General features: G+C 40.4%; 3 protein-coding genes and 2 non-coding genes across 6 annotated transcripts in view; all 5 read right to left on the bottom strand.

Annotated features, from left to right (window-relative positions):
- Nucleotides 1–498, bottom strand: part of TXN (thioredoxin) — a 10,615-nt gene extending 10,117 nt beyond the window's left edge. The window contains exon 1 of the mRNA XM_066256550.1: nt 326–498. Coding sequence (XP_066112647.1) covers nt 326–349 — 24 coding nt within the window. The 5' untranslated portion in view covers nt 350–498. The remainder of the gene's footprint in view (nt 1–325) is intronic.
- Nucleotides 499–27,499: 27,001 nt separating this feature from the next.
- On the bottom strand, nt 27,500–53,244 carry TXNDC8 (thioredoxin domain containing 8). Of its 2 annotated transcripts, XM_066254673.1 has the most exons (6): nt 53,221–53,244; nt 48,113–48,217; nt 41,872–41,931; nt 39,927–39,992; nt 28,496–28,561; nt 27,500–27,562 (listed from the first exon to the last, which is right to left on the bottom strand). In XM_066254673.1, exons 1-6 carry the CDS (start codon nt 53,242–53,244, stop codon nt 27,500–27,502), a joined length of 384 nt encoding a protein of 127 aa, XP_066110770.1. The 2 variants fall into 2 exon arrangements, with proteins under 2 accessions (XP_066110770.1, XP_066110771.1); XM_066254674.1 differs by lacking the exon at nt 28,496–28,561.
- A 34,723-nt stretch (nt 53,245–87,967) lies between these two features.
- SVEP1 (sushi, von Willebrand factor type A, EGF and pentraxin domain containing 1) lies at nt 87,968–269,377 on the bottom strand. The gene is made up of 48 exons (XM_066256551.1): nt 268,081–269,377; nt 232,089–232,344; nt 228,937–229,113; nt 205,606–205,764; nt 196,696–196,875; nt 191,255–191,434; nt 189,511–189,708; nt 187,776–187,894; nt 185,796–185,925; nt 184,229–184,336; nt 183,194–183,325; nt 182,411–182,605; nt 180,866–180,987; nt 178,616–178,724; nt 174,980–175,144; nt 173,812–174,045; nt 171,675–171,836; nt 169,243–169,404; nt 163,643–163,804; nt 163,150–163,241; nt 161,332–161,428; nt 159,551–159,664; nt 154,906–155,019; nt 153,852–154,053; nt 152,623–152,780; nt 151,588–151,789; nt 149,008–149,183; nt 145,491–145,615; nt 144,368–144,491; nt 143,141–143,311; nt 140,398–140,571; nt 139,453–139,572; nt 137,798–137,974; nt 137,358–137,442; nt 136,530–136,721; nt 135,367–135,534; nt 125,720–126,392; nt 121,185–123,970; nt 118,819–119,044; nt 113,863–114,018; nt 110,448–110,511; nt 106,540–106,713; nt 105,157–105,333; nt 101,308–101,478; nt 98,020–98,115; nt 96,135–96,230; nt 93,499–93,592; nt 87,968–88,359 (listed from the first exon to the last, which is right to left on the bottom strand). Exons 1-48 carry the CDS (start codon nt 268,618–268,620, stop codon nt 88,338–88,340), a joined length of 10,716 nt encoding a protein of 3,571 aa, XP_066112648.1. The 5' UTR covers nt 268,621–269,377; the 3' UTR covers nt 87,968–88,337.
- Nucleotides 93,178–93,284, bottom strand: LOC136327974 (U6 spliceosomal RNA). Its single transcript, XR_010730021.1, has one exon. It is a non-coding gene; the product is annotated as a U6 spliceosomal RNA (small nuclear RNA).
- TRNAA-CGC (transfer RNA alanine (anticodon CGC)) lies at nt 170,590–170,665 on the bottom strand. The gene has a single exon. It is a non-coding gene; the product is annotated as a tRNA-Ala (tRNA).
- Nucleotides 269,378–288,358: the final 18,981 nt, after the last annotated feature.

Here is a 288,358-nt window from a genome sequence, read left to right as displayed (position 1 = left end):
TCCAGGTATATATAGGGGCCCAGGACAGAGCCCCAGCATCCCCTAACCCACGCGCGGTTTCCATCCCCGGACAGGGGTGGTGCATCCCCGCGGCGCACTGGGCACCCCGCTCTCCATGGGCCTCTCGTCCCTCTCCTCCCTTCCTCCAGGGCGTGCTCGGGCGCTTCGGCTGAGCCCAGACCCGGGCTTCTTGCGGAGCCAGGCCGAGCCGACGCACCCCCTTCCTCCAAGGGTGCGGAGCGGCGGCCTGCCCGCGTCCAGCCCTTCGTCTTTCCCAGCTACGGAGGCTGCGCGTCTCGCCCTGGCCTTCCCCGGGAGCGCATACCTTGTTCTCGATCTGTTTCACCATTTTGGCGACTGAGGTCTGACGAACGACAGTAAGAAGCGATGGGAGTGGATGCAAAGTGGCGGACTGAACTTAGCGAGCGAGCAACCCGCCTTCCCTTTATAAAGACAGAAGAGCGGGGTGGGGACAGGCGCGCGCGGCGTGCGTGTGGCGGAGGCGCGCTTGCTCGGGCCTCCCCTGCCCGCCTAGACGCCACGGCCAGGCTCCGCCTCCAGGAGCAACCTAACAGCAAGATGGGGGCGGGGCCGCTGTCAGGGGGCGGGGCTTATGCGGAGCGGGGCGGCCGGAACCCTTTGGTGACCGCCCCCCTCACCGCCCCCAACCTCCACCCCGAACGTTAGCTGAGAGGAGGGGTCTGTCGGGGCCACAGAACCACTTAAAGGCCGCGTACACTGTGAATGGCATGAAGAGGCGGGGAGTAAGACGGCCACTCCCACAGTCCCTGACAGGTTCACCTGGGGAAGGGTCAGCCAGGGCTTAACCGAATGCGACTAAACTGGACTAGGGCCGCCTAGACAGTGCTGGATTCATCAGCGAGCCCGCCACGCCCCCACCCTCCAGCCCCCATCCCCCACAAGTGCTGAGTAACCATGACCAGGAAGTATATCTGCGGTGAGCTCCCACCTTCTTTGCAGAATTTAAAGAGACGGTTTTCTCTTCCCTCGGTCCTTTTCTTTCACTTTCCCTGATGAATCCACTGCCCCAGTGACACAGCAGTTTAGCGCAGTAGACAGGGCGGAGGAACTGGTCCGGCTCTGGAACAGCAGGATTGTGACCCTGAGCAGGCCCTGACTTCCTAGTGCCTCAGTTTCACTTTCTGTAAAATGGGAATCACGATGGAAGCCACGAAAGAACGTCCAGTCTAAGAAAAAGTCTTATAAGAGTGTATTTGTGCCAAACTCACGACAGTTGCTGGAAAGCAAAATCTAAACATTTGAGATATTGCTCTTGAGAATGGCAGTTTTTGCAATTTGTTATACATTAGAATCAAAGGATGAGGCGTAAGTGGGAGGTTACTTGAAATTTATTGGTGGTAGATTGGGAGGTAGGAGAAAGCAAAGGTAGAAATCTCTGAGACTGGATAAAAAGCAAAATGGAGAGACATACTTTTACACTGGTGGGTACAGGACAGTTAACATTTACCCCCCAGAGAGTTGGCAACAGTGTGGTCTGTGCTCTGATGCTGTTGGTTGTGCCCTGATGGGTCTGGAAAAGGAAATTACCCTGACATTTCAAAGGTGTGTTATCTCAGATGCACAAAAACAATAGACAGTTTCACAGTTAAAGATTGAGCTTTATCAAGGAAGCTATAGGCCTAAGACATGACTATCTACCATGACTCGCTTTTAGTTAGGAAGTTTTATGTTCAGACCACCCTGTGTGATTACCATAATGGTCTCTAACTCGTGATGGTGGTGTTTTGAGGGTTTAAGTGCTTGTAAAGTGATTAGCACAGTGGTTGGCACACAGTAAGCACTTAATAAACAGTTATAATTACAGCTGGTGTGAATACTCACTAATTAGGCTTGCTTGGGGTCCTAGGGGTGCCACGATGAGCTTGGCGACCTTATATTTATAATGACACCAGTACACACATTTCTGTGAGTTTTTCTAGCAGTAGTAGATCCTGAAAAGAGAAGTGGGCTGTTTGTGTTGACACAGACATGCATGTTGCAGTCTTGCAGGATGGGATTGTGGAAGGTATGTTGATGGGCATTGTGAAGCCAAGAGGGTCTGTCAGCAGGTGCAAGTGGAGGTGGAAAAGCTATTGAGCCGAGAAGAATGAAAGCCAAGAGGCTGGAAAGGAGGCAGGATGATGTTAGGGTGCAGGGTTGGAGCATGAATTCTCAGAATGGAGCAGCCCTGGGATGAAGCTACACCTTGGTGTGTGATCACCTGGGATGGTGAAACTGCTCCCTGGCTTCTCTCCAGCGGCCCTGGCTTCCTTCTTCTCGCTCTTTCAAATGAGGCAGGAAGAGAACCAGAAGTGTTGAACCTATTGTGCAAAATTTCTAGGAGGTCAGGGGGCACGGGGCTACATGTAAGGATATGGGCAAGGGACACATTCCAGGACAGAGCTAGACAGAGAGAGGATAGACTGGCCTGAATGTAGCAACCTTCTCTGAGAATAAGGACAATTGGTACAGAAAACAGGCCTTATGGGGTACCCTGGTTTTCTGCTGCTGTGTCTTCAGCCCCATTTGCTCCCCAGCTTCTGGACCCATTAGTTGGTATATTTACATGAGAGATGAGAGTAAACAATTAGGCTGCAGGAAGAGGAGACAGAGTCCTCTAATGGACATCCAAACTATCCTCAGCTGCCATTCCTTCCCCTCTTGTGATAAGGTGCCAAGGAACTGTAAAACTCAGCATTAGCAACGCGGTGGAAAAGTCAAGTCTCTTACCCCCTCCTTTCTGTGGAGAAAGGAAAGAGAAGAATGTAGGAGCTTCCTGGCTTACAAGGGCAACTGGGTCATCTAGTCATAGTTACCTAATTCCTAGAATTCTCTGAAGGGGTGCCTGGGGCCACTTGCCACACAAAGCAAAGAAGATAGAACTTATCTGAAAACCTTAGAAAACGATGTTTATGTACCTTAATCAAGAATTCCTATACTCGGACTCACCCTAAAGTCATGGGAGTAAAGTATATACCTCTAGACCAGCGGTTCTCAACCTGTGGGTCGCGAAATACATATGGCTTTAGGTAACCCCTGTGTTTTGGTCATTCGACCCCTGCCGGGGTCGCGACCCACAGGTTGAGAACCGCTGCTCTAGACAAAGGGATCACAAGCCCGTCCTTACGCACTCCAACCAGTACTTGATTTTGTATAAAAGCAGGATCAGAACTGTATTATGCCTGACATGGTTTGGGATTGTGCCCCATGTAGCTAGCTGGCTAATGAACAAACTCCTCAAAAATTCATCTGGACTTGGTATCTTTGTGGAACTCACTGGTTACATTACAACACTCTAAGGAACTTCCAAACGTCCAGTGACTCAACTGGAGGAGGTATTGACTCCCTCCCACCTTCACAGAACCAATATAGAGTGGATTTAGGGGATGCTACAATTATAGGGCACTGGGAAGCTAGTGTGTGTGTTAAGAGCCCAGACTCTGTAATTAGATTTCCTGTCCTCATCCCCTCTACCACTTAGTAGCTGGGTAACACTAGATAGGTCTAAATAGCCTTTCTGTGCCTCAGTTTCTTCATCCATAAAAATGGGGATAATAATATCTCATGCTATTATAAGGGTTGAGTGAGCTAAAATAGACATAAAGTGCTTAGGACCATGCTTGGTACGCAGTAAGTTCTATATAAACTATGATTACAGGCTACTCAGTGGAATGCTGAAATCCCTCTGTAGTGATGGCAGGGGTGGAAGGGGAGACTGTAAAACAAGTTTCAAAGTCCTAAGTGAATTAAGTAATCAGGAAACAAGTGGTGAACAGTGAGCTTGCTAACATGAGTCTCAAAGGAAAAGGACACTTTCCCCCTCAAAGAGTAAAAGAAAAGTGGGTGAGACCTGACCCTACCTGAAGAAGAAGGTCCCTGGCCCCCCGGCCTACAGGACACGGGAAACTTGAATCCTTAGGATTTCAGTTGTGACAAGGAGGTGACATTCTGGGAGGAGGTTAGTGCAGGGAAATTGAGACAGACCAGTGAGGGAGTATCCTTTTTCTGCAGAGAGGTAGGGGTGAGAAGAGGGGAGAGAGGGTATTATAAAGGCCTGTATTTGGGGGGTTTGTTTCTGTGTATTAGTCAGAACTCCCAAGAGAAATTTCAACTCAAACTCACTTCACCCAAAAAGAGAGTAAGTCACATTACCAGGGACTCCAGTGGCCAAAACATGCCTGTCACAGGAGCACTGTCTCAGCTGTTTCATTCTTTACCTATGTCTAAGACCAGGCAGCTCCAGGCTTAGGTTCCTAACCATACAGTGTCCCTGAAGGGAGAGCACTACTTTCCCTGGTTCTAGTAAATGTCCTAAAGGCTTATTGGCATGGACTCCAGTTGGGGAGTTGGGGAGTTGGTGGAGGGGGGAGGGGAGCAGGAGGGCATCAGCCTTGCTTGAAGCCTTTCCACCAAGAGTGAGGAAAATCTAGAGCACTACCAGAGAAATGGGAAATGGCTGCAGGACAGGCAAAAATGCTCTTTCCTCATCATCCAGAAGTGAAGAAACAGGGAGCACCACTGATAGACAAGCTTGCTTCAGGATTCTGGGTCAGCTCAGCCAGAGGCTCCAGACGGGGCTGGAAAAGTAGGTTTGCTGTCTTTGTTCAGGTCTGAATTGAAAGACAGTGCAGCTAAGGGCTTCTGAGGCAAGCCTTTCTCAGATCATAAGTCTCTCTAAGTGCTGCCCTTGACCGCTTCATTCTGCATGGCCTGGGTCCTTGACAATATCGCAGATTCTGGGGCCACACCCAGACAGACATGGGGAATCACAGTCTTTGGAGGTAGATCACGGGAAGCTGCATTTCGAAGAAGCATCCAGGTGATTAGGCACTTTGAGATGAGATGGACTGCCCTGTCTAGCCCATCTAGTTCAGCTTGAAGACTGTCTAGCAAGAGGGTTGAGTTGAGGACACACAAGAAAAACATGGTAACTGATATAAAATTGGGAGCTCAAAATACTATGGTAAAGAAGATGGTCAGAGGAAAAGAGACCAATACACACATGTATAAGAGTTAAGTGTCAGGCCTAGAGCTGGATATCTGACATCATTCTTCTCAACATCTGCTAGGATATAGATATTATTCTTCCTATATTACAGGGGGGAAAATTGAGGTTCAGGAGGCCATCTGATCCCATCAAATGGGCACTCTTATACTCTGTTTATAACGGGGTGGAAGTGCTGGCCTGGTTTTCGAAGCAGCTCATTCGCACATGGTGACCACTTCTCATTTCAGCAGTGAAAAAGGACATTCCTCATGTGAATTTCCAAACTCCATAAGGATGTTTGAATAGCTTGCAGAAACTTCCTCTGGAACATCAGTTCTTACTTGGAGATTTTCAGATGCTAATTTTAATACCCCAGGAGTGGACCCCTGGTTAGGATACTTCAAATGTTAACTGTTAAGATTTTAAAAAACTAATATACATATACATCATACTTTCACTGCTAAGCATTTTCATGTCAATTTCAGCAGTAGAATAACCCCTGGGAGTAAACTCCCTGCACACCATTGTTCTTTCCAGTTTACACCTTCAAGTCTAGTGTAATTATCCCCTCCTCTGCTCTCCCAAACCCTTTTGCTGGCCGCCCTGCTGGAACCAGCTGGATTCAGCAAGCTCTACTCCATTCTTAACGTCTTCTCAGTCCTTTTGCTTGTCTTAACCGAAACTTCAACTCTGCTCAAGTGCTGGCTCCAGGTATGTGAGGCCAGGGGTCAGGGAAATGCTTCCCATTGCTGCTTCTGGACTCTTATTCTTTCTTTAAAGAGCTCATTGATGTCTCTGTAAAAAAGAAAGAAGAAGCAGCAGCAGCAGCAGAAGGAAAGAAGAAGAAGGAGGAGGAGGAAGGGAAGGAAGAGGAGGGAAAGGAGGGGGAGGAGGTGGAGGAAGAGGAGGGAAAGGAGGGGGAGAAGAGGGGGAGGAGGGGAAGGAAGTGGAGGGAAAGGAGGGGGAGGAGGAGGGAGAGGGGGAGGAGGGGGAGGGGGAGGGGGAGGAGGAAGAAGAAGAAGAAAGAAGGAGGAGAAGCAGGAGGAGGAGGAGGAGGAAAAGAAGAAGAGGAAGAAGGAGAAGAAAGAAGCTTGAATCTTACCTTACACCATACAACAAAATCGCTCAAAATTTACTACAATAGAAGAAGATGCTGGAGATAATCTCTGTGAACTTGGGGTAGGCAAATACTTCTTAGGCAGGACACAGAAATCACTAACTATAAAGAAAAAAGCTTTACATTTGACTTCATTAAAATTAAAAACCTCTGCTCTTTGAAAAACATGTTTAAAAAAGTGTACAGGCAAGTCACAGATGGGGACAAAATATGCTCAATATATATGTTTAATAAAAAAGTTATATCCAGAATATATTAAAAACTCTTACAGCTCATTTATAAGACAACCTGTAAAACCATGGCAATACATCCAAACATACCCTTCTCAAAAGAAGATATATATATGAATGACCTATAAACACATGAACAGATAGTCAACATCATTTGTCAACAGGGAAATTCAAGCTAAAACCACAATGAGATACTACTTTGAACCCACTAGCCTGGTAAAATTTAAAAGACTGATTACACCAAATGTTGGTGGTATTGTGGATTAACTAGAAGTAACTTCCTTACATTGTTAGCGTGAGTATAAAATTGTACAGCCATTTTACAAAATAGTTTAGTAGGTTTTAATTTGTTTTTAACGAAGTTAAACACATTTACCATATGACCTAGTAATTCCACTTCCGGATATTTACCAAAAAGAAACTAAAACTCATAATCACACAAAGACTTGCATATAAATGTTCATAGTAACTTTACTCATAATAAACTAAGCCCAAATGTTCATGAATAGGTAAAATGCTACTACTACCAAAAGTGATATATTCATACAATAGAATACTTCTTAGCATGAACAAAAAAGCATGAACTGCTTATATCCACAATAATATAGATAAATACAAAAACATGCTGAGTGGAAGAAGTCAGATACAAAAGACTACACACTGTACAAATTCATTTATACGAAGTTCTAGAACAGGTAAGAATAATTTATAGTGACAGAAAGGAAATCAGTGGTTTCCAATGCAATGTTGGGGTGGAGGGATTTCAGAGAGGCATATGGAAACTTTCTGGTGGTTACATAGATCTATACATTTTTCACAGTTCATGGAACAATGCACTAATAAAACAGGTAAATATTTTATTTATTATGGATATAAACTATATTTTTAATAAAGTTGATTTAAACAGTAAAATGTAGTCTCTGAATAACCCTTTCTAGGCACAAAAGCCATCCTGAATACATTAAAATATCCAAAGGTATGAGTTAATGTGGATAGAATATCTTTGCTCAATGTCATTAACTGCTGGTCTCGAGCCAAGAGTCACCCTGACTCTTGTGGGGAGGACAACTTACTTATATATGACAACCAATCAACCATAAAGTATGTATTTTCTTATTTATTTATTTATTTATTTATTTATTTATTTTTGTATTTTTCTGAAGCTAGAAACGGGGAGAGACAGACAGACTCCCGCATGCGCCCGACCGGGATCCACCCGGCACGCCCGCCAGGGGCCATGCTCTGCCCACCAGGAGGCGATGCTCTGCCCCTCTGGGGCGTCGCTCTGCCACGACCAGAGCCACTCTAGTGCCTGGGGCAGAGGCCACAGAGCCATCCCCAGTGCCCGGGCCATCCTTGCTCTAATGGAGCCTCAGCTGCAGGAGGGGAAGAGAGAGACAGAGAGGAAGGAGGGGGGGGTAGAGAAGCAGATGGGTGCTTCTCCTATGTGCCCTGGCCGGGAATCGAACCCGGGTCCCCGCACGCCAGGCCGACGCTCTACCACTGAGCCAACTGGCCAGGGCCTGTATTTTCTTTTATGTGCTCCTCACCTACATGGATATTGGTGTGTCAAATCATTCAGTGGCAGTCTATTAACAATCCAGCTATGCACACTTATTCTGTGTGTGTGAGAGAAAGGAAGGGGGGGGGAGGGAGAATGAGAGAGAGACAGGAAGGGAGATATGAGAAGCATCAATTCTTTGTTGCAGCACCTCAGTTCACTTTTTAAAAATTTATTCATTTCTGGGGTGGGGGGAGAGAGAGAAGGAAGGGGGGAGGAGCAGGAAGCATCAACTCCCATATGTGCCTTGACCGGGCAAGCTCTGGGTTTCCAACTGGCGACTTCAGTGTTCCAGGTTGATGCTTTATCCACTGCGCCACCACAGGTCAGGAACCTTAGTTGTTCATTGATTGCTTCTCATATGTGACTTGACTGGGGGGCTCCAGCCAAGCCAGTGACCCCTTGCTCAAGCCAGCAACCTTGGATTCAAGCCAATCACCTTGGGCTCAAGCCAGTCACCTTTGTGCTAAAGCCAACGACCTCGAGCTTTTGAACCTGGGACCTCAATGTCCGGGTTGCTGCTCTATCCACTGCACCACCATCAGTTAGGCTTACTATTTCTTTCTTTTTTTTCCTTTTTTTTTTTTTTTTTGTTTATTTTTAGAGAGAGAGGCAGAGACAGAGACAGAGACAGGAACATCAAGCTGCTCCTGTATGTGCTCTGCCTGGAGATCAAACCAGCAACCCCTGTGCTTCAGGACGACGCTCCAACCAGCCAGGTCTTAATGTTTTATTTATTTATTGGTTTTTAGAGAGACAGAGAGAGGGAGGGAGAGAGAGGGGAGGGGGAAAGAAAGCATTCATTTGTTGTTCTACTTAGTTGTGCATTCATTGGTTGCTTCCTGTGTGTGCCCTGACCAGGGATTGAATCCACAAACCTGTCGTTTTGAGATGATGCTCTAATCGACTGAACTAACTGGCCAGGGCCTGCACACTTTTTCTTATGAACAGATAACATTGAAGGAGGAAGACTCATCCCACAAGTTTTACACGGCTGGATCCTTAAGACATAAGAGTTCAAATGAAATACATAGTTGTCTAGGATGTCTAATTCTAGAACTATTTAAAAATTATTGAACTACAAAGAAGTAATTAAATGATCCAACAAGTACATTCAAAACTATTCTCTTTTTTTAATTTTTTTTATTTTTTTTACAGAGACAGAGAGAGAGTCAGAGAGAGGGATAGATAGGGACAGACAGACAGACAGACAGGAACAGAGAGAGATGAGAAGCATCAACCATCAGTTTTTTTGTTGCAACACCTTAGTTGTTCATTGATTGACTTCTCATATGTGCCTTGACTGTGGGCCTTCAGCAGACTGAATAACCCCTTGCTCAAGCCAGCGATCTTGGGTCCAAGCTGGTGAGCTTCACTCAAGTCAGATGAGCCCACGCTCAAGCTGGTGATCTCGGGGTCTCGAACCTGGGTCCTCCACATCCCAGTCCGACACTCTATCCACTGCGCCACTGCCTGGTCAGGCTCAAAACTATTCTTGATATTGGCCTTGAGTGTACAATCAAGATATAATAAGCCCAGATGTAACATATTGATCAATTGGATTTTTATGTTATATTTACCTTTTGTTGATCATTGTAACAAGGCACATATTCTGTCATGATCTTCCTTCCAGGAAAACAGGGTTAGTCCTTGAATTAGTCTTTATCAGCAAAGCAAACTGGAGAGACAACAAAATTTAACAACGTATCATTGTAAGTAACTTTTATGGTTGTGAAGTCATCTTTGGCTCCTAAAGGATGTCTGTACTTAATTAAGCACTTGGAATTTCTTCATTTTTTGCCTTCACTGCTACTAGGCTGGTTCAGACCACTTCATGTCTTATCAGGACTACGGTCATATTCTTGGAATTCATCTCCCTTCCACCATGCTCGCTCCCCATGCTGCATTTTTCACACAACAACATGTATCCTGAGCCTGTCACTCCTTTACTTGCTGCTCCTCAATGATCTTTTCACTGCTTCCCGAGTAAAAATGCAAGTACTGACCATGACCAGGAGACCATGCGTGCTCTCTCTGGTCCTCACCTATTCTACAAGCTCATCTCGTGCTATCTGTCCTCTTTCACCATCTCTCCTGGCACATCATGCTCTCCTCTGCTCCTCTCTCTAAGCACCTGCCCACTTCCGGGGCTTTACTGGAGGTAATTGATCACACCTCAGACCACTTTATGAGTTTCGAATCAACAGGGAAGAAGATACAGGAGTCAGGCCTGATAAAGATTTCAGCATTATTCCTGAAAACAGTGGATTGGAAAATGGACTTAGACGTGCAGTTACAATCAGATCTTCTTGGGAGCCAAAATTTCCTTATAGGAAGACAAGGACCTGGGAATAAGGGTTTGATCTCTATTTATTTCAGGCTCCTTCCTGTTTTATTTCTTGATTATTGCAGAAACCAGTAAATACTTGATCTAATAATACAATGACTGCTTTATGGTAGCAGTTACCCTGTTGACACAATTCTGAAACAATTGTAGACACTGAGCTTTTTCTTTCCTTTGATATATCACTTTTGCAATTTATAAGTTTATTGTAATGTGACTCACACTTAATCATTTTCTCAGGAAACACATTTAGAAAATCCTTGTTTTCTGGAGAAATCTGATAACCGAAACATACAATCAATCTAGCCATATCCAGCCCCTTCCTTGCCAAACCAAACCTGTAGGTTAATTCCATTTAATCCTGAGTTGGGGGCAGGGATCTGTGAAATAACACTTACTGAACACTATAATCAAAATTTTCACAGACAATGATCAAACAGATAGTTATATTTAACTTTTAACCATCCTCACCTGCAAACAGTCATGAACTCTTAGTACAATAGAAGCTGTGGTTTGACCACCAAACACTTAAATACAACACACAGAACGAACTGGAAGGTAGATGAATTAGAACGCAATTTGTCTTGTAAATGCTCCAGTTTGGAACAAATCCAGCTCCCTTCCTGCAAAACAAAAACAAAAAAAGTGTGGTTTCAGAGTTGCTTCTTTTGGTAAAGCTTCTCAGACTGCTTGGAAAGCAAACCAAATACTACTGTGTGGTGACGGAACGATTCTGCAGTGTGTGTTCTCCGTATGGTTCCTTCCATACTGCTGTCCCTACAATGACCAGGCAATTCTCTAGGGCAAGTAGGAGTGTGCCTTTGACAGGGGAAGAGACAGACACACTAAGTGAGGTGATTTGCCTGCAGCTGCTTAGTATACAGCAGTAAGCCTTGGTTAAGACTCTGCCTAATAGTGGTCTAGAGGCCAAAGGCATTGATCCCAGCCTCAGCCATCGCTAGTCTTCATTCTGGACAGTCTCACACTTGTATGTGGGGGGAAAACAAATTTTATCAGTTAGAACTCTGTTGTCCCAAGTGACAGGAATCAAACTGACCTAGACTAGGACATACGGCCATTCCAGGGGTAGGTCTGGATGCAATTATGGCTTGATGAAGGAGGTCAAGTAATGTCACCCAGACCTGGCTTTACGTTTATCTTTTTGTTCAACATCCTCTGAGTTGCACATTCTTGACAGGCCTCTTTGCTGTAGTAGTGGTTTGGCTGCTGCAGTTCTAAACCTAACTTTCAATCATTTCAAATCCAGTGAAAAAGAGCAAAGTATCTGTTTGTTTGTTTGAGGAGTCTCCATCCTGTTATTTTATTGTGTCCTGTTAGCCCTGATCGAGTGGACTAGTCAATATGGCCACATATTGGACCAGACTGAGGCCCCTGTACTCTACTACTATGACCAGGCTGGGATGAGAGGCTTTGGTTTACTCTCTCCTCTTAAACCTCACAGAAATAACTTTTCTGCATGGAAATGAGGGTACGTGAGAAAAGAGGAATAGTTCCTGGGTCAGAAAAAAAAAAGATCCACCACCAACCCCCGGGCCGCGGACCAGTACCGGTCCACAGAGAAAGAATAAATAACTTACATTATTTCCATTTTACTTATATTTAAGTCTGAACGATGTTTTATTTTTAAAAAATGACCAGATTCCCTCTGTTACATTCATCTAAGACTCACTCTTGACGCTTGTCTCGGTCACGTGATACATTTATCCGTCCCACCCTAAAGGCCGGTCTGTGAAAATATTTTCTGACATTAAACCAGTCTGTGGCCCAAAAAAGGTTGGTGACCACTGATTTAGCGGATCGTTCAGGCTCACAACTGTCGATTGTTAAGAGAATCTCTGCCTCAGGTTTGGCTTCCAGAGCCCTGCCGGCTGTTCCGCTGTGAGGGAATGAAGCTGGAAAAGGGCTGGAGAATCTGTGTCCAGCTTATAAGCACCAGGTTCAACCTCAGCAAACAACCTCTAGCATCACTTAATAAGTCAGAAGACCAAGAGAACCACTGATTCCTGGCATATGGGAGAGGTAGCAAAGTTCACGATCTAGAATCAAGATACTTCTTTCATATCTACAGGAGAAAGGGGACACGATTTCTAGTCTTATAATCATTAGCATAATTAGATCACTTCATCAGACATCCCAAAGACAACTGGTTAATTAGCATCCGCTAATTATTTCCCTTTGAATAATAATTTCCTTTGAATGCCAAAGGATGAATCTAAACCACAAAGATGTATTACCCTGGGAGAGTCAGAAGGTGAATCGGAGCACAGTATAACTTAGGAGCCAAACAGTATTAATGATGCTTTTCACACTACAGGTTTTCATTGCATTCATGTTGTCAAACATAATACTAGAGAGATCATTATAGATGAGAAGAGTTTAGTTTTATTAGTTAGGCTAGGCCAAAAGAAAGAAAAATTCCTAGGAATGAAAGGTTTTGTTTAAGCCAGAATTTTACCATCCTTAATGTTTAAGTCATCTAACATTCCCAGAATTGTTTCTACCTTGCACTTAGGTTAGTTGAAGCAGGAGGCATTGCTGTGAAATTCCTTAGGCCATAAACAAAGCAGAAGCTTGCAAAGAACTCTGTTCTCCTAAGACCCAGACTTCAGAAGGCTGTCCTGTGGCAGGAGGTAGACAGGCATGAGTACAGTAGGAATGACAGGCCAGGTGTGGAAGGCCACCAGGGCAGAAAGCCCCCAGTACCTCGCAAAGGGCAAAACTGGGAAAATGAGGACCCGCCCCCAGGGTGATCTTTCTTGCCCTAGTATACTGCTGGTCTGTGGTTTAGAGTCTATGACCTTTTTTATATAGCTGGTCATGCAGTTTGGACCCTCCCCTGACCTCTCCTCCCTGGGCATGTTGCTAGTCACGAGATAGACTCCCTTAGAGAAGGAGCAAGGGGCTGGGGAAAAGCCTCAATACTCCCACACAAGCCCTTGCATTACCACTTCCTTAAATATTAAGCCCTCATGACAATGAGGTTCTAATTCACATCAAATAATCTTAGGAACAAAGCCTCAGGTCAGTTGATAACAGAGACAGAGATGGAGTTTTGGTCAAGCCAGAGATAACATCTAGGCCTCAGTTGTGTTTCAGCTCCAGACCCAGAAAAGCAGCAAGGCCAGGCTGGGCGAAGCCCTGGCTGACATCAGGACCAGCTGCAATAACTAATGACACTGGTGCCAACCAATGAGTAGAGACCAGCCTGAAAGGGCACACCTGAAAAGCTGATGAATATTCCATTGAGATCTTCCCCTAGGACTTCCTTTAAGGTCTCTGCCTTTAGAGGGCAGATAAAATCCCTCAGGAACAAAGGACTTGAGGGCATGTTCTCTCTGGCTCTCTGGAGCACTCCTGTGCCTTTCCCCCTCTCTTTTCCCCTACAGGCATGGTCTCTCTGCCTTTCTTTTTCTGAAGCTCCAGGGGCCCTTCTTTTGCCTTTATAACTTGTTTCCTGAGCCCACAAAACCTAGGTGACTCAATTCTTTCTACCTCTGTGACTTACTTTCTCCTTCTCCTTCTTCTTCTCCTTCTTCTCCCCTTCCCCCTCCCCCTCCCCCTCCCCTTTCCTCCTCCTCCTCCTCCTCTTCCTTCATGAGAGGAGGGGAGATAGAGAGGAAGACTCCCACATGGGATCCACCTGGCAACCCCGTCTAGGGCAGATGCTTGAGTACCAAGCTAGTCTAGGGCAGATGCTTGAGTACCAAGCTATTTTTAGTGCCCAAGGCTGGCATGCTCAGACAAACCAGGTCATCCTCAGCACTCGGGAGCATGCTCAAACCAATAAAGCCACTGGCTGCAGAAGGGGAAGAGGGAGAGAAGGAAGAGGAAAAGGGGAGAGGGAGGGGGAGAGAAGCAGATGGTCACTTCTCTTATGTGCCCTGACCAGGAATTAAACCTGGGGTGTCCATATTCTGAGCTGATGCTCTATCCACTGAGCAACAGGCCAGAGCCTGTGACTTTCTAAATAAACTTTCTCCTTTGGTTTAAGTTCCTTGGCTCTGAATTATTTCTTTGCTGAACTCAAGTACTAAGGTTGCTGAACGGAGGTCTAGTAACATTCTAGTGCTATTTCTCCACTAACAGTACCATGCTACTTCTGCTTTAAAAATGTGCTTTTCCCCCCTTGTGTTTCACGCTAACATCAATGCTAATGGCCAGATCCAAACTTTTGTAGTGGCTGTTGACATTTGTATAATCAGGGTTCATAGTTGTAAGCAACCAAGCTTACATTATATAATTTATTCTCACATTTTGCTGCCACCAGAAACTGATTGCTATTGGGTCAGGATTGTCAGATAAAATACAGGATGTCTACTTAATTTTAAAGTATTAGCAAACAATGAATATATATATTTAGTATAAGTATATCCCATGAAATATTTGGGACATACTTATACTAAAAAATTACTAAAAAAATATTTGTTTTTATACTTGAAATTTGCATTGAACTGGGTCTTTTGTTTTTTCATTTGCTAAATCTGGCAACCCTGCATTGAATGTAGCATTGCCATGCCGTTGTGTCCCTGGAGAACAAGCTACCACCTGCCACCCAATGGACTTTCTGGGAGCTTCCTGGCTTTCCTGCATCATGGGTTCTGAAAAGAACCTGACTGAGACAGTTATGTGTGATTGGTGGGCATGTGACTTATGGCCATACCAGAAGAATTCAGCCCTCTAGGGAAGAGATGCAAGAGGGAAAAATCACTGGTGTCGTTCCTAGAGGGACCTGGTTTTCGTCTTTTCTGAGGCTTGACTCCCCACCCCCACCCGTGGCTTTGACTGAATTTCTCGTGCATGTTGCCAAAACCTTAGCTGATGTTCTCCACCCAACAATCTCCTCAAACACAACCAAGCCTTTATTTAGGAGTTGTATTTTAAATATTTAGTGGGCATGTGTGACTATAAGCCTGATATAAACCTGTGCATAATTTCTATCATGTGCCTAAGTTATTCTATCAATTACTAATCAAAATTTTACAGGGAACTCAAGTATTGAAAATTAAGGTGTTTTTTTTTAAGATTAAAAACTCACTTAATAGAGCACTTATTGTGTCCAAAACATTGTTTATCAGTTTAATAAGCATTATAATATAGTGATGTAAATACTATCATTATCCCCATTTTACAGATTTTGAAGCAGGAACACAGGGAAATTAAGTAATATACTCAAGGTTACACAGCTAATAAACCGTGAACTTGAGATTCAAACCATGACAGTCTTGATTTCAGTTTGTGCTCTTATCCACTATGTAAAATCTGACATCATCAGAATACTGAGACTCAAACTACAAAATCAACTTCTAATGACTAAAATTAGTTATATGCAAAAGCATCTCAGCAATATAACGTTTCCCAGTCCAGAAACAAGCAAAATAAACAGAGCTGGCTGAAGTTTCTGGGTTCCAAATTTCAACTTTGAGCCCAGGGAAAACTGCTGGGTTTTCCAAGGACAGACAGCCCCCTTTAATTAGTTAGCAAACATGAACTAAGTCCAAACACCTGCTACTGTTTTTCTTTCACCGTTGCCAGGTGTTCCATGAGTACTTGGATCAATAAGTAATTACCATGGAAGCTAAATGAAATAATTAATTATATTGACTTTAACTTATTACATTTATGTCTATTAAAATGCCCCCAGAAGACTGGGATGGTTTAAAGGCTGCCACAGAGAAGGAGAGACTGGAGGACCAAAAGCTGTTCTTACAGTTGACTCAGCCAGGAGTCACATCTCCTCCACAGTGAGAATGCTCTCATCTCACCATTATTAACTCTAGTAAATAGCTATGGAGTTATTCACCCATTCAGTCAACAAAATGCATGGAGGACCTGTGAAGAGCCAGGCCCTGTCCTGGGGACTGGGGTTACGGCAGTGAACAAGCAGATGACAATCTTTGCCTTCAAGGTGCTGCTGTTCCACTGGGGCGTGGTGATTCCACAGCCTCCTCACCATGGGAAAAGACTGACATTTTTCTAGCTCCCTATTGTTTTCATGACTCGAATGAATGAAAGAATGGATGAACGTGCTGAGTCTGTGCACTTGTGCCGTGTAAGCTGGCCTGGTCTTGCCAGAGATGCCCAAGGGAAGGACACTTGGGCTGAAGAACGCTTAGCAGTGGCAATAGTATCTGCTGGGAGATGATGATAATTTGTTATTATGCGCCAGGGTTTCACGTGAATAAACCATGCACGTATATTCTAACACAATTCTCACAACTGCCCGAGATCAGAAAGCAGTAGCACTGTACCTCCCTAGCCTGCTGCCTAGAACTTCTTCCCCAAAGGAGCACCCTTCCCCTCACCCCTTGGATGTCAGCTTCTTGCCTGAGGGCTACAAAAGACTAGTTCAAAAATGGAAAACCAAAAGTCAACGGATTCTTCTCAAAATACCCAACAGCCTATTATTTCAGAGGAGTTCATTCCAGGGGGAAAACGGGTCAAGATCGTAAAAACAACTCACATGGATCCTACTGGTAAAATAAAAACTGGATGTGTACATCCAGGGAGTGACAGTCGGCGGATGGGTGTGGGCGTTATCTCGGTGGCAAAGAGCTCTGCCCGGTGAATGCGTCCTCCTGGTGAACTGTGTCTGACCAGCCGTGGGAGGCTCCCTCCCATCTAGACTTCCCTGCAGGTGTCATAGGTGATAACTGATAAGGAAAGCCCAGGAGCAGCTGCTCTTCGGGATGTGAAAGGAGGAACTAGCGGTCAAGGTGATGTTGCTAAACATTCTCCAGCTGTGTGTGTGGGTCCAGGGTTGTCAGACTGGATCCACATACATCGTGACAGTACCTATTAAAGGAGAAGAGCCTGAACATGTCAGACCTAAACGAAAGCCAGGGGATGGAGAATTGGTGAAAGACGTTTCTTTACTCAAGTATTACCTGCTGCGGAGACCTGATGCTCCGGTGGCTGAAGACCATCGGACAGTGGATGCTGGAGTTTATCCGGTGCTCTGGTGCCGAGACATACAAACACAAAGCTATTTTAAATGCCCTTTCTGATATTTTAAGGCCAAAGACCAACGGTCATATGCTTTTGCAAACAAGTCCACTAGACTTCCTTTACTAAGACTCTGTATTCAGCTTAGTTTACTGTAGATTTGAAACGGGCTGTTTCGTAAAATAAAAGCAACACAGCTTGCCATCAGTTGATCAATAAAATTTGCCCACACACTTATTTTGACTCAAGTTCTCTGAAATGGAGGGGTGTCTTCCAAGCCACGGCCTCCCTAACGTGCTGTCAGCAGGGCGACAGTGGTGATGGGGACATTGCCTACAATACCACTTTGGGGCACGGTATTGAACACAATATCATGTTTCAGCATTTCAGCTGAATTACTAGCATGGCTGATACAGCATGCATTGTTATTTGTTCTGTATAACGTCTTCCTGGTTTTTGTGTGAAACCTTCCGTTGGCACCTGCCAGTAGGATCATCTTGCAGAATGGATACCAGTGGCATGGAAGAAAGTGCCCCAGATAGGGCTGGGGGCAGCTGAGGCATGTGTGTGTGCTTCTTTCAGAAATGCTGCTTGGCAAACCCAACTGTTGGAACAGAGGACAGTTTTCAATGACAAAAAGTACCTGTGATAAGAAAACATGGGGTTCTAGCTAATCGTAGCTTTATTTTTTCCTTAATGGTACATGTGTGTCTTAAAATTGAGGGCATCTTGGCCCTGGCCGGTTGGCTCAGTGGTAGAGCGTCGGCCTGGCGTGCAGAAGTCCTGGGTTCGATTCCCGGCCAGGGCACACAGGAGAAGTGCCCATCTCCTTCTCCACCTCTCCCTCTCTCCTTCCTCTCTGTCTCTCTCTTCCCCTCCCGCAGCCAAGGCTCCATTGGAGCAAAGATGGCCCGGGCGCTGGGGCTGGCTCCTTGGCCTCTGCCCCAGGCGCTAAAGTGGCTCTGGTCGCGGCAGAGCGACGCCCCGGAGGGGCAGAGCATTGCCCCCTGGTGGGCAGAGCGTTGCCCCCTGGTGGGCGTGCCGGATGGATCCTGGTCGGGCGCATGCGGGAGTCTGTCTGACTGTCTCTCCCCGTTTCTAGCTTCAGAAAAATACCAAAAAAAAAAAAAATGAGGGCATCTTGGAAGCAATAAAATACAGAATTATCATGCTCATTTCACACACGAGGCAGCAGAGACACAATAATGTAAATTAACTTGCCCCAAACCTCACAGATAGCAAGTGCAGAGCCAGGATTTCATGCTGGCTGATTTAGAGTCTAAATACTAAGTTAACTGTTGTACTATACTCTTCCTCAGCATTCATGCAGCTGGTCAAGGAAGGTTATTGTAGCCTGATTTACTCAATTAGTCAACAAACTGATTCATTGCATGCCTACTACATGCCAGATATTGGCACATATTGGGGATAGGTCCAATGGTGAGCAAACACTTGGAGCTACTTTCCAGGAGCAAATAGCTTACTAAGGGAACAGGTCATAATGGCACAACAGGAATAAATGTGAAGTTGCACCTGTGCAGTAACAGGTCAATGCAGTGCTATTAAAACGTAAAATGAAGGGCCCTTTGAGAATCTGAGAAATCAGAGAAGGCTTCCTGAAAGAAGAGTCCTTTAAGTTAAAGGTAAAGAGGCAAAGAGGGTGGAAGGAGGAGCATTCAAGAAAGAGAAATCGGCATCTAAAAAAGGTGTCATGGTGGGAAAGAGGTTAGTGCTTTCTCTAACTGGAAAGAAGCCAGAGTGGCTGTGGGGGGTGGGGGGCTGGAGTATTATAAAATGAAGGTAGAAAGGAAGTCGGGGTGAGATAACTCACGGCTCTTTATCCAGGTTAAGGATCTAAGTCTTCATCCTGAAAGCACTGAGGCTCCCTAAAAGTTTCTTTGTCTCATTTGTTGTTTCTTAGCTCTATTTCTATTTCAGTAAATCTGAAACTGTCCCAAAGACCGATTCACTCTCTGTGGACAGGAATAATTTTTCTGAAAGCCCTTGACAAGCAGCTATACATGTATGAGGTACGCTGACTTCCCCTGCTATTCAAGACAGTTCTCTTTGCTTACTCTGGCACAGAAATTTGTTTCTTACAGTTCTAGAGGCTGGAAGTCTAAGACCAGGGTGCAGGCATGGCCGGGTGGGGGTCCTCTTCTAGGTTGCAGATTTCTCGTATTCTCACATGGCAGAAGGGGTCAGGGAGCTCTGTGGGGTTTCTTTTTATAAAAGCAGCAATCCCTTTTAAGAGCTCACCCTCAGAACCTACTATCCTTCCAAAGACCCTTGATTCCATTACCTTTGGGGGTTAGGATTTCAACATATGACTTTTAAGGGGTACACAAACATTCATACCATAGCAATGGTTGTCCAGATTTGTAAATTATTATGTATAAAAATACAGTTAAAACAAAGTTTATTTGCCTATATGTAAACATTTGGCATAGAGAGATGTATTGTATGTAAGGTAGTGAAATCATATATATTACACATACCATATATAATTAACTCAAGGATACATTTTTTTTTCACTGAAATTAGGATATATCTTACAACAGAAGGTTTGTCACATACTGTCAGCATCTTTTCTTTCTTTCTTTCTTTCTTTCTTTCTTTCTTTCTTTCTTTTTTTTTTTTTTTTTTTTTGCATTTTTCTGAAGCTGGAAACAGGGAGAGACAGTCAGACAGACTCCCGCATGCGCCCGACCGGGATCCACCCGGCACACCCACCATGGGGCGACGCTCTGCCCACAGGGGGTGATGCTCTGCCCATCCTGGGTGTCGCCATGTTGCGACCAGAGCCACTCTAGCGCCTGGGGCAGAGGCCACAGAGCCATCCCCAGCGCCCGGGCCATCTTTGCTCCAATGGAGCCTTGGCTGCGGGAGGGGAAGAGAGAGACAGAGAGGAAGGCGCGGCGGAGGGGTGGAGAAGCAAATGGGCACTTCTCCTGTGTGCCCTGGCCGGGAATCGAACCCAGGTCCTCCGCATGCTAGGCCGACGCTCTACCGCTGAGCCAACTGGCCAGGGCCTTTTCTTTCTTGGTGATACATAAAATTATAACATTACAGTTGGTAGTGTCTCAGATTCAAGTATTCAAGTCAAGTTCCTAGTAGAGCCTAAAACAGATATTGGGTTTATATAATTTATTGAAGGGTGTTCTTTAAAATTGCTTATAAGAGGAGTGAAACGGGAAAGGGAAAGGGACAGAGCCAGGCAGGGTCTTAGGTCAAGGCTAGCCTCTGGCTGGTCCACAGGAATTAGATCCAAAGCATGAATTCCATCCCAGTTTTACCCCCTTGAGGCAAGGGGCCTTTTGTGACCCCATTAGTCAGTCACTGACTATGGGCTTCCTTTAGTGGGGGTCATAACCTGTCAGCTAAGTACCCTTAGCTGCAGGAGCAGTAGGGGGGTGGTAGCTAGGAGCATGATTAGACAACAGGTCACCATGATTAGGGGTTGGGGGCCTCCTCTTGCTCTAGGGCAGTGATTTTCAACCTTTTCCAGCTTAGAGCACACATAAACTAATTACTAAACTTCTGCGGCACACCAAAACTAGATTTTTTTTCCCACCTGACAAAGAAATAGGTATAATTTTGATTCGTTCACACTGGGCAGCTATTGTTGTATTGGCTGTTGTAATTTTTTTTTTTTTAATTGGAGGGAAGAGAGGTCAGTGCCCCTGATGAAACAGTCAGGTACTGCATGTTTTAAAAATTCCTGCAGCACACTGGTTGAAAATCACTGGTTTAGAGGATCTGGGGGGCATTGTAGTAACCACTACAGAATCCTGATCAGCTTCGCAGTTCATTGTGCCACCAAGTGAAAACCAGCTTCTCCCAAGAAGAATGCGCATTCCCCTATTATGGTGTGATTCACAATGTCCTCAGTAATACCCTTAGAGTAGACTCAGTCACCTACTGTCTTAGAACTGTTTCTTCCAGGTCTCCAGAGGATAGGGCCATCAGATGCTGTGGGAAGCCGCATAGACTACAGGCACAGAGCTATTCTGATTTGCATAAGGCAGATGTGACTCCCGAAGGAATCTGCAGTCTCGTAAAGTGTGTGTGTTTGTGTGTGTGTGAGTGTAGAGGGGTATCCCAGAGGGAACCATAAAATAAGTGAAGTATACCTTCTCTGTCCCCTGCCCCACCTTTCTAGAATCTTCTCTCCACTCCTAGCATCCCTTCTCTCCACCCACATCACCACCACCCTTCCTCCACCTGTTCTCTGACTTTGGACTGTTTTCAGGATGTTTCTTTCTTGCTCTCTCCTCCCTTCCCCAGGAACGTATCTTAAAAAAAAGAGTGTTAGGGACTCTATGTGTTATCATCTGAGCATACTTGCATTTTAAAGACCACTTGGGAGAGGATACTGTTTACCAGAAAGAAATGAGTAACTTAAGGTGTCTGCAATCCAAATCATTCAACATGCACATGCTCCTAATGAAACTATAAACACAGGGTGACTGAATGAGGAAACAGCAGAGGAAAGTTTGGAAGATCTCATTCTGCTCTTTCTTGTTGGCATACTGGTCCTCCCCACGCTGTTAGCCTTCCCTAATTCTTCCTCTCCCTTCCTCCTTCTTGGCTTCCTCTGCATAAAGAGTGGAAGGATAGATGGCATTTCCAGGCCCAACTGAGGGCATAAACAAGGATGGAAGAGTTGTGATATATTATTTTTCCCCATTGCAGTGACAACAGCAGTAACAATGATGGCACAACCAGCAATTACTGAATGCTTTCTAACCTCTTGGTCCCCAAGCCTTGTAAAAGAACTTTCTGGTTAACAAGAGCTAAACTCCAATCTTTGGTTCCCTTTTTAACCTAGATTATCTTGAATACCCATTTGAGTTAACTTAGAAATGAATGCTAAAATAAGGAAAAATATTTGATTAATGTAGTCTTTCATAGACTTAGACTTCGCACTGCAGAGACTGGCTCAATTTAAAGAGATGCAGAGACCAAACAGAGAGATGGGATCCTGTGGATACAGAGCTGAAGAGAGTTTAGAGATCACACGATTCCAACTTTCTCATGGTACAGGGGAGAAAATTACATCCCAGCTAAAGTAAATTGTCCAAAGCCACAGAGTCCTAGAAAAAGATTTAGGCAGGCGAGGGTGACATATTTACAAAGGCAATTTGCCAATGAAGAATTTTCTAGATTTAAGTCACATTTTAATATGAAATCACAAGTTTGTGGGGTTTGTTTTTGTTTTTTGTTTGTTTGGGTTTTTTTGTGGCAGAGACAGAGAGAGTCAGAGAGTGGAACAGATAGGAACAGACAGACAGGAAGGGAGAGAGATGAGAAACATCAATTCTTTGTTATGGCTCCTTAGTTGTTCATTGATTGATTTCTCATATGTGCCTTGACCGGGGGGCTACAGCAAACTGAGTGACCCCTTGCTTAAGCCAGCGACCTTGGGCTTAAGCTGGTGAGCCTTGCTCAAACCAGATGAGCCCGCGCTCAAACTGGAGACCTCGGGGTCTCGAACCTGGGTCCTCTGCGTCTCAGTCTGACTCTCTATCCACTGTGCCACCGACTGGTTGGGCTGAAATCACAAGTTTAATGACAACTACAGTTAAACTAGGAATGAACGATGACAAAGACAGGAGAATGGAGTTGCTATGCTTCGTCTTCATTCTGAACTCTTTTCTTGAGCAGCTGGTGAGAAGGGCCATCACCATGTCACTGAGGTGTGTTCTCAGTGGTGTGTGCCCGTGATTAGGGCACATGTGCAATAGAACACCTGATGGAAAATGTGGGAAGAATAGTATTTTTTTCCATCAAAACCTTTCTTTACTATTTTAAGAAGTGACTATGTCTTTAGTTTTCAAGTGTTTCTCATTGCCCAAATGAAGTCTATCAATGATTTATGAAAGACAGTATGCAGATCACCAGTTGCTTACAAAGGTTAATTTCTGGTCCTACCTTACCCTACTGTGGTTGAATATTGTCAGCTTTATGAAAGGCAATAAAACACTGAATATTCAGTATACTTCCGTCTCTTTGGATGTCTAGAGGATGAATATGCTTAATTGCACATTATACGAGAGGCTGTTGGAGGGCACAAAAGAATGATAAATAAATAAATAGTGAATGAATGATTGAAGCAGTTCATGTATTCGAAGAGACTATAATTTGTCTGGCACACCAGATATGAAAGCATAATCATCCTCATTACCATCGTTGTTCCTAACTTTGAAGACTTGCTGTGGACAGGTACCATACAAAAGACTTCATGGGCATTATTCCATTTAATATTCACATCAACCTTTGGGAAGTAGCCATTATAACATGGCTTACAGATGAGAAGTCTGAGTCCCAGTGAGGCCTCCCTCCTGGCAGCAGCTGAGTCATGACTGTAAACCCAGGTCTCTCTGACTTTTCAGATTGTGATTCTCCATCGTGGCATTTTCCCTTCCTAGGAAAGCGCTAAAGGAAAACATGGTGACTAATAGTCAACCTGATTCATCAGGACAGAACTGGCTCCGACATGGAGTAGATCTGTTCTCAGCCGCTGATGCGGTTAATTCTGCCTGCTTTTGGCTTCGGTATGCTAAGTTCTCACCCTCCTATGTGGTGCGTGTGGAAGCTGACTGTAGACAGTAAAGTTTATAGAAGTCATGCAATGTGTGACTTGTTATTATGTGCGTTAAAGACAAGATAGAGAGTAATGTAGACACCTTTGCTCCTTCCTACAGGTTTACCGCATAGATTATGAATGTACTAAATTTGAGCACATTATCTTTCCCCCTTCCAAACCTGCATTTCTAGGTAGAAATAGGCATCTATTCCTGTTATTAGTTGAAATCCTAGGGTTTCCTGGGTGAGTTATGAATGGCAGTCACTCAATAGTTACCAAGACTCTACTAAGGGTCTGGTAACATCCTCAGTACTGCACAGACAAGGAAAGAAAGCCACAGCTTTTATCCTTAGGAAGCTGACTCCCATTGGAGACAGACACAGGGTAGCCAAACTTTGCAAATAAAAAATAGAGGACACCCACTTAATATTGCATGAGACATACTTACACTAAAACATGATCCTTTATCTGACATTCACATTTAACTGGGTGCCATGTATTTTATCTGGTGACCTTCGACTGACATAAAAATCCACCACATCCTACACAAAGGTGGCGTCTCTGCTGGATGTGCACACACAGCTCCCTAGACACACAAGAGGAGGAATGTTTTCCCTGGGATAGCCAAGGGAGGCTTCCCATGACTAGTTGGTCTGACTTGAAGGAATGATACATTTGCTGAGTGATCTTGAATAAGATTTGACAGGTAGAGATGGAGGTGTATGGAAATTCCAGCGATAGGGAACAGCACAGGTTTGAGATATTGCCTGGTGCGCATGGGCAATGGGAGAAAGGCAAGAATAAACACAGGGGTCAGATAATAAAGGGCTTTTGTGGAAAGGTGAATGAGTCAACAACAGCATTCTTCCACCAATAGAAAAACATCCGATCTATACCCTTCCTTCTTATTTTTTTTATATAATCAAACTCTGGCTAAATTGTGTTTCACACAATGTGGGCCATGGACCAATATTACTGTGAGAGGTAATTTCAGGTAATAATTCTGATGATTGGGAGTAGTAACATGGGGAATGTAGCACTAAATAACTTTGACTCGTGCAGCAGGAAAGTTAACTTTTTTTCTTTCAATTAAAAATGCTATTTTATTTTTTATGTGGACACTTTTAAAAGTTGATAGACTTCTAGAGCAGTTTTAGATTTAGAAGACTTGAGCAGAAAGTTAGAGAGTTCTCATAAACCCCTTTTGGTCCCTTTTCTAGTCTCTTTCAATGCTGGTTACTTAAGAAGAGAGTCTTAGTTTGGTTTATTCTAGCTTTAAAACCTCTGTAGTACTTCATCCTATGGGGGGTGGGTGGAGAGAGACAGAGAGAGAGAAAAAAAATTAGGAGGAGGAGAAGGTGAGAGGGTAAGAGAAGGAAGAGGAGGAAAAAGAAAAGAGGGGAGAAGAGGGGGGGAGGAGGAGGGAGCGAAGGACAGAGGCGAGAGAGCATTCAACCTGTGAGTCTTTGACCAGCCACATTCCAAGTTAGACTAGACAACAAATACCATTTCATTTTTTACTGGTGTCATGCAGACTTTCAGGAACTCTCCTGAAAGAACAAAATATGTCAGCAAAGGTAATTTCTCTGAAATCCATTTCCTGAATCAGAGCACAACAACCTGAGTATAACACCCAAAAAGGTTGATGCAGAAAGTAGATTTTTGTTGTTTTGAGAGAGTTTTTCATATTAGCTCGTCATTCCTCTAGTCTCCTCTAGCACACCTGGGCTCACATTTCGGCTCAGTCATTTCCTAGCTGTGTGACCTTGGGCAAGGCACTTCACCTCTCTGGACTTGCGTGCTTATAAAATGAGAACAGTTTTATCACAGGGTCGCTTAACATATAAATAATACGGTGTGTGGAATTCTTGAGCCTCATTATTTGTCAAGACCTGCATCGGTATGTCACTGTGGATTCAACTCCAATGCAGGGCTCCGTACTGCGTTTAGTTGTCATGTCTCCTTGCTCTTCTCTGGTCTGTGCATTGGGCTGGATACCAGGGAATTAGAAGAACATGCTCGTCTATGGCCATAGCACCCTGAACGCTCCCGATCTTGTCTGATCTCGGTAGAAGAACATGCTCTCATCCTCTGGGAGTGACCCACGAGGACTGGGAGGTAAAGAACATCTACCTAAAACAAGAAATGATGATTCAGACAGAAAGCAGAAGCAGAGGACAGAAATACCCAGAAATATTCTGGTGCCCAGGAGCCTTCTAACTTTTTTTTTCTAACCTTGTGTGATAAGGCTGGCCACATCTCTGTTTTGGATTTTATCAAGCAAATTTTATTTTAAGTGACTATAACAGTGCTTGGGACAGAGTAGGTGCTCAATAAATATTTGTTGAATGATTTGTAGGTGTTGCTTTTTGCTCAAGCTGGCATGTGTTGGTTCTTTACTCTTTATTCCAAGGGGTTCTAACAGAGCACGTGGAGCCTGTGCTTCATCAGAATCAGAGTGATTACTGGCTCTCTAGGACAGGGGTCCCCAAACTTTTTACACAGGGGGCCAGTTCACTGTCCCTCAGACCGTTGGAGTGCCCGACTATAAAGAAAAAACTATGAACAAATCCCTATGCACACTGCACATATCTTATTCTAAAGTAAAAAAACAAAACGGGAACAAATACGATATTTAAAATAAAGAACAAGTAAATTTAAATCAACAAACTGACCAGTATTTCAATGGGAACTATGGGCCTGCTTTTGGCTAATGAGATGGTCAATGTCCGGTTCCATATTTTTCACTGATAGCCATAACAAGTGATATGACGCACTTCTGGAGCCCTGTTGCGTACATCCCATGTCACCAGAAGTAGTACTGTACGTGAGCGATGCCGTGCTTTGCGGCGCTGCCACATACAGTACTCCAGGAGCACAGGATGCGGATACATCCTGTGCTCCTCTCACTGACCACCAAAGAAAGAGGTGTCCCTGCTGGAAGTGGCCTCAGGGGGCCACATGTGCCCCGCAGGCTGTAGTTTGGGGACCCCTGCTCTAGGACTTAAACCCCCTAGTGGTCATGTGGTGGTAGCCCCATGGTGGGCACAGTTAATAAGAGAAGAAACCCTATTCTCTGAACTCTAAATGTCTGAGCTATTTTAGTTTAGTATTTTTTTTAGAAAATATATAGGTAGTAGAATGACTTTCTGGCTTTTGTTTTTGTGGGATTATTTTTAATTTATATACCTGTAGGAAGGCAAGGAGGGAGAGAAAAATGACACAGTTCTAGGGAACACACCGGAAAAACAATTCTGTACTGCACACAAGGGCTTCATGGGGAAGAAGCCTCTATATATTTGGAGTGCACCAGGGCAATGAGACATTTGTTTGTTTCCAGATCACTGCGAAAAACTCCATCTTTGGTGACCTCTGGGAAACCTTCTCGATGACCTGGCATTATCGAATACCCATGCAGCGTCTCTGTTGTGAGGTCATAAAAATACTGCCTCAAGAATGTGCTCAGAGTAAACGGAAAGGGCACTTTAGAGAGCAGGAATGACACAATCGCTGCTAGCACAATACTTTGAAGCGGTTTCGCAGTGAGGTTGCAATGTGAAATTCAACCTGTAAAGCATTAGGAGAGAGACCGGTGGAACATGACAGTATTTGGTGGAAATAAAAACACGAACGCTTTGTTGTGGGCTTTTAGAATGCTGCCAGTGTATTTTTGTTCTGGAGATCAGCTTACATTAGCTCTTGAATCTTTGCTTCTAATTTTTTAGCATCAGCGCCACAAATTTCAAAAATCTGTTCACAAATACACAAAAGGTGAGATATTGATTGGTTCACACATTGCAAAGATGTTGAAGCTTTGAGGAGTTTTGCTTCTCCTCATAAAATTAACCTCTACTCATTTTTATCATCTACAAGATCCTTCATCTATAAATATACATTAAACACATTAAACTCATGATGTCTTGTTTGGCACCTTTTCAAAATGGTTTGTGCTAGTGTTTTGCCAAATTTATGTAATTCTGCATAATATTCCTCTAAACGAAGATCTAGAACATATAATGTTGTTGAAAATGAGGAGACCTAGTCATTGAAGTGTGTGAGCTTTTACCCATTGGTATTAAGGGCTTGTTAACTCATCTATGTGATTTCCTGAGGTCAAATGGCTTATGATTTCCCATTCCCTGACTTTTGCCCAGGTAACAGTATTGCAATCAATTGCTTCTAAGCAGCACATTCCCTCCCCGCCAATTCTCACGTCTCTGAATCAGGAGATAGTCCATAGCGGACGGGGTGTTTTATCTGAAACATGTTTCAGCAGTATATAAAATAATGGTGCATCTGTCAGTGAGCATCTCATATTTGATGAAACAGAAAAGTTAAAGACCTTATTATCCATTATCACTTTAGTACCAATTGCCTGAGGTAGTTGGAGAGAAGGATCAGTGTGGGTGGGTAAACTGAGGCTGGGGTTGGCTGACGATTTCAGTTTCCAGTGAGGGAGATTTCAGCAGCCAAAATAAGGTGTCTGGACTTTGGGGCAGGGGTTGGAGAAGTTTAGAACTGACTTCAAAGCTCCGTGTGCAGCAGAGAGGAAACTATCCCCAGATCTAACGTGCCTGCCTCCCCAGCGTTCAGTCCGGCGCTGCCTGTGGGCATCATGGTTCACCGCGTTCCTTTAAAGGAAACCCCTGTCTTATGACTCTGCCTTGATCCCGTTTCACTTACCGGCTCGCCCACAGATCCACTTCTACAGCAGCAAATTGCTCTTTTGAGTCTTGAGAATAGGGTTACCTGAGTGTGGGTGCAGAATTTCATGGTTTATCTGGGTTGTCTGGTGTGTAGCCATCTCCTCTATAAAATGTTCCCTTGGCCTAGGCCACAGGGGAGGAGGGTGTCAGGAAGGGTCTGCGAGAGTCTCTCTTCCCTAAGAGTCAGGTGGCTGCTGGCTGCTGGCTCTAGGCAGGAAGAGTTCCACAATCCTCTGAGGCCAGAGCAGGTACCCAGACAAGAAGTCCTGGCAAGAACACGTGCAGGGCTTGGCCACCGGAATGACCAAACTTGCCAGGGAGCAGAAAAAGGCACTAAGCTTAGCTCAGTGACCAGAGTGCTAAGTCCACTGGCAGGACGCCAGGGGCGCGGTGAGGCAGCGTGCTCCGGAAGGCTGGAAGCTGAGAGAGAGGGGAAGGCCTTTTCAATTCCTATTCCCTGGGAGGCAGCCGGTTCATCCTCTGCACCACTGCTGCGGCGGAATGCAGGGTCTGACATTTGAGGTCCCACCACAGTCTCATTCTGTCTATGTTTCTCATAGCACTTGGAAGGTAGGTGTCACTGTGTCTGCAGTGGTACTATGTCTATGGTTCTTCTCTAGTGGCTTCTGTCCTAGACCCTTAGCCTCTACTCTTCTGCTTCAGGAGTAGCCTGATTCAAGTGAAGGCACATGCAACAGCTGAGCAGAAGAGAGACACTGGCAAGGAAGGGGTGGAAAGTCCCCAGGTGTGCCTGTTCCCCATGACCACCGCCATGTAATTCTAGACAGTCCCCTGGACCCCCAGTGGTCCCTTAGGAGATAGTTTTGATATCTCTATGGGAATAACTTCAATAAATCTGATTATGCCTGCTTATTTTAGGATCCCCTTCCCCCACCACCACCAACAGGCACTGTAGAGCCAAAGAGCGTTTGGGGCACCTACAGAAAGAAGGGTTTCCCTTTTTGGAGGAGACTGCCCCTCGTGCAGGGATGGCACAGGCTGGGGGGGGGGGGGACTCCGAAACGGGAGAGCACAGCCCTGAAGGAATATTTCCAGAAAGGGATGATTTCCATGACCATGGAGTTACGACAGGCCTATTCTGTGACACCAGGAGGGCCACCAAGGGCAGCCAGAAGCTACAGGTAGTAAGAGCCTTGGCCACTGTGAAATTTGACTTCTCTTTCTTCCATATAGATTGAACCGAGTACGGACAGCATCACCCACCCTGTTACCTAAACCAGGAAACCACGGCCGCAATAAAAAGAATCATACACACTCAGGCAATTGCACAAATTCTAAGCATACGGTTTGGAGAATTATTACAAAAGAGAGAACATCTGCACAGCCATGTCCAGACCAAGATACAGCGCTTTAGCAGCCCGGCACCTCCCTCCAATCATTGCTCTGTGCCCAAAGGCAACCATTAATCTGGGCTTTTCATCATCAATTAGTTCAGTCTGTTCTTGAACTTCTAGAAATAGAATTCTACATTATGTATTCTTCTGTGCCTGGCTTCGCTCACTTAACGTGATGATATTTATCTGTATAAGTGGCAGTACATTCATTTTTCAGTGATTTAAAAAAAAAATTATTTCCTTGCATGACTAGAACAAAATTTATCCCTTTAGGCTAGGAACAGTCATGCTGCCGGGAACATACTTTTCTCCATCTTGGCAGGGATGTCTTTGGGGACAAATGAGCACTCATTTCTGCGGGGGTTCTGTTGTGTCCCTGAAAGTGGGACTCCTGAGTTCAGCTCTTAGCAGGAGATGCCCTACAGGTTTTCAATGTGATTGTAACAGCTCACACTCTGCCAGCAGAAGACAGTGTCCTGGTCGCTCCACGTGCTCAGCAGCGCTGGGTTCGGCCAGTCTCTTTCATGTTAGCCGTTCTGGTGGCTTTAGGTGGGGTTAAATTTGTCACTGAACTCCATGGATTTTTAACTCATCCACTTTCACTTGCACTTTAGCAACAGCTTATAATTGTTTCTCTGTCTCCAGTCTTGTGTCTCTTAACCACCTTCCAACCCCCCTTTAATTAACATAGTTTCTTTTTAAAGGGTGGGGGATTTGTTTTCTTTTGTTTTTAATTTTATTTATTGACTTTAGAGAGAGAGGAAAGAAGAGAGAGAGAGAGAGAGACATCAATCTGTTCCTGTATGTGTCCTGACCAGGGATCGAACCAGCAACCTTTGCTTATCAGGATGATGATCTAACCAACTGAGCTATCTGGCCAGGGCCCTTCTCTCCCTTGAGGCCCAAAAAACAATTCCAGTCATGCTGTCCTTCTCTGCAAAAATTTTCAATGTTTCTCCATCATCATTGAATCTGAGCTTCTTACACAGATTCCTTGATTTTGTCTGGTCTACATTGAATGTTCTCCCTGCTGTGAACTCTGAACTGTAGCAACATGTTCTAGAAGAATTCATTTAACACAGGGGTCCCCAAACTACGGCCCGCGGGCCACATGCGGCCCCCTGAGGCCATTTATCCGGCCCCCACCGCACTTCCGGAAGGGGCACCTCTTTCATTGGTGGTCAGTGAGAGGAGCATAGTTCCCATTGAAATACTGGTCAGTTTGTTGATTTAAATTTACTTGTTCTTTATTTTAAATATTGTATTTGTTCCCTTTTTGTTTTTTTACTTTAAAATAAGATATGTGCAGTGTGCATAGGGATTTGTTCATAGTTGTTTTTTTTTATAGTCTGGCGCTCCAGTGGTCTGAGGGACAGTGAACTGGCCCCCTGTCTAAAAAGTTTGGGGACCCCTGATTTAACATATACTTAGCTGACCTGTGGTGGCGCAGTGGGTAAAGCGTCAACCTGGAAACGCTGAGGTTGCCGGTTCAAAGCCCTGGGCTTGCCTGAACAAGACACATATGGGAGTTGATGCTTCCAGCTCCTCCCCCCTTCTCTCTCTCTGTCTCTTTCTCCTCTCTAAAAATGAATAAATTAAAAAAAAATTTAACATATACTTAGTCAGTAACTACTACAAATCAGACAAAAAATCTCCTTGTGAAGCTTAGAGTCTAGTGATTATTTAGTAATTTTATATTATTGTTATATTATTATCAAACAATTCCTGAATATACCCATACTCTCTTAGAAGTCTCTGTTTCTTCCCATCTTTTTCACTTGTGAATCCTAGCCATCCTTCAAGATTTAAGTCACGAAGTCTGCCCTGAAGTCTCTCTACCTGTGATCTCAAAGTACCCTGTCCACTCTGCTATTAAAGAGATGATTTTGTTATTTTTCTTCCCCATTAGTCCAAGGATGGGAACTGTATCTTATTTTTTCCCTCCATATTTTTAGTATCTAGCCCAGAACTTTACAGCCACGTGCTTGATTCATGGTTTTAGGCTAATAGTGAGTTCAGCAAAGTGGATTTCTAGCATTGAAGTACAGGTCTGAGACTCTGGGTAGCGCTAAGTTTCAGGTACTAAAAGGCACACATTTCTCATGCTGTGAACTCATCTTATTGTTTTTCTGTCCAGTTCGCCAAAGGTAAATGTTGTATTTGTGCCTCCTTGTCTAGCATGGGCTTTCCACACAGGAGCTAAATGAATATAGTTAATGAAGGAGGAGCAGCTTACTGATAGCTTATTTCATAAGTAGCCTTTTCTTGAAGAGATAATATATGTGTAAAGCCAGTTGCCATGGCCACCATCACAGCTGCCTGGCCAATGCAGGTTCAGGTTTGATTTGGACAGGCGGTAATGAAACAATGGAGCCAAGAACTGGTGGGCCATTAGCTTTCATCCTAGCTTGCACCAAGCGGGCAAGAAAATATACACAATGGGAAAACACTTCCCTTACCATTCAGGGCTCCCAAAGCCACTGACTCATCCGAGTATTCCTAGAATCCAAGGTTTCTAGCTCACCAGCCTTATTCACCTCTGTTCCCCATCTCCTTCTCTCTGCACAAACTTTGTACAATCTGGCTTCTCCTTCAGCACTCCACCATCTTGGCTGCCTCTCCTTGCAATGCTAATTTCAGGAACCGAGAGAGAGAGCCCCTTGTCTCCTTTATTTTATAGTGTAGAAATTAAAGCCTTTAAGCCAGTATACAAATAAGAAAGTCTCTGATACAAAGCCATTTAATCTGAGGCATAAATGGGATTCCTCATGCACCACCCCACATCATGCAACAGTCAAGGGTGTAGAGAAAAGCTTAGTGTTGAGATCTTAGTATTAAAAGGATGGGAAAGGCTTAGTCTTAAAACTAAGTTAGGTTATAAGGACCCTGCCTGCTTACAGCCTGTCCCCCACACTCAATGCAAACTATAAGCGAGCAAACATATACATCCTATTTGCAAACTTATTTGACTCACAATATGCAAGGCAACTAACATATTTTTTCTGCTCAAAATGTTCTCTCATTTTAACCTGAATGTTTGGCTGTGTCCCTCAAAGACACACTCTGCTCTGAGGCATTAGGGGGCAATGTTTACTCCTCTCTCCTCCATTTCCATGGACCGCCGGCACCCTAGTAATGACAGCTAATGACATTTACATGCCCTGGTTCACAGAGACCGCTGAGATATGGGGTGGCTGCCTATGCGTAACTGAACACCTATGTCCAACAGGCATTAAAAGAAACTTTCACTTGGACATTTTTGAATATACACAACAACAGATTAATGAAGCAAACTTTCTTGTTTACCCATCATCATTCAGCTGCAACCAGCGAGGCAGTTTTTCTGTGTTGTTTTAATGCCAAAGATATTAAATCCTCAACACAACATCTATTACTGTTACTGGGGAAATGTGAAGAGGCTGGAGTCAGTGATCCCTTCCTAACGAATGCACTTCTGAGAGTCTGCATTAGGGACGCTGGCTAATGATGCACTCACAGAATAATTACAATAAAATGTCTTGGCCAGCTGATACGTAAGGTGGTTGCGTGAATACTGCAGTTACATTCGGACCAGCTGTATGAAAGCTCCAACACTTTTCAGACATCTATACTGAGTTAAAAACAATGACAATGACAACGCCATTCTCAAAGTAACAGCAATGATAACAATACAAACATAAAAGCCCGAACAACCACCCAACATAAGACATCTTTGGTGGGGGTAGGTAGCTGTAGAAATGTTTGTATGTACAATTCTGTAATTTGTAATAGTATAATGGTTTTATTCTTTATGAAGGGTTTATCCACTCAGGTGATAAGTCTTATTAGTAAGGTGGGAAGGATAGGTCTAACGAGAGAACTGTTAAAAGTACCTTACCCTTCTATTGAAAGGTGGCCAGTGTTACTGTTAGTTCCTATCTTGCTCTTTCTCTGACTCCACCCAGGCCCATTCCTTTCCCAGAACCCTCTGCATCACACTGCAGGTGTTAGCACACTTCCCCTTACACTTTCACAACCCCCTGGCACATGTAAACAGCCAGTTAGGGTTTCTGGAGTTGAGCCAAAGCAAACCAAGAAGTCAGGCCTCCTTGAAATAGTCTGTTTCCAATAGCTTGAATTTACATAGATGTGAATTGAAGCACAGAGCATGTTGAAGCAATCTATTATCTAGTTTTCCTCCAATCTATAAAAGTTGGCCTTTTCCTCAACTTATTCCAAGAGTCAGATTTCAGTAAATTACCCACTGATTTTCCTTTTGTTGTAGCAGATTTCAAAACTCTGCCTACATACGTTGCTTTGAGCGCTGGTGGCATAAATAATGACTAACGTACTTAGTCATTGTTTTGACTTAGTTTGTTGACTGACAAACTTTTCTGTAAAGGGGCTGATAATACCTATTTTAGGCTTTGCAGGCCACACAGTCTCTGTCGAAACCACTCAAATCTGTCACTATAGTGAGGAAGTAGCCATAGACAACATTTAAATAATGGATATGGCTGTGTTCCAGTGACACTTTATTTACAAAAACTAGGAGAGGATTAGATTTAGTTTGGGGGCTGTAGTTTGCCAACCCTTATTCTATGCCATTAGCCCAAGCTGTTGAGGATACACAGGAAACTTCCCGAGAGCCAGTCACTCAGTACAATGTGGCTTTCTCTTGAAGGGAAAAGGGGGCATGAGTCTAACATGGGACTTCATGGTAAGCCACACTGGAATAGGAAAAGTACTTTTAGACTCTGGCCAGAGGGGATATCATTCTTCCCATTACTGGAAGTATGGGATGGGCGTATGAATGGTTTTTTTGTTTGTTTGTCCCCCCCCCCCCATATGAATGGTTTCAGAGCCATTTTCTTCAATGGCACACGGTCCTGTTCTCAGGTTTCCCCTAGAAAATCGAAATCCTAGAAAAATAGGCTTGTTTATCGTTTCCCTCCCCCCCCAACATCCCTCCAAGTTCAGAGTCGAGCTTGTTAGTTAAGTCTAGATGAAGCAAGAGTTCATGTCTACCTTCTCCCTTTTGGGGGTGTTCTGCTAAGGGGACAGGTCCTCTCTCCTCCCATGGCTCTTCTGAAAAGCACACCTGAAGCAGGCCTCAGGTCTGTCTTCTAGCGACAGGCCTGGAAGGCTATCGCCCTCTGACCTTACTTTTGGGGATCAATAGTGGTGAGAGGCAGCAATATCTCCTTCACCTGGTAGACAAGTTTCTCTTCCGTTGCCCCAAGTCCTCCCACAGGTGGATCACATCAAGGTCTAGGTTTCAAGGGATAGTAAGATGTCTATTGACGTAGGTCCAAGCCATGGCCTTCAATTAGTGCAATTTGGCAGTACTGTCACATACAACAAAGGTGACGTTTGATTTTCCACATGACTCCGTGGAAGAAAGGAGTTAACACAGCAGATCTGGTAGCTTACACCTTGCAAGAGTGTCGCCAAGAGCCCCACAGTAGAATACTCACCGGCCCCCAGGAAATTTGGTCCTCTGAGTTCTTTGTGTGAGTGATGGATGGTGTTACTATCCACACCTGGAGTGGAGGACCATGACACATTGGCTTGTCACGTTGCTTTGTGTAAACATCAGCATTGATGATGTGCACCTGGTTTCGTTTTTGGAGTCCTGAGTTTCCACTCTCATGGCTAGTTGTGTAGCAATGGTCGCCCAGCATGATATGTCTATGTGACCAGTTCCTACCTAAAGTCCTCAGACCCTGAGACTTTGAAGAGCATTTCTAAGATAAAGACATTCTGCACATGTCCCTAAGTTCATTGCTAGAGGGAGCGCTCCTGTGTGTCCTCGGACAAGAAAGAGCGTCAGAAGTCTGTGCTGGACCCCCTGGACTCCATCAATGCATATCTTTCGCCTGCTCCGTTAACTCTGCACTCTTTGCTGTGATAAACCTTAGGTATGAATACAACCTGCTACCAAACTTGTCTTTCCGGAGAATCACCCAATGAAATACTCCAATTTTGAAATTTAAAATTCAGAGAAGAATGGGGCAGGGACTAGGGTGCAAAATATAAGGGGTGCCAGAAACTCAGGATTCAAGATAAATAATATTTTTAACAAACACTTTTAAAAGTATTAACAATTAACGCAAAAACCCACGATAAACAAAACATCAAAAATTCAAGTAAAGGCAGGATTCCACCCCATACCTGCAATATCCTGCTTCCCTTGCCTCACCCTGACTCCTTCCCTGGAGAAAAGAGGTACACAAGCTGTCACTGCCTTTCCGCTGCTAAAGCCAAGAGCAGCACCTGTGGCACTATTGCCAAAGGATGCTAAAGGGTGAAAAATAGTAGTGGCACTTCTCTGCCTTTCCCTCCATCTCATTCAGTTCTTGCCTCCTCTGGTCAGTTGACCTTTGCCAAGGTATCATATCCCTATGGGGCCGATAGTTACCCTTTTAGGGATCTGCACACTTTGGAACCCTGAAGGCCACGTGAGAATTCTTTTTCCCCCTTCTCATGCAAAACCCTTTCATGTATAAAACAATCCTTAACAGGTTGGCTGTCATTGGGTAGGTAACTCCTCAATGCTAAGATGACTTAGCTTAAATGGATATTGTAGTTATTCAAAGAGCCTTAGAGATTTCTCATAACATTTATTTCTAAATTTCTATTTATTTCTAAGTTTTCAGGAAGAGAAGTGCACAGGTAGATCCTGGGGCTCTATTAGAGGTATACACCAAGTTCAGTGCTAGGGCCCCTTATATACATTTTCATGATAGCTGTTCAAACATAATAGAGTCCCTATTTCACACAGCAGGAAACTGAGCCCCCAGGTCATTAAAGCACATTCCCAAAATCACCCACTAATAAGAGACAGAACAGGGGTTCAACCTACACCTATCTGACTGCTGAGATGACAGAAATTAGCTGCAGACACTCTTTTTAGAGGGTGGGTCAAGCATTATTTGCTATGAACTTGAACCATGAGCATTTGGGAGGGTGATTTTCCAGGGAGTACCATCCTCCTCACTTACTACAATATTATGTCACCTCTTGACCTTGCTCGACTCCTGAAGACACCGAGTTTGTGAGCCCTGCTTCCAACACTGTCCTCTGTTTAGCCCACAGCGTTGCTCCTACTTGGAATTCTTTTTACCTCTGTACCTTTGTCAGTGAGGGTACTGTCAGGAATGACTTCCATGACCTCAGCAAGAGTCCAGTGCTTCACAAGCATAAAGGCAAAAGTTTACTCCTACTTAACATGAAAGCTCAGTTCTTCTTTTGAATTATTCATTTGTGAGTAATTTATTTCTTTGCATCTATGTGCCCTTATCCCATCACTTTGACGAGAAGACTGAACTGCATTATATTCTATCAAGGAATGAAAGGTGGGGGCCAACTGCGGTCAGTGGCTCATATTTGAGCAGTTGGTCAAGACTTGCTAAGCTTTGTTACTCTACTTTCCCCTACTCACCAAAGTTAGTAACCAAGGGGATCTACGGATCAGCTTTGGAGGCTCGTCAAATACCCCAGTATTATATGCACATTTTAGTTCGTGTGCATACGTGCATTTTACTGGAGATAATTTATAGTCTTTCTTGGCTTTTAAGAGAGTCTTATATAAGCCAAATTTATGAAATACTTATAACAGAATATATGTATAAAATTCTGGGTACAAAAACCAGCCAAGGTTTTGGATGCCCTACCTGGAAGACACCACAGGAATGCACTTAAAAAAAAAAAAAAAAAAGAAACCACAATTAATCTTCCTGGAACATGATGTGATGATGTCTCAGATGAAAACACTAAGGAAGACAGCAGGAAAGAACAAATCCACCTTACTTATCACCTGTCAATTGGCTTTGTCTGTCCTGTGCCCTAAAACTGTGAAACAATGGCAGCTGTTGTTTACAGTGCATCCCTGCCAGATGTTTATCCAACCTCTGAATCAGGGGTCCCCAAACTTTTTACACAGGGGGCCAGTTCACTGTCCCTCAGACCGTTGGAGGGCCGGACTATAAAAAAAAACTATGAACAAATCCCTATGCACACTGCACATATCTTATTTTAAAGTAAAAAAACAAAACGGGAACAAATACAATATTTAAAATAAAGAACAAGTAAATTTAAATCAACAAACTGATCAGTATTTCAATGGGAACTATGCTCCTCTCACTGACCACCAATGAAAGAGGTGCCCCTTCCGGAAGTGCTGCGAGGGCCGGATAAATGGCCTCAGGGGGCCACATGTGGCCCGCGGGCCGTAGTTTGGGGACCCCTGCTCTGGATGAAAACATCCGGCACCAAGGAATGCCCATTGTACATGATGGCCCTAGGTCATTGTTATTAGCTTAATTTTTTTTAGTTTTTTAATGTTTCCGATTGTTTAATATCTTGAATATATTTAAAATGAGTGAGAATTGAGACCAAGACCGAATACCAAAATCGCGATAGGATGATGCTTTCTGGGGGTCATAGTTAGGGAACGCCGGAAACCAGCTACAACAGGCTGTAGTATTTGAATAGCGGAGGTAATCCTGAGATTCTTGGCAGCAATGAAAAAAGAGAAACCCAAGGGATCCCTGAAGTCTTCTAATTGGATGCAAAGGAGCTGATCATATTTTCAAGGGATGCAAACATTCTCCAAAGTCTGTATTCAAAGAGGAGTTACCAGAAAGAAGGCTTTTTGTACAACATACATTTAAAAAGAGCTAATGCAGAGTGGCTCTTTGCCAGTGAATGAAGGGCTGGAGCAGAACAGAAAGAATTCAGCCAGGATGCAGAGGATGGAATGGATTTAGAAAGGAGAAAGCATCCTCATTTCTGAGAAAGAAAAGGAGAAGACAGTATAAGGTGACACAAAGAATTTGACATGTAGGTGGGGGAGGTTGAGGGAGTATATATTAAATAACTTCAATTTTCAAGGGAAATCTCAAGAGAGGACATAGTTCAGCTTATTTGGGGGGAAAGATTATTTAAATCTATTGCACCAATGCTATTACAGTAAATACATACAAACAGGAGCTGAATATAAAATTCTACAGCTGGCATGGCATACAAAATGCTTTCATTCTTTATCTTGCAGACAATCTTGACAAAGTTTGAGCATGCTTTTTTTTACTTTACATATATTCTTCATAACACTTTTTAATTGCACACTATTTCATAGAGTAGATATATTATAAATCACTTAACCATTCTACTAAGAAAGGGCATTTCACTCCCTCACATATTTTATTAGAAATAAATGCTATAATTGCTATACATTTAGCTGTTTATTTTTCCTTGAGTTTATTTCTGAAGCAAAAGTTCCCAAGAATGGAATAATTGTGCGAAGGGAATGAAATGTTCTTTTAACAGTGTTGCAAAGTCACCTTTCATAAGGTACGCACAATTGTCAATGCTCTCGGCCATATATGTTTCTATTGAAATTACTGGTTTCGTCACACATCAAGTACTTCAACATTCCACTCCATTAATACTTTCAAAGTAACAACTATCATAACATACCGAGCACTTACTCTGTGTCAGGATGGGTCTAAAAATTTTAGCCATGTGAATTTATTTAATTCTCACAACCACTGCATGAGAGGAAAAATTTATTATGACCTCTGTCTTTACAGACAGGGAACTTAAGATCCAAAGAGGTTGTTAAGTCAATTGGCAGAAAGTGGTCGATCTGGTATTTGAACCATGGAAATCTGAATCCAGAATGGTCGACCACAAGGCTATATGGCCTCGTGATCATTTTTGGTCAACGTTTCCCCAAGTGTTGTTGTTAAACACTTGTATGCATTTATATGAGAATTTCTTCATGTCCCTTTTTTTTTGGTAAGATTCTTTTTAAATGGTTCTGCCCCAGGGGCATATTTCTTATGGATTTGGACCTCAGATGGTCTGAATGCGATTTATTAAAATTCATGCATTTTTTTAACTCCTTGCCAATACGTAAAGTTCAGAAATTAAGAAGTACATTGCTCAGTATTAAAAATAAATGCAGTTGTTTCATCCATCCAGGATATGCTAGTCTTTTTATTTTTATTTTTTTAACTCTAATGGTTCTATAATCTATTTTCAGCCTTGCCAGTTATCATGAAAACATACCTTTTGGGCTTGCTTGAACAGCTGAAATGTGGGTATTATTTTGATCCGACAAACTTCAGCCAACTCCTGGGAAGGAAAATGGCTCAAAGTCACAATGTTGGTGTCCTCTCTCTGCACCACGTGTGGAACTTGATGACTCCTCAGGGGGTGTGTCTGCAAGCTCAGGGACAGCCTGCACTTACAGGTTCTCCTGCCCCGAACTTCTCTGTCAGGGCCTCAGAGTTTTGAGGGTGTTACACTAGAAAATGACTGTACCCAGCCTTCCTGCGGTTCTCACCCCAGGGCTCTAGGAGAGCGGAGAGATGGAGGCCAAACAGAATAGAGTGAATGACTAAATGTGCTCTGTTTAAAAGAGCTTGTGAAAGGGCCCCAATGAGACTGAAGGTGGAGAAAATATTGCCAAAAAAGAAAAAAGAAAGAAAAAAGAAAGAGTAAAGATATTTTTATAACTTGCTCTTGAGACATGGTCTTGCATTTTAAGTAAGGCTTACATTCTCTCTCTCTCTCAAATATAATTTCCATGATAACAACTAATAAAATATTGCTTTCATTAAATAATGTTGTGCATTTTGTTTAACCTTAAAAGACAAAGAGCTAGCCTGACCAGGTGGTGGGGCAGTGAATTGAGTGTTGGCCTGGGACGCTGAGGACCCAGGACCAAAACCTCTAGATTGCCGGCTTGAGTGTGGGTTCATCTGGCTTGAGCACGGGCTCACCAACTTAAGGGCAGGATCATAGACATGACCCCTTGGTTGCTGGCTTGAGCATGAAGGTCGCTGGCTTGAGCCCAAAGGTCTCTGGCTTGAAGCCCAAGGTCACTGGATTAAGTCCAAGGAACCTGGCTTGAGCAAGGGGTCATTCACTCTGCTAAAGTCCCCCTCTCCCCACCCGTCAAGGTACATATAAGAAAGCAATCAATGAACAACTAAGATGCTGCAATGAAGAATTGATGCTTCTCATCTCTCTCCCTTCCAGCCTGTCTGTCCCAGTGTCCCCCTCTCTCTCTTGCTAAAAAAAGAGACAAGCTTAAAAAGTCAAACAGTAATGTGTCAGTGAGGGTGTGGGGAAATCAGAATGCTCATACATTGCTGGTTGGGGTGCAAAATGTTTTAGAAAATAGTCTGTCAGATCCTTAAAATGTTAAATATACAGTAATCATATGACCCAACAATAGATATAGACCCACGAGAAAACATATTAAAGGGCAAAATGGGTGAATAACAGATTTTTTGTTATTCTAAAGTTCAAATTCAATCTCATATATAATATATATGTCACTACTTATTATTTGCCCTCATTATAAATGAAAAAATGTTAGAAAGAATAATTTTGTAAGCATATGATCTCCATTAATAAAGCACATTTTGACTGAGGACCTGAAACTAATTATATTTGGGGGTTGGGGTGAGAAAGAAATGTCTAGGGACATAAAGAAAGAATTTCCTGAAATTTCTTGTGATGTTTAAAATAACCCTTACCCCATCCCCCAAAAAAGATACAGTAAGAGGAAAATAAGATATATTATAAAATGTCTATAATGCATTGAGTTAGAAATTGATTAATACTTTATTACAGGGTAAAAAGCATTTTTCCTCTTGATCCCAACTCCAACCAACTGGTGCCCTCTGCCTCCACCAAGCCTGCTGAGCAGGTTTCTGGGGCAGAAACCCAGAGCAGGTGGTGAAGAATGTTGGAATCGATTGGTAAAGTCTGATACAGTATGAGATGGGGGAGGGGCAGCAAGAGAGCCACACACTTGCTGGGTTTTTTTTTGTTTTTGTTTTTTAACTAATACAGAGCATGCAGAGCATCATGGGTGAATTTTTAGCAGTGTATCAGAAAGAATTGTGAAATTCTACTTGACTTTACAGTCACTGAGATGGTGCTCTCAGTGATGTGACATTCAGGTTTCACATATCTACATGGAAAGATTTAAGGCTCTTACCCGAGAATCGTCGACATCCACAGTAGCAAACATGACATTTTTGTATTTCAGAGACATTGCCTTGAAAAAAGAAAAGAATTCCATTAAGGTTAATTTCAAAATAAAATAATAATAATAATAAAGAAAAAGGAAAGAATTAAAATTCCCTATTAGCTTAGTGTTAATATCAAGTTACACACTAGAAGTGTCTTTTTGCAAAACCAAGAAATGAACAGAAAGGTTGTTCAAGACAGCCAAGCATCACTCTAGCCTTCCACTGCTGCCTAGAACTTGAAGCACCAAAAGTCGAATGACATGATGCCAAGGTCAAACAAAGGTCAGTGGCAGAACCAGAGTTTAAAGACCCAAACTGAAGATTAGAGTTTCAAAGTTGAAAAAGGATACAAAGCAAAGAAACAATGACACACACGTGGTGGACCCAGACTTACCCTGTGGGACAGAGGGAGATAGAAGCTTTTTCCTGGGCAGAGAGTATCTTCAGTGGTCTGAAAAATACAGATCTCTGAGCCAAATACTCAAACTCTGCCTTTATTATCTCTTTTTGCCAGGCTTTTTGGGAGGTGGTGCTGGTGCTGGTGGCAGGAGGCTCTTACGGCTGAGGAGACATAAAAATATTTGTGCTGACCATTCTCCTAATTGCGTTCTGCTTCCACTGCCTTCCTCTGTGCTGTACTGTGTACCGAAGCTGGATTTTCCAGACCCTTTGCCAGCTGTCTTCCCGTTGGGTTCTGCTAATGGGAAGCATTTGCCGGAAAATGGAAGATGGGAGGCAGGAAGAAACAACGCAGTTTTGTTTCTGTTTTGTTCTGGAAGTATTTTGGGCAGTGGTGGTGATCATGGCATTAATGATGGGTCTGGGGGACAGTGGATGCAGCCGCAGCAATAGCCTGCAAATGTCAGCTCCTGGTTTTGTTCTTTTTTCCAGATGGCTGTGTTCATACTTTGAGGACACTTAAAAGCATATAGATATGTTTGTTTTAACATCATATTTCAAGCTTATCCAATGTCCTATTTCCAATGGGACCTCTCTCTGATGGCGGTGTAAGGTACGCTGAGCTTGACCAAGTGGAGACAATAAGGTTAGGGTTAGGGTTAGGGTTAGGGTGATGCAGCTGTCACTGAGGGCTGCTCCCACGGAGAAGGAAGAAGCATGGTGCACACGGGGTGAGTGGGGGACATGTGCACAGTTCTGTTGTAGGGTCCTTGCCAGTTGTTTGTCCATGGATTGTGACTCAAGTGGAAGTTCTTTCTTCAGAGGCTTGTTAAGATGGTGAAGTTGGGAAGAAACTCTGAGATAATAGATATAAAGGCCTTTGGAGTTATAGAGTACTTTTCAGATAAAAAAAAAAAAAAAGATGCTGATTTTGATTGGCAGCATCTCCACACTCGGCAGGAGAATGGTGTCATCCCAGAACTCCTGGCCAGGTGACTTGCACTTCTCAGGTTCAAAGATGCGTGGATGTTCCGCCACAGACGTCATGGGGATGGGTTTGGCCTACACGGACACCTAGTTCCCAGGATCAGTTCTATTTATAAAGTTTTCAGAGCCTCCTAAGTCTGTCAGGAAATGCACAGGAACATGGCAGTTTCCATTTTTGTATCAAGTAGTAGCCTGAAGACATGGTACAGATATGGTTCCTTGCTAGGTTGGAGTTCCCTGTGGGTACTGCCTTCCTTGACATCCTCACTCCATCCACCTAGCCCCACTCCTTACCTCAACTCCTCCTTCTGCTCTGTTCTTCCTTGTATATAGTCTGTAACTTATATAATCTGTTACCTTTTGGTCACCTATCCTGTTGATCTTAACTCTAAATGTCTCCTGAATTTGATCTTTCATTTTTTTTTCCTCCAGAAACCACCAAATCTCCAAAATTAAGATTGTTGTTCACTTTGGGTTACCTGCCTCCAGTCTTTCCAACCCATTCTTTTTTTTTTTTTTTTCAGAGATAGAGAGAGTGGGAGAGAGGGATAGACAGGGACAGACAGACAGGAACAGAGAGATGAGAAACATCAATCATTAGTTTTTCATTGCATGTTGCAACACCTTAGTTGTTCATTGATTGCTTTCTCATATGTGCCTTGACCGCGGGCCTTCAGCAGACCAAGTAACCCTTACTCGAGCCAGCGACCTTGGGCTCAAGCTGGTGAGCTTTTGCTCAAACCAAATGAGCCTGCGCTCAAGCTGGCGACCTCGGGGTCTCGAACCTGGGTCTTCTGCATTCCAGTCTGACGCTCTATCCACTGCACCACCACCTGGTCAGACCTAACCCATTCTTAAAAAACACCGCCAAAAGTATTTTCTAAAACTCACGTTCAATCATGGCAAAACCCTTCTTACAATTATTCTGACTGTATGGCGACTTAAGTTATTATATGATATCCTTCTTGATCTGGCCTCAGCTTCCTTTTTGAGGCTCATGTATTGCTACTTCCACTGTGTACATTGTAACTTAGCCTTGTAGACTACTTGCCTTCCCAGGATCACCCTATGATATTTCTCAACAAATTTGTAATTTGCCTTTTCTAGAAATGATCTTTCTGGGGTTCTATTTCTATGTCTGGTGATCCTGTCAGCCTGGGGTCAGCAAACTAAGCACTGTAAACCAAAGCCAGCTCTTCTCCTGGTCTCATAAAGAAATTTTTATTGCAACACAGATTATCCATTCCTTTGTGTATTGTCATTGGTTGCTTTTGTGCTACAACCAATTAAAGCTGAGTTGTTATGACAGAGACCATATGGCCTGTAAACCTGAAAATATTTTCTAGTGTTTTACAGAAAAAGTTTGTGACTCCCTGCACTTAGTCACCAAATGGGACTTATTTAAGACTTAAAAGTTTTAAATCACTTCTTAAAAACCACATATTATAATTCACCTTGTTCTTGTTGCAATGCATTCTTTAGCAGAGATGCTATGGGTTGTCAACTTGTAGTTTTTGAGTGTCTAAAATGTCTTGAATTCTTTCTCCTCTTTGAGTTATGGTAGTTTAGCTAGGGGTCCCCAAACTTTTTACACAAGGGGCCAGTTCACTGTCCCTCAGACCATTGGAGGGCCGCCACATACAGTGTTCCTCTCACTGACCACCAGTGAAAGAGGTGCCCCTTCCGGAAGTGTGGTGGGGGCCGGATAAATGGCCTCAGGGGGCCGCATGTGGCCCGCGGGCCGTAGTTTGGAAACGCCTGCAAAGCCTAGAAAGGAAAAAAGGTGAAGATTCCTTGACTCTCTTGCAGCTAGAGTTCTGGATGAAAATTGGTTTTACTAGTGAGATGCATGCGGGTGAGACAGAAAGTACTTTTAGTTTAGTTTAGTTTTTTTTTTTTTATATTCCTGCTAGAAAGCAAGACTCTGAGAATCGGAAGGTAGTTGTGCTGGAGGGGCTGTGGCTGCCAGACTCAGGGATCCAGTGTCACACATCAGCTTTCTGGATGTCTAGAGGCAGCTGTGGTACCAGTAGCTTCCTGATTCTGGTTCTGACTCCCTAACTGCTGCTCTGTTGTTGTTGTCTTTGTTTTCATTTCTGTTTTTGTTTTCTTCAAGTGACAACTCCCATCTTTCTCATTTCTGATTATGGCAAAGTTGGGATCTCTGTTGGTGGGTCCGTGGTGTTCTGAAAGACTTGTTTATGGAGTGCCAGTTCAGAGCCCATTCATCCGGTCTTTCAGTGATTTTATAAACATTAAATTCCTTGTATTAAAATCCCTTTATGTTTAATTTGGTTTCTGTTTCCTGCTTTGATCTCCGATTGATAAAGTGACCTAGAGGAAGTAAAGCCTTTTCTCCAACTTCCTTATGTACTATGAGTTTTTAAAAGTTATGCACACAATACCTGAACACATTCTCTTGCAAAAGTTCAAACAATATAAGAAAAACAAAATGAAACATGAATTTCTCCCATTCATAATCTTCGCTTAATTTTTTTACTCCCTTTTACAGGAAAAGAAAAAAACTTGTTTGATATGCATTCTCTGCTCCCTTTTCTCTACATATAATATATCTATATATGTGTATATATATGCACACATGCAAATATAGTTACATATAGGTATGTATCTGTTTTACAAAAATGAAACCACACTACATAAAGTTTCCTATATTATACTCCTTTTCCTTAATACTATACTGTCTTCAAGACATATGAGTCTACCTCAGGGGTCCCCAAACTATGGCCCACGGGCCACATGCGGCCCCCTTAGGCCATTTATCCGGCCCCCGCCGCACTTCTGGAAGGGTACCTCTTTCATTGGTGGTCAGTGAGAGGAGCATAGTTCCCATTGAAATATTGGTCAGTTTGTTGATTTAAATTTACTTGTTCTTTATTTTAAATATTGTATTTGTTCCTGTTTTGTTTTTTTACTTTAAAATAAGATATGTGCAATGTGCATAGGAATTTGTTCATAGTTCTTTTTTATAGTCTGGCCCTCCAATGGTCTGAAGGACAGTGAACTGGTCCCCTGTGTAAAAAGTTTGGGGACCCCTGGTCTACCTGATTCTTTTCCAATAGTATTTCACAGTTCAGATGTACCAAAATTTAGTTAAAAACTACATTTGCATTAGTTGGATTCCAAGAGAAAACAGATGGCACATTCAGATTAGGATAATTTGGAAAGGTTCATCCTCACGGGGCTAACTATAATTAAGAATAAAGTTAAGGCCCTGGCCAGTTGGCTCAGTGGTAGAGCATCGGCCCAGCGTGTGGAAGTCCTGGGTTTGATTCCTGGCCAGGGCACACAGGAGACGTGCCCATCCGCTTCTCCCACCTCCCCCTTCCCCTTCTATCTCTCTATCCCTCTCTCTTCTCCTCCCTTAGGCAAGTCTCCATTGGAGCAAAGTTGGCCCAGGCACTGAGGATGGCTCCGTGGCCTCTGCCTCAGGTGCTAGAATGGCTCCAGTTGCAACAGAGCAATGCCCCGGATAGGCAGAGCATCGCCCCCTAGTGGGCATGCCAGGTGGATCCCAGTTGGGCGCATGCGGGAGCCTCTCTGCCTCCCTTCCTATCACTTCAGAAAAATACCAAAAAAAAAAAAAAAGAATAAAGTTAAGAATGAGTGTAGGAGTGGCTTTGGGAGCCCGGATAGGGCAGCAAAGCTGTTACTTCCCTTCTGGCTCAAAGGTATGAAGAGAGGGGTTACTAAGCCTTAGATTGCATCACACTTTATGAAATTTGATCAGCTTTGACTCTGTAGCATGTGAGTATAGTTATACTCCTGAACCTGAACTCTGGGGCTTTTCTTAAAGTTTTGAGTGTCAGAATAGAGGGGGCTGTCCGATACTTAAAATATTCCATCTGGACACTATAAGAACTTTAGGCATAGAATGGATGTTCATGCAGCCAATTTCTCTATTTGGATCCAAGTTTATTTTAAATTAAATGTCAAAGATTGTGACAGTGGATAGAATTAATTCAGGTGGATTCAAGATTTCAAGTAAAAAAAAAAAGCGGAAATATTAGACACCTTGCTGAAAACAAATGAGTCTTTTTAGTGGTGTAGAGAAATCAAAACTTCTTTATATTTGAAGGACTAGATTTCACAATTTGAACTGTAAATGTAAAACTTCTGCAGTTAAGGAGAAATTTTAAAAAATGCCCTGAAATTTTTTCTGAAGTTCTTTTTGCACGTTATGCCAAAAATAAATAAATAAATAAAATGGTGACAACTTTGAAATGGGGTAGTACAAAAATTAAATAAATAAAACATAGTACAGACATTAAAATTATACCCTGAAGACCTTACAAAAACTTGAACCTATGTGTATGTGACAAAAGAGCTGAATATATAAATACACAACTATACAAAGTAGAGTATTTTATTAAAATACTTTATAAAGTAGGTCAAAGATACAAAAGGAAATATGAGAGATATGATTTATTCTAATAATAAGGTTGAAGGATTGGGGTAGTTTATTTTTTTATATGATAGTAAACAATAAGTATCATCTTTATCTGTAAGCTATTCCAGTATTTAGAAGTTCTGGACTCAGAAATTTTGCTAAATGTCATTATTACAAATTATCTTCTTTTGCAAATCTTGATGTCCTTTGCAGAATTCTCCCTAGACAAGTAGGTCTTACCCTTCTGGTGTGTGTACTAATTAATTTGATCTTGGTATATTACCTTTAATCTAATCAAGATGTTTCAAAAAGCTGTGATTCCATAGTGCTAAATTTTAAAGAATTTCTGGGAAAAATATTTGGGGACTTTAAATTCCCGCTAAAGCTATAAGATAAAGACTGATGATACTTACAAAAAAAACAGGACAAATCCTCTTGCAAGCACCACACCATTTTGCTGAATATTCAACCACTGCAAGTTTGTATCCAGCAGCTTTCAGAAACGTTTGGAATTCATTCTGAGACCAGAACAGAAGAGAGCAAATGTGCAGAATCACTGAAACTTATAAAATTTTGCAAAGAATAAAATGATAGGTGAGTTCTTAAAAACTGTAACTAGGTTCCCCATCTCATTGTTCTCCAGGTGGTCCGATCTTTCCTAAATGTCGCTGAGGTCATATATATTTACCTTTTAAGCACATATGACAATAAATCCCCCATAATGGTTGTTTACCTCTGGGGAGAAACTGAGATAGGTCTGTGTGAGAAGAGGTGTGGATGGGGAGGGTGAATGGTTGTTCAAGGCGGCATCTAAATTTGATATTTTTAAAAACAAGGACCTAAACATGAACTAGTAGTAAAATTTAAAAGAACTAATCTAACACCTTGAATCATTTGTTCTGTGAGAGAGATCATCACTAAAGCTATCGTCACAACCATATATTTAAAGATTTGACATGCTTCCTGCTGAATGTCTTTTTTTTTTTTTTTTTACAGAGACAGGGAGAGAGTCAGAGAGAGGGATAGATAGGGACAGACAGACAGGAACAGAGAGAGATGAGAAGCATCAATCATCAGTTTTTCGTTGCGACACTTTAGTTGTTCATTGATTGCTTTCTCATATGTGCCTTGACTGCAGGCCTTCAGCAGACCGAGTAACCCCTTGCTCAAGCCAGTGACCTTAGGTCCAAGCTGGTGAGTTTTGCTCAAACCAGATGAGCCCGCGCTCAAGCTGGCGACCTCGGGGTCTTGAACCTGGGTCCTCCATATCCCAGTCCGATGCTCTATCCATTGTGCCACTGCCCAGTCAGGCCTGAATATCTTAAGTGAACTTTCCATCAGCTGTCCAATCATCTAAGTAAAGTAAGGTTTCCCATCCTGGGACCTCAGGTCACTGTATCTATATTTGCCTACTTTATGAACAGTGCCTGGTTTATCTCCCCAACAAGCCCCTACAGAACTCAATCCGGATTCATTCCTGCACCTCCATGGACCCTAGCTGGCACATGGTAAGTGGTCATGGGATGATTAGTTAATAAGTGATTTGCTAACATGTGTTCTGGTCAAGATTAATTTTTCTTTTTCTCACTCGAATTGCAACAGTAGTAACATATTCCTTGCCTGGTATTCTCTCCTTTTTATCTTCAAAACCACCCTAATGGAGTGGGCATTGTTAGTATTCTCTCCATTTTACAGATGCCAAAATGGCAAATGATGAATTTCCTGAATTTCCTCATGGTCAGCCAGCTGGTGAGTGGGGTCGTTGGGGTTCCTAAGCTAGGCAGCCTGACTCCAGGGCCCATGTTCCTTAACTGCTACACAAAGTCTCTCCTGAGTTCTTTACGTCAATGAGTCTCAATCTCCTCCTCTCACAGGCTCTAATTAGATCAAGTGTTCATCCATCCCTGGACCCATCATTAAGATTGGTGGATGGGATCACCAACTGGATTAAGTCGAGCAGGCCCTCCCACTGGAATTAGGGAAGTGCCTGCCTATATAAATGGCTCACAGCTCTGTACTAGGGGAGTCTTGACATGTATGTTGCCATTTTGGTTTAGTTTCAGGCAAGTAAAATGAACAATTCAAAAAAGATCCATTCTGTTCCTTTCCTCAAGTTGTTCTAGTGATTTTCAACTGGCGTACTGCAAGAATTTTTTTTTTTTTTTCCTTCGGAAGCTGGAAATGGGGAGAGACAGTCAGACAGACTCCCGCATGCGCCCGACCAGGATCCACCCGGCATGCCCACTAGGAGCGATGCTCTGCCCACCAGGGGGCGACGCTCTGCCCCTCCGGGGCGTCGCCCTGCCACGACCAGAGCCACTCTAGGGCCGGGGCAGAGGCCAAGGAGCCATCCCCAGCGCCAGGGCCATCCCAGCTCCAATGGAGCCTCGGCTGCGGGAGGGGAAGAGAGAAACAGAGAGGAAGGAGGGGGGAGGTGGAGAAGCAAATGGGCGCCTCTCCCATGTGCCCTGGCCAGGAATCGAACCCGGGCCTCCCGCATGCCAGGCCGACGTTCCATCGCTGAGCCAACCGGCCAGGGCCCTGCAAGAATTTTTAAAACATGCCATACCTGACTTATTTAGTCAGGGGCACTGACCTCTTTTCCCTTTGATTGTCAAATAAAAAAAATGACAGCAGCCAACACAACAATAGCTGCCCAGTGTGAATGAATCAAAATTATACCTATCTTTTCTTTTCAGATTGGCAAAAAATATATACTTTTTGGTGCCACAGAATTTAATAATTCGCTTATGTGTGCCATGAGATGAAAAGGTTGAAAATCACTGCTCTACGATATGGGGCAATTACCTTGTTCAAGAGCCGTGCCAAGCCTCTATTTCTCAGTTGCTTCTGAAGTTTTCAGGTGGATGCCATCCTCACAAGCCCCAACACCCTCCACATCTTAGTGGTTGTTAGGGTGTCTGTGATCCGGCCTAGCTGGACTGATGAAGTTGACTTGGCTAAGGTCCCTGAAGGAAATATCCCTGTAGTATATATACTGTCACAACAATTAGGGGATATTTTATCGCTACATATTCATTTTGAAATATCCCCTAATTTTTGTGAGCAGTATATATTGAGTCAATATGCACCCATTGAGGCCTGCTCTATGTCAAGTATGGCACACATGGCTAAGACACAGCTGTGGACAGAAACACAGACAAAACATCCCCAGCCTCCATGGAGCTTATATACTGCTCACAAAAATTAGGGGGTATTTCAAAATGAATATGAAGTGATGAAAAAAAAAAGCATTTGATTTTTTTAAAATTATTAAACAAAAACATCAGAAAAGCAAACAACAAGTCAAAGAAAGTTTGTTTATGCAAATGAATGCAAAACCAACATTTATTTCATTGGTGAAAATGCGCTCTACAAAAGGCTGAAAGTACTGCGGTATCTGCACGTCCCCTGATCCCCTAATTTTTGTGAGCAGTTTTTGGAAGGATAACTGATGGCAAGATCAATAAATAAATAAATCACACAGTGTGTTAGTGATCATTGCTAATAAAGAAAAAAAGGAGAAAAATAAAGAAAGGATGGAAGCTAGGTTACAACGGCAGTCTAGGTGGCCAAGGTCCACTTTAGTGAGAAGAAGATGTTTGAGTAAAGACACAGAGGAGGCCCTGGACGGTTGGCTCAATGGTAGAGCATCGGCCTAGCATGTGGAAGTCCCAGGTTCGATTCCTGGGCAGGGCACACAGGAGAAGTGCCCATCTGCTTCTCCACCCCTCCCTCTCTCCACCCCTCCCTCTCTCCTTCCTCTCTCTCTCTCTCTTCCCCTCTCTCAGTCAAGGTTCCATTGGAGCAAAGTTGGTCCGGGCACTGAGGATGGCTCTGTGGCCTCTGCCTCAGGTGCTAGAATGGCTCTGGTTGCATCAGACCAATGGCCCAGATGTATCTTGGTTGGGCACATGAAGGAGTCTGTCTCTCTGCCTCCCCCCTTCTCACTTCAGAAATATACAAAAGAAAAAAAAAAGAAAGAAAGAAAAGAAAAAAAAGACATGGAGGAGACAACAAGCCTTCAAGAGAAGTCAGAGGGGCAGATGGGAGGGGCTCTCGGGGGATAGCCTATACTGTGAAATTCTGAGAAAAAATTTAAAAGCAGCATTAAAAGCATTTGCAAATGTGTGTTATTTAAAAACATTGGCTTATATCAGCGATTTTCAACCTTTTTTATCCCATGGACACATAAACTAATTACTAAAATTCTATGGTGCACCAAAAAATGTATTTTTTTTTACCAGACAAAAAATAGGAATGATTTTGATTCATTCACACTGATGGCTATTGCTGTGTTGGCTGTGGTCATTTTTTAATGTGATGATCTAGGGGAAAGAGGTCAGTGCCCCTGACTGACTAACCAGGTAACTGCATGTTTTAAAAATCCTGCAGCACGCCGGCGTGCCTGGTGTGGCATATCAGTTGAAACCGCTGGCTTATATCAAAGTTCATGGCAACGCTTCCTCTCAATCCGGTCACTCTCATTTTTGTGACCTTATGTCCAATCGCACTTGGGGAAAATGTCAGAAATCTAAACCTGAGGGAGCTGGTAACCTGGCCCGATGTCCCCTCCCTTCCATCCAGCTTCTGGCCCTGCTGTAAAGAAACCTGGATTCACCTGACCAGGCGGTGGCGCAGCAGATAGAGCATCGGACTGGGATGCAGAGGACTCAAGTTCGAGACCCCGAGGTCGCCAGCTTGAGCATGGGCTCATCTGGTTTGAGCAAAATCCCACCAGCTTGAACCCAAGGTCGCTGGCTCCAGCAAGGGGTTACTTGGTCTGCTGAAGGCCCACGGTCAAGGCACATATGAGAAAGCAATCAATGAATAACTAAGGTGTTGCAATGCACAATGAAAAACTAATGATTGATGCTTCTCATTTCTCTCCATTCCTGTCTGTCTGTCCCTGTCTATCCCTCTCTCTGACTCACTCTCTGTCTCTGTAAAAAAAAAAAAAGAAGCCTGGATTCTAAAGCCCATTGCACCTCTGGATGATGTAGGACCTCAGCTTCTCTGTTAGAGACAATTTTCTCCTTTATAAATAGAGAATGACCCCTGGTCAGTGTCTGTTTTTAGACTTGCTGTGGTGGTAACATTGAGCAATGGATGCAAATGGGAAAGTGGCTTTATAAAACACCATGGAAGGGATTGGTGATACTCCTCACTATCATCGCTCCTGCCCCACTCCATAGGCCTGTTGGGGGCCGTTGTTTCTTTCCCCGAATAAGAGCAATATGAGGGCTCTTTTGCTTCCATAGAGTGTCTCAGGTACAACTATGGGAGAAGCTGTGGGATCAGGTACAAAACAGGCTATGTTAGGGGCTGGCGTGGTCCAACTATAGTCGGGGCAAGAGCACAACCCTTACTTGATCCATTTGTCCCTTGGCGACTCTCTGGATAGTGTCATCTCTCAAGAAACAGCAAATACAGGATGGAGGAAATAATTCTTAAGGTTGATCAAATCTGTTCTCAGGATGGTCTCTTTTGAAACATTCAATGGAGCCAAAGAAATACTTGCCTCATCTTTAATTATCTGCACCATGATTGACACCTGGGAATTGCTGATGAAATTGGTTCAGTTAACTCCCTGTGCAGCTGTTTCTTACTCATTATAGGATCTTAGCTGGAATATAAGGGTAGCTTCTCTATGACATCATGAAACACGACACCTCAGAACCTGGAACTTTGGCAGACTTGGAGCTAATCTTATTTTTATGCCATGACTATTTGTTGATGGGTAGTTAGCCAAGAATCAGCCGACTGCAGGATTAATAATGTCTATTTCTGACTTCCTAGCACCCATTTTCATTGACCCCTCTCCTTTCCCAGCCCTGCAACCGAGAAATAAGCAAGGTATTAGTAAAAAGATGGAGGTTATTTTCATTTAGGATTTTCCAGGGATTATTTTGCAGTTGAGGAAAACACTAATGCCTTAATCCGATAATAGGTTTCCTGCAAATTTGGTTTTTTTTGTTTTGTTTTTTGTTTTTTTTTTTTTTTTTATTAAATTTAATGCAGTGACATTGATAAATCAGGGTACATATGTTGAGAGAAAATATCTCTAGATTATTTTGCCATTTGATTGTGCTGTATACCCCTCCCGCAAAGTTAAATTGTCTTCTGTCACCTTCTATCTGGTTTTCTTTGTGCCCCTCCCCTCCCCTAACCCCTCTCTCCTTCTTCACCCCCTCCCCCCTCCCCAAACCCCCCCGCCCCTGTTGCCATCACATTCTTGTTCATGTCTCTGAGTCTCGTTTTTATGTCCCTTCTATGTATGGATTCATCTCAGTTTTTTTTCTGATTTACTTATTTCACTCCATATAATGTTATCAAGGTCCATCCATGTTATTGTAAATGATCCGATGTCATCATTTCTTATGGCTGAGTAGTATTCCATAGTATATATGTACCAAAGTTTTTTAATCCACTCGTCCTCTGACGGACACTTGGGCTGTTTCCAGATCTTCGCTATTGTGAACAATGCTGCCACAAACATGCGGGTGCATTTCTCCTTTTCGAGCCGTTCTATGGTGTCCTTGGGGTATATTCCTAAAAGTGGGATAGCTGGGTCAAAAGGCGGTTCGATTTTCAGTTTTTTGAGGAATCTCCATACTGTTTTCCACAGTGGCTGCACCAGTCTGCATTCCCACCAGCAGTGCAGGAGGGTCCCCTTTGCTCCACATCCTCGCCAGCACTTATTCTGTGTTGTTTTGTTGATAAGCGCCATTCTGACTGGTGTAAGGTTTTAATTTACACCATTGTGGTTTTAATTTGCATTTCTCTAATGATTAGTGATGTTGAGCATTTTTTCATATGCCTATTGGCCATCTGTATGTCCTCTTTGGAGAAGTGTCTATTCATTTCTTTTGCCCATTTTTGGATTGGGTTGTTTGTCTTCCTGGTGTTGAGTTTTACAAGTTCTTTATAAATTTTGGTTATTAACCCCTTATCAGACGTATTGTCAAATATGTTCTCCCATTGTGTAGTTTGTCTTTTTATTCTGTTCTTGTTGTCTTTAGCTGTGCAAAAGCTTTTTAGTTTGATATAGTCCCATTTGTTTATCCTGTCTTTTATTTCACTTCCCCGTGGAGATAAATCAGCAAATATATTGCTCCGAGAGATGTCGGAGAGCTTACTGCCTATGTTTTCTTCTAAGATGCTTATGGTTTCACGGCCTACATTCAAGTCTTTTATCCATTTTGAGTTTATTTTTGTGAGTGGTGTAAGCTGGTGATCTAGTTTCATTTTTTTGCAGGTAGCTGTCCAATTTTCCCAACACCATTTGTTAAAGAGGCTGTCTTTACTCCATTGTATTTCCTTACCTCCTTTGTCAAATATCAGTTGTCCATAGAACTGTGGGTTTATTTCTGGGTTCTCTGTTCTATTCCATTGATCTATATGCCTGTTCTTATGCCAGTACCAGGCTGTTTTGAGTACAATGGCCTTGTAGTATAACTTGATATCAGGAAGTGTGATACCTCCCACTTTATTCTTCTTTTTTAAGATTGCTGAGGCTATTCGTGTCCTTTTTTGGTTCCATATAAATTTTTGGAATATGTGTTCTATATCTTTGAAGTATGTCATTGGTATTTTAATTGGTATTGCATTGAATTTATAAATTGCTTTGGGTAATATAGACATTTTAATGATGTTTATTCTTCCTAACCATGAGCACGGTATATGCTTCCACTTGTTAGTATCTTCCTTGATTTCTTTTATCAATGTTTTATAATTTTCCGAGTACAAGTCTTTAGTCTCCTTGGTTAAGTTTACTCCTAGGTTCTTTATTTTTTTGGTTGTAATTGTGAAGGGGATTGTTTCCTTAATTTCTCTTTCTGACTGTTCATTGTTGGTGTATAAAAATGCTTCTGATTTCTGAGTATTGATTTTATATCCTGCCACTTTGCTGAATTTATTTATCAGGTCCAGTAGTTTTTTGACTGAGACTTTAGGGTTTTCTATATACAATATCATATCATCTGCAAATAATGATAGTTTTACTTCTTCTTTTCCAACTTGAATGCCTTTTATTTCTTCTTCTTGTCTGATTGCTGTGGCTAGGACTTCCAGGACTATGTTAAATAAGAGTGGTGAAAGGGGGCACCCCTGCCTTGTTCCTGATCTTAAGGGTATTGCTTTTAATTTTTTCCCGTTGAGTATGATGTTGGCTGTCGGTTTCTCATAGATGGCTTTTATCATGTTGAGGTATGTTCCCTGTATTCCCACTTTGCTGAGAGTTTTGATCATGAATGGGTGCTGGATTTTATCAAATGCTTTTTCTGCATCTATTGAAATTATCATATGGTTTTTCTCCTTCTTTTTGTTTATGTGATGAATCACATTGATTGATTTACGAATATTGTACCAGCCTTGCCTCCCCAGAATAAATCCCACTTGATCATGGTGTATGATTTTTTCCATATATTGTTGGATCCGGTTTGCTAATATTTTGTTGAGGATTTTAGCATCTATATTCATCAGAGATATTGGCCTATAATTTTCTTTCTTTGTGTTGTCTTTGCCTGGTTTTGGAATCAGAATTATGCTCGCCTCATAAAAGGAGTTTGGAAGTCTTCCTTCCTCTTGAATTTTTTGAAATAGTTTGAGAAGGATAGGAGTTAGTTCTTCTTTGAATATTTGGTAGAATTCCGTTGTGAAGCCATCGGGCCCCGGACTTTTCTTTGTTGGGAGTTTTTTGATAACTGTTTCGATCTCCTTTGGTGTAATTGGTCTGTTTAAGTTTTCTGATTCTTCCAGATTGATTTTTGGAAGATTGTACGTTTCAAGGAATTTGTCCATTTCATCTAGGTTGTCTAGTTTTTTGGCATACAGTTCTTCATAGTATTTTCTTACAATATTTTGTATTTCTGTTGTGTCAGTTGTTATTTCTCCTCTCTCATTTCTAATTTTATTTATTTGAGTCCTCTCTCTCTTTTTCTTGGTGAGTCTACTTAAAGGTGCATCAATCTTGTTTACCTTTTCAAAGAACCAGCTCCTAGTTTCACTGATCCTCTGTATTGTTTCTTTAGCCTCTATGTCATTTATTTCTGCTCTGATCTTTATTATTTCCTTCCTTCTACTACATTTGGGCTTTACTTGCTGTTCTTTTTCTAATTCTTTTAGATGCAGGGTTAAGTTGTTTATTTGAGCTTTTTCTAGCTTCTGAAAGTGTGCCTGTAGTGCTATGAACTTCCCTCTCAGCACTGCTTTCTCTGTGTCCCATAAATTTTGAGTTGTTGTATGTTCATTGTCATTCGTTTCTAGGAATTTCTTTATTTCTTCTTTGATCTCATTCTTAATCCATTCATTATTTAACACCCTGCTATTTAGTTTCCATGTGTTTGAGAATTTTTGAGCTTTTCTGCTGTGATTCATTTCTAGTTTCATGCCGTTGTGATCGGAGAAAGTGCTTGATATGATTTCAGTCTTCTTAAATTTGTTGAGAGCACTTTTGTGCCCTAACATGTGGTCTATCCTAGAGAATGTACCATGAGCACTTGAAAAGAATGTATATTCTGCTGCTTTAGGGTGAAAGGTTCTGAAAATATCTATTAAATCGAGTTGATCTAGTGTTTCCAATAAGTCTGCTGTTTCTTTGTTAATTTTCTTTCTTGAGGATCTATCTAGTGATGTTAGTGGGGTATTGAAATCCCCTACTATTATAATATTGCTGTTGATCTCGCCCTTTAAATCCATCAAAGTCTGTTTTATATATTTGGGTGCTCCTATATTAGGTGCATAGATATTTATAATAGTTATATCTTCCTGTTGGATTACTCCCTTTATCATTATGTAGTGGCCTTCTTTATCTCTTACTATATCCTTTGTTTTAAAGTCCAATTTGTCTGATATAAGTATTGCTACCCCAGCTTTTTTTTCATTTCCATTTGCCTGAAACATTTTTTTCCATCCTTTTACCTTCAATCTGTGTGTGTCTTTTGTTCTAAGGTGTGTCTCTTGTAGACAACATATGTATGGGTCCTGTTTTCTTATCCACGCAGCTACCCTATGTCTTTTGATTGGATCATTTAATCCATTTACATTTAAGGTTATTATTGATATGTAGTTGTTTATTGCCATTTTCTTCTTTAAAGGTGTATTCCTTTTTCTTTTTTTTTTTCTGTATTCTTTTCCCACTTTATCTGTTTACACCAGGCCCCTTAATATTTCCTGCAGCATTGGTTTGGTTGTAATGAATTCCTTGAGTTGTTTTTTGTCTGGGAAGCTTTTTATTTCTCCTTCAATTTTAAACGATAGCCTTGCTGGATAAAGTAGTCTTGGTTGTAGGTTCTTGTTCTGCATTACTTTGAATATTTCTTGCCATTCCCTTCTGGCCTCAAGTGTTTCTGTTGAGAAGTCAGATGTCGTCCTTATGGGGGCTCCTTTGTAGGTGATAACTTTTTTTTCTCTTGCAGCTTTTAATATTTTCTCTTTATCGCTTAGCTTTGGTATTTTAATTATGATGTGCCTTGGTGTAGGTTTCTTTGGGTTTCTCTTTAATGGAGTCCTCTGTGCTTCTTGGATTTGTGAGAGTTTCTCTTGCATTAATTTAGGGAAGTTTTCAGCTATGATATGATTGAACAAAGTCTCTATCCCTTGTTCTTTTTCTTCTTCTTCAGGAACCCCTATGATGCGGATGTTATTTCTCTTCATGTTGTCACAGAGCTCTCTAAGAGTTTCCTCTGACTTTTTGAGTCTTTTTTCTCTTTTCTTCTCTGCTTTCATGCCTTCATTCCAGTTGTCTTCTAACTCGCTGATTCGATCCTCTGCTCTATCTATCCTGTTTTTAATTCCTTCCATTGTGGTCTTTATTTCTGATATTGTATTTGTCGTCTCCAACTGATTCTTTTTTATACTTGCTATTTCTTTATTTAGGTTTTCAAACTCCCCCTCCATTGTTGTTCTAAGATCCCTAAGCATCCTTACAATCATTATTTTGAACTCCGCATCTGGAAGTTTGATTATTTCCATATCACTCAGTTCATCTCTCGAAAGTGTCTCTTGTGGTTTCATTTGGATTGCACTCCTTTGTTTTCTCATCTTATTCTTTTTTTTTTTTTTATTTGTAGAGTTGATTGAGTCTAGGCTTGGTGTTGTCTGCCTCCAGTTTTCAGTTGTGTTATTTTTAGGTCTTCGTGGGTTGGTATCAGCTATTATTTGTAATCCACTTTCGGATTTGGGCAGCTTTGAAGTCTTGATTTGTTTGTTTTCTTAACAGGTGATAGTCTTGTTAACTGATCTCAGCAGGGGGCTTCCTTGAAACTGTATCCAGGAATGCTGTGGGTGTAACCTGAGATGCTGAAGGTCTCTTCCTCCAACTAATCTCACTGGGGGCAGGGTTTTTTCTCTCAGCTTCAGTAGGGGGAGGTGTATCTCAGATCTCCATGGAGACCTGAGTTACTGCCCCTCCTTCCCACTTCTTGTTTTCAGCTGTGTCTTGTGCTGATTGGAGCTGGATAGATGTCCGGAGATCTCTGATCCGGAAGCACTTCAGCTCTGTTTTGTGAAAGGTTCAGTCCCTCCCCCAGCTATGGCCGCCTCCAGCACGAATGAGTCAGCTTTTTTATTTTGTTTCTTGCATACCTTAGCCCCTCACAGTCTGTCCCTCTCCCTGTCTTTTCCACTTGGGAGATAAGCTGGTCTTTTCAACCCACCTTGCTCCCTGGTCGCCAGGTAAGTGGCTGTGAGCAGTAGTTTCTGCTCTTTTTCCTCTGTGAAATCCTCTCTGGGCTCTCAGCCTCACCCCCCTCCTTCCCTTCCTGTAAGCAGAGGAGATTCAGGCACTCCTTACCAGGATTATTGTGGCTTCCTCTTTGCTCCTTGGTTTTTGAGAGCTGTTCTTGCAGTTCAGTGTTGGTTTTTCATGCTGATTTTTTCTAAATTGATTTGTATTCCAGTTTGGTGTTGAGAGCTGGGTGTCTGTGCATCCGCCTACTCTGCTGCCATCTTCCTCTTCCCTGTCAGGTAGTCTTTAGCACTCATGTAAGTGAGCCCTGTTTGGTACCCTCTCGGTGTAGTGGGCCTGAAGACACACCACAGTGTGGCGGTGCGTGCCGCTTAACGTCCCTTTGGAATAAGCAGCAGAGGACAGGTGGCCTTCCTACTCTCCAGCTCAGCGGTTTTCCGCAAATTTGGTTTTATGAGTAACAGAGTCCCTAAACTTTGTTACTTTGCTCTAATTATTTAAGAGGTAAAGAAACCTCACTTTTGTGCACTGGATCGGGCATTGGCAAACATTTTCTGGAGTGGACCCGATAATAGTTGAGGTTTTACAGACCACAGTGCCATCTTTGTTGCAGTCTTTGTTTTTACAATCTTTTTTTTTTTACTGGTCTTTTTTTTTTAAGATTTTTAAAAAAATTTATTCATTTTAGAAAGGAGAACAAGAGAGAAGGGGGAGGAGCAGGAAGTATCAACTCCCATATGTGCCTTAACTGGGCAAACCCAGGGTTTCGAACCAGGGACCTCAGTGTTCCAGGCTGAGGCTCTATCCACTGCGCCACCACTGGTCAGGCCTATAATCTTTTAAAAACCATCCTTATCTTATGAGAACAGAAGTTCGCCAAACCCTGCACATGATGATCTGTAATTTTTCAAAGTCTAGTGTCAGAAAACCCCCCTAAATATGGCCCTGCCCAAGCTTCTCCAAATCTTCAGAGCAACAGAAACAACAAGAAAGTGAGAAATAGCAGACTTCTGTCTTAAAGCAAAAACAGCAACATCCTTCTTCCTGGATTTTCCATACACCCAGTCAGGTCTCCCAGGGAGAGTTCCCTGCCTTTCCTTCCTGTTTGTATTAGAGCAGCAGTTCTCAATCTTTGTATTTTCATTAGAGAAAATACAAAGCATGCCTATTTCTTGTATAACCATCAGCTAGGTTGGTTTTTGTAGCAAATATCTATCAGTCACCTCCCTGCAACCTATCAGTTTCCCCCCCAAATACACTACCTTTCCTATAGGCAAATTCATCCCCAATCCATTTTGTAGCAACTAGGCAGTTGGTGGGGATGAATGGAAGCCTAAAACCAGAGTTAGACCCCGATCACCGTAACCCAACCAACAATCCGATCTTTAGGCAAGAAAGCAGAAAAGCCAGAGAAAGCCATCCTAGCACTTAGGACATGGTTACTGAAATTTTCTCTCTTCCCGTCTGGGTACAAACAAGGAAACGCAGCTATCAGAGAACATGCGGGAACCCAGTCTGTCTTAAGGCCAGTATTTCAGAAAGCAGTGTGGAGACCGAGATAGAGGAAATCTGGGTCTTTGGTAAGATCTTGAACTACCAGATTAATTTAAGCATTGCCAGAAACTCAGTCTAAATCTGGAATTTTCACTTCCATAAGTCACTAAATTTCTTTCTAGTTTGTTTGTTTGTTTGTTTATTTATTTATTTATTTTGTATTTTTCCGAAGCTGGAAACGGGGAGAGTCAGACAGACTCCCGCATGCGCTCGACCGGGATCCACCCGGCACGCCCACCAGGGGCGACGCTCTGCCCACCAGGGGGCGATGCTCTGCCCCTCTGGGGGGTCGCTCTGTCGTGACCAGAGCCACTCTATTTCTTTCTAGTTTAAATGGGCTTATGTGGGCATTTCTGATGCTTACCTGGAAACAATTCAGATACAATATTCTAGAAATTTCTCCACTTGGGTCTATTTGCAAGAACTATGACTTAACATCCTGATTGATGTCTAAAATTTTCTCACGTAAGGTCCACAATAGTAGTTCAAAATCAAACTTTAGAATCAAAGAAATTAATTGCTGGCTTTCAATATGTCCAGGCTCAAAATATTCACTAATGCTCTGAACTATTCACTTACCGACTGGCATGCCAGTGATCTAACTTTGGTTCCAAGCCTCCCTAACTTCCTAATATTTATCAAGGGAGAACATGGGAGGAAAATGAGAAATGAGCCTCGGACTCACAAATGTTGTCTTTCCACACCATGGTATTTGAGAGGTGCTAAACTTGGATAAAATAATCTGCTTTCAAATCTAAGGGTGGCTCTTGTGTGAGGTCTTGAGCAAATTATTCCTTATCTAAGCTCCAATTTCCTAATCTGTGAAATAGGGATGATGCTCACCTCTGGGGATATGGTGAGAATAAATAGCTATGGAGAGGTCTAGTCAAGTCTGTACAATTTCCAGCCCAAGCCAGAGAAGGCACGTGTGCACTCCGTTCTGACTTTCCAAGTTCGTATTTCTGGAAGGGCACTCTAGGCACTTTAGCTCTTATTTCCAAAGGCAAGCAGCATGTCAATGTGCAGCCTTCTGTGCCGGCAGAATTTTAAAAATGAAAAAAAAAAAAAAACCACCCAAAAACATAGGTTGTAACCTAGCTGTCCACAGGCCTTTGAGGGCACACTATATTGACCATACCATACTGATGGAGAGATGGTCACTGTCCATACTCTGTCCAGTTCACCCCTGTCCTGTCTCCTTATTACTTTTTTTTTTTTAATAATAATTTTATTTTTTTAATGGGGTGACATCAATAAATCAGGTTACATATATTTAAAGATCAACAAGTCCAGGTTATCTTGTCTTTCAATTATGTTGCATACCCATCACCCAAAGTCAGATTGTCCTCTGTCACCTTCTATCTAGTTTTCTTTGTGCCCCTCCCCCTCCCCCTTTCCCTCTCCCTTTCCCCCCTCCCCCCGTAACCACCACACTCTTATCAATGTCTCTTAGTTTCACTTTTATGTCCCACCTATGTATGGAATAATGCAGTTCCTGTTTTTTTCTGATTTACTTATTTCACTTCATATAATGTTATCAAGATCCCACCATTTTGCTGTAAATGATCCGATGTCATCATTTCTTATGGCTGAGTAGTTTTCCATAGTGTATATGTGCCACATCTTCTTTATCCAGTCGTCTATTGACGGGCTTTTTGGTTGTTTCCATGTCCTGGCCACTGTGAACAATGCTGCAATGAACATGGGGCTGCATGTGTCTTTACATATCAATGTTTCTGAGTTTTTGGGGTATATACCCAGTAGAGGGATTGCTGGGTCATAAGGTAGTTCTATTTTCAGTTTTTTGAGGAACCACCATACTTTCTTCCATAATAGTTGTACTACTTTACATTCCCACCAACAGTGTATGAGGGTTCCTTTTTCTCCACAGCCTCTCCAACATTTGCTATTACCTGTCTTGTTAATAATAGCTAATCTAACAGGTGTGAGGTGATATCTCATTGCAGTTTTGATTTGCATTTCTCTAATAGCTAAAGAAGATGAGCATCTTTTCATATATCTGTTGGCCATTTGTACTTCCTCCTGGGAGAAGTGTCTGTTCATGTCTTCTTCCCATTTTTTTATTGGATTGTTTGTTTGTTGTTGAGTTTTATGAGTTCTTTGTATATTTTGTATATTAGGCCCTTATCTGAGCTGTTGTTTGAAAATATCATTTCCCATTTAGTTGGTTTTCTGTTTATTTTGTTATCAGTTTCTCTTGCTGAGCAAAAACTTCTTAGTCTGATGTAGTCCCATTCATTAATTTTTGCCTTCACTTGTCTTGCCATTGGAGTCAAATTCATAAAATGCTCTTTAAAACCCAGGTCCATGAGTTGAGTACCTATGTCTTCTTCTATGTACTTTATTGTTTCAGGTCTTATGTTTAGATCTTTGATCCATTTTGAGTTAATTTTAGTACAGGGGGACAAACTGTAGTCCAGTTTCATTCTTTTGCATGTGGCTTTCCAGTTTTCCCAGCACCATTTATTGAAGAGGCTTTCTTTTCTCCATTGTGTGTTGTTGGCCCCTTTATCAAAAATTATTTGACTATATATATGTGGTTTTATTTCTGGACTTTCTATTCTGTTCCTTTGGTCTGAGTGTCTATTTTTCTGCCAATACCATGCTGTTTTGATTGTCATGGCCCTATAATATAGTTTGAAGTCAGGTATTGTAATGCCCCCAGCTTCATTCTTTTTCTTTAGGATTGCTTTGGCTATTCGGGGTTTTTTATAGTTCCATATAAATCTGATGATTTTTTGCTCTATTTCTTTAAAAAATGTCATTGGAATTTTGATGGGAATTGCATTAAATTTGTATATTGCTTTGGGTAATATAGCCATCTTGATTATATTTATTCTTCCTAACCAAGAACAAGGAATATTCTTCCCTCTCATTATATCTTTCTCAATTTCTCTTAACAATGGTTTATAGTTTTCATTATATAAGTCCTTTACATTCTTTGTTATGTTTATTCCTATCCTTATTACTTTGAGAACTCAAGGTGGAATGGCGAAATGCCATTTTTGTTGCGGGTGTGCAGCTATTGTTCTTGTACTATCATAATAGGTATTTGAAGTATTTCCAATGTGTTTTTCCACTGTCTGCATTATTCTTTTTTTCTTTGCCTTTGTGGTACTGTCCTTAGTGATATGACTCAAATACTAGTGGCATTTGAGTTTGAGACCCTTGATTTTAATGCTTCTATCATTACAGCCAGAAATTTTTTTTTTTTTTTTTTGTATTTTTCTGAAGCTGGAAACGGGGAGAGACAGTCAGACAGACTCCCGCATGCGCTCGACCGGGATCCACCCGGCATGCCCACCAGGGGCGACGCTCTGCCCACCAGGGGGTGATGCTCTGCCCCTCTGGGGCATCGCTCTGTCACGACCAGAGCCACTCTAGCGCCTGGGGCAGAGGCCAAGGAGCCATCCCCAGTGCCCGGGCCATCCTTGCTCCAGTGGAGCCTCAGCTGCGGGAGGGGAAGAGAGAGACAGAGAGGAAGGAGAGGGGGAGGGGTGGAGAAGCAGATGGGCGCCTCTCCTGTGTGCCCTGGCTGGGAATCAAACCCAGGACTTCTACACACCAGGCCGACGCTCTACCACTGAGCCAACCGGCCAGGGCCCAGAAATTTTATTGATGGTGATATATTGAAGATTTATCACCTCCTTCTCCTTTTCTTTTTGTTTCTTCGTCATTCAAGAAGAAAAGATAGATGTTGACACATATTAAACATCTTCTAAGCCCCCAGTAGAAAACCATGGTTATGTGTGGGTAGAGAAGTAGATAAAAAACTGGTGGTACATATACACAGTGGAATAATAGCCATAAAAAAGAAAGAAATATTACCTTTTGTGACAACATGGATGTATCTGGAAAGTATTATGCTAAGTGAAATGAGCCAGTCAGAGAAAAACAAGTCCCACATGATCTCACTTATATGTGGAATTTAATGAACAAAATTAGCTAACAAACAAGTTAGAAACAGACTCATAGAAATAGAAAAAAACAAACAAACAAGACTGACAGCTATCAGAGGCGGTGGGGGATGGTGGACTAGGTGGAAAGGTAAAGAGATTAAGCAAAGAAAAAGACATAGATACAGACAACAGTGTGGGGATTGCAGGAGGGAAGGGGGGATGGGGAGATAAAGGAGGGTAGGGGGGAAGGAGTGATGAAAGGAGACTTGACTTGGAGTGGTGAGCACACAATGCAATATACAGATGATGTATTATAGAAATGTGCACCTGAAATTTTATAATTTTATTAACCAAGGTTACCTCAATACAATCAATGCAAAATTGAAAAAAAAAAAAGGTATGCGCTCTGGCCAGGTGACTCAGTGGTAGAGTGTCAGCCCAGTGTGTGGATGTCCCAGGTTCGATTCCTGGTCAGGGCACATAGGAGAAGTGACCATCTGCTTCTCCACCCCTCCCCCCTCTATTCCCCTCCTGCAGCCATGGTTCAGTTGGTTCAAGTACATTGCCCCTGGGCACTGAGGATGGTTCTGTGAAGCTTCTGGCGCAGGCACTAAAAATAGTTCAGTTGCAAGCATGGCCCCAGATTGTGAGAGCGTTGGCCCCAGATGGGGGTTGCCAAGTAGATCCCAGTTGGGGAACATGCAGGAGTCTGTCTCTCTATGTCCCCTCCTCTCACTTGGAAAAGAAGAAGAAGAACAACAAAAGAAGTATAGGTGTGGTTCTAGGCATCTCTTTCAAGACATTAAAGTACAAGTACCCAGTTAAGGTGATTGTGTCCACTCTACTGATGAGACAATTGGTGCATCAAGTTTGGATAACTTATTCTAGCTAGCATTAATTTAGATATAAGTCTGGGCCACCTGTCACATAGGGAGGAGAAACACTGGGTCAGCCAAAATATGCATGTCTCTTAGTGAAGCCATTAAGCATTGGATGAATAGAGATTTAGAGTGATTTCTTTTTGTCTCTGTACCAAGGAGACATGTACCATTTTTACCCTCCTTTCCTTAAAAAAACAAAAAACAACAACAACAACAAAAAAACTCTTCTAGAACTCCACTGCATTTGGAAAAAAACATAGCAGAGAATTAAGTCTCCTTCACAGCCACTGTCTGCCTGACATGCCATGTCCCTGGGTTCCCGGGAGTGGAGCAGCCTGGATTAGTACTTTGCTTTTCTGGCGCTGGTAGACTTTTCCACAAAACTCACCGCTAAGCAGGCGCCCAGCCCAGTGGCAGGGAGAGCTCATGCTGACAGCTCACAGAAGTCCGCTTACTCCTGAGAAGAATTAAGCACTAGAAAACCCAGAAAATGACCGTGTTCACAAAAATGAACATCTTTTCTATATCTTGCAGAGAGAGTGCTTAGTCAGTAAGCAGGGCACATTTCTAGTCCTGGAATGGAGCCCCTGGTCACACATTTTCTAGAGAAGAGCAGCCGGGCTTCCCCGGCCCTAGACCGCCTGCTTCCCGCTCCGTGTCCCTGACAGGCACGCACGTGTCCCTGGCAGGCACGCACACGCCTCTTCCTGGGCTCATCTCTGACCTCACTGTTGGGCTCTGGAATCTCCAAAACAGCCTGGCCTGGGTGGAGTCTCTTTGGGAAGTCATGGCTGAGTGTTTTGTTATTTTAAAGAAATTAATTCAGGGGTGGAATCCTGAAAGTGGGTTGGGAATTTTAAATCTTGAAAAAAGTCGACAAGAAACAACAGAGAGTGGGAGGAAGGGAAGTAAAGGGAGAAAGGATGAGAAGAAAGCTGGTGAGAGGAAAAGGGAGGAAGAAAGCAGAAAGGAGGGCAAAGTGAAACAATTCCACCAAAATAAAATATAAAAAAAATCAATTATTTACTTACTTGTAAACCATTCCGGAACTTAGAGACACACAGAAATATTAAGTACCCCAGAAGTAGATAGAGGACTACTGAATACAAAACTCAGATTGTTATTAGCCTTATCCTAAGGAAGAAAGTCAGTTTATTCTCTCTTACCAACCCCCCTGGTGGTGTCTTTTTGTGTGTGTGCAGGTTTAGGCTTTAGTTTCCTGGTGAGATGAGTCAGTCAAGGTTAGGAGATATATGAGGGAAAGCAGAGGGCTGCTCTGCTCTGCAGTGCTCTGGGCAGAGGGAGAGAACTGTGTTCACGCTAGATCTTAATACGCAGTACGCTCCTCCTCCGCAGGCTGTCGGCATCACCTGGCAACCTGTGAGGGAGGGACGGAGGGAGGGAGGGAAAAGAAACAGAAAATGGCATGGTGTTTCTCAGAAGGGAAGGGAGATGGAGCACGTTGAAGAGGGTAAAGGGGATCAAATGTATGGCGATGAAAGGAGACTTGACTTTAGGTGGTGAGCACACAATGCAATATACTGATGATTGAAATGTATACATGAAACTTATATGATTTTATTAAAGTGTCACCTAATAAGTTTAATAAAATTTGAATGAAAGAAAGGAAGAAAGAGAGAGGGGAAGGGAGGCAAAGAGGGAGGGAGGCAAAAAGGGAGGGAGGGAGGGAGGGAGGGAGGGAGGGAGGAAGGAAGGAAGGAAGGAAGGAAGGAAAGGGAAAAGAGAAAAGGAAGAAGGAAGGACAGGGGCTACAGGAACAACAGCAACAACAAAATAATAAAGGAAAGGAGGATGAGAAGGGAATTGTATACAAGGAGGATAATGGATTTGTAAATAGGACTTTCATTATGTGGATGAGAAGGGTGAATTCTTTTTAGTGCTATTGAAGGCAACACAGACTTTGGTATTCGCCTGAGAGCTTGGTAGAAGTGCAGACTTTCAGGCTCCACCCCAGATCCACTGAATAAGAATCTGTATTATAAGATTCCCAGCTGATTCTTACGTGCATTAATGTTTCAGAACTACTGCTCTAGACAGATGTTTCCAGCAGGGAGCTGTCTGTGCAACAGGGAACGGGGAGCAAGAGTATCACCATTGCCTGGGAATTGTGAGAAGTGCAAATTCTCAGGCCCCACCCTGGACCCACTGAATCAGAAGCCGAGGGTGGGGCCCAGATGTGTATGTTTTAACAAGCTCTCTAGGTGATTGTGCTGTGTGCTCAAATTTGAGAACCACTGGGCTAGAAGTTGTCTGGAGGAAATAAATACTAAAAGAGAGTGAAGAGGGGAGAGGAGGGGAGGTTTAGATTGAGTTTTCTCCACTGTAAGAGGGAACTTCTATGTGGAGGCGTCATGAAGGTCTGGTCAGGCAGCCTTCCACTTTTATAGAGAGCAAAGGGACCCGACAACTAGACTAAGAGGCATCCCCACCTCCTACCACTAAGTTCATTACATTTTCATTTTATACTCTTTATTTGAGACAAAATTATTATTATTATTATCATTATTATTATTATTATTATTATTTGCATTGTGTATGCTTTTACTGAAGAGAATGTGTAGCCAACATGTTCAATGGCCTAGGGAGGAGAATACATCCTCGAGTCAATGTTGTATCATTTTGCTCTAGATGATAAATGAATCTAGCCAGGGAAGATCCCCAAATGGAGAAGGAATTGAAGGGGTCAAAAATGAGGAATCTAGGCCCTGGCCGGTTGGCTTGGTGGTGGAGCGTCGGCCTGGCGTGCAGAAGTCCCGGGTTCGATTCCCGGCCGGGGCACACAGGAGAAGCACCCGTCTGCTTCTCCACCCCTCCCCCTCTCCTTCCTCTCTGTCTCTCTCTTCCCCTCCTGCAGCCGAGGCTCCATTGGAGCAAAGATGGCCCCGGGCGCTGGGGATGGCTCCTTGGCCTCTGCCCCAGGTGCTAGAGTGGCTCTGGTCACAACAGAGCGATGCCCCGGAGGGGCAGAGCATCGCTCCCTGGTGGGCAGAGCGTTGCCCCTGGTGGGCGTGCCGGGTGGATCCCAGTCGGGCGCATGCGGGAGTCTGTCTGACTGTCTCTCCCCGTTTCCAGCTTCAGAAAAAATACAAAAAAAAAAAAAAAATGAGGAATCTAATGCCTGGTTGAATGAGGATGCCAAGGATATAGCGTGGGGCATGCTTTGATCATTTCCACATACCCTCCACTCTTTGATGTAGATAACTGATTCTTTCTTGAACTTAAATAAAGTCATATACAAATGGACCTTTGAGCTCCATTTTTCAACCACACTGCTGCACCTATAAAGCCACCACTCTCTGGGTTATAATAAATAATCAGTACATTCTTATACCCCCCCCTTTTTTTTTACATTCCTGAAAGATTACAAAGAGGATGATAGCTATTCAGTGTTGCAATTTATTTGCTCTTCTTGAGAATCTAAACTAAGTAATAGGTCCCCAGTTCCTGGAGGAAGAGTTGATGGCAGTGGCCAAATTTCTGTTCTTCACTCTATTCCTAATGGTGTCACTCTAGGTATATCTGTCATTTCTCACCTTCATTTTATTTGTCTTGAGAGACAGGAGATAGAGAAAGAGAGAGAAAGGGAGAGAGAAGGCATCAACTCATACTTGTGTTACTTTAGTTGTTCATTGACTGCTTCTCATGTGTGCCTTGACCAGAGGGCTCAAGCCAAGTCAGTGACCCCTTGCTCAAGCCAGTGACTTTGGGCTCAAGACAGAGACCTTGAACTTCAAGCCAGTGACCTTTGGGCTCAAGCCAGCAACTTTGGGATCATATTGATGATCCTGCTCTCAAGCTGGTGACCCTGTGCTCAAGCTGGCAAGCCCGCATTCAAGCTGGATGAACTCGTGCTCAAGCCAGTGACCTGGGTCCTCAGAGTCCCAGGTCAGCACTCTATCCATTGCAAAGCTGGTCAGGCCCGAGCTTCATTTTTAAAATATGAAAATCAAGAGTTGCTGGTCCCTAAAACCTTTAACTTTCTTAAGGCCTTTTCCCCTTATGGTAATAACCACCTTGTCAAGGGGACTGACTAGTTGCAATTGTTACTGCAGAAACTGATTTGGGGAAAGGCACATTTCCTGGAGAGAGAAATATGATGCTGAAAGTCAGCACACCAGAAAAAAAAAAGAAAAGAAAACTGATCATGCCAACAATCAGGAGACAAAGGGTGTAGTCCAGATATGCCGCCCGAAAGACAGGCCCTGCAGTGCATGTTTATGTGAATCACCGGGAACGTGATGACAAGGCTGATAGTGGGTGGAGCAGGTAGTTTAACTGTGTGAACGGGAATAACTCTGTTAGAAGAGGCATTTTAGGGAGAATAAAAAGCTGGATTTGCCAACTCTTTCCCCCCCATAGTCTCTGCTCACCTGTTGGGAAAACCAAACAGGGTTGGGAAGAGGGTCAGGGTCTAGACAGGCATTGCACAGTGACTCATACACACAAAAACAGTGGTGCTTAGGAGAGAGCCTTTCTCAATTCAAAGTTCGGGGTTTCAATGAACTCCTGTTTTCCCCTTTATCTTGATGTTTCTTTTTTATTATTAGAAATAGCAGGGTTTAGAGAACATTGAGACTCGAGAAGACTTTACACAGATCTAGAAAATACCTCTACAGCCTTGGGCCAGTAATTCACCTAAGCTTCTATTAATACATTTTCATATTCCAAATACTGTATGGATACAATGCCAGGCACTGAAGAATTCATTTGATCATTTCTTATCACATCTGAGATACTATGATGGTAAGCTATAACATTAAACTGCCAATTATATTATGCCATGGCATTGTAAAATGCACTCCCATTTCAGAGATGTTAAAATATAAAATGTCCGAATGAAACATGTTGAATATCCTGACTCTGTGGAATATTATGGTTTATGTTTAAGTCTGACTTTAACTGCTACCCAAACACTATTATATCTCAGGATATGGTGAGGCACCTCTGGCTAAGATTTTATTCATCCTCAAGGCCTTATTCTAACACCCAGGTCAGAATCCTGAACATCAAGCCAGCACAACTAAGTGGAGAGGGTCACTGTGGTTGGGTATAGAAAAATTGGTTGTCTTGGACAATTGAGATAGCATGGCACATAACAAGCCAAGGGTAAGTGTGCTCTTCAACTCCAGTTCCAAGGGCTTAACACAGTGCCGTTATCTCCATCTTGTTTTCTCTTTAGTGAAAGGGATTTCGGACTATGAAGGCATCAAATCCATAAGATCCACAGACTGTCTCATTCACCTGTCTAGAATCAGCAATGAAGCACTGGGGCCAATGTCTGTGCTTTCCTCTGAAGGGCTTGTCTTTCAGTATTGTTCTGAAATTTCCTCCAGTTTAGCCCAGTAGTCTGAACCAAACATGGGGCTAGGAAAAAAACCCAGCCTGAGTTACAGTCCTACGGACAGTTATTGTAGTAATGGGACTCATAAGGAAATGTACTTAATTGAGAAAAATGGACTGACTCATAAATTGTGTGAGTACCTACTTCTTTATGAGAATCCTGAATTTTCAAAAACAATTGGCATAGGTCTTACCATTGCGCCCACTGTGTAGGTGAGGAGAGTGAGTCATTTTTGTCTGACTCATGTGGCTTTTAAAGGTGGGAGCCAGGATCTGAATGTTGGTGGTTAAATTCCAGAGCCTTTGCGTTTACTCACTACACTCATAAATAAGACATACATCTGTCCATTAAGGAGAGTCAGACACATAAACTAGCCGTGACTAAAGAGAAAGTGCTTTAATAGAAATGCGTACGCAGTGCTGCGGAGGCCAGAGGATGAAGCACTGATGTTCATGGAGCTTCCATATTAATAAGAAAACCGAGCAGGAGTGAGTCAGTTAAGTTTTCTTTTTAAGAAGGGACACATCTTATTGTCCTATAAGTTCAGGTCATGGGTTTCCAAAATACCATGCATTTACCTCTTTGAGAGTTGACTAGCAGTGCATTCACTCCAAGGTTCATGGGTCTCCAACACAAGGTCCTTAGATATAAACCAATGTTTTTCTTGTAGGAAGTTTCAAAAACACATAAAAAATAGAGGTGATAGTATAATAACCCCCAAAGTATCCCTCACTCAGTTCCAGTTATTATCTGCATTATGCTGTTCTTGATTTAGCTATACCCACCTCCCCTTTCCTCACTCTTACACTTTTATTTTCTGGAGCATTTGAAATCAAATCTAAGCATTAATATAATTTTACTAGTCAATACTTCAGTATTGACTAGCTAAATATACCAGTTCTTAAAAAAATAATCAATATACATTTATTCCAATGAAATGAGCCATTCCAAATATTCGTCTAATACCCAGTCTGTGTCCAATTTTCCCTGAAAAATAAACATGATTTTAATGGAAGAACTTCTGACTCTTCCGTATAGAACGGAGATGGACAGCTTTCCCGCTCAGTTCTAGTCTGGCATATCTGCAAAGACGCGAACCTTCTGGAGGAGCAATTTAGGTTGTTTAGAAATAAAAAATAATATGGACAGCATGGTTTTTATAGATCACACATAAAGCATAACTTTATTTATAAGGTTAAAGGCACAAAACAGAGTGAAAAGCCAACCCCTGGCAATGAAGGAAGCGAGGCAGCTTGGGTCCTGCGCCACTGAGGCAGCGGGCTGCACAAATCCATGAGCCCTGAGGCCTTGAGACGTATGGTGGTCATTCTGCAAAGGAAGGCTGAGCAGGTAACTCTTTAAAAAAAAATTGTTCATTGATTTCAGTGAAAGAGGGAGAGAGAGAGAGAGAGAGAGACAGGAACATTAAACCAATCTGTTCCTGTATGTGCCTTGACCTGAAATTGAACGGGCAACCTCTGTGCTTTGGGACAGTGCCCTAACCAACCAAACTATTCCGCCAGGGCTGAGCAGGTAGTTCTTGAATGCTATTTCACTCTTTATTTATTTTTTTTGACCAAAGTAATTTTTCACTACCAGATGAGTGCCCAGACCTCACCAGTACAACATGTAGTTATGGGCTACACACTTTTCAGCACCCTCTGAACCAATCTAGCTTTCAAGGCAATAAGCATAAGGCAATAAGCATTCTTTTTATCTTTCAAATTTCTTCTGTAGTTGACTTCGGAAAGGCAAGTTATGAAAACAGAATTGAAACATTAGGTTGTTTTCCTCTGAAAAATTATATGTATACATACATATATATAACATTATGTACATAACATATAATTATATGTGTATATATTATATATACATACATACATAAATGTTATCTAAAATATTATATATTTTATGATACTATACTCATGGGGACTTCCTTAAATGCTCTTTTATTATGGTGTATAAAAGGTTTTATTTCCCACCAATTTTTTTTTATTTCTTTCCTTAATATTTTTGAGCAGCTACTAAATGCCAAGTATCACCAAGACTGTATTGATAAATAAGATATAAACTTGTCTTCATTGCAGGAGGGGAAGGGGGTAGGGGACGTGGAGGAGGGTAGAGAGGGACAGATGGTGATGGAGGTAGACTTGACTTGGGGTGGTGAACTCACAATGTCATATAGAGATTATGTATTGTAGATTTTACACCTGAAACTGGCATAGTTTTATTCACCAATGTACCTCCAATATATTCAACAAAAAATGTATAAAAAGGAAGAAAGAAAGAAAGAAAGAAAGAAAGAAAGAAAAGAAGAAAGAAAGAAAGAAAGAAAGAAAGAAAGAAAGAAAGAAAGAAAGAAAAAAGTATTTGGAAAATAAAAAGTTTGAATAGAACAAATATATAACTTTATCTTCAAGGAGGGTAGAAGGTAGGCAATGATAACTATCTGCTATGGGCCAACCTGAGAACCACAGTGGAGAGGTAACTAGTGGTGAGGGAAAATTGGAAGGGGAGTCTACTGGACAGGATGGGGAAAGGCATGGAGTTTAGCAGTATATATGTATAGCATGAGATGAATTTGTAAATTAAAGTGTGCTCTATGTCAGAAGGTGAAGTTAGGAGAGAAACCAGGTGGAACTGTTCAAGATGGTTATAAATTTTTCACTATAAGGGGACAAGGAATGACAGGAATCTGTAGAGTGAAACGTCCCATTCTTGTTTATGCTGCGTGCACTTCACTCCTGGTTGTCTTGGTACTAGCTCTTCAAAGTTATAAGGACTGTATTAAAACATAAAGCACATTAAATAAACAGTCTAAAGCAGAACTTCTGGTTTGCTTCACCTTTGGGAAGGTTCTTGGGTGTGGTTTCAAAGGTGTTTAACATGGTAGACCAGAAGTTCAACTAGACCAGAGCTCAGCTGAATGGGAAGTTCAACCAGACCTGACCACAGAGACTGGTACTGCTATTAAGACTAGGGAGAAAGATGACTGTGACTTGGAAAGATTTGTTTTTCCTTCAGTACTTGTGTAGTTGTATCTAGTGAAGCAGTTGTAATATAATGACCTACCTAAGATCAAGAATACAAATGAGTGGGTGTGCCTCCCTGTTGCCTCCCTTGTTCCATTGCTGGGGTTATCAAAATGTGATCATCTCGGCAGCCTGTGCAGTGAGGAATCAACCAGAGCTCACTGCCAGGTCTACCTTTTACTCTAGTAGGAGACACATTAGCACCCAAGAGTCTATCCTATTTAAGTATATTTTTATAATAACATGTTTCAGGCTTTTGGGTTCCATTCTGTATGCTTGGGCCTACTTAAGATTCAAATGCAGCAAGCTGAACAGTGGCTTGAGATCAAGGTCATGAACTATTGCAATATGGATAAAAAAAGTGTGTGTGTGTATGTGTGTGTGAATGAGTTTAAGACAGCTTCTGGGTATATCTAATTTGTTGCTTCTCCTTCTAATACATCACACACACAGAGTCTATTCATTCTGTAGCTGAATATCCATATTGGTTTGCCTGTTCTACTCATCAGCATTGCTGACTATAAGGGATCTAAGAATGAGAAGGGCAGAGCTCACTTTCCCTGTGTTTTATATAAGTTGATCTTTGGGTGGAGATGGGAAGGGGGAGATTAGAATAAAGTCAGTGGCATCTGAGAACTCAAGAACACAGGGTAGAAAGAAAAGCGTGGGGATGGTATTTACAACGGTGGAGTTAGGTAAAAACTTAGGGTACAGGAGAATGATGTGGGTTAAGGAAATGGCTTGTAGAAAGCCCTCAAGATGAGAGAGAACACGGCTATTCAGAGAACTGAAAGGCATTCCTCATGAGTTCCTTTCACTGTTGCAATTATGTCTTATGGAACATTTTGGGCTGTCTTTTAAATGTAGCCTGAAGTTATTTGGTGGAACTCTTACAAAAACAAAGCTGCCTTGTAATTAGAAACATTTTCCTATGCAGATATCAGAAACATATGCTGTAACAACAAACTACCACACTTACAAGTCTTACTTGGGGTTGAAATACCAGCCACATTCGTACCAGGGTTTGCTCTCTAGAAAGTGTTTTGTGGCTGATTACTCTGAACCCTAGCCTTGGACTTCAGGTGTTGGGAGATTAATTTCTATATCTTGTAGGTATTGCTTCTTTGTACCTCAGTTTACTTAAATGTAAAGTGGAAACTTTGCAGAATTAGTAGAGACAGGTTGGGGAAGGGCTGAACAGAGGGAGGGACACTAACATTCATTCAGCCGTTCGGTTGGTCGATGTTAGCTATCCACATAATTTTCAATTCTCACAGCTTTATGAGACAATGTAGAAGAAAATACATTTTAAATTACAAAGCAGAATACAAAGTACCAGGAGTGCAAAATAGAGTTTAGAATTAATTCCCCTTTGACTATAGAGTTTGTAGATTTTCAATAAAAGATCCGGAGTCTTTGAAAGAATGTGTATAATTGTGAAATGGGCAGTTTTTGCTACATTCTTTGTGGTCTTCACCTTAATCCATTGTTCAGGTTTTTCTAGTTTGTCAGTTTGCTCTCTTCATTCTGCTTGCTGATCAGACACACTTTCAACTTCTAAAAGCACACATTAGCTTGTGCACTTAGCGGGGAAAGTGCAATGTTCCATGGACAGAATGAAAGGAGGAATCTTCATGATTCAGAAGGGCGAGGACTGGGTGGGTTGTGAGACAGGTCAGGACTTAGGAGGGTGGAGCGGACACACTGGAAATGGTTTCTGTGGGGAGTGGGTGAGATCAGCATTTCTTCTGAAGAGAAAGGGACAGCAGTCTCGTAAAGACACCCAAACAGCATCGATCTGTGTAAGTCTCTTTAAAGTAACTTGGCTTCTTTCACAAAACTTAACAGCCCAGAAATATCCAGCTGAGGACCCTGTATCTTTATTTATTTATTTATTTATTTATTTATTTAAAGACTATTCATTAGAGAAGAGAGAGGGAGAAAGAGAGAGAAGGGGGAGGAGTAAGAAGCATCAACTCCCAATTGTTGATGGGGTTTCGAACCGGTGACCTCAGCATTCCAGGTCAACGCTTTATCCACTGTGCCACCACAGGTCAGGTGACCTTGTATCTTAAAGTGGCTTTGCCTGCTGATGACAGCAGCTAGGACCCTGTAGCAGCAGCACCAGCCGAAGACAGGCAGCTCTGACAATGTTTGTAGCTTTTCATTATTTTCAGAACAGTTTATTTATTCCAGGATCCATCCAAGTCTACAGTTTGTGCTCAGCTTACCTTGAATGGGTGGTTGTTAAGGTAATTAGGAGAAAAATAAAGATCTGAAGTTGTTGCCACCTTAAGGTCAGTTAGAAGGGACTCATGAGTAAGCAGCTCTAATCCCTAAAGAAAACCATAGTATTGTTGCTATGTTGCTTGTTCAAGAAGCATGAGAAAATAATTCTGATGAAAATTGGCAAGCAAGTTTGAGATATTTACTAAGTGTCCATCTTTTATGATCACCTGAAGCATAAAGCACAAGGATATACTGTAAGAATACAGATAGTTTCACTAACTTGTTAAGTTCCTTAATGTGATCATTAGCAAATATTTTCCTCTTGTGTACACAAGTGGCTCAGAATCTCTTGGTCACGGCTTCCATTTGTACGTTGAAATAATGTTCATCTTGATTTGAACTCTTCGCGAAAGATTCCTGAAGGACTCTTTAAGCAAAATTATATAGAGACAAGATGTTTAAATTTATGCCATACATGCCAACGCTTCTGCCAGATTAATTAGGGTTAACAGAAAGATGATACATGCATTAAGTGGGGCTTTTACTTCAATTAATGTTAATGAATTAAATATTTTTATAAATATAAAAGTATATTTATAAATATAAAAAATAATTCATTTTCACTGAAAATGTCAGAAATAAAGGGAAACGTTGGACAAGACATAAAAATCACGCATACTTACATGACTTAGGGAAAATTATTATTAACAAAGTTTGGCAAATTTCTATTCATATTGCATATGCATATTCTAGGCAACTGAGAGCCCACTCTAAACATATTTTACATGCTGTTTCCATTGCTTCTTGGACTTTTAGATAAGAGCAAGTGTGTATATACTGTATTGTTTTCCATGGAACATCATGCTAGAATGATTTTTCATGTTATTAAAATTCTTTATAAATGTAATGTATCATTATATGCCATTATAGCATATACCCAATGCCATGGTATATTTAATTCTATAAATATACCACGAATTCCATAACCAATTCCAGGATTTTTAGTCATGAAAGTTACTGATTTTTAATATAAAATATTCTGTGATAATTTTCTTGCTTGCATAAATATTTTCCTCTAAATCAGGTTTTTGTATGGGATTCTTAGGCAAGAATTATGGAAGTAAAAGATATGCAAACATTTTTTAAGTTTCACATGTTGCTGATTGTTTTGAAGAACGATTGTTATAACTTTAAATTTTCTGCAGAAGTTCAAGATCAAGTGTTCATCTAATAGTCAACTTCATATTATCATTAAAACAAACACACCAAAACCTTTGCGAATTTGGTAGGCCCAAATTTACATAATTTTATTTTACATTTCTTTCATAATTAGTGAGACTGCTCATTTTCTATCTGTATTCTTCTTTGATGAATTGTTTGTTCACTAAACATTTTTTATGGTTATATATTAAATCATAATATTTTAGAAATGTGGGCATGTATGGTTTTACTTGGCTTTAATATTCAATTTTTTGTTCATTCTTGACTTGTTAGAGAAGTTCCCACAATTCTGTAGTCAAATATATTTGTTTCTTTTCTGGATTCTTTAAAATTTTATAATTACTTTCAAAGTGTACTATTTATCGGTTTTTAGTATATCCACAAAGTTGTGCAATTGTCACTACTGCCTAACTGCAGAACATTTCATCAGCCAGAGAAACAATCCTGTAGCCATTAGCAGTTACTCCTCCTTCTCCCTCCTCACTTTTTGTCCCTACAGATTAGCTAATTCTGGTCTTTTTATATAAATGGAACCATATAGTACATGGTCTTTTGCATTTGGCTTTTTTTACTTAGCATAATATTTTGAAGGTTCCCAAGGTTAATGTCAGTATTTGCTTTTTGTGTCCTTCTGACCATGTTTGGTTTTGCTGCATCTTTTGTCTTTTTTGAGAAGCCACAGGAACTTACAATTTGTTTGGCCATAGTACAGCCTATCCCATTCTCTCCAGTTCATTTGCTAGTCGACTACTGTTTCTTTCTTTCTCTTTCTTTCTTTCTTTCTTTCTCTCTCTCTCTCTCTCTCTCTCTCTCTTTCTTTCTTTTTTTTGTATTTTTCTGAAGTCAGAAGCAGGAAGGCAGAGAGACTGACTCCTGCATTAGCCCAACTGGGATCCACCCAGCATGCCCATCAGGGGGTGATGCTCTGCCCATTTGGTGTTGCTCCATTTCAACCAGAGCCATCCTAGCACCTGAGACAGAGGCCATGGTGCCAACCTCAGTGCCTGGGACAACTTTGCTCCAGTGGAGCCTTGACTGCCAGAGGGGAAGAGGGAGATAGAGAGATAGAGGGAGAGGAGGAGAGGTGGAGAAGCAGATGGGCACTTCTCCTGTGTGCCCTGACCAGGAATTGAACCCAGGACTTCCACACACAGAGCCAATGCTCTACCACTGAGCCAACAGGCCAGGGCCTGGCTACTGTTTCTTACATCAGAGCATTGGGCATGATTGGTGTTGGTTTGAAAAGGAAAAGCTTTACTATAGTAGAGACGATCTTTCTAGTCTGAGATTTTAGAGATTTTATTAAGAATAAGTTTTAATTTTTTCTGAAAGCTTTCTGACATCTACTAAAATGAATACATAGCTTTTGACATTCCTACAGTATAGGGTAGAAGGAACTTCACTATGATTGGGCTTTTTATTCTAGTGGTAAAAACCATTTTCCATTTGCCTGTAATCTATTGTTAAATTTGGATGTTTTGTTTTATTGTTGTTAATTATTTTATGTTTGTCACGTGGATATTCCAAAGTTGAGAAGAGTGTTTTATATAGTGAAGAAAAACAATCACTTGGGGCCAGACATATGTGAGTTTTAATTCAAGTTCCAATACTTATAATTCTGTGAACTCAGGCATTTTCCCCCTCATTTTTATTATGCATTATTTTTGTGGAGTTTTAATCATCTGAGTATGGAGAATTTTATATCTTGCTTTTCCCCCCTTACATAACCTTATACCACATGCATCTCCCATATCATTGCATTATCTTTGAAGGCCATATAGTGTGATTCAGAAATGTGCTTAAGGTAGTAGCACCGTTTAGAATTTCTTTATTGTCGGACTTTCATCCATGCTCACATTTTCACCAATAATAATGGTATGATGAACTCTATTATGCTTAAGACTTGCTTTATATTAGCTCAAAGCATATAAAAATACTTTTAGGGATACATATTGTCAAAGGGCTTTCTGAAATTATTATCCTAAGTTACACTCTCAGTATATAAGTCAGTATATAAACTATACTGACAATGTATACAATTTTCTATTTCAATCCACATTTGCCAGCATTGTTTACTAACATTAAAAATAAATCACCGCTTTCCTGGTCAGGTAGCTCAGTTAGTTAGAGCATCATCTCCATGCACAGCTTGCTGGTTCAATCACCAGTAAGGACACATACAGAAACAGATCCATGTTTCTCTCTGTCAAATCAATTAATAAATTAAAATTTTTTTAAATAAAAAAATAAAAATAAGCCACTGATAATCTGATAAACAAAGTGGTTTCTCATGTCTGAATTTGCATATTGTATTGGTGAGGTTGATCATTTTCTCACATATGTATGAATTTACTGCATTCTTTGGTGAAATGTCTATGTTCTTGAGTTCCATACCTGTTTTTCAATTTACATAATAAAGATATTATAATAAAAAATTATTCCTTGGTCTGTCATAAAAATGTGCCTTTACATTTTGATAATGATTTTTTGAGTGAAATCCAGACTTTCTATTTATTTATGCTAGGAAATCTCATCTCATCATTCCTACTATGATTTCTCTTAACTTCTAGGTTTAGAAGGTTCTTTAAGCCTGCACATTCTTGAGAAAAATTCAAACAAACTTTTTATGGTTTTTTTATTTTTTATTTTTTATTTTTCTGAAGCTGGAAATGGGGAGAGACAGTCAGACAGACTCCCGCATGCGCCCGACCAACCGGGATCCACCCGGCACGCCCACCAGGGGGCGACGCTCTGCCCACCAGGGGTCGATGCTCTGCCCCTCCAGGGCGTCGCTCTGCCGCAACCAGAGCCACTCTAGCACCTGGGGCAGAAGCCAAGGAGCCATCCCCAGCGCCCGGGCCATCTTTGCTCCAATGGAGCCCCGGCTGTGGGAGGGGAAGAGAGAGACAGAGAGGAAGGAGGGGGGGGTGGAGAAGCAAATGGGCGCTTCTCCTATGTGCCCTGGCCGGGAATCGAACCCTGGTCCCCCGCACTTCAGGCCGACACTTTACTGCTGAGCCAACCAGCCAGGGCCTGAATTTATTTTTGTTACATGATAAGAATACAAATTAAAAGCTTTGCCTGACCAGGCGGTGGTGCAGTGGATAGGGCATTGGACTGGAATGTAGAGGAACCAAGTTCGAGACCCCGAGGTCACCAGCTTGAGCGTGAGCTCATTTGGTTTGAGCAAAAAGCTCACCAGCTTGAGCCCAAAATCATTGGCTCAAGCAAGGGGTCACTCGGTTTGCTGTAGCCCCCTGGTCAAGGCACATATGAGAAATCAATCAATAAACAACTGAGGAACCACAACAAAGAATTGATGCTTCTCATCTCTCTCCCTTCCTGTCTATCTGTCCCTATCTGTCCCTCTCTCTGGCTCTCTGTCTCTCCCACAAAAAAAAAAAAAAAAAGAAAAAAGCAGCTTTTCAGGCACACTCTGCCTCCTGAGTGCCTTTTCCTTTCTCCTCCCCCCACTTCTTCCCCTTTGTGCATTTCCTAAACCAGGGTTCGGGAATCTATGGCTTGCGAGCCAGATGTGGCTCTATTGATGGCTGCATCTGGCTCACAGACAAATCGTTAATAAAAAAATAATAAAGTTAAAAATATAAAACATTCTCATGTATTACAATCCATTCATTTCCTACCGCTCATGTTCATGGTTGAGGGTAGCTGGAGCCAATCACAGCTGTCCTCCGGGACAACACCAAATTTTTATTGGATAATGCATAATGTACACAGGTCGTTGTGAGGTCAGGAAGTAAACTTCCCTCCTTTTAGTCAAGTAGTCAGCTAGCTAATTGCAGAAACCCTTTTGATGAAGAAGATGGCTAAAAGAAAATAGATGAGGAGTATCGTACTTTTCAGCAGGAATGAACAGAGGAATTCGCCTTTGTGGATAGAGCAGGTTCTGCAGTGTGTCTAATATGCAATGATAAAATTGTATCGATGAAACGGTCAAATATAAAGCGGCACTCTGACACACACCATATTACATTTGCATCGAAATATCCAGCGGGGGACAGCAGGAAGAAAGCATGTCAAGAGCTATTGTGCAGAGTGCAAGCTAGTCAGCAGCAACTCCATGTTTGGACCCAACAAGGTGACTGGAATTCGGCTAGCTTTGCTGGTGGTTTAACAATTGTGAGAAATGAAAAGCCATTCACAGATGGGGAGTATGCCAAAGCATTCATGCTTGATGTTGCCAATAAACTTTTTTACAACTTTTCAGATAAAGACAAGATAATCAAATGAATAAAAGATATGCCTCTGTTGGCAAGAACTGTTCATGATCATACTATCATGATGGCAAATCAAATTGAGGCAACACAGTGAAGGACATAAATGCAGCACCATTCTTTTCTCTTGCTTTGGATGAGTCAAAAGACGTAAGTCATTTATCCCAGTTCAGCGTGATTGCAAGGCATGCTGTTGGTGACACACTATGTGAGGAAAGTCTTGCTGTTTTGCCTATGAAAGAGACACCAAGAGGGGAGGATTTATGAAATCTTTCACTGAGTTTGCTAAAGAAAAAAATCTACCAATGGATAAACTTATTTCGGTGTGTACTGATGGTGCTCCATGCATGGTGGGGAAAAACAGAGGATTCGTAGCACTTCTTCGTGAACATGAAAAGAGACCCATCCTAAGGTTTCACTGCATCCTACATCAGGAGGCGCTTTGTGCTTAGATGTGTGGTGAGCAGCTTGGTGAGGTGATGTCGCTAGTCATTCGGGTGGTCAACTTCATTGTTGCCCAAGCTTTAAATGATCGCCAGTTTAAAACATTGCTGGATGAAGTTGGGAATAATTATCCTGGTCTGCTTCTGCACAGCAATGTGCATTGGTTGTCAAGAGGGAAGGTGCTCAGCCATTTTGCGGCTTGTCTGAGAAAAATCCAGACTTTTCTTGATATGAAAAACGTCGAGCATCCTGAGTTAGCTAACACTGAGTGGCTCCTGAAGTGGACATGACTGAACATCTGAACCAGCTCAATGTGAAAATGCAAGGCATTGGAAATACAGTCTTATCCCTTCAACTAGCAGTGTTTGCATTTGAAAACAAGCTGGAACTCTTCGTCACCAACATTTAAACAGGTTGTTTACAACACTTTGAAAAACTGGGAGAGTTTAAAGATGCATGCACAGCAAGTGACCCTGCTCAACATCTTGATCTCCAGCAGCTAGCAGGCTTCACATCTAATGTCCTGCAGTCATTCAAAGTGCACTTTGGAGAATTTCGTGAGTGCACTTGTCTTTTTAAGTTCATCAACCATCCACACAAGTGTGCAGTGTACAGCACCGACCTGAGTTACATCCCCGGTGTCTCCATCAGAGATTTTGAGCTACAAGCTGCTGACCTGAAGGCCTCAGACATGTGGGGGATTAAGTTCAAGTCACTGAATGAAGATTTGGAAAGACTTGCACGACAGCAAGCAGAATTGGCGAGAAAACACAAGTGGGGAGAAGTGAAAAAACTTCAACCCGTGGACCAGCTGATTGTCAAAACTTGGAACACACTTTCCATCACATACCACACACTGCAGCGTGTGAGTATTGCTGTACTGACAATATTTGGCTCTATGTATGCATGTGAGCAGTCTTTCTCACATCTAAAGAATGTTAAGACCAACCTACGATCATGTTTAATGGATGGAAATCTAAATGCCTGCATGAAGCTTAACCTCACCACGTATCAACCAGACTACAAAGCCATCAGCAAAACCATGCAGCACCAGAAGTCGCATTAATGGTAGGAAGTACTTTATTTATCATTGGTTAACAACAGCATAACAACGTTATTAAAAGGAATTCAGAGACTTATTGTACTTTAAAAGTGTTGGTCTTACATAAAATGTACACATATACTTGTATTTAGTGTTAAACATATTGTATGGCTCTCACGAAATTACATTTTAAAATATGTGGCGTTCATGGCTCTCTCAGCAGAAAAGGTTTCTGACTCCTGTCCTAAACTATAAAAGGTCCTCAAGAGACTTGCAACCAGGGGAGCAGAGGGAAGCAGTGCTCAACCCGGGGCTAACCCCTGAACCTTTCTCCAGGCTCCCTTTCCTCCGGCTTCCCAGTGGCCAAAGCAGCCCCACCGAGGCTCTCCTGGGGCTTCTTCTCTTCTTGGCCCTTTCTTGTTTCACTGTCCTCAGCTTTAATAAACCTACTCTCAAAATAAAAAAATAAATAAAAGCTTTTGGAATTTTTACCAGTGGTCTAATGCCAATCACTCAGTACTTCTCTCTCTCTCCCACTTTCTAATATTTTGTAACAAAAATTTCACTGATTCACTGGGGAACAAATTTTTTTCATTTTCTGTTGCATGAAGTTTTAGAACTGTTTCTATATATTTCTGCATCACTCATTCCAAATCTGAAATCTGTTTTTTGGAGCATGCTCTAGTTTTTATGCAATTTTAATTTCTTTTTGTTACAGTTAATGGCATGCATTGGTTTTTAAATTGGAGTTAAAGGACAACGACTCTTGGATTGAACATAACCACAAGGCAATTAATGTTTTACAAACATCACTTCTACATAGTTGTAGTTGTTTAAAAATGTAAAAAATTATTATCTGATAAAAACACCTTATTTTGTCTTAAGATTGAATTATGGCTTCTTCAAGTAGGCGTAAATGTAAGAATAGTCCTGACACCTTCTGTTATATATGTGGCTGTTACACACTTCAACGTCAAAGGCGTAATATTTCATCATTTGTGACACGTGCATATATTGCCTATTTTCAGTGGTTCCAATTGGTTATTCAACTCATCTGCGAGAAGATTATAATGACATAAAAATTGTCCTCGACTTTCTGAAGTATGAGGAGCATAATTGGATCATTTGTGTGGATCTTAAAATGGCAAATTTCCTGCTAGGACAACAGAGAGGTTTCACGAAGTATTCTCGCTTTCTATGTTTGTGGGACAGCCGAGCTCTGGAGAAACACTGGACACAGAAGCAGTGGCTGAAACGTGAAGCTCTGGAAGTAGGGATGCAAAATATTGTGAATGAACCTGTAGTTAATCAAGACAGGGTCATTTTTCCCTCACTTCACATCAAACTTGGCTTAATGAAGCAGTTTGTTCAGGCTTTGAATAGAGAAAGTGAATGCTTTCAACATATTATTTCTGCTTTTCCTGCCTTGTCTTTTGAGAAGATAAAAGCAGGTGTATTCAATGGACCTCAAATTCGAACCCTCATACGTGATGAAGAATTTGCCAGGAAAATGAATAAGGAGGAGAAAGCAGCATGGCAGTCTTTTGTGGCAATTACAAAGAACTTCCTTGGCAACAAAAAAGCAGAAAACTATGAACTTCTGGTTCAAAGTATGCTGTTAGCTTTCCGCGACATTGGATGTAACACGAGCATTAAGATTCACTTCCTGAACATTCACCTTGATAAGTTTCCCGAAAATCTTGGAGCTGTTAGTGATGAGCAGACTACTGCTGAAGCATCAAACGAGATTGTCCTCAACAAGCACACAAACGCAAGAGCTACAAACGCAAATTTTTGCCTGAATAGAATTTAAATAAGAGTTGCGCAAAATTTATGATTAAAATAAGTGTTTTAATATGTTCTATTTCAAAACTGTAGACAAATTCTGATGCAATCATAGCTTTTAGTGTATTAGTGTATTTACTGCATTATATAAATTATTATATTTTCACAAAGGTGATGCCCAAGATGACATTCTACTTCATTATGTTAAACTAAATGTTGAAAATTTTACAATAAGATGAAAACCTAAAATCTTGAATTGCAAAAAAACTGTAGCTTACAGAGAAAAACTAATGTTAGATTTAAGATCAGCACACTTGAATTAGGTAAGAACAAGTGTTTTTGTTCCCCAGTGTTATTGATGTTTTCTTGATACTTGTGAGTATTTGAATAGAATATTTGAATTTATGATTGCATTGATACTTTTGTGATTCTTGACCCAGCATGTACTATTTTAATTACATTTTTTGATTTTTAGTGAAGATGATTCTATGAATTATTTTCCTTAAAACAGTTTAATTTCCCTTTTGTAGTCTTAACGAACACTAAAATACATAATTTGGTCACGCTACTCCCTGCACCCATCTCTAAATCAATATGGCAAGTGTGATTGGAACTACACTAGGATTATAATTTTATTTGGAAAAATTAAATATCTTTAAGACATTTTGTTCTCTCATCCAAGAAATGGAATGCTCCTCATTATTTCAGCATTTATAAATGTTTATAGATTTCCAGATGTAATTTTATAGTGTTCTTCTTTGTGACCACATACGTATCTTATTTATATAATACATACATATGTTATTGATGTTCTGACTAAGATCTTTTTCATTATATTTCTATTTATAATGACATGCAGAAAAGCTCTTTGTTTTTGTATATTTATTATGCAACCATCCAGTTTGCTGAACTCAGTATTTCTAATGGATTTTCATTTTATAAGATATATCATTGTATCTTCCACCAAAATGAAAATTGTGACTCTTATTTTTCTCATTTTATACCCTTTATTAATTTTATAAATTGATGTGCTATGGCTCTGGCTGGAACTCATAGAATGATATTTAAAATCAGTGCAGACAACCTTTTTGCTTTGTTTCTGATTTAAAGAAAAACATTTAGCGGTTCACTGATTATAGTTGGCTTGAAACTGATATGCTTTAGTATGCATGACAAGCACTCTTACTTCTTTTTTTTTTTAGAAATTTAAGAATGCACTGTGAATATACCTGTACTTAAGATTAAAAACAAACAAACAAAAAAACCAAAATAACGTTCTTCAACAAATTTTGTAACTCACATTTCTAGAGCTGTAGAACTTCATATTATTTTCAACCTCACTTTGATGGTGCTTTATTTCTTGTGCTGTCTGCATAACACAATTAATTTTTTTTTTTTTTTTTTTTTTAGTGAGAGGAACAGAGACAGAGAGAGTGACTGATAGGGACAGACAGGCAGGAAGGGAGAGAGATGAGAAACATCAATTCTTTGTTGCGGCACCTTGGTTGTTCATTGATTGCTTTCTCATATGTGCCTTGACCTGGGGGCTGCAGTTGAGCCAGTGACCCCTTGCTCAAGTCAGTGACCTTGGGCTCAAGCCAGTGACCTTCGGCATCAATACCAGCAACCTTTGGGCTCAAGTTAGCAACCATGGGGTCATGTCTATAATCCCATGCTCAAGCCAATGACCTCAGGATTTTGAACTTGGGTCCTCTGTGTCCCAGGCTGAGGCTCTATCCACTGTGCCACCACCTTGTCAGGCATAACACAACAAATTTGACTTACTGTGAAATATGGATCTTTTAATCAATTCAGAGTAACCCAATACAAATTTTATTTAGTAGGTACACTTTCAGGACTGAGTTCTGTTTTCAACTGCAGTAGCTTTCCTGAGCTAAAATTTTCTGGTACTATCTTCCTATTATGTGACTTTTGAAATTTATTTTATAGTTTTATGATTATAAATGACAAAGAGCAACAAGGTTTGGAAGTTGACAGAATATAAATAAACAAGAGCATATAAGATTGGTCAAGAGAGTGAATGTCAGGAGGAGGAGTTGATAGCTGATGGAAGTTCAGGGCAGTGAAGAGAATGACCCGGTCAATAAGATCTTTTCCATTACTCATTGCTCCACAGTGTTACAGTGCACCTTGTACTCTATGTGGGAGTAGTTCTCCCAGAGGATGGAGACAAGTTGTCTGTGATATTCCTATTTTAAACAAAATCTAGTATTTGGCTTTATTATCCAGAAGTTTGGGGAGGTCTTTATCCTAGTAGCAGTATAGTGATGGAGTTAGGTGGAGCAGGGGGCTTGTGGAAGCTCAGCTCTGCCTAGAGTAGCCTCGATTCTCTTATGCAGGTGGGACCATGAGCAGAGTTCTGGGGAACTTGTCCCATTTGCATTTTTCTGCCCTCCAATTGCTATCGCCTTTCTCCCAAAACAGTGAATTGTGAGATTATGACCCAGAAAAGGTTCTCTACTAATCTTCTAGTTCTTGTATCTTTTTATTCTTGCTGCTAGAAGGAAGAGGAGCACTTTATTTTGTGAGCCATGGTCATTAGTCTCTTCCCGCCTTCCACTAAATTCATGCTGGTGGCTTTCCAAAGGCTGGGAAAAGAATCAGTCAGGCTGCCCTCAGCCCCAGAACAGCATTCTGTGTGGAGGGTAGTAGATTCAATAGTTATTGCCTGATTAAATAAAGAAACACTTCCCTGTTGCACATATTGTAAAGAAGACGGAACTAGAACGAAGGCATCTCCCCTACTGTCATTTCTCGGTACCCTACCTGTGATTCTGTCCCACTCCAGTAGCGTTAAGTCATTAATCCTCTTCAACGTTCCGTGCTCACCTCACAAAATGGCACTATCCAGCCAAATGTTATTTATTAGCAAAATATATTTTAATTGAAACATCATTTTAGGTAAATGTATAAAAATGTGTCCCAGGAACTTTCCCAATAGACAGCAGAGTATGTACATTTTGCGAGTGGAGCAGCATCTATTTAATATATTTTTATATAGAAAATACAGGCATAGTTTAAAAATGGAAACATGTAAGAAAGTTTGTCACCAGGAATAACAAAATATAACACAAAATGAAAAGGTAAACCCCAAATAACAAGTATACTAAACGAAACAAGACCCAGCACCGTGTGGAATGTCTTTGCACGAGTTCCAGGACGCCCTGGACTACACCAGGAAGAGATGCTCCGGTTTTAGGAGAGCTGCTTGGTTGTGCGGTGGTTAAAACCCAGTCCTCCTTTTCCTGGAACAAAAAAACAACGGGATTCAACAGGAAAGACTGAACTGAAGGGGTAATAACCCTCTTGGGGCTGACTGAAACAGGATCGAAAGTCTCAGACACCCGGGCATTGTCCGTGGCGTTGTTTGTACAGACGGGAGTCATTCCTTGAGACAACTAAGAGGTATGAAGAACACGTGCTAACTAATGAAAAGATCTGAGAATCAGCAGACCTGGGTTTTAGTCCTGGCTCTGTCACTAGTTTCCTGTCTGATAGCCCTCTCTCTCATCTGTAAAATGAGGGGATTGGACTTTGTGAACCCAAAGTTCTCTTAAAGCAACAATAGCCTTTAGTTTTTAGTTATGGTATTTGTTTAGGATCCATTTTCTGAAGAAGCAGATAGAAACTAGGGGAAGCATAATCTCTTTCTTAAGCGTTGAACTACCAGGAACAATTCCAGGTCCGTCTCATTCTTCAGTAGAGAAGGTTAGTGTTGGAGGGATTTAATGAACGCTTCAGGACATTTCTTCACTAGCTGTCACAGATGTCCAGAAATTGCTTCATCTGTCAACAAGCATTTACTGCACATTACTTTTTGTGTCTGTGCTAAATACAAGAGACATGATCTTTTAAGCCCTCAGTCTCATGGGAGAGAAAAATTGAAAAGTCACTTGTAAAATCTATTGTTTTGATTTCTGAGGAAAGCTTTCTCTCTCTCCCATTTCGGGGAATTACATCCCATCTTTCTTTTCTCTGAGAATCGCCAGCCTCCTCTCTCCTTTACGCCAAGGTAAGGTGAAAGTCTGGCAAAATGACCTTTCATGTTAGTCCAACCTAACCCAACCTAGGACCACAGCTGACCGATCCAATAGTGGGTCCCCAAATCCACCTGGACTAGTCAGTTCTCCTGGAGTGTTAAACCGGGTTAGCACACTGTTCCTGTAGCTACTGTGGTAGGCCATGTAAACTGTGGAGCTGTAAGCGGTCCCGCGTTTCCATGTGAACCGAACAGTGGAGCAAACCTCTCTGCAGCAAGAGGGAGGATGGAGTGGGCGCTACAGAGGGAAGGTGAGACAGGGGGTGGGGAGGCTTCGGGTGGCGTTCAAGTCCTCAATCTGATCCTCCCGTTGCTCAGCCTCCCCAGGCATTTGGGTTCCATGCAAGGTCCCTCTCTTGTGATAACAAACTCCTTTCTTTCCTTAAGCTAGTTGGAGTTGCAATTAGAAAGTCTTAATATGGATCTTTTAGAACAACAGATCACAGTATAATGGGGGAGACTATAATTCTCTGGTCAAAGTTGATCTTTCCTTGAATATGGCTTATATTTCTCAGAGTAATTTGTCATATTTTTTTATTCCTACTGTGGGGTGGTCAAGCAATGAGGGATAGTCACGTGAAACACCAGACCCGGAAACTTTGGCTAGAACCGCCCGCCCACATCCAGGCGCGCCAAAAGAAACTTCCCAGAAGCCTTTTGAAAAACAAAGTGACTTTCTGCCAGCCAGTGAGATTTCACCATGTCATATTAGCTCGACCACCCCAGATGGGACCCTTTAAATATCTCTCACGCTGGACACCCCATGTGACTTCCCTGGCCTCTCTGTCGCTAGGACCAGGGAACCTCGTTGGGCAGGAAGTGCTCTGTACTCAATAAAGCCTTTTATTATTCCACACTTTGTGGCTCCGGCCCCTTCCTTCTTCCTCAGCGGGGAAAAATGCCTTACACCTATATCAAACTTTTGCATAAAAATGTAATTTTGTTCTTTTTTATTAGACAGAATTTTCATATAAACCAGTAACTACCGTCCCCTTGTCAAGAAAGTCTCCTTCGGGAGCACCTGGATGTTACAGAGCCACACAAACTCTGGGTTCCTTTTCTTATCTGCTGTTGAGATATTAAGTCTAGAATTATAAGAATGTCATGAAATAATTTCTTCCTTCTTGAGTCACTGCCATTCTTATTTCTTTTATCTTTTCTTGTTTTTTATTTTTCACTTTTCCTCATTTTCCCCAGAAAACCATTCCAGTTTGACTCTCATTTTCTATATTGTTTCAACTCCACTTTCAGGTAAAATTATCATCTTTATCTTGGAGGCTTCTGAATATACTTGAACAATCTAGATATACCTGTACAGTCCAATCCAATTTTGCTCTTTGGGGTTCAGTTTATTTTTTTTCTCTCTGCAGATGATATGAAGAAATTCATGGGCACAAGACAGATTTTTTTTTCTGTTAATTTAATTTGTATTTAAGTAATTTTGTCTTTGCAAGTTGGCTTTGACTTACCAATAAAAATTAAAGGAAATAGAAAATTAGAGTTGTTTTCAGTTAAGTGAATATCTCATTTCTGAAAATGAAAATGGAAATAGCCCTTTGTTTTTCATGATTCCTACAAGATGGAAGAAAATGTAGATTACACAAAACTAAATGATGTAATGCAACGATGCACATTGAAAAGTTTAAGATGGAGCTGGTAACATTCCAACATTGTAGTTTCTGTGAGGACAAATATTTTAATACTTAAAATATTTTATCTATGGTATGATACAAGTTATCTGACATTTCCTGAGGTTTAGAAAGTTTTATATTTTGAGAAAGAAGAAACAACAAAGCTGGAGGCATGACCCTCCCTGATTTCAAACTATAGTAATTAAAACAGTATAGTATTGGTATAAAAGCAGACATGCAGGTCAAGGAAGCAGAATAGAGAGCCCACAAATAAACCCATGGATACATGGTCACTTAATTTGTGTCAAAGGAGTCAAGAATATACAGTAGGGAAAGGACAGTCTCTTCAATAAATGAGAAAACTGGGCCCCGGCTGGCTAGCTCAGTGGTAGAGTGTTGGCCTGGCGTGCAGAAGTCCCAGGTTCGATTCCCGGCCAGAGCACACAGGAGAAGCACCAATCTGCTTCTCCACCCCTCCCCCTCTCTGTCTCTCTCTTCCCCTCCTGTAGCCGAGGCTCCATTAGAGCAAAGTTGGCCCAGGCGCTGAGGATATAGCTCCATGGCCTCTGCCTCAGGCACTAGAACGGCTATGGTTGCAACAGAGCAACGCCCCAGATGGGCAGAGCATCACCCCCTGGTGGGTGTGCTGGGTGGATCCCTGTCAGGCGCATGCGGGAGTCTGACTGCCTCCCCATTTCCAACTTCAGAAAAATACAAAAAAAGTTAAATAAATAAATGGGAAAACTGGCTAGCCATGTGCAAAGGAATGAAACTGTATTTTTCCCTACACAAACATTAACTCAAAATGAATTAAAGACCTGAATGTAAAACCTGAAACCATAAAATTTCTAGAAGAAAACATAAGCCATAGGCTCTTTGACATTGATCTTGACAATGATTTTTTTGGATTTGACACCAAAAGCAAAATCAACACAAGCAAATATCAACAAGAAGGACTGCATCAAGCTAAAAAGTTTCTGCACAGCAAAGAAAATTATCAACAAAATGGAAAGACAACCTACCGAATGGGAAAAAATGTTCACAAGCCTTACAGCTGGTAAAGAATTAATATCAAAAATACATAAACAACTCATACAACTCAAAAACCAAAAACAATCTGATTTTTAAAACGGGCAGATAATTCAAATAGATATTTTTTCCAAAGAAGACATACAGATGGCCAATAGACATGAAAAGATGCTCAAAATGCTAATCATCAGAGAAATGCAAATTAAAACTACAATGAAATTTTACCTCACACCTGTTAGAATGGGTATTATGAAAAAGACTAGAAATCACAAGTGTTGGCAAGGATGTGGAGGAAAGAGAAACCTTGTGCATTATTGGTGAGAATGCAAATTGGTGTGACTACTATGGAAAACAGTAGGGTGGGTCCTCAAAAAAATAAGAATAGAACTACTCTATGATCCAGCAATTTCACTTCTGGAATATTATTCAGCCATAAAAACAAAAATATTGACATTTTCAACAACAAAGATGAACCCTGAGTACATCTGCTAACTGAAATAAGCCAGAGAAAAACAAATACCATATGATCTCATTTAAGTGTGGAATCTAAAAAACAAACAAACAAGCAAACAATCAACCCAAATTCATGTACACAGAGAACAGATCGGTGGTTGCAAGAGGTGGCGGTGGAGGGGTAGAGGGTTGCTGAAGTGGATTAAGAAGCCAAAGGGTATACACATCCTGTTGTAAAATAAATAAGTCGCAGGATGTAAAGTGCAGCCTGGTGACTATAATTAATAATATGTTACTGTATATATGAAAGTTGTTGAGAGAGTACATCTTAAAAGTTCTCATAATAAGAAAAAAAGCTTTGTAACTATGGATGGTGATAGATGTTAACTAGACTGATTGTGATGATCATTTCACTATATATATATACAGATATCAAATCATTATATTGTATACTTGGAAACTAATATATGTTGTACACCAATAATTTTTTTAACTTTTATTTTTAACTTTTTTTTAACTTTTATAACTATTTTCCCTTTGACTAATATTGGTGATGATCTTTTCTTAATTATATATATCTAGATAGAAATCAGAAACCAATTGACAGAATATATATTTTCATAAATTCTCTTATAGTCAATTAAATACTGAACATATATATAACAAATATAAAAAAATTTTTACTTTGAAAATAAACAATTCTTATAATCAATTTCAATGCTATTTTTATTGTAACCAGGAATGCAAATGAATGCCAAAAACATGTATTGAGTTTATTATTTACTTTACATCTTTGAATATAAAGAATACAATCTTCTATTCAAGAAGGAAGTTAATTATGTAACCCATTTTTTTGCGTGTGTGTGTGTGTGTGTGTGTGTGTGTGAGAGAGAGAGAGAGAGAGAGAGAGAGAAAACGTAGAATGCTTCACAAATTTGTGCGTCATCCTTGTATAGGGGTCAAACTAAGCTGCTCTGTACTATTACAATTTTAGTATATGTGCTGCCAAAATGAGCACAATACTATTTATTTTTCAAATATCATTGTTTTATTTGTCAATCTTTAACTAATATTTCTTTGCATTGGTTTTAGTTCAGATTTAAAGAGTATATCTCAAAATGGGTATTTTTAGATAAAAAGTACACTAGAGATACCTTCTGGTTCTTGAACAACTTAACGTGAATTTCGACCTCTTTATGTTAGAGATATACATGAGTTTTGGGTTGTCTTACCTGGAACAGTCGTGTCCAGTCCAAGCCGAGAGACAATGGCATCGGTTTGGTCTTACACATTTTCCACCATTTAAACAGGCAGACTGGCAAACAGCTGGGATAAAGAAATTCATGCATTTACTTAGTTAATACTTAGCAATTCTGAAGCTATACTGAAAGGTGTGAAAAAGATTTGACTCTGTTTTCTGCTCCAGCCACCACCCCGTCCTCAGGGACTGTCTGTATTACACATCTCTGCCACTTCGCTTGACCGCCTGTAGTTTATGCGGTGCCATGTCCTTCTTCCTTCCAAGCTAGTCAGTTTTCATACTTAAATCCTGGGCTAAGTTCTATTTACGTATTGAAACCTTTGCTGATAACTTCAGTCCACTGATTTTTTTTCTTTTTTAAGATATTTTTTATTTATGTAACTGATTTGACACATACTGCTGTGAATATTTTATAGGCTCAAATAGACTGTAAATCTCTTGAGGGAGATAGCATTGAACTCGATGATTGAGTCATTATGCTAGATATCAGATCCTATGATAATAAATCAGGCACACAGGTTGTCTAAAATAACAAATGATTCAAAAGTGTTTGTGTTTGTTAGGAAACATATTTCATGACTTTTACCAGCTGTAATTGGCACTATGGAACCTGGAGTAGAGTTAAAAATTAGCCACTGATGAAACCCTGAGTGAACACCCAAAGATTTACTACAAAGACATCTTTCTCACAAATTTACAGGCTCAGCACCAAACTCTTCATTTGCATGAATCTATTTGCTAAAGAATTCAAGGAGGCAAAAAGTGATAAAGACCTAACACCAGCAAGTTTAACATATCAAAGAGGCGAACTCCCTATGGGAAGAGAATAAAATGCCTGTTGGGAGAAAGCTAGAAGTGAGAAACTCCCAGCATCCCAGCCTCTATTTCAGCCTCATTATAGCCTGGAAAGGTACCTTCCCCAGATGAACAGCTTATCTTTGGTGAGATAGAAATAGATGTCATTTCTTTAATCATCCATTCGTACAGTATGGGGGAAATGCCAGCAAGTACTAGGCACTCGATAAGCACTAGGTTAGAAGAGGGAGGACAAGAAATAAAATTTTAGTCTTCGTCCTTGGGGAGCTCTCTTGGTGAGTTAAGAGTAAGAGGAGGCCAAGAGAACGCACGTATTGGCAATTCTATAAAAGGAAGTTGAGAAACAAAGCAGGCTTTAAAATAGCAAAAATGAAACCCAATAATCTACAACCAACTCCCCATAGATTCTGCTTACTAATATAAACGCCAGTACTCCTTTTCAGGAGCAGGACTTAGTGGTGTGCCCAACTGTACTAACAAATTAGTTATTATTTTCACTTCCCTGTCTAAGAGCTCAACATCTCCCTCCTGCGCTATAGCAAGGAAAGCCCCAGTGTTTCATTCTGAGCCACCTTCTCATGTGTCTATTGCGCAGTCTTATTTTTTGTGCCATGGGTGTTTCCTGTTGATGACTGACATATCTTTTTTTTTTTTTTTTTTACAGAGACAGAGAGAGAGAGTCAGAGAGAGGGATAGATAGGGACAGACAGACAGGAACGGAGAGAGATGAGAAGCATCAATCATTAGTTTTTCGTTGTGACACCTTAGTTGTTCATTGATTGCTTTCTCATATGTGCCTTGACTGTGGGGCTACAGCTGACCAAGCAACCCCTTGCTCAAGCCAGCGACCTTGGGTCCAAGCTGGTGAGCGTTTTTGCTCAAAACAGATGAGCCTGCGCTCAAGCTGGCAACCTCAGAGTCTAGAACCTCGACGCTCTATCCACTGCACCACCGCCTGGTCAGGCCATATCTCTATTTTCAATCCAGATGTCTCTTCTGGGAATCTAAATCATCATCCAACTGCCTAGCAGACCTTCCCCTTGTGTGTTCCACAGGCCCCTCAAAGCATGTCAATACTTAACTCCTTATCTAAACCTAAACCAGCTCTTTGGAGTTCTTGTTTCGGCAAATAGCATCCCTTCCCATTCAGGGGGAAAAACACGGGAAATACCTGTGTGGACTCTTTTCATACTTTTACTCCCACAATCAAACCTAGAACCAGGTAGTGCTGGCTCCCTCCCTAACTTCCTTCATATCTGTCCTTTTGGGGTATCATTTCTCCAAATGTTATTACCTCTTGTCAATTTTGCTTTGATCATTTCCTAACCGGTCTCCCTATTGATAGTCTTGCTTTCTGCCATTTCCCATTCAGCTGCCAAAAGTCATCTTTCTAAAAGAAAGTCTGATTACATCACTTTCCTGCTAAGAACCCTTAGGTGGCTTCTACTGCTCACAAAACACCATCCAGCATCTTGACCTTGGCACTCAAAAATCAATGTTCTTCAGAACCTCTGCATCATGTTTATCTCTAAGTTCTGCAGAACAGAGCAGATGACAGGAAGAAGGCTGAAACTCCGTCAACTCAGATGCTCTTCTCTGGCACACAACCCGGAAAGCTGCCTCGGAGGCAGCCATTTAGTTTAGCATCTAGACTCCCGTTCGAGAGACCATTTTGAGGAATTCCTGAGAGACGTTGGTACCTTTATTTTTTCACTGCTGCCTCAGAATGTGAGTCCCACTCATCAGTGTCCTCTAGGACTTCATGACAACATACGGTGAGCGGAGGCCTACCTGTATGACAGCGGGACCCTGTCCAGCCAGTTGGGCAGCTGCACTGATAGGGGGCCACACAGCGTCCGCCGTTCAGACAGGGCAGAATGCATATTGCTAGAAAGGAGACCAGACAGGATTGATGAAAAAGCACACACTCAGATATGCTCATGTGTTCAAGAAACATTATCCAGGGGGAGTAAAACCTTGTATGACCCACGAGAGAATCTTCCTGTATGTGTCTGTTTATTAATCAATATCACTGGGAAACACAATTAGGAAAGTAACTCTGGCCCCTTGACCTGCTGTAATGACTAATGCCAAATGCACTCTGTCGGGGAGGACATAGTGTGATCAATATCTGCTAAGTGCTTTGCTTTCCCCTCACAAAACAAGCAGAATGTTCCCCATTTATTACAGTTTCAAATTTCCATTACAAATGACATAAAATGCTCTGAGAGGGTTTGAGGCTCTCTTCCTGTCTTGAATTAAATGTGAGAATGGGAGGCAAAATGGGCTTCCCTGCAGGCTGCTGGCAACACATTAGTAGTGATGGGAAAACTCACTTCTTGTTTCCTTGGAGCTGAGGTCTGACAGCGATTGAATCAGTCCTCTCCTATGCCCTCCACAGTAAGCATTCCTCTTACTAGAAATGACCGAGCCCTTTAAAGAGGCATAGTCTGTTTCAAAGGAGTGAGCTTGTCTATTGGCTTGCTTCTCAACGTGTGGTTCTCAAACCCAAAGCACTGGCATTCCCTAGGAGTTGACTAGAAATACAGAATCTCAGGGCCCAGCTCAGATCCACTGAGTCAGGATCTGCAGTTAACAACCTCTCCCAGATGGTCTGTATGCACACAAAAGCTTGGGAGCCCTGCTCGAACCCAGGAGGGCGGGCACATGCCCAGTGAGCTAAGCAAGGCCAGTTGTTAGGGTACCCACCCCAGGTAAACATTCCCCGAGTCTTTGGACTTTTGCCATTATAGCAGGTCAAGTGTGGGGGCCCTAACTGGGAAGGAATGACTGGGGAGAAGAGGAAGGAAAAATCTAATTTCTCTTCTCTCTTCATCATAGTGAGAATACTTGCTTTCGTGGTGTTAGTGGTTTAAATTTATTTCCATCTTATATTTTTCTTTCCAGATTAGTTGAAATAGTTACACTTAAAAAAGTTTTAGAATCTTATAAGCTATCTAGCCTAAGGGGAAAAAAAAACTGATATAGACCAACGGACATCACATTAGTGACTCAACGTAATTTACATATATCACTCCCAATGAAACATGCAATCATTTTATCCTTACCTGCATTTTTTAAGATATTGAAACAAAGTATGGTTTAAACATTAAAAAAATAAAATTTAAAACCATTTATTCACAGTCTCCTGCAAGTTCAAATAGAAATGTATTACTATGAAAATCAAACTTCTATATTAATTTACCAAGCACTGTATAGATATAGGAGTGCCAACTTTCCTTATTTCCTTAATTGGGAAGAGCTCCCCTTACTGAAAGTGAGTGAACGGTGGGCTGTAAAGTACAATGTTAGGCAATGGCCTGAATATACAAATGTAGCAATGAATGGCCAGGTACAGACATGGACTTGAGATGAGACAAAGGCTGGAACACCCTCTATTACAAGCTCCTTTCCAACATGATCCTTAGAAAACTGCCAGGAGGCATGTGGCGATGGCTCTCATGGATCTTGATCACTGGACTTCCATGGTCATTAATATTGTATATCTCCCGCAACTGATTGACATGTTCAGATAGACCCTTGCTGCTTTGTCTGGCTTGCTACAGGATAAGCAAATAAATTCCTGTCACCAGTACAGTTACTACCTAGTAACTCTGAGTTAGCAGCTTCCAGGCCAATCATTAGGACTCAAAGTAAGATTTGTAGACAGACTCACGTTCTTCACAGAGGCGCCCCATCCAGCCGTCTGGACAGGAACAAGCATTGGGGCGCTGGCAGATACCTCCATTCTGACACGGGAAACGACAGACAGCTGGAAGAGAAGTGGGATGGTCAGACATCTAGAGAGTCATGGAAGGGTGGCTGTCAGAAAATGGGATTGCTCACTTGTACCGCATAATATATCCTTGCTTGAAGCTTTACGGAAGAGAAATAAAACTGAGTCTCAAGATTCAGTTGAGGATAGGCACAAGGGGCTCAGGAGGGCCACAACCAAGCTGGCATAGTTAGTTCTGAGAACAAGGCTATCAAGGTTTTAGTAATTTGGGGAATCGAGAGAGGAGGGAACAAGGTTGTTTGTACAAAGTATATTCTCTTTTGATCTGGACCTGGGGAATGCCCCTTTAGAAGATTTACAAATGCCCTTCCACAGATTGCCTTTGATGGCCAGTAGATCTCTGGTGTTGTCACTGTCCTACACTATCTTAAAACAAGAGAAGAAACAAGGCCCTGGCCAGCTGGTTCAGTGGATAGAGCATCGGCCTAGGGTATGTTCATCCCAGTTTGATTTCCAGTCAGGGTGTGGTAAGGTACCAAAGAATTGAAAAATTAATATTAATATTTTAGGAAAAAGAGTCAGGTTTCTTGGCTCTCTCCTTTCTGTAGAGAGGAATGAGGGAGTTTTTCTGGCTTGCAGAGACATACTGTGTAGAAAACCCCTTTTACTAGGAAGCCTAAAGGGCATTTTATAATTTGAGCTAAGCATACAGAGAGATTTTGTAAATATCATTTTTATACTTGTGTGTGATTTGCACCAACTCAGGGTAGACGACAGCCTTGTATTATAAATAAAAAGAATTTGTGCTAGGTTTTGAATAGAAGTAGAAAGAAAACTTGAATTCCCTCCCTCTCCCCACACCTGTAAGAAAGAAAATAAACACCTAGCCAGGTGTGTGTGTGTGTGTGGGGGGGGAGACTAAGCAAAGCTTTTCCTTTCCCTTTCTTTCTTTCTTTCTTTAAATGGGCCATTCACAAACACTTATCCCCTGATGCCATATAGGCTCCCAGTCCCATCCTGAAGTCTTATGGTTAATGTATAAACCTCTAAACAAAGGAATAGCAGATCAACACTGAAAGATTTAGAAATGTCTTTTAATATGAAAAGCAACATTTTTTGCTATTGTGTTACCTTATAAGTTTTAATATGTAGAAATATTTTTATAAATCCTATAGACAAATGTTATAAGCTTGCTAATAAATTATATCATCTTCTCCTCCTCCTTTTCCTGTCAACTTGTGTGTGATCAAAGGTATATTAACCTGCCTCAGGGCTATATTCTGCATAGCACGATTTGGGTCAGCTTTGCCCTGTGTTAGTCATATGCGGCCGGCATATTAATAAATCTCCTCTTTTTAATAAAACTCCTTAAAAATTTATTTGGACTTGGTGTCTCTACATAAACCCGGTGAAACGTTACTTTATAACAAGGACACACATGAGAAGTAACCATCTGCTTCTCTCACCCTCCCTCTTCCTCTCCCATAGGCAATGGCTCAGTTGGTTCAAGCATCAGCTCCGGGCACTGAGGATAGCTTGGTTGGTCTGACTGTCAGCTCAGGTGCTAAAAATAGTTTGGTTGATTCGAGCATTGGCCCCAGACAGGGGTTGCTGGGTGGATCCTTGTTGGGGCATATGCAAGAGTCTATCTCACTATTTTTCCTCTTCTCACTTAAAAAAAAAAGAGAGAGAGAGAGAAAGAAAAAAAAGAGGAAACAAGAGCAAACAAAAACACAACCCTTTTTTTGACCTATCACTTAGGTGAAACCTGGGCTATTCCTCGAGATGCCACCTCCTCAGCAGCCCTTCTAAGGGAGTTTACACCCCACGTGCTGGTGATCTCATATCTTACTGTTGCTTCCAGACAGTTAGTCTCCTTTCTCCTGTAATAACCCGTGCCATGAAGTTCATGTCATTCATTCACTGACTACCTAAATTCTCCCTGCCCCCACAAGTCATTAAAGACTTTGGCTTTTTCATCCCAAATCCAAATCTGACCATTGTCCATGGGGTCACGCAGACAAACCATCCAACAGCTTGATTATTCTTTTAGTACCTTGGACATGTCTGTCTTGTTCACTAGTGTAGTCCCTGACTTTCAGTAAATATTTGTAGAATGAATGGAACAATTATTTTGACTTGTGAAAATACTATTAGAAAAGTGTGGCCCTGGCCAGTTGGCTCAGTGGTAGAGCATTGGCCTGGCGTGTGGAAATCCCGGGTTCGATTCCTGGCTAGGGCACACAGGAGAAGCACCCATCTGCTTCTCCACCCCTCCCCCTCTCCTTCCTCTCTGTCTCTCTCTTCCCCTCTCGCAGCCAAGGCTCCATTGGAGCAAAGATGGCCCAGGCACTGAGGATGGCTCTGTGGCCTCTGCCTCAGGTGCTAGAGTGGCTCTGGTTGCAACAGAGCGACGCCCATGATGGGCAGAGCGATGCCCCGGATGGGCAGAGCAACGCCCCCTGGTGGGAGTGCCAGGTGGATCCCAGTCAGGCGCATGCGGGAGTCTGTCTGACTGCCTCCCCGTTTCCAGCTTCAGAAAAATACAAAAAAAAAAAAAAAAAAAAAAAAGAAAAGTGTAAGTTCTCGAAGGGCATGCTAGAAGAATACCTCATTATCTGTCTCTTTCCATTTTGCAGAATTTTAAGCATAAAACCGTTTTTATTCCCCCAAGAAGATTTTATTGAATGGAGGCACAAAATTCATCGTTGGGATTAAAAATTCCAGCCAGCAAATAAGACAGTAGTGCTCTTGTGCATATGGAGTGCTGGTCACGAACCCGAGAATGGCCAGGGAGACCAATGAGGGGAAGGCTCTGTTCCTTGGGGCTGCCTGGGTCCTCTTGTTTTATACTCTACCTTACTCCCTATGGAACCTCGGGTATGCCCAGCATGGGTGGGTGGAACTAGAATCTGTGCTGGAACACCTGAGTGTCCAAGAGGCACCCTCATGGCCCAGACACGACACAGCTGCCCGTAGCAGGTGGGAATACTCCTGAAACTTGGAGAGAAGACTTGTTCAGGGAGCCATGATTGACTCTGGGCCAGAGTACTATGTGCAGACTTTCAAAACTCACACCCATAAAGTGAAAGAAAATGACACAGATGTTAAAATTTAAAGACAAAGTAAAATAAAATAGCATGCACACTAGCTGTGGTCCCTGTCAGACTTCCACATCCATTTTCCTTAAGGCTTCACTAAGAAATAACCGTTCAAATATTTCCTTACCTCTGCAAACAGGAGGTGACGTCCACTTTCCACTCTCCAGGCAAACACTCCTTAGGGAACCTTCCAACATGTAGCCACTGTAGCACGAGTAGGTGATCATGTCCCCATACTGATAATGCCCGCCTCGAGCAATTGCATTTTCCACATGGCTTGGTGGACCACATGAGATTTCTACAGGAAAACAAAACAACAGGTAAGCCTGTGCCACTAACCCAGCCAGTGGAGGGAAAAGAACACAGTCTCAACTCGAAGACTGAATTAATTTAAAGAGCAAAACTAAAATACATAAAGGCAACCTTTTCACCTATAAATACTTAAGAGATACTCAGAACTAAATAAAAGCACAATTTGCTGCTGTTTGGAAAAAATTAGAATGCGCATGATCAAAGGTTTTGTCCTCTGATTCAAATGTGGGAGCTGAACTGTTTTATACTCAGGGCAAGGCCACGAATGAGCTCTGGTAATTTGCCAAGGATGTGGCTGCCAGAGAATGCCAATGAAGGCTGCTTATCAAGTTAGAAAACAAAAAGCATGAGGATGGCTTGCAGTCCATTATTTTAAAATAAAAACCATTAATTTCTGCCTATTCTACCAAGGCTGTTTTATGAGTGCCTACAACAGTACTAGGCATGCAACGGGCACTCAATACATGTTTGAGGAATGGGCAAGTGAATGAATATTGCCTCCAGCCTATAGATACTGAATTGACATGGTCAATTGACACAAACGTTGCTCAGGTTTTTGACATTCAAGGTTTCATATTAGCTTCCCTCTTTTCAAGGCTGTATAAAGCAGGAACTCTCTACTTTTGGAATGTGTTAGACTGAATGATAAGCCTTATTTTTTAATAGCAACACGTATTGTACATTTAAATAAAAAACGCTTATTAACTACCTTCGCTTTGAGAATTTTATGAGGCCTTGAGATAACTAGCACTATTCTGGGGTGGCTCACAAGACAAGGACCCGGTTGGAGTCAGGATCCTCAGCAGTATCCCGTTCGCATAAGTCGAACTTCACTGAATCTTCACGAACTGGGAACTGGCTTCTCATTGGTGGTCGTGATACTATTCAAAACTTTTCAGAGGAAATGATTCCTCTGCATCATTCTTTTACATTTCTTTTCCTTCCAAGGTGGATAAACATCTGAATTCAATCAGTGGACTATCAAATATGATACACATTAATGTCTAGTGTGTATCAGAAATTGGGGAAAACAAATGATGAAAACGCTGTCCCTTTTCTCAGACAAGCACGGACAGGCAGACAGACTATTGCAACACAACTTGGAAAGAGCTGTCTTAGAACCCTGAAGACTGTGCTGCAGAAAAAACGAGCAATTCATCTGAATTAGTTCAATCGAGTATAAGGTAGCAATAGGTTAGAAATGGCAATTACGCAGTTGAATGTAATTACGCTTAGGATCGTCCGGGTATGAACTGCAGTGAAAATGGCTCTTAAATGAGGCTGTAAAGCCTGCATGGACCGGAGAGAAAGAGCTCCCAGGCTGGGGGAGCAGCACGTAGCAAGGTCCTGGAGAGCTGACGGGCGATTCATACACGTGGTTTTCAACACGTGGATTTCAGACCACCTATATGGGAATCACCCTGGCTTCTTATTAGAAATGCAAATTTCTGGGGTTTCCAGCTTTTGAGTCTGCATCTTACATTCTTTCCCTGGGTGATTCTCATGCACATTAAATTTTAATCCCTGAACTGTAGAGATATACAACAGAAGGAGGTGGAAAGAATGGGTGAAGTAGGCTGCCCGGGTTCTTTAGATAAAGACTTCCAGTCTAATAGAAAATACCAAAAGGAGACTGAGGAAAAGAAACAGTAGTGGAAATGGACTCCGGCTCTCCAAGGCAAGCCTTGGTCCCCTCGGGAACACTGAGGAATCGGTATGCGTTGAAGGAGTGTTTGTAATAAATGTCTCTCCTGCTCTTTCTTCCAGTGCCCTGAGTGGTAAGTCTCCAAGAGCCAAGACCAATGCGAGGATATGTTAGGCTGTTTGTAATACCACCTTCCTGAGTAAAGTAAAAATTCTAACGCTGCAGTAGGCTGCAAATCCAAGGACTTGGGGCTATTGGTGTATCTCTTAAACTATAAGGAGATATTGTTAATATATAGCAATTCACTTTTTCTTCAAGACAAACCTATAAGATAGGTACAGTGGTTCCTTGTCTATCACAGAGGTTGGGTTCCAGGATCCCCTGCGATAGGCAAAAATCTGCAAAGTAGCGAACTTATATTTATTTTATTATTGATTTATATTTTCATTTTTCCAATATATATATATTTATATTGTTTTCAGTTTTTTAGGCTAGAAGATGCTTATTTTACTTCAAAAATAATTAAAATAATAAATATATAAAAAATACCTATAGATCGCAAAATCCCACGATATAGCAAAAAATCCACAGTATGAAATTAGATATATACAATTTAAAAATCTACAATACAGTGAGACCATGAAAAGTGAACCATGATATGGCGAGGGATGACTGTATTGGTGCTTTTAACTTGACATGAGAGCCCTAAGGGTCAGAGAAGTTAGGAGACCAGTATAAGTTTAGAGTTAGAAAGTTCCGAGGGTAGAATTCAAGCCTAGGTCTTTTCTGACTCCAGATTCCCTGGGGCCTTCAGACACATATTTCTTATCTCATTAATTGGAGTGCAAGTGTTCTGAAGCTGGAGGCCACTGTAGGCATAACAGAGTCTTCCTCGATGTAGCCCAGGGCCTTGTATCGTGTTAGACTCAATAAGTATTTGTTAATTGATTGCTGTAGAGCAGAGGTCGGGAACCTATGGCTCCTGAGCCAGATGTGGCTCTTTTGATGGCTGCATCTGGCTCGCAGACAAATCTTTAATTAAAAAAAATAATAACGTTAAAAATATAAAACATTCTCATGTATTACAATCCATTAATTTCCTACCTCTCATGTTCATGGTTGTGGGTGGCTGGAACCAATCACAGCTGTCCTCCAGGACAACACAAAAATTTTATTGGATAATGCGTAACGTACACTGGTCGTTGTATGGCTCTCACAGAATTACATTTTAAAATATGTGGCATTCAGGGCTCTCTCAGCCAAAAAGGTTCCCAACCCCTGCTGTGGAGGGAGGATCTTGGCCTACTGGGAAGGCTGGAAGGGAGATGTTGGTTGGGCAGGGGAGACGTTTTTAAGTGTAGAAAGTGTCAAGAGGTGTCACGAGGCAGCAAGGGATGCTGCCAGACTGCGTGTTATAGATCAACACGGTGCCAGCCCAGAGGGAGTCAGTCTCACATTGTGGGTCCAGCACAGGCAGTATCGCCATCAGCACCACCTGCGAACTTGAACAAAGGCAGATTCTCCGGCCTCATCCCAGACCCACTGGATCAGAAACTTTAGACCTCTGGGGATGGGCAGCAGAGAGATGGAGGGTAAAGGAGAGGGGGAAGCATTCTGTTTTCAAGAAGCCCTCTGGGTGGTTCCCACGCAGGCTCAAGTTTGAGAACCACGGTGGAATAAGTTTTGCATTCAAAGCTTTCATAGCCGACTAAAAAAGGATAGTTTGGGGACGCTGACAATGTGGAGAGGGTCATTTTATTTTAGAGTAAACCGTAGAAGATTTAATTTTCGAAGAGCACATTTCAAAAATCTGCTCAGTCAGTCCTGGTCAGGAAGGTCTTAGCCTAGTCCTGAAAACTTGCCTTTTAATGTTCGGAACTCAAAGGTCATTTTAAAGATTTTTTTCAAACGAACACAGATGCTGATGAGGCAGAAATTTAAATATCTACAATTAAGTTGCTCGACTGGGAAGAGTCTCACAAAGAGGAGGAAACATTCTGCACTAATGAAGTCACTTACTTTCACATTTGGCGCTTGTCTGCGTCCACGTCTCATCGGGGTTGCAGGTAATGACCCCTTGGCCCTGAAGCAGGAAGCCTTCTCTACACTTGACCGACACGTTCTGATCCACATAAAACTCCTTTTCAGAAAGCAGAGCATTCTCAGGAATGACAAAAGGGACAGGGCATGGGTTTGCTGTTAAAAAGAAAAGAAAATGCTTACTGATATGCCCTGCTTTTCTGAATTTATTTCTTTGAAGGCAGACTAGGAACCCTGTAGGAGTTGGGTTGTAAGTGACAACATTATGAAGCTTAAAAATATAGAGCTTCAAACATTAAACACAGACTTGACTGGCATTTCTGTGAAATTATTTGGAAGAATAAAATTAGACAAGATCTGAAAACACCAGGTTATCCAGCTACTAACACATGGTCCTAAACTTCAAAGATGGCAAATTAAATAGTTGTCTGATTACAGCCCCCAACATTTTTTAGACTGTTTTTTGATCAGCACTAGGGAAACACAAGGCAAGCTAGAAATCAGAGAGTGTATCAAACATCCCCTTAATATATTAAGAATGTTAAGAACAGAGTAAATGCTTCTCACTGTCACTTTACTTTCTTTAACTGAATGTCCTTCAAAAGAATGAACCAGAGCATATCTGAGTTGATTGACTTCAGCTCCACAGTACTCTAAATAGGGTATCAGAACTTAAACTGTAGATTTTGCAAGCCTTATGGACAAAAATGAATTCATTTTTCTAGTGCTACAGGAAAAACAAAATGACAGAGGATAGAAAGGATTTCTTACTGCACATGTGTGACGTATATATTCACACCTACTTCAAGCAGTGTTTCAGTTTTTTTTTATTTTCCACGGGCATAAAGGACATCTTTGTGAGGTAGTCGCCCCCTGAATCCTAAAGCTCAGTCCCTGCATTACAACACTGTAACCAGTAACCAGACCTCTCTCAATTTATACCTTGCTCATGAATATTGTTTGCATTCCCATGGTTATAGCTAATTATCTTTATATACTACATTCATATTTACTTTATTAATATTACACATTAAACATATTTCCACCCCTTTCACATCCCCAATCAAATTCATTATATGTACATTTATGTCGAATCTTGTCCTTACGGTGGTGTATTTTCTGTTAGTGCCTTAAACTTGGAATCAGCCAAGGAATTTGGTAACAGCTGATTCTCAGGTAAGATATTTTAGAACGCAGAACTAGATTTTGTAACTACCGCATAGTATCTGGTTTGGATAGGCATAGACTGCTTTCTCTGGGCCCATCTCACTTAGAAGTGGAGTTTCTTCTCTATTTTAGACATTTGGGAAACTAGTCATGGAACTGAATCTGATTCAAACCTCCCCTAAAGTCAACACGCACGTTTGCAGTGAGGAACTGGGTGGCTCCAAGTTCCATTTTCAGTGCAGTAGGCCTCCGGCGACCCTTCCAGGCTGTAGCCCCTGTTGCAGGAATACACCACGCTGGGTCCAGCGGTGTTATTTTCAACCTCAGTTTTCCCATTCGGAAACCCAACTGGGGCTTTGCAACTGGTCTCTAAAAAGAAAAAGGAAAAAAAAAACCCTCAGGTTAAATGCTTCTCCCAACTCTCTTCCTTCTGCTGCAATTGCTAAAGGTACTCAATGCACAATATTACAGTCTACTCAATATTACAGTCCACTCCTGTGTGTGAGACATAATGAAAGGCACTGAAGGAGAGCCCCCCCCCCCCCCCCGCATACATGTTGTATTAATACACATAGGCATTTAAGAGTGCTACTTTGCCCAATTGACTTTAGCTGTCTTTCTGGATATCGTCACTTTTTGTTGTTAATGATGCTTGGGGTTTGGATGAACAGGTGGGTAAAATGAAGGAATTCTCATTTGGTAAGTTGTTTCCATGGCCAAGAACTTTCCAGACATTATCCAATTTATTTCTTACAACTAGAGTTGATCAGATAAAAAACAGACTGCCTGGTTTAATCTGAATATCAGGTAAACAACAAATAAATATTTAGACTAAGTATGCTGCAAATATTGCACGGGACATATTTATATTTAAAATCATTCTTAATGTAAAGTTTCAATTTAACTGGGTGGCCCTGTTTGTTAGTTGGCTACTTCTACATCAGTGGTCCCCAACCCCCCGGGCTGTGGACTGGTACCAGTCCGTGGGCCATTTGGTACCGGTCCGCAGAGAAAGAATAAATAACTTACATTATTTCCATTTTATTTATATTTCAGTCTGAATGATGTTTTATTTTTAAAAAATGACCAGATTCCCCGTTACATCCGACTAAGACTCACTCTTGACGCTCGTCTCGGTCACATGATACATTTATCCGTCCCACCCTAAAGGCCGGTCCGTAAAAATATTTTCTGACATTAAACCAGGCTGTGGCCCAAAAAAGGTTGGGGACCACTGCTCTACATTCTTACTCACAACAACTCTGAGATGAGATGATCTCATTTCACAAGTGAAGAAAAGTAAGGCTCAGAGAGGTAAAATAATTTGATTAAGGTCAGACTGCTTGTAAAGAGAGTTAAAGAGATAAGGTTATTAGAAGGTAAAATATAAGAGGAAAGTATAAAGAACAGGGGGTGATAGGCTTGTCTGGAAATTCCGATAAGGAATTTTATAAGCCTTCTCTGGACACAGGCTCCATAAACTGATGGCTAGTGTTAGTGTCGTTACAAATCATGGCTTCACTCCTCAGAGAAATGTTATTAACAGGAACGTGCGAAAAAGGACAGCAGGATTGTCCTTTGTAGAATCTTTAAAAAATGGCTTTGAGTCTTAATTTATGATCATGGTGATGATAGAGGAGATGGTCTAGACCAGTGATTCTGAACTTGGGCTGCACATTCAAGTCCCAGGGAAGCTCTACACCAAGGGCCCTGTCCCAGACCAAATGAATCAGAATCTCTACCGTGGCCCTGCTTTCGATAGTTTTTAAACAGTTCCCCAAATGATTCTAATGCTAACTCGGAATTGAGAGCCACTGGATTAGACACTCACTGACATCTTCAGGCTTCTTTCAGCCTGTTGAGCACTGGGACCGTGGATCTGAACTGTGGCTATACCTGGAATCACCTGGGAACTTTAAAAATACATCAATGTGGGGTCCCACCCTCAGAGACTCGGACTGCTGATACGGGGTGCAAACTGGGCTAGAGATTTTCACAAGCTTCCAGGATAGTCCCATGTGCAGAAGGCTAAAAACCATGGGTACAAAGCCTGCTTCTCAAACTGTAATGTGCACACGGATCAGCTAGGGATCTTGTTCAAATGCTAGTTTTGATTCAGCAGGATTGGGGTGTGGTCTGAGATTCTGCATTTCTGGCAAAACACTAGGTACTACTGACCATGCTTGTCCTGCAGGCCACTCTTTGAAAAGCACAGGTCTAGGAAACTTACTGACTTCAATAGGCTTCCCTGAAACCTGATGGTTATATATATCAATATATTTAATAATTTAATACATTTTATGTGAGGAGCTTTCAAATCAGGATGCTCCTTATAAGCACCATTCCTCTCCCTCCCCAAATTTGTATTTTTCATACACTTAGGAAAAATGGACACAATACAGTGTATCAAAACATCAATAGTTTTTATCCTTGAGTGGTGGGATTGAAAGTATTATTTTGTTTGCTTATTAGCTTCTTCCTTCCTTTCTTTCTTTCTTTCTTTCTTTCTTTCTTTCTTTCTTTCTTTCTTTCTTCTTTCTCAAAGAACTTGTATCACTTATTTAATTATTAGAAAGAAAAAGAAAAGAAAAACAAAATAGGATTCAAGGAGAGCTATTTATGAGTATGTTGCATTTCAGCGAGAGGAACTATGCTGATCCTATCATTGTAGTTTGACTTAAATCTACTACAGACTGAAAGGATTCCCTCACATTTCCTTTGCAGGCAGACACGTTTCCTCCCACCCCTTATCCCCTCCCCTGCACACACACACACACACTTTTTGATCATAAATGGTTGAGATAAAAATGCTATTATCAGAAATGCCCAGTGATGCCTTTCTGTGACTTGAGATGTTACTCAATGTTGTTGTTTTTTTAAATTTTCTGTATAATATTTATGCAACTTTTTGAGAACTAAAAAAACCATACATCCTCCATTGAATTTCAACCATATGATAATTCTTTTTTTTAATTTATTTATGATTTTAATTTGTGTTTACATAGTTTCAAGTGTCCCAACGAATATATCTCCCCCCACCCCTTTATTCCCTTTCAGCCCCCCCATAACCCCACCCCCCAGTGCCTTCCCCCCTTCCCTCTAGGATTTGCTGTCCTGTTCTCTATAATGCTGTGTTATGTATATATAATTTCATTCATCTCTTTCCCTTCTCTGATCCCATCTTCTCTTCTACTTTCCCATATGATATTTCTTAAAAGACTTAAGGTTTATATATACATGAAATCAATAGATTAATCTACTCTGGAAGATATGGTTGCAATGACCATGAACAAAGATTCAAGTACCTCAAGTCCCAGTGACAGCTTTGCCACCAAATTAACTTATGATACTGGGCAGGTCTCATCACCTCTCCTAGCCCCACTGAGTCGCTTAGCAAGATGAATAGATCTTACTCATCTTGATGCAGTCCAATCTAGTCCCACTAGATCACCTGAAAGGCTGCTTGGATTAGATTATTTAAGAGGCCCCTTCCAGTTTCAAAATTTGATGACTTCCCCAGGATTTTTTTTTGAGAAAATAATATATATTTAAAAGCTTTCCAGACTGATTAATTTGTAATTATTGCATCTAAATACATTGCCTTTCGGCAGAGGAATCATATGGGCCATATATTGAAATAAAGTCATGGGAATTAGCCCACAGCTTGCTAAATATACTTGACTCTGTATAGAATGAGTTAATGTAAAATTCCATAGAAAATGTGAATATTCACTTATTTGACAATGTGGCAACATTGTCAGGATCGGGTCAGTACTGTCACCAAAAACCAACAGATCCAAGCTTGCTAATTTATAATTATTTAAAAAAAAAAAACCCTGCAAAATGTAAATAAACTCAATAGTTAACTGATTTCTAAACAAAATGTTTGCCATTCCAGAGCCAGTCATCCTGTGCTCTTTCCCAATGTAATCATTAATTTCAGCTACAGTTTTTTTACCCTTTTATTGGTTTGATGCCTTTCAGCAAGAGTCCAGGGTCAATTTTTTAAAATTATAAAACTGATTTACAAAGACACTGTAGTCACATTGTTATTCTGTGTGCTCGGGATCATTTTGGCAGCTGCTAAGTGCTATTTGACTTACTTTTACACGTTGCCACCCCTCCACTCCACTGTCTGTTCTCCTGACAGAAGCGTTCAACGTTCCCCTGTGAATAAATGAAAAGAAGTCATTGACAGTATCATAAATCTACATTGAAAAGATAAGGGAAAGCAAAATGATCACAGCTGTGAACCTGAATCTCTCAGCATCGGAATGCTAAATACATTCATTAAGTAGTATTAGTTTAAGGAGTAGGTTTAGATTTGTAAAAATGTTTTCATCAAATTACTTCTAAATTCATACCCTAGCTCCTACTGTAATTAAGGTGCAAGCTTTGTTTCACTTTCTATTTAAATAACAACTAGTTATAACCAACAGCAAAGACTGAAGAATGTGTTTGAAATGTCAAAGAGGTATATTTGCTGAATACATTTTAAAATTATTTTGAGTTGAATCTATTTTTCAACTGAGATGTACAGCAAAGAATAAATTTTTTTTACACCTTTGAACATGAAACATACCAAGATATCTTATTGGCATGAAGACTGTATTTTTCAACAACGTAATTTATCCTAGATAAACTTACCCTATGAAGGGCCCAAGCATTTAAAATTTTAATTATTTTGGGTAAATCTTTCCAAAATTTACTCCCCTGACTTGTGAAATAAAGTGCAATGAATGTACTTTACTTGAAAGTTTATTTATAATTATTATACTGAATATACTTTTTGTATATTTTTCAATATCCCATTACCCTTGGGGGCTATGCAGGCTGTTTGCCCCCTATAGCTATACAGACTTATATATATCTATTCTTTGATTTCTGGTTATAATGCTTATGAGTCTTTGCTTTTTCCTTTTCTCTTATTTATTTTCTATGGTAATCATCAATGTTCCTAATGATAACCCTTTTGGGCAAGACTTTTTCATAATGGTGTGTTTATCCATCAGGAGGTACATAATGTCTGGTTGCTTCCAATTTTTTTTTTTCTTTTCTGACATCAAGAGCTATGATGACGATAGCCTAAATCTATTAATTTGTACAAGTTGCAAATTCTGGGATATATATTCTATAATTTATTGCCCAGAATACTTCTATAAAGGGAAACTTCCCCTTCATCTATCCCTTGGTTATCTAGCAGTCTAGGTAGCACTAAAAAAAACAAATTTTCACTTTCTGTTGTCTGTTTTCAATAATGAGTTTGTCATAAGCATTCTCTAAAGCTACCAAAGAATTTTTTAGCACTATTATAAATCTAGTGTTACTCATGACACATTTGATGTGTTTCAGTCCATGGAAGTTATTATATTACCCTTATTGACAAATAGTGGTCTCTTTCTGGCCTGCAGGAGACTCATTCAATGACTCAGTCTTTTTAACATGTAGCCTTTGAGAGGTTCTCACCTATCTCATGTGACAAGATTCTCTAGGATATCTTGTACATTTCTTGCCCCAGATCAGTTACACCTGAAAATAATTGGACATTAATATATTTTTATAAGTTTCTCAGGAAATTCTTACATGGAGCTTAGAATGAGACCAATTGCTATAGCACCTCTCTCAGTTTTGTAGTTAAAATCAGGATGTTTCCAAACATTTTTTATGGAAAATTATCTATTTCTTCAAATTTAATGATCCATCAGTTTGCTACATAGTTGTTTAAATCTTATACCAATTTTTTTTCTTCTTTTTCAAGTGAGAGGAGGGGAGATAGAAACAGACTCCTACATATGCCCTGATAGAGATCCATCCGGCAACCCCCATCTCGGGCTGATGCTCTGCCCATCTAGGGCAATCGAGCTATTTTTAGTTCCTGAGGTGGAAGGTCCACAGAGCCATTCTTGGTGCCCAGGGCTGATGCACTAAAACCAATCAAGCCATGACTGTGGGAGGAGAATAGAAAGAGAGAGAGAGAGAGAGAGAGAGAAGGGGAGGGGAAGGGGTGGAAAAGAAATGGTCACTTCTCCCATGTGCCCTGACCAGAAATCAAACCTGGAACATCTACACTCTGGGCTGAAACTCTACCACTGAGCTAACTGGCCAGGGCCACCACTATTTTTTCTTAACAAATTGTAGGATTAGTACTTTCACATGAAGAACAATTGGGTTTCAAAAAGAGGAATACTTCCCAATTGCAGTTGACCATTATATCAATATTAATATCCTTTCTTTCTTTTACTTTTTTAATCTTCTGAAGAATTTGAACAAAGTCCATATCAACCCAGTTCCAGTGTTCACGGACTTATCACATGACAACTCTGTGAGTGTGTGGTCAGAAAATGGAATGCATTATACAAATTTAACAGACCACTGGCAAGGACTATTTCAGCAAAACCTCCATTTAAACACCACCACAACAATGAAAACAGGAAAGAAGAGTTTCCTGAGAAACCAGATGACATTATGTAATATAAGACAGATTTCTTACATTTCCAAGTTTGATGATCTCATCAGGCTTTCAGCAAAATTGCCAGCAGCCTTCCCACCAAAGCAAATACGGAGACCTAGGTGCTGCCGATGGTTTTTTTTTTTTAATATATATATTTTAATATATATATATTTTTATAATATATATATATATATATTTTTTTTCATTTTTCTGAAGCTGGAAACAGGGAGAGACAGACAGACTCCTGCATGCGCCCAACTGGGATCCACCCGGCACGCCCACCAGGGGCGACGCTCTGCCCATCCTGGGCGTCGCCATGTTGCGACCAGAGCCACTCTAGCGCCTGAGGCAGAGGCCACAGAGCCATCCCCAGCGCCTGGGCCATCTTTGCTCCAATGGAGCCTTGGCTGCGGGAGGGGAAGAGAGAGACAGAGAGGAAAGCGCGGCGGAGGGGTGGAGAAGCAAATGGGCGCTTCTCCTGTGTGCCCTGGCCGGGAATCGCACCTGGGTCCTCCGCACGCTAGGCCGACGTGCCGATGGGGTTTTAATGCTACAAACCAGGGCTGGTCATGAGACCTAACTTGGTATTTGGTTAGAACTGCGATGAGGGTTTGTCATGCCAGATCTGACATGTGGGAATCTGGCATCTCAATCCAGAACCTGACTAGGCAGCTGAGCCCCGTGCTTGAGCAAGTCCTAGCTTTGCAGAACTAAATCCCTTTGCTCACCTCCCCACAGTGACATACCGACTGCCTTGTTGCAGAATAAGACTAACAGGAGGCTGAAACACAGGATTACATGGCAACTGAAGTAGCGCTCAGTCTTGAGCGTTACATCTTCCTTTATGTGGCTTTGAGTTTTTTAAATTTGAGACTTATTTTGCTTTTTAAGATTGTAAGTTATCTTAAGTATTTCTTGTAAAGCATGGGGGGGGGGGTAAAAGGTAACAAAGTATAAAATATACTTTAGAATCCCAAGTCAGTGAAACATATCAGCTCTAACACTAAATATGTTCCCATGTAGATTGGAGAAACAAATCAATCTGATTAAACAGTTTGTTCACTCACCTCTAATTCATAGCCAGGTTCACACTGATAAATCACTGTGCTTCCGAAGCTGTACGCACTGCCGACCACAAACCCATACTCCGGACTTTCAGGGTTCCCACAAGAAACGGGAGTGCAGGATTCATCAGAAAAAGGTGGCTTCCATGTGCCATCAAGCTAAGTGACAGATAACGCATTATAAGTTATATTTAGGAGTTAAACCGTAGGAAGGAAGACATCTGTAACTATTGATTGTATAGCAGAATAATCTCCAAAACAACAGTCCAAAGGACCTAGAATTTGATCCGACTGCTACTTCTTATCATTCAGTGCCCTTAAGAAACACATCAATTATTATACAGCCATCATAGTCATTGCTAAACAATTGTGAACATTTCTTAACCACATAAAACAAGCATTTTTCCCCTAATAAAATCTATTAAAAACTCCGCAACACCAAGAAGTATGTTTTCATTATGATGCACGAGGACTTGGTGGTTGATAGAAATATTCCAGGACACACCAATGCACCCTTATATTTCATAAAATTTTACATTTTGATTTAAAGTTGATGGGAAACTGCAAATTTTAGGCATACCGCTCAAAGTTTGAAAAGATGGCTCCCTCTTTTCCATTCCAATTCAAATACTTGAAAACTGTCTACCATATATTTTGGAGCGGGTCCCATAGCTGAAAAATGTTTATGTCTATCCACATACACACATTTCCCCACCAGCACAGTGAGAAGGAACATTTCTCAGCCCTCTATTTGGGCAAAGAGAAGTACATACAGAGATTTCCCTTGACTGTCATTCTCTTGCTGATACTTTTGTCTTCTTTTAGGAAATAATTCAGGAGTTGGAAAACTGTCTAAAGCAGGACTTGAGGCAAAGCCTTTATTCTACATGTGATCTAGAAGAAATTAAATATATATATGCCTGCCTCAAAATAAATCATTTTCTTAGAGTTGGAAATATAAATTGTATCTAACTGTTATATTACAAATAGTTCTTCAAAAATATATCTACAGTGTGTCCGTAAAGTCATGGTGCACTTTTGACCAGTCACAGGAAAGCAACAAAAGATGATAGAAATGTGAAATCTGCACCAAATACAAGGAAAACCCTCCCAGTTTCTGTAGGATGATATGGCAGTATGTGTGCATGCGCAGATGATGATGTAACACCGTGTATACAGCGGAGCAGCCCATGCCATGCCGGTCGAGATGCGGACAGTACAGAGGAAAGTTCAGTGTGTTTTGATTCTTTTTATTATTTATTCATTTTTTTAGAGAGAAGGGAGAGAGAGAGAGAGAGAGAGAGAGAGAGAGAGAGAGAGAGAGAGAAGGGGGGGAGGAGCAGGAAGCTTCAACTCCCATATGTGCCTTGACTGGGCAAGCCCAGGGTTTTGAACCAGCAACCTCAGCATTCCAGGTCGATGCTTTATCCACTGGCCACTACAGGTCAGGCTCAGTGTGTTCTGTGGCTCACTAAATTCAAATCCGTGACCAAAGTGCAACGTGAATATCGGCGCGTTTATAACGAAGCGCCACCACATAGGAATAACATTACACAGTGGGATAAGCAGTTGAAGGAAACCAGCAGTTTGGTGGAGAAACCCCGTTCTGGTAGGCCATCAGTCAGTGACGAGTCTGTAGAGGCTATACAGGATAGCTACCTAAGAAGCCCTAAAAAATCTGTGCATGAGCCCACATCGAACTGCATTGAATAGGTATGAAACTGGGAGAGTATTCCTTTTATTTGGTGCAGATTTCACATTTCTATCATCTTTTGTTGCTTTCCTGTGACCGGTCAAAAGTGTACCATGACTTTATGGACACACTGTATATAGTGAATAAATTATCCTAGATATTTTTAGTAACTTTTAAAAATGATATAACATTGTTTTATTTTGATATATTTGGAATTTATTTGGTATATTTTAATTTTCCCTCGAATGGTTACTTAATTGTATCAGAATAATTTGGTTACTAGTTATTTTATTCTCTACTGCCTTGTGATAATTCCTTTATCAGGATATATTTTTGATTCATTTCTTCTCTTCCATTCATTTTTCCTTTCACCTAATTTTATACCAATACTCCACTGTTAGGAGTTTTATATTTTGTTTTTCTGTAACATGTTTTAATTTCAGGATTCAATTTTTAGAATTTATATTGCTCTTCTTATTCATTTATCTGTTTCATGAACTATAGGATTATTTTGTCATATTACAATAATATATTTTTTGTCCTAGCTGGTTGGCTCAGTGGTAGAACATTGGCCCATAGTATGGATATCCCAGGTTGGATTCCCAGTCAGGGCATACAGGAGAAGAGGCCATTTGCTTCTCCACCCCTCCCTCCCCTTTCTCTTCCCCTCCTGCAGTCATGGCTCAATTGGTTTAAATGCATCAGCCCCAGGCACTGAGGATGGCTCTGTGGACCCTCAGATTCAGGTGCTAAAAGTAGCTAAGTTGTGAGCATGGCCCAAGATGAGGGTAACTACTAGGTGGATCCCAGTTGGGTAGCATGTGGGACTCTGTCTTTCTATCTCCTGTCCTCTCATTTGGAGGAAAAAGAAAAAACAAACAAATAAATAAAATATTTTTAGGCACTAAACATAGACTTTTATTTAATTTAATTTAATTTAATTTAATTTAATTTTTTATTCAGTGAGAGGAGGGGAGGCAGAGACAGACTCCTGCATGCACCCCAACCAGGATCTGTCTGGCAAGCCCACCAGTGAGTAATGCTCTGCCCATCTGGGACATTGCTTCGTTGCTCAGCAACCAAGTTCTTTTTAGCACCTGAGATGGAGGCTATGGTGCGATCCTCAGTGCCCAGGGCCAACTCACTCCAATCAAGCCATGGCTGCAAAAGGGGGAGAGAGAGAGAAGGAGAGGGATGGGGGGGGGGGGGGAGAGAGAGAGAGAGAGAGAGAGAGAGAAGAAAGAGGGGAGGGGTGGAGAAGCAGATGGGTGCTTCTCCTGTGTGCCCTGACCGGGAATCGAACCCGGGACTTCCACATGCCAGGCTGACACTCTACCACTGAGCAAACTGGCCAGGGCCTATCTTTTTGTAAACACAATTAATACTTTTATCTATTCAGACCAAAAACTAAACTACAACTCAATTGAGTGAAGGGTAGAGATCATATTATGTGTGAAGAATGAGGGTTGTCAAAAATAAATCACTGATTTGGAAGAAACAACTGTAGTCACTTCTATGGCATGGTCCTTTGGGGGCATGTGAGGGTCACCCATTGGCCACAGCCAACCTGGAGCAGCTCTGGGAGACCATTGAGTTGAGTCCTGTAATTATGCTGGGGCTTTGCTTGGCTCAGAAAGTTCAAGGTCTTTGAAAAAGACCCCCCGCACCCCGCTCCCCACTGCTTCAGCCCAAAAGGGAACATCTGAAACTATATCAATTCTGAGAGCATGGCAGCTTTGACAGTCATCTGACCTGCTCCCTAGGTTGTTTCCGCTTTCAGTTGTGGCAGCATCACTCACTGAGTACACATGATTTATAAACGGGAAACTGGAAGGAGAAGGAAATAGTCCTTGAGTCCCTACTACATGGCAGGCATATACTAGATGCTTGATTACATTAAATAACGTAATCCTTTTGATGACAAATATATAAAAAAAGAAAACAAGTTGAAGAAATGTCCTAGGGAGGTGGCTGTCTATGGTGTTGGGCTAGGAATGTTCCCGCATCATCTATAGTTTTTCACACTAACCATACAAGATTTGCACTACTATACATATTTTTTCTAATAAGGAAACTGAAGCACAGAAATTTTAAGGAACTTTCTTAAAGTCATACAAGTATTTAAGTAGCAGACACAGAATCTGACTCCAATTTTCTGTTTCTGTAGCCTTTAACCTCTCTTTCTTTCTCTTTCTCTTTCTTCTTTTTCTTTCTTTACTTTTTTTCTTTCTCTCTCTCTTCCCTTCCTTCCTTCCTTCCTTCCTTCCTTCCTTCCTTCCTTCCTTCCTTCCTTCCTTCCTTCCCTCCTTCCTTCCTTCCTTCCTTCCCTCCCTCCCCCTTCCTTCCTTCCTTCCTTCCTTCCCTCCCTCCCCCTTCCTTCCTTCCTTCCTTCCTTCCTTCCTTCCTTCCTTCCTTCCTCCCTCCCTCCCTCCCTCCCTCCCTCCCTCCTCCCTCCCTCCTCCCTCCCTTCTTTTTTTACTCTGTTTCTGTAGCCTTTAACCTTTCTTTCTTTCTTTCTTTCTTTCTTTCTTTCTTTCTTTCTTTCTTTCTTTCTTTCTTTCTTTCTTTTTCTTTCTTTCTTTCTATCTTTCTTTCATCTTTCTTTCTTCTTTCTTTCTCTTTCTTTCTTTCCTTTAACTTTCCTTTCCTTCCTTCCTTCTTTCTCTGTCTCTCTCTTTTTTTATTTCTTATTTTTAATGTTTGTTGTATTGATACTAGAGAGGGAGAGGGAAGGGAGAGAGGAAGAGAGAGAGACAGTAGAAACATTGTTCTGTGCCTGTATGTATGTGCCCTGACCGGGATTAAACTGGCAACCTCTGCGCTTTGGGATGATGCTCTAACCAACTGAGCTATCCAGCCAGGACTATAGCCTTTGATCTTTCTACTAAACCTGTAAACATATTTGGAATCATCAGGCTCATTTCTATACATAGACACTTTTTTGAGTAGAGGTGTAGACCATATGACCGTGTGGTTAAGTTTTCATATCTTGTTATAGGTGTTTTAACACTTCACCTAACTTTGCCACTTTTCACTATCCTGGTCATTTTCATAGTTCAAAATGAGGAATATTGGAAAGAAAGATATATTTTATTGTATTTCTACCAAAGCTCTTCTCAAATCCTTTGACATGATTGGAAACATGAGGCTTTTTTTTTTCTTTTTAGGATACAAAGATACTGCTTGTGTGTGTGTGTGCGCGCGCGCGCGTGTGTGTGTGTGTGTGTATTACACTTACACATTCTAATTAAGACAGAGAATCTTACCTGACACACTGATACATTAACTCCCTCATAAGTGTAGCCTTCTGTGCATGACACAGAAACTTGCTGATTCACACTGAAATCATCCCCGTAAACAAGGACATGTGTCATGTTTGCCGGCAGGGGACATTTTTTAGAACTACAGGAGATTGTCTCAGGGACCCAATGGCCATCTTCCTGACAGGTGAATGTATCTACATCTGTGTCCATCACATAACCCTCCAGACACCTGCAACAGAAAAGCAAAAATACATGGCTTAAAGAGAAGACAATGCAGTGGGTGATCTGTTCTTGGATTTAAGAAGCTGTTAGAAGGCTTGGTAGATATTTCATGTGCTATACCAAAACCAACTCAAGCATCAGGTGGATGCCACTGCCATGCAGAAACACCAACATAATGATAACCAGATCGATCCTTTGTTATCCACATTAAGGACTAGCCAAGGTTAAAGTTGCTTCTAATGTTGTTATGATTGACTTTCATGGTGCATAACATGACTGAATTCCTTTTTATTCTAAAACAACTAACAGTTCAAAAAATTTTAGACAGTCCAAAGTAGATTCAGATACTAGTAAAAATATAACATTATATTTATTGGGTACTGACTTAGTGCCAAGCACCGTTCTACTAGGTCCTTTACATAGGGTATTTCTTTTAATACTGATTATTAGATACTATAATGTAATAGTAGTATGGCTGTTCAAATTCAAATCAACTGGCTCTAAAATGCTATAGTTTAAAATTTTTGCATTTATTCATCCAGCAAATGTTTACTTAGTAAACTCCAGTCACTGTTTTACCTGTTCTACAAATACTAACTCATTTAATACTCAAGTCAACTCTATAAATAGGTACTATCATTATTCTCATTTTTGTAGATGATGAAACTGATACCAGAGAGCTGAAATTTCTATCTAGAGAATCAGGCTCTACAGTTAAATCATTTAATTGTGAACATTTATTGGGCAGATCTGTTTTTTACAAATTACAGGCCAAACTGGAGTCAGAGGTTCAGCACACGTGGAGTGATCTGTTTCTCTACCATGTGAAGAAGTGAAAGACAAGGGAATCAACACACAAGGAACAAACAGCCAAACCCTGAAAAGCCAGTGATATTGTGTCTCCTCAAGGTATCTGATACACCAACATCTGAACAGAACATTTCAAATGTATTTCATAAGCAAGGAATAAGTTTTGTCTTTCTTCCCTTCTCTTTTGCTTTAGAATTCATGAGCCTAAGTTCTTAGTGTCTATTTCTAATTGCAGGAAGAGAAAATGAAGGGGGGGGGGCTAAAATGTCCATAACAGACATATTTAATAAGAGCTGCTGGATTATAAATGAAATCTAAGAAGCCAGTACAGTATGTGAAGGATAATCCATTATTCCTTCCGAGATGTGAATAAAATCTAAATTGATTGGATCGAGAAATCTTTGAACAGTGTAAACATTTATTCCAATAAAAGTTTAACCTATAAATTCATTTTCTACTTTCTCATCTTTTTAAATAATGCATTTTAAATGGGAAACGATCTAGCTAAAAGCATAATTTGTGCATTAAATGCTTAGTTTGTCTGATAGTATTGGTTGGAAGTCCCCTTATGAATATCTCCCTATTTATTTGGTTCACTGAAAGTATGTGATTTTTTTTTACCTGAATTCTTCTGCTTTTGCTTTATTTTCCCACCACTTGCATCCATGACTACAAGCATAAAGAAATTTACCAGCATGATGTTAAATACAGCCTTATGACTTAAAAGATATTAAAGCTAGCTAGAGGATCATGAAGTTCAACAGAATATAATGATCATGATAATTATATTAGAAATTACAATGTGAAAATGTAGAAACTTATTTTTAAAACCAATGGATCTCTACATAATTATGGGCAGAATAAAGGCAAGTATTAAAAGCTTCAGTGTATGGGCCCTGGCCTGTTGGCTCAGTGGTAGAGTGTTGGCCTGGCATGTGGAAGTCTTGGGTTCCATTCCGAGTCAGGGCACACAGAAGAAGTGACCATCTGCTTCTCCCCCATCCCGCCCCCCTCTCTTTCCCTTCTGCAGCCATATCTCAAAATGGTTCAAGCAAAGTTGGCCCTAGGCACTGAGGATGGCTCCATGGCCTTACCTCAGGTGCTAAAATAGCTCCTTTGTCGAGCAATGGAGCAGCAGCCCAGACAGGCAGAGCATTGCTGGGTAGGGGGCTTGCCGGGTGCCTCCTGATCAGGGTGCATGTGGGAGTCTGTTTCTGCTTCCCTGCCTCTCAATAAAAAAAAAAAAAAGGCTTCAGTGTTTGGAGAGTAGTCCAGAAGTGGGTATTTTTTTCCAATTAGCTAAATTTTGATCACTTTTCATTCCACAACTCTCTTACCTGAGTTTCACTTTACTTTCATAGATGTGTTCCTCTCCAGTTGCCACGGCATTGGCGACCGATGGTGGGGGTCCACAGGACAGGGGCTGGCAGACGGGATAGGGCTGGCTCCACATCCCCTCTTCGGTACAAATCAGATCTGAACTCCCGTGGATGACATACCCAGGTCTGCAGCTGTATGTTACCACGTTTTCCTCCAAAGAGTCGCTCTCACTGATAACTACGTTTGGTATTGTTGGGAGAGGCCCACAAGACGTGTGTTCACAGCGAGGGAAGCCCGAGCTCCACTGGCCGTTGGCTTCACAGGTGACTTCGGAAGGTCCCAGGAGCTTGAAGCCTTTGAAGCACTGAATCCAAGCTGCCTGTCCACAACCGAAATCGGTCCCGTTGACAGTTCCGCTTTGAACCACTGGGGTGAGACACCTGCAAGGCAGGCAGGAAGGGGGGCTGCCACTCCAGGAGCCGTTGGAGAGACACCTCCGGGAAGGGCTTCCATGCAACTTATAGCCGGAAAAGCACTGATACTGTATAAGGCCCCCGTGATAAAGGGCAAAGCCATTGGGGAAGTCATGGGAAAGGTCTTCAGGAGGTCCACAGTGGACTGGTTTACAGAGAGGAAACTCTGCATCCCAGCTCCCATCTGACTGACAGGTGAGCTTCGGAGCGCCGTGCAACACGTAGCCCTCCTGACAGCGGAACGCCACTTCCCGCCCGAAGCCATACTCGAGGCCCTCCATCGCCCCATTCTGCACCTGTGGTGGGGTGGCACATTTGACAGGCACACAGATGGGAGTGGCTCCACTCCAACTGCCATTGGCGAGACAAACACGACTCCTGGTTCCCTCGAGTAAGAAGCCGGCGTCGCACGTGTACTTGACCTCTTTCTGGAACGTGTGCTCCTCTCCTTTCACCTGGCCATTGGCTGCAACTGGGGGTGAGTGACAGTCCACAGGGATGCAAACCGGCTCATTCCCATCCCAAGTTTTATCTTCTTGGCATGTTCTCCTCTCTGTGCCATTGAGCGTATACCCAGGATCGCACTCATAGTTCAACACACTCAGGTATGTGTAGTTGTTTCCTTTGATGGAGCCATTCGCAATCGGATCTGGTTTTTTGCATGCAATGGCGTCGCAGTGTGGGGAAGCACCACTCCACTCTTTATTCTGTAGACAAAGTCTTATGTCGGAGCCCACCAGAATGTGGCCGGGTTTGCAGCTGTACTGTACTGCACTGCCCATGGTAGTCTCTGTAACATGCAAAAAGCCATTTTCAGGAGCAACGGGCAAGTCACATTCAACAGAAATGCAGGATGGTGCACTGTTATTCCAAGTTCCATCTTCCTGGCAGGTTAGCACAGGGTTCCCCAAAAGTTCATATCCTGGATTACAGGTGTATGAAACCATGGTGCCATATAGGAAGCTTGCTGAAGGTGTAGCAGGAGTTGAGCTTTCCCGGGTTTCAGCCATTGTTCCCAGATGATGCTGAGGGCGAGGAGTCAGATACGGAACTTCCATCATGTCTTCCTCTTGGTCAAAATATCCCTGACTGCCTTTGACCTTAATGTAGTCTCCAAAATCAATTTGCGGAGGGAGACCACAGTCTATGGGTACACATGCTGGGGTGGAGCTTGACCATCCTGACTCTTCACAGGTATGCATGGCGTGACCAGCCATCTGGAACCCAGGGAAGCAGCTGTAGATGATCATGGAGCCATAGCTGTAATCTGCTCCTTCTACAAAGCCATTTTCAATGGGTTGTGGGGGATCACAGTGGATGGCTTTGCAAGATGGCACATCTACATCCCAATCACCTGTCTCTAAACAGGTCAAGGCTTTGGGACCTTCAAGCTTAAAGCCTTGGTCACAAGAGTATGTAATGGTTTGTCCAGAGTGTAGGTTTGTATAAGAGAATTTGCCATTCAAAATCTCCTTGGGCTTTGGGCACTCAATGGGTTTACATGTTGGTTTGCCTCCAAGCCAGTGACCATTTTCTCCACAAAGAATGGTAGTATTTCCCACCAACTCAAAGCCTGGCTTGCAGGTATAGAGAGCTGTGCTGAGGTAGGCAAGACCTTGCACATCAATGATGCCATTGAGGATTTCCTCAGGGTGGGGACATTCCACCGGGACACATTCTGGCAGTGGGGAGCTCCACGTACCATCAGCTTGGCAGAAGGTGGTAGCACCTCCTCGTAGGAAAAACCCATCCACACAAGAATACTCGACAGTACTTCCGAAATGAAGGGACGAAGCAGGAGCAGGAACACCAAAGGCAATGAGCGGAGGTGGAAGGCAGAGAACCATCTTACACACAGGGAAAGAATCATTCCACTGCTGGGATGGCAAGCATTTCAGGACAGAGCGGCCCTGTAGGGCATGCCCTTCTTTACAGGAGAACGTCACCACACCCACCTCAGTAGTCAACTCCTTCAGTACCAGCTGGTTTTCCAGGAGGGGTGGATCTGGGCACTTGGTAGGCACACACTTTTGGTTTGGTTTCTTATTCCATTTGCCAGATTTCTGGCATGTCCAAGAGCTGTCACCAAGAAGCTCATAACCCTCGTTACAGAAAAACTGAACCTTGGACCCTACGTCAAAATTTTCTCCCTTCACGTAGCCATTCTGGATGGGGGGAGGTTTTCCGCAGTTGAGAGGGATGCACGACAGAGGGGTTTCACTGTGCCAGTGGCGATTGGCTTGGCAGACAAATACAGGACTTCCGACCGACTTGTAGCCTGGGTTACACCGGTACCTGACTTCGCTCCCAAAGATCCTGCCCGTGCTGTGCTGCACAACAAGGAGAAAACAGTTCAGTAAAATCTGCAGAACAGATTCTATAATGCACTCAATACACTGACTAGTAAAAACAAACTAAATTAAAATGAACCAATTAAGACATAAGCAAATAAGGATTTCTGTTCTTTTTCTAATAGGTCCAAATGCTATTTTTTTCAAGTAGGTTCAAAGAGCGTAGGAAGTCAAGTTAGGTCATCATTACTGCAGAAATGTTTACCACAGTGCTGAGCCCTTAAGTAAAAGATGAGTTAAAAAGTCTCTAAATCGATGGATGACTTGATAGAGCAATACTGAAAATAATAAGTTACTTGGTAAATTTTAAAAAATCTTGCTGACCAAAGCAATGCTATCGTTGTTTTAATCATAGAAAAGAAACATGTACACAAACATACTTTATTTGTTAATTTTGTGAGATAATTTAAGAAGTCAATTAAATATATTTTATGGATATGGTCCTAAGAGTACTGTCAAGAGTTTGGTATTCATTCTTAATATACTTTTTTATAAAATTGTTGCTAATATATAATAAAGGAGGGAAATAAAAAGCACTTTTGAACTTTGAAACAGAATATTTAATACTCATGATCTCAAAATTCAAATAAGTGTATATTTTATGATATGTAAATATGTTTTATTTACATATTAAATATGATTAAATATATGTTATATATAAATATATAAGTGTATCTCTTATACACATATCTTGTACACAGGTCACCTTTAGGTGGTATGAAAGATGAATTAGTTACGAAACCCTTAAAAGATGACTATGGGCCTCTGTTAGTGATAAAGGTAAAGTCCAGGGTCCACGCTGTAACAAATGTCTTGGTATTTGGACACGATCATTTGTTTTGTTCACTTATTTTTGGCTTGGGCACCTCACATGCAGGCCAGCACCATGCCGTTACAGACCTAACCTGTATGGTTAAATAGTCCATTCCCGATGCTTACCTGGCACCTAGTAGGAGCTCCAGAAGTATTTGTGAAAAGAATAAAAAAAGCCTTACATACACTGTAATCCTCTTCCAGTGGAAACCTAATACATTTGAGCAAAAACTTAAATAAATGACTTTTACTGTTGTTTTGGACTATAAAGGAGAAAAGGTATTTTATGTGTGTCAGTTTTTCAAAAGTGATCAATTAGAATATTGTCTCTTTAAAATGGCCCTTGGCTTGGGGGAGTAAATTTTCACTCCTGTTTTCTGGATGGACATAATAAGAAGACACGTACTGGTGTGAAAGCAGGACATGTGTGGGTCTAATTTAACCCTTTGTCCGTCAAGGTAAAATGATCTTCAAACTCACTAAAAGAAGACTGCAAAATCTGCATCCTAGTGAACAGATGGTTTACTCCCATCTTTTGTCTAAAAACTAGAAATGCTAATAGGTCTTTTTAGATGTTGATTTATGTCTATAAAATAAAGTATACATCTATCTTGGAATAATGACTATAAAAAACATTATTTTATTAAAATTGGTTTTTCTTCTAACAATAGAGCAAAGATACTGCTACAAAGCACTTCAAATGTCTATATACTAGTAGAATTTAGAAAGCTAAGATATTTACAGGATCCATATCTCTAGGATATTTTCTCCAATATTCACTATCAACAGACTTCACTACTTCTGTTTTCAACAACTAATCTGTTCACTGGCCCTGCTTTGGAATAGCAGGTTAGCCACACTGGCTGGCCCCGAGACGGATGGAAGCCATGGGCCTCTTGCTAACCAGTCTCTTACCTCCAGAAAGCCGTTCTCAATCTTAGGTGGTTCATTGCAAGATACCGGGTGGCATGTGGGCGTGGGGCCACTCCACTGTCCTGTGGCTTCGCAGGTGCTCTTCTTCTCCCCCTTGATGTAGAACCCCCTATTGCAGCTGTAAGCCACCATGGCCCCAAAACTGTAGTTTGAGCCACTCGCATAGCCATTCAGGATGCTTGGTGGCTCTCCACACCGCACAGGGATGCACTGGATGGACAAGGGGGAAGGGGCCCACTGTCCTCCTCTCATACATTCAATCTTTGCTGAGGTGTTCAGTACGAAACCTTCCATGCATTTGAAGCTCACAACCGAGCCGGCTGCAAATTTTGCTTTGCTCACAGATTCCAAGATGCTGTAGGAAACAGATGGGGGTTTTTCACAGAAATGAGCTATACAATGGGGCATGGCCTGGCCTTCAGGGGGAACCCACTTGCCCTGGGCATTGCAGAGGAGCTGGGAATTGTCTGCCAGGCTGTAACCATCCGAACAGTAGTAGAACGCAATGTCTCCGAATAACCGGTGGGCAGTCTCTGGAGATGCGTGTTCCACGTGGGGGGGCTCATCACAGGAGACAGCCAGGCACTGCTGGCTGCTTCCGCTCCACTTGCCACTGGCCAGGCACTCTATGGTGTCAGGTCCAGCAAGGGTGTAGCTATGAGATGGGGAGGAAAGAAACAACCAGGATGATATTTCATAAAAGGTTCTTGTGTCTCTTTATCCTACTTCTAGATTTATTATTTGTCCCAAAACAACTTTTTTCTTTAGTCCTCAAAATAATGTTGCCTATTGAGCTTATTGATCATATAACTCTTACTGGGATACAAAAATACATCTTTTGATTTTCATATTACTGCTTATCCAGAAAGGAAGGTAGATTGAAGATCGCTGAGATTTAAGGAACTCTAAAAATTACAACACATTTCTTTAAAAATAAAAAAAATGAGGAGTGAGCTACTGCCCTGTTTGACTTGATTCAAAATTGGAACTTCATCTGTCTTTAGATGGTTTTGGTTGGTTGATTTTTATCATCATTCTTTAAAACAATCTCTTATGTCTGAGCCATATGTAGCCTATATATAGCTCCTCGTTACACACTTACTTATATTCAATGAACTTTAAAGCAGCGATTATAATTTTAGTCTCCTTAACCATGTGGTTAGCATTAAAAGCTGTGTTCTACACAAGGCTCTGCTCTTCAACCAGTTTGAATAAATTCTGCTTAATAACATTCAGTCTTTCTTTATGCCCAAGGTGGTTGCCCACATATAAGATTGATAACTTGCAAAAATCTTAAACTGCTCTCAAGTGTTCTCTCAATGAAGTAGAACAAAATAGGATATGAGTATTTGGATAATTATAGCTGAGTCATTCTTATTTTCATCCTTACTTTCTTACTGAAGGAAGAGATGTTCAGTCTGTCATTTTGATATGAATGAAAGGTGAGGGAACCAACATAATTGGGCACCTAATTTAATTCGTTTTAGACATATTCACTTCTTCAATTTAGAGCTGAGTGAATGGTCATTTAAACAGGTTAAGAAAACTGCCTAGAGCCACACAGCTGCAAGCAGCCGAGTTAGCATCTGAGTACTTTATGGGATCTCATCACTTGTACCTTTTCATAACATTGCTCTGTCTCTCATCCTTGCTTTTTAAAACGAGGTAGGTTAGCTTGCAATTTGTGGGTGTCCTGTGGAAACTGTATTGGCTTGTTACTATTAACAATTATTTGACCCACCCTCAGGAAAGATTCTTAAGTCATTAGTTAGCAAACATTCTCTAGAGGTCCCTTTGAATTTCATAGGAGATCAGCTATTACAGAGAGGTTGGAATGTCTTCACCCTAGCGGGCAAGATTTAGGAAATCTATAGGAAAGAGATCAAGGGGAAAATGCTAGCATCAGCAGAGGTGTGTGCATCCACTCTACCTGTGGTCATAGACCATATTATGGTCTCAAAACGAATACTCGCTGACATCCCCAACAGCTGAGCTCAGTTTCCAGTAGGATCTGCTGCATTCATTGTTTTGGATAAGCTCAGGTCTTTATAAAGAAATCCAAACCTAATACATTTTTATATGGCTTCTGTCTTAGAGGATCCAGGAAGGTATACAAAGACATTGTGCTTTTAAAACATAATTTTATTATTAAAAAACCGTTTGCCAAGGTCTGAGTGCCCAGATCCTACTGCTCCTGTGCAGGATGTGCTCTGGGTAAAAATTTCATTCGGGGAGTCTCCTGATGTTTTATTGTATAGTTTACATCCTTTGCACGCTTTGAACCTTGCACCATTATTGTCACGGGTCATTTGATGTTGCTAACTTATGTTGTTGGCTGACGTTCACAGACATCACCTGACACATCCATGGTTTATTAGGATCCCTTGTGCCATCTATAAAACACTTCCTTCAGTTCATGGGACCAGCTATTTTGTGGCAGAAGCATCTGCCTCCAGAACCTTCCTTATTCCTCAAGGCCTGGTGAGGACACAAGAACTGTTTTTGTAATTTGGCAGGACTTCGTCAGACCTCTGACCCCCGATCTGGAAAATCTCCACTAACTATTCTTCCCTCATGGAAAATCACAGCAGAGCTCTTGTGTAATGGAATGGAAAATTACCACTAAATATATATATTTTAAACAAATAAATTTAAAGGATGCATTTTTGATACTACTCATAATTTCTTAGATCCAACATTATTTTTTTTTCTGACCTACAATCTTGACTTTTCTTTATGATTTTCTGTCAGCATTTAATCTTTATGTAATTTAAGGGCCATGCTATATGCTAGAGTCACATAAATAATTCAAGGGCCATGCTATGTGCTAGACACACTTAAATAATTCAAGGGCCATGCTATGTGCTAGACACTTAAAGAATTGCTAGAGTTACTTCCTTAGTGGACACATGTCATCTCAATACATTGACTTGTTTACATGTCTGTGCCTGCCCCCATCCCCTCACCCATTACCTGGTGCACTGCAGGCCCCTTCACACCTGAAGTGATTGCTTAAAGGAAAAACGATCGATTCTATCTTAAGAATGAGAAGAGGAGGAAAGGCCTTACAGATCAAAGGGCTTTGGAGTGGAGTCCTGAGAGAAGTTGGAAATGAATCATCGAAGGCAGAAAAGCCACATGAGCAAACAAATGGGAGTGTGACACAGCCAGGGCATTCTAAGAACTTAAACATAGTAATGGCATATGAACCCCCGGAACAGGAAGTGGCGATCGCTAGAATCGTGTACTTTGAGCAGTTGTGGTGGTTGACAGGCGAAGATGTGGCAGGCACGGATTAACTGGAAGTGGTTTTTGACAAGAATCTCCTTAGATTTGATCAGACAAAATGTCACTGGAACAGAAAGATACTTAAGTTGTTTATTAACCATATGACCTAGAAAGTATTGATTAATAGAAGTAAGGTCTTGTAAATGCCACAAAACACTGTCCTAAGCCTAGACGGCCATTGGTTTATAAATAACATGTAACTGTAGAATGAGGAATAAGGAGTCTTTGGGTTTTGGGGTTTTGTTTTTTTTTTAGGTCAGTTCAATGTTTCTAACTCTCCAAGGCAATATTAAATCAAGAGAAGTGCAGCCCTGAGCTTGAGCTAGTTGAAACGTCTCTCCCCCCAATGAATTGTCTGTCTTCCAAAGCTGCGTGATTGGCAACCTAGCCAGAGGGGAGCCTCAGTTCTCAGTCCTGGAAATGTGTGAAGGGCCTGGAATACTTACTGAAGCCCCCTAATTAGCTCTAATGACCGGGCTGTAGGAGAACCTGGTACCAAGCATTCCAGAGGAGCAGAGAAATTTATGGAGTGGCTTCAAGAGGTAGAACCGATGTGCTTTAGACTAATACCTTCAATGTAGATAGGGGTGGAGGGCTATTAAAAATAATAATCTAAAATACAGCAGTTAGTCTGCTAAGATGCTGAAGAAAGATATATTTCCAACCGGCAAAAAAAAAAAAAAAAAAAAAAAGAGAGGTTAACTTAGCTATTGCTTAGACATGACTATAACTGATCTCTGACCAAACTGTGTACCATTTCATTTTATTAGAAATGGAAATTCTTTAACATTTCTGGGGCATATCTTTATTTATTTTAAAAAAACAATTAAAAATGATAAAGTTTTGTACAGATAGTGAGATATATCATCCTATAAATGTTGGCTACCAAAGCAAAAAACATTGGAATTGGTACAAATCTAAAATGTTAGAATATTTAATTAGATTTTATGTGACATTCTGTATTGTCACTCAAGAAACATGAGGGACTTTCATGCGTGCAGTTATTTGAAATTGACCATGTATATTACAAAACAGATTTAGTCTAAAATTCCATAGAAAAATGGCACATCAATATTACCGTGACACTGCCTGAGAGGACTGAGTGTTGGCCTGGGACGCCGAGGATCCGGCTGAAGCGCGGGCTCCTTGGCTCGAACATGGCCTTGCCAGCTTGAGCTCAGGGTTACCGGCTTGAACACATGATCATTGACATGACCCCATGGTCGCTTGCTTGAGCCCAAAGGTTGCTGGCTTGAAGCCCAAGGTTGCCGGCTTGAGCCCAAGGTCGCTGGCTTAAAACTCAAGGTCACAGGTTTGAGTCCAAAGTCTTTGACTTGAGCAAGGGGTCACTGGCTCAGCTTCAGCCTCCCCCCCTCCTGCCCCTGTCAAGGCACATATGAGAAGCAATCAATAAATAATGCAACTCAGAGTTGATGCTTCTCATCTCTCTCTCCTTCCCTACTGTCTCTCCCTTCCTGCCTCTCTAAAAAAGAAAAAAAAAAAATTACAGCGATGCCATAGATGAACATATTTTAGGATGAAATGGTTGCAGTATATTAACATATTTCTGGAATAATAAGGAAAAATCTTTTAAAAATGGGCAGAGTAATCTTAAAATGCAATTTTTTGTGATCCCTTTCGTACACTGAGTGGAAGCCTACTAATGAGCGTGTGCCCGTGAGGCTTTCTGAGTGAGCTCCCCTGTGGGTTATTAACTCTTCTTTTTTTAGAATAACTTTAAAAAGGCTTAAAAGAGCAACATAGTAGATATTAAAAGAGCTGTAATTAAATAAGAGCAATAGAAAGTATACATCTGTATCAGTAATTAATTCTGATTTTAAAACGGTCATTTTTACTCAGTAACTGCATTATCAGTAATTGCATTTAAAAGCCCATATTTGAGATGAATCAAAAGGGAGAGATTCTATTAGGATTTCAGATGCCAAAGAGCCCTCCCTCCCTCTGAGTTCCTCACCAGAACAGGACTTATAGAAAGATAAAAAGGAAAATAAAAAAGAAGCAATTATTTTGTTACTTTGGACAAACAGCTGAAAACCCCCAGTGCGATGCTTTGATAAAAGGTTGAAAGGCCAGGTTTTGAGCAGGAGGCAGAAACAAGACTTCTTCTTCTTCTTCTTTTTTTTTTTTTTCTTACAGAGACAAAGAGAGAGAGTCAGAGAAAAAGACAGGGATAGAGAGACAGGAACGGAGAGATGAGAAGCATTAATCACTAGTTTTTCATTACGCATTGCGACACCTTAGTTGTTCATTGATTGCTTTCTCATATGTGCCTTGACCGCGGGCCTTCAGCAGACCGAGTAACCCCTTGCTCAAACCAGTGACCTTGGGTCCAAGCTGGTGAGCTTTTGCTCAAACCAGATGAGCCCGCGCTAAAGCTGGTGATCTCGGAGTCTCGAACCTGGGTTCTCTGCATCCCAGTCCGATGCTCTATCCACTGCGCCACCGCCTGGTCAGGAAGAAGCAAGACTTTTTGCTTGTTTCCTTTCTTCCTGGGCATTCATCATACTACTCCTGTCTCCGAAAGCATCTGTTCTTCTATCCTACACTTAAGAGAGGGTCTTTGCCCCTTAATTCAGGTAAAGGCCTATGAAAAGCACAACACCGGTATAAGAAAACAGTAAGACCGAAGCAAGAGTGTACGTGTGTACATGCAATAAGCAGGCCCAGGAGGCTTACACAGCGTGCAGGGCAGCGGCCTGTGTCAGGCAGCCCCGAGGGCGAACAGGGAGCTGGGAAGCCTGCAGGGGAAAACAGGCCTGAACCCTCTTACCAGGCCAGCAGCATCTTAGGAAGTGGAATGAGACAGCAGGACAGGGCCTATTAGAGAAAAGCCATGACACGAACACAGTGATTCCATACCGGAACAGAACAAGACACAGTGCATGTTGACTTATGCCAATATATTCCGGGGGGGGGGGGGGGGGCAGAAAAGGAATGAAGAGAGAGAGAAGGATGAGAATTTATGTCTAATTCTGGCTATAACACAGTTTGAAAACCCTCCCCACATAATACTTGACATATAACAGGGTTTTAAATGTATAACTGAGCTAATGAGAAAGGATACTTCCATGTGCCCCAAATGAAGGAAATTAAAAACAGAAGAGGAAGCCCGTGAACGATGCCGTGCTTGCCCTTGGACTGAACAGGGAAGAGCAGAGAGAACGGGAAACAGACTTGGAGTTAAAGCTGAAAACAATGGCTGAGTCTCTGGCCTGAATCTGTGTCCTAGGAGGGCACTCACCGAATGGATATTCAGTAGACAGAGTCCACTTAGAGGCCCAGTGAGATGACAAGTGAGATCTCTGTATTTGCTGGGGCTCTGGGTAGACAAAGCCCCTGCGAAAGGTATTAGTCTCCAGGTATCACTTTATATGGATTTTAGGTAGAATTTACACTACTCACTTTGTGCAGGAAGCCTAGAAACTGATAAATAATATAAAATTAAGTTCTTGCCTGGTAACATTCCTGGGGCTCTTGGTAGAAAAAATAATCCACACACTCAGACCATAAGGGATTGTCATAAACAAAACAAGCCCTGTGTTCTATAGGAACACAGTCTGAAATGATGGAACACCCACATTCTCCCCCCCACCCCTCAATTCAGAGTGAGGACGGACGGAAAGACAGAGTACTTTGGATGCCCGCGGGTTGCTAAGAACAAAGGCAAACCTGCTGACTTATTATTACAGCACCAGTCTGCAGACAGCCACCTGGGAGTGTGTCACATCAGCAAGTCGAGGCAAAGCTTTCCAGCACAGGAAAATCACAAGGACCCAGGCAGAAAGCATAAAGGAACAGGGATACGGACTCACAAGTTTTCTGAAACTTCCCAAGAGGTAGTAGCAGTGATTTGGAACTGTGTGTACTTTCTATGAATTTGGTGAGTTGAGATAGTTTCTTCCACAGGATTAAAATGTCACCACTTTAGATAACAATAATGATGATACATATAATAATAATAAAACTATGTTTATTCAGTACTCCATGAGTATACACAGCGCTTTAGACCCTTTATCGGTTACGTGGTTTAGGTGGTCGGATTTGGTTTCCATCTTTGCAATGAGGAAAAGGCTCCCACAGAGTGTCTACTTGCCCAGACCAGAATATATATATATATATATATATATATATATATATATATATATATATATATATATATATATATATATATATATATGACAATGTGTCCCAATACCTTCAGGTTTTACTTAGAAAGTGAGAATATTTATTTTGCCAAATCTCCATCATTACAGAAGGGAACACATGAGATACTTCACATGAAAGTCTTTTGAAAAATGTAAAACCCTCTACAAATGTACAGTTTTGTTGTAATTTTCATTATTGTCTTTAATGCTTCTTTTACTAAATCCCTTTTGTATAATATATAGACTTAATATTAGGCAGACACAGAACTATTATGATATGTTATAAGCAAATGATTAGTGACAAAAATATATGTATGGTTTGTGAAGAAGAGAAATAAAATTTTATATACAGTGTTATCTTTAATACTAAAAATATATATGGAAAGACAAAATTCTGGGAAGAAATACAGTAAAATATCACTAACATTTACCTTTGAGTAACTTTTAAAAATCAACTTCTTGTTTTTTAGTTTTATGTGGTGATAATGCCTTACTTTTTTAGTAAGACAAACCCAGAAGTTGTCAATATCAATTACTATTTGGACATTTATATTTGATAAAGTTTCACAAAAATGACTAACATTTAATAGTCCTGTACAGTTTACTCTGAAGCAGCTTTTAAATGAGTTGATCAACCTGCACAGATTGAACCATCAAAAGCTAAATCCTGCACTGATATTTCAATATTAAAGATTTCTTTTTCACTTAAGGTGTTGATATTTCTGTCTGCTATTGATATAATTTGCAACAAAATGTTGGCGCCACCTGCTGGCGGCCCTGCATTAGTGAGATGGTCTATCCAGGTGAAACAAACGTCCATGTTAATGATACTACAGAAACTGTACCCTGAGTTGTGCTCCAAGCATGTTAATAATGGCAGTTTATATTGAATTTATTAAGTTTTTTTTCTGGCTAGGCCAATATTATATCATTTTATTTTTTGCACTAGCCATAAGAATGAGGAATTTGGCCCTGGCCAGTTGGCTCAGTGGTAGAGCGTCGGCCTGGCGTGCAGGAGTCCCAGTTCGATTCCCGGCCAGGGCACACAGGAGAAGTGCCTATCTGCTTCTCCACCCCTCCCCCTCTCCTTCCTCTCTGTCTCTCTCTTCCCCTCCTGCAGCCAAGGCTCCATTGGAGCAAAGATGGCCCGGGCACTGAGGATGGCTCTGCCTCAGGTGCTAGAATGGCTCTGGATGCAACAGAGCGATGCCCCGGATGGACAGAGCATCGCCCCCTGGTGGGCGTGCCAGGTGGATCCCGGTCAGGCACATGCGGGAGTCTGTCTGACTGCCTCCTCGTTTCCAACTTCAGAAAAATACAAAAAAAAAAAAAAAAAAAAAAAAAAAAAGAAAGAAAATGAGGAATTTTTCACGAACTCATTTTAGGTAGGACATTGAAGCCCAGAGAGGTTGTACAGTTTTTCCAGGGCCACACAATTAGTGAATGACAGAGCTGAAATTTCAAACCCGGAGTACAGCAACCCTTCTGTGGTTGCTGCTTCCAAGTGTGTGAAGGGCAACCGTGGTCAAGCTGCGGTGTGAAAGCAGCACTCGTAGTGAAAATACTTCCCGAGGAAGCACACGGGGACAGATGACCGGGAAGTCCACGGCCCCCCAATTCTTTACTGCCTGTCTGAGACCCACGGCAGATCACTGTCCCAGAAGGACTCTCCTTTCTCTGCCCCTCACAGGGCTTCTGTGTGGGTCACATGAGACTTTGAGGGTAAAAGCTCTTTGTAATCTCCTCCCTGGTTTTTCAAATTTTACCTCTGAATTAAATGAGATCATCAAAAACGTAAAAGCCCAAATTTGATTATTTATTTTCTTGAAGACACGTCATCTTTATGTTGTGACTTAAAATCTTGTCTTTCAGTTTGCAGAGCATAAATACACAAATGCCTAATTAAATGTGCTTTTTTGCATCTTTAAAGCAAAATATTTTCCACTGTGCTGTTCAATGGCATAATTTGATAAATTACCCTAAGTCCAGGAAAACATTGTTCCCCCAGGAGAATATGCTCCCTTTCTGCTGTCAGGAAGTAAGAGCATGAAGCTGTCTTTGGCTTCGACTGACAGGAAATGCAATTTAATGCTCAGTGGTGCCCGTCTCCACAGTTAGGGGGTACCCTTGTCTTCAGTGGCTCCCAACCCTCTCTTATTTCACAGGGTTACTCACCCTTCTTTGCACGTGTAAGTAACAGTGTTCCCCACAGTGAAGTTACTCCCAGTAATCACAGCATCTTTGATGGCAGGTGGCTCTCCACAGACGACCTGATGACAGGTAGGTGGCGCTCTGTCCCAGCTGCCTGATGCGGAGCATTCCAGGATGGCAGGGCCCTGTAAGCTACAGAAAAGAATGACACCGCCTCTTTCTTTACTGCCATAGAAATGAAACAGAAAGGACTTTGAAGAGAACAGGTGACCTTTGAGGAACTGAAATACATAGTTCCTTCCTTTTATTGCGTTATGTAAAAGCAATGGTAACCTGAGCAGGCTATTGACATTTTAAAACAAAGAATGGGCTAGAACAACGTAACTCGGTGCAGAGTAAAATGCGTTCACTGGCGGTGTTGCAGGGTACTCCAGACCTTGTGAATAGCTTACTTGGACAAGGAGGCATTAACAGGCTGGCTAGGAGACAGACATCCAGGATAACAGACACACTCAGGGTGACTGAGGTTGAAGGGCACTGTCCTGGCCCTGAGCCTGGGCTCTGAACGGTGTTGCGCATGACTCCGACCTCTGGACTTCCTCTGGTCATACCAACCATGCATCTGTGGCATGGCTTATCCGCCTCTGCTTGCCAACCTGATTCTGATTGCCTGGATTACTCACTCCACTTTCTGTTCACTTGATCTGTTTCGCTTCAGGTCCAGTTGGCCAACTCTCTGATCACAGACTGACTCTATTGTTCCTTTTGTTTGAATACACACACACACACACACACACACACCACTAATTAAATTAATCTTTTACAGTCTTAAGGACCCAGGCCCTTAGCTTGACATGTTTTTTTTTTTATAACATCCTAGGTGATATTGAGTATAAGCTTGGTAAGTTGTTTACCAAAAATCCAGGCTTTGTCTAACGCCTCACAACACTTTCTGCTTTCATGCTTAATGTCTAAATGTTGATAGCAATTGGACTACAGCTCCAAAGTGGCATATGTCCTTGGATATTTACTATAACGTAGGCTTCAGGAAGCATACACATTTCGGAATATCTTTTACAATTAAAACTTGTACTGAAAGTCATTCAGTCACACACAAATGAAACCTACTGAGCAAATAATGAGTAACAGGGAATTGCAGGAAGTGTTGCTGGTGCCTGTGGACTTACCTGTATCCACTCTCACAGGAGTACGACGCAGTAGACAGGTAGGTAAGCCCACTCAAAACATACTTCCCATGACTGACGTTTTCAGGGTTAGAACACTTGACCAGTTCGCACACAGGAGGAGAATGACTCCAAGAGCCACTGGCGAGACAGGACGACTCTCCAGCACCCTCCAGAGTGTAGCCTTTATTACACCTAACGAAAACAAAGGAAAGTGACAGAATATAATTTGCTTTGCTGTGCATAATTCTATCTGTGCAAAAACCTCCAAAAATATTGAGAATTGATTCATATCGGAAGAGTTCCTTTTTTTCCTACTCAAATAATGCTTTGAAATTATTTTTTTCCAAGGTTCAACTCTGTCCATTGTCTTCACAGAGATCTTGCTGGGTGATAGGTAGAAAGACAGATTTAAGGAGTTGGCTTGCCTCCAGTTTTTACCATGGATTAGCAGCTGCAAATGGAAAATTCTTGGTTTGAGAGTGGTCTGGCCTAGTATTAGTCCCTGAAATATTGGATTTGGAGCCAAAGTTCCAGCTTAACACCAAGAGTTTTTATTAACTTGCAGGGCCTTCTTACATGACATCCATGCTTAGAGGTATGGTAGCAATGATAGGTTACTGGTCAAGGGATTTACAGGTTCTAGCTATGACTACCGTTATATAGATTATTGGATGCAATGTCTTCATACTACTACATACACTTCAATGAATTCCATATTAATTCAAAACTGTCATCTGAGATTATTCTTACTCTTTTTTTCCAGTATTATATCACTGCCAGCATGTTTGCAACAACTTCTGCAATGTTGTTTTAATCTTAGACACTTACCTATATATCACTTTAGTGCCATAGGTAAATGCTGACCCGTCAATGCCACCATTATCTGGAACAGCTGGTGCACCACAGGAAACAGCTTGGAGGAGGGAGAACAGACAGCATTGCTTTTCTTAGTGAGGGTGTGCAAAGTCTCTGCAGGTTCAAGGACAGCCCTAGGTTTTCTTGTCATGTTTAAATAGGAGTCTTATGGCTGGGTTTTAAATACAAAGAACACTAACGTGCTACAGGGGCGAGCAAAAGTAGGTTTACCCTTGTTCCTATGGCAAAGACAAAGAACCCAAATAAATAATACAATAATAAATAAACAATAATAATACAAGAATAAACTGGAAACCTACTTTTGCTCACCCCTTTATAACTCTTGATATTTCTACCGCTTGACTGTCTAGGATTGCCAAGCGCCATAAACATGGGGAATCTACTGAACACACCTTCACAGGATGGTGGCAGATGACTCCATTCTCCAGACTCCAAACATGTGAGTTTGCTCACTCCCATCAGCTGGTGCCCTTCCTCACACGAAAATGTGACTTCGGCACCTACTGTATAAATCTCACCGGAAGAGTGGCCATTCTCTGGGTTTTCGGGAGCCTTACACTTTATAGGTTCTCGAAAAAGAGAGAAACAGTTTTGGGGGAACAATAAGTAACTTTCACATAACTATCCAAGGTCTCATAGCAAAATGATTCCACTATAGGTAAGGCACCAGTTACATTCTGAGAAAAGGGCTTTTGAAGGTAGATGCATGAAGGCCAGGAATACATTGAATGATTAGACCAGAAAATATATTTAATAGGTATTTAAACCATATTTTGAAAGAGCAATGACTAATGAAAAAATATACAAAATTGATCTGGCCAAAAAGGGAGCTGTTTATTGGGGAGTTGGTGGTGGAGCCAGTCATGGCTTATGAATGATTCAGCCCCTTCGACTTCCTCTAACATCATACCCACGTTTTAAGAGTAACTGGCGTTCTCTCAAGTTGGTTCAAAGCACATTTAGGAAAAGTTCCCAGCCTTACTTTTCAAACAGACTGCAGATCAAGAGCCCCTACTATGTGCAAATTTGGGGTCAGCCACCACTTTTAGGACAGGATATACATTAAAGGGAGATTTGGGGCTAGTTTTGTGTAACTGAAGTGACTATACTACTTGAATTCTCAAAAAGGAAAGATAAACTGACTCAGTCTTTCTGAAGAGCACTTTGGCTATCAAAGCCAAGCTTTTCAAATGAAATGCTCTCAAGAAGTCATCGCAATTGTTAAGACCTGATTTTGAGAATTCCTCTTCATTGTTTCCTGGTAGTTGCTTTTACTCAATAGATGTAAAAAGATGCCGATGGGTTGAGAGATGGGCTAGTATTATCAAGGTTATCCCCAAATACAGAGATGTGGTAAGGCAAGTTGTCCATTTTTTCAATGAAGTATTCTGTGTGGCCGAGGCAGAGAAAGGATACTGACATTGAAGATGTGATGCTACACCTCCTTTGTTCGGACTGAGGCAATGGAAGCCACTGGTGATAGTTCTAAATCCACTCTACCATTCTCCTACTCTGCAGGCATTCCTTCAGCAGTTGGGTGATAGAGTTAACGCTCAGTTTTGTTTTTTCAGAAATTGGGAGCTTGAGAGAGGTACAGCGCTAATTTTAAAGCAGCTTTAGTTGTTACTTATGTGTCTTTTCAAAGGTAGTTTATCTTGAGACTCATAGACATAGATAAAAGTGAAGTGGTTAACAGGGGGAGGGGGATATGGGGAGGGGGATGTGAAGCAGGGGGTGGGGGGAAGGATGTAAAGAGGGACAAATATAAGGTGACGGAAAATAATTTGACTTTGGGTGATGGGTATACAACATAGTCAACAGTTCAAATGCTATAGAGATGTTCACTTGAAACCTATGTACTCTTATTGCTCAGTGTCACCCTGTTAAATTTAATTTTCTAAATAAAATTAAGAAAAATAAATAGAGGTAGCTTATCTTTTCTTTCTCCCCTTTGATGTTGAAAATACTGTCTTATTTTCAAATAACATACATGTATATTTGAATAAGAAATTGAAATAAACTTCCCAATTATACATATACCAGTTACCTGCACAGTTTTTTCCATCTCCTGTGTAGTGTGGGTTACACAGGCAAATGTAGGATCCATTTGTGTTCAGGCAGGAAGCATACTTGCTACAATCTGACCCAAGTGCACATTCATCAACATCTAAAATGAAGACAGATCAAATGTGATTTTTCTTATGTAGCAAACATGTGTTTTTATTTTAAAATAAGTACATATCACTTAACATATAACACTATATTTTCAATATAAAATTTAAATATAGGCTCTGGCCGTTTGGCTCAGTGGTAGAGCGTTGGCCTGGCATGCAGAAGTCCTGGGTTCGATTCCCGGCCAGGGCACACAGGAGAAGCGCCCATCTGCTTCTCCACCCCTCCCCCTCTCCTTCCTCTCTGTCTCTCTCTTCCCCTCCCGCAGCAAGGCTCCATTGGAGCAAAGATGGCCCAGGCACTGGGGATGGCTCCTTGGCCTCTGCCCCAGGTGCTGGAGTGGCTCTGGTCGCAACAGAGCGACGCCCCGGAGGGGCAGAGCATCGACCCCTGGTGGGAAGAGCGTTACCCCTGGTGGGCGTGCCGGGTGGATCCCGGTCGGGCGCATGCGGGAGTCTGTCTGACTGTCTCTCCCCGTTTCCAGCTTCAGAAAAATACAAAAAATACAAAAAAAAATTAAATATAACAGTCATGCGGACATTGCAGGTATACAATAAAAGCTATTATTATCTCCAGTTTATAGGTGAGTACGTAGAAGGACAGAAAGCCATAGATACTCTTAATGTGGAGCCAGGTAAATACTTAAAACTTTTCTGGCACCTCTGTGGACAGCCGCTTTGCCACCATGCTTTGCCCAGAGCTTACTAGGGGGAGATGAAGTCAACAAAGAAATGCCATGTGAGAGTCTTGGGAATTTGGGGTGACTGTCTCCCACAGAGTCTGAATAAATCAACACATCGATTGCCAAGATTTAGCTCACCAATGCATGATGGTGAAATGCCGTTCCAGCTCCCATTGTCTGTACAGAACATTCTTGAGTCCCCCAGCAGGTAGTAGCCATTGTTGCACTGGTAGGTCACTGTGCTGCCGGCATGGAAGTCCTCGGCTGAATAGAAACCATTCTCCAGAGAGGGTGGGACCCCGCAGCTAATGCCTGCAGTGGGACCAGGAAGGACACAGAGACATTAGGAACAAAATGCTCACAGGACATTTTATTTACATTGAATAGGTAGTTGAGTTAAGCGGGTGAAGTTTTCATTGCCCAGAAGCATTAGGTCAAGAATGCTCCAGGGAAGGCAGTAGCCGGTAGCCATACCTGTGCCCTCAGCATCTAGCATATCCTCTGGCTCATAATAGGAGTGCAATTTGTTCATTTAAAAATAGTTCTGGAGGCTTCTGGTCAAGATGGCAGAGTAGGTAAATGCAGTACCCGCATCCTCCCACAACCACATCAAAATCACAACTAAGTTACAGAACCATCATTGAGAACCACCTGAAGTCTAGCTACACAGAAGTCCTAAAACTAAGGATATAAAGAAAAAGCCACATCAAGACTGGTAGGAGGGGCAGAGGGGCAGGACCAACTGGTCCCAAATCCATGTGTGGTACTTAATAATTAGTAGGGATAGCTTGGCTGCAGAAGAGCCTGCTGAGGAGCCAGGGGGCCCAGCCCAGGGCTCCAGTGCCTGGAAGAGAAGTCCCATAACTTCTGGCTGTAACACCAGTGGGAATTGTGGCTGAGCTGAGTCAGGAGCTGCTGGAATCCCAGGAGGTTCTCTCTTTTCCATATGAATGGTCTGTCTTGACCTATGTTGTGGACTTTCCTAAAATGGCTCAAAGGCCTACAAACCCCAAACAAGCAACATCTGGCCTCAGGTGCTCTGTCCCTTCTGCTAAGTGGCCCAAGCCCAGTAATAGCAGCAGCCAGCTTTGGTTCACACCTTAGCCTCCCCCAGGTACCCCCTAAATCCAATCAGAATAGCAACCATCTGCAAACCACTTTGTAGCTCATGCCAGATAACCCTGGGCAGGGCACAGGCAGCAACTGATCTTGGTCTGTACCTCCCAGGAGGGCCCCTGAGCCAGTTCATCTAGTGGATATCTTCAGACCACCCAACCATTTCCATAAGTGGGGCAGATGTAGTGGAACCAGAGCCTCACTGAAGTGAATACTGCTCCATGGGGTGGGCCCCTATACAGCAGCTTCTCTGCTGTAGTCGTGGCTAGTCCTCACAGTCAACCAACCTGGAGGTTAGTCCTTCCCACTGATGCACTAACAGCATCAAGGCTCAACTGTAACAGGAGGGTGCACACAGTCCATTTGGGGTGGGGCACACCTAGACTGTCAAGCTTGTGTGACCGGGGGAAGGCTGCACCACTGGGCCCTACAGGACACCTACTATATAAGGTCACCCTACCTAAACTGGAAGATATAGCAGCTCTACTAACACATAGAAACAAATGTAGGGAGTCAGCCAAAATGAGGAGAGAAAGAAACATGTTCCAAATGAAAGAATAGGACAAAACACCAACAAAAGAACTAAACAAAATGGAGACAAGTAATCTACCAAATACAGAATTCAAAACACTGGTTGTATGGACACTCAATGACCTTAGGGGAAGAAGAGATAATAGGCCAGCTCAGAACATCAACAGAGAGATAGAAAACATAAAAATTGAGATAGAAAATAAAAAAGGAACAGTCGGAAAAGAATACAACAACTAAAATAAAGAATACACCAGAAGGAATCAACAGTAGATTAGATAAAGCAGAGGACTGAATCAGCAATTTGGAAGATAAGGAAGCAGAAAATACCCAGTCAGAACAGCAAAAATAAAAAGAACCCCCCAAAATGAGACTAGTTTAAGGGGCATGTGGCATAATATCAAAACCATTCCAATATTTGCATCAATGGGTGCCAGAAGGAAAACAGAGAGAGTAAGGAGTTGAAAATCTATTTGAAAAAATTATGACAGGAAACTTCTCTAACTTGGCAAAGGAATTAGACATACAAATATAGGAAGAGCCAAAAGTCCCAAACAAGATGAACCCAAAAAGGCCCACACCAAGACACGTCATAATTTAAATGCCAAAGGTTAAAGACAAAGAGAGAATCTTAAAAGCAGCAAGACAAGCTCTTAGTTATCGTCAAGGGAGCTCCCATAAGGCTGTCAGCTTATTTCTCAACAGAAACCTTGCAGGCCAGAGAGGACTAGCATGAAATATTCAAAGTGATGAAAAGCAAGAACCTACAACCAGAATGACTCTACCCAGCAAAGCTGTCATTTAGAATTGAAGGACAAATAAAGAACTTCCCAGATAAGAAAAAGCTACAGGAGTTCATAAAACCAGTATTACAAGAAATGTTAAAAGGTCTTCTTTAAGGAGAAGAAAAAAAAATTTTAATATGAATAATAAAATGTCAATTGATACATATCTATCAACAATTACTTTAAATGAAAATGGATTAAATGCTGTAATCAAAAGACATGGTGCCAACTGAGGTGCAGACACAGGCGGTGGTCCCTTTGGACCTTCATTGCCCACCTCCCTCCTGGTGCCCCGCACACAGGGCTTATTGCACAAAGGAAACGCTCAATGAATATTTTTTAAATTTGCTAATGTGAAGTGTCTAGCTTTTAGATAACATATCTGAGAAGTGTTCTTATGGTTCTGATATTTTTCAAGGGCTACTAAAATGCATTCAATAAAGGCAGCTCACGTTCACAGTGAGGGAGTGGTTGTGTCCACTGTCCTTGATTCAGACAGTACTGCACAGGGTCCCCGACCATCTGGAAGCCTGGGTCACAGAACAGGGTGATTTTGGAGCCTGGCTTTAAGTCTCCTGATACCGTTCGCAGATGAGGTATAGATCCTTCTAACGGTGTGCAATCTGAGGGCAAAGAACACAGGCAAAGAGGGGAGCATCACCAGGTCAAGAGTTTCAAATCGTTCATTGGACTAGCATTTGAGAAACACTCTACTGGCATTAAACTCACTGGCTAACAAATTACTAGAGAAAAAAAAGCTATTTGAGTCAACAAACAACTTTCTCTCTCAACAGAATCTGCTAAATATTTTTTAAAGGACAAAACAGTGTTTTAGACTATTAATAGAATGTTCCTGTAAGTCAGGGGTCGGGAACCTTTTTGGCTGAGAGAGCCATGAACGCCACATATTTTAAAATGTAATTCCATGAGAGCCATACAACGACCTGTGTACGTTACACATTATCCAATAAAAATTTGGTGTTGTCCCAAAGGACAGCTGTGATTGGCTCCAGCAACTATGAACATGAGCGGTAGGAAATGAATGGATTGTAATACATGCAAATGTTTTATATTTTTAACACTATTTTTTTTTATTAAATATTTGTCTGTGAGCCAGATGCAGCCACCAAAAGAGCCACATCTGGCTCGCGAACCATAGGTTCCCGACACCCGCTGTAAGTTATCAACAATCATAAATTCTAGAACATCTACAGAAAGTTGTCTAAGTACACTGAATTTTAGGAGGCAATTTTGACCATTCTGAGCTTGACTATTCAAGTGTGCAGGTTGTGACATCCATTGGGCTACTTGTCCTTGGATGGCCACTAGCAAGTATGAAACCAAGAGACTACCAATCTCAGATAGGAACAGAGTATCTCAGTGGGCATTTAAAAAATTAACCATATCCCTCTTCTCATCCTATTTTCCTTAACTTACCCTACCTTTGTCCAAGTTTATTCCACAATTAATTTGTATCCTGTTATACAGAATGTATTTAAGTAGTAAAAAAAAAAATTGTAAATCTTTGGATGAAGTTGGGTAAAATGAATTGCTATTTAAACAATAGACTAATGGGCACACACTCTATGACTGACAGAGAACTTCAAATTGTCTCCTTTTGCTAGAAAACCCGAGTAGTCAGGAGACAGTAAGAGACTACAGAAGAAGGAAACTCTAACCAGAACAGAATATGCTCTTGGGATTGATCTTCACTTTTCCCACAATTCCTGGCAGGAAATCAGGCCAGGCTAGCACGTTTCCTTTAGTGAGTTCCTCTGGGCATGAGGTGGCCAATGATGTCACCTGAAAGTTTAAAAACACATCTTTAGATACACCTTACTTGTTTCACTGAGACAAGAGTTATTAAATCTTAATTTAGTCCTATTAAAAACATCTGTGAGTTTCGGAAGAGCGGAGGGAGGGAGAGAAGCAGGCTTTTGTACGATATGACTCTGGGTGAAAAAGCAAATTCTTTTCTCTCTCTCTCTCTCTTTCTCTTCTTTACTCCCATCATTCCCTTCCCAAATATTTCATGGATGCTGGACATTCTGAAATTCTAGAAGAATTTGTCTAAAGCTTTGCAGTTGGTTAAGGTATTGTAGAGGTTCCCCTCCTCCATTCTCCTGTCTTGTATCTCTGACCTAAAGACAAGGCAATGAAAACTTAGACGAGTTCTGCCACTGATAATAAGAGCAAGCATTTACCCAGCCCCTACTACATGCACACAACACCACCATGGTACCGGCACGGTTAGGTTCAATCCTGCCCAAACTCCACTATGCAGTCCTATTTAACTTCATAGATTAAAAACAAAAACAAACAACAACAAAACCCTAAAGCTTAGAGAGAGGGAGTAACATGTTCAACATCATCATGGCAAGTTTGTGGTAAAACAGGGACTTGAACCCAGGCCACTGGACTGCAGACTGGCTTTAACACTCATTCATCTGTTACTTCCTATGGATAATCTTATGCCAGCCCTCAATTTCTACATCTTTAGTCAGAGGGGTTTGAAGTATTATTCTCTTTAATTCTTAAGTTACAAGACTTTATAAAAATAATCATGCCCAATAAAATTTAAAAAAAAACATCACCAAAAAAACTGAAAAAGAGATTTATTGACAGTTACTGTAAAGAACCTCTGCTTGGCTTAGTCTATGACCATAGCCTCCAGTGATGCTGGTGACAAATACTGAAAACCCAGAGGTGGCAATAAGATATGGCATCATTAGGCTGTTCACATTTTTACTAGGTTTGTACCTTTGTATCTCATTACTGTCATACACTGAAAATGCAATTGACCTGCTGTGGAGACAGGACATAGTCCCAGATGTTGAGTTGGCTTATGGAGCCCACAAAAGACTCAACTGGGTTGAAGCCCTCTCCTTTCTGGTCTTGCTCTTGCCCAAGAACTAATGCGCCACCACCTAAAGAGAGAAGGAGAGAGAAAGGAAGACAACTGGACTTACTGTTATTCCTGAAATGCTAACTTAATGAAAGCACAGCCGGTTTAATTGTATTGGGAAAAATTATTAGAAAGCTCAGGTATCTACATTTACTGTATGTTTTATCAACAAAAACAAATTCAATGTTTTACATAGCAACTTAAAATATAGCTGTAAAAAAAAAAAGAAAAAGAGAAGAAAAAAATAGTTGTAGTAAATGTTATATTGGGTTTATAAATATTTCCTAAAACTACATATATACATGTATATACATATACAATTTTATGTCAACAAAATAATGTCTTATTCTGCATCCTTTCTTCTAGAAAATTATCCTCCATGACAGACTATTAATTGCTGCTCTTTCATCTTCTTATTTGTAAGCCTACAAAGCTTACATTTCTATCACCAATTCCAAGGAACCTCCTAAAGTTGCCAGTGGCTGCCAAGTTGCCAAATCCAATGGAAACTCTTCAATACTTACCTCTGCTGACTTCTCTATACCATATTTCTATTGACCGTTTTATGCTATTTAACTGTCCATCCCATTGTACTGGGTGGTCTGCACCTGTCCCTCCAGAACTTATCTCCATCTTCCACTCCGCTTTAAGTCCCCAAAGGTTAACACCTATGGACTGCACCACCTAGTCGCTTTGTCCCCGTGGCTTTGGGAGGACCAGCCCAATGTAAGAAAGTGAGATGAGAAAGAAGTTTAATATTCTGGATAATTTCCTCCCAGGCAACGGAGGGCAATGGCTGCCTTCCTCTGGCTAACCTCATTGCTTCTGCTGGGTGATTTTTCTCCATCGCTACAGATTTGCCTAAATTCTGACAACAGCTCTACCTCCTTGTCACTTCAGGCCCGTTCCTCACGACTTCCACTGTTGCTAGTCATGAGGTATTTTACTATCATATTTTGGTTTTCTTAACCCTGGTCATATCTTTAAGGATAGTCCCTTCATTCAACTCTTCAGTTCTCCTCCTCATGCATGCCACCTGTTTCTTTGCTGATTCCACTTGGTTTTTATGAAAGCATCCGCTCCCGGTCCTTCTGGAGCTTTCGGCTCCCTCCTCTGCCCGCCTCTTAGATGCCCAGGCACCAGGACTCCACTGTGGCCTCCTCTCTTCCTTCAGCTGCTCTTCCTATCTGATCCCACTCGCCTGCCAGTCATTACCTTTAGTTCCCTCTTTCATGATTTCTCACCTTAAATCTTTATGAGAAATAGTTAATTATTAAAAACTAATACTGAAAAAGTTAATTATTAAAAAATAATATACACATATGGAAGAAAATATGAAAAGAAAAATAAGTATAAAGAATTCACCCTACCCAGAAATAATCACTTAATAATTTTGTGCATTTCCTTCTGGTCTATATACTTCTTTTGTGTATGTGTGTGTGTGTGTGTGTGTGTGTATGTGCGTATGTGTATTTGTGTATGTGATACTTTAAAACACACAACTCAGGATCATTTTATACATGGTGTTTTGATCTTGCTTTTCTTCTTGAACATGCTTTTATTTCATGAGTTTTAATAGCTATTTTATCATATGAATGTACAATAATCTCTCATTTGCTTAATTAATTTAACCACTTTTAGCATGGGCCCGGCGTGTGGAAATTCCGGGGTTGATTCCTGGCTAGGGCACACAGGGGAAGCGCCCATCTGCTTCTCCATCCTTCTCCCTCTCCTTTCTCTTTATCTCTCTCTTCCCCTCTCACAGCCAAGGCTCCATTGGAACAAAGTTGGCCTGGGCGCTGAGGATTGCTCCATGGCCTCCACCTTAGGCACTAGAATAGCTCCCATTGCAGCGGAGCAACACCCCAGAGAGGCTGAGCATCGCCCCCTGGTGAGCATTCCAGGTGGATCCCAGTCAGGCACATGTGGAAGTAAACCTGTTTGTCTGCTACCCCCACCCTCACTGTGCTTCTCACTATGGAAAAATACAAAAAAAATTTTTTTTAACCACTTTTAATTGGATATATTGAGATACAAATATATTAATATTTAGGCAGTTGATTCCTGGTAGTTGAATTGTTGATTGTATGTAAAGGTTTAAAGGTTTTCTCTAAGGTTCTTGGTAAAAGTTTCTAAATTGCTTCCCAGAAAGGTTGTATCAATTCATACCCCTGCCAGCACTCTATCAGAGTGTCCACCATACTGAATCCTTGTCGAACATACTTTATCACTAAAACAACTTTGTCAATTTGATATAAAGTTGTGTCACCTATGTTCTTAGCTGCATGTATTCCTGTGATTAGAATTGAAACTCATTATGTCTAAAACCAAGTATGGAATCTTCCCCCATTCCAACTCGTGGTCTGCTAGCTGTGCTGACCCTAGTATTCCTACCTTAGCTTACAGACTCTTCAATAGACTGGTCATCTAAACTGTAACCAGTCATTCACTAAGCTCTGTCAACTGAGCTTTGAAATATTTATCAACTCTAATTCATTCTTAATGATGTGGTCAGACAACCATCTCCCTGGGTGGATTCTATTACTGTCCACCCACCCATTCCCTTATCTTACTTTTCACTCTTCTAGCAGGGTTTAATTTTTTTAAAAAAAGATAGAAATGCTCTTTTTTAAACCATAAATGAAATATATCTTTATTATGAAAATATCATAAAAGAATAAAGAAGAAAATAAAAGCCACCTCCCATCCAAGCAACCAAAGAAGACAGTTGAAAGCAAGAACATTCTAAATTAAACACAAAAAAACCCCACCACCCTACTTCACCTGATAATGCCACTTTCAATTGAAACACTTACAAATGTTTCCATATTTACTAAAGAAAACTGCTAACCATTCCTCCTCATTCAACATATGTCATAGAAGAATCTTGGTAGAGCAAGCTTACTGCCATGGTCAATGCTCAGAACCCTGGATTGCCTGATATTTTTGCATTTCTTTAAACTAAAACTCTTCAGACATTTTTCTAGAGGAGAGTCTGAGTCTATTTGAAAAAGAGCATAAAAGGTGGACAGTTGGTAGGACTGCTCCAGCTTGTGTACAGGATATACTTGTATATTGTGTAGACTGATCATAAAATAAAACAAAACGTACAAAAACACCAACAATTAACACCCTTCTTGGAAGACAGTTTAGTAACCACCGTTTGTTAGTTCAGAATGCTTCTTGATAGTCTTACTAAAGACCCCAAAGGCATTTCTTACACAGAGAGTCACAAAGCATACCTAGAGAAAGTTGGTAATAATGTATAGTCTGGATAATCGGGGTAGTATATAAAGAGATAATTATTGATCTTTGTCTAAAACCAAAGACAATAAAGCTATCAAACTCTATGTTCACCTATGCACCACCACTTCTAGTGTTTAACACGATTACATTCCTTTTGCTAAGACATACCAGGTATGGCTGAACCGACAGAGAGACCCAGACCACCATCAGATAATTTCCCATCAATATAGACTCTCCAGGATCCATCACCACTTGCCCAGGTGACTGCAATATGATGCCAAATGCCGTCATTCACAGAGGGACAATCTGTTATCTTTACCTCGCCATTCACATAGAGAACCCAGCTGTGGAAAGATTCGGAGGACAGAGTCATCAGTCATATGTTGTAATTCCACCTTTGGGCATGCTACTATTTTTTTTTCTTTTCTTTGTTTTTCTTTTCACATGGGTTAAGTACTTTGTATAAAACCATTACTTCTTTTTCTCCACTTGGCCATATTTCACGGACGCAGAATTGATTACCTAAATATGCTTGACTGTAGCTCACTGAATATTTGTGTTTCTTAAACACAGAGGGCTAGGAAAAAGTCTTAGAATGAGCTGAGACATGTCAGTCTAATGTGAGATCCACCAACTGTCTATTCTAGAAGAGAGCAGGTCAAGAATGCAAGGAATGAGAGTTGTGCAAGCATAGGTTGGTTGCCTTCCTCTAGAGTGTTTGTTCCTATGATCAGGGACAAATGTCGGAAACTAAGTATGTCCCTTCACTGCCAAAGTCACCACATGGCAGACAAAGTATGTGGAGCCAAAGAAAAGAGTAACTGTAATTAAACAAAGGTAACCAACGACCAGAGGGTCCCAACAACCATGTCACATAGGGAAATATCAAAGATAATAAGCGTTTGAAGTGAAATATCTTCCAAAGCAAATGGAGAAAAAGAAAACATCAGGGACAATGGATAAGGAAGATAAGAATTCATTAAATACCTCTCCCAGCCTCTTCTCTCTCCCTATATTTCAAGATATTTATAATAAAATAATGTCCTTTAATTTCTTTTCTTTTCTTTTCTTTTCTTTTCTTTAATGATACTGTTTCCACTCCATGTTTTTCCAGTCTCCTCCTCCTCTTCAAGCAGGCAACAGATTTTCCGTACATTTTTTGCCTCGGGAAAAGTTTTTGCAAATTTCTTGGATTTGTTTCTGAAGGTTCAAACCCACTAAGAAGAACAGGGTTTGAGGATGGGAAGATGACCATGAGAACAGAGGGGTCAGAGGGAGTCTCATGGATTGAGGAGAGGAAAGAGAGCTCAGTGGGTCTTTGAGGCTTGCAGCCAGCTCAGTAGCCATCGGCCACAAATTTGGGTACACCTGAGAGGAAAAGGTCATGTGGTAGAGCACTGAGTCTATCTAGATTGAAGGTGTAAACCTCAGCCTTGCCAAGGATTCCATATTCTATATTTGGCAAAGAATAGTGGTTCTAAAGGGACCACAGAGCTGAGGCAATGGACAGCTCAGTGATCAAGTAATACAGACAGATGACCAATGGTGGAAGTCCTGTCCAAGTCTGTGAATTTTATTAATTCACAGCAAAACTCTGTGGGTTTTATTAATTAATCTGTGGGAATCTAAAATAGATAAAGCACTCAGTAGTAAAAAAAAAAAGAGCAGAGAAATAACTGAACTTGAGGATCCTGACAGCCCAGAGGGATGAGGCTTTGCAACTAAAATTAATTAATCCAAAAAGAAAAGAACAATTGTCACCTTGCCCACCCAAGTTGGTAGACTGATGTAATGTTCAATACATGTATCTCCCATAGGTCAACAATGTCACTGAAATCCCTTAGCCTTGGATGTCCTGATATGTAAAAGGAGCAATGTTTTGTTTATTTGTTTGTTTGTTTGTTTGTTTTATGGCAGAGACAGAGAGGGGGACATACAGACAGAAAGGGAAAAAGATGAGAAGCATCAGTTCTTCACTGTGGCTCCTTAGTTGTTCATTGACTGCTTTCTCATATGTGCCTTGACCCAGTGGTTACAGCAGATTGAGTGACCCCTTGCTCTAGCCAGTGACCTTGAGCCCAAGCCAGCAACCTTGGGCTTAAGCCAGTGACCTTGGGCTTCAAGCCAGTAACCTTTGGGCTCAAGCCAGTGACCATGGATTCATGTCTATGATCCCATGCTCAAGCCAATGACCCCCGTGCTCAAACTGGTGAGACCATGCTCGATCCAGATGAACCCGTGCTCAACTCAACGACCTTGGGGTTTTGAACCTGGGTTCTCCGTGTCCCAGTCTGATGCTCTATCTGCATCCCAGTCTGATGTACTGTGCCACCGCCTGGTCAGACAAGGAGCAACAACAGTCTTAAGGACCAGAGTTTGAGACTTGGCTTTGCCACTTCCAGAGTGTTGGGCAAAGCATTTAGTTTCTTTGAAACTTTGTTTTACTATATAAAAAAATGGGTATAAGTTTCTCAGAACACTGTCGAGATCAAATGAAGTACTTATTAAATATTAGTATAAAATAAAATACCAGGAAAATATATATTTAGTAAAGAGCAAAATACACGGGTAAGTTACTATCACTAAAACTGCCTTTTTACAGAACTTCTCCATATGCTCTACTTGGTTCTTGTCACCCTGCTGTCCTCCTGGACCATCTGGCTCCCCTGCTCCCCCACCCCCAATGTCAGTTCTAACTTGGTGCTGGGATAAGATGCAAAGCACAGACTTCCTGACACCGCTGCTTACCCATTATAATCGGTCAGGAGGAAGGTATTGTCACTGCCATTCTCAAGCGCATAGGAGATTGGCGTTCCGTAGTTGTTGATATTCGAGGACTTCATCCAGAATGTGCAGGTTACAGCACGGAGAGATGGAAGCACGCCATCCAGGATGACATAACCATAGGTACCAGAAACCTCAAAATCCAGGTTAAAACTTGTAGACTGTTCTGCAACAAATAAGAAAAGTATGTAGACCATGGCATGTGCAAGGCATTTTTCACTTGTCTCAGGTAAGCAGCAGGTACACAGTACTATTGTCAAAGAAGCCATTTAAGTAAATATGATGGTCTGAGAAGCAGTTTCAAAAGTCAAAATATATTATTTACAAAATATAAAACATATTCTTTTAAATGCATTTAAACCTAAGACAGGAAAGGTACTCAGTAGTGAAAGGAAGCAGAAAAACAGGGTGTAATTGGAAGGAGAGGTGGGTTTGGGAAGCTCTTAATGATGAAAGACACTAAAGTATGTCTGGATGTTGTTGGGAATATGACCCAGTAGAGCGGATTAACTACTGCAGGAGAAGAGGGGTAACTAACTTAAGGGCATCATTCCATCTCTACTCGGGACTTTGGCTGTTCCCTATTTCATGACCAATTCAGCTCTGCCCCAATCTTGCATAGCTCACACAAAACAAAAGTCCCTCAGTTAAAACACTCCAGAGCCCTGAGAAAGCAGTTCAACATTGATTCTCCAACATGCCCATGGCCTGCTACCTCCTCAGTCAAACAGCTTGTCAGAGCGCCCCATCGAAACATGCAGAGTGTGAATAGTTGTGCTAAATTGAATTTCCTCCTTTCCCTTTTACATCTCTAAGTTCCCATTTCCTCATCTGTGCTATTGCAGATAAGATTACTTGTAGTTACCGATGGCTCTGAAGATTAAATAAGTCAAAGTGCTTTTTATAGTTTTTGGTATATAGGTGGTACTTGGTGCAGTAAAAAAAAAATGATACTGTTATCATATCACTCTTTTAGTATTGTTATTAATACATATATACCTGTTTCACACCTGCTGCCTGAAAATCCCGGCTGACATTTACAACTGTATGAGTTTAATTCATCCACACAGGTGGCCTGATTTCTACACGGGTTAGACTGACATTCGTCGATGTTCACTTCACAGAGTGGCCCTGTGAAGCCCGCTGCACATTGGCACCTGACAGGAAGCGAAGGGTAGCAATTAGAACAGCTGCAGAAAGTCATCAGGGGATGTCTTCCTGTTTAGGATAACGTCTCAAAGGGCTATGAAAAGTGAAATGCTGAAACATATTATCAACATCAAACCTGATTGCTTTAACTGTTAGTTACATTTTCTAGTCCATCTAATTAAACCTGTTTAACACAACATGTATTACATTCATATCAGGTTTCTTTTGAACAAAGGGTGACTAAACTAAAAAAAAAACACAAAAAGTGTGAAAACCATGGACAAAGAATGGAATGTAGCCTGACACTGACAGTATGACTGCCCAGTTCCTTCTGAATTTATCTAGTGTGGAAATTCCAGCAAACATATAAAACATTAAACACGAGTTTTGCCTAGTGCTTCTGTATTTGCTTCTTGTGTTAATTGTGCTTTTTTCTTTAATCTCTCATGCCTTGTGAAGTACACTGGCCCACCATATCCATGGGTTCCGCATCTGCAGATTCAATCAACTGTGGATCAAAAATATTCTAAGAAAATGTTATGTTGTGGCTGACATGCGCCGTGTGATTAGGCATTTGGTGGCTGATGGTTGCCTTTGCACTGAACAGGTACAGACATTTTTCTTGTCATCATTCCTTAAACAATACAGTATAACAACTATTTACACAGCATTTACATTGTAATAGGTACTATAAATAATCTAGAGACCATTTAAAGGATATGAGAGGATGTGTGTAGGTGATATGCAAATACTAGGCAATAGATTTTGTTATCCCTGGGGGTCCTAGAACAAATTCCCCACAGATACCGAGGGATAGCTGTATAGAACACCGGTTCCCACAGCTGGCTGTGCACCACAATCATTGGGGAATTTAAATCCCACAGTTTGCCTATTTTAGAAGTACTACACTAGACTCAGTGAATCAGAACCTCTAGTGGAGGGGAGATTCTACTGGAGCCTATCCTTGGGCTAGAATCTGGGAATGGCTGACCTGGGACTCAATACTCCATAAAGACTGCAGAATCACTGAACAGTGAAGTCAATAAAAAGAGTAGAAAGAACCAGACTTAGTCTTTTACCTGAAGCTATTGACACCATCTTTACAGGTAGCTCCATTTTTGCATGGTTGACTGAGACACTCATCCATGTTTTTTTCACACCGGGAACCCCAAAATCCAGGAGGGCATTTGCACAAGAACCTCCCAACCTGATCTTCACAGACTGCATTGTGTAAGCATGGGCTTGACAGGCATTCATTGACTTCTGTTTCACAGTGCAGGCCTGCGGATGGATGAGGACCAGAAAGAGCCCCAGTGTTAATCCTTTGGGAGAGCTGTGATCAGAGCGCTGACTTCTCGGAGCACGCTGCTTCTAGCTAGAGGCTGCAGAGCCACTGTTCTATACAACTGGTTTGACAACCATTCTTCCATGAGCTCTGGCTTTTATAAGTCATTTTAGGACTGCGGTTTTCATAATCTACTCCTTTTATCTTATGCCTTTCTGAAACTAACATCAGTAATGGACATTTAAGTGAAATAATGTTAAAAAATAAAACTAGCAAATTTAGTTCAGAAGTTTCCTCTGTTTCTTTGACCTTGCCCTTTTCTTCATTGTCCATTTTCCTTTTCATGGACTCTCTCTTTATTAATTAAATATATATATTAACCTTATTATTTATATATAATAATATATATATATTAACCTTATTATTTAGCATCCATTTGCCATATAATCATATATGATTTATCCCAGTTCCTTCTTGAACGTTTGTCTTATATAAAATCATCTTCTGTCTCTGTCTCTCTGCCTTTCTTTACAAATACACAATGCACACACGAAGATACTATTTTCTTTCTGAACTATTTAAGAGGAAATTACATGTGATGACCCTTTACCTCTAAATACCTCAGGGAGAATTTCCTCAAAAATAAGAACTTTCTTGGAAATAAAAAAAAAAAAACCAACCAAAAACCTGTCTCTTGTATAATCACAGCACATTTATAAAATCAGAAAATTAACACTAAAATACACATCGTTAGTAAATGTAGTTCTCTGTGGTGCTTCCTAGGACTTGAAGACCATGTAGGAAAAGAAAAGAAAAAAGACCATGTAGGAAGAATGGAAACACCCTACCTGTGTATCCTCTCACACACGTGCAGCGGTAGCTAGCCAAGCCATCAGTGCAAACTCCTTTATTCAAACAAGGGCTGGAGCTACACTCATCGATATTATCTTCACATAGTTTACCTGCAAGGAATCATAAGATATTTGAGCTGGAGGAATTTAAGACTAATGGTTTTTATTTTCTATTAAAAAAATTATTGAACTTATTTGGATGACATTGGTTAATAAAATTATACAAGTTTCAGGCGCATATTTCTATAATACAGTGTGTCTGTAAAGTCATGGTGCACTTTTGACTGGTCACAGGAAAGCAACAAAAGATGATAAAAATGTGAAATCTGCACCAAATAAAAGGAAAACCCTCCTAGTTTCTGTAGGATGATGTGGCAGCATGTGCGCATGCGCAGATGATGACGTAACACCGTGTATACAGTGGAGCAGCCCATGGCCATGCCAGTCGAGATGTGGACGGTACAGAGGAAAGTACAGTGTGTTCTGCAGCTCGCTAAATTCAAATCCATGACCAAAGTGCAACGTGAATATCGGTGTGTTTATAACGAAGCGCCACCACATAGGAATAATATTAGTTGGGTTGGTGGGATAAGCAGTTGAAGAAAACTGGCAGTTTGGTGGAGAAACCCCGTTCTGGTAGGCCATCAGTCAGTGACGAGTCTGTAGATGCTATACGGAATAGCTACCTAAGGAGCCCTAAAAAATCTGTGCATGAGCCCACATAGAACTGCACTGAAATGAAACTGGTATGAAACTGGGAGAGTTTTCCTTTTATTTGGTGCAGATTTCCCATTTCTATCGTCTTTTGTTGCTTTCCTGTGACCGGTCAAAAGTGCACCATGACTTTACGGACACACTGTACACCACTGTATATGACATTGTGTGTTCACCACCCCAAGTCAAGTCTTCTTCTATCACCATCTATTACCCCACTTTCTTCACCTCACCCCACTCATTTTTCCTCCTGTAATCCCCATACTGTTGTCTGTGTCTAGAACTTATTTTTCTTCGCTTAATACCCTTTTCACCCAGCCCGCCAACCCCCATCCCGTCTGACAGATGTCAGTCTGCTCTCCATATCTGTGCGTCTGTTTCTATTTTGTTTGTTTATTTTGCTCAATAGATTCCACATGTAAGTGAAATCATATGGTATTTGTCTTTCTCTGCCTGGTTTATTTCACTTAGCATAATAATCTCCAGGTCCATCCATGCTGTCACAAAAGGTAATATTCTTTCTTCTTAATGGCTGAGTAGTATTACATTGTGTATAAGTACCACAGCTCTTTTATCCACTTATTTACTGATGGGCCCTTGGGCTGCTTCCAAATCTCAGTTATTGTAAATAAGACTGCAATGAACATAGGGGAGCATATATTCTTTTGAATTGGTATTTCAGGTTTCTTTGAATATATTCCCAGAAGCAAAATTGTTGAGTCATAAGGCAGTTCCATTTTTAATTTTTTGAGGTGATTCCATACTGTTTTCCACAGTGGCTGCACCAATCTGCATTCCCACCAAAGTACCTCAGTGTTCTCTTTTCTGTTTTCTCCACATTGTCACCAACACTTGGTGTTTTTGATTTATTGATGGTAGCCATTTTGACAGGTGTGAGGTGATATCTCAAAAGTTTTTGCACAGCAAAGAGAAACCATAAAAAAAAAAATTGAGGCCCTGGCTGGTTTGCTCAGTGGTAGAGTGTTGGCCTGGCGTGCAGGAGTCCTGGGTTCAATTCCCAGCCAGGGCACAGAGGAGAAGCACCCATCTGCTTCTCCCACCCCTCCCCCTCTCCTTCCTCTCTGTCCCTCTCTTCCCCTTCTGCAGCCAGGGCTCCATTGGAGTGGAGTTGGCCCGGGCGCTGAGGATGGCTCTATGGCCTCTGCCTCAGGCGCTAGAATGACTCTGGTTGCAACAGAGCAACGCCCCAGATGGGCAGAGCATTGCCCTCTGGTGGGCATGCCGGGTGGATCCCGGTTGGGCACATGCGGGAGTCTGTCTGACTGCCTCACCGTTTCCAACTTCAGAAAAATACAAAAAAAAAAATTTAAAACACAATCCACTGAATGGGAAAACATATTCTCTGATACATCTGATAAGGGCATAATATCCAAAATTTACCAGGAACTTATATAACTCAACATCCAAAGAAACCCCAAACAATCCAATTAAGAAAGGAGCAAAGGATTTGGATAGACATTTCTCCAAAGAAAACATACAGATGGCCAATAGACACATGAAAAGATGCTCAATGTCACCAGCCATCTGACTAATACGCTTCAAGCAAGCTGTTTGCTTGAAACTCGCCCACTGTTTCAGTTTATTCCTTGAGTCTTTAACATGACTTATTTATCTACTAGTTGCAGATTTACACCCTTACACAACATAGTCTGGATACCCCCACCCACCAGACCCTGGCAAACACTATTCTAGGCTCTGTTTCAATGAGTTCGGTTTTTTTTTTTCTTTCATAAGTGAGATTTGATTGGTTGATTGGAGGATAAGTACACAGAACTTTTAATTTGTATACAATTCTTAGCATATGTACCAAAAACTTAGAGTCATGTAGTTGTGGTTCTTTTCTAAACAGTTATTCCAGTGACTTTTCAACTTAAAATTTGGGATCTAATTTTCCGTAATAGAGTATCAAGTACCAATATCTTCAATTGTTGATACACTACTACATTGAAGTCCCACTATTCGCAATTTAATATCACATATACTACATAGTGAAGTTTTCAATCTTTTGCAGTACATTAACAAAGTTATTAGGAAAACTGGACTGCCACATAAAAGATGTTACAGAAGACACACCATTCTGACAGGAAGAGGTCAAGATCAGGGAGTGGTTTGCTTTGGGAAACTAAATCTACCAAAAACATGGGAATTGAAGTAATTTTAACTGTTCAAGACATATTAAGTGCATGACTGACTCCAAATTGCCATTTAGAATTCTTTGTATTACAGGCTATAAAAACTACCCCAACCGTGGAATGTTCAGCTGACATCCAAGACAGCAGAGCCTCCCAGATTCAATTTCCCACTATCTCCTAGTTGCACCAAACAATAAACAAGCAGCAAAGGATTTCACCTCTGAAAAAAAAATTTATACTTAAAAAAAAATGAGGTAAGTTGGAATTTCCTCCTTTATAAAAATGTGTCTAGAGCTACTACTAAAAACCTTGCATTTACAAAGTAGTTGAAAAAACTATTCCTCTGGACTGTACAAGAAGGAGACGGGGCCACAAATAGGACAGTTCTATGACATTTATCAGACGCGGCTTCTTTCTCTTCTGCTACATCAGAGGCTGGACTCCTGTGTTTTTCATTTCTCCGTTTCCCGCAGGTGGACCTTCTTTAGGTGCCTGGTTAGCCACGTGGCCCTGTTTGCTCTTTGTCCACACCCCTCCCACACTTTTATTTATTTATTTATTTATTTTTTATTTTTCTGAAGTGAGAAGCCGGGAAGCAGAGAGGCAGATTTCACATGCTTCCGACCAGGATCCGCCCGGCACGCCCACCAGGGGGCGATGCTCGGCTCATCTGGCACATTGCTCTGTTGTTGCAACTGGATTCATTCTAGTGCCAGAGGCAGAGGCCATGGAGTCATCCTCAGTTCCCAGGCCAACTTTTGCTCCAATGGAGTCTTGGCTACCATAGGGGAGGAGAGAGACAGAGAGAAAGGAGAGGGGGAGGGGTGGAGAAGCAGATGGGAGCTTCTCCTGTGTGCCCTGGTCGGGAATCGAACCCGGGACTTCCACACGCCGGGCCCATGCTCTACTGCTGAGCTAGCCGGCCAGGGCTCCCCTTCCCCTTTTTGTTTGCACCTTTTTGCCTGCAGATTTACCCTTTTCCACCACCTTATTTGACTTCGTTTCCACTTTTTCAGGAGCAGGTCTAACCGACAACCTTGAGGATGTCCTCTTGGTTGGGTCCTTTCTCACTGCCCCCTGGGTGGACCAGACTTTCTTCCTGGGCCTCGTGGGGGCAGGACGGGTATGTACCTTCAAGTAGCAGGTCACTGCCACTTTTCCTGCCACCCAAGCTGTTCGGACCCGCAATGGTGGCCGTGGGAGGACCAGATAGAGTTTGGCTTTTTAAGTATCCACATAAATGAGGTCATACAGTATATATCTTTCTCTGTTTGACTTTTCTCACTTAGCATGATGGCCACGGATTTCATCAGGTTGTTGCAAATGACAGGATTTCCTTCTTTTTTTATGGCTGCATAATATCTATCTACATCTATCATATTTATTTCATCCCTCCATCTTTTGATATACACTTAGGTTGCTCCCATATCTTGGCTATTACGATCATGCTACAGTAAAAAACCAGGCTGCAGATATCTCTTTGGAAATAGTGACTTCATTTCCTTTAGGTAGATTTCCAGAAGTGGGTTTGCTGGATCATATAGTAGTTTTACCTTTTGATTTTTTGAGGAATCTCCATAGTGTTTTCCATAGCGGCCGTGCCAATTTGCACAAGGGTTCCCTTTTCTCCATGTTCACCTATGCTGTTAACTATTTTTTGATAATGGCCATTCTAACAGATATGAGGTGATATCTCATTGTTGTTTTGCTTTTCAGCAATGAAATTCTAATGATTCCAAGGGTTACCCTGTGAAAACAAGAAGCTTCCCCCTTACCTGTGTAACCTGATGGACATTCACAAATGAATTCCCCTACTTGGTCTTTGCAAATGCCATTGTGGAGGCAGGGCAGTGAGCTGCACTCGTCAATGTCTGCTTCACACTTTAAACCTGAAATGCAAACCAAACACTGTTGGGCAATCAGAAAGAGGAATTAGGAGAAACAGAGTTATGATCAGTAAAAGGTAACTATCCCAATAATCTGAATATAAGGACTGGTGGCAGTTAACGCCCCCCCCTACAATATTCGTTAAGTACTACCATAGAGTTAAGTATTTAATAAAGGTACTGCCTCTTTTAAAAGAGATTTATAATGTCCTTATAATGATAAATAAAAGATAGCAAAACATCCCAAGGTAGAAGTGGGGGTGGGGGAGGGAAACCTGGAAACATAAAATGGAGCCAAGAATTTGGTTAATTACAAAGTAAAAAAATATGAAGTCTAATATACTTGCTACCAAGGTCACTTGGCTGGGAGGTGGGGCTAAATCCTACCAGATCTCAACTCACTTGCCAGGTGCCCTAGAGGGGGACTGCATCTGCCTGTTGTATGCACACAGGCGATCTACAGGCTAGCTCTGCCAGAAGCCATGTCCTCCCTCTACACCACAGGGGTCTCAAAGTATGGCCGCCGGATCAACAGCATCAGCATGACCTGGAACTTGGTAGAAGTGGATATTCTCAGACCTTCCCCTGACCCACTGAATCAGAAGTTCTGGGGTGGTGGCCCAACGGTCTGTTCTACAAGCCCTCCAGGGGATTCCGATGAACATCAATATTTAAGAACCACTGTCCTATATTTTGCCCTTTCTCAACCACTACTCATCTATAAAATTCTAGGGCAAGAGTCATTATGTCTCAGGGAATGTCGGAAAATTTTTTTTTCATAAAAATTGAAACATGCACACATGAGCAATCTATAGTAAGTGGAATGCCAATATTCTTGAGAGCCTTGGGCCATAATTATTTTTCAACTTTCCTATTGCTTATTTTGTGGTAAATTCTTTTATCTAAATTTTTTTTCTCATTAAACAGGTTTTTATGTCAGTTGCACAAAATTCAGAAAAATGAAAAAAGTTATTTTTTAGACGAAAACAAGGAATTATTTTAAACAAATTACAATTTTAAGACATAGTTTTCTTCCCCTTAAACATTATGTTTTGGGACTGAACCAGAATGTGAACCAAACTGCAAGAAAAAAACCCCAAACAATTTATACATAATTCCTACATAATCAAGTCCAAAGTGATATTGTTTTTCTAAGCACAGCTTCCAGAAAGACAGAAACAAAGAAAAAAAAACCATTGCTATTCACAAGAATGTCTACTAGTGTGCAGCAAATGAGGGAAATTGGAGTTTGTTTAAAAATGTTTATGCTAAACCATCTGTTCTATGTCGAGTGTCAATACATGGCTTCTGGAACTGTATTCCAATTTTAAATTGTGAGATACAATGTGACTTTTTCATTGAAAGGTAATTCTTTAGTTTTCCTCCAAAATGTGCAAAGAAAACTGTCATTTTAAAGATACATACACCTTTCTTCACCTATTGGTTTATCTTGTTCAGCCAAATTTTTTCTGCATTGATTTGGCCTAATGTGTCTTGCAGGGTTCATTTTTAATGTTCCAAAGTTTGATTCTGCAAGTCATAATGATTTCATTGTGAAAATGAAAAACACATTGATGAACATTTTTAAAACATCCTTAAATGAAAATAAATGACCACGGAATAAAAAAAAAAGAGAAAAATACATTAAAATTTGCATTTCTCTATGCTACCTGTATATCCAGGTGGGCAGAGACAGATGTAACCACGCCCAAGTTGTTGGCAGGTTCCACGATTGTGGCAGGGGTTTAAGAAGCATTCATGGAAAACCTGCCAGTGACAGAAAATGAACGTATCAGAGGTAAATTCATTTCAAAGAAATCCTGACCAGGGAGTTAGAAGATTTGCAACATCAGATTGTTGGTTCCTGTTCTCAGGTGAGTTCACTCAAGCTAAATGGACTGTTGCCTGCATATATGGCAGTTTTTTCCACAGATGATATATATTCATCTTCTATTTTTTTATTTTTACTTTTTTTTAGAGAGAGAGTGACAGGAAGGGAGGAGGAGGAGAAAGAAGAGAAGCATCAACTCATAATTGCTTCACTTTAGTTGGTTTTTTTTTTTATTTATTTATTTTAAAGAGATACTCTTAGAAAAGTATCTCTCTTTTTATTTTATTTTATTTTATTACTTTTATTTATTCACTTTAGAGAGGAGAGAGAGAGAGAGAGAGAGGAGAGAGAGACAGGGGGGAGGAGCTGGAAGCATCAATTCCCATATGTGCCTTGACCAGGCAAGCCCAGGGTTTCGAACCGGCGACCTCAGCATTTCCAGGTCGACGCTTTATCCACTGCGCCACCACAGGTCAGGCTTTAGTTGTTTATTGATTGCTTCTCATATATGCCTTGACAGGAGGCTCCAACTGAGCCAATGACCCCTTGTTCAAGCCAGAGACCTTGGGCTCAAGCCAGCAACCTTTGGGCTCTAGCCAGAGACCTTGTGATCATGTTTAGGATCCTGTGCTCAAGCCAGCAACATTGTGCTCAAGCCGACAAGCTTATGCTCAAAACAACAAACCTGCACTCTAGCCAAATGACCTTGGGGTTTTGAACCAGGGCCCTCAACATCCCAGGCCAATGCTCAGTCCATTGTGTCACCACTGGTCAGGCTATATTATTCTTGAGTGTTGTTCTGATAAACCCAAGCAGTGCTTCCAAATGCTAACTGCACATTAGCTAGCATCCATTGAGATGTTGTAACAGTATACTAAGGATAGGGACCCAACCCAGACCAGCTATATCAGAATCTCTGGGAGTGGGATCGGTGCATCATCACTTTAAAAAATTGACCACTGGATTATAATATGTCTCCAAAGTTGATAGTTACAGCTCTAAAAGTCCTTACAAAGTCTGGTCGACTGGGCTTAGTTTCAAACATGACTTATGAAGTCCTTACAAATCAGTATGATTGGATGAGGTGGTAGGACAGTGAAATAAGAAATAAAACCTCAACATCCTCCTTATAAAGACTGAAAGCCAAGGAATTTGTCAAGAAATTGGGCAGGGTGAATTAATTTAGTTATAGTTGATGAGTTATGCTTCTTAATTTTTTAAAACCCATGCCTTACTCTAATCAGTAATTTTTTTGAAGACAAAAATATTTAAAATAATTTTCACAAAAGTTGAGTAACTCTTCTGTCAGTCAGAAAAGGCCTTTGGCTAGTCCAAATGCCCTTACTCAAACGATGGGTTCTGCTTATAGGAAGTTAATTATTAGTGAATCAAACGGCTCCTCATAGCTACACATTTTTTGGGCCAGAATTTGCTTGGAAATAATTCCACTTTTGGTCCTTAGAACTTCTGATGCTAAATTTTTGGAAAGTTCTTATTAGTAGTCACAAGGAAATATAATTATTCATTGATAATATTTATGAGTCTTTATTACTTAAAGTTTCAACTCTGGTCATTTTCTTCTGTGTGGCATGTATAATGACAAATTGTTTTCCAAACCTCCCCTACAGAAAATTTTATAGCTAGAAAATGGACTTGCCTGACTACTGACTTCATACTTCTTTTTGATATGTCCAGGAGAAGCATGGGGCACAATACTTTCCTCTGCTGCTGAGAAAGTTGAACTAAAACCTAATAAAATTAATAATAGAAAAACATTAGAGAAACATGATTGTATGGTAGGTATTGCCAATATGTAGACTCTATTTTAATCCTATGGTCAAGATTCTGGTTCTCAGAGTAAGTAAAGCCACTTGTATTTTGTTTTAATAATACTAAAAAAGAAAACAGAGATAGATGAAACATGTCATTAAATTCTAGACTCTTAGAAAGAAATTGCAAATTATTGAGTTCAACATTCTGAAAGCAAACATCTTTGAGTCACTGTCATCAAAAAGACATCACAAGAACAATTTAACAAGTTTAGGCACTCAAACCCACTGAAAATATTAATATTTAGAATTGAAGCTACCACAGAGACAAGTAAAAATGTTCAACACAGGATTATGTATAAATAAAATAAATAATCTTACTGGAGCAATCTGTGATGGATGTGGCACCAGTGAAGGTTGTAGTTCCATAAAAGGGACAAGCTAAGCAGAAGGACTTCCCTTCATCAGGTTGGTAATAATCTTGAGGACAAGGGTGACAGGGCATCAACCCAGAACGAGAGAATTCTCCTAGTGGACAAGGTACTGCAAAAGTAAAAACAAACCATTTGTGCATTGAAGTAACACAGCCTACATTTAAAAGAAATGCACTGAACTTTGATTGTAAGAAAGCCACTGAATTGCTAATACATTTTCTCATGCACTTTTAATACCCAGACCATTCTATCACTCAGATAAATGTTTTGTTTTTCCTTCCTATCTTTATCAACATGTTTACCGAATAAAAATTAGAAGTTGTCATATAATATTGTATTCTGATTTTTCTACTTAACATTATATCATAAGCATTTCCCAAATAATTCCCCAAATTACTGAATAACATGGTTTTGAATAAATGGAAAGTATTACATCCATTGACCATAACTGATCTAACATTTCCTCTACCATTGGACATTTAAGTTGATTCTATTTGTTTGCTACCATAAATAATGTTGACATAAGATTTTCTACATAAATTTTGTATATAGCTCCATTTATTTCCTTGGGATAACAGTTGAATTGAGTAATTGAAAAGTTAGATCTAAAGTTATGAAAAACTTAGAGCTACTAATATATAATGCCAAATCATAAAACAAGGTAGTTCCAACTTACAGTTCCATCAGCAGCGTATGAAAATGCTCCCTTTGCTCATCAGCATTGATTATGATTACTAAATTTTTCTGACTTAAAGGTGAAGATAGAATTGCACTGTTTTTTAATTTGCATTTTAATGACAAATGAAGTTGCTTTTAAAAATGTTTTTCAGAAACTATTTCTCCTGTATAATTATCCATTATTTATCGTGTGTATGTGGCTCTTTAATCTTTAACTTTTAATGTCATTTTGTGTTAAACATACTTTCTGTAAACAACATTGATTAAAAATTTGAATGTTAACCGAATCTGAAATTTTTGCCATTACTTGGTAGAATATTAACCAGAAAAGGAAATAGCCTCAAACATTACATGAGACTGGATTTTCTTCAATATGTTTTGGTTGCATTTGGTACAGGGACAATAGAATAGACTATCCATGACTAATTCCTTGGGTTGGGGTTTTAGACTGTGACCCAAACATGAATTCAGGTGAAGTATCTTTTTTCCTTGTGTAAACTGGTATCATTTGCATGAACCCCTAAACCCGTGATGGTGAACCTTTTTATAAAAACCACCCATTTTTGCAGTGTTGGTCAATCTGGTCCCTCCCGCCCACTAGTGGGCGTTCCAGCTTTCATGGTGGACCAATTGCAGCACTGTTTGGTTGCTCTACTACTGGCCCACCATGAAAGCTGGAATGCCCACTAGTGGGCGGGAGGGACCAGGTTGACCAGCACTGCAAAAGTGGGTGGTTTTTATAAAAAGGTTCACCATCATGGCCCTAAACTGTTATAAACAGAAAACTACTAAAATTATTAACATTTGTCTGCATAAATTTTAAGTATATAAGATAGAACATAGAATGTAGCTATTTAGAATATCAACATACTTTATTACTTAGGTTTTGGATTCTTAGTAATAAAGGTTAGTACAATAGAAATAATTATCCATATGGTTGAAACAGAGATGCACTGGAGGCTCAAGGGAGCAGGATACTCTAAGGCTAAGCAATGTATCTCTTTTTTATTAGTATGACAGTAAACATTAAATAAACACCAAAGTGGTTGTAGTCATCTCAAGATGGTTAGATCAAAGTTCTTAAGTAGAAACAGCCAGCCAAATCTTTTGCATAATAGTCTTACATACCCAACCGACAAAAAGGAGTCAAATCGAGAGATGGTAGCCAATATCATAAATATGAATGCCTATTTAAAAAATATATTTCTTGTGGCTATATTTGTTATAGTCACGAAAAGTGTCAAACTAAAAGTATCCTTTTTTCCCACCAAGAATACATATTACAAACCTGTTGAGTTTAAAATGGGTTTTCTGAATTTCAAGTTTCTAAAGAGGATTGCCTATTTGAAAAGGTAACTGCCAAAGCACAGCTAATTAAAGTGGCTAATTAAAGGTATAAATTTTCCACTAGTAAAGGTGTAAAACTTTTGTTTGAGCGAATATTGTCAAATAAGTATGTATAATAAGCTAAAAACATAAATTCTATCAATAAAACCCAGGATGCTGTAATAAATGAAACTTTTTTTTACATATAATTGTTTTCAGTACAAACTTACCCTAAAAAAAAGACTATGACCTTAAAAAAGGAAGATATGTCAAAAATTATACTAAGATACAATAATAAAGCAAGATTAAAAGTCAATAAGCCAGTTGGCTTCTCAAAATAGTGAGCATGTTGTGTTGTATATACTTTGCTTTAGGGCATAGTAAGTGTAAAATACATTTTTAGGTGGAAATTAGTTTAAATTACATTCCAATGGCAGAGAGTTGTCATCAGAAATATACTTTCCAAGAGTGATCAATCAGCATTTAATGTATTATGTATAGATGCAGTAAATACATATGTATATATAGGTGTGTGTATGTGTATTTATACATATGCACATATATAACATATGCATGTATAAACACACACTTATGCACAATAATAGTACTACCTAGTACATAATACAGTATTAAACACAAGTACATATGCACCTATACATACACAGATCCTAACAGACTATAAGAAAAGAAGGGAGAAAGCTTCATTTTGAATCTTGGCCCAAGAAACTGGTTTATTAGTGAAGAAAATGGAACAAACCCTGTCTCGCCTCTTCTACTGAAGAAAGGGAGAAAAAAATTCTAAGTATGCCAAAAAGTGATATTAACATAGAGTTAAAAATAGAACACTGAACAGACCAGGAAAAAAAATGTCCGCTCCCTGATAGCATTAGGGACAATGCATACAGCCCTGGAGCCAAGTAGAACTTGCCTTTTAAATCGGCTTCCTAGGACAAAGTCAGAGGTCAAAGATCCTCATTCTGAGTTTACTTTTAACTTCATCCTACAGGGTCAGGGTAAGAAATGTCATCCTGCTCCTTATCATATGGGACCATATGTAAACAACACCATCACCCAAAAAGTCACATGTGGGGGGATTATTCTTCAGTTAAAAATCATTAAAAAAATTTAAAATTCAGTCTCTTGATTTGTAAGCACAGACTCAAGAAATAATAAAAGATGAAATGCATGAAGTGTGTAATATTCATTTAACACAGTAATATATTTTAATATCATTTCTATATCGATGAAAGATATTTTAAGTTAAACGTGTTAAAGGATGTAAAAATGTCTTGGGGAAAATAAGGTAAATTGTACAACATGCCCATAAAAATAAATCAATACAGGAAGCAAGCAAATAAAGGAAAAGAAAAGAAAAAAAAGAGGAAAAGAAGAGAGAGAGAGGACGAAAAAAAAGAAAGAAAAGAGAGTATACTGAAAACTCCGAATAAACATATATAAGGGACCATTTTAGAACTCTTAGGAATAAAACGGTGTTTATTCAGCACCACAGAAAAGATTGTGAGTTCTGTTATTTCTAATTCTCACTCATGACAAACTGAATGTGGTTAAACTTATACTAGGAATATCAGGAGAAATAGGCCACTTACCAGAAGTTTGGAGACTTTCTGGAAATTATAATTGCTTAATTGCAATAATTTGGTATTAGACAAACCCAAAAGTTTATTTGGAATGTTAAAGAAAAAAATTGTCAAATGTGAACTGGTTTCACTATAAAAATTTTAGTTGCTTTTGTGGTTGGAGAAAGGGAGAGAGAAAGCAAATTTTTTACTGCAGACTTTCTCCCCAAATTAGTTTGTATACTGACAGAATAAAAGTCTCTAATAGAGCTATTTAGACCATAATGTGAAGCCTTGTCTGACTTTTAATTTAAAAGAAATCCAAAGTTGGTATTACACAACAGACATGGTTTATGAGTTTCAGTTAGGTCCTAGTTAAACTCTCTTCAGTGAAACACTACGTCGATGAATACTACTTGCTCAATTCTTCAACTTGAACAGACTTACATTTACTGTGTTATCTTATTAGACAGAGAAAATTTTAACAGATGGGATATATAAAATCCTATAGCATGGTTTCCCTGTAGCATTCAACTGTGAGGACTACATCGCCCAAGATGCAAAGCTGGACAGTTCCCTGCCCACTACTACACTCAAAGGTCCCTAGCAGTTGTTTTCTAGGAGTCTCAGTCTCTGATTAAATGCAGATGTACATATGACTGGCATGCAATGAGTGTGGAAAGGGTGTGTGTGTGTGTGTGTGTGTGTGTGTGTGTGTGTGTGTATAGCTTGAGAGAAATGGAGGAACCAGCAGATTGGCTTCTTAAAAATATTATGTATTCATTAAGTGAACAGCTTTTAATTTTTAGATTGCCATAGACTGTAAGTTTTTTTAAATAAGGGTATAGAGAATAAGAACACATAGTTTTTTGTGTTTCTTTTTAAGTCACCTAGCAACCAGGCATGCTTGTTTTGTTCTATGATGTAGCAGAGGGAGGTCAACAACTTTTTATTTTTAACCCAGTTCCTCTGATTCTGCAAAGCAGTTGCAGTGTACAGAATTTCTGATAATAGGCTGACCTTAACTTCATTCCAAGTTTTCACTGTCATTCTAAATTTTCATCTTTTATTTTTGTTTCTGTCTTCTAGTTGTAACGCTGTTGGAAATCTGTACTTGACAGGGATGTTAGAACTATTTCAAAATTGGAACTCTAACCTTCTCATTTATATTTAAATCAGTGGTTCTCAACATGTTATCCCTGAACCACGAGGAATCAGCTTCATGTCAGACCCATTAGAAATGCAAATTCTCAGACTTGCTGAATCAAAAATGGATTTAATGGGTCCTCCATGCTAACATCTGAAAACCAAAATGAGTCTGCTAGACTTTTCCTGTTGTTTTAGAATCACCTGGGGAAACTTGAAAACCAGACAAGTTAAATCAGCACGTCTGGGGGGCGGAGACTGAACTTCAGTGTCTTTAAAGCATAGATGTAAATATGCAGATGATTCTAATGCTATAGAGATGTTTACCTGAAACCTATGTATTCTTATTGACCAATGTCACCCCATTAAATTTAATTTCTAAATTAAAAAAAAAAAGAGATTCTAATGTGTAGCCAGAGTGGATAGCCACTTATGTAAATCTTCATGTTGTAGGGAACAAAATGCCGTAATTCACAGAATGCATTTTTAGGGTTTCAAGGAATATAGGCAGGACTTCATTTGGAAAATGAGGACACACAGTCCCTGCCTGAGAGGTATGTCTAACCATCTCACGAAGCTGACTTTGTCTAAGGCCAAGTCTCGTATTTGCGTTCCTCTATCAGCACTAACACAATGTTTATGCTGTGGGTGTTTACACTTAAGTATTGGCTGGCGGAATAAAAGGGAACACTCAATGAAGAGATAGTTATTTACATTCTTTGCATACAGTAGACATATGGTTTTGCTGAAAATGTTCCAGTCCTCCATGCATAGACCCTAGCGGGCTTGAAGAAATATCAATGTCTAAGGCTTTGACAACCTCCACAAGCAGAAATGTCCGCAGCTCCTCTTTTCACAGTTGAAGTGCCTTCTGGGCATGGGAGGCAGCTCCGGGCACTGACTGCTGGCTGATAACTGCCCAGCGGACACGATTCACAAGTCTCAAGCCCATTTGATGAGTAGGTGCCTTGTTTACAAAAAGCTAAAGAGAAAAATGTAATATGGTTAATAATAATGACATCAGCCCTGACTGAGTAGGACAGGGTTTTCTGCTTTCAATTTACTTAGGACAGGATGGGGGCCACAGACACCAAGCACACACACTGTATGTTAGTCTCCCTCATGCTTCTGTATAGAAGTAAGCTTTAGGCTCATGTCCTGTGACTTCCATTACTGCCAGGTACAGGGTTTGACACACAGAAACCAGCAGTAAGTGTTTTTTTAGTGCAGTTAGAAATCTGTATCTCAGAAAGTCACCATTATGAGAACAAGTTAGCATGGGGTATAAGTTCTCAGCTTGTCCAAAGTTCTCTTAAGTGACAGAAACAAAACCCCAAACTGGGCTAGAGCCACATAACTAAGCTGGGACCGTTGTTGCTCTAATTAAGAACTGGTCCTCCTATCTCCTCCTACCTACAGACACTATTTCATTGGAGTAGAAAGTAAGAACAGTCTTGGCATCAGTCCTAGAGAGGATATTTAAGCAGCTTTCCAAAATTCCTTGCAATGGTTTTGTGGTAAAGGCATCAGGGCCAGACTCCCCAACTCCGGGTGTTCTGTCCTTTCGTTCTGCCCTTTTCCTCCACGTGACTCTCACTTCAGAACTACTAACACATTTAGTGCACTTCCAAGCACCCAGCACTGCTCCACAGTCTTTTATTTATTTATTTATTTATTTACTCATTCATTCATTCATTCATTTTAGAGAGGAGAGTGAGAGAGAGAGAGAGAGAGAGGGAGAAAGAGAGAAAGGGGGGAGAAACAGGAAGCATCAACTCCCATATGTGCCTTGACCAGACAAGTGTAGGGTATTGAACCAGCGACCTCAGCATTCCAGGTTGACACATTTTTTTTCTTTTTGTATTTTTCTGAAGCTGGAAACGGGGAGAGACAGTCAGACAGACTCCCGCATGCACCCCACCGGGATCCACCTGGCACGCCCACCAGGGGCGATGCTCTGCCCACCAGGGGGCGATGCTCTGCCCCTCTGGGGCGTCGCTCTGCCTCGACCAGAGCCACTCTAGTGCCTGGGGCAGAGGCCAAGGAGCCATCCCCAGCGCCCGGGCCATCTTTGCTCCAATGGAGCCTTGGCTGCGGGAGGGGAAGAGAGAGAGACAGAGAGGAAGGAGGGAGGGGGGTGGAGAAGCAAATGGGCGCTTCTCCTATGTGCCCTGGCCAGGAATCGAACCCGGGTCCCCCGCACGCGAGGCCGATGCTCTACTGCTGAGCCAACCGGCCAGGGCCCAGGTTGACACTTTATCCACTGTGCCACCACAGGTCCAGCCTCCACAGTCTCTTTTTGCCATTGGGCATCCACACTGGCTTTTGCAACCACAGCAAGAAGACCCAACTTTGAAATTCCTTTTTTTTGGGTGTGTCTTACTGTAACTTCAATTATGAAAGAAAATGTTTCCATAAAAAAATGTTCATTGAGAACAGTAAAATATTTTGAAAACACTGGATATTTTATTTAGTCACAAGAATATGTGCATATGAATCTGTAGCTATGAATTTCTAAGTAAATGGAGAGTTGATCCCGTCAGGTCAAACACTAGTCTAACAAGAAAGGCAAGCCAATGATTGCTAAGTGTTGTGAAAGTCCTTCTCACCAATTGAAGTGATATTCAGTGAAAGAATCCAGGCTTGCCAATGAATGTGGACTGAATTCATTGGCAGTGGAGTTTGACTTAGAGCAAAAGAATGTTCAAAAAGGGAAGATAAATGGACTTCCTTCAAATGTGGGAAACATTCACGTAACATCTTAGAATTAAAAGATAGAAAAGATAAGCTAATGCAATGGCTTTCAGTGATGCTCTTATTTCATCCTATTTGCCAGTTAGACTGGAGACAAAATTCAGGCTTCTTCAGTTCAAAATGTGCAGGTTCTTGGTGGTAGAGCGTCAGCCTGGTGTGTGGATGTCCCGGGTTTGATTCCCAGTCAGGGCACACAGGCGAAGCCACCGTCTGTTTCTCCACACCTCCTTGTCCTGCTTTTCTCTCTCTTACCCTTCCACAGCCGTGGCTCAATTGATTCAAGCACGTCTTCCCCAGGTGCTGAGGCTGGCTCTGTGGAGCCTCCACCGCAGGCGTTAAAAATAGCTTGGTTGCGAGCATGGCCCCAGATGGGCAGAGCATCAGCCCCAGACAAGGATTGCTGGATGGATCCTGGTCTGGGCATATGTGGGAGGCTGCCTTTCTCCCCTCCTCTCCCTTGGAAAAAAGAAGAAAATAAAATGCGCATGTTGCCTCTACCTTTGCATTCCGAACTGTTCCTGGAGTGGAGATACTCGGTGTAAGTTCCCGCTGGACAGGGCTTGCACTCGAGCTGCCCTTCTTCATCTTGATAAAATCCCAACAGGCAGCTTTCGCAGCCAAAGCGCTGCAGAGAATAGCGTGTTCCCAGAGGGCATTTGACTGAAGAGAAAAAGAACAGGACATCAACAGTTCAAATGTCATAGAAACGTTTATCTGAAACCTGTGTACTCTTATTGATCAATGTCACCCCATTAAATTTAATTTTCTAAATAAATTTAAAAAATAATTAAAAATACAAACAAACAGGACACACTGAATACAGTAAACAGAGGCAATGGGACACACTTGGCTTCTCTTCTCCCAAAACACGAAAGTAATACAGCCTGCTTCCGGGTACTATTGTTTAGGGTTAAATATATTCACAAGATAAATCTTCCAGAAAAGTATTCCTAGAAACCAACAACAGTAGATCCTTTTTTTTTTTTTTGAGAAAATGCAAATTTTTGTTTACCAAGCTTAGGGTTTATATGATGGGGGCTTTAAAGTGTGTGTGCGTGGAAGCTTCCATAAGCCAGATCTTACTGGGAAGTATTGTACATAGGTAACAAAGAAAAGACTTCTAGGGAAAAAAAACCCACAAAGATAAAACAATAAACGTTTAGGTACATCTGAGGCTCTGAGATACTCCAAACGTTTCTTAGCTGTTGCCCCAATGAGAATGACTGCTTGTCCATTAGAGCATTATTTCTGGAAACCGAAAACAGGTAAGGTAAGTAGACCCTTGTCTCTGCCTGTAAGAGTTACTGCCCAGTAAAGGCAACTCTGAGTCATCCTTAGAGCCGTGGCCCCAACAAAAAGGCCAGTTTCAGGACCTTCCTTCCTGGAAGGTTTGGTCTTCTACTTGGAGTGATTCTGAATTTCTAGACCATAGTGGAATATTCACCCCAGCAAAAGGCTTTTAGCACAGGTAGTATTCTTATAGCAAGGAAACTTGGAATCAGTAGTTAGGTGATTCCAAGGTGTTAAAGCATGTTAGAATACCCTGAGAACTTACTAAAAATGCAGATTCTAAGTAAGGTCCTGCCACCAAAGTGCAAGATGCATTAGTTCTGGGTTGGGGTCTGAGGCACAATGCAGTTCAACAAGCCATTCAGATGCTGCTGATACAGGGACCACTGCGTAAGGCGATTCCTGACTTACACGGTGGGGAGGAAACAGGAGCAGAACTCAGAATGACACCTTTACTGTGCTTTTGTTGGGCTGAACTGATCTCACTATGAAAAACCCAACTGAGTTCTGGGACTAGCACAAAGAAATGCTGAGGAAAGTTTCCTGATCAAGATCCCTCACCCATGGAGGGAGGTATGAACAGAAAACTCATATCATATTTTTCAGTTGAGGGTAAAGAGTTTGGTCAGAGGTGATTCTGCTATCTATAAATGGTGACTTACTGGGAAACAAGCTGGAATTGATCCAGTTGGTGGCACCCTAGAATAAGGGTGAAAGTTAAGAGGCTAGGGAGGAGAATGAGGAATGACTGCTAATGGGTGGAGGGTCACGTCTGGGGCTGAGGAAAATGTTTGGGGACTATAATAGGGGTGATGGTTCAACCATGTTGTCAATTACCACTGAAATGTACACTTTCAAATGGCGAATTTTATGCTGAGTTTGGTGTTGGCTGCCCGAGTGGGACTCTTGGTGACACCACCTGTTGTCTAATAGGTTTGGACTTACTGGGTAAGTTCTTAGCCTCTCTGGCTTCAGTTTTCTCATTTGTAAAATGTGCTTAATCATAATGGCACCTCAAAGATTGAATATGAGAGGTTTGACCCTGTTCAGTCAGCATACAGAAGTGGTCAAAAACTATTAGTTACTATTATCGGAGCTGCTGCTGAAAGCTGTGAGGTCTAAAGATCTATGAATAACACTAAAATTTCAGTTTCTCATCGAAAACAGTTTTCTCATCCTAATCAATAGCATTTATTAAGACTTTTGAGACAAAATTATAAGCACACAATAAAAACAAAAAATGTACGTTTCACCTCAAAATCCCATTATACTTGTAAAATGTCTCTACCCATTTCATTTACCCCAAAATGCACCAAATCTGTTTGATTGCAGGGTGAAGTCTTACCGCACATGCGCCCCCTGAGCACTGAGCCCGGTCTGCAGAAGAGGAAAGCCCTTTCCGCTTCTAACGAATTGCTATCGGCGACAAGTATTTCCGATTCAAGCTGAAAGGTGTACATGGGCTCCTTATCCAGGGTCCGTTTCAGTTGGTTTGTGATCATTTCCAAAGTGTTAATGAGTTGCTGCTGATTTTTCAATTCGATGCTATCATTTCTTTCATCAGGTAAAGGCACACTAGCTGAGATAAAAACAAGACAAAAATCAAAGATAACACACAAACATGGTGTTTCAGGAAGTCATCTGTGGTTCATTTTTACTTAAAAAAAAATGGCATATCAGAAATCTTCCAGGAAAAATAAACTCCAGTTCAACCACTGCTTACTAAGCAACTAGTACAGGATATTATTAAGAACGATCAAATCTGTTTGAATCCTTTGTTCCCATGCTGAAACTGAATCACCTTTTTGCAGAGTTCTTCATTGTAAGATATCAAATTCCTGTAAATTCTGGCTTTTGAAAAGTGTGTCTCAGGCCCTGGCCAGTTGCCTGAGTGGTAGAGAGTCAGCCCAGTGTGTAGAAGTCCTGGATTTGATTCCCAGTCGGGGCGCATAGGAGAAGTGACCATCTGCTTCTCCACCTTTCCCCCTCCCTTTTTTCTCTCTCTCTTAACCTCCTGCAGCCATGGCACCAATGAGACTAATGGCACAAGCAAGTTGGCCCTGGGTGCTGAGGATGGCTCCATGGCTTTGCCCAAGGTGCTAAAAATAGCTCGGTTACTCAGCAATGGAGCGCCAGCCCCAGAGGGGCAGAGCATTGCTCTAGAGAGGGCTTGCCTGGTGGGTCCTAGTCAGGGCACATGCAGGGAGTCTGTCTCTCTGCCTCTCTGCTTCTCATTTAATAAAAAAAAGAAAAGGAAAGGAAAAAAGTGTGTCTTAGCTTATCATGCCAAGATGAGAATAAAGCAGGGTGCCTGTCAGAACTATAACATGCATCTGTGATACTAAATTGCAAAAAAAAATCAGAGGACTTAAGTGACTGTGCTCTCCCTAATTTTCAGTTCCAGGTTTATTTCCCAATGATAACAAGCAGGTATTTGAAAAATAGATCTACAACCAAGACTTACACATAAAATGATTTTTTTTTTTTCAAATAGACAGTTTGTCCTTCCTTACCTGTGATGTTAAAAATTAACTTAACTTTGTGGTCAGTTAACGGGGCACTTCTTTTAATCCGTGAAGATCTGGCTTTGCCAGCACCCATGGGGGTCTCTCGCACAGCATCCAAGAAGTCGTCGTAAGAGTAATCTAGCCTATTAGCTGCACCCCAACCACCTGGTCCTGGACATTTGGGGCAGAGAAACAAATGATTCTACAGTTGCCTCTTTATCAGCATTTAGATTCAATGATTAAGCCACAAATCCAATTACGCTTGACCACTGCTTAAATTGCCTACATGTACCGCATACAGGGCTTTGTCTATGATCTCATATTGTAAATTTTAGGCACTCTATATTATTAAATTTAGATTACCAATGAATTACATTAAAAGTAGAAAGAAAAGTCTCTACGGAGCTATACAGGCATTTAAACCATCCTATCTTTGACTCAATATTTCATCATTATAGTTTTATAGGTAAATGAGGGGGTGGGGAGTGACTGCAGAATTTTGATCAATTCCTCATTCCCTTCAAGGTTTGCTTCATTTAAAAAAAATCAGCTTCACAAACTTAACAAATTTCCTTTTGTGAAGACTTAAATATATTTGCATAGTTTCTAAAGGCCGCATATAGTTAAATATATAAATATAAAATTATGCCAGAGGCGATATGGAGATGTGCGGTTCTGTAGATGCCGTAATATTATTGTGATCGACTGCATGGATTCAGACTGTGGCTTCTTGATGTATGGTGTAGGCTGTGCAATCTTAGTCAGGTTACTTTCATTCCTCAGAACCTCAATTAATTCATTTACAAACTGGGATCTTTATTTTTACCTCGTAAGCTTGAACATGGAATAAGTGAGACAATATAAATATATAAACCTAGCTCAGTACTGGACTCATTCTAAAACCTCAGTTTATAATATTAATATTTGTCTGGGCATACCATTGTTGCTTAGTTAAGTGTTTTAAACATCGATATCTGTTTGTACCTCCCTGTCCACCTTAGTAAGTTGTTTATCGAGGGATTTATTTATTTATTTATTTTTGCTTACTTTATGTCTCTGGCCATTAAAATGAACTGGGATCAATATTTTTGTTTTTCACTTAAACAGAAAATAAAAGCCCAGATGAGCAAAGAGAAAAATATTAAAAATTACCTATAATTCTACCACATAGAAATAATTTCAATAACATTTCCGGCAAGATTTTTTCTATGAATATATGGATAACACATATTCATTTATGCATGCATACATATATATAACTGGAATAAAAGTAAACATGCCACACTTTTAACAAAACAAGATTCTGTATATAGGTACTATTTGGTAATCTTTTTCAAACTTTCTCAACCACATATTATGGCACTTCTGTTTCTATAGTTTCATAATATTCTATGGCTAATTGGGTTTTTATTTTCAGATTTGTAGGTTATTTCAAAATTTTAAGATATCCTTGTATGTACAGTATTTCATAAAATGTAAGACACCATCAATGGGAAGACATATCCCAATTTCAGAGATGTCCAAATAAAAAATGTGCATCTTAGGTTTTACAATATGTGGTACATCTTTGCACATTAGCATATTCTTATTTTGAAAAATATTCTTAGAAGTGGAATTGCTGGGTAGGAGCACTTTTAATCCTTTAAATATCCATGGTCAAATGTCCTTCAATTTCTCCTCTGCCTATCATCTATAAATATGATATTTTCCCCAACACCCTTGCCAACTTTAGGTACTACAATTCTTTTTCAAATATGTTAAGCTGACAGGTCAAAAGTGGCATCTCTTTTTAGTTTTAGTTTTAATTACATGATTGTTATGAGATCAAACCACTGACTATCTCTATTGGCTCTTTGTTTTGCATACATTTGAATTTGGGAAGGTGTTATTATAAATACTACACCGACCTTGTGACTTTGTAAAGACATTCAAGGGGGAAGGATTGTCTCTTAGGATTACTTGTACCATTGCCTATGCCTGAATCTAGAAAACTGTCATTTGGTTCCCTATAGGATGACAAATATTACCCATCTTAAAGCTTTATGATGTTAACTGACTCCATGTGTATATCCTTGTACCCTCACAGCCTACCTGAACAATCTGGGAGGGGAACCGCATTATTATTCGACATGTGCCACTGCCTACTCCACTACCAGTGTCCCTTGTAGTTTTCTATCCAAAACTTTAATGTCCACTATGTTCACTGAGAAGTTGTCCGTAATAGTTAAAAATGAAAAACAACCCAAAGTCCACCAGCAGGAGATTATTTATGTGAATTATGGTAAACTAATTGATGAGATAATATGTGGTGTGGCCATTTCAATTATATTGAAGTATAATATTTAATGACATAAAAATGTCCTCAAGATAATTTTAACTGAAAATTTGTTTTGACAACATAGTATGGGCATACACACATATACAGTTATAGATATTAATGTATTAACAGAGTTATTTCTGGGACTGTGGATTATTTTGATTTCATTCTTTGTTTTTTAGCATTTAAAATATTTTATAATAGACATGTATGCACAAAAATATTTTTAAAATGTAAAACGTGTAAGCAACAGTCAACATCACGCTTAATGCCAAGTCACCAAAATATTACAAATATGATTCTCATCTATAACAAAAAGGATGTCTGCTGTGTGTGAATTACTACTGTCTCAAATAACTTCCTAAGCACTTCACTTTAACCTACTCATTCAATCCTTACAACAGCCCTACGAGTTCAGTACTCTTATATCCTCATTTTATAGGTGAGGAAACTGAGGCTCAGAACAGTTTGATACATTGCTTAGGACCACACAGCCAATAGGTATTAAAGCCAGGATTTGGGCCCAAGTAGTTGATCATAGAATCCATGTGCTTACATTAACCACCACTATTTTGTTATCACTACTTTGTAAAAACATTACTCTGGAAGTTCTGGACAGTTTTATAAAATGAAATAAAAATAAGAAGAATAATTACTGAAAAAGACAATGATTTTGCTAATCAAGAGATACAACTGAAATCACCTAGAAAAATTAAGGCAGTAAGCAAAACAGCCATACATACCAGCAAAAAAAAAAAAAAAAAAAAAGTCACATACCATACTTTGGAATGACATTAATAAGTTATGTGTCAGTTATCTCTCAATAGAAAATAAACAGGAACAAACTGTTCAGAGTCTACATGAAGAAAACATCAAAATTCCATTAGAAGTTATATTAGACTTGAATAAATTGGATCTTAACATATTCTGGGTGAGGAATCTGAAAATTTTACATGTGTAACTATTTGTAATTAAAGCTTTAATTGCAACTTAAATTGAATTCCACAGGAAAAATGCTGTTAGAACTTTGTAACTGTTACTATTCTCTTCTGAGGCAGCATTATCAATGTTGAATGTGACTTGGTTGTCTTAGTTCTTATCACCTTTTAGAGTTTTGGCTAATAGTTTGGAATAATTCACTTGATACTTAAAATTTAATATATCCATGAAGATCACTAAGTATAGTATCAAATTATGCATTCACCCATAAAGAACTTGAATAAACTAATACAAAATTTAATTTTGCAAGTTTGCTCTACTCTTCTGCAATTATTTTATTTTGCAGATCAGCCTCACAAACTGCCAAGACTAAATAATTTAGTTACCAATTGCAAAGCCATTTTCGTAGTCATAATTATATTCAAGGCAATATTTTTTGGTCATGTCCTCCAGTCTGCAGTCAATGTCGTCAGCATCACTACAAAATGTCGGCACCTGTAAATAAAAAGTGAATAGGACAAAAAGCAGTTCACATCACAGTGTGCCGTGGACTTCCCATCTCTGTCACTAGGGGGCAGGGGGGCTTGGAGCGCTGCCTGTTCTTGAAAAGGCTCCTGACCCTCCTCCACACCCTTTCCTCTCTCCTCTAACTCCCTGTGAACCACCAGGATTACTCTCATGCCTCTTCTCTCTGATTACGTCACTTCAACCACAAAAACTCCAGGACTCTTGAGATAGCTCTTATCTCTGAACTTTTAGCCCACATGTCGCTTTAGATCCCTTTAGATCTCTGACCCTATCTCTCACCCTTCTCCATGTCTTCAAACCTTCTTCTATACCCTCTGAAGCTCACAGGCAATAATCGCTAAACCTATTATTTTTTCGTACCTTCTTGTTTTAGGTTCCCTTCCTCTTCGTTCTCAATACAACCTGACTTTCAGTTTTTGTAAGTGGGGGTCATGGAGGTGGAGAAAGTGTCCTCCTCACTGGTCACTGCCGTCCTACCCCTACTCCAAGAACATTTAGTAATTGTCCCTGTTAATCTATATAGTTCATCATGATTTCTATATCCACCAGACTATCCTTCCATCCCCTTGACTGCTCACTTTCTCTTCGTCCTTCAGGCTTACTTCACTCACTCTTGCAGTCATACCCTCAGACCTCATCAGACCTGTAGCTGCACCCTCTCTCCTCCCAGGAATCCCACAATTCTTTGACCTCATTAGGCTTTATAACCCACTGACCCTACCACCTCTTCACCAGCCCTCAGCCGCCGATATCTTCACTTCCTCAGTCACCCATCCTAGATTCTTAGATCCCACGATCCCCATGAATTACTCCCTGCATGCACCCTACTCAATCTCTTTGCCTAGAGAACCCTAGATTGAGTTAAATGTTATTTACTAGCTCTGCTCTCTCCACACATGTACCCACGTTGTCAACAATAACTTGAGAAAAACACGACCCTGCTTGCTGCCAATCCTGCTTTATTTTTTAAGTATTCATTTATGTTCTCCTAGAACAGGGGTAGTCAACCTTTTTATCCCTACCACCCACTTTTTATCTCTGTTAGTAGTAAAATTTTCTAACCGCCCACCGGTTCCACAGTAATGATGATTTATAAAGTAGGGAAATAACTTTACTTTATAAAATTTATAAACCAGAGTTACAGCAAGTTAAAGCATATAATAATAATTACTTACTGAGTACTTTATGTCGGATTTTTGCTAAGTTTGGCAGAATAAATCTTTATAAAACAACTTACTATAGTTAAATCTATCTTTTTATTTATACTTTGGTTGCTCCGCTACTGCCCACCATGAAAGCTGTAGTGCTCACTAGTGGGCAGTAGGGACCAGGTTGACTACTACTGTCCTAGAACATTATTTTATACCATCTTTTCTTTTCTCAAACCTCCAACAACTCCTTCCCAGCCTTACTCTAGGCTGATCATTCTACATCTCTTTTCATTGATAAAATAGAAGTCAGGAAAGACCCTACTCCTCGCACTCCCCCCACCACGTGTGCCCACTCCTGAACTGGTGTTTCTGTACCCTCTGCCTTGTTGACTCCTGTCCTCTCACAGTCTACATCAATTTGACCATGACTACTAAATCCACTTTCAGAATCGATCCAAAATCTAAGCTCCCCACTCTGTTAGGATGAGACATGAAGAGAACGTGTTTCAGCCCTTCAAGATGCCCACACAGATAAATACATTGCTTTGCTTTTCGGTAATCAGTGAAAGAGTCCTCAACAAAAATGTGTTAAAAAAAAAACACCCTTAAATATTCAATTATCTCATCATAATAGAAATACAGTCTACAATGGCATTTCTGTCATACTTCAAATAATAAAGCAGGCATTTTCAAACCACATGGACCCTAAGCTTCTCTGACTTCCTGACTCAGAGTCTTTTAAAAAATTCAAACCTTTTAAATACAAATTTACATATTCACCCCAATCAGTCTAAAACCCTTGAATAACTTTAAATATTAGGAACAAGCTTGTATCACACAGAAGAGGGAAATCATTATGACAAGAAATTCCTGTTGCTGGTGACCCAGGGAGGCTCTGAAAAGCTCAGTGACATCCTTTAAAATACGACAAACAATGAAGAAGCACTACTGACATACCATTTTCCCCAGGGTCGTCTCAAACGCTTCAGAGAACTTTTTCAATAGGTCTGTGTCATCACAACGAGTTGCTTTGTACAGCATCTCAAAGGACTTGAACCCATGATTTGCAAAACGTTTTACTGAAAAATGTTGGAAAAGAACAGCTTCAGTTGGTTACTGTTTTCAAAACAGAGATTTAACTTCCTTCCCATGGAATGACTATAACTTAGTATTTTACAGTATTACTTAGTATTTTAACTCTTTCATGAATTGTGGAATTGTTATAAGAATGAGAGATGACAATTAAGGGAAGATTTTACTCATTAATTAATCATAATAAACCAGTCCTGGCTGGTTCGCTCAGCGGTAGAGCGTCAGCATGGTGTGTGGAAGTCCCAGGTTTGATTCCCGACCAGGGCACACAGGAGAAGCGCCCATCTGCTTCTCCACCCTTATTTCTCTACTTCCGTCTATCTCTCTCTTCCCCTCTGGCAGCCAAGGCTCCATTGGAGCAAAGTTAGCCCGGGCACTGAGGATGGCTCCATGGACTCCACCTCAGGCGCTAAAATGGCTCCAAATGCAGCAGAGCAACACCCAGAGGGGCAGAGCATCACCCCCTGGTGGGCATGCCGGGTGGATCCTGTTCAGGTGTATGCAGAAGTCTGTCTGCCTGCCTCTCCCCACCCACTTCTCACTTTGAAAAAATACAAAAAGCAACAACAACAACAACAAAAACAAAGAAATTAATCATGATAAACCAAATATAAGCCAAACAAGCACTATATTCGGGTACCAGGTGATGAATTTGCTTTGATAAATTATTCTTTACCTTCTAACCATTTAAGGAAAAAAGATAAATAAAAAGTGTTTTCCTTATATTCCTGGGAAAAATCATGACTGGATCAAAGATATATTTCATATTTATTAAATTTATGACATATATGTTTATATTTTCAATCAATAGATGTTTAAAAATTTCTGAATGTTATGTGAAATTAGATTTCTTAAAAGTAATATCACAGAAACAAATCTGTCCTTGGAGAAATTAGACTCAGCAAGGTGTCTCAAAATATTCTGAGATAAGCATGACCATTAAAATTGTACCATCTGATATTCTATGACAGAGGCAAGGTCCATTGCTTCTACTTACTTCCCAACGCTGGAAAAATAATAGCTCAAGTAATTGGGCTTTATCCAGGACATTGGCGTTTAAACTCCGTCTATATTACTGGATCAAATATTCATTCCAGATAATGTTATTTACACTAGACAAAGGTAGTGGGTTATTTTTATAACGATACAGATTTAAGATTATACAATAGTTCTAAATCTCAACCAGATCTAAAGAATGAATGACTGATCTCCCTCATTCCATCACATATATGGGATCTTATTTTAAATGTTATCTCTCCTGTAGTGTATAAGAGAATACTTTAAGTCCATCTACAAGTCAATAACAAACCTAATCCCTATAATTAAGGCAATCTTTCTCATTAAATAGAAATATACATACACAGGCAAACACACATACTAAAAGAGTCTAGAAAAAAAATTAACACGTACTAGCACAGTCTGGCCATTCGGTGGAATATGGTGGCTTCCAGATACCATCTTCATAAGCACAGTAATACTTCTCTGTAGACCCTTCTGTGAAATCATAGCCCTCCAAGCAACTTAATGTGCAGTTAACTCCAGCACTGTCTTGAGTACATATAAAATCCCCATTTACTGGTGTAAATGGAAGTTCACAGGGAGACTCTGTATTAAAAAATGCATTATTCATATACAGTGGTGTAAGAAAAATAAATTAAATTCCAGGAGTCTAAGCTGAATTGTGCAAAGGATACCTCCTGTCCACCATATTCCTTGAATAACTTTCATTCTAAATGTTTAGTGTGGGACTGTAGCAATGTTTGCTTTTTGTTTCCTCGGTGGAGAGTTGAAAAGCTGTATGTACGTGTAATTAAAGGTCGGGCATATTTTACGAAAAGCTAGAAGTAGTTCCGATTTGGGGTTGATCTTCTTGGCATTCCTTAGTAAACATGCAAACTAGACATTGTATAGCAAATACATTTTCAGAATCTGTTTCCTCAAGCACTCAAAACAAGATCATGACAATACTTTGTAACTTGAGAGAAAATGTTCATAAAATGTTAAGTAAAGACTACCTTGGAAGAAAATATATTTATTTATCAAGAAGTAAAGTGTAATAATAATTGGAAACCTAAATAAAACTTGTCAGTATTTTAACTTTAAAAATCTACTATTCACAACCTGCTTTGTTTCACAATAGCAGTTATCTATGTTAAATGTAACCAGATTTTCGGAGACTTAGGACCAGAATACCTTTTATGACAATGTGAATGTCACACGTTCTGCTATTGCCTGAGGGGTCAGTGGCTGTGTACCGCACTATAGTCTCCCCCTGGGGAAAAAGGTCTCCTGGTATGTGACTTCTGGTGATAACCAATACAGCCCCTAGAAAGGAAAGAAGGAACCCAAGTTTAAGGTTATTGATCTGTAGTCACTTTACTAGTCACCTTTTTGGATTTAAATTTTCATTTTCTATTTATACAAACCAGCTGGGTATCTAATTTATGTTGATTTGGCTACTAGCAGAAAAATAAAAATATAATATTGATATTATAACAAAGAAACAGCAGATTCAAAAACCCCATTCAATGAAGGCCTTCTTGCTACTTAAGTGATTTTCCTCAAAAAGGTCAGTCTATCTGAATATGGAAAATTTAAATAATAAATTTATTTAATTTGCATTTTTATTGTTGTTTACTGGGTTTTACTGAAATCTTATAGAGAGTTTCAGTTGTATTTACTCATTTTTCTGCTTTCCTATGAACTTTTTATAATTTTTTTTTTGGCTAATATTTAAGAAATTACTAGAAATACATAGAAGTTCAATGGAGACACCAACAAAATGCATAGTTTATGCCTTCAGGACAAAGTAAGCTTAGAGACTCAATGAATGTATTAGAATACCTTCAAGTACAACACTTAGCACAGGTTACTAAATGTCCATTGAATAATGAATGAAGGGAAACCCCCTGGGTAGGCAAGATTAAAAGTGTTAAATCATACATTCAGGGATGGGCAAAAGTAGGACAAAAGTAGGTTTACAGTTGCACTGTGCCATCCTTTTGAGTAACTATAGCTTTTGTAATAATCATAACCTGCATGTGAACAACTATAGATCTATTTTTGCCCACTCCTGTAATTATCCTAGCATTAAAACCTATTACCTCATATATTCAATCCACTTAGATAATTCACTCCACATTTCTCTTTTGTGCTTTTTAAAAGCTTTTTAAAAATAAAATATAGTTCAGTGTTGCCACACTGAGAACCCAAGGCCTACAGTCTCACCGGAGTTGTCTGAGAACTGAGGCTCATCCCAGGTGGCGGCGTGCTGCTTCTCCGATGCCTGGATTGGAGGAGGGGATCGGCACCTGTCTATGCTAGGCGGTTCTACGTCTAAGGAACAGGAAATCAAAGAAAGACATTTGTAACTGACATTTAAAAATGACGAGGGGGTTTGCAAGAGAGAATTGATGTCTCCTTGTGCTGGCAGAGAACCCTGACCTTAGTAGACACCAGGATGACCCAGGGGTCCCCTTCCTGATGAGGTATGTTTTGTCCCGGATCTCAATGTCAAAAGAAAAAGGTGATCTTGCATACTGCCCTCTGCCTATGGCAGAAGCAGTACCAGGGTACTAAAACCACCGTGAGCACAGTGGTAGGAAAGGTAATATGGGTGTGGTGGGCATTTAATTTGTGAGTTCTCAGCAGTACTTGAGCTGATATATCTGAAAGTGCTAAGAACCTTCCCAAATAAGCATATGGAAAGAAATGGCCAATCTAGTCCTTGTATTGGGACCACGGCCAGAATCTTCCTATTATCTGAAGGGTCAAGATAGGCTAAATGTAAGGAACAACGGGCAGAGATCTGAGTTATGTTGTAGAATATGCAAGGTGTGAGGACTTGATATTGCTGAAAGGCCAGGAGGTTATGTCCAAAGCAGGGACTCTGGAGTCTTAGAGCTCTAAGGTTGATAAATTCGGGATGTGATGTGGACATGGGAGTCAGGGGCTACAGTGGCAAGGGGGTGAAAGTCTCATAGATGTTAAAGAACTAGGAGTTGGTGTTGTTGAGCACTGCAGCCCACACTGAAGGAGGGGTCGGAGTGAGGAGCATGGGTCAGCCAGGCTGCAAAGCTCTGATCGGATGCAGTAGAGCTTTTAGGATGTCAGAAAACAACAAAGAAGGTGTCTGGGAGGTGATTTTTAATGTAATTATTGCTTTTACACATTTGAAATGTTTTTGTTTTTTTTTCCTTTTTCATCAGGAAAACTCTAAAGAGAAAGAGGAGAGAACCAAGCCTGGAATCCTAGGTGTGATCCATATGTGAGAGTTGTTCCGGGGAAGAAAGGCCTACGAAAGCAATAAAGAAGGGTTAAGGGGGAAAACCCGGGGGGAAACAGAAAGACTAGTGTCAGAGAAGCTGGGAAGGAGACGGTTTTGATGAGGAGAGTCTGGTTAATAAGGTGAAATCTAAGGAAACATTATGCAAAAGGAGGACTAAAAAGTGTATACAGTAGGAGAAACTCTAGAACTTACTGGTGACCCAGATGAAGACGGTTTACATGAGTGCAGGAGACAGACACCAGACGTGACGGACTTTGAGAATAAATGTCAGTGAAGCGGAAAGAGATGACAACCCTTGGGGACATCTCGAAAGGCTCACAGGGAAGGAAGTCAGAGGGAAATAACGACAGTTATAAGAGAGCGGGTAGGTTTCAAAGGGACGGCTTGAAGAGGTTTCAGTTATCAGTAGGAAGAATCAGTGGAAAGAAAGTTGTTGAAGACAAAAAGCAAGGTCCTTGAAAAGCTGGATAATTTTCACAAATCAGCCCAAGTAATCTGAAGACTTACCAATGACCTTGATATGGAAAGTGCAGCTGGCTTGGTTGCCGGCTAGGTCAGTTGCTGTGTATGTGATAGCAACATCTCCAATTGGGAAGAGGTAGGGTGGGGTGAAAACAGGATGCATGTGGACTGACACCTGTTTTGGAGATAAATGTTTTGAAAGTCAAAGTTAATATCAATAATACATTTATTCGTTTTTGATTGATCATTTTTTTTTTTTTTTTTTGGTATTTTTCTGAAGCTGGAAATGGGGAGAGACAGTCAGACAGACTTCCGCATGCGCCCGACTGGGATCCACCCAGCATGCCCACCAGGGGCGACGCTCTGCCCACCAGGGGGCAATGCTCTGCCCCTCCGGGACATCGCTCTGTTGCGACCAGAGCCACTCTAGCGCCTGGGGCAGAGGCCAAGGAGCCATCCCCAGTGCCCGGGTCATCTTTGCTCCAATGGAGCCTTGGCTGCAGGAGGGGAAGAGAGAGACAGAGAGGAAGGGGGGGGGGTGGAGAAGCAAATGGATGCTTCTCCTATGTGCCCTGGCCGGGAATTGAACCCGGGTCCCCCGCACGCCAGGCCGATGCTCTACCGCTGAGCCAACCGGCCAGGGCTGATTGATCAATTATTAGGAAAGTTAAAAATGACACAATATTTCACATATAGCAAAAAGGGGAAAATTCCGGCACAGTGTTCCGGTGTATTTCTTTCCAGACTTTTCTATTGGCCTAGTTTGTAGCATTGGCATAATCTGAAGTGTTGTTCCTTGTTCTTTAAACATAATTTCTTAAAGCACTTTATGCTATCATCTAGTCTTAAGAATTTAAGATGACGCCTAATTGTAGCCATAATGTTCTGTAAAATGAATACGTGATAATTTAAGAAAAATCCATTAAAAGACATTTAAATTTGTCCCAAATGTTACTGTTCACTGAGGTGAACAGTTTTGCATAAAGAATTTAAGCATAGTTTTACTATGTCCATATAATAAGTTTCCATGAACATAATTATAACCTCAAAATCATTAACATTTTAATGTAGATAATACAAAATTTCTTTCCCAAAGCACATCACTAATTTGTATTTCCATTGTAAATATTTGATAGTGTCAGTGTCAAAGTTCCCACCCAAAGTTCCCTGACCTGTATTAAATATCATGCTTTTTGGTAAGTCAAAAATATGTCACCAGGTCATTGTTCTAATTTGAAGTTTCTTAATGTCTTACACAAAGATAAAATTCTCACATGTTTGTATGGTAGAGATATATTCTTTCCTTTTTGTATTATATGTTTACCTTCTTAGACCATTTGAAAATTATGATATGATAAAAATAAATCTGTATTAATGTATAATAAACATTCTAACTTCTGAAAACTTTAAAGCATTTTCCTCCAGTTTGCTACTTGTTTTTAATTTAGGAATTTTAAAAAATACTTTGGTAGCCAAATTCATTTGTCTTTTCCATTGTATTTTAAAATTCCTAAATAAAAATGCAACACTGCCTGACCAGGCAGTGTCACAGTGGATAGAGCATCAGACTGGGATGCAAAGGAGCCAGGTTCAAGACCCCAAAGTCGCCAGCTTGAGTGCGGGCTCATCTGGTTTGAGCAAAGCTCACCAGCTTGGACCCAAGGTCACTGACTTGAGCAAGGAGTTACTCAGTCTGCTGTAGCCCCACGGTCAAGGCACATATGAGAAAGCAATCAATGAACAACTAAAATGCCACAACGAAAAACTGATGCTTCTCATCTCTCTCCGTTCCTGTCTGTCTGTCCCTATCTGTCCCTCACTCTGTCTCTCTCTCTATCTGTCAAAAACAAACAAACAAACAACAAAGCTGATCATTCTATCAAATGAGTCACTAGCATGGATCAGTAGAGTGTATACAGAGAGAATGCTATCATTAGAGTATTAGTAAATCTTCAATATCACACATTTTTATAGAGTATTTAGAATCCACTTTAAAAAGGATGCATACATTTGCATAAACCTTACCTTTCCCCCAGAGTTGTCTTGAGCTGTGGGGATTTGCCAGGTGACATTGGCAGAGTCTTGCTGTTCCTGAGTCTTCGTCTCGATGTCCTTGGGACAGCTGATTTGAGGAGCCTCCACATCTGACTCAGTAAATGCACAAATCAATTAATATCTTGATAAGTAATTCTACATCATTTAAGAATGAGATAAAAATATATTAATACTTTGTGGCTCATCTTTTCCATTGCAATTCCTGATTGATTTGGAATGCACAATGCTGTCAGGATAAATGATCTTAGCACGGCTTCCTAAGACCTCCCTGAACTGGTTCCTGCTGACCGCAACCTCCTTCCTAACTGTGAAACACAACACGCCATTTTGAAATTGAATGGTCTCTCTAGAAGAATGTAAGTTCTTTGAATGCTAAGTTATTTCTTGTCCCATTGTGCTATAGAAGATTTGGCATATAATAAGGTGTTGATAAATATTTTTTTGAATGAAATAAAGAAATAAACAGAAAAAATATGAATGTTGACTGGCAGGAAGGAACTATACTTTAAAACAAGGGCTGTCAAGTAAATGAGTTAGTAGTGCTAACAGGCACTGTTAAAACAAACAAATTAAAGCCAATGATCTTTTTTGCAGTGTGAAACCTGCAGTAGAAACACTGAATTAGAAGTAGTATCATTACACATATCCATATTAGTTATTGCAGAGCTAAATTCTTATAATAAATCCCCCCATTTGAAGTTACGTTAAATTAGGTCTTCTGGGCCCTGGCCGGTTGGCTCAGTGGTAGAGTGTCGGCCTGGCGTGCAGGAGTCCCAGGTTCGATTCCCGGCCAGGGCACCCAGGAGAGGCGCCTATTGCTTCTCCACCCCTCCCCCTCTCCTTCCTCTCTGTCTCTCTCTTCCTCTCCTGCAGTCAAGGCTCCATTGGAGCAAAGATGGCCCAGGCACTGGGGATGGCTCCATGGCCTCTGCCTCAGGCGCTAGAATGGCTCTGGTCGCAACAGAGCGACGCTCCAGAGGGGCAGAGCATCGCCCCCTGGTGGGTGTGTCGGGTGGATCCCGGTCAGGCACATGCAGGAGTCTGTCTTGACTGCCTCCCCATTTCCAGCTCCAGAAAAAAAAAAAAATAATAATAATAATAAAAATTAGGTCTTCTGTAACTTGCAGCAGAATACATGTATGTGAATTTATTTAATTCATGTTTTGTTTCTTTACAATTTTATTTAACTTATAGTTTCATTTTCTCCAAGAGGCTTATACTTAACAATTTTCCTGAACAAAGAAGTAGTAGAAAGAGAAAAAAAAAGATGCATTACCATATTGACTCTGAGAATTTGAAGAAGTATGTGACTTTTCATTCACATTAGAATAAATGCTTGGCTGGATCTGGAATTTAAAGTTTACATGCACTTTCCCTCTGTATTCTTTGGACATTGCTCCATTTTCTCTGGCATTTAGAATTGTAAAAGAGAGATTCCTCAAAGAGTTTCATCTCCTGATGAAAAACTTAGCTGATTTCCAGCTCCAATATGATCCTTATTTGCGTATGTCTTCTGTCATTGCCTGGCATGTTGTAATTGGATTTTGTAACTCCACCATTTGAAACAGAAATCCTGTTACTGGGGTAACATCCACCATTTTATCATGGGTTTGCCGCAAAAGTTGCAAAGAAGGACAGTGCCACATGAACCATACGTCATGATATAGGAACGTGGTTTCTAATCTGACCAATGTGGAAGACCTACCTTTACAAACAGCTGTTTGAACTTTGGCACTCCATTTTCCAGAGGTGGTACATCGCACTTCTTCTCTGACTCCAGATAAAATGAAGCCGGGGTGGCAACTTAGCTGGCAAGTTGTCCCAGGTTTAGCTGGCTGCCTACCACAGTTGGGCGGGGATAGGACGACACCTCTGGGCTTCGGAAAGGCGGAGCACTGGTGCTCTGTTGCAGGGAAATGGGAGAATGTTATTTGCGTGGTCAGACATTGCAAATGCTACACATTCTCTTCACCCATTGAAAATACCGACAAGGCTTGTCAGTCAGGCTAATAATGTCTTACTGTACTCATAAGTGTAGGTATGTCACTGTTAATGCACCGAATCCTTGTTTAAGAGTAAATTTTATTCTTCTGTATAAGAGAGATTAATCTCTTTTCAGTACGATAATATCAGTTTTTCTGAGCCTGCGCAGTGAGGGTCAACTGTTGGGCTGATGTGAATCCCCTTGTAAGCCCAATATCTCTCCTGGTGATATTCTCCCTTATGATCACCCATGGATCTAATACTAGGTGATACTAGAATAAAGCTGCAAGTCAATTTGGCAAGAACTGGCATAGATACAGTATCTCGTTCTCCCACCTGAGGTCCTGGCACATCTCAATGTATTTCGTACATAGCTGTTCTCCCTTTTTTGGAAGTTGGATATTTCATTGCATACCTGCTAGTGCTCCTAGGTATACTGTATCTGACACCTAGCAAGGTTTCACTACATAGATAGTAGTTATCATCTCCTCATCACCATTATTATCATTGTTATTTGTATCTGTACTGTATAAGAAACAGAACACTGCAAAAGCTATTGAATTTATTCATTCTCGACCCAACTGCAGTAGTGAGATGCTACAACTCTTAGTGAAGGAAAAGGAAGAATATAAGATGAAATAGAATTTTGTGGTCTATCTTGAGATCCATTGGTTCATAATTCTATCCTTTGATCAACAAGGTCAAAGTAAATTGTGTTTAACAAAGTGATGGAATTATATAACCTTTGCTTTCCTTTTTTAATCCATCAAAATTAGCCCCATTTTTTCCTTAACCCCTTCAACTTTTTTACCCAGCTTCATAACCTCCTGCTCCTCTGACAGCTGTTAATCTGTTCTCTATCTAGGAGTCTGTTTCTATTTTGTTAGTTTATTTTGTTCATTAGATTCCACATGTGAGTGAGATCATATGGTACTTGTCTTTGTCTGACTGGCTTATTTTACTTAGAATAATGCTCTCCAGATCCATCCATGCTGTCACAAAGGGTGAGATTTCCTTTTTATTTTTTTAAATGGCCAATCAGTATTTTATTGTGTAAATGTACCACAGCTTTTTAATCTACTCATCTCCGGGTGAATGTACAATACAATATACAGATGATGTATTACAGAACTGTTCACCCAAAACCTATATAATTTTATTAACCAATGTCACTCTAATAAATTCAATTAAAAAGTAAAAATAAATAATTTTAAAAAATTTAAAGCATTATCATTCAAAGTGTAAACTTCAGTGACTTGGAAAATTAGATTCTGGTGTAGAAGTCTTTTTACCAGTGGAGGGGAATAGAAAACATTTATTTATATGTCTATATCTCTGTGCATCTGCATATATAATTGTATATTTATAGTCATTATGAGTCAATTTTTAGTTCTAGGTCTTCACAGAAAACAGGGGATATCAGAGAACAAGAGAAATGAATCAGCAAATGCCTTCTAGGAACTTACCCACACACCGGGGTTCTAAACTATCCCACTGGCCGTTTCCTTGACAGGTAAGTTTGACACTTCCTTCTAGTCTGTACCCTTCATCACAAGTAATCAAACACGTTGTCTTGTAGGACATGTCCCCCGTGGAACAGCTGAGGCGGCCATGTTTGGGTTGGCGGAGACGGGGGCATGTTCTTACTATATAAAATGAAAACTATTAGATCACATTTTACTGGATAAGGACAAAAATAATAAGTTTAATAATGCCGACACCTTGCAAGCAAGAAAAGGTCCTTTTCTTAAAGCGGCAAACAGTAAATAACATTCCATTATTTTTTGAGTTGGTGCTAGACAATTAAAAGCCTGTGTTTTACCAAACGCATTGCCCAAGCAGTATCACTGTGTTCAGCTGTCTACCCATCGGTGGGGAACTTAAACTGTCTCTAAGGAATCCAGCCCTAAATGGATGATGATGCCTATACTTGGGATGCTGGACACAGGAGGCATCTGCAGCCCTCAGCTTTGCCTTTGTTGTGATTTTCCAGACTACATTCCAACAAAAGGAAGGGGACAAAGATTTCAGGTTCATGAGTGACTTGATTCTCAGATCTCATGGGCAGGTCCTGGGCCTTTTAATGATCCCAGCCCCTGCAAAGCTGGCCAACCTCTGCAATCCTACATTCTAGTATTTCACTCTCTGACCACAGAGCCTGCCCTTTTAGCTTTTTCACTCCTTTATTCCCAGACACTTACTGTAAAACCTAACTCAGGATGCTGATCTTGACTTGTGCTTTAACATTGTTTTGTTTGTTTTTTGTTGCTGTAGCAAAAAATGCTATTTACCCACCCCAAAACCATCTTCCTGGTCTAATTCAGCATAATAATATATGTAGCTATAAGCAAAAAACCTCTACCTCCACTGCAAGGAATGACAGCCAATGAGATATAAACTGAAGTTGGGTGGGACTTCTAGAAAAGCTTTTTAATAGGGGCTGCCTCAATTGAGAAAAAATTTTTTTCCTTCCTGATCCTCCTCTTTCTTTTTCCTGAAATATGAACATGAGGTATTCTACCCCAATATCATATTATATAACTGACATCTTTTTTTTCCCCCAATTGTCTGCTGACCTCTGAGCTACTTCTCATTCTTTAAAGATTTCTTATTCTCATCCATTCTCAATCTCTCTCTCTCTCTCTCTCTCTCTCTCTCTCTCTCTCACACACACACACACACACACACATACACACACACACACACACAAGTTGGTGATTTCATTATCTATATAGATGATCATTCTAGTCTCTTGGTGTCATATTCTTAATATCCTCATTTCCAATAACCACATTCTTCCTCTTTCTTGCCTTATTCACTAGACTTCACCATCACCAATCCAAGTATCTGTATCTCTGACAACAGCTTTCTGTCTTTCCACTTCAGTCCCAAGAGCTTCAACTTCATCAATGTTTGTACCTTTAATGGGGGCTCCAATATATTGTGTGTTCTTTTTTTTTTAGATAAAATCACCTCTAAAGAGTTTATACTCTTTCTACATTTCTGTTCCTCTACTTCTAGCTTAGACCTGCTCCAATCAGAATTTTCAATCAGGGGAAGGAAAGATAAGAGAAAAGGAGAAAGAAAAGGGGGAGAACAAGGAGAGGGAAAAAGAAAGAGAAAGAAAGAGGAAGTTAGGGTAAAGGTAGATGAAACAGGGGAAGTTAAAGTAGTTGGAGAGGAAAGGAGAAGAAAGAGGGAGAGGAGGGGGCAGCAGAGATCCATGGGAATGCATCCTTTCAGTCAGATGGCATGTGACTCCCTGTCATAAACAGGGATATGGAGAGAAAAGGAGAGTGAATTTCTGTTAAATACGCCAAAGGTTGGGCACATCTAATTATTTTAATAGTCCACAGATATAATCCTGCAACATCAGGCATTGTACCAAAAACAAGAACAACCCCTACACAGAACAAAGTTTCATTTGCTCTCAAATAGCAGTATTGTAGCACTAAAGGCCAGAAGACAACATGGCAAGTGCTAAACATTTTTGAACAAAATCAAGTGGACTCAAGAATTTTATTGGGACTTTGTGGGTAAGATGTATTTTTCTTCTACTTTTCTGCATTTTCCAATTTTTTAAATATCAAGCATATATTTACTTATGATAAAACCTTAGTTTTAAAATAATAGGAAAGGAAGTAGGGGCATAATACTTAGTGCATGTTCAACCAATGCCATTGTTTAACATAATCTATTGTGAAGCAACACTTTCAATTATATTAGTCAGCAGAGCATGAATTCTGAGTGCATTAAACATGTTTAGGATTGATCACTCCTTAAAGGTTATGAATGCTTAGATTAAAGGTTAAGCCTTATATCCTAGTTTTTCAATCACTGCAGTGGTTTAAACCAGTCAACTATCAATGACAACAGAGTAGAAATCCTTTGCCTGCCACACTTGATCTTTATCGACTGTGTCCATCATATAAGTAGAATCTTTATTAAATGTGTAGCAATATCCTGTCTTCCACATTTTGACTTTCATTGAGTGTGTCCATCATGCATAGCACATTCCACCAGGTGCCAGGTGGGATTAAAAGATAAATAAGATAAATTCCTATAATCAAGTTGTACAAAATCTGAAAAACCATATTAAACAACCTCTCTTAGAATCAATATATTACTTAAATCACTGTGGTTTTCCAACAAGAGACAAAATGGATTTATAACATCTCTCAAGAGTACTGACAGTAAATTAGAGTTGGTGTTTCATACACATGCAAATTATATTGCTCCTCTGACGCTGGACTTAATAAATTTTTAGCGCTCCTCAGGGAAAACAAAGGATGAAATAATCCATATTTACTCATAAATATTTCGCACTCCTTTTCAACCGAGAACGACCCTTTATTGTCATATTTTATGGGAACATGATTATTTATTAGTTTCAATTTATAATCTTTTCATTTCAACAAGCTGAAAAACTCGGCCATAAATGTTTTTTGACTTACATCCATGTTAAAGCAAGCCTTAAATATTTATTTTATCTTTTTAGAAGACAGCAATTTAGTCTTTTGGAGAACAGTTTCCTATGGAGTAGACAATGTAAGAACCTGCTCTGGTTCTCATTTTTGATTAATTAGACTTTCCCCAAATATATACTTTCTGTCAATCTCAAAATTGTGATAGTATCTGTACTAAAAATAAAATAAATCTGATGTTAAGTGTAGGAGTCTCATTGTTTGAACCTTTTTCTCAGAAAATATACTATCACAAAAGTTAAAGTACTGTGATGTTGTGGCATAGCTAATTATTATTAAGAAGCCACAAAGGAATCCTTACGAGTGTGTAAAGAAATGCATAATTCAGGTATAGTTGCAAAAATGTGCAAGTCCTTCTGCAGAGTACACAGGAGGAATAAGAATCAAGCCCAATAGTTAGTATCTAACACTATAAAACATTAATGATGGAACATTAAATTTACAAAAGGCTTTACATTTTACATTGGTCTTTCACTTTGGCCTCAATTGTAGAAAGGTTTGCAATACAAAACATACAAAAAGTATTCTCTGTCCTTATAATTAGATTTAAACTAGATCTATAAACTATTACTCTCTCTATATTACTCAACCTGAAACAGAAGGGGTTTCTTCCGATTGCAGCTTTTCATGTAACTCCAGATGTCCCAATTATAAGACACACCATAATTTTATGCACCACTAATAAAGAAATAGTAATAGCTACACAAATTTAATGTCACTAATGTTAAGGTGCATCTGAGTTTTAGAGATATTCAAATGTGGGTAGGGAAGTGTTTTAGAATTAATAAAATATGGTATAGGTTTCATAGGACAACACCTCAAGTATTTAAATCCATTGAAGATGAGCTAGAGGAGAAGTCTGAATAAGGAAGGATTGTCATTCAGGACAACTTTGTACATCGTTCAGTTAGGAGGTATGAACTCTGAAATACTGCTCTATTTTGAGAATTACCTGGGTTGACTTCCTAATTTATTAATCTGACTCTTAACTATGCCTATTCATTGCATCAGCAATCTTTTTTTCCCCCTAAGAAATAGCTCTGCTCTCAGATTTCTTCCATTTCTTAGAAGCCTGGTCTCGTTTTAGTCATGTCATTGCCCTTGAATCTCAGTGATTCCAGTTTTCCCCTTTCTTTTAGATCTCCTTTGTTCAATTTGCAGATTCTCTTCACTTTTCCTTTTTTTTTTTTTTGTAGATTTAAATAAGAATCTGGACTGGGATGTGATTTAAGCAAATTCATATTTATAGATGGATTCAGTATTGTTAGCTGGTAAATATAAACAGTGGAGGCTCCCTGGGCTCACATGACCTTGCAGTGGTGAATGGGGGCTTCCCTTGTGGGTGCTGGAGCCAAGAGCAGACTGGGAAACAGAACTCCTTACCCTAATCCAGAGAGCTGGGCAATGCGGGGTTGGGAGCGAGTGCATTGCCTAAGGATGCCAAGGGCATGTGGTGGGGTAGGTTGCCAGGTTCAGAAAAAAACGACAAATAAACCCACAAACAAATTAGGATATTCAGTTAAATTTGAATTTCACAAAAAAATCAACATATAATTTTTAGTATAATTAGGTCTCAAATTTGGTCTGGGATTTATACTAAAAAGTTATTTGTTGTTTATCTAAAATTACTATTTAATTGAGTGTCCCTGGGAGGGGGCGAATACTGTATTCGAAAGTTCACGGGCGGGGATTCTCAAGTCGTTCACATTCTCAAGTTGCTCCCCTCCTATCTTTGCTTCAATAGCTTTCTCTTCCAACCCTACTTGTGAAGCCTTAGGAAGCTGCCTGTGCAGCAGCTGTAGGAAGTAGGACAGCTGGTCACAAGGAGTTGGCAAGAGTGGAGGTGAGCTGAGGTACCGTTCGGTTTGTGGTTTCCCTGTATGCAGTGCGGTATCTTTAGGTTCTGCCTGAGGTACTGTCCCCTTTTCTATGGGCCTGACTACGCCCTTCGAGATTTCAGTGTAGCAAATCCCCACTTTCTCTAGCATGCTGCTATTCCAAAGTGAAGGTTGGAGAAGGATGGGTAAGTTAGCTAACTGCTCCTACTGCAGGACACTGGCGTGGTTCCCTCAGTCGCAGTGATCGAGGGTATCTAAGCCCCCACTCTCATCATCACACTCCCCCTGGCACCCAGTCTTGGCCACTTAAAATCTGAGGTTTGGGGTAACCTGTCCATTTCCTTCCCAGGCAGGCCCTCCCTTTACTTGTTCAGAAAACAAACATAAAGGGCAGAGTTCATCACGATGTGTTCGCTTGAACTTAGAAGTCTGACTTTGAACTTCCTGTGATTTTTTTTTTTCTCTTTCTGTGGTCTGTGGCCTATGAAATCAAAAGAAACAAAGAACTTACTGGTCCGTTAGAGTTTAAGGCAAGGAACTCAAGCAAGACGATCAATAAACAATGTGAACTGGTAGTCTGCATACCTTTGCAGGAGGTCTCTGAACTGGACCACAAACCACTGGGCTGACACAAGAGAATGCTGCTTCCCACAAGGTCAAATCCAGGGTGACATCGGACCCCACAGGCTGCATTGAAGTGGTTGTGGCAAGTGTTTTGGATAAAGTAACCGTTTTCTGGAGGCCTCAGGGAAGGGCAGTGGACAACTAACATTTATAAAAATAAAATTAAAAAGCAAAGTTAGCCTTTGTCTATGAAGCACCAAGTCCCACACCCGCCCACCTTTTTTGGTTTAAGAGGACATTTTATACATACAACAGATGACCCACAGCATCCCCATTTATATGCATTTGAATTTCTAAGTGTATATTTGGAAGAACTCGTATATCTCACTTCAATTAGGTATTTCCTTTCACTTAAATTTTAAAAACTATTTTTTTTTAATAAATTTTTATTAATGGTAATGGGATGACATTAATAAATCAGGGTACATATATTCAAAGAAAACATGTCTAGGTTATTTTGTCATCAAATTATGTTGCAAACCCCTCGCCCAAAGTCAGATTATCCTCCGTCACCCTCTATCTAGTTCTCTGTGCCCCTCCCCCTCCCCCTAACTCTCTCCCTCCCTCCCTCCCATGTCCTCCCTCCCCCCCCCCCCACCCTTGGTAACCACCACACTCTTGTCCATGTCTCTTAGTCTCATTTTTATGTCCCACCAATGTATGGAATCATGTAGTTCTTGTTTTTTTCTGATTTACTTATTTCACTCCTTATAATGTTATCAAGATCCCACCATTTTGCTGTAAATGATCTGATGTCATCATTTCTTATGGCTGAGTAGTATTCCATAGTGTATATGTGCCACATCTTCTTTATCCAGTCTTCTATTGAAGGGCTTTTTGGTTGTTTCCATGTCTTGGCCACTGTGAACAGTGCTGCAATGAACATGGGGCTACATGTGTCTTCACGTATCAATGTTTCTGAGGTTTTGGGGTATATACCCAGTAGAGGGATTGCTGGGTCATAAGGTAGTTCTATTTGCAGTTTTTTGAGGAACCACCATACTTTCCTCCATAATGGTTGTACTACTTTACAGTCCCACCAACAGTGAATGAGGGTTCCTTTTTCTCCACAGCCTCTCCAACATTTGCTATTACCCGTCTTGTTGATAATAGCTAATCTAACAGGAGTGAGGTGGTATCTCATTGTAGTTTTGATTTGCATTACTCTAATAACTAATGAAGCTGAGCATCTTTTCATATATCTGTTGGCCATTTGTATCTCTTCCTGGGAGAAGTGTCTGTTCATATCCTCTTCCCATTTTTTTATTGGATTGTTTGTTTGTTTGTTTGTTGTTGAGTTTTATGAGTTCTTTGTAAATTTTGGATATTAGGCCCTTATCTGAGCTGTCGTTTGAAAATATCAGTTCCCATATAGTTGGCTGTCTGTTTATTTTGATATCAGTTTCTCTTGCTGAGCAAAACCTTTTAATTCTGATGTAGTCCCATTCATTTATCTTTGCCTTCACTTCTCTTGCCATTGGAGTCAAGTTCATAAAATGTTCTTTAAAACCCAGGTCCATGATTTTAGTACCTATGTCTTCTTCTATGTACTTTATTGTTTCAGGTCTTATATTTAGGTCTTTGATCCATTTTGAATTAATTTTAGTACACGGGGACAGGCTGTAGTCGAGTTTCATTCTTTTGCATGTGGCTTTCCAGTTTTCCCAACACCATTTGTTGAAGAGGCTTTCTTTTCTCCATTGTGTGTTGTTGGCCCCTTTATCAAAGATTATTTGACCATATATATGTGGTTTTATTTCTGGGCTTTCTATTCTGTTCCATTGGTCTGAGTGTCTATTTTTTTGCCAATACCATGCTGTTTTGATTATCGTGGCCCTATAATATAGTTTAAAGTCAGGTATTGTAATGCCCCCAGCTTCATTCTTTTTCCTTAGGATTGTTTTGGCTATTCGGGGTTTTTTATAGTTCCATATAAATCTGATGATTTTTTGTTCCATTTCTTTAAAAAATCTCATAGGGATTTTGATGGGAATTGCATTAAATTTGTATATTGCTTTGGGTAATATGGCCATTTTGATTATATTTATTCTTCCTATCCAAGAACAAGGAATATTTTTCCATCTCATTGTATCTTTTTCAATTTCCCTTAACAATGCTTTGTAATTTTCATTATATAGGTCCTTTACGTTCTTTGTTATGTTTATTCCTAGGTATTTTATTTTTTTTGTTGCAATCGTGAAGGGGATTATTTTTTTGAGTTCGTTTTCTAATATTTCATTGTTGGCATATAGAAAGGCTATGGACTTTTGTATGTTAATTTTGTATCCTGCGACCTTACTGTATTGGTTTATTGTTTCTAATAATCTTTTTGTGGAGTCCTTCGGGTTTTCGATGTATAGGATCATATCATCAGCAAAAAGTGATAGCTTTACTTCTTCTTTTCCGATATGGATGCCTTTTATTTCTTTGTCTTGTCTGATTGCTCTGGCCAGAACTTCTAGCACCACGTTGAATAAGAGTGGAGAGAGTGGACAACCCTGTCTTGTTCCTGATTTAAGGTAGAAAGTCCTCAGTTTTATGCCGTTTAATATGATGTTGGCTGATGGTTTATCATATATGGCCTTTATCATGTTGAGATATTTTCCTTCTATACCCATTTTGTTGAGAGTCTTAAACATAAAATTGTGTTGTATTTTATCAAAAGCCTTTTCTGCATCTATTGATAAGATCATGTGGTTTTTGTTCTTTGTTTTGTTGATATGGTGTATTACGTTGACCGTTTTGCGTATGTTGAACCATCCTTGAGATTCTGGGATGAATCCCATTTGATCATGATGTATTATTTTTTTAATATGTTGTTGTATTCGGTTTGCCAGTATTTTGTTTAGTATTTTAGCATCTGTATTCATTAGAGATATTGGTCTGTAGTTTTCTTTCTTTGTGCCATCCTTGCCAGGTTTTGGTATGAGGGTTATGTTGGCCTCATAAAATGTGTTTGGAAATATTGCTTCTTCTTCAATTTTTTGGAAGACTTTGAGTAGAATAGGAACCAAGTCTTCTTTGAATGTTTGATAGAATTCACTAGTATAACCATCTGGGCCTGGACTTTTATTTTTGGGGAGATTTTTAATAGTTTTTTCTATTTCCTCCCTGCTGATTGGTCTGTTTAGGCTTTCTGCTTCTTCATGACTCAGTTTAGGAAGGTTGTATTGTTCTAGGAATTTATCCATTTCTTCTAGATTGTTGTATTTGGTGGCATATAATTTTTCATAGTATTCTACAATAATTCTTTGTATATCTATGATGTCTGTGGTGATCTCTCCTCTTTCATTTTGGATTTTATTTATTTGAGTCCTGTGTCTTTTTTCCTTGGTGAGTCTTGCCAAGGGTTTGTCAATTTTGTTGATCTTTTCAAAGAACCAGCTCCTTGTTTTATTGATTTTTTCTATAGTTTTTCTGTTCTCTATTTCATTTATTTCTGCTCTGATTTTTATTATCTCCTTTCTTCGGCTGGTTTTGGGTTGTCTTTGTTCTTTTTTTTCTAGTTCCTTAAGGTGTGAAGTTAAGTGGTTTACTTGGGCTCTCTCTTGTTTGTTCATATAGGCCTGAAGTGATATGAACTTTCCTCTTATTACTGCTTTTGCTGCATCCCAGAGATTCTGATATGTCGTATTTTCATTTTCATTTGTCTGTATATATCTTTTGATTTCTGCACTTATTTCTTCTTTGACCCATTCATTTTTTAGAAGTATGTTGTTTAGTTTCCACATTTTTGTGGGTTTTTCCCCCTCTTTTTTGCAGTTGAATTCTAGTTTCAAGGCTTTATGATCAGAAAATATGCTTGGTACAATTTCAATTTTTCTAAATTTGCTGATATTGTCTTTGTGGCCCAACATATGGTCAATTCTTGAGAATGTTCCATGTACACTAGAGAAAAATGTATACTCTGTCGCTTTGGGATGAAGTGTCCTGTAGATGTCTATCATATCCAGGTGTTCTAGTATTTCGTTTAAGGCCACTATATCTTTATTGATTCTCTGTTTGGATGACCGATCTAGAGCCGTCAGCAGTGTATTGAGGTCTCCAAGTATGATTGTATTTTTGTTAGTTTTTGTTTTAAGGTCAATAAGTAGCTGTCTTATATATTTTGGTGCTCCTTGGTTTGGTGCATATATATTAAGGATTGTTATGTCTTCTTGATTCAACTTCCCCTTAATCATTATGAAATGACCATTTTTGTCTCTGAGTACTTTTTCTGTCTTGTAGTCAGCATTATTAGATATGAGTATTGCTACACCTGCTTTTTTTTGGGTGTTGTTTGCTTGGAGTATTGTTTTCCAGCCTTTCACTTTGAATTTGTTTTTATCCTTGTTGCTTAGATGTGTTTCTTGTAGGCAGCATATAGTTGGATTTTCTTTTTTAATCCATTCTGCTACTCTGTGTCTTTTTATTGGTAAGTTTAATCCATTTACATTTAGTGTAATTATTGACACTTGTGGGTTCCCTACTGCCATTTTATAAATTGCTTTCTGTTAGTTTTGTATCTAGTTTGATTCTTCTCTTTTGTTTTTCTATCATTTGTTTTTGTTTGTTTGTGTTCCATACTTCTTTCCTCTGTTGCTACCTTTTTTAAGTCAAGTGTTTTTGTGGTGGTTTTTTTAAGGGTGGTTACCATTAAGTAATGAAAAGGGTACCTACCATATTCATTGTAGTACCCTATCTTATAAGTATTTCTGCACTTCATCGTCCTTTGCTACTGTTAATCTCCATCCTCTCCCCCCTTTTCTTCCTTTGTTGCCACAGTTTAAGTTTGGTTTTATTGTGTTCTTGGTGGAGCTGTTACTTGTGGTGTTGTTTTCTTTTGTTCTTTGAATCTGGTTGGAAAACCCCCTTTAGTATTTCCTGGAGTGGGGGCTTTCTGTTGATAAATTCTCTCATCTTTTCTGTATTTGTGAATGTTTTTATATCTCCTTCATACTTGAAGGATAGCTTTGATGGGTATAGTATTCTTGGCTGAAAGTTCCTCTCTTTCAGGGCTTTAAATATTGGGGTCCACTCTCTTCTAGCTTGTAGAGTTTCTGCTGAGAAATCTGATGATAATCTAATAGGCCTTCCTTTATATGTTGTACTCTTCTTTTCCCTGGCTGCCTTGAGAATTTTTTCTTTGTCATTGGTTTGTGTCATCTTTATTATGATGTGCCTTGGAGTGGGTTTGTTGGGGTTAAGAAAACTTGGTGTTCTGTTTGCTTCTTGAATTTGAGGCTTTAGTTCCTTCCACAGGCTTGGGAAGTTCTCGTCTATTATTTGTTTGAGTATATTCTCCATTCCATTTTCTTTCTCTTCTCCCTCTAATATACCTATTATTCTTATGTTATTCTTTCTGATGGAGTCAGACAATTCCTGTAGGGCTTTCTCGTTTTTTATTATTTTTGAGTCTCTTTCTTCTTCTCTCTGTTGTGCCTCAAGTTGTTTGTCTTCTATTTCACTAATCCTATCTTCAATCTGGGCTGTTCTGTTAGCTAAGCTTGTTACCCTCGTTTTTCAGCTCGTGAATTGAGTTTTTCATTTCTGTTTGATTTGTTTTTATAGTTTCAATTTCCTTGGTAATATATTCTTTGTGTTCATTGAGTTGTTTTCTGATCTCCCTATATTGCCTTTCTGTGTTTTCTTGTATATCTCTGAGTATTTTTAAGATTTCTATTTTAAATTCTCTGTCATTTAGCTCCAAGGCTTCCAATATGTTAAGTCTTTTCTCCATAGATTTTTCCACATCTATTTGTGTTACCTCTCTTTCTTTTGTATCCATAATATTCGATTTCCTCTTTCTTATCGGCATCTGAGGGTGGTCTTATTGATAGCACTAATTAGAATTAATAAAGAGTAAAAAGCAAAAAAAAAAAAAAAAAAGGTAAAACACCCCACAAAAAAAACCAGTAATAATTTATTATTTCCCCCTTTTTTTCTCTCTTCTCTTTCCCTCCTCTCCCCTACTCAGGGAAATATCGTGCCTATAATGGAGGGCCTGATTTGGGGTGAAGAGTTCAAGGGGCAAAAAAAGGGAGTAGGGACCTACTAAATGCAAAAAAAAAAAAAAAAGGAAGAAAATCTTAGACAAGCATAAGATGATTTGCTTGTAAGTGATGGTCAACTAAGAGATATAATGAGAAGGATAAGAGGGAACCAGAAAAAAGGACCAAAAAAGAATAATAAAGAAGAAAAAATAAAAATAATAAGTAAAAATCTGTTGTATTAAGTGGAGCGAAGACTAAATACAATGGAGACCTTGGGTTGGGAGGACCCAAAATGCCACAAAAATAAACAAACAAGAAAAAAAAATAAAAACAAAAGCAAAAAAGAGAAATAAAGCCAAAAAAAAGCCTTGAGTCCCAAATTAACTAATTTGTTCGTGATTGAGGATTATATAGGAGGAAAGTAAAATGAGAAAAGAAAAAACGAATAGAAAGGAAAAAATAAGAAAAAGAGAAAAATGAAGGAAGAAATAAAATAGGAAGAGAAAAAAACAAAATAAAACAAGACAAAAAAAAACAAAAAACAAAAGAGGAGAGAGTGAGAGTTAAGTGTTTTGGAGTATAACCTTAAAGGAGGGTGAGGATGAAGAAGAAAAATAAAATGCAATACTCATGGGTAGTGTAGTTCAAGAAAGGGGAAGCATAAGATGGGCAGAGAATAGAAGGACCAAGGTGGAGGAAATAAAGGCAAAAAGATAGAAGAAACAAACAACAACAACAACAACAAAAAAATTAGTGGATCAAGTTGTAAAGTCTGTGGGTTTTTCTTGATTTTGAGAGGTTAACTTCTTCCTTTTTCTTTTCTCTCCCTCTTCCTGGTCGGTGACTCTGTACCCCAGGCTCTGCCCCTGTGTCACTCTTAGGTAGGGATTTGCAGTTGATGGGATTCTATGGCAATGTCATATAATTGGCTTTAGTCTTGCTGGAAGTCAAGGCTTGTTGGCGTTTGCAGGGTCCAACGATGAGAGAGTTTGCTTTCCTGGATTCTCTCTCCTAGTCCCCCCTTTCTGAATTAGCAGCCTGGTGATCCAGCTATAAGGCTGCAACTGCTTCTGCCTGGGGAGTAAGAGGCTCAAAGAGCTGGGAAATCCCCACTCTATCCTCACTCAGTGCAAGGCTTTGGGAAAGGCTCTGACAGTCAGGGCCTCCAGTGTAATCAGGTGGGGGTGGGAGTCAGTTGTTGTCAAGGTGACTGTTCAGCGCCTATCATTTAGTTCGACCTCTCAACCCAGGCTTTCCACACTTTGTAGCCTGTTTTTGCAGGGAAGAAGAGGCACTAGTCTCTGCTTACGACTAGTGTAGTATAGACCTTATTATCTGCCAAGTCCTTCTTGTTAGCGTTTATCCCTGAATATGGAGGCTCTATCAATCAGAAGTTGCCCCCGCCCCTTTAGCGAGAGGCACTAAAAAATATCACGCCTCTTGTCTTGGATCGCTGAACTGAGAGAGATCTTATCAATTAGAACCGAGGGTGCGCAGATTTTATGGGTTAAGCTAATTTCAGTGATTGGGTCGCAGCTGTGCTTCCGAAGGTATTTTAGGCTGCCTGCACGCGCCCCTCCCCCAACGCTTGATTGTTAGCTTGAATGGCTGGGTGAGGTGCCCCGCCCACGGAGAGAATCTCCCAAGCCTCTCCCGCTCGCCCCGCTGCTGGCGGCTGGACCGCACCAGGCGCAGGATAATGGAGCCCCCTGGGTGTGCGGGCCAGCAGGGTGCCCTGGGCGCGTGGAATGCCCAAGGCACGCGCGCGAATGGGGCGCTCCAGGCACCGGTGGCCGGCGACCCCCACTCGCAGTGTGCGGGCCGCTGGGAACGTCAGCGGTGCTCAACTGGACCAGGGGCGCGCGCGGCTGCTCGCGGCTCGTGGCGGCCGCTCGCGGCGGCGGCTCGCTTTGGCCGCTCGCGGTTCCCAAGTATATGGGCTGACTCACCACAGGCGCACTTCCTTGTGGTTTGAAAGAACGTCCCTGTGGTAGATTCCTCCACACCCTCGTCTCTCAGATTCAAGTGATAACAGTCCTTTCGCTATCAGTTTGTGTGGAACTCCGGAATGCTCCGAGGATAGATTTTTCTGTTTCTAGTTGATAAATTTGTTGTGATTTGGGGGAGAGCTGTCGGACGCGCTGCTCACGGCGCCATTTCCGTGACGTCACTCCTTAAAAACTATTTTTATTTTGCTTTAAACATTCTTTTATTTTGATATATATGGGGACACAAGACTTTCTAGTTCTTGACTTTCCTATGTCATTAGCGATTTCCTTCTTAATTAAGACGGCATGAAATAAAAACCAAATAAGCCCAGCAAAGTGTATCTGCCACACCAGAGCTTTTTGCACATATTATAGGTTAATTAAATGCTTCGAATTTTTGATATGAATAACACTGAGACACTTTACTTACAAAAACATTTTCTTGAAATGGATTTAACTATCAACCAGGCCCACACTCGCTCTAGTTCCCTAAATGTGTGGTTAAATTTGTGGCTCTTTTCTCTTAGATTCATTTTATTTCTTTTCTTAGTAGTAAATCTTTCTGGTTTCATAGTTCTACTGCTCCTGGCTCAGATCCTCTTTTTCTGGAGTAAGAAGATATGGTTGCGTTCAGTGGTAAAATATGCTACTTAGTCAGAGCAAAGACTTCCCCCCTAAAATGATTAGAGAAAACTAAAGATCATTTAAATCAGAGGTCTCAAACTCGTGGCCCGCAGACTAATCCATGAAGTTTGATTAGTCTGCGGGCCGCACAAAATTGGTGGGCGGGCTGCATGGCCGTGAGTTTGAGACCCCTGATTTAAATGAATTGGATGAAAACACCAGCATCATTTTCCTCGAAGAGAGCCACTGTTACAGTTCCGATCTGCCAGTTGGGGGAGGAGGCTTACCTTCGCAGGTCTGGCCGGAAGCCCTATAGCCCTCCTTGCAGACACAGTCTTCGGGGGAAGTACTTCCGGGTGGAGAGGTGTGATTTTCATCAGGACATGGGAGGCACGTGCTGATTCCTCCTGGCACACCTTCTGGTTTGTATGTCCCGGATGGGCAAGCTGTGGGCAGGCGAGGAAGTCCATTTTATGTGGTACATCAATTGATAGTTAACAACATTTTTGAGACGAATTAAGGGGGGGAGAAACCAAACAATAACTTTTCATAGTAAAAATCATATAATTCAAGCAAGGATAGAAACCAAGTTATTTTTTAAAGAATGATGTCATTGTTATTTATAGGTTACGAAGTGGCCTCGTCTGTAACACAAGTGGTTACACATTACAACACAACACAGCATGGTATGTCTGGGCTTCTTGTGTGAAAACTCAAAATAGCAATGCATACTAGGGGGTTAAAGGGAATGAATGATACTGGCTGCATAAAAATATCTTCATCAGTGTGGTACGCTCCATAGTCCATTGCCCCCACCTGTGTAGCTTCACCCCCCCCCCCCACACACACACCCAGTGCCCTCGCCCAGCAGAGGAGAATAACTGGATATGCAAAAAGCACTCAGCCCATACTTCCTGTTCCACAAAGAACAATGGAAACTAAAGGGACTGAGGAAAATGAACTGATGTGATCTAGGCTCTTTGGAGAAAAAAGAATTAAGAACCGGTTTTTCCCAGGCTCAAGAAAAAAACAGATGTAAAGCAGGATCTAATTGACCTTGCTTCCTAACCACTGTCTGCGCTGACAATGTGGCTTTGAATTTGTAACCTATTCTTTCTGGAGTTACACATCTGTAAAATAACTCAAGGTCAAGAACTCAATAATAAAGAAATTGTGGAGTAAAGAGACTTGCAGTGCTCAGTTAGGTCAATTAAATGTAGCATAGTCAAGTATGCATTTGATTATTTAAAAACAATAGCAAACCAAGTAATATGCAGTTATGTGCTGACATTTGACATAAACTATTTCAGTGAGTCCTCACAGTTTTAATAATGTTAATTATTAATATTGCTGTTACAGAATGCATTCACTGAATTGTATTGTCTATTTTAAAGATGAGAAAATGGAGGCTTAAAAACATGATGTCTTAAGTTACTCAGTAACTAACAAATCTAGAATTGTTTTTTAGACTATAACATTGATTTATCGGTGAATTTTTACGACAAATATTCAAAATGACATTTATCTTATTATTAATTATCAAGTCAAATATTTTTAAATGGTAGCACACTTCCCCTTCCTGTTGTCATCTGTTTAAGGCCTATTTCTGGGAAGATAAGCTCTGGCTTCCTAGCTTTTAAAAGACTTTATTTTTTAGGTTTACAACAAAATTGAGGGGAAGGTTAGAGTTGGAAGTTAAAGCAAATATGAAGCACTTACTATGTCTCAATGACTAGTCTATATACATTATAATTATCTTTTGAATCTTCTTAGGAACCTATGATATAATAAATCTCGTTTTATAGATGAGAAAACTAAGGCACTAGGAGGTTAAACCACTGCTAAAGTTACACAGTGAGTAAGTGGCAAAGCTGGGATTTGAACCCAGATTACTTAGATCCAGAAGCAATGTTCTTTGCTACTGCATGTATTTGTCTCAAACCCAGGTCTCCTAGATGCCAAAGTCCTTGTTTGAACCACTATAAGGTGCTAAAAATATAAATGATCATTATTGAGAGACAAGATTCATAACATAATGTAGTTGCTATAAAAATGACCATACTTCCAAAATTCTTGATTATATTTAAAAACAGAAGATAAGATTTTCTGGTCCTGGCTGGCTGGCTCAGTGGTAGAGAATTGGCCCAGTGTGTGGATGTCCTGGGTTCAATTCTCAGTCAGGGCACACAGGAGAAGTGATCATCTGCTTTTCCAGCCCACCCCCTCTCACTTCTCTCTATCTCTATCTCTATCTCTATCTTTATCTCTATCACTCCTCCTCCTACAGCCATGGCTCAGTTGGAGCAAGTTAGCCCCAGGCACTGAGGATGGCTCTATGGCCTTGCCTCAGGCACTAAAATAGCTTTGTTGCCAAGCAACGGAGCAATGGCCCCAGTTGGGCAGAGCATTGTCTGCTTGGGGCTTGTGGGGTGGATACTGATTGGGGCACATGAAAAGTCTGTCTCTCTGCCTCCCTGCTTCTCACTTAAGGGAAAAAAAAGAAGATAACATTTTTCCATGATATATAGTAGAATATTCCAGAATTGGCTAGATCAATGACTATTTAAGAATGAGAGAAATATATAAAAAATAATTTTAATGCTATATGAAAGATACTTCAGCAGAAAAGGACCATTACTTCAAAGTGTCATATTTTAAATATTGAATATTATTGAATTATTTATATTACTGAATATTTCTAGAAAAGGTTCAGTAAATTTTTTTGCAGATCTTCAAGAAAATGCAAGACAACATGGGCTCCTTTAAACAGAAGTCAGCAGCTATAGGAGAAAATGATTAAAATAAACGCATAAATGAAAGAGAAACTATAAATTATAACAGCAAAACTAAAACTGTCATTGGACACAGTAAAAATAAGCCACAAAGACCCAGAACAACAGATCTGAGTAGACCAAGGAGAAGTAACAGTCGTGATCTTAGTGCAAGTATATAGTCCTTACTAGAAACTTTAGAGCAAAAAAAAAAACAAAACAAAAAAAACCCTCACCAAATCCCAGGCAAATTTAATAAAAAGTGACTCACACCCAGGATAAAGCAAAGCATTCCAAGCATCTAGGTAAGAAAAACAAGATACTACAAATAGGAAGATCAAACTGATATTTCCTTTCTCCCATACAAAAGCAAATGCCAGGAAAAACAATATAAAAAGATATACAGGTACTTGGGGAAAATATTAATAAACCCCAAATTCCATATCTGATCAAATTATTCATAAATATGAGAGAAAGGAAGGACATTCAAGGTTGTGTATGGTTCTGGAAGCAAAGATGTACTTCACTGACTAAAAATAAAATAAAAGACTCAGGTGTGGAAAAAATGGCATTTAATAAATTGTTGAGATTAACTAACTAGTGGAACATATAGTCTATTGCTAAATCTCTCATTAACATAATTGTGAAAATGAATATCAAATAAAGCCCCTTATTATAAAGAAAGATATATGATATAAGGAAGGAAAGAATAATCTTTGTATAATATAAAGGAGAAAGGTTTAAAATATGAGAGAAACTAGGAGATGGTGAGCAGAGGAAGGTAAAGTTCTCAGTTCTATTCATATATGATACATCCATAGGATAAATGCAAAGAAAAACATCACTTCAAAGTTACACATAAAAAAGACACATAGCTCTGAACAGAAAAAGAATGCATTACCTCCAAATCAGAGGAGGGGGGAAGAAAACAAAGAACAAGGGTAGAAAAACATTGGAAAAGAAAAGAAATAGCAGCAAGAATGATAACCAAAACAGCATCAACTAAGGTAACGGTAGTAGTATCAAACTCATCAGTCATCATGTCTGTGCCCTAGACCACAGGATCCTTACCTCTGCTCTGGCACAGATCACACTGTATGTAACGTAAGCACTGTCTCCTCTCTGTGACCAACTTGTTCTTCCTTGTAAATTCAGTCTTCTGATTATCTGACCTAGCCATTACCCACCTCAGTGCCTGAGCCAGTAGTCACTCAATCAGAGAAGGGCAAGAGAGAGCAAGCTCTGTTGGAAGGTGGAGGGTGGGCTTAGTTGGAGGGAGGACTGAATTCAGGGAAACTAACAATAGCGTGAAGTGAAAGGACATTAGACTTGGACTCAGGACAACCGAGTTGCAATCTTGGCTCTTCTTCTAACAAGCTATGGGTCACTGGCAAATGACTTTGTTTTCTTTTCCTACAAAATACAGAAGTTACAATTCAGACATGTCTATGACATTTCCAATGCTAACACTGGACCATTCTATAAATAGAATAATACTGAAAAGTAAGTTAAAAAAAAACTTTCCATATTAACTGTCAGATTATGTCTGCAGATTTTATCATTTGTTTTAAAATAATATTACATAAAAAGAAACTAATCTTAACACTATTACTCTCCAAAACCTTTCGAGTAATAAAGAGTTTACAACACTGGAGAACAGTGTTTTGGATAAAAATATACAAAAAAGTACGTTTGGAAATATATTGTGAAATCCGTAATGATAATGGAAAACAGATTTTTAGAACTATTTAAAGGCATTGCACAATTCTGGCGGGAGAGGTGTAATCAACCTCTTTGAATCCCAAGGGGGAAAGTTCCTCATCTAAAACCAGGCAAAAGTTGAAAAGACGAAACAGACCGTGGTTTGAACAAGTTTCACAAGGGAGGTTAAAAGGCTAGGGTATGTTCTTTTTAATATGAAATGTTTCCTTCCTGGAAATGAACCAAATATTATTTCTTAATTGCTGTATGTGTTGTTAAAATAAGCACTTTCTCTTTTCAGAAATGTGTTGGCTGTTACCAGCTACTATTACTGGCAGTGCGATTCTTGAAGTTATCATGTGCTAACGTTGGACTTTTCTTCAGCCGGTAACTCAGTTCTTTGACTGAAGTAAATTAAACCATCAACCAGTTTGGAATTTGTAAAAATACAAAGAAGTCTTCATTTTCACCTCACCCGTCTTATCCACTCAAGATCAATCTCTTAGACGGTTATTTTAGTTCATTTTAATTATGTTATACAACAACTTACATTTCATAAAATTACTTTCTATTTGTAATCTAAGACTAGTTTTTAAAAACCTCTATAAATATTAAGAGCCTTTGTTCCTTGCACAAAGTACCAGTCGCATCAGCTGCATGCAGACCGCGCCCTACACGACTCCAAGGATGCTTATTCATGTAGATTACCATGGTATCCAGGAGTTGTGCAACCCAAAAGCCCTAGTTCCTGGTATATCTAAGGAGGCCACTAAGCAAGTATCTGGGCTCCCAGAAAAAGACTCTTTATTAATACAATATTATGCTTCTTCTCAACTTTATGGATTTGTTTTGAATAACAAAATCTGCTCCCACAAATATTTGTGCAAGGACATTGAGCACAGGCATCCATGGTACAAGAAGAGAACCACTTCCGAACAAATATAATATAAAACAGGCACCTACACATACATACAAGCAACTTTTAAAAAAAAATTAGCCGAGATACTTTCTATATTTTCGTCAATGAATTAGACGAGGAGACTTGTAACTTGCCATGGATTCTGCACATCCGATTCTGTGTGAAATGAATTAGCATCCTGCCAATCTCTCGGCAGTTGCTTAGCGCATTTGGCTGGAACACAGACGAGTGGGACAACGCTGTGAATCTGAGCAACTGTTCGGTGCCATGGCAGCAAATGGCACCCTCGCTGCAGGACACCATGTTCAAAGGCAAACACCTGCTCAGACTGGAAAGGAGATTACTGATGGATTAGGACAAGTCTACCAAAAACCAAAAATCAAACCTCTGAAAAGACTGTGTCCAAAAGAGGATGCATCAGCAAAGTAACTGTCGTATGTGAAGAATTAGTATATGTGCGTGCTCACGCAGGTACCCCCCCACACACACAAACACAGTCTGGCTGAGCACAGAGTACTTGTGCAAATTCTTCCTCATTGAACACTCTGCATTCCTAATTGTCTTAAGGTGTTTTACTGTCTTGATGAGAAATATGAGGTCATCCTGAGTTTTACCATTAAAACTCTGCGGGTAAGTGCTTTTAGAATAGGCCTCTGGAGGTTTTAAAATTTCTTCTTTTTAAAATAGCTAATAACTCAGATTCATTTAAAGACAAAATTAAAATTTACTATAAGCTAAACCACTCTGGTTGAACTTTTCTTTTAATGTTTGGTGTTCAGGTAGATTACAATTTCTTAATTAATCGTATTGTTCCCTTATACCTTTCATCCACTAAAAAAATTTTAGGCAAAATTAAGTTTTCAAACCTATTAGCCTATTGTTATTTTATATTCCCATCTTCAGGGTTAAAAGTCCCTATCTTATAGTACTTTCATTAGCACTGCACATTACAGTTTTTAATATTACCAACTGATCATTATTTAAAAGTGAAGTTCTGTGAACCAGTGCAGCAGAGTTTCGACTAAAACCCACGTGAGATTCAGATCTATGTAGGCCCAACTGAAGTCTATTTGCTTAAAGAACTTGAGAACCTTCTGGGAGAAAACTTCATCCATGGTAGGAATAATAACCCAAGTGCTGCAGCCCAGAAAGTAATGATCATTGACCAATGAGAACAGACATCAGCTGTGGCATCAAGCAGAGTTCTGTATGCCCACTTATCTGACAGCTGCGATCTCTATAGGTGCTGGACTGCATGACAGGCACCTACGAAAGTGGTCAGGTCAGTAAAATGGCATTCAAGGGACTCAGGGCAGCAACTCTTTACCAGCCAGTACACAAGTATGTCAGTTTTGTAAGAGCTTTTACAACTGCACTGATGCATATCTGCTGAATATTCGCTTGTCCTAAGGAAAGAGGAAAATGGCACACATTGGACCTAATAAACACGACTTCAGTGGTTAGAAAGGAAGAAAGATTCTGAGTATAGTCTGGAGTCTGCTGACAAATTTGTTTCCCTTTGGGTCTTATTATAAAGAGTGGTAAGTCACAAGTAAAGTTTCAGACCATTGTTGCCTTTGATATTTTCCTTTTCTCGTCTGCTCTGCCTCCCTTCAGCAAGACTTAAAGGTCTTTGGGGGTTTGGAAATGTGGATTCTATCAGTTGCTGCTTTTATGTCCATTGTTGCTACGCTAATTTAAAACCATTATGTTATGACTTGATTCTGTAACCACCATACCTATCACCTCTTCCCCTAGGTCACTTCATGTTCTGTTATTTCCGGCCATGGTGCCAAATGAAAATTTCTATAACAAGGCTCTGATCATGCCATTTTCCTGCTCAAAAAGCTTCAACGGTTTGCAGTTGCCAAATAAACAAAGGCCATCGCTCTAACCTGGAATTCAAGTCTGGGTGCAATCTGGTCCCTACTCTTTTCCTTCCTGGCCCGGCATCCCACCGCGTTCATAGATGTAGCCTACTTTTCTGTTTGTACAAGCTATTTCCAGTCCCCATCACAAGTCTGCAATTGCCATTGTTCACATACTGCCTCCCATTTCTAACTCCCGATTCTATCTTTCAAGCTCTGTTCAAATCCCATCACCTGCATCATTAAAAGTAATACTTTTGAATAGCTATAGCCTCTGTATACCAGGTATGAGACACCATTATTACTTTCATGTAATATCATTTGCTCAGAACTGGAGTAAGCACAATTCTTGGTTTATGACACATATTCTGGCTTCTTTACAGTGATTACAGCTCTATTCCATAATAAGGCACTCTAAGGAGAGAACTGAACAGCAATCACATTTTCCAAAGTACCTAAAAGATACTTGATAAATAGTCAAAGGAGCCAACAAACATGCTTAAATAATTTCCTTCTGTAATTTCCATGAAACCCAATTAACAATGATCCACTCTGCCTGGCGTTCACTCTAATGAACGCCACTTACTGTGTGGTCTAACTTACTGCACCTTGAAGTACTCCACTTAGCTGGTAATATTTTCCTTTCATGTTCCCATATGAAAATGTTTGGATTATCTTCTGAATAATCGGTGTGTAAATAAAATTGCAAGTGTTTTACTTTCGCAACCATAACACTTTCAACACATTAAATTTCACCGTATCACCACCTTTCTCCCATTTCACAAATTAAACTAGGGAGTGATGCAAAGGAGCTAGTGAGAATCCTCAGATGAGGATTCTGCTAATTATTACTAGTTCCGACACTATCTGAGCATCTCCAAGTTATGTAACCAATCACAGAACCGGATTTCCCATCACGACAACACAGTGATCATGTTTGTATCCAAGTAGTTCTAAAACTAAAATTTCATGACCCTCTGTAGGGATGAAAAGGATATGACAGGTAAAGGGCTCATGGGGACACAGAGAAGAATAAGAACTCTGCCTGTACCCTTACAGCCATTTTAGTCTTCAGTACATGATTTTTTTTTTAAAGCACCATGTTATATGACAACACAGAAGAGGAATGTTATCCAGATTGGAGGCAGGGGTGGGGTGATCAGGTAAGCTTTTTTGGTCAATGTGATTTCAGAGGTGAGACCAGAACCATGGACAGAAGTAAGGGAGGTGTAGAAGCAGGGTAATGACATTCCAGATAGGGGGATCAATATGTGCAGACCCAGAAGCAAGAGAGAGAATGCTGGTAAAAATAAGAGTTCACTCTGGCTGGAGTAGAGAGGAGTGAGGCTAGCAAAATGAGTGCCGGGGCCACATGCAAAGGCTAGGAGTTTATCTGTAAAACACTAAAAGCAATGGCCATGTTTTAAGTTAGGGTATGTGTCTCAAGATCAATTTAGATACCGTTTGGGGAATAATTTTGAAAGACCATAATATTTCATTCTCAAACACATAATGTGATTGACTACTCCCATATATATCTATAGATAAGGATGACTTAAGAACTTTGAGCTGTGATTAAGTAATGCTTTTGCTTAAATTGTATTTATGTTTTTCTCCATAATTCTTATAAAATTCATCATGGGGCATAAGATATGGGATAAACTGACATCACCGTGCTTCCTCAAAGGCTATCCCTAATTAACACATAAAGAGCAGGACCACTATTGGATTGATGAAACCAACATGGAAAAATCTGTCAAGAGAGAAGAAACAAAACACACACAAACAGAGGAATCAGTTTTCAGGAAGATGAAGAGGATATACTTTTCCTTAGTCTTCCTGCTAAAACCCCTAGGAGTTCTATATAAAATAAACATAAAGTGGCATGATAAAAGGGAGACCAGTGAGGGAACTCAAGATCCAAAGACCAACATGATGGTGTGTGTTCCTTGGGCTTCCTTTTTCCTCACATATCCCAGGCTCAGAGCTGAAGAAGCTGGCAATCCCAAAGCTCCAATGGGAATGGATAAAGAAGAAAAAAACCCAAAATACAAACTACCAAAGTACTGCTCTCCCTAGCCAAAGGATGAAGAAAACAACAGCCTAGAATGACAGGACACGTTTAGACAATAACCATTCAACTTTTCTACACTAGCTAAACACAGAAAAAGACTGTGGTCCTAGCTAAACACAGAAAAGGTTGTGGCTCAACCTCAGCTATACCAGGCAGGTGACAAGTGCAGCCTAGAGACTTCCACTGTTGTAAAGCTCTAGTGAGAACCCCCTTGGCTCTGCCCACATGGTATCAGAGAAGGTTAAGTAGAGAAATGGGTCTTTCATGCTGATGGAGGCTACAGAGGAGAGGGTTGTATCTCACTTTCACCTGCACCCTGAAGTATCAAGGGTCCTTCCCCCTCCTCACTGGAGTGATGTCATTGTAAGAGAGTCAGGACTTCCACCAGCACCAAGCAGTAAAGAGGTCTCCCCTCTCATTGTGTCATTGGAGGCCATGTGGGGAGCCATAACAAGGCACTTTTAGCCTTCCCAGCCAGGATGCTATCAGGAGCAGCCTAGCAAAGAGCCAGAACTTCCATCCATACCCAGCAGTAATAAGGATTCCCCTCGTACACATAATTAGTGTCCATGGGAATAAAATGAAGAACCTGGATTCTATGTCCACCCAACAGGAACAAGGTAGTCTCTTCCCTATTCCTCTTCCTCTGCTTAGAGGAATGTTTACATAATATTCTTGTTACATAATTATGGAAATGGAGACCAGATTAGCAGTTACAAGAGGTAAAGTGGGGGCAGCTAGGAGCAGAAGGGGAGTGTTTATGGATGTAAAGAGCATATTATGGATCCTTGTGGTTATGAACCTGTTCTGTATCTTGACTGCATCAATGCCAATATCCTGGTTGGGATATTATACTATAGTTTTGCAAGATGTTACCATTGGGAGAAACTAGGAAAATAACACCAGGATCTCTCTGTATTATTTTTTAAAACTGCTTGTGACACTATAATTACCTCCAAACAAAAAGGCTGTAACAGAAAAACAAACAAAAAAAGCAAAAAGCAGAGAAACACAATTTCAAAGTGCATCCAGAAACATCCAAGGATAGAGAAACTGCATCTTGAAGACTGGGGTATTTTTTTTAAAGCCTCTGCTACTTGGCACATAGACTTGGGAGTAAGCGTTAGTAAATTTTGAATGAATGAATAAGTAAATAGAGAAGAGTGCCTGTTTAGATACCAGAACACAGCATATGGAAGCTCTGCTTGGTTCCCAACTTCCTGGAATTTTCCATTCCTGTTTTGGAGAAAGAAAGGTGAACAAGTCTACTGACCCTGAGAAGCACTGGCTTAGAATCAAAGTAAGCCATCTGGAAGACCGAGTTTAACACTAGGAAGTGGCTTATCACACATTTATCTCTTTCATGTTATCTACTTATTGGGATCATTTGAAATTTAGTCCTAAACCCAGGGTATTTGTGTGTGTGCATATGCATCCATGTAAAGCTGTTTGCATGTATTGATACTTGAGGGTGTGGGGTAGTGTTTTTTAATTCACATAATAGTGCAAGACGGCATTCCAAGATAGTATGGATTTTTACCATTTAAGCAATTACTTAATAAATACATTATGTAGCATATATGTACCATCGTGGTAGTGGTTACAAAATCTCCATTAAAACTTGAGATTTATAAATTCTGTCAAAATTATGGAAGCAGATAAATGAAAATAAATCATGAATTATGGAACAATTATATGAAAAAATTCATTCATGTATTCATTAGATGTGGAATACTGAAGGCACAACCATAAAAATTAATAAAGCAAGAGTTCTCTGTTTTACTATCAATATTTAATATTTTAAACAAGAGTTATTTTACTAGTTCCATGTAATATTATTGTTAATCTAGAAAATTCAAAGAAATCAATTAAAAATCACTAGAATTAGTAGTCTAGATTTGTAAGGTGGCAGGGTGTATACTTCAAAATCAATAAATTTGTACGGCGAGTCATTACATTTAAAACATCCAATGAAATCCCATTTATGATAAAACTATATATACTATTGCGAAGAATAATTTGAAAGAGGATTGTGAGGCCCTCATGAAGAACTGTAAAATTTTATTAAAACTGATAAATAAGGTCAATTTATATAGATGGAATATCTTCTCCAGTCATCCTAATACTCATGTATACCGTTCATCATATTTCACTGCATGTATCCAGGTGTCTATAAAGTAATGGTTAGGCATAAAAAAATATCCCTGCCTTGGCCAGTTGGCTCACTGTTTGAGTGTCAACCCAACATGTGGATGTCCCAGGTTCAATTCTGGCCCGGGCACACAGGAGAAGCAACCATCTGCTTCTCTACCATCCCATCTTCTCCCGCAGCCATGGCTCCCTTGGTTCAAGCATGTTGGCCCTGGACACTGAGGATGACTCCATGGAGCTTCTGTTTGAAGTGCTAAAGATAGCTCAGTTGCAAGCATGGCCCCAGATGGGCAGAGCATTGGCCCCATACAGGGGTTGCTGGGTGGATCATGGTGGAAGTGCAAGCAGAAATCTGTATATTTCCCCTTCTCTTACTTAGAAAAAAAAAGAAAAAAAAATATCCCTGACCTCTAACCAACCACATCACTCTTTAAGGCAGGGGTCCCCAAACTTTTTATACAGGGGGACAGTTCACTGTCCCTCAGACCATTGGAGGGCCGGACTATAAAAAAAACAACTATGAACAAATCCCTATGCACACTGCACATATCTTATTTTAAAGTACAAAACCAAAACGGAAACAAATACAATATTTAAAATAAAGAACAAGTAAATTTAAATCAACAAACTGACCAGTATTTCAATGGGAACTATGCTCCTCTCACTGACCACCAATGAAAGAGGTGCCCCTTCTGGAAGTGCGTCGGGGGCCGGATAAATGGCTTCAGGGGGCCACATGCAGCCCGTGGGCCGTAGTTTGGGGACCCCTGCTTTAAGGTACAATAAGCAGATACTCTAAGAAGCTCCAAGATGCAGTTTCTCCAAGAGTTGGATAACAATATATCAATGCACATTGTTAGATAAAATAATTTTATTAAAAATTGTTGAATCGTAAAGGTTTATTAAAATCTGTAATGCTTTGATTTTCCCAAACACGATTAAGTTAAACAAATTGCTTCCAAGTAAAATAATAATGTGTAGCCTTTTAATAAGTCCTAGTAAAGTCTCTTTAAAGAACTTTCCAGAAATTTGAGAAAGTGAATGATTGTAATGATTGGGTAACAACTTTTTTGCAAGTCATAAGTTTTCCAATCCTTCAGTTCCAATAAAATTGAAAAAAGACCTAAGGGAATCACCAGCTAATAGATCATTTTAATACTTTTTCGATGATAGAGAACTCATTTTGGCATGTAACTCTGGAGGAACTCAAAGAATTTAGTGACATCAATTTAACAGGACTCTTTCAAGTCCCATCTACATATTTGTATGAAGAAGGTTGTCAGCATAAAACCTTTAAAAATAAAAAAATAGAAATAAAATGGATGCTGTATGCTCTCATTCTAATAGTGAACAATAGCAATCATAGACACATGAATTAATAATCTAAGAAATGAATCTCCAATGGAATCTTATTTTTATGAGTAATAAGTATCAAAATATATAATACGTTTGACAAATTGTATACAAATACTAACTGTAATAATAACTAATAGAAATTTCAGTCACAGAAAATTTAAAAATTAGCTTCAATTTATATTAACAATTTATGTAGCAGAGAAGTAGAATGCTGTAATTAATAAAAGGCTTTGAGATATAATAATATATTGCATCAGAACAGAACTATGTGATGGAAGTAGAATAAAGAGATGTAAGAAAAGAAACCATGCAAAATTTAAAAAAATGTGCTTGTTCACAAGTGGATACTGCTGAAGGTATCAAATTTGCTATGGCATTTTGATTTCAATGGGTATGTTCAAAAGTAATATAATGGTTTTATTTGAAAATGTCTATACAGTATATGGAAATGCCATTTTTTTAAAAAACCTGCCAAAATTTTCAGATGGCTACTTAAAAGTCAACTCCGGTACATGGGGGTTTTTGACATTTTTTAGGAGTTACATGAGCAAAATCACTTGAAGACTACTGATTTAGCAGATGTTGTTTACCCTTTGTCTCTTTTATGTTATAATGAAGATGAGGTAAAGAAAAAGGGAAAAAGGAAAATTTTACAATGATAAGCATGATTTGGACATAATATTTATTTTGACAGTTTTAGAGTATTGGGTAAATTTTTATAAGTATTTCTAGAGAACAGAATATACTGACTTTGGCAGGTTTCAGTTCAAGATGGTGATATAGTAAGATCTTGGGTCACCTCCTCCTAAGAACACACTACATCCGCAGCTACATATGGAACCACCTTGAATAAAACTAAAAACTGTCTGAGCAATCCCTACGCATCAGATGAAGGAGCGAAGACTCAGGTGGAACAGGTAGGAGAGCCTGGGACAGTCTTTCCATAAACCCCATCCCTGGCATGGAGTCCCAGAGCTGGGAGGGAATTTAAAACCCAGAACTCCCTAAGAGCAAAGGATTTGAACCCCACATTGGACATCCCAGCTTAAAAGACCTGAACCTGAAAGATGAGCCCCCAAAACAACCACATGACTATCATTAACTAAGAAGTGTCTCTTAAAGGGCTATCACTGGCACCAGGGTTCAGCACAGAGGCAGCCACTCCAGAGGTGCCCAGACGTTATGTGAATGAGGCTCATTTGCTAACTTTGAAGCACGGGCCTTAGGGGCAGACGTCTAATATTATCACACATCTAGAGGCCTGCTGCCTGGTGGGCACGATCCTCATGCTGTCTCTCTGCCTCGCTCAAGCCAGCGGGTACCATCTTGCTTTTCTTCTTCTTTTTCCTGGCAGGAATCATCTAGATGCTGTTTCTCCCAGACATACTGTAGAGTGCTGGTATCTCCCAGAGGGGAGCTTTGGCACACATCTGGTACCCCAGTTTTGGCAGCTCGCACCCAGGGGATAAGCTTTGGTCACCTGGCTCTAGTGGCCAGGGGAGCGTGTGTTCTTGGGTCCCAACTGGAGAGAGAGTTCTTGACAAGAAGAGCTACCATCGCCAGGGCAATGCACAGATAGCAGACTACAACACAACCTCCAGTCTTTCTGTCTAAGAGGCTTGCTATGTGTTGTCTTGGAGACTGGCCTGGAGGGGCGGGCTTCAGTTTTGTCACTCAGCTAGGGGCCTGCAGAGGTGCTCTCAGGTAAAAAAAGTGGATGGCCATCATCTTTGCTCTCTCCCTCTGCCTTTCTGCAACTCACCGATACGTCCCAGAAAGGAGCTTATACAATTGTCAGAAGCTTCAATTTTTGTGACTGCCACTCAGGGGACACATCCACATTGCCTGGGTCTGGTGGCCAGCAGGGCTTACATATATGGTCCCACAAGATTGTATGTATATATTTGCATACTTCAAAAGTTGCTACCAGAGGGTCCAGCTTCCAATCCGTCTCAATCCAGGTGCTGATTGAGGTCCTCCTCTTTGTCACACTGGCAGGTCATGGCACACCCTCAACTCTTAGATGGCATTAAAAATAAAATAGGTTGCTTGGCCAATTGCAAAGGCTTGAGAGACAACCAACCAAGAGCAAAGGTAGGGTTGAATGGAAAGGTTCATCTCCTACAGGAGGCCATTCTTTCAACACTGGAATGGAAATAAGTAATTTACATGATAAAGAGTTCAAAATAATGGTCATAAAGATGTTCACAGAACTTGGGAAAAGACTGGATAGACACAATGAGGACTTCAACAAGAGAAAGAAAATACAAGAAAGTACCAAATAGAAGTAACAGAGATGAAGAACATAATAACTGAACTTAAAAATACAATATACTGACTTTAAAGTTTGGTGATGTGTCATACTTCTGGGCTAATTCTATGTTTCCCTTTTACAAAAATCATGATATAGCTCTGACCAGTTGGTCCAGTGGTAGAATGTCAGCCCGGCATGTGGATGTCCTGGGTTTGATTTCCAATCAGGGCACACTGGAGAAGTGACCATCTGCTTCTCCAAACCCCCACCCCCTTGCTTCTCTCTATCTCTCTTTCCCTTCTGCAGCCATGGCTCGGTTGGAACAAGTTGGTTCTAGGCACTAAGGATGGCTTCATGGCCTTGTGTCAGGCACTAAAATAGCTTAGTTGCTGAGCAATGGAGCAACGGCTCCAGATAGGCAGAGCATTGTCTGTTAGGGGCTTGCCAGGTGGATCCCAGTTGGGGCGCATGTGAGAGTCTGTCTCTCTGTCTCCCTGCTTCTCACTTAAGAAAAAACCCCCACCAAAATCATGATAGACTGGAAAATACAGTATCAGGACAGTAATACCTACTTTATTTAATGGAAAATCAAACAAACTAACCTCCTCCAGGCAGCAGTTAACCATTCTACGTCTTAAGTTGATGGGAACCCATGTCAACATGCTAGCAAGACTTCCTCATAAAAAGCAAATAGGAATACATTGTGCAAATTCCTTACACCTTACAAATCCATTATTAGTCACCTCTGGGGATGTTTAGGGGGAAAAAATGAGCTAAACTGCTCAGAGGACAGGATTTCCACATGTTTTGGTTTCCATTCAAGAATTTCTAGTGCTCTCTGTTCTCTCTCTTTCCAAAGAAACGATGGACTACTTAGATAGAAAATGTATGTGCGTGTGCAGGGTGGGGGTGGGGTGGGGATTTTTCTGCATATGTTTACATATATAATAAGATATTCCTAAATGAACATTCAGTGTTTCTATTTCCATAGAGTATTCTCTTTTCATAAAGAATAATAGATCTAGGGCTTTAGCCTTGGCCCCATCCCGCTATAATTTTCAATCTGCTAATTATTCCCAAGTCACTGAAATGGAAGTAAATCTCTGCAAAGAGCAGTGTCCTCAGATGCCTATTGTCTCCATAGTCTGTGCCTCTCAAATCCCTTCAGGGGAAATTCAGAACAGCTGCAACTGCTTGGATTTACAATAGGAGTTCACTGGTGAATCAACCAACTTGATGAGCTAGCCATCTAAAAATGACTAATCTAAAAAAAGTTTTAAAATAAAAATAAAAATGACTAATCTAGGACATCCACAGTATACTTCATTTGGCTTACTGTTGACAAAGTTAAACCAAATATAATATTTTGCATTCAAATGAATTAAATACATTCTTAAAAACTTTTGACCATGTGCCTTTGTGCTAAGGATCCCGTGGTTCCCAAGGCATATATGGAAACAGTGCAATGGCCTAAAACTTCAACTATGAGTTCTTGTCCATCTAAGATTCTGATATTCAAGTTGATCCCTTACCCAACTTTTTATCCTGAGTACTTACTATGGGCTCTGAAGGCAGGCATTTGGGATGCAGAATTAATTAGAGAGCCCCTGCCCGTTAGAATGACTAGTCTGATGAAGTAGGAATAAAGACAATAGTTGGGTGTGGTGGGAAAGGGAGCCAGGAGAAGCATGAGAAAGGGTCTGAGGAATGAAATAGCATGGTATTTAGAGGAAAGTATAACTAGTTTCAGCTTTAGCTCAAAGGGTAAAGAGAGATCAAATCATGCAAAGCCTTTTTATTCCATGATAAAGAGCTTAAGTTTCTTCTATGAATGAGTCACAATTGAAAAACATTCAGTAGATTTGTATTTTATTTAACTCATTTTCTTCTTTTCCTTCCTGCTATTGGTTTGAACCATGATGCTGCTATTTTGTGGGTTGAAAATCATCAAATATTGATCATCTCCTCAAGGTCAAATTAATACATAACAGAACTTGAAATTATATTTTAATTGTGTGTATTTGTTGAATATCTATCTCTATGGCTAGACTGTAGCCTGGAGAGCCAGACAGCTTGAGTTCATAAACCAACTCTCTTACCTGCAAAATCCTGGACAAGTTACTTAACCTATCAGACTTGTACTTTCCCTGTCTCTAAAATGGAACGATACTTCAGAGAGTCACTGTGAACATTAAATGAGTTAATATATATCAATGCTTGGAAAACTGTCTGAAATACAGTAAGCACTATTTTAATATTATTATCATCATCATCATCATCATCATCATAATCACTGTCCAAACACCTATGCTAAATGTGAAGGATGAAGAAAATAATACTAGAGTTAGGAATGGAAGCAACATCTCTTCTTTAGACACCACAATTTTCAGTCCTCTTCCCTTAGCTGAAGTTCAATGACTAGTTCTAGGGAGATAGTTTCTCAACCCTTTAAACCTTCTAGTGTAGTGTGAAAGTCCCACACCATTTCTGAATCATACCAAATATTTGCAGTAAATAAAAGTGAGTTATGTAGTTTTTTTTTAAAAAGTCATAGGCCTTTATAAAGCACAACAAAAAAGTATTGATACGCAAGTTTTCCCAGCCTTCCTACACTGTTAGTTCAATAAGGAGTTATGTAGACTCAAAAATAAAGAGCAAAGAGAGGAGGTTAAGATAAGGTTTGAGAGGAGTGCCTGCATGTGCTTGTGGACATGTGTGTTTGTGTGTGTAAGGGGGGATTGGGAGAGTTATGTGCAAACGAGTTAGGGTTTCTAAGAGAGAGGATGATGAAAAAGGGAAGAGTTTAAGAATTTCTGTGGTCTGTCTCCATTTTGGGGTTAGAGAAAACCAAGTGAGGGATTTACACTATTTTATTTTATTTTGAGGCTTTCATTAATATTTAATTGAATCTATGGATTGATTTGGGGAGAACTGACATATAAACAATATTGAGTCACTCACAGCACAATATATTGATATACCTTCCCATTTATCCACTTATTAGATCACCTTTGATGATTAAGACTTCTTGATAATTTTTTTCCTATTGCACTGGCTATAGACTCTAGTATAGTAATATTAAACAGAGGATTTACACTATTTTAACATTTGTTTTGGTTGCTGAACTGGATTTCTTTCACAACAATGCCTCTCTAAGACTGGACCAAACAGAGGATGGCTTTCTCAGTATTAGAACTGTGTTTCAAATTCTCTTTTCTTAGCAGATTTTTTTAGCGTTATTTAAATTCTGTCAAATATGGATCTGTGTTCAGTGCCATTATTCAAGTGATTGAGACATACATGAATAAAGCATCATTCTACCTTAAATTATCTACTTAGTATATGATCCTTGCTTCTGTAAGACCTATTAACACACATTCTTTAAGACCACCAGCTAAAAGTACTTGATTATTTTGAAACCAACTCAAAGAGGTTTTGAGCCAATGGAAATTAAAAACCAGCTCAAATGTACTGATGTCTTATAAAATTGAACTCCTTTGGAAAGTATTACTTGTTATTTATTCCTAACAAACAATTTCAGGCTTGCATTCAGGTGAAGATGTTCAGGATGTGGAACAAATCCACAATCATTTCAATTTTTGTGTACATCCGGGTCTTGTCCATGAAGCAGCTGCTCACTGGTGATGATGACGATGCTCAAACCATTTCAAAGAAAGCCACTGCCTTGGACAGGGTTTGGGTAGGTCATTGTTTGAGGACTCATGCAACCCAGGTTGTCAATTCCCAGAACAATGAGGGAAAAAAAGAGGTCACAATAACCTCCTGGTTATCAGCTTTCTTTGACGTCTCCCAGGTACCTTCCGAGACAGTGTAGCATAAAGAAAGGAACCGAAACTAAGAATTAGGAAAACTTAATTCTGTTTCTGATCAAATTGCCTAAATAAATAGTCATGGGGAGGAGTTTTCTAGTCTCCAAAGTGAGTGATGAGAAAAACCCTTATAGCTAGCTCTAGTATTCCACTCTTCTATAAAATTAATTAACAAATATAATCTGCCTTAGCAAATGATTTTTCCCTAATGAAGGCAAATAGTCTACTTTTTTCAACATACAAAGGCACATTACCTCACTGCCTTCTCTCAGTATTCTTGATTTTCACTGGATACCCATCAGGTCACCTTCAGTAGGTACGAGGCTTCCTGATGGCATTCACCTGCATACATAGATCTCCCTGATGGCATTCACCTGCATACATAGATCATCTCCCTTACTCTCTCCAGAGCACAATTTCTCAGGTTAGGACCAGTAGTCCAGCTTAGAGAGTAAAATCTACAAAGTATACGGTGTCAGTTATCCTCAAGTATCTCATTTTTGAGATAACTATTTTAATGCTCATTCATCAGATTTCTTGCATTTATGTTTCCCAATAATGATTAAAAGCTACCATTAATTGAGACTTGATGTGGCAGATATTATCCTAAGCACTCTAAGTATACATTCTCTCAATTACCTAACTGTATATCTAATATCACTCTTTATATACACAAATATACATATGTATATACAAGGTGAGCAAAAGTAGGTTTATAGTTGTTCAAATGGAAAAAATACAATAATTAATAAGCAGTAATGATAGAGGGAACTCAAGAGTCAGAAATTTTGCTCTAGTAATAATAGCTTTCAGTTATAATCAATAGGCTTAATAATTAATGTAGGTAAAAAGCTTTGTTCCAGGAGCTGCATACATGAATAGACCTACGTGACTTCCCAAGGCTCAACGCAATCCACCTTTGTGCCCCAGGCCCAGAGGATGCACAAACAAGATGGTATCTATGCCCCATGCTCCAAGAATACAATGTCCACTGGCAAGGACGCAGATAAAGACTTGCTGGTCAGCAGATAAAGAAACACTAGAAGAACCCTGGACTACAACTTTTATCTAATTAAATTCCCCCTAATTCCAAACCTCTTACCCACCCCTTTCTTCCTCTTATAAATCTGTTGGCTGAGATGAGGTGTTAAGACGGTTTTTGGGTACAGAATCCCTGTTTTCTCAGATTGCCGGCCATCAGAATAAAGTGCCCATAAAGATTCAAATCATGTCTCTACTTATTTGGTTGAGTGGTAACAGGCAGCATGAATGCAGATATTTTTCTGGTGTCAGTGATATAAGAATAAACTGTTTTGCACACTAATAACTGTAAACCTACTTTAGTCCACTCTGGCATATGCACACACATATTTATATACTTCTACATACACAAATATCAGTATACATCAACATGTGTGTATGCATGTGTATATGTATATAAAGGTACACCATTATTAAGCCCATTTTACAAAAGGAACTGAGAATCAATCATCCAAAACCACACAGTTTGTCATCAGCAGACGTTGAATTTGAGCCAGATCGTTCTTTGTTTCTACACACTGAGTACCGTTCAGTGTCTATGGAAAAGCAATGGATACAAGAAGCTATTTTCAAAAATGCAAAATAAGTGATGTGGTATCTTGGAAATAACAGGACTTAGAGGAAAGTGTTCTACATCCTTCCCAGGTCCTGCTGATGGCTGGATATACCATCTTGAGCAAAATACTCATCTTTCCCGAAACCTTAATTTCCTCTTGTAAAATGAGGGGTTTAGAGGAGATAATCTCTAAGGTTTCTTTTGGCTCTCAAGAGGAACAATTTGCTTTTAAAAGGCGTTGTTTCTTCAATGAGGATAAATACTCAGAATTCCACCTACTCCAAATGAAAGGTAACATTCTCTCCTGCAGCAGTAAACAACTATGGTCTGTCTAGTCGTCCTTCAGATCTTAGCTTAGATCAGGGGTCCCCAAACTTTTTTACACAGGGGGCCAGTTCACTGTCCCTCAGACTGTTGGAGGGCCGGACTATAAAGAAAACTATGAACAAATCCCTATGCACACGGCACATATCTTATTTTAAAGTAAAAAAACAAAATGGGAACAAATACAATATTTAAAATAAAGAACAAGTAAATTTAAATCAACAAACTGACCAGTATTTCAATGGGAACTATGGGCCTGCTTTTGGCTAATGAGATAGTCAGTGTGCTCCTCTCACTGACCACCAATGAAAGAGGTGCCCCTTCCAGAAGTGTGGTGGGGGCCGGATAAATGGCCTTAGGGGGCCGCAAGCGGCCTGTGGGCCGTAGTTTGGGGACCCCTGGCTTAGAAGGTACAAGCTTAGTCTATCCGTACCCGGAGTCCCTTCTTTAAACCATGGGCATTTTTATTCAATAGCATACATCACAGTGTGCATTTACAAAATGGTTTGTGCGATTAGATTGTAAGTTCTAAGAAGGCAGGAACCACGTCTGTCTGCTCACCCCTGAAGCCCTGCATGGATTCAGTACCTGGCTATGGCATGGAGAAAGGGCTCAATGCCATTTGTCGACTAAGTAGATTTTAAAGGTGCTCACGGCTTCCAGATTCTCGGGACTAGATGATTTAGAGCTAATACTTCTTTCTGCCTTTCCAAGAAAAAAGACCCCTGGTCATGAGTGTCTTTCATGCCCCAGAAAGGATATAATTTATTTATTTTCTCGCAGCTCCTGGCATGCTGGAGAAGCCAGGGATAAGCCCTGCCTCCTACAACTATGTACAGTCACAGCGTACGTCTCGGAGTTCTGATACCACTCTTCCTAATGCCTGAGATACAGAGACTGAAGCTGACAATATGAACACATATTGATGCAACCATATCTAGTTTAGACGTTGCATGTAAGAAAGGGTTAAACTGAGGCTTATGAATCTAAAAGGAGGGATGGATAAATGAAGCCTTCTGTGCTTGGTGTCCTTGGCAAGAAGCAACAGCAAAAGTGCTCCTGTCTCCGTCAGAGGCTCTGCTGGCAGGCTTACCCACTTCATACAGTTTACAGACTGCTGTGCCTTTCCGCCTGGAATGTGCCACTGGTAATAGCCACAGCTGCCTGGGTATCTGGGGGCAGTGGGTTTGCGAACCGCCCCCTCTCTTCCTGCAGCTCTTCCCCTGGGGTGCAAGATTCCTGTGCCCTGGGGCAGTGGGGGCTGCCAGGCGGCCCTACAGCAGTGGCTTGTTGGCAGGGAGCAGTTCAGCCTGGGACCACACGGAAGGCAGACATGCTGACGACAGCACGCAGCAAGAAAATAAGAGCTTTTGCGCCTGTGTTTGGTGGGCTAGGATGGGAGGGGGCGTTGGGGACAGCGCCAAGCGAGGCTGCTGAGGGAAGTGTGGGAAGATTCAAAGGGAGGCATTTCGCCAACTCAGAGGCAGTTAGACAAATCCCCTCCCCCCCCCACCCTATTTCTGCTTAAATGAGAAATGCTCTGGGTCAAGCAAGGAGCAGAGTCAAAAAAGCAGTGATTCTGCCGGGTGAGCGTGGATGGTTGGACCCAGGAAGGATGTGTCTGCCGGCTGGGATCAGAGCCCAGGACGGGAAAAGAAATTAAGGGAAAGGAGATGAGGGGCAGCAAGATGAAAAGAGAGTAAAAGAAGAACACCAGAGGAAATGTCCTATGGGAAGAAGAGGAGGAGGAGGAAGAGACAACGGGCATGGAGTCAAGGGAGAACCACGATTCTGCATTGCAGAGCAGGCCCACCTTCCAAACGCCAGAACCATGTTCCCATGACACAGGCAATGACAGACCACATGGCACAGTCTAAAATAACCCCGCTGCTCCTAATGTTTCTGCTGGCTGTCCATTTCCATGGGACTGCATTTTTTCCAAACAGCAAATCACAGAAGAACTACAAGTTATATGTATACTGTATATAAAGTTGCTGCTGCCGAACCCAAGAATCCTGTCACTCTTCTTGCCTTTCTAAGGATATATTTAAACTATCAGGGTCCTCTGCTAACAAAAGCTAGAGGAGATAAAATTACAAATATCGATGAAGCGAGTTTCATGTTGAGGTGGTGTCACTTTCAGAGCTTCCTGAAGTCCCTTTGTGAAGACCCGTGAAGAGCTAAAAAACCATCGAGTGAATGTTGCATTTGTGTGCGTGTGACAATCCCGGAAGTTAATGGGGCCTGAGGACCAGAATCCCACTGGCTTTAATCTCATCCAGAGACTGAGCCATATTTCTGCCTAAGTGTTTAGAGTACAGATTTAGCAATTGATCAATTACAAAGAAGAGACCCCCCCCCCAAACCCTCCCCACCCAGTTCTGAACCGAGGCTTCCAGGGGCTTTGCCAGCTCCCGCTCTTCCTCTTGGAACTCTGCCACCACACGAACACACCCAGGCTAGCCTGATGGCGCCTGAGAGACCGCATAAAGGACCGCCTAGTGGCCCCAGACAAAGCCATTTTAGACCAAACTCCAGCCAGCTGGTCCCAAAACATGTAAGAGAACTCAGCGAAGATGAGCCGCACAGCCTGCCCAACTCACAGCTAATGGCAAACGTACGAGTCGACAAGCTGAGACCCAAACAGCTAGCTGCCCAGGTAAGTACTTAGTGTTTTAAGCCCTTGAGATTTGCGATCATTTTTGTTGTTGTTGTTGTTTTATAACCACAGCAACAGATAACTGATAGAATTAGGCTCAGACCAGAGACTCACCTGTGCACTCATCCTGCAGACCTTTCCCATAATGCCCCTTCTCACAGACGCACTCAAATTGACCTGTGTGCGTCCCACATTTGCAGCTTGCCATTCGGTCACAGCAGTCTCTGCCGGCTTCGCATAGATAGGAGCAGTGGGACATCTCCTCTTGAATAAAACTCCCAGAGGGCAGATCTACCCAGGACAGAGGGTAATAAAAAAAAAATGAATTAAGAGTTGAACGTTACAGCTCTAGTTACTAAAATTTAAGTGCAACCTGGAAAAAGTATTTTTTCACATTCATTAATTCCCAGCTGCTCCACTCCCACCCCAAGATGAATGTGTGTTTCTCGCACTAACACGGACTGGGGATTTGTTGCGGCCAGTTATTTCAGTCTGGGACCTCATCGTGAGTTCTCGAGGCCATGCGGGGTCAGACAGAAATTAAGTACTTCAGGGAGTAATCTCCAGATGCAGGAGGAAGTAATGCAGTCGGTCCTACAGGTCACTCCTCTGGCTTCCACACCAGCAGCGCTCCACTGCTTCGGTATTCCCAAAATCCTTGCCCAAATACATAAATAAAACTCTAGTCCTGACTGTTGCATAAGGGCGTTGCTGTGAGCTACTGACCAAACGATAAATACCATCCCTTGTATAGTCATTCAGTTAAAGACTCACTGGTGCCACACAAGTTGAATAATAGAACCAGGATCTGGTTTCTCTCTCAGTTTTAAGTAAAGCATCATGTTTTATGTAAATGGAGATAATACTGATTTACTTGAACCATGCTCTGAAGTGAGGCATCCTGGGAATTCAATAGCTCAGAGCAGTTCAGAAAGGGACTTTACAAGGCAGGGTACAGTGGAATATGACTGATCCAGAACGGATAACCTAAATCAGGCAAACAATAAGTTCCATTTGCTGTTGAAGAAGTTGAAAAGTCTTAGCCCAAATTCCAGTGCTAGGTCCATGCTGCTAGGGAGACCCAGATATAGTGATGGGCCCCTAGTAGGAACCCAAATGGGTGAGTTTCAGCAAGATACCTGGACTGCATTGAGTGCCTGGAAAGGAGACTAGTGATGGCCTGTATTATGGGACATCCGTCCCTATGCCTGAAGACTCTGAATGATAGATAAGAAAAGTGAAGGGAAGACCCCAGCTCTAAGGAAAAGAGACCAGTACAACCAGGCAGTCCATTAAAGATCTATCCAATAGACCATGGTGTAGGTAAAGGGTCTGCAATACAGGCACTTAGTTCTGAGACACTGGCCCACAAGCTTATCTGGCAAAAGAGCAACTCAGGGAGCAAGAGAACTCTAGCTATGAAGATTGGTGCATTGGCGCTCAGGTCTGGGAGAGAGATAAGTGAACAAGTTACATACAGGGAAGGCTCCGATTCTGTAACCTGTCTCTATTTAGAATGGCCAGAAACATGGATGGTCTTGAGACCAAGAGCAATGGGACATCTCCTCTTTTGAGGAGATGATGGGAGATGGAGACATACAAGGGTAGATTCATCCAAATTGAAAGTGACTTCAGAGAACACAGGGCTGGGGAAATGAGGCTTATTGCCTTTGATCCAATCTTTTTTTTTTTTTTTTCAGTAAAACAGGATCTTTCCTTACCAAATATGGAAACTCAATCAGAGTATTACATATTCTAAATATTAGATTATTATAATAAAAGGAATGCCTTCCAAAACTCTGTTGCGATATTATAATCAAAAGAAGGTTCGGTCTTAATATGAGTTCTGGGTCAACTCATATTAAGGCGGGAGGCCCCAATCCAACAAGACAGGGAGGGGGATGGTGGACTGGAAATTATTCCTCTCCAAAACAGCTAATAACACCGATAATTTCATAATTCCATCTAGAAATACAGTCACCTGTCTTCCCATTTAACATATCACTTTCCCCCAAGATTAGGAGAAATTAAGAAAAACCCAGTTACTGTAGTGCCATGGGCTGGACACTATACTTGGTGAAATTTTAAATATTTTATTTAATCCTCCTCATAAAACTATGTTATATATTATAACATCTCCATTTTAATAGCAGAGGAAACTGAATCTCATAGATTCTAGATTAATTGCTTAAGGTAATAATAATGGACAGGGCTTAGTATCATAGGCCCTCAGTAACATTTAAAATCCCTTTATATGCATTAACTCATTCAATTCTTTCAATAATCCTATGTAGCAGGTGCTATTTTTATTATGTTTTATTGACAAGAAATTTAAGGAGTGCAAAAATTAAATAGTTTGCCAAAAGCCACTCAGCTAGTGCATGACTGAGTGGGATTTTTTTTGCTATACCTATAGCTAGCCTGAAATCTTGCCCTAGACTCTTCTCTCAGCACTATGGTATGTCTAATCTGCTTATTATGAGCATCACGAATTGATTGAAAAACTTCGTGTTGCTGTGATTTGCCCATCAAAGCAAGTCTTTCACAAGGGTACCTGCCAGGATCCAGTCTGGTTTGCCACATGGCTTTGGTCTGAGACCAGATCTCCCATCATCTCCTCCCAATCTCCGCTTTCTCTTGTATCTCACCAAGACACATGCCATATCACACGTGGAAGTCCGTCTGTCTTACACCGTACAACTAAACAACTTTATAAATGTGTACAAAGAATTCTAATGGATGGATTTACTGATTTAATTCCCTGTTGGGGCGATGCTCTTCAGCTCTTATGTAGCTTATACAATATATCTTTAAACTTTCAGGTCTAGAGGAATGTGTAAAGCATTTACTTTCCTTATGTCTTCATGCGTATTTCTGGAAACATTCTGGTGCGATTCACTGTGCATATCTCTGAATGTTTACTTCATTTGTAATTGAGACCTAAGTCACGGCTTCCCACTCTGTGTGTGGCCTCAAAACACACCTAAACTCATTCCATTGATTCTAAAGGTGCCTGGTGGGAGCTTATGGATATTTTAGTGAAAATATATCATAGCTGTTAAACAACAACAACAACAAATACTGTTGTTGCAAGGTCAGAATGTCATCTCTATTCATGAAGTTCAACACATCTCAGAATGCATGAAGGACAGATGCTCGGCAACGACTTCCCGGGGTTGGGAATTACCCTCCAGTGGGTTTCAGGCAGTAAGAGAGAAGGAGCCCCCATTTAAATGCACCATCTTCTGCCATGAGGCTTTCATTACCTTCGTGTAGTGCCCTGCGAGCTAAAGCCTCAAATTCTTCAAAACTGTGGAGCAGATAGCAGTGCTCCTCCTTTGGAGGGGAAGCCATGTCATTCAGTTCTCGAATGTTTCCTTGCCATATGCCAATTGTGAAGATCTCCACTCCAAAATCTCGCAGCAGGGCTGCCACTGGCCTAGGATCTCCGCCATTGGAATAGCCATCAGTGATGAGGAAGATCACTTTCGTCGCGTTCTCTCTGGCATGACGAAGAATTTGCTGTAATATAACAGAGAAAGCTGGTATGAGTTTGTAGTGCATTGACCTGCTCGTTCTCCCCTTTCTGATGTAGAACAGTATCTGTGATGATCATTAGCACGTCACAGAGTGAGGACAGGAACGTTGATTGTGGAAAGAAACAGGCACAGACTAGAGTCTGTGATGGTCTCACAGAGCCACAAAAACCTTAGAGGAATTTAAAAATAATATCAGCAACAGCAGCACTGCCATAGACCTTGCGAATGAAGAACAGCAGATTCATATGAAATGAATGTTTATTAATATTATCACTATTATTAAACATTTTTTTTTCAGGCTCTCAAACCATGAACTAAAGCTGACTCCCTGTATCTCCATACAACCACATCTATCTGGTTGTCTGTCTTTCTATCTCCCTCCACCGCATGATCCTACACCAAAAACCTAACTATAGGAAAATTTAAGCGACTGTCTTTTCTGGAATTAACAATGGCCAGTCTGCTTTCAATATTTGTTTTTCCACTGCTCCTCCAATATTGCAGAACTAATTCAGTACTTCATCTTTTTTTACTGGGACCACCCAGTATTAGCACAAAATCAGCTGTTATTGGTGATGTCCTATCTTCATGAGAAAATGCTGATTTACTCAACCCAACCCTTGGGCTTTATTATTTTAGGACAAGTGAGTTATGATTTGTACATGTTATGGGCTATTCCTTTTCCAGAGAGAGAAGAAAAAAAAACAACCTTTTTTAAAAGGCATCTATTTATTGCCACTGATACTTTGTAACATCAAACTGGCAAGGCAGGAAGAATCCAGCAGTGACTCTGTCATTGTAACTCAATTGGTTGTACGTAGTTGCTTTTCATTATAATTGGACCAGAAAGGTAAAGAAGTACCAGAGTATATTTTCTAGCAAGTTTTTAGAAGGCATTTAATGCTTATTAGGCAGTAATTCAAGAAACACTACATTGAGAAAGTAGTCAGGAAGAGCAACAATTAAATTCTACATTTTGTTAAAGTATAAAGGAGATGATATGATTTAAAAAAATAACTTTGTCTCAATTCATTTTAAGGGGCAGACTCAGCTATAAGACCCAGATTCTCTTAGATTATAAAATTCATGTTTATAGAAAGCATTCTTCATAAGTGTATAATCATTAGGTCTTGATTCAAATCCAATCATCCTTGTCAAATCTTTTAGTGTTTGTGAGCTAAAGATAAAGCTGTCAAACCTGAATTTAAAGATAATTCAAGTAAACAAAAAAATGACTCTGGGGAACATCTGAAAAGCCAGTAATTTGAGAAGAGATATTTAAATACTTCAGCTCCTCCTTCTCAAAAACCTAGTGACTATGAGCTGTTAAAGGTTACAAAGGGCATGCCAAAGAGAATCAGAAACCAGCTAAAGAAGCTCTTTCTGCTCAAATAAATAGTAACATAAGTATTAATAAAATAATAATTGGAATGGATGAAATGTATAAAGTACTATATATATATATATATATATACACACACACACATACATACATATATAGGAACACACACAGACACATTTCTTTTCTTTTTTTAAATTTTTTTAAGTGAGCAGCAGGGAGGCAGAGGCAGACTCTCGCATGTGCCCCAACCGGGATCCACCTGGCAAGCCCCCTATGGGGCAGAGCTCTGCCCATCTTGGGCGATTGTTTCATTGTCCAGCAACTGAGCTATTTTAGTGCCTGAGGTGAGGCCATGGAGCCATCCTCAGCACCTGGGGCCAACTTGTTCCAACCAAGCCATGTCTGCATGAGGGAAAGAGAGAGATTGAGAGAGAGAAGGAGAGGGGGAGGGGTGGAGAAGCAGATGGTTGCTTTTCCTGTGTGCCCTGACTGGGAATCAAACCTGGGACATCCACATGCAGGGCCAATGCTCCGCCACTGAGCCAACTGCCCAGGGCCCACATTTTCAGTTATTACACACCCCAGGCAAAAGCCCTATCAATTGCAATGGACTGAAATACACACACACACACACACACACACACACACACAATTTTTTTTTTTCATTCAGTACTAGCTCTGGGGAAAAAATCCAATAATTTGTTATGAATGGCATGAAGATAAATAGTATTTTGTCTCTAAAACTGTATGTTAGTATTTACAGGGTAACTCCTTATTCTAGTACTCCAAGATGTGTTTACACCATTCTTGCCCTAGACTAAGTGATAGACTCTTTCTTTCCAAGCTGTTCCACTCTGGAATCATAATCCAGCCTCCATGGACACCCCCCTCTGCTTTTGCTCATTTTGATTACTCTTCTCTTCTCCAAGACCATGGCAGCTAACTGTAAACAAGACACTAAAAAAGTGAGAATGTTGATGGAAAGGAGAGAGGGAGAAAAAGTAAATATTTTTTTTTTCAGTATGGTATTCTTGACAGTGCCTGGCCCAGAGTATGTACTCGTAAATATTTATTCAATGAATTAATTAATGAATGAGTGGTGCTGATAAACTCTAGGATACACTGCAGATAGTTACTTGGGTGAGTTGGTTTGAGTGAGCCATAGGGATGTATGGAATATTGTGTGTGTGTGTGCATACACGTGTGCTGTATTTTGTAGTGTTGCACAAAAAAAAGATAAATTTCTCTTTTTGTGCCTTTATAGTTCTCCTGATGTGAACAAATCCTATCTTGCAATATTAATCTTAGCTCATTGTCAATAACATTTCTCAACATCCACGTTAGGGTTTAGCGGAGATTTCTTGCTGTACTACTGCATATGTAAAGAACACTTTAAGCTGTGATTCTAATTTTCTTCTGTTCTTGCGGGGAATGGGTCGATATTTACAGGAACCATTATATCTGTTGGCAAGGCAATATATTAACCGTAAAATAGGAAGAAGAATAGTAGGACTAGTAGTCCAAGCAAAGAATTACACAAGACCTGGGTTCGGAATGTACTTTAAAGACAGGAGAAGTGGATAATTTATGGAAAATCATGTGTTCCCCCCCTCCATCTTTGTGCTTCATTGTACCCAAATAAAAACATAATTCAATAAAAACATTTTTCATCTGTGGTCATTTCTGTGGAATGTGGCAGAAGCCTAGCACTGGATTCCTATTTAGTGTTCCTGAAATATTTTACACCATTATGTCTCCTGTGTTTAAGGCATTTAAGAAATAGAACTTTTGGGTCCAAGAGACTGAATGAGGGAAACCCTTTGCTGCCAAAGAAAAACTCAACATGAACTGTGTATGGTAAAAGGTTATCACCATCTGTATTGTATCAAGCCTCTGATTAGCTTGTATAAATATCTGGCAGGGAAGTAAGCTCCCCTTGTCCAGCAATAGTCATTAGAATGATAAAAATGCAGGGTTGTGTAACATTGTTCTAACACCCGAGATCCATCACCGTTACACAAGACTGCAACTCCCCCCAACCCCCACAGAAGTCAGGCCACAAGAGAACTATTTTGAAAAATGGTCTCAAAAGAAAGAGAGAGGTCACAACAAATCAGACTTGGGGACAATATTTGCCCTTGGACGCCATTAATTAGCTACATGCGGATACAATTCCAACTGCAGTCCAACCTCAGCTGTGATAAACTGTCGCAGCCAACCTTGAGTGAGGATAGTAACTCAAGACAGAGAACCTCATAAGTCATCCCTTAAAAAAATATGACTTTCATGAACTGTTACCTATAGTGAGTATATCAGAGCCACTCTCCTGCAGGGAGCAGAAAACCAGTAAATTATATCAGTGTTTCAACTTGTTTTCCACATTTGTTTTTCTTTGTTAGGAAACATTCACTACAAACAAGACACCATCAGCTACAGTTATAATACTTACCTCACCTTCAAATTCTAAAATTTTCACCAAGCCTCATCTGTTATTGAGTTAATATTTTTAACTTGAATACCTAAATATTTTCCAACTTAAGAAATACTTATTAATATGTTTGAATGGTATTTCTGGGAAAAGAAGTTACGTATGCATCTGTTGGCTCCTCGTTTTCTGGTCTTCATCTGTTCTATTCTTTTTTTCATTTGTATCTCATCTTATTTCCTTCTGGATTTGGTGGGAATGTCTCGAGTTTTTCTTCCACATCACTATTTGGTTCTATGTAATGTTGTTTCGCTTCCTTTCTACTCCTAATGAAGAATGAATCCTGGCATTGCATTTCTTTGCCTTGTTACTGTGGACAAAAGAGCAGCCACAAACTAAACCTGACAAGCTCAGGGGAGTCCAGATGGCAGGCCCAATAAACGCAGAGAGCCATGGTCAGAACCACAGTGGATGATCTGAGTGTAAAAATTCCTCACTAAAAGCAGGTCATGGGGGGTTGTGACATCCTAGGCCTGTAGCTTCCCTGGCAAAGGTCAGTCTTTACATTAAATGAGTCTGCCTATTTTGCACCTAAGGTGAACATACCTTTGAAATATCAGAGTCATCTCGTTGTCCAGGGCACAAACACCAGCACCAGAGTACGTGACCGTAGACCCCACATTGCTAATTTGTTGCCCACATACCATCTGTGTGCTATACTTGCCAATGAAAAAGAAGCATTTGTCTCTCAGTATTGCTGTTTATCTGGTTTTAGAGATATCTCTCTTTCTTTTCTCACACTCCCTTAAATCTACCACCAAAGGATTTCATGGAATCCTTCTTATATCTCCTTTGATTCTAATGCATAAAACGAGCTTCAAAACTGTCATTCTCAGGAGCATTTTCTCAATCTGTTAAGATTTTTGTTCCTGGCAATTTTCAGTTTTGGTTCAAGCAAACTCATAAAACAACCTCCACAGGTTTGGGCATTTCTTATGTTGACATTACACTGTTTCTTTATTGTACACAGTTCTCTATATTTGTTTCCGGCCAGTTTGGTTTTCCTTTCAGTCCTCATTTCTCATCTCCATTTTCAGTGTCTTATTTACCTATGGTTGGGTGCACATAACAAAATAAGATGTAGGGCTGTTTCTCCCAGTGAATTCTTGAACTTCATTTATACCTTATATTCTACCTTTTTGAGCAGAAATTTTTCAAAGAAGTCAGGTAGAAGTCTATTTCCTCCTTTTTTCCCTCATCATGAATGAAGAGATATGTCTAGTCACAGTGATTGCAATGAACAATTTAGAATACATGGTTATAAACTATTATTATTATTAAAACAAACTAATAACCCATCCAAGTAGTCACTGATAAGTGTTAAAAACAAGCCACACATGGTATCTATTTGAAAACAGACAGTTTAGATCCACGCTGTCCAATAGAATTTTCTGTGACAAGTGACATGTTATCTGCTCTGTTCCATAGCCACCAGGCACATGCAGCTACTGAACACTTTAAATGAACTTATTGCAACTGAGGAACTGAATTTATAATCTTGCTTAATTGTAATTTGTTTATATTTAAATAGCCACCTCCAGTTAGAGGCTACACTATTGGACAATGAAGGTCAAGATAGTATATCCTCACTCCAGGAGGAAATGAAAATATTGAGTAAACTCAAGAACTGCAAAATCAACTTGAAGTTTAGAAAAATACATCATTTAATACAGATATAAGAAGAAAATAAACACAATTAAATGTTGTTTGCATGGCTATGATTTAGAAAAGTCACAGCCTCTACGGAAGCAAGAACTAAAAGCCGTAGAAAGAGAACAGGCTAAGACGGAAGCAATGATGGGTAGAAGGAGAGGGAGTTGATTAAGAAAATAATGCAAGGAAATCCAAAATACAGTGAATGACTTAGAAATCCACACTGCTAATAGTAGATACAATGTCAGAAATTTAAACTGATAGCACAAACTTTAGTGTGGAAAACTTCTACTAATCTGACTTATAAACAGAGAAGCACAATTCTAAAATACTTCCAAACAGAATTCAAAGACTTTCACCATTATTCAATAAAGTTTATTCCTTGAATGCATAAATAAAATTAGTAAGACTTCTGTTATAATACAACACAGTAATTGTCCCAAGTAAAAGAAAATAATAAGCCAAGATGCTATAAAGCAGGGGTCGGGAACCTTTTTGGCTGAGAGAGCCATGAACGCCACATATTTGAAAATGTAATTCTGTGAGAGCCATACAATGACTCGTATATGTTACACATTATCCAATAAAAATTTAGTGTTGTCCCAGAGGACAGCTGTGATTGGCTCCAGCCACCGCAACCATGAACATGAGCGGTAGGAAATGAATGGATTGTAATACATGAGAATGTTTTATATTTTTAACATTATTATTTTTTTATTAAAGATTTATCTGTGAGCCAGATGCAGCCATCAAAAGAGCCACATCTGGCTCGCAAGCCATAGGTTCCCGACCCCTGCTATAAAGAAATTGAATAAAATAAATTTCTGCTCTTTTACTGAATAAAAAAATTAGAAATGAAAAGATACCTCACTCATATATTACGTATCTCAAAGCAACAATGTAAATTATGCTTAATTGTGAAATTATCTCCCAACAACAGAAGAAATAATCAGTCATTCTAAGTATTTTCACTATTCTTTTTTTTTTTTTTTTTTTTTTATAATTTTATTTTTTTAATGGGGTGACATCAATAAATCAGGATACATATATTCAAAGATAACAAGTCCAGGTTATCTTGTCGTTCAATTATGTTGCATACCCACCACCCAAAGTCAGATTGTCCTCTGTCACCCTCTATCTTGTTCTCTCTGTGCCCCTCCCCCTCCCCCTTTCCCTCTCCCATTCCCCCTCCCCCCCGTAACCACCACACTCTTATCAATGTCTCTTAGTTTCACTATTATGTCCCACCTACGTATGGAATAATACAGTTCCTGTTTTTTTCTAATTTACTTATTTCGCTTCGTATCATGTTATCAAGATCCCACCATTTTGCTGTAAATGTTCCGATGTCATCATTTCTTATGGCTGAGTAGTATTCCATAGTGTATATGTGCCACATCTTCTTTATCCAGTCATCTATTGATGGGCTTTTTGGTTGTTTCCATGTCCTGGCCACTGTGAACAATGCTGCAATAAACATGGGGCTGCATGTGTCTTTACGTATCAATGTTTCTGAGTTTTGGGGATATATACCCAGTAGAGGGATTGCTGGGTCATAAGGTAGTTCTATTTTCAGTTTTTTGAGGAACCACCATACTTTCTTCCATAATGGTTGTACTACTTTACATTCCCACCAACAGTGGATGAGGGTTCCTTTTTCTCCACAGCCTCTCCAACATTTGCTATTACCTGACTTGCTAATAACAGCTAATCGAACAGGTGTGAGGTGGTATCTCATTGCCGTTTTGATTTGCATTTCTCTAATAGCTAAAGAAGATGAGCATCTTTTCATATATCTGTTGGCCATTTGTATTTCTTCCTGGGAGAAGTGTCTATTCATATCCTCTTCCCATTTTTTTATTGGATTGTTTGTTTGTTTGTTGTTGAGTTTTATGAGTTCTTTGTATATTTTGGATATTAGGCCCTTATCTGAGCTGTTGTTTGAAAATATCATTTCCCATTTAGTTGGCTTTCTGTTTATTTTGTTATCAGTTTCTCTTGCTGAGCAAAAACTTCTTAGTCTGATGTAGTCCCATTCATTAATTTTTGCCTTCACTTCTCTTGCCTGTGGAGTCAAATTCATAAAATGCTCTTTAAAACCCAGGTCCATGAGTTGAGTACCTATGTCTTCTTCTATGTACTTAATTGTTTCAGGTCTTATGTTTAGATCTTTGATCCATTTTGAGTTAACTTTTGTACAGGGGGAGAGACTGTAGTCCAGTTTCATTCTTTTGCATGTGGCTTTCCAGTTTTCCCAGCACCATTTATTGAAGAGGCTTTCTTTTCTCCATTGTGTGTTGTTGGCTCCTTTATCAAAAATTATTTGACTATATATATGTGGTTTTATTTCTGGACTTTCTATTCTGTTCCATTGGTCTGAGTGTCTATTTTTCTGCCAATACCATGCTGTTTTGATTGTCGTGGCCCTATAATAGAGTTTGAAGTCAGGTATTGTTATGCCCCCAGCTTCATTCTTTTTCTTTAGGATTGCTTTGGCTATTCGGGGTTTTTTATAGTTCCATATAAATCTGATGATTTTTTGCTCTATTTCTTTAAAAAATGTCATTGGAAGTTTGATGGGAATTGCATTAAATTTGTATATTGCTTTGGGTAATATAGCCATCTTGATTATATTTATTCTTCCTAGCCAAGAACAAGGTATATTCTTCCATCTCATTATATCTTTTTCGATTTCCCTTAACAATGGTTTATAGTTTTCATTATATAAGTCCTTTACATTCTTTGTTATGTTTATTTCTAAGTATTTTATTTTTTTTGTTGCAATCGTGAAGGGGATTATTCTTTTGAGTTCCTTCTCAGTTGTTTCATTGTTGGCATATAGAAAGGCTATTGACTTCTGTATGTTAATTTTGTATCCTGCGACCTTACTGTATTGGCTTATTGTTTCTAGTAGTCTTTTTGTGGATTCTTTGGGGTTTTCGATGTATAGGATCATATCATCTGCAAAAAGTGATACCTTTACTTCTTCTTTTCCGATATGGATGCCTTTTATTTCTTTGTCTTGTCTGATTGCTCTGGCTAGAACCTCTAGTACCACATTAAATAAGAGTGGAGAGAGTGGACAACCCTGTCTTGTTCCTGATTTAAGGGGGAAAGCCTTCAGTTTAGTGCCATTTAATATGATGTTAGCTGATGGTTTATCATATATGGCCTTTATCATGTTGAGATATTTTCCTTCTATACCCATTTTGTTGAGAGTCTTAAACATAAAATTGTGTTGTATTTTATCGAAAGCCTTTTCTGCATCTATTGATAAGATCATGTGGTTTTTGTTCTTTGTTTTGTTGATATGGTGTATTACATTAACCGTTTTACGTATGTTGAACCATCCTTGAGATTCTGGGATGAATCCCACTTGATCATGATGTATTATTTTTTTAATATGTTGTTGTATTCGATTTGCTAGTATTTTGTTTAGTATTTTAGCATCTGTATTCATTAGAGATATTGGTCTGTAGTTTTCTTTTTTTTGTGCCATCCTTGCCTGGTTTTGGTATGAGGGTTATGTTGGCCTCATAAAATGTGTTTGGAAGTATTGCTTCTTCTTCAATTTTTTGGAAGACTTTGAGTAGAATAGGAACCAAGTCTTCTTTGAATGTTTGATAAAATTTGCTGGTATAGCCGTCAGGGCCTGGACTTTTATTTTTGGGGAGGTTTTTAATGGTTTTTTCTATTTCTTCTCTACTGATAGGTCTGTTTAGGCTTTCTGCTTCTTCTTGACTCAGTCTAGGAAGGTTGTATTTTTCTAGGAATTTATCCATTTCTTCTAGGTTGTTGAATTTAGTGGCATAAAGTTTTTCATAGTATTCTACAATATTTCTTTGTATATCTACGGTGTCCATTGTGATTTCTCCTCTTTCATTTTGGATTTTGTTTATATGAGTTCTTTCTCTTTTTTCTTGGTAAGTCTTGCCAAGGGTTTGTCAATTTTGTTGATCTTTTCAAAGAACCAGCTCCTTGTTCTATTAATTTTTTCTATAGTTTTTCTGTTCTCTAATTCATTTATTTCTGCTCTGATTTTTATTATCTCCTTTCTTCGGCTGGTTTGGGGTTGTCTTTGTTCTTCTTTTTCTAGTTCCTTAAGGTGAGAAGTTAAGTGGTTCACTTGGGCTCTCTCTTGTTTGTTCATATATGCCTGAAGCGATATGAACTTCCCTCTTATCACTGCTTTTGCTGCATCCCATAGATTCTGATATGTCGTATTGTCATTTTCATTAGTCTGTATATATCTTTTGATCTCTGCACTTATTTCTTCTTTGACCCATTCATTTTTTAAAAGTATGTTGTTTAGTTTCCACATTTTTGTGGGATTTTTTTCCTCTTTTTTGCAGTTGAATTCTAGTTTCAAGGCTTTATGATCAGAAAATATGCTTGGTACAACTTCAATTTTTCTGAATTTGCTGATGTTGTTTTTGTGGCCCAACATATGGTCAATTCTTGAGAATGATCCATGTACACTGGAGAAAAATGTATACTCAGTCACTTTTCGATGAAATGTCCTGTAGATGTCTATCATATCCAGGTGCTCTAGTGTTTTGTTTAAGGCCACAATGTCTTTGTTGATTCTCTGTTTGGATGACCGATCTAGAGCCGTCAGCGGTGTATTGAGGTCTCCAAGTATGATTGTATTTTTGTCAGTTTTTGTTTTAAGATCAATAAGTAGCTGTCTTATATATTTTGGTGCTCCTTGGTTTGGTGCATATATATTAAGAATTGTTATGTCTTCTTGATTCAGTGTCCCCTTAGCCATTATGAAATGGCCATTTTTGTCTCTGAGTACTTTTCCTGTCTTGTAGTCAGCATTATTCGATATGAGTATTGCTACACCTGCTTTTTTTTGGATGTTATTTGCTTGGAGTATTGTTTTCCAGCCTTTCACTTTGAATTTGTTTTTATCCTTGTTACTTAGATGAGTTTCCTTTAGGCAGCATACAGTTGGATTTTCTTTTTTAATCCATTCTGCTACTCTGTGCCTTTTTATTAGTGAGTTTAATCCGTTTACATTTAGTGTAATTATTGATACTTGTGAGTTCCCTATTGCCATTTTATATCTTGCTTTCTGTTAGTTTTGTGTCTTGTTTGATCCTTCTCTTTCGTTTTTCTATCTTTTGTTTTTATTTGGTTGTATTCCATACATCTTTCCTCTGTTGCTATCTTTTTTATCTCATGTGCTTCTGTGGTGGTTTTTTCAATGGTGGTTACCTTTGAGTAATGAAAAGGGTCCCTACCCTGTTCATTGTAGCGAACTATTTTGTGAGTACTTTTGCACTCCATCGTCCTTTGCTACTGTTAATCTCCATCTTCTCCCCCTCTTTCTTTTTGTTGTTGTCACAGTTTAAATTTGGTTTTATTGTGTTCTTCTTGGAGCTTTTACTTGTGGCTCTGTTTTTTTTGTTCTTTGTATCTGATTGGAGAACCCCCTTTAGTAATTCCTGGAGTGGGGGTTTTCTGATGATAAATTCCCTCATCTTTTCTGTATCTGTGAATGTTTTTATTTCTCCTTCATATTTGAAGGATAGCTTTGATGGGTATAGTATTCGTGGCTGAAAGTTCCTCTCTTTCAGGACTTTAAATATTGGGGTCCACTCTCTTCTAGCTTGTAGAGTTTCTGCTGAGAAATCTGATGATAATCTAATGGGCCTTCCTTTATATGTTGTATTCTTCTTTTCCCTGGCTGCCTTGAGAATTTTTTCTTTGCTGTTGGTTTGTGTCAATTTCATTATGATATGCCTTGGAGTAGGTTTGTTGGGGTTAAGAAAACTCGGAGTTGTGTTTGCTTCTTGAACTTGAGGCTTTAGTTCTTTCCACAGGCTTGGGAAGTTCTCATCTATTATTTGTTTGAGTATGTTCTCCATTCCATTTTCTCTCTCTTCTCCCTCTGATATACCTATTATTCTTATGTTATTCTTTTTGATGGAGTCAGATAATTCTTGTAGGGCTATCTCATTTTTTTTAATTTTTGAGTCTCTTTCTTCTTCTCTCTGTTGTGCCTCAAGTTGCTTGTCTTCTATTTCACTAATCCTCTCTTCTATCTGACCTGTTCTATTAGCTAAGCTTGTTATTTTGTTTTTCAGCTCGTGAATTGAGTTTTTCATCTCTGTTTGATTTGTTTTTATAGTTTCAATTTCCTTGGACATATATTCTTTGTGTTCATTGAGTTGTTTTCTGAGCTCCCTAAATTGCCTTTCTGTGTTTTCTTGTATATCTCGGAGGATTTTTAGGATTTCTATCTTGAATTCTCTGTAATTTAGCTCCAAGGTTTCCAATATATTAAATTTTTTCTCCATAGATTTTTCCTCATCTAGCTGTGTTACCTCTCTTTCTTTTGTATCCATGATATTCGATTTTCTCTTCCTTAATGGCATCTGAGGGTGGTTTTGTTGATAGTATTAATGAGATTTAATAAAGAATAAAAAGTTAAAAAAATAACAATAAAAAAAATAAAAAATCAAAAAGAGTTGTTTTTTTTTAAAAAAAAAATTAATAATGAAATAAAGAAAAATAAAATAAAAATTAAAAAAAGGAAATTATTCCCCCCCTCCTTTTTTTCCTCTCCTCTCCTCTCCCCTCTTTTTTGAGAAAATCTTGTGGTGGACTGTGAATTATAACAAACAATGCCTGTGATGGAGGGCCTGAATTGGGGAAAAGTAATAAAGGGGCAAAAAAAAAAAAAAAGGAAAGAAAAAAGAAAAAAAAAGAGCGTATGGACCCACAAAAAGCAAATAAGGAAAAAATTTGGGTCAAGAATGAAATGATTTGCTTTTAGGTGTTGGTTGTCTAAGAGTTATGATGAGAGGAATAAGAGGAAAATGGAAAAATGGAAGGACAAATTAAAAAATTACTATTGTATTTAGTGGAACAAGAACTAGATAATATGGAGAGCCAGGGATGAGAGCACTGCTAGTGAGTTAAAAAGGTGAAGTAAAAACCCCCCAAAATGCCACAAACATAGGTTTGAGTCCCAGATAAGGTAATTTGTTTGTTATTGAGGTTTGAATGAGAGGAGATGTAAAGGAGAAAGGAAGAAACTAATATAGAGGGAGAAAAGAAAGAGAGAGAAAAAAAGAGGTAACCACTAAAAGAAGAAAAAAGAAAGGAGAGAGAGAGAGAGAGAGTTAAGGGTTTTGGAGTGCAACCCTCATAGAGAGAAAGGAAGAGAAAAGATAATGGGAGATGTAACACTTATGGGTAGTGTAGTTCAAGGAGAGGAAAGAGTAAGACCGGTAGAGAGTTAATCGGCCAAATTGGAGGAGGAAAAAAAAGTATCAAGAATGAAGATAAGAGAAACAAACGAACAAATATAATAAAATGGGATAGGTTATAAAGTCTGCAGATTATTCTTGATTTTGAGAGGTTATCTTCTTGCTTTTTCTTTTCTCTCCCTCTTCCTGGTCGGTGACTCTGTACCCCGGGTTCTGCCCCTTTGGCACGCTCAGGTAGAGGTTTGCAGTTGATAAGTCTCTATGGCAATGTCATGTATTGTGCTTTAGTCTCGTTGGCAGTTGAAGCTCAATAGCATTTATAGGCTCCGACAGTGAGAGAGTCCGTGTTCCTGGAGCCTTTCTCCTAGTCTTTCCTTCCTTAATTAGTAGCCTGATAATCCAGCTATGGGGTTACTGCTACCTCTGCCTGGATAGTAAGAGGCTCAAAGAGCTGGCAACTCCCCACTCTATTTCCACTCAGCACAGGGCTCTGGGTAAGGCTCAGTCAGTCAGAGCTGCTAGCATAATCAGGCGGGCTTTCTGCCCACTCAAAGACCTCTGGCTCTGCCACTCTGTCCGGTAACACAAGCGGGCGCCCACTTCCGAGGCGCTTGGAGGAAACTCTCACTCACTGTCTGCAACCAGGATATCCGGCCAGCAGTCTCACGCTCTGAGTGAAACCCCCAACCGCAGGGAAAAGTTGTAGCGTTGGAATTGAGTCTCATTCCGTCCCCGTGCGCGGCTTTTGCAAGGCGCTGGGGCGGCTTGAGATTCCGCTTTGGCCCACACAAAGGCCCCTGACTCTGCCCCTCTGTGTGATAACACGGGCACGCACTGCCGAGGCACTCGGAGGAATCGCTCACTCCTTATCTGTGCGCGCAAACCAGGATATGAGGCCGGCCGCGGTTCCCTCTGAGTGAAACACCCTCCAGCACGGAAAATCTCCACCGTTGGAATTTAGTCTCGCTCCGTCCCTGTGCGCGGCTTTTGCAAGGCACTGGGGCAGCTCGAGATTCCGCTTTGGCCCACACAAAGGCCCCTGACTCTGCCCCTCTGTGTGATAACACGGGCGCGCACTGCCGAGGCACTCGGAGGAATCGCTCACTCCTTATCTGCGTGCGCAAACCAGGATATGAGGCCGGCCGCGGTTCCCTCTGAGTGAAACACCCTCCAGCACGGAAAATCTCCACCGTTGGAATTAGTTCTCACTCCCTCCCGTGCGTGGCTTTCCCAGGAAGAAATTCTCGCCCACTAACTGCGCACCGACCAGGAGACCGGGTAAAATGGCCGCTCTGCTTTTCTTTCTTTGTTTGGGTTTGGCGCGAGTGTTAGCTTGTATTGCCCGGGTTGCCACAGGATCAGATTTTCCTCGGCTTGGATCTCTGTGCCACAGCCTGGTTCAGCCGTTTGTGCTGCGGCGGCCTGGATCTATTCACCCCCTTTGCCCGCCTCAGTTTCTATATTCACAGTTACCAGAGAAAGCCGCCCTGTTTAGGTTAGTGAGGAAGGAGGAGCATTTCTTACTCTCTATTTCCTTCGGGGTTTGGTTATATATTTAGCCAATTTTTCACTCAATCATACCTTTGGGTGTATTGCGAAGCATCTGGAAGCTCCAAGTATAGGTTTTTCTGTTTTTGGTTGAAGATCTTGTTGAGTTTTGGGGGAGATTTATCAGTATCACTTCCTACCCCGCCATTACTCTCTATTTTCACTATTCTTTAAAGTCCTTTGAAATTTCTAGCCAAGGCAAAAATCACAAAACCATAATAAGTATTGCACTTATTAAAGCTTCTGCCCCTTCCCCAAAATTTAAAACTAGAAAGCAAGGAACAAACTGCAAAATGTATAACTCATGCTTATCAAATAAAGTATTAAGTTCCTTAAAATATAAAGAACTTTTGCATATCTCTAAGAGAAAAGAAAGAGAAAAATAACAGACATGTAGGTGTTTTGACCAAACAAAATGAAGACCAAAAAAATTTTTTATTTTTGTAAGAAAATGTGAAAAACATTAAATTTCACTAATAACCAAAATAATATGTTAAATAATAGCAATACTATATATATTTTTTACTTCTTAAATGACCAAAGATTTTTTTTTAAATTCTAATTGTAGATATCTGGTGAAACAGATACTTCTTTTGGGAATGCCAACTGGGCTGGTAATATTTGCAGCAGTTTGACAAAGTGACCAAAGCCTTAAAAATTTTACACTAATCTGAACTTAAATTCTACATCTAAGGATATCTTAAGAAAACAACCATGGATACACACAAAAAATGATCAAAAGGATGTACATTCCAGAATAATTTCCAAATATAAAAAATGGAAATAACATAAAATTCCAACAATAGTTACTGATTAAATAAATTATAGGGTAATCATATAACATCATTACCATGATATTTAATAACATTAAATTTAAAAGTAGATACCAAACACAATTTTATCACATTAGTGTATATATATGTGTGAAGGTACTGCATGTATGTGCATATATGTATAAGTATGGTTGATAGTGTATACATCAAAATGTTGACTATCTCTTGGTAGTATATTTAAGGCCTTTTATTTACTTTTATTTTGTAGTTTTATATCATTTCTAGGTTTTCTCTTTCCCCTCTCCTCTATTCTTCCCCTTTGAAATGACATTAGCTCAAAAATTTGACTGCCACCAATAGAGTAATGACCCCTAAGTCTATGCCAAATTAAACTCTTAAACCTCCAATGTGAAGTTCCAGTGGCCCAGTGGACCCCTCTGCCTGAAAGCACCATATCCTTTCCTCCTGTTTTCAAGAAATATCAAATATGGCTACATAAGCTATCCCTACTAGACATATTTACAAGTCTGCAATCTAGGAGTAATCCATAATGCCTTCTCTCAGATCTATCACCTTTAATAACCCATCCAGACATTTCACCTCTGAATTACCTACCTGCCTCGCAATCCTACTGCCCCTGCCTTTATTCAAGCATTTCCACCTGGATTATTAAAAAATAAGAATTGTCTTAAATATCTCTAGCTGAAACTGCTCTTCATTCAAATCCATTGTGTGACCTGCCATCCAAATCACCTTTCTAAAACATTGATCCAATCATGTCTGAAAACTTTCATGATTTTCTCTCTGTCGACAAAATAAAGTCTAAATTTCTTATATGTCCTTGTACTGTTCTACTTCCAGCCACATCTCTTATCACACCCCAGTTTCCTGCCTACTTCCCAACCTACCTCATATACTCTGTTCTTGCTACACCCGTCTATTTGGAAGCTTTGAACATACTATGCTTATCTGATGTCTGCTCTCCCTAAAACTGATTTTCTATTTCCAAGCTTTTTTTTTTTTTTTTGAGAAAGAAAGCAAATTAAAGCAATGTAAATACGAGAACATCTAATTAATAAATTAACAAACCAAAGTAACTTTGTTACATAAATGAAGCAATTTATTATAAGCTAGCAAAGTGTCAAATTGTGGAGCTTTTACTGGTCCTTCAATTCCTTTGGTCTTCTGATGGCAGATTTGACTATGAGGCAGAAGAAGTAAAGGTCAGGCACCACCAGCTGCTGCTTTGAGCAGGGACCACGGTGCCCGATCTGCACAGCTCGTCTCTTCATCTTGGTGTTGCCACAGAAGGAAATAGTGTACTTAGTATACTGGCTAATTTCAATTTTCTTCACTATTTTCCATCTCATGGGAGTCACCATAATGGGTCCCATGTTTTACCAATGATTCTGACCTTCCCAATGCGGTTAGCCATATTGCCTCAAACTAGGTTGGAACCCAGAGAGTCTGCTTAGAAATTCTTGGGTTTTTTGTGTTTTTTTTTAGTGGTATGATTTTATTTATTTATTCATTTTAGAGGAGAGAGAGAGAGAGAGAGAGAGAGAAAGGGGGGAGGAGCAGGAAGCATCAACTCCCATATGTGCCTTGACCAGGCAAGCTCAGGGTTTTGAACTGGCGACCTCAGCATTCCAGGTCAACGCTTTATCCACTGTGCCACCACAGGTCAGTGCTTAGAAATTCTTTTTTTTTTTTTTTTTTTCTGAAGCTGGAAACGGGGAGAGACAGTCAGACAGACTCCCGCATGCGCCCGACCAGGATCCACCTGGCACGCCCACCAGGGGCAATGGTCTGCCCACCAGGGGGCAATGCTCTGCCCCTCCGGGGCATCGCTCTGCCGTGACCAGAGCCACTCTAGCGCCTGGGGCAGAGGCCAAGGAGCCATCCCCAGCGCCCGGGCCATCTTTGCTCCAATGGAGCCTTGGCTGCGGGAGGGGAAGAGAGAGACAGAGAGGAAGGGGGGGGTGGAGAAGCAAATGGGCGCTTCTCCTATGTGCCCTGGCCGGGAACTGAACCCCGGTCCCCCGCACGCCAGGCCGATGCTCCACCGCTGAGCCAACTGGCCAGGGCCAGTGCTTAGAAATTCTTAACAACTCTTTCTTACCTCCCCATATGTCTACCCCAACTTTTTACCAGTTCTTCAAAATCCAGGTCACAGTTCATCTCCTATTTGAAACTATCCTAAATTCTTTCACTGTGCAGAAAATATTAAATCCTTGTCAATGACTCCTCCACTACATTACATTATACGAAACCCATCATACTTATAGTTAATGCTTATGTATCTTGCCATATCTCAAGACTGCAAGATACTATATTGCAAAGATTGACCCTTATATTTTCACTCTATTGATGATCAAAAAACAACTAGAAATAGTGGATGAAAGAATAAACAAATGCCTTAATTTTCACTAGCTTTATGTCCAACATGCAGAATAAAGTAATAACTCATAGGCCCAACATGGTTGTTACAGTGAATTCTGTTCTGCAGTTGTGAGATGAAAATTCTAATAAATATTATATTTAAACCTGCTTCACCAAATCTGTATTGAGCCTCTATTATATACCAGGCACTGTGTTAGAGATTTTTAGTTATTCTATTTAATGATACAATGGAAACATTAACTAAAAACAAACAAGTAAAAAGTAAAACAATGACAAATGTATAAATGAGAAGAGTATTCTGCCGTAGCTAAGCTTTCTTATTTATACTGTAATCCCAAATCAATCATAGTTAGTATGCCTCATTTATTTTAAGTATTTATTCAGGCTTTATAGACTGAAATTCTAGAATCAAAAAGAAATGTTGGCTCGAGTAATATTTAGGCTATTTATACAGTCTAGCCAAATCACGAAAGAACCAGAAGGTCAAAAAAAAGAACTTAAGCTCAGATTTATACTCACAGAGTTTCTCCACCCACATACGTGCTTTAGTTATTAAACATGGACACAAATCATTTTGAAATGGACCCATAGGGATAGTACATCAAATTGTGAAATGGTGTGCACAGGAGTTGATGAGTAGCAGCCTTAGCCCAGACCAAAAAGAAGAAAAAGAAAAAAGAACAAACACGCAAAAAATTAAACAGATTTCTAACAATGCCAAATTCTATCACCCATTCTGTAAACACACAAGGAATAAGGAAAATCTGAATAGCAGAAAGTAAAGCAATCAGAATCCAAGTGAAAACTGAAGAGGGCTGACATCACTCTTAAATAAATTGCTAATTAGTACAAGTTAATAAAGTACAAGTTATTAGTACTGTTATGAATAACTTTATAAAATGATTTCCGTTGACATGTTCAGTGTCTATACGGTATGACTAAGTGGTAGTTAGTCCATAAATTCAAAGATGATAATTTATTCATGTGCCTTACATCAAGAGGTCAAAGGAAAAAGTAAATAAAATAATCTCAAATGATGTTTGGTCACCAGTGAATGGTTTTACAAATGACTGAAGCAAAGATTAGAAAGGTAAACCAATGGGCAAAATCATGCTTGAAGCATACTTACTAAATTCAGGAACAAGGCAAGAATGCCCCGTCACTTCTAGGTGGGAAGTCTAGGCAACATCATGAAGCAAGAGACAGAAATAAGTTAAAAAATCACTCGTATTTCAGAAAAAGGAGAATCAAAAAAGAAAGGAAATATCAAGAGGTGTTGAGAATGCATTATGCACAGGGATAATTATTTTATCTGCAAACTTTTTCAGTAACAACTGACCAGTTTTAGGAGATTTAAAAAATCAACTTTGGTATATTTACATGATAAAACATACCTGAAAGGTAATTTTAGGATTTCATTGCATTAAAATTTTCATTATCCAGTTTTAAAAATAAAAATATAGAAAATACTTTTACTACATACTTACATGTAAAAATTCTATATACACTCATACATACATAAAATGAAGGAGACAAAAACTGTAATTGTTATTATGTTTTCCTGTTTTCTCTAAAATTATTAATGGATATGTTACTTCCATAATAATAAGAAAAAGAAGCAATAATTATTTTTAGACAAGCACTTGCAAATGAAAGTTGGTAAGACTTTCAATGATTACCCTTAAATTAAAGGTATTTGTACAGTTTCAAGATAAAAACATATAAAGATGTTTTAACCATACTTGGTTGTCAACAAGGACTGGATGTCTACCTGATTATCTTAACCAAAATGACAGATATTGTGGAAGCATACAGGAATATCTCTCCAAAGAACAGGAAGAAGAACTGGGCTTCTAGACAGATTGGAATAGGAACAAACAAGCCACAGGAGCACAGTGGCTCCTTCTTCCAGCCCTCCATTCGTGTCTTTCTCTGACCTGTTGTCTGCACTTCATTCACTCCTCCCGTTGATGGGATTTCTCCGGTTCTCTGTGCAGTGTTACCTTCACATGCTCTACTCACTTGCTAAAAAGAAAAACAACAACAACAAAAACTACCTTCTCAGAGCTCTTTGTGCCCTAGTCCAGATTTTCAGGAAAAAGAATATAAATGGTCATCACAACCTCTGCATTGCCACCTCAATCCAAACAGAAAGGGACAACCCATATATATGACTGGGCAAGTAATTTGGTGTTGCTTTCAGTGAAAGCGGTTGTTGATTGACATGGACTACAAGAGAAAAGAGCTAAAAGAAAAGAAAGAATGTAATGCTATGCCTAGACGTATCCAATAGGAAAACTGTACTGGAAATTTATGAGGTCAAACTGGTCTTCCAAAAAAAAGTACCAAATGCCCCGAAACATGATGTAGAGATTGGGAGATAATATTAGTATAAAAATATTAATGTTATTTATGATTCAAAGTTGTTAAGAAAGAAATGACTTCTTTTTACCAGGTATTTTAAGAGTATTTATGAAGAAAATGTTTAGCAGAAGTTTAGGATATATGAAAGGCACAGAAAATCTAATTGTTATATTGCAAATATTTGGGCTTCAGCAACAATGGAATTCTTCAAAAAGCCAAATATATTTCAAATTAAATATATTCACAGATGCATGAGGGTTGAGGGGATATTTTAAGTTCATGAACTTGTGTATTTATTTGTTATAGTTATTATAAATTTATTAAAAATACATTTAATTGTGACATTTACTAGCATTCCAAATAAATGAGATTTGGAGTTTGTCATGTTTTTCTTTACTTGTTTTGTATTTTAGATTGTATGAATGACTACATAAATTACCACTATAGAGCAAAAAATTCTGCATTTTATATCTTTTAAATCCCAGATGATTAACATTTGAGTCTACATAGAATATTTATTATATGTATATGCTTAAATTATCAATCAATGACTCTGGTAATATTTACACATCATCGTGTGTTGACTTTTTAAATTCCTTTGAGTATTATATAGTCTCTGGTGGATTAACCAATTCTTACAACTTAATTATATGCTTGCACTTGTAAAAGTGACAGTGTTTTCCGCATCCCAGTCCGACACTCTATCCACTGTGCCACCGCCTGGTCAGGCGACAGTGTTTTCTAAATAGATATTAGATATTAAATACATCTAGTTTGTTACCTCAAGTACTTGAAGAAACATTTTTCTAAGCATTGATGATCACAGAGCTGATTGCTAATAGGGTTTTTTCTTACTTGAAGAAACTACTTAAATACTTATATAGAATACTTTTTTTCCTTTTGTGAAATGAGATGGCATCTGGAAAAACAAGAAATATTATGGGAGCACTGAGCATCCCAGATTAAGATAAACTGGATTAAGATGGAAGATCAAGTTTGGTACTGAGGTTTGGCACATAAATGAACAAATTTAAGTTTATGTTATCTGTTGAGATACAAATTAGATGTACCCGGCACTAGAAAAGTTGATTTTGCTCGAGTCATATTTTTATTTTAATAACGGCTGTGAGGCTGATACTGACATTGGATTAGAGGAGTCTAAGAATTCAGAAACTAGATAAATGAGATGACGGGGCAGATGTATTGCAAATAGAAGCTCTGATCTCCTACTGCTTCAGTGGCTTAGTGTCTGCAATAACGGGTAAATACACCGTTAAGGTACTTGAGGTGGACGATCTAGCAGATGTAATTATACTTCATAAAATGGCATTCTGAGAGGTAATTCCCCAGACTGATTGGTGACAAAGGGAGTGAGAGATAGGGTGATCACTTAGGATTACCAGGTGCTTTAGAGACTGTCCATTTAAATGACAGTGTCCAAATGTCTTAGTCCTGTGTCTGTTTCATTTGGCCTTATGCTTGGTCATCCACATACCCAAGTGACCCTCATGGCTGCCCTCTGTGCTGCATGTCTTTTTACTGAACTTCGTGGGCGAGTATGTATCAGTGGGTGTTATATCTACTAGATCTTCTGACAATATTTCATGGTGGTTGAGAATTTAGACTTTGGCCCAGGCTGTCTGGATTTGAATTCTAGTACCTTGATTTTACCAGCTGTGTAACTTTGGTCAAGTTATCTATAGTCTTTATGCCTCAGTTTCCTCATCTGTACTTTGGGGATAATAACAATGACCTAACTAAGTAGGTTTTTCTGTTGCAAGGATTTAATGCATTCATTTAGGGAAAATGCTTAGAGTGGGACCTGACAAGGAGTAATTACTAATTTACCACCATCATGATTAGTAAAAAGAACTTTTAACATGTTGCTAGAATATGACTGTCAAGTGGGTAAACCAATTACAACAAAACTAACATTTCAGTTTGGGCTGTGAATGAAAATAAGTCATCATCTTTATGGAGGCTGACAAGATGGGACAGGGGATTAGGGAAATTTATAACTCTACAACCAATAACCACACAACTCCGAGCCAAGAAGGGAATGCTAATGTCCTGGGCAGAGGAACGGAACAATAGCTCCTGGAACCTGTGCTGTTATGAGGATAACATTACAGGAGGGGTTAAAGGGGCAGCGCTGACAGTAACACGGAGATGGAACATTATTCAAAACAGATGTTTGCAGATTCCCTCTGAACGCACTGGATACAGTTCTCCTCAGAGGTGGGGGTTTGTTTCCTTGACCAGATTTAGGAGAGAAAAAGGTAGGGATTCACACCTGTCTGAGATTCTACTGAACATTTTATATCACTCCCATGAAAAAGCAGCCTGAAGGGTGAATTACTATTCATCCCTACTATAATCTATTGTTTAAAAAGTCAAGTATTCACTGAATCTTCTTCTGAGAAGATGTTATAATAGTCCTTGTTTTAGTTAGTAATTAGAGGAGCATAATGTTATTCTTGATATAGTAAAATAAAAACACTAAATATATTAAATATATCTTTTCAAGAACTCTAGCCTGACCAGGCGGTGGCGCAGTGGATAGAGTTTGGGACTGGGATGTGGAGGACCCAGGTTCAAAACCCCTAGGTTGCTGGCTTGAGAACAGGCTCACTAGCTTGAGCCCAAAGTTGCTGGCTTCAGCAAGGGGTCACTCGGTCTGCTGTAGCCCCCCAGTCAAGGCACATATGAGAAAGCAATCAGTGAACAACTAAGGTGCTGCAACAAAAAATCGATGCTTCTCATCTCTCTCCCTTCTGGTCTGTCTGTCCTATCTGTCCCTCTCTCTATTTCTCTGTCTCTGTCACACACACACACACACACACACACACACACACACACACGAACTCTAAAGTTATATTGGATATCATTTTCTAGGTCTTGTAGCAAACAGAAAGTCAAATAAGATTTGATCTCTGTCCTCAACAAGTAGAGGGGCGTGAACATCACCTAAACAACAATTGCTACAGAAGAGCTATGGACCATATTTTCATATAATTTCCTTATCTGATTAAATATTTCTCTATAATATTACCCTACACTTTGGGAAAAAATCAAATCCATAAATACAGATTACTCTGCAAAATTTCTGAAAGAACTCTACTGCTGGGACTTTGGCTACTTCTGCCTACTAAATTCTGATATCGGGTCTTATGCCTTGAAACCATAAATGAAAAAGGAAACTTCAAAAGAGCAAAAAGCAAAAGGAAATAGGGGAAAAGTCACTGGTGCTCTCTGCGTCTGTGGGCTATGCGGCGCTGGCCCATGCGTGTGTTCTTTGGAGGACCTGGCATCTCTCTTGGATCCCATGTCCAGTGTACACCTATCGCTTCTCACTACCAGAGTTGTTCTGGCTAGTGGGTGATACAGATACCTCTGGCTATTTCCACTTGCAGGGTTGGTGAGAGAGACTGAGAACTGATGCCCTCTGGGGAGAACTCTCAACAGTGACTGATGGGAGTTTGTCTCGAAATAATCCCCAATCCCTGTCTGCTGTGATCATCCTAAAGCTTGAATTCTACTCTGGTTCCTCTGGTTCCCTGTCCTCCCCACGGGGATTAACACCAGTTACCTTTTCTGCTATTGGTTCCCCTCCTTATCTCATGTCTCCACTGTCCTATCAATGTTTACTAGGATAACCTCCCAAATTAGCTACTTATACCTGAATCCTCCTCTCAGGTCCTGCTTCTGGCAGAACCCACGCTGAGACACTGGCTTCATCTCTGGCTGGTTTTGTCTCCACTGAATAGGAATAGAGGCTTCTGCTCAAGTACACTGTGATGCAGTCTAGACATAGCTGGTCTCCCCATCACTTAGCTGCTGGCAGGGAAAAGCGCTCCTGGAGGCTCAGGAGGGATGTGCCTTTCAGGGTGAACACTAATCTCCCCAGAGATCCCGATGTCTGCTCTGTTTCCCCATCTCTGTCTCCTGTCCCCCCAGACATCTGTGGGTAGAGGCTAGAGGAGGGTGCTGGGTGGGAGTGTGGGGTTGATGGTCAGGCCTGTAATTCAGTGACCGTGACCTCTGAGGAAAAGCACAATCTCATCTCGGTGATTGGTAGTTCTCGTCAAAATGTTCACTGCTCAGTGCTACTCAATTTAAGCCATGGGTCCTGGTGCCAAATCTAGGATAACAAAGCAAGTCTCACATAACATCCTATTGCAGATAAGTGTTTAGAATGCAGATCTTTATTCCTGATTAGACACAATCAGCCTAAACTTTGGTATCTTTATTGCTAGGAAATTCCAACAATAACTGCCTGAAATCATCACTTTTGGAGCAATGGTTAAAAGCCAACTGTGCATATTTTGTAGGAAATTGTGACTAAAACGAGAGAAATCTTGGCTGGAAACGGTACTGTGAAAAACACAAATAAACACATAAAAATTGCTTAATTTCTTTTACTAACAGTATTGGGTTTATCTGGAAAGGTAAAGCCTAGAAAAATAAGATTAAATTGTCTTATTTGCAGATATGAGTCAATTGATTTGCATCAAAATGTGAGCGAAGCTGAAAGAGATGCTGTTGTGAAATCACACTATCAAACAGCACATCTGAATGCGGCTGAACCCTCCCCGTCAACAACTGCGGGCAAAGAGACTGCCTTTTACCGCCCCAGACAGAAATCACGCTGAAAAATGAACCTTGAATGCTGGCGAAGAATTAATTGTAGAAAGGGATTCTTTGAGGCAGTTGTTTCATTTACATGTGATAACAGTGGGTTAGAGAACATCTCTGTTTCCCAAGAATGTTCTGTGATGAGTACTACCAGGGAGAGTGAGAGACTGACGAAGCAAGGGGTTGGGGTCACTCTCTGTGACAAGCCAAAAAACCCTATGGTCTCCTGTCTTCTCGGCAAGGCGATGGAGTCAGTTATTTCCACCGTCAGCAGCCTCAGCACCGGCTTTGTCTTGTCTTGGCTGCTGTCTGGGCTCCTCTCCGCAGTAAATACCCACAGGTAGCCAGGTAAGCAGTGAAACAACCACTCTCATCTGTGTGCAGTTTTTTTTTTTTTTTTTTCTGAAGCTGGAAACAGGGAGAGACAGTCAGACAGACTCCCGCATGCGCCCGACCGGGATCCACCCGGCACGCCCACCAGGGGCGACGCTCTGCCCACCAGGGGGCGATGCTCTGCCCATCCTGGTCGTCGCCATGTTGCGACCAGAGCCACTCTAGCGCCTGAGGCAGAGGCCACAGAGCCATCCCCAGCGCCCGGGCATCTTTGCTCCAATGGAGCCTTGGCTGCGGGAGGGGAAGAGAGAGACAGAGAGGAAAGCGTGGCGGAGGGGTGGAGAAGCAAATGGGCGCTTCTCCTGTGTGCCCTGTCCGGGAATCGAACCCGGGTCCTCCGCACGCTAGGCCGACGCTCTACCGCTGAGCCAACCGGCCAGGGCCAGCTTTTTTTTTTTTTTATGTGACTCTGCAGTCTCAAGTCCCAGTGTGACACAGGAGAGAGGCAGGGGGACAGCTGGGGTGAGCACCACAGTCTGGACGGTCAGTCCTTTCAACCGGGCACAATTTTCTAGTTCTTGAAGGACTCAATGCTATGGTACTTGGCATTTACCAAAAAAAGATCAAAATTGTTTCATTTGAATTTCCTGATAATAAACTAAAGCCTCACTGTATTTCCTAAAGCAGAGCGGTATTGTGGAAAAGAATACAAAAGTTCCCATGAATATTTAAGATAAAACCTGAGACATAAAAAGACTGTCATACCGTCATACCGGAGATCAGTCACTTGGGGCAGTTCCTCCAGATGCCCCAAAGATGTGTCTTCAATCAGCTGTGCCCAGGTAGACATTAATGTTTTACTTCCTAGTAAGCGATACATGTTCATTATAACTAATTTTTCAAATGCAAAAGAAACGGATATGTTAAATATGTAAATAGACTACTTGTAAATAACTGCTGTTAATATTTTGAAAATTTTCTTTTCAGTTTCTTTTGAGTCATATTGTTTATGAAACTGTGGAATTCTATGGAAACAGTTTCACATACTGATATAAACATACAGAGAGTTCCAACTCATTTAATAAGATATTTGGGCAATTTACTATGTCACTAAATAGTTGGGGTTTTTTCACTATTTTTTTTTCACTAGTATGTCACTAAATAGTTTTTAAAATATGATTTTATTGGCTGCTATATACTTCAGTATAGATATATTTTTATTTTATTAAAGTTGGAACTTGTGGTTGCTGTCTGTAGATTATGTGTGGAGTTACCTCCTGGTCCCCCTACAGCCTCTGCCCCCCCTACACTTCCTTTTCTCATTCTCCCATGCAGGGGAGGACTTCCCCAGCCCTTCCTCCCCTTCCCTCTGGCCTCAGGCTGCCCAGAATAGCCTGAGTTTTACATAGTTAGGCTCTATGTATCCAGCATTGCCTGCTGGGAAAGCAAGTCACTCTAATTCAGAGATTCAGTAGTAAGACACCATGCAATAAAAGCCACATTCTCTGTTACCAATATCATCTTTGAAATTTTCTTAAATCTGTATTTTGCATTAGCAACCAGTATATCCTATAACCAGGTATGGCAGGATGGGAATTATAGAACAAAGGCAATTAGGAGCATTTCAGGAGGAATTAAGAAAAAAGTGTGTTGAACTCATATACCTCAAAATATATTTTATATACTCTAGCAATAACTTACAATTGAAAAATATGCAACTTGGACTTTGCTTCATTAACTACTAAGTAAATTAACTTTACTTAGTAAATGACTCAATCATGTCTTAAGTCCTGCTAAAAACTTTCTTTAAAATGTTTCCATCTTACTGGATATTACTATTTTTCCTTAATTTTGAATGACATCTATCACGTGAAATAAAGTAGGCTGTCACTAATTCAACAGCTATAGCAATTCTAAGCTACCCTTAAGTTCATCGCTTCCATATGCACTTGAGCTATGAGAGAAACCTGCTCTGAATTTGCAAAATCTCCATTTCTTAACTCGTTACACAAGCAAAACAGCAACTGCTTGAAAGGTCTCATGAGAAACACAGATAGCAAAGAAGACAATTCCTTCTAAACCTTCCATAAAGATTGATAAGAAAATGCATGTACTAGTGTGTTACGGATTTCATTTTCTCCCACTATCATTCATTCCAAGGAAAGTACCGTAACAACATACTTGCTGGGCAACAGCTCTCACAGAGCCTTCCTGTCCACAACTGGCCTCCAGCCCTTGAGCAGGTTACTGCGAATAAGCAGACTCTAGGCCAAAAACCCATTCTTCATATGGCCTGGGGAGAGTTAGAGAACAATCTTAAAAATCTATGAGAAAGACAAGAGACAGTAGGGAACAGGAAATTCCTTCTACTGCAGAGGTCCTTTAACTTGACAGCTTACTCAGGAAAAGCCAAAGAACCAGGTTCTTCTGAGAAATGTTTGTGTGGGCTTGTTTGATTAAAATATTGATTTTATTTTGTAGTACCTGTTTTCCCCTACCACTCTCAGGATACTCTTTTATTCCGGAGCGAATGCTGTGTTATTTAAAAGCTTCTGGCTGCTGGGAAACTAACCGAGAAAGTTTCTGTGGCCAAGTTGAAACGGACTGCTCTGGAACTGTGATGGGTTTTACTAAAGCAGTGTAATCTGGCACAAGGACTAAGGTATTTTTTAGTTAGGTAAGGTCTGACCCTTCCATCTTGAGCTGGCCCAAGCCAGTGTCTGTTCTGGAAGAAATGAAATGGGATTGCCAGGCACTTCCTTGGTTCAACAGACGCTCTTCTTGACACACTGGATGGCAGAGACCCTTCCTCGCTTCCTCAGTATCTACCCTTTTCTTTCTTTTTAGCAATAAAGCTCCAGTAAGCTAACGGTGGGCATGAGACCAAGTTTCCCCCAATGAGATCTACGTGGAAGTATTGTGTGATTGCTAGATAGTATCCCTAAAGAGAGATGTGATTGTCATCGTCCTTCCCTCCTTCCTGGGGTCTAGAATAAACCTTGATGGCAGGAGTCGCAAAAGCCCTCTTAGACCATGAGGTGACCTGGCGATGACAGAGAAGAGAGCTGAAAGGAGAAAATCTGGGTCCCTGAAGACATCACGAAGCTGCCACATTGGCTCTGAATTTTCTACTCAAGACTTACTTTGAGAGAGAAATAAATATTTATTGTGTTTAAGTCAGTAGTATTTTAGATTTTTCTATGACATCCAGCTAAACATAATGCTAGCTAGTTCACTGGGTTAGAAAGAAGTTCAGAAGACAAACTAGAAGGAATTATACCATACCAAGCTCTGCCAAGGATTGGTACATGCTAGACTATAGAATAGCAATCAGGGACCACATAATGAAGTTCCAAGTGCCAGGTGAGGACTTGATGAATTGAGAAAAATCACATCCAGGACTGCTATGCATTTCAATTTATGGAGTAAGCCAACAACTCAGATTTTTTTAAAAAATGGTATCTCCTGATGTTAAAATGTCCAACATAATTTAAAAACATATTGACTATACATATATATATATTTCAAAACATATACACACACATATATATATCAAACATATATACATACACACATGTATACATTCATACATTGAGAGCCAACTAAAATGCACCCAGGGACCCAGGGTATAAAAATGGCCCTAAAACCATGTTTTTTGCCTTCCCCATTAGACTCTTTGGCTTATATCTTAGGTAACACTTTGCAGCTCTGGAAATGGAATCCCTCACTTCTCCCTGGCTTTTGATACAACTGAACACAAGGAGATAACACAGTGAAGATTGGGTGGAGATGGCAAATGAAGGAAGGGGAGAAGAAAGGCCAGCTGACAAGTCAGAAGACTGGATTGACTCTATCTTTGGCATTTACTCAGCTCTGGGATGAGCATTTAGTTATCTAACCTCTTCTAGTATCTATGCCTTTTCTGTAAAACCGATGCTGTGAAATCATGATATGAAAGTGCTTTGGACATTACAAAGCTCTTCACAAATTAAAGGTATTCCTGGCCAAGAATAGACACACTGAGTAATTCTATGATGTGGTCCCTGTAAAGAGAAATTTTCTTTGAGCACATTTGTATCACAAGGACATTGGGGCGACTTTTTCTGTCCTTTGACCACAGCAGGGAAGTAGGACAGAGCAGTCTGCCCTCTCTCTGTGTCTAAGCATCACAGTCTTTGACCAAGAACTCTCATGATGCATTTCAGCCCAGTGTAAGATACTGGCAGCCAACAGTAGTGTCTTTAACTGTAGTAGTCGATGTACATTCTTATCACCTCTCACTGTGTCCTGTATGCTGGGGATAACAAAACTAATAAATAAAATGCATGCAAATGCTAGACTAAGAAGAAATTTGAACTCAGTTTTTTTTTTCTTTTTTTTTGTATTTTTCTGAAGCTGGAAATGGGAGAGACAGTCAGACAGACTCCCGCATGGGCCCGACCGGGATCCACCCCACACGCCCACCAGGGAGCGACGCTCTGCCCACCAGGGGGCGATGCTCTGCCCCTCCGGGGCGTTGCTCTGCTGCGACCAGAGCTACTCTAGCGCCTGGGGCAGAGGCCAAGGAGCCATCCCCAGCGCCCGGGCCATCTTTGCTCCAATGGAGCCTCACTGCGGGAGGGGAAGAGAGAGACAGAGAGGAAGAAGAGGGGGAGGGGTGGAGAAGCAAATGGGCGCTTCTCCTATGTGCCCTGGCCGGGAATCGAACCCGGGTCCCCTGCACGCCAGGTCGACGCTCTACCGCTGAGCCAACCGGCCAGGGCCTGAACTCAGTTTTTGAGAATTATTTGTGTGCTCTCTATCTCCAAATGAGTTTCAGAACCATTTTTTCCTGGGAAATATATACTGCTCACAAAAATTAGGGGGTATTTCAAAATTAATATGAGTGATAAAAAAAAGAAGCATTTGATTTTTTTATTAAACGAGAACATCAGGAAAGTAAACGACAAGTCAAAGAAAGTTGTTATATTATGCAAATGAGATGCAAATTAAACTTTTATTTCATTGGTGAAAATGCACTATAGAAAAGGCTGAAAGTATTGGAGTATCTGCATGTTTCCTGATCCCCTAATTTTTGTGAGCGGTGTATATGAGGTCTGGATCTATTTAATGCACCAATCATTTGTTCATGCAGTCATTCATTTGTTCATTCACACTTCTAAAGTTCTGATGGGGTTACAAAAGAAGTTTCTACACAAAACCAAAGCAATATGAGAACTGTTTAAAAGTTGAAGAAGCACAAAAGAGAGATTGTTTCTAGAGGGTACATTTAAAAATATATCTTTTCAGCATCAACACAACAAAACAAAGCAAAACTAAACATAGCTTCCACAACAGTGAGCAACTCTTGACATCTGAATCACGCTCTGAGTTTGGAAGCGCAGAATCCGCTGCGGACTGTATAGCTCCCGCAACCCTGTCCTATAAGAAAGGAGAACCCAGACTTTCCTTCTTCCTTCAACCTTTGGGCCATCCAAAAGGCCACTGCGAAGGCTATTATTAGTTTATTGTGTAAAAACAAAATGGCCCTAATTTTATTCACCAGGGTTTTAATCTAGTGAAATCTCATACATTTTGATGTCTTATCTTTTTATTTTATTTATTCATTTTTAGAGGGGGGAGAGAGAGGGAGAGAGAGAGAGAGAGAAGAGAGAGAGACAGAGAGAGAGAAGGGGGGAGGAGCAGGAAGCATCAACTCCCATATGTGCCTTGACCAGGCAAGCCCAGGGTTTCGAACCGGCGACCTCAGCATTTCCAGGTCAACGCTTTATTCACTGCGCCACCACAGGTCAGGCTTGATGTCTTATTAAAAACCTTAAAGGAGATACTTTATCCCCAGGAAACTATGAAAGCAGATTACTCTCCAGGTAAAGGTGTGAACATGAACCATTGTGGACATATACAATGGTGCTCTTTCCCTGCCACTTGGGAGAGCTCTTGCCCATCTATTACCAGTCTTCTGGCCATCTCTAGCTAAGACTTTTGGCGAGACAGTATATTCCCCACCAGAGGATCATATTTCTGGAACTCTGGAACAATGAAAAAAGTAGAATTCTTTTTTTTCAAAGGAAGCTTCATACTTTGTTTGTTTAACGGATATTTAGCCAGAGTGAAATTGAAGTGAGGGGCTCCGATTTTATTTTGACGTGATGGAGAGTTTTGCAGTCATAGTGGGCCCAATCTAAAACATGCTGTTAGGAAAGGCAATTTATAAATTGATGGTGGGAGAAAAACCAGGAAGAAAGGTCATTACAAAACACTCATTCCCTGGACAGGAAAAGCGGAGGAACTTCCTGTCAATTCTGTAAAAATTTTTCATGAGGTTAAATTCTGGGTGCTAAATCTTTCCCCTGTTCTACTGATTTTTGTCTCTGGACAAATCTGTGCTGACTATGGACTTGGCTCTATTAATCTTTGCACCCTTAGGTGAGTGCTGGGGGTAGTGACTAAAATGGAAAGGTCTACACTGCAGCTTATTTATTCAAATAAAGTGTGATAATAGTGTCCACACATAAACTCCCCATCAAGTTGTACAATTCTGAAACACTATATAAAAAAAATAAAACCTCACAGTTATCCTTTTTCTGTTTTTCATCTGTCATATGTGCTGAAAGATAACAGTAAATTTCACATTGGTCAGGGAAATTCTATATCTTGAGATTGTATGTAAGAGGAGTCAGGTGTCTGAATTGTGACGGGCACCATGTACCTGCAAGCATGTGTCTATGGTATCTATGTATATGTTTCTGTGTTTGCATATTTGTCTGCCTGTGCAGACATTCACAGGTAGTTGTGTGGCATTCAATTTCATATGGAAAAGATTTGAAAAACCAATTTTTTTCTGGGGAAAGTAATTAATAACATCAAATATGTCCCTGTGATTTTAAATTTCACATAAAAGCCAGGTCATAATCAGTTCCAATATACTGTATTACTATTCTGCACACACGTGGGAATCTGGTGAACCGCCTCACTGCCATGATACAGGTTTCATATCCAAATCCAAACGACGTAGCTTACCAGTATCAAACTAAGTCTGTGATAAACATGCCTGCCTGATCTCTGCGGAAAAATCCATATTCAAACCTCAACCAATGCCATTTATAAATATTGGCCATCTTCTACCAAAATTTTCCTAGTATATTTTAATTATTTCTAAGATTGTTCAGCAGAGGTTTGGAAAAGGTACAATAAAGACATGTAAGCTTCCAGGTTAGACAGGGATAGAGTCCAGCTAACAGTTTCCTGCATCTTCTCATGACCCAAGCAAAATGAGAAAAGAAAGAACAAAATCAAGGGGAAGTTCAGTTAACACAAACTTTTGAGAAGGCTTCACTTGTGACATCACACATGGATCCAGACTGAAGAAAGGCACTGGGAACCTTGCTGGCGATTCCACCAGGACAGGATGTAGTGTTTGGACGGAGGAAGCGGAAGACAGAGTAGGTCTTGAGACAAGCAGTGTGTACTCGACTCATTACCCATTTAACTATTTTTGGATCAACAGTACTTGGAGGCCCCACAAACCTAGCCAAGCCAAACAGAGAAGCTAGTATATAGCAATTTTTCCCCCGATGCAGAAAGTTTCTTCTCTAATGGAGTGGGCAGTGACATCGAGAAGAAGGCCGGCCATTGGGACTACATGAGCACTTGGAGTGGAAACCAACAGAGAATTGGGTCTACATAACTGAACCCTACCTGGCACAACTACATCAATAAACACAGAGCATCTTTCAGGAATTATTTCAGCTCTTAAAGGTAAAAGTCTTTCAAACCTCACAAGAGACCAAAAATGCACAAATAAAAAAGAAAATTCGATTCAAATGAAAGGCAAGTGAAATACCAAGAAAAAACATTTACCTCATATGTAGCAGCAGATGGTTAGTATCACGGAGATTAAAAGAGCATTTGCAAACCAACAAGAAAAAGAACCACCCTCAAAAGATGGATTATAATTCCAAAGTATTTTAATAAATATTCAAAAAAAAAAAAGAACTCTGTATGGCCAATAATATGTGAAAAAAGTACTCAGACTCACTAATAAAAAATGCAACTTGAAATGGGATTCAAGTTTCCACATATGAAGTTGGGGAGGCGTATTCGAATGGTACTAACCTGTGCTGGCTGCTTCTTAGGTACTGATACTAGGAGTCAATTTGGTGCCAAATTTCTGCTGAGCAACTTGGCATATGTATCAAAACCTTTATAAAACGGACATATTCTTTGGTGCAAGAACACCTACCACTTCAGAAATCTGCATTAAGGAAATTATTAGAGATATGAGAAAAGGTTTAGTCATACTGTTGTTTGTAAAAGTCTACAAATACAATAATCAGTAATTACATGATAAAAATAAAGGCACGTTCTACAGTGGAATTCTGTGTAACTAAGTGATAACGTAGAAGTGTATTTTTTATTATGGAAAGAAGACTGAAAATATGACGGAATAGAAATTCAAGTTACAAAAGAGAATGTGCAGTGCAATTCTTTTTTGAGTAAACATTATTTATGCATGATAGCTATACATGCCCAATAACACACCTGTTCACTAAACAACAGCAAAAATTCAAGAAGGGTATCTACCAAAATATTACAGTGTATTTACAGAAACTTTTTCTGATTATTTTATAAACTTTTAGCTTCAGTAAAATAAAGTATATTTAAAAAGAAAGAAAAAAATGACCTGGAGACTTTAACAATAATCCAGATTCAAAAGATAGTAAAATAAATAAATAAATACATACATACATAAAAATCAATGTTACTATACAAGAACAATTGTTTTAAATTTAATTTGAAAAGATGCTATTCATAATAGCAGTATTGAATAGAATATATTTAGGTCTAAATTTAGAAAATATATGCAGGATTTAATTACTAGAAACACAGTAACTTTACTGTTCATTTATTGATCTATAAATGGCTAGTTATAAGTGGACACGCCATATTTTTTACCTGAAAAGGCTACTATTATAAAATATAAATAACCTCCTACTTAATTCAACATTTCTATACTGAAATTGAAATCTTGGATGGTTTCATTTGGAATATGTGAAAATGAATTAAAAATTCATATTAAGTAATAAATACATGAGTAAATTTTTTTACTAGATGAGAAAAAATAGAGAATTTTCACTACCAGATATTTAAATATACTGTAAAGTTATAATAATGAAATCATATTTGTAAAACTAAAAATAATAGGTAGATAATAGGAATATCCTATTACCCAGGAAAATAAAAAATTAATAGAAACCCAGGAGGAAATCAAACAGCCACAAGAATTTAGAGTATGTTAAAAGGGTCATTCATTTAAATTGGAAAAGGATGAATGGGTATTAAGTAAATGGTGCTTAGACACCTGCTTAACTATGTATTAAAAAGTAAAAAGAGACATTTTTGTCATACTATACACTATAATAAATTCCAGATGACTTAAACTGTTAAATGGAAAACTATTTCTTTGACATGAGAAATGGAAATGCCATTCTAAGAATATAAACAAATATAAGATCTAAAGGACAAAGTTTGATAGATTTAAATACGTAAAATCTCAAATCATCCAACAACACCACAGTGAACCAAAGCGAAAGGCTGTGAAATGGAGAAACATGTCCATCATACACAAAATAGAGTTACCAGTCTCACTATATAAAGAGCTTTTATAAATCATTAAGAAAAAAAAAAGTGCCATCATTGCAAAATGGACAACACTTATGAGCAGGAAAGATACTGCTGCCCAGTATATGTATTGGAAAATGTTCATCCTCAATAAGACTAAAAAATGAATTTGCTAAAATGGTACCTCTATTCACCTACCAAATTGGCAAAGACATTAAAAACAATAGTACATATTATATCAGTCACCATGTAGCAAACTTACTGCTGTGATAGTCTTTTGGTGGGAATGTAAATTTATACAGCCCTCCACAGGAGAACAGACCATCTGTACTAAGAAATTCATAAATGTTCATATCCCTTCATTCAGAAACTTTAGAGAATGTCTTCTCAAAGCAGTAACCAAAGAGATCCAAAAATATGTATTTATTATAACTTAGTTTATAAAAAAAAAACCCCAACTGTGACCAGCAATAGGTGACAGGTAAAATAAATGACACAGGTATCCAATGGAATAGTACAGAACTAATATAGATGTACAATATCTATATTAGATGTATAGTATAATGTAGATCATTTCATGATGTAACACATGAAAAATGTAGGCTACCGCACAGCAAGACACCAATTTGGTTCAAAGAATGCACAGATGTGCACACTGGGCAAATGTTCAACACTATGTAAACAGTGGCTTTTTAAGGGTAATGGAATTATAGTTTTTCTTTTCCTGCTTTCTTTTTCATTATTTCCACAAACACTGGCTTGCTATAGACATTTCTACATGTTCCAAATATTCTTCAACTGAATATGTATTACTTTGTAATCAGAAAAAATTAAATTTTGTAAAAGTCCATCATCTAAAACTGACTTTCTCTACCAGATACTGAAAATCTTGTCAAGGACTCAGATGGCATGCAATGAAATGCGTACTGAAAGCACAAAGTACCTAACAAGAGAATCGGGGAAATGTTCAGGTCACTCCAGGTCTTATCTTTAGAGAGGCTTCGTAAAACACACTCACCTGTTCCAGTCGCTGTTTTTTACAAGTGTGAATGTGGATAGTATCTTAAAGACTTGCTAAGAGGGTCCTCAAAGAGACCACTTAAGGAGCCTAACATCTAGATAAACGTTTAAAATCCACTATCCCATTGGGCCCCCCACAACAATAGGAAGGTGATATGTATGCATGATTTTGTGCATGGGAACACTAGACTTGCGGAGGTTGTGGTTTGACCAAGGTGAAACGCCGGGCTAGAGCTGGGCAGGCGCTGGAGGGTGGGAAGGACCCGGGAGATGGGGAGCGAGGGAGCGAGGGCCGGGGGCCTGAGGGCGGGTGCCTTACCGCGGCTTGCTGGAAGGCGCCCTTGGTGTAGGTGCCGCCGCCGCGGTAGGTGATGGCCGGGATCTCCTGGCTGAGCAGCGCGCACTTGTGCTGGTGCGCGCGGCGGGAGGAGATATAGTCGACGCGCGGCACCACGTTGTTCTTGGACGAGAAGGTCACGATGGCCACGCGTGTGGCTGTGGGCACCACGGGGAAGTCGGACAGCAGCTTGCGGACGAACTTGAGCTCGCTGAGGAAGTTGGCTTGGCCCACGCTGGACGACTCGTCCACCAGAAAGACGAGCTCCAGGCGCTCGCTGAGCTCCCGCAGCCGCCGCACGCGCCGCCGGAACGCCTGGCCCAGCCGCTCCACTCTGCTTTCCGGCGCTTCCTCGCTGGGCGCGGGCGGCGCGGGCGGCGCGGGCAACCTCCCCGGGGCCCCCGGGCCGGCCTCGGGGAAGAGGCGGAAGCTGAAATTACGCGACGGGGACATCTGCTGAAAGGTCGCCCAGCCCGAAACGAGCGCCAGACCCCAGCAACAAAAGGCCAGACGCGGCCACATTGCGCTGGAGACGGAGCGGCCGGCCTGGAGCGCAGGCGGCAGCGGGGCTGGTGGAGGGGCGTGCGCGGCGCGGGGCGCGTGTGCGGGGCGGCGGCCGGGAGCCTCAGCGCCCTTTCATCTGACACTGGGGACACAGTCCAGACTCCTCGGCAGCGCGGGGACTCGGGAGGGACCGGCGCGCGCTCTCTGCGCCCCCCTCCCTCGCCTTTTTCTTCCCTCTCTCCTCCTCCTTTCTCTCCCCGAAGCCTATAAAATGTTTGAAGGAAAGGGGGCAGTGAAGAAAAACCTCGCGCTTCCTCCTCTCCCCACTCGCTGTCTCTCCCGCTCCCGCGGCTCTCTCCTGCCTCTCTCTCTGTCTCTATCTCTGCCTCTATCTCTCTCCTCCCCCTCTCGTTCTTCTCCCGGGATCCAGCCAAAGACTCGGAGATTCCATGACACCAGAACCCCGCGTCTGTCAGGCTGTCAACATTCCCGCAGCAAGCGCACCAGCGCCCAAGTCCTGATTGATCCCATATGTCTGGCCGGAGCTGCAGAGGAATTCACTGGAGATGAATCCAGATACCGAGAGTGCCACAGTAATTGAAAACACTGTGTAGAGGAAAACACACACGGACTGCCCGGGGAATTGAAAGCATCCTTTGAAAACTACTTGCTCACCTTTTGCGTCTCTTTCCCTCTCTTCGATGCTCCAAAGCCTTCACCAAATACGTATTTATTTCGCTTTCCTGGTGGGGATTTCTGGGCCCTGTGGTGTGTGTGAGTGCATAGACTCTTGAGGGCGCCCTCAGATCACACCATATATGGAGTGTATCTGCCCCATAGGGATAATTTGTGGTGGTGCTCCAGTCCTGCGTTTATTTATTGATCCGTTTTTTATTTAACAAATACTTTTGAGTGCCTATTATGCGCCAGAACACTGGGAATAAGAATTGACGTGGATCTTGTCCCCAGGAAATTTACAGGGTAATGAATAGTTAGCCAGATATTACACAAATAATATATATAATCACAGCTGACCATGCTAAGTGCTATGAAAGAGACCTTAGGTAGATGGACTTGACCTTGCAAAAGCCGGGAAGCCTTCTCTGAGACATGAAACTTGTACGGAAATCTGAAGAATGGGTTGGGGTCCCTTTACTCCAGCCCACTCGTGTGCTTGTGTTCTGTGTCAACAGGTAAGACCTGTAGAGGTCTATTTCCTAGACTTTGAATGATACTTGTCACATAGCTACTCTGAAAGAAAAGTTGCACCTGGGAGTGGTTTTTCCAAAGCAAGATCCTGAAGGGGGTGGGGCAAGTGCAAAGAAGGAGCACACTTTGCATAAGGGGTGGAGTCCTTGGTTAAAAGATCCCAGCGAGGAGTCCTGCGTAGATACGCCTCTGCAGTACACCATCTGAACTAAGTCACTTCCAGTTCGTGGCTTCAGTTTTGCATCTATTACACGATGGAATTAAATTATCTCAGTTTCCTGTTTCTAATATCAGATGATATAATTCAATTTTTTAAAAATGAAATACCTTCAATGAGAGAGAGCACAGTATGTTGGTTGAAATGTCAGGGCTCTAGAGTCAAGTTTGCCTGGGATGAAATCTTGGCTCTGTCATTCACCGGTGTATGAACTTGACATCACTTTGCTCATCTATAAAAGGGAGTAATAGTAGTAGTATATTAAGGGTCACTGTGAGGATTGAATATAAAAAAGATAATGTTCTTGGGACTGTGCTTAGAATAAAGCATGTTCTCCATCAATGCTCGTTGCTATTTTGCCACCTTTAATCATGAATACTCTTCAAATCCTTATTTTTCTACCAATATTTTTAGACTGTCTACTGTGCCAGAATGTGAGATACTGATCATTTAAAGATGAATAAGACTCGGTTCCAGTCCTCCAGAAGTTCAAGGGAAATCAGAAGAGAACATAGATTTGCAAACAAGAATGGAGAAAGGAAAGCAAAGTCTAAATCTTCCTGGGGAATGAGCAAGACTTCATTTGAGCTGAGGCTTAAAATAAAAAAACTAGAAAGTTTGTCCAAATTTCATCTACTCTGTGTTATTTCAAACACATCATTAAGAGCAAATGTTTCAGGACCTTCGTGTGCCAGGCACCATGGCAACTACTGTGTGTACTAGCTCATGTGTTCCCCACAGAAACCCAGGGAGGCAGACAATTGCTTTAGGACTTTTGGTTGCAAGAAATAGACACCCAACTTCTCGTGTAAACAAAAAGGGATTTCTTGGCTCATGTAACTAAACTGGAGAAAGGGCAGGGGTGGATTGATCTCAAAAAGGCTTGGAAAAGGAAATCAGCACTGCTCAGGGCCTCTATTTTTCCTCTTCTGCTTTTCTTTGCATGTTAGATTTAGTCTCTGTCCTCAGACTTATGATCTGAGGAGAGAGACTCTCACGACATCAAGTTAAAAGATAATTCACAAAAACCACCAGCAGCACCTTAAAGAACTCCACTAGAACAGGTGTGGATTATATGTCTGTTCCTAGAACAGGTGTGGATTATATGTCTGTTCCTTAACACAGTCTGTGGTTGAGGGGATGGGCCATTATAATTGTCTTACCTTAGGTCACATGCTCACTGTAGCAGAGAAACCTAGTGACCTACTCAACACATCTGATTTCCCCTTCTTTTTTTGTTTTTTTTAATTTTTTTTTTTTTTTTTGTATTTTTCTGAAGCTGGAAATGGGGAGAGATAGTCAAACAGACTCCCGCATGCGCCCGACCGGGATCCACCCGGCACGCCCACCAGGGGCGAAGCTCTGCCCACCAGGGGGCAATGCTCTGCCCCTCCCGGGCATCGCTCTGCCGAGACCAGAGCCACTCTAGCGCCTGGGGCAGAGGCCAAGGAGCCATCCCCAGCGCCCGGGCCATCTTTGCTCCAATGGAGCCTCGGCTGCGGGAGGGGAAGAGAGAGACAGAGAGGAAGGAGGGGGGGTGGAGAAGCAAATGGGCGCTTCTCCTATGTGCCCTGGCCGGGAATCAAACCCGGGTCCCCTGCACGCCAGGCTGACGCTCTACCGCTGAGCCAACCGGCCAGGGCCTGATTTCCCCTTCTTGAACAGCAGTAGAACTCCTGAGTTATCAGCTGGGTACAAGGTGCCTGAAATAAAGACTACATACCTCAGCCACCCTTGCAGGTGGATGCTATCATGGAGTTAGGTTCCGGGCAATAATATTTAAGTGCTGGTTTTGTGTGGCAGCTTCCAGAAACCTCTTTTTTTTGTATTTTTTCGAAGCTGGAAACAGGGAGGCAGTCAGACAGACTCCTGCATGCGCCCAACCGGGATCCACTCGGCATGCCCACCAGGGGGCAATGCTCTGCCCATCTTGGGGCGTCGCTCTGCCGCAATCAGAGCCATTCTAGCACCTGAGGCAGAGGCCATGGAGCCATCCTCAGTGCCTGGGCAAACTTTGCTCCAGTGGAGCCTTGGCTGCGGGAGGAGAAAAGAGAGACAGAGAGGAAGAAGAGGGGGAGGGGTAGAGAAGCAGATGGGCGCTTCTGGGCGCTTCTCCTGTGTGCCCCGGCCGGGAATCGAACCTGGGACTCCTGCATGCCAGGCCGATGCTCTACCACTGAGCCAACCGGCCAGGGCCCAGAAATCTCTTTAAAAGACACCTGCTATCTTTTATCTGTTGTCTCTCCCTTTTATCTCTTACTCTGTCTTTCAGCCTGGAACATGAACAAGGTGGAAAAACTCTAATAGCCATTTTGGACCATGAGAATAAAGGTCACATTCTAGGGATGAGTGAGTAATAAACTGGAAAGAACCTGAGTTCCTACAGACTTCAGAGAGAAGAACTACTAGACTCATCTCTGGTTGCCAATCTACCCCTTTTATATTGAGTTTTTCTGTCACACTCAGCTGAACTTGATCCTTAGGTAATAAACCCATCCCAGTAGCCATGGAGGCTATGCTCTCAATATATGCTTGCATAGATACTATGACAGAGGACATAGTGAATTGCTTCTGAAGTTACCCCCAAAGGTGACACAGATCACTTCTGCTCCACTTCATTGGCCAAAGAAAGTTGCATGTCTAACTCCAAAGGATGTAGGAAAGTTAAATCCTGCCTTATTCCTAGAAAGCAAAAAGCCAGAAATATTTGGTGAACAACACCAATTATTACCATATTGAGTCACATGACAATGGGAAGACAGTTGAGTCTATAAAGCACAGTAGAGACAAAACCCTGGGAAGGTAAGTCTTCCATAAAGGCTTCTCTATATAAGGCTCCTATAGAGAGATTTACATCAGTTTCTATAAGGACTTTCTGATCTTTAGCTTAGGACAGTAATTTTATATTTACTATCTAACCATGCTATATACATATATAACCAGGGTGAATTATAGTGCTTGGTTCTAGCAAGAATTTGAGCATCTGTAGAAGTTAAATTCATCTTTTCTTCATTTTTCATTCCAGCCCTTCTGGAATCTTTGTCTTTTCTGGCACAAAAACAATCATTATATTAAAATATAGTTATCAAAATATTTTTAAAAATTCAATTGTCATGTGGCAATATATATATACTTCTTCATGATCACATTACATAACATCATTTATCAACTGTTTAGTAAATGGCTTATTTTTATAGTAGTGATGAAAGTAACAATATGTTTGAGATCTGCCATGGGTCTTGCCTTGAAAGCTTCCTAGATAATTCTGAAACATCTCTACGGGTTACAGCATGAGGTCAATATAACTAGCATTACACACTTCCAGCGGGCTGAACAAACAGGGCTATGTGCATTGTTTGTGTGGTGAGAGACTGAGGACACAGAGAAGTCTTGCCTGCATGGTACGAAGCCTACCGCCCCATAACACTGCTCCCAGCACTCTCTAGTCTATTATACTCTCTAGCCTAAAGAACTGATTCTTAACAGAGGGTGCTTTTGTACCCTACCCCCACCCATGCAACACTGGCCAACGATGGGAGACACCGGTGGGAGTAAGGTGATACTGGCATGTAATGTAGAGGCAGAAATGCAATACACATCCTACAATGTACTAGACAGCCCCCACAACAAAAATGTCATCCAGCCCAACATGTCGGTAGTGCAGAGGCTCAACAACCCTGGCCTATACCTCAATAAATAACAGACACAGAAAATGACAAACTTTCTCCATACCAAAAACTAAAATTGAAAACGCAACCTAGAGGTATTGGAACAACAACATGAAGCTGCATTGAAGAAAACTACCCTGGCTTCACTGCGTACATGTAATAAAGACTTCTGCAGAAAAAAAATGTGTACAGTATTCCCCCCTATCTGCGGTTTCACTCTTTATTGGTTCGGCTACACAAACTCACCTGTGGTCCAAAATAATTAAATGGAAAATTCCAGGAATAACCAATTCATAAGGTTTAAATTGCACGCCATTCTGAGGAACGTGATGAACGCTTATCTCATCCTGCTCCGTCCTGCCCAGGACACGACTCTTCCCTTTGTCCAGCATATATTAGTCACATAGTAGCCTTTTGGTTGTTTGACTGTCTCAGTGTGGTAGTGCTGCATTCAAGTAACCCAAAGCACAAGAGTGATGTTAATGGCAATTCCAACATGCCGAAGAGAAATCATAAAGTGCTTCTTTTTAGTAAAAAAGGTATATACGTATTGAAAATAAACATAGTCTATCTAGGGTTCAGTACTGTCTTTGGTTTCAAACATCCACTGGAGGTCTTGGGCTGTATGTCTTGCAGATAAGGGGGACTACTATATTGGTTGGGCAGGGGAAGGGAGATGCACTACCTTATTCTCATCACCGACATCTTGGTTCAAAGTCTCAGTCAGAGTCCATCAATCAGAAAGTGAACTTTCATTCCTATGGACCCATTGGGACCTGTGCTGGAGGACACCCACATTCACCCCACCCTTTACTGCAACCACCTTCCACATGAAAGCAGATTCTGTAGAAAGATAGGCTGGGTTTGTGTTTGGGGACAGATGGAGGCACTGAAGAAGAGAATAAAGCCGGGAATGGTGCTGGCAAAGATTGCGTCTGAGCTATCAAGAATGGAGTCCATGAAATAGGAGCAGAAGCAGGAAAGTTGTCAGTTTCCATGTGTGCTGGAAATAGTGTCTTATTTTGTTTTTAAATCTATAACACGCCTGACCTGTGGTGGCGCAGTGGATAAAGCATCAACCTGGAAACGCTGAGGTTGTCGGTTCAAAACCCTGGGCTTGCCTGGTCAAGGCACATATGGGAGTTGATGCTTCCTGCTCCTCCCTCCTTTCTCTATAATAAATAAATAAAATCTTTTAAAAAAAAAAGAGTCCTTGTTTTAAAAAAAACTATAACACTATGTTAGTGAATCACAGCGACAGGCAGTACTAGCAGGAGTAAGGTACTGCTTTGTGACTATATTTTATAATAATATCTTTCTGTCCTGACATAAGAAAGACATTGTCTCCCATGTACAGAGGTTGGGAAAATATGCTACCCTGTATGATTCTTCAAGTAGAATCACCAGAACATGGAGTTCATGGTGATTGAACATGATTAAAAATCAATTAATATAAACAAATGTAAATCTGGTCATAACACTAGATACAGATAAAATTTAAAATACACATCAAGCCCTGGCCGGTTGGCTCAGCGGTAGAGCGTCGGCCTGGCGTGCGGGGGACCCGGGTTCGATTCCCGGCCAGGGCACATAGGAGAAGCGCCCATTTGCTTCTCCACCCCCACCTGCCTCCTTCCTCTCTGTCTCTCCCTTCCCCTCCCGCAGCCAAGGCTCCATTGGAGCAAAGATGGCCCAGGCGCTGGGGATGGCTCCTTGGCCTCTGCCCCAGGCGCTAGAGTGGCTCTGGTCCCGGCAGAGCGACCCCCCGGAGGGGCAGAGCATCGCCCCCTGGTGGGCAGAGCTTCGCCCCTGGTGGGCGTGCCGGGTGGATCCCAGTCGGGCGCATGCGGGAGTCTGTCTGACTGTCTCTCCCCGTTTCCAGCTTCAGAAAAATACAAAAAAAAAAAAAAAGATACACATCATTTTATGTGGCTCATCTCATTTAGTCTTGCTATAAATCCTAAAGTAAACAGAATGGTTACTGCATTTTTACAGGTGAAGATAGGGCTATATGAGATAGTCATAAAGTCTACAAATATGTTTCTCTATTACATTTAAATGCAGGAGCAATGTGCTGTCTCTTGCTACCAATGCAACCTCCCAGTGAAGGTGTGCATTCACACATCATTTGTGTCAAGCCCTGCTTTTGTAGCTATGATGCCCTCACTGCCTCAGCTAATTTGGCCTCTGATTTCCACTGAATAAAGCCTGAGGAAGTAATCAAGGGCATTCATATCTGCAGTCTAATCCACACAACCATGTCAGTGGGTCCAGTTTTGGAAATGATCATCCACCCAGTGCCTGACCTTTCTGGCTTAATGAGAGGGTGTGCCGGCCTGCTAGGACCATTCCTGGTACCCTCCTCTAGGCTGTCATATGCAGGCACTCACTGGTCATTTTTCAGGGTGAATTGCACCTCTTCAGACATGTGACATCAAAGAAAAATGGCCCCAAGTATGTGCTTCCTACAGGTCGCACCACACCACCACCTCACGTTGCACTGGGGTGGCCGACATCCAGTCAGTCCTCTCCTGATCCAATATCGCATCTGCTTGCTGTTGGTTTGCCTCCCTTGTCACATAAAAGGACACTGTCTCCAAGACAGCAGGTGTTCTTAGTCAGGAGATCCAAGCACCAGGAGCACACTTCCAAATAACATCTGGGGTTATCCTTGGCTAAACTTGGCAGGGCTTGTCTAGAACTGGTGAAAGGCACGTGGATTGAGAATCTTCCATGGGGCACTGAAAAGCATCCTCAGGTTCTAGGATGCTTGGTCATCCGACTTCTGTGGGCTGTTACGGTCACAGTGACCATTTCCTTTACCTCTTCAGAAGCAGTCATCCACAAAGATGTGTGCCCCAGACACTGCCTGTATCCTTGAATTTGTGAACCAGCTTTCCAAAGGTGCTATGGAAGATGGTATCTCTTCCAGAAGGGCATTCATTGAAGGGCTCTTTAGATTCACCGACAGCACCAGCCTTTTTGTCTGCTTAGAAGCTGGAGCTCAATGTGTTCATCTTCCATCATCATCCACCTGTAAGAAATATAATAGGATTACCTATATTTCTAGACATTTTATTCAAGGCCAAGGCTTGAACGCAACTCCGTTGTAATTCTAAAGACAAATAATATTAATAATAATAATTTTAAAAGGTATATCCTTTTCATTTTTTTCCATTTTTTATTTTTAATTGAATTTTTCATTGAATTATTGGGGTATAGGTATTGACAAACTATACAACTGCCACTTCTATTTGAAGACAGCTTTAGAGCTATCATAACTTTACAAATTATATTTTTAAAATTGTCATACAGTAAAAAATGACTTTTTGCCATTTTTTGTATGTGTGTACAGGTACCTGAATTCAAACACACAGACTCATGAAGCTACAACCACCATCAAGATACAGAACAATACTATCATTCTAAAAAAATTCCCTTTATAGTTGCATTCTCCCACCACCCCTAACACCTGGCAATCCACCGATCTGTTCTTCATTACTACAGTTTTGTCCTTTTGAGAATGTCATGTAAATGGAATACTACAGTATATTAATTTTTAAAGACTGGCTTTTGTTTTTTACTCAGCATAATAACTTCAAAGTTCATGTAAGCTTGTGTACAGGTTTTTGTGTGAACTTAAGTTTTTATTTACTTGAGATAAATACCCATGGGTGGGATTACCAGATCATATGGCAAAGTATGTTTAATGCTATAAGAAACTGCCAACATGTTTTCCAGAGCAGTGCATGGACCATTGTTCATTCAGAATAGAAAAGTATGAAAGCTCTAGAGGCTCTGCATTCATTTAGCAGTTGGTATTGTGTGTGTATGTGTGTATACACACATATGTATCTGTGTACATAGTACTGTATACAGTTATGTTATATGTAATTCTAGATTGATAGTACTCCTCCTTTATCATCTCCAGTCTACTATTGAGTCTACTCAGCAAATTTTTAAGTTATTATATTTTTCAGTTCTGAAATTTTCATTTGGTTCTTCTTTATATCTTTGTAAGGAAGAATCTATTTTTCCATTTGTTTCAAGGATGTTTTATAGCTACTTGTTGAAATATTTGTATGATAGCTGTGTTAAAATAGTCTTTGTGATATAATTCCTGTTTCAGTCATCTGGCATCATCTTTTCTCATGCAAGTTGTAATTTTTTTTTATTTGGTATGGCAAGAAATATTGAATTGTATCCTGAGTATTTTGAGTATTATGTTATGGCATTCTGGGTCTTGTTTAAATCCTATAGAAAGTGTTGATATTTTAATTTTAGCTGGCAGTTAACCTAGGGAGGTTTGGGTCACAAGATTCAACCAGGCTTCTGTGGACATCGGTTCCAATGTTCCTTCAGATCTCAAAGAGCTTGTAATGCTATTAGGATTTTTCCTGTGTGTGAGCCCCCAAGTGGTCAATTTGGGTACTATTCTCTCTTACAGTTCATTTACTAAATAACATCAGATGCATGCAGGAGCTGCTCAGAAGTTCCTAGACGCTTTGCTCCCCAGGATCACCCTATTACATTTCAGTTTTCCAGAGTTTTCTTTTTCATTCCTCTGCCCCAAAAGCTGAGACTTTTGTTACCTCACTATGTTGCACACGTTTGCAACTATGTTCACATTTGGGCCAAACGGCAGGACACAGAGGATTTCCCCCATCTTCCTGGGTTTGCAACTCCACAGATATGAAGGGTTCTTCCTCCAGGTATTGCCTCCTGACAAATCCTGTCACTTTGCAGCCTCTGCCATTATTGTTGCTGCCAAGAGATTGCCTGACTGCCTTCAAGACATCGCCTGACATTTGCGAAGCATAAAGTATACTTTGGGTTTCAGACTGTTGCATTAAACTGAGGTGATCTTGGAAGAAAATGGTAAAATCACTGCTGGTTCAGTGGTATTTCAAATTCTGGTTTTCTTCCCCATGCTACCTGCTCCTATTAATTTTCTTGAGTTCTCCAATAGTGGCTGTGTGCATCTTGTACAGATTTCATAGTTGTATTCAATAGAAGAGAAAGGGTAAAGTATACTTATTCCATCTTACTCAAAATTAGAATCATTACTTTTATTTTAAGTGATTTTATTTTCCTTCATTACTCTTCAAAGTAATTGGCTCACCTAAAGTTTTATACTTCTTAAGAAAGTCATAGTAATTTACATTTTCTTGGGAAACTTTTTAATTTAAATGTAGATTTTAAGATATATTAACATAAAGATTTACTGTAGCATACATTTTCAATCATTGTATGCTATCTCCACATGTATGGTATTATTTAATTTCTAATGTTATATATTGATAGTTTCACTTTTCATCTCTTGATTACTCTCATGGGCCTTTGATCTATTTTGGTATGTTTTTTAGAGAACCAACTCATGGACTCTGTTTTCTGATACATTAATTTATGCTTTTATGCTGAACAATTTATTTTGTGCTTCTAACTTTGTATATTTGTTTATTTATTATTTTAAAATAGAGTTCTTATATATATAATTTTTCCCACTGAGAAAAAATTAGCTTTAGCTAATACTCATGTATATTGTCATTATTGTTTTCTAAGCTACCTATAACTGGACTTTTATTTCCTCTTTGCCCAGAAATTGTTGAAGGAGTGATTTATTTTATTTTATTTTTATGTTATTATTTTAACTTCAGTGTATGTATGTTTTGTTAACCTAATTTAAAATTAATTCCCAAGTTTATTTCAGGGAGGTCAAAGAACAGGACTGTACATCTTCTGTTCTTACTGAAATGTCTTATGATCTAATATATTAATACAGTGAAACATACCATCAGATTTTGAGAAAAGTAAGCATTTTCAGTTGTAAGATATGAATTCTTCTATCCTATAAATCAACTTTATTGTGTACATTAGCCAAGTACTCTATTCCATGTTTAATTTTTTCCATCTGTTCAAGACTGAAAGTATGTTTAATTCTGGTAAAGTCATTCTTTGACAATTTATATTTTTCATTTTAGGGTTCACTTAAAATTTTTGTGATATACTAAATTTTATGCATAAATATTCATAATAGTTATATATATATTCTGTGAATAAAGATCTAATTATTAACAAAGTAACTTCACTTCAACAACATAATATTAGCCTTTATTTAATATAGTCATCTTAAATTTTACTATGTCTGGATGGCACTTGAACTTTATTATAACAATTATTATTAATATTTAAGCATCACCATTAATATCACTATTTTTCAATGTGCTTGATATTGTTTTACTCAATCTTTTTATTCCCCTTTTCAATCTGTTTCTCTTTGAGATGCATTAGAAATAGATTAAATTTCTGATGAGTTTAAGAGATAAAAATAAATTAAATCATAATAAAACAGAACATGTAGATAAACATTTATAAGATTATAGGGTGGGGAAGAGTGTTTTAAACAAGCTAAGAAGCCATGAAGGGAAACATTAATTTATTTGACCACATAGCAATTAACACTTCTATTTATCATAAAACATTATATACAAATTAAGGCAAAAGTTAAAAATTCAAACAGAGCAGAAAAAATCTTATAATCCTTTTATATAAACTATTCTTGCAAATCTACATTAGCAAGACAGTTAAAATTATGGACAAAGAATAACAGAAAAGCAATTCACAAAAGAATAAATTTAGATGGATACCAAGCATAAAAAACCATTCAACCACATTTATAATTATGGAAATATGTACTATAACAAAAACAAGAAATTTTTTTTTTTTTTTTTGCATTTCATGTTGGCAAAAATTTGTGAATATATATATTCGGTCCCAGAATTGCCTGAGGCTGGGTTGGCAGACACAAAGCACATGTGCTTCCATTCCTCCATCCTCATTAAGGTTAAACATTACTAATTTATCGTAGCATTTTTTGCTGCTGGACGCAGATGTGGTCTTGCAGTCCTTCTCATCAGGGAGTACCAGGTCACCACTACTAATTAATCGGTATTGGTCTCCACATGGAATCCATTTACCATCTCTAAAGTTTGATGAAAGTGGAGCTGTTCTACATGGTTAGTCCTTGGCAGCCTGATTTAATAATTTGATTTTCTTAAAGGTATGATAATGATCATCTCCTTTAACTAGGAATCCTTTCTAAGGAGATAATCAGAGATGAGCACACACAATTATATATGAGGCTGGAATTTACAGTACTAAATGTAAAAGTGAAATGTTGGAAACAGTCAACATATAATCATAAGAGAATGGTTAGGTAAATTATATTAAATGCATATAAAAGTTATAGTCATTATGCTTATGTTTTCAAAAATATTTAATGTTATAAAAATACTCAATATATCCTGTTAAATTGTGAGGGGGAAGAAAAACATATTCGTGTAATATGAGTTTTTAAAAAATGCACTAGAAAAAATAATGAAAGGAAACATAAATATGTAATGTTTATCTTAGGGTAGAGCCATTGCTGTTGATTATTGTTTTATTCATTATACTTTAAGCTACAGAATATACCTATGTATCTATATCCAGACAGTGTTGGAGGAGGTCATTGACCACCTCCAATGTGACCACCAATTAATCCACAAACTGGACTCAGGCATTTGGAAGCTCCTCATCCTCTCTCCTGTTCTTGAAATGTATGTTCTGCTCTTCATTCCCATAGTAGGAACTGTTTTTAAGGACACAGCCTTAAGAGAACAATGTGTTATTGAGATCTCCTGGACAGTATATGACTGAACCCCATTAAAGCCTCTACATAAACTTATAAGATTCTGGCTGGCAGGTGCAGGGTTTACTTGTCTTGCAGCTGCCCAAGACAAGCCTCATATGTAAGCTCCCTTGCTTATCCCACCGGCTATCTGGAGTGGTCTACCTCTTTCTATGGTCTCTCTTTGCCCTTTGTGTATGGGGGTCAGCTTCATATTTCACCCAGGAAGTTCCTGAGTTTGCGAATCAACAAGATAGATATTATAAGATACGTATATGTATATCAGTGGCATCCTAGGATTAAATAATTTAATATTATAAATCTCCAAAAATGTCTTTGTATAATATGAAGGTGCTTTTCAAAAATCTGGTGTTTGTAAACAATGGTTTTCAATTTTCTATTGTGTGTACAAACTATGTTAAAACTTAATGACTTAATAATTTATTACCTTTTATGATTCTGTAGGTTAACTAGGATCAGTTGACTGGGTCTCACTTGATTCTCATGAGATTGCAGTTAGTAGATTTAGACAGAGGCTGGGGCTGGAGTCACTTACAGCAGTGGTCTCCAACCTTTCCTGGGCCATGGACCAGTTTAATGTCAGAAAATATTTTCACAGACCGGCCTTTATGGTGGGACAGATAAAAAATATCACATGACCGAGACAAGCGTCAAGAGTGAGTCTTAGACGGATGTAACAGAGGGAATCTGGTCATTAAAAAAATAAAATAAAACATTGTTCAGACTGAAATATAAATAAAATGGAAATAATGTAAGTTATTTATTCTTACTCTGCAGACCGGTACCAAATGGCCCACGGACCGGTACCGGTCCGCGGCCCGGTGGTTGGGGACCACTGACCTAGAGTCTCAGTTGAGCAAGTTGTTTAGGATGGCTTCTTCACTTATATGTATGAAATTCAGTGCATATCCATGTGGTTGTCTGTCAAAGAGACCAGCCCAGACTTCTAATATGGCAGCTCACAGCTCCAAGGGCCAGGAAGCAGCAGCTGCCGGATCTGTTAAGATGTCATTGCATCATTTCTGCCATAGCCTAATGATCAAAGCATATATAAAGCCTATCTAGATTCAAAGGGATAAAGAAACAGACTCTAATTCTTTATAAGGGATTAATGAGATCACACTGCAGAAGATCATGTGGAATGAAAAATATTATTGTACATCTCTTTGGAAAATACATTCTGTCATTCAATATTAGAAGCAAATCTGTCAGTTTTAGGAATCTCCTACCTGTTCTTCAACTTGCCAGGCTCATACCCAAGGGTTCTATTTCTTCATAGAGCTTTAATGTACTCAGTGGGTCTTAAGCTGATATCAAAGCTAAAAAAAGAGGAATGTTTCTCTTACTTCACTCCTTGATAACAAACCAATTTATCAAGTAGTTTAATTTATCCCTTGTGGAATGTGATTTGATGTCAGACTTACAATATTTGCAAACGTGAATGGTTTAAAATAAAGTAACATGTTTCACTAACTTCTGTTCATTCTGTTAATTTGTGTCTTGTTTTCTTCTAGCCAGATGTTGCTTATGCTTAATTCGCCTAACAAAATTCAGACTAGGAAACCATTCTAGCATTAAAACGTTGCACCAAACATACCCACATTTATTTTCCGTATCCTTGGCTCTTTCTAGATGTGCCTTCCATTTTTCAACATCTTTATTTTCTATTTAACCCAGATGGAATCCATGTTTTCCAAGAAAGAAAGAAAATAATACATGTGACAGTATTTTATACCCATCCACATAATATGGAAAAGGTCTAAAGACATATAATATGCTCTCTAAAAAATCATGCACACTGAACATTTGATATAAGAAAATGGTAGGCAATTTCTGAAATGTCACCTAATGATCCTTGCCTCCTGATATTCTTGCCCTTTTACAATTCTTTCCCCTTGAATGTGAGTTGGCCTTAATGAGTAAATTTCAACAAATATAATATGGCAAAAGCGTTGGCATGTCACTTTCAAAATCAGGTTACAAAAAGACTGTTTTCCATTTTACTCTCTCTTTCATTCCCTCCCTCGTTTGCTCTGAGCAAAGCGAATTGCCATGTTGTGAGATGCCCCATGGACAGGCCCGCAGGGGAAGGAACTGATGTCTCTGGCCAGCAGCTGACAAGGATTTGTAGCTTGTGAACAGTCATGGAAGGAGCTTCAAAGTGGAACTCCTGAAACTGTCAATAGCCATATGAGTGAGCTTGGAAGCAGACCCTCCCACTGTCAAGCCTTAAGATGACTGCAGCTCTGGGCAATAGCGTGACTGCATCCTTGTGAGACAATCTGACCCAGAAAAGCCAGCTTTGGAACCCCTGGAATCCTGAACCATAGATGTCAGATACTGAATGTTTGTTAAACCACTAAGTTTTAGGGTAATTAGCCATGACGGCAGCAATGTGGATTCCTAAACCCATAGAGAGAGCTCAAGCAGCACAAAAAAGGTTTTGAAAAGTGAGCTTACATTAGAATTGGCATCCACAGGAGGTGAGACAGACCTAATGGTCTACACTTAACTGGCTTGATTGACTACTAAACCCAAACAAAACTAAACAAAAAAACCCTTGACATCTTCACATCTCCAGAGGATTTTAATAGGACCTGGACTCTCACAAAGTAATATTCAAAAATGTTTAGGATACCAGTCAAAACTACCTCAAAAAAAAGGAAGTAAAAAAAAATAAGGCCTGACCTGTGGTGGTGCAGTGGATAAAGCGTCGACCTGGAAATGCTGAGGTCGCCGGTTCGAAACCCTGGGCTTGCCTGGTCAAGGCACATATGGGAGTTGATGCTTCCAGCTCCTCCCCACCTTCTCTCTGTCTCTCCTCTCTCTCTCTCTCTCTCTCTCTCTCTCTCTCTCTCTCTCTGTCTCTCCCTCTTCTCTCTAAAAATGAATAAATAAAAAATAAGAAAAATCTCACTTTTCACTAGAAAGAGACCATCAACAAAGGCAAACCCTAAGTTAGCCTAGATACTTGAGTTGTTAGACAAAGATATTTAAGTGGCTATTTTAAATACACACCAAAGGCAAAGGTGAGCACTCTTAAAATGTATAGAAAAGTAGAAGTTTTGAACACAGAAACTATGAAAATGAATCAAATGAAAATTTAAAAACTGAAAAATTTAATAACTAAAATTTTAAAAGTTACTGAATGAGCTCAGTGACAGAAGGGGATGGTCAAGAAAATATTCAGTGAACTTGAGAATAAGTTAATTGAAATGATCCAATCTGAAGGACAAAGAGAAAAAAATTGGAAACGAAAAAAGAAAAGGAAAAATGTCTTTGGTACTTGTGACACAATATCAAAGTTCTAACATTTGTGCCATGATAGTTTCAGAAAAGAGGATAAATATATTGGTACAAAAATATATATATTTGTGCCTGACCAGTCAGTGGCGCAGTTGATATCCCATTGGACTGAGATATGGAGGACTCAGGTTTGAAACCCCTAGGTCGCTGGCTTGAGCACGGGCTCACCCAGCTTGAGAATAGGCTCACCAGCTTGAGCATGAGGTCGCTAACTTGAGCATGGGATCATAGACATGACCCCATGGTCGTTGGTTTGAATCCAAGGTCGTTGGCTTGAAGCCCAAGGTTGCTGGCTTGAGCCAAATGTCGCTGGCTTGAACAAGGGGTTACTCGCTCTGCTGTAACCCCCATGCCCACCCCCATCAAGGCACATATGAGAAAGCAATCAATGAACAACTAAAGAGACTAAGAAGCCTCAACAAAGAATTGATACTTCTCATCTCTCCCCCTTCTTGCCTCTCTGTCCCTATCTGTCCCTCTCTCTGTCTCTGTCACAATATATATATATGTGTGTGTGTGTGTGTGTGTAAAAAAATAACAAACAGGCGAAGACTTCTTACATTTAGTAGTAGATAATAAATTTGCAGATTCAATAAGTTCTAAGAACTCTACACAGGATAAACTCAAAGAAAACTATTCCCAGACACATAATAATCAAACTACTGAAAACCAAAGATTAAAATGTATACTATATTTAAATATATAAATACAACATATTTATACCTATATACACATATCAGCATATATTTGAATATATATCAGTATATATTTGTGTATGTGTATATATACACATCAGTGTATATATGTATTTTTATCAGTATATGTATATATATTTTAGTCAGAGACAAATGACACATTACATACAGGGAAATGATACTTATTGTAGAATGACAAAAGATTTCTCATTAAAAACCATGGAGGCCAAATATAGTGAAATAACAACCTTCAATTTATGAAAGAACTTGTCAACCCAAAATTCTATACTCTTAAGCTTATTCCATGGCTATTCACAATAATAAAATGTCCTTCAGTAATGACAGCAAAATAAAAAAAATTTCAACTGATGGAAGACTAGAATTAGGAACCAGCAGGTCTACTCTAAAAGAAATGCTAAAGGCACCTTTAAAAACAAACAAAAAAATGATACCAGAAGGAAATATGGAATTCCAGAAATAAAAAAAAAGCAATAGAAATGGTAAATATCAAGATAAATAATGATATTCTTTTCTCTTATAAGTTTTTAAAATAAGTACAACTATTAAATGCAACAATTATAACATTGTCTGGTTTTCAATACCAGTATATAAACATAAATTACGACTCTAATATAAAGAGGGGAGGGCAAAGGAACCTACATGGATGTAAGGCTTCAACATTTCCACATGTTCTCACCAAAAAACAGACTATCAGATCAGATTTTTAAAAGAACTTCATCAAAAGTGAATAAATAAGTAAATAAAAATATAAAAGATAAATATAAAATAAATTAAAAAGGACTCAAGTATGTTGACTACAGAAAATCCATTTTAAATATAAATAAATAAAAGAGGAAGGCAGAAGGTATATAATAAAAACATCAATCAAAAGAATACTGCAGTGGCTATATTAATATAAGACAGAGCAAACATTAGAACAAATGAATATTGTCACAGATAACAAGGGACAGTAAATTAGTTATTAAATACTGATAAAAGGGTAAATTTTCCAAGAAGATATAATCCTAAAAACAGTGTGTCCGTAAAGTCATGGTGCACTTTTGACCCGTCACAGAAAAGCAACTAAAGACAATAGAAATGTGAAATCTGCACCAAATAAAAGGAAAACTCTCCACTTTCATACCTATTCAGTGCAGTTCGATGTGGGCTCACGCACAGATTTCTTAGGGCTCCTTAGGTAGCTATCCCATGCAGGCATCCCCAAACTATGGCCCGGCCCGCGGGCCACATGAGGTCCCTGAGGCCATTTATCTGGCTGCACTTCCGGGAGGGGCACCTCTTTCACTGGTGGTCAATGAGAGGAGCACTGTATGTGGCGGCCCTCCAATGGTCTGAGGGACAGTGAACTGGCCCTCTGTGTAAAAAGTTTGGGGACCCCTGCTAGCATCTGGAGAGTACTTAGCTAGGAGACCTTCCAGGCCTTCATTTGGGACCACTGCCTGCTCTCATGTACTGTTTCTCCAGTCTTAGGATGGTTTGCCATCTCCACAGCCCCAGCTACCATCAAAGCTTGATCCTTAATCTTGGCCATTGATTCTTTGGTCTATCCTTTTCCCTATAAACTCCCAATTCCATCCCTGTCCCCTTCCCAGACTATTCTTGAGAGAAGAATTGATGCAACCTTCAGGAACCTTGAACAGCTTAGGCTTCTGCAGAGAAATTTTGAAGAATATCTGAGTAGCCTCTCTTTCCAGGATCCTCCCTCCACCAAAGCATTCTCAGCAACATTCATGTACTTTGTATTAGTTAGCACTTTCAAAAAGGGCCAAAGCACTTTGCCGCTCTCTACATGGCCAAGCCCTTTATCAGGGGTCTTTCCTCACTCAGCAACACTATCCCCCAAATTGGTAAGTTTTCAGTAGCACGTGGCTTGATATATAAGCTTTTTTGCCTACTTTAAAGGACAGAGTCTCAGAAGCACTAAGCTCCTCCCCCAAATAACAGTGGCGACGAGGTTAGGATATGGACAGGACCTCTGCTCCAGCTCCCCCTTCTAATTTGGGAAGAACTGAGCAAATTCTGTACAGCTTTTGCCTGTAGATTCTGGTTTATGGATTAACATGTAGGACCCCTCTTCTTTGGTCAGTATCCAGTTAGTTTGTGTTAGTTTATAAGATGGAAAATACATATACCAAGAACATAGTTTTCATTTCTGTCTGAAAGTGATTTAAGTAGTTTTAACAATTTCTTATACTTTTGGAGGGGTTCCCCAAACTAATACTGCCTATGGGGAACAAATACATACTCCCAGGCAGCATTTGCCAGTACCTTGATAGGCATGACAAGGTGCATTCCTGGTAGTACTTTGAGAGAATACTTAAGTAATGGAGTGTGGAATGGATTCACTCATTAAGCCATAAAGTTACAATGTTTGAACCTCTCAAGAGTCACTCCCACAATTAATATGGATTTCTTTAAACCACCAAAGCTGGGCATGATTCCTCTTTCACACTCCCTCGAAATTCAGACTCCCATTCAAGCCCTTCCCTATGACTGAGACCAGGAGGACATGGTGTTTATGGTCTTTCCCAAACTGGACTTCTCCTCTCAGCTACATGTTGGCTACCAGTTTCTCGTTGAAGAATCCAGCTTCGCAGAAACATTGAAATGCTGGCACCAACCCTTCTCTGAGCTTAGCCTTTGCCTCTGCTTCCTTTTGTTTGTTTGTTTGCTTACAGAGCCAGAATACATAGCAGGTGCTAAACTTGCTTCTATAAGAAAATGTAACTCCTACTCTCTTCCTTTCTACCTTCCAGGAGCTAGCAGGCACGGCCCGTTCTTGCCTCTTTCACATAATTGCCACTTTAGGCTCTACCTCTTCTCTAGACAGGTTATTTTTCTTTTTTCTTTTTCTTCATCTGAGAATGTTTTATTCCCCCTTTATCCTATAAAAAATTTTTATTTTTCAATTAAAATTTACGTTCAAAATTATTTTGTTTTAGTTTCGGGT

Source organism: Saccopteryx bilineata, chromosome 2 (assembly GCF_036850765.1).
Source record: "Saccopteryx bilineata isolate mSacBil1 chromosome 2, mSacBil1_pri_phased_curated, whole genome shotgun sequence".
In the NCBI taxonomy this organism is placed as follows: Eukaryota; Metazoa; Chordata; class Mammalia; order Chiroptera; family Emballonuridae; genus Saccopteryx; species Saccopteryx bilineata.
Note: the sequence above shows the minus strand (reverse complement) of the source record. Positions and strands in the feature narration are given on the sequence as shown.

What these genes read in the sequence shown, in the direction of transcription:
- SVEP1 (XM_066256551.1), bottom strand. Translation starts at nt 268,620, where the DNA reads ATGTGGCCGCGTCTGGCCTTTTGTTGCTGGGGTCTGGCGCTCGTTTCG. An exon ending in GCGCCTTCCAGCAAGCCGCG is followed by an intron (nt 232,345 to 268,080) that starts GTAAGGCACCCG and finishes GTTATATTACAG; the next exon opens with CAAATTCTTCGTCATGCCAG. An exon ending in TCAAACAGCTGTTTGTAAAG is followed by an intron (nt 187,895 to 189,510) that starts GTAGGTCTTCCA and finishes TTACTGAGTCAG; the next exon opens with ATGTGGAGGCTCCTCAAATC.
- TXNDC8 (XM_066254673.1), bottom strand. Translation starts at nt 53,244, where the DNA reads ATGGTGCAGATAATTAAAGATGAG. An exon ending in GGATTTGTCCTGTTTTTTTT is followed by an intron (nt 41,932 to 48,112) that starts GTAAGTATCATC and finishes TCTTTTTTCAAG; the next exon opens with GCAATGTCTCTGAAATACAA. An exon ending in TGGATGTCGACGATTCTCGG is followed by an intron (nt 39,993 to 41,871) that starts GTAAGAGCCTTA and finishes TTTCCTTCCCAG; the next exon opens with GAGTTGGCTGAAGTTTGTCG.